General features: G+C 45.9%; 2 protein-coding genes and 1 long non-coding RNA gene across 8 annotated transcripts in view; 2 read left to right on the top strand and 1 right to left on the bottom strand.

Moving 5' to 3' along the window:
* Positions 1-61,188: 61,188 nt before the first annotated feature.
* ALDH1A2 (aldehyde dehydrogenase 1 family member A2) lies at positions 61,189-155,952 on the bottom strand. Of its 4 annotated transcripts, XM_061595174.1 has the most exons (15): positions 127,348-127,944; positions 122,917-122,990; positions 121,866-122,309; positions 119,619-119,723; positions 117,948-118,088; positions 111,903-112,032; positions 98,466-98,527; positions 90,500-90,628; positions 90,279-90,392; positions 73,416-73,518; positions 70,915-71,099; positions 67,650-67,814; positions 66,590-66,747; positions 66,423-66,497; positions 61,189-65,797 (listed from the first exon to the last, which is right to left on the bottom strand). In XM_061595174.1, exons 3-15 carry the CDS (start codon positions 121,878-121,880, stop codon positions 65,725-65,727), a joined length of 1,455 nt encoding a protein of 484 aa, XP_061451158.1. In that variant the 5' UTR covers positions 121,881-122,309; positions 122,917-122,990; positions 127,348-127,944; the 3' UTR covers positions 61,189-65,724. The 4 variants fall into 4 exon arrangements, with proteins under 4 accessions (XP_061451158.1, XP_061451157.1, XP_061451155.1 ...); XM_061595173.1 differs by lacking the exon at positions 122,917-122,990; XM_061595171.1 differs by lacking the exons at positions 121,866-122,309; positions 122,917-122,990; positions 127,348-127,944 and adding an exon at positions 155,569-155,952.
* A 33,655-nt stretch (positions 155,953-189,607) lies between these two features.
* Positions 189,608-220,376, top strand: AQP9 (aquaporin 9). The gene is made up of 6 exons (XM_061594840.1): positions 189,608-190,133; positions 202,640-202,766; positions 209,846-209,983; positions 213,149-213,267; positions 214,260-214,477; positions 218,209-220,376. Exons 1-6 carry the CDS (start codon positions 190,032-190,034, stop codon positions 218,411-218,413), a joined length of 909 nt encoding a protein of 302 aa, XP_061450824.1. The 5' UTR covers positions 189,608-190,031; the 3' UTR covers positions 218,414-220,376.
* Positions 220,377-236,855: 16,479 nt separating this feature from the next.
* The window catches only part of LOC133369711 (uncharacterized), a 17,086-nt gene continuing 5,469 nt past the window's right edge, over positions 236,856-248,472 (top strand). Inside the window, exons 1-4 of one of the 3 annotated variants that reach the window (XR_009758958.1) lie at positions 236,856-237,071; positions 238,068-238,225; positions 241,127-241,255; positions 244,116-244,237. This is a non-coding gene — a long non-coding RNA (uncharacterized LOC133369711). The other 2 variants (XR_009758960.1, XR_009758959.1) reach the window with 2 other exon arrangements.

Here is a 248,472-nt window from a genome sequence, read left to right as displayed (position 1 = left end):
GGCAGGCCGGGGGGGTGGCCTTTGGAGGGGGGGTGGCCTCCATCTTTGCCTCTCCTAGGCAGAATCTCACTGAAGCCATCCAAGGGGAGGGGGGGTAGGGACTTGTTAAATCCTAGGACTGAATCTCATTTACTTCAATTCATTTGGCTCAAATATCACACCTCTCCTTTCACTAAGTGTTTGGTCATTTCTAAATCTTACCATACAGAACCACACAGCCTCTCATTGTCCCATGTGTGTTTGTGTGTGTATATAGATATGCAGATTGTTGGTTTTTACTGTCTTGTTCTCCATTGCACAAAGCAGATTTTTAAGCCCATAACGGCTCCTGCTGCAGTCAATGACCTTCCAGGTGCTACAACGCTGAACTCAAATGGACCAATGGTCTGATTTGGGATAAGGCAGCCTCCTATGTAACACAGCTACCCTTTTGAAACACTCTGGTTTTTTAAAAAATACCTGCTTATTTTTTTAATTCCCAGCAACATTAACCAATATGAGAAATCTTACAAGAAGAAGGCCATAAAGCAATTAAGGGAAGCTTTTGAGTCGGCGCCATATGGATGCAAATCCAGCTGTTTTGCCTCAGAGCTTCATAAAGCCCCTTCCTGTTCCTTGTCACACTTGACAGTCTGGCTCGGATCCCTCCGTTCCTGCGTGCTGGGGGCTCGGGGCTCAAGATGGCAGCACTGAGCCCCCTTGGCAGGGCATGGGTCTTTTGCAGCAAGGGTGCTGCAGCACTGAGCCCTGATGCCAGCCCTAGGCAGCCTGCCAGGCAGCTGGAGACAGAGGGCTGGAGGTGGCCTCCAGAGCTTCCAGCCTATGGGCGTGTGACAATGAAGACCCTGTCCTCCTGACCATGAAGGAAAGAGGTTCGTGAAAGAAGAGGGGGTGAATAGCAGGTATTCCTGAGGCTGCCCTGCTCCCTGGTTCTCTAGAGAGTCCTTAACATCTTAATCTGGCAGAGATGGTGTGGGAAGTCTACTGTTAAAATACAGGGGTGTAGTCGTCCAGGGTCTCAGGGGGTCTTAGACCCTTTACTTTTTTGGGAGCAGGGTCCCTAACACTCCAGCATCCTATGAGCCAATCAGCATGAAAGAGGAGTGTGTTGGCCACTGAGAAGAGTCTTCTAACATACTTCCTTGTCTTTTCCTGCTGTATAAGGAGGTGAGCCAGCCACTGAGAAAACTCTTCTCAGTAGCTAACACATTCTCCTTTCATGCTGATTGACTCCTAGGGATGTCTGTTGTTATGGGACACGTTGCAAGTGGGAAGAACTGAGGAGTGTGGAGATGATAACGGAGAGTGAGCAAGGGGGCATGGCTGTGAGGGGACATGGCATGACTATCGTGAAGGGACCCTGCACTGCTGAATTTGTCACTACACTGCTGTTAAAATGGCCGACTGGTATGCAACATGCCACTCTTGGAGACAGAAAAATAGGTCATAAGTAAGGCTGCAGCTCACTGATGGGGCACTCAGGAAAGCCCAGGTTCATTCCCCAGTGGCATCTCCAGGTAGGTCTGGGACAGTCTCCTGGAGAGCCCCTGCCTGTCAGAGTAGGGATCAACAGTCTTGACATAAGGCAGCCTCTTGTGTTACTGACTGGTCTCTGACTGGAGCAAAGTGGCTGCACTTTAATTTCAGCTGGAATTGTAGTGGGTTGAATTGCCATGGCAACTGTAGAAAACCAAGTCCCCCTCCCCCTTCCTTCTGTTAAAAAGAGGATTTCTCCAAACAGGTTGGCACCCTTTGCTGCTGATCTTGGCTGAGGCAACAGCCCAGCCAGTCGCAGGGTGGGACAGGCGCACTTAAAACATCATGCGCTGCTGGCATGCAAGCAGTTTCCTGAGTCTGCCTCACATGCCTTTGGTGGCGCAGAGATGCACCGGGCCTGCCAAACGTTGCTTCCACAGCTGCTCCCTGAAGGAAGTTCCCTCAGCCCCTCTGGGCTCTGCAGCTGTGCAGCCCGCCCCATTTGAAGAGAAATGCCCCCCCCCGGCTTTTTCTTGTGGTTGCAGGAACCGAGATGCCCCCAAGAAGCTCATGCCAAGGTGCTTTTCCTGGGCTGCACTTTGACTCCCTCCTCGCTGAGCAGCTAAGTCTTCAGGGGCGCTGAGTGCCTGTGGGCTAAAGGGAGCAATGCTTTTAAAGCAGCGCTGCGTCCCCAAGAGCTTTCTGCCTGCATGTGACACATGAGCGAGGGCAAGAGAGCAGGTGGTGCGGGCGCAGAACTCTGGCAAGGCAACAGGCTGAGCATCCCAGGCAGCTGTGTGTGGTGTGTGTGGTGCGGGGAGCCAAGTAAGCTCTTTGCCAAAATACAATTGTGGAGAAGAAGGGGGGGGGAGGTTGCTTGCAGAACCCCTGCAATCTCCTCACCCCAGATTTTGTCTTTAAGAGCTTAAACCAGGAGCTTGGCTGACTGTGGAAGTTAACATCCGGAGATGTTCACACCTGCATGCGCAACCTGCTGTTGGCAGTGCCACTTGATGGGCACCAGTTGCCACTTCTTCAGTTTTATGATTCACCCACAAGACCAGCCTCAGACATTTGGGAGCTTGAGGTGGACAATGCCAGCGACACCCTGTGGCTGAGGACTGTTTTTGATCATCTACCCCCTGAGGGAACTTTGCCGGGGGTGCCTCCACCAAGCAGACTCACACCTTGGGGGTGTTGAAGCCAGTGCTAGTTCTACTCACAATAGGCCCATTGAAATTGAGGTAGCCAAGTTCAGTACATCCAATGTGTCTACTCTGAGCAAGACTTGCACTGGATTCAACCCATTGTGAGTGCAGTATTTTACATATTTCGCAAAACGTCAACATTTCCTGCGGCTGCTCATCATTTTGCCTCAGAAGGACCCTCCTCGTCCATGGAGCCTTTGACTCCATTGCCTTTTATTTCTCACCGCAGATTGAACATGAAAGCTAAGAAGCGGCTCTCATGGAATCTGGGCCCATCCGCTGGCCTGGCCCACTTCCTTCTTCCCTCTTTTGTCTCCCCAACACTGTTACCATTTCAGTTGTTGACCTCTCAAGCAGCCAGTTTTGGCCCCATTATGAGAGGTATTGTGTGAGACACAACTGACAAATCTGATGTGTGTGGAGGGGAAATTCCACTGGGAAGTTCTGCACAAACTCCTTGGAAGAGCCCCTGAGGGTTCTTGTGCAGTTCATTTTGATGAGATATGCACAGAAACAGGCCCTGAGGAGTCCCCCTCCCCCCTGACCCTTTACATTGATACCCTTCCATCATGGAACCGAAGGTGGCTTCTCCACGTGGTTCCCCCGCCAGGTCTTCCATCCTGGCACTGAACAGACCCAGTTTTCAGCAAGACTGTGGTCTCCTGGTCCTTCAGAACGCATCCTGGGACTGGGCAATGTTCTGCCTAAGACCCTCAGGCCGGGGTGGGGAATGAGATCTGGCTGGGGGGCCGGATCCTTCTCTCCCCACTCCTGCTGGGCCAAGTGTGGCAGGTGGGCGGTCAGTCACCTGATGTCATTTTTCTGCCCATGCGGGATATGGGGGAAGTAAGAGAGGTGGTTTGGGGGTCAGTTCCAGGCTGAAGGCAGTTAAATCCTAGAACCCGTTTACAGCTGTCATGGTGAAAATCTTTTTTGATAAAATGTCAGTGCATAATCAGTCCAATCAGAATGTAAGATTGTGCACACACACACTCCCCATTCAAACAAAGCCAATGGAGGGAGCATGGACATTTCCCCAAACTGATAATAATGACGTTGGACAGTTTGTAAAATCCAACAAGCCTGGTGGAAGTATTTGTGTATTCATCAGAGTTTTCTCATCCGTGTACGGATTAGTGCTAAAAGGGACATTGGCTGCTGCAAGAGCCTTTTTCCTCGGGTGGGGGTGGGGATTGGGCAGGATTATGGCAGTGACAGCTTCATTTCTTTTGATGTAAAGAGCCCCCAAACGCAAGGCATTCCATGCCTAACAAGCTGAGGAATCTCTTCTACCTTTCAGGGTGTCAGTAAAGATCTATATTCATGTTACAAGACAGCAAATGGTCCTAAAGGGGAAAGGCCAGCCGGCCAACAATTCGAAATGGTCTTTCCCTCTTCTCTAAAATAAACTCAAAAGAATGCCAAAGAGACATTTACAAAGCAGGGAAGTGTGCTAATTGTTTTAAATCCCCTGCTTTTTGTTAAGTAAAAAAAAGAGAAAGAACTAACATTTACGCAGCTGTGTTTATATATAATTGCCTGAAGATTTTAAGGTGCCATATGGAATTTATTTCCATCCTTCTTGTGGTTTTGGGACAACCAGTCCCCGTGGAAGGAAAGGCCTGTTTTGTGCAGGAGTTCGCAGTCGGAATGCTTTACAGGAAGGGCAGCAACACGTTTTCAAAACAACACAACCTCTCAAGCACTTCCGAGTATGGGGACTCACCAGATCCAGAAGGTCACAGCTATAGTTAGAATTAGTGATGTGAGCCCATTCTAGTGGCAGAGCCCACGCTGCATGCAGAAGCCGGGGAGACCCCCAGCAGGAAAAGGCAGGCTCTGCCTGGGAGCACAAAGAGCTGCTACCAGCTAGAGCGGTGCACGAGACTTAGCTGGATGGGCCAGTGCTCTGACAGGACAATTTATAGTGAGGAGGACCCACAGCATGTTGGTACAGCCCAAGTTTTGAGGGTGGCAATGTGCCCTATTTAACAAAGCACAGCCCTCTATTTAAAGGGCCCATCCATACCTAACCTCAAAACCCATGTTTTCCATATTCGGTTAGTGGCCTTGACATCCACACATGTTCTGTTTCTGCTCTGATTTATTTTTTAAAACCTAAATTTTCACATCCGTATGTGTGGCCGTGAATGTCTTTTGTCTCATTCACTTCTGCATTAGTCACCTCCCTAAGTCCACCCATTTACGGTGATTGGTCCAGAATGCTACTTTGCTTTTCCTGCAGAGAGCAAAAACGTATCTCTGACTTTTGAATTAATGCACATGTGCAGGTTTGTTGTGTTTTCAATGAAGTCTATTGGCCTTTGTTCGCATAATATTGCAAAATAGCCTTTAAGTGAAAACGTGATTAATTAAACCTTTGATTTTATGTTTGATTGCAAAAATATAGTTTTTTAAAAAGGCAATGTGATACAGCTACAGAACCCAGAAGCACGAAGTGCCCGGTTCAGTACCAGAACCGACTGTAAGGAAGAAGGAGGAGGAGGCGTGGATAGAGGGTGGGACTTGCCCTTGTGATCTGCCCATAATGCAAAAAAGCAGGGAAAGACGTCCTCACTACAGAGGCTAGAGCGGTTAATAATTGGGACAGGAAAAATAATCTGTTTATAGCTGGGGAGGGGAAGTGCAGATTTAACTGGGAGAAATGGCGGAGAACATCATATGGCCTCTGGCAAATTAATGGACACACAAGCGGGAGTAGATTGCAGATTAAAAGCAGGTATGGATGGGCCCGAAGGCTGTCCGGTCCACAACCAGGTTTAAAGATGAAGACCCCTAACAGGCAGGGCTGGCACCAGGCCCCATGGAACTCTTGGCACAGTGTTGACTATGGGTCCCACCCCACACACCCCTGGTCAGTCATGGTCGCAGAGAAACTGCAGCTGGTGAATCCTCCCCACCATGTACAGTTCAGAGCCTCTTCATTGTATGCCTAGAAGTCTTTCCTGGGGCACAAGCAAGTTCCATTATTTATCATTGTTTGATTATTTCTATTCCATGGATACTTGTTAAGGATGTTGAGGTTCCTGGCTTGATTGTCTTAAGCCACCATTTCCCAAGAAGGATACTTTCACTTTCTTCCTGAGCTGAAACTGGGAGCACAGACGGCACTGCAGCACTCGGAATGGATTCCTGCTAGCATGCGAGGGAAATAAATGCTGCTTTATCCCAAGTCAGGCCACTGGTCCAGCTAGCTCAGTGCTGTGTGCAGCGTCAAGCAGCAGCTGCCCAGAGTTTTGGACAGTCTCCCTCCTATCCCCACCTAAAGATGCTGCCAAAACACATGCTCTACCATTGAGCTGCAGCCCTTCAGGGAACCCCCCCCCCAATCTGTAAGTCACATTTCTTGGCAAGGCACCTGGCTGGAAAGAGCCTAACCCAGAGCAGGGACTTGTGCAAGGATGCAACAGGAACCCTCCTCTGAGACTGAGTGCTGCATCAGAAATGGCTGAATGTTCCAATTGCACCTGACACAGAGATGAAGAAGGATTTGCCACTGGTGGAAGAGGTGGCTTGGGAGGAGGCAAGATATGTGCACTGATTCATACAGATGCATAGTGGCTGGATTGGTCTGTGGCACTCACAGAAGCCTCTCGTTATTTCATGTGCTCCTTGCTAGCAGTTCTCTCATGGCCCAAAGGCTGGCTGAGGATTTCTGGCTTTAGCTCCAAATTAGAAAAGAGCATCCTCCTGGGAGTCTTGCTGTGACTTAACAATGGGGTGGCTGCCACCATTCCACGCAAGCACAATCCACGACAGAAGAGGCTATCTTCCGGAGAATACCAATGTTCTGTTTTTGAGAAAGTGCTAGTCCTCGTGGTTGCACAAGTCCTCATGCTTAAGTACATAGACCATGCCTGAGAAAAGTTCTGAAGCTAAAGGCGGGGTGGGTGGGTTGGTTGGCCGAATACGATTTCTGGAGATGAGAGACTTCACAGCTGCTTGTCCCTTCATGTCCCTTGTCCCTTCAAATGTGCAGAGCAAGTGATGTCATGATAAAGGCACATCATCCATACAGGTTGTAGAATGCAGCTTGGTTTGGCCTCCAATATTTGGCCAAAGCTTTTTGCTGTCATCATTAGACAGCAAGGGACACTATTCACACAGCTTGTCAACACCCAGCTGGGAGTTTGCTTTTCCTGTCATTTTGCTTATCCCCGCATGGAAAGAGGCCTGTGGCTGATCATGCTGCAGAGTGACTGGCAGCTGGTCCGTCCATCAGCAAGGCAACATGGAGGCTGCTCAAGGGGACAATTCCTTCCCACCTGAATGTAGCTTCATTGCTCGTCTAACGACTGAATGTGGGAATGAGAGCCAGTGAAGCTTGCTCCTCCAACTGGCTCCCAGGGCAATGTCCATGGCATTTGCTGGTACAATGTGGATGCTTGCTGAAGAACTTGCTAAGATTAGTGCTTTTCTGAACATTTTTTCTTCTTTTTCACCATTCTCCATCAATTAATGAGAAATTAAATTGATCAGAAAAGTATCAGAAGGGAGAAACTGTCAGGGACACATGGGTGGGAGCAACGTTTTTGTTGTGATTCCTTTTGAAGTGACAAAGGAGTGTTTGTGACGTGTCCTTTCTTCCATTCAACAAATCATCTTCCAGGGCCCTTCTGAAAACCCAACCTCTCCTTCGCTAGGCTCTCCTGTAAGCACCAAAAGCCAGGCAGGCTGCCTACCCCACATCTAACAACAGTTCATTTTTACTTTTTTAATAAAACTAAGTCTTTTTAATTTAAAAAAATAGTGTGGAAACCATGTTTAAAGAAAGATAAAAGGACTTATCTAAGAAACAAGTTCAGCAAGCACACCATCGCAAACGCTAGGTAGTTAGCCTTCCTGGCTTTCCAGGGGAAAGGGAACTCCTCTAGTATATGTTTGTTTTTAGTCTATCCTGGGGCCAGAACAGGCGGGCTTTAGACAATTGAGATCCACTCTTGATCATTGTGTCCTGCTTCACCATCTGGCCGAAAAATACTCCAGCCTTCATGGGAACGGTCTCTACGTGGCTTTCATAGACCTTAAATCGGCCTTTGACTCGATTCCCAGAGATAGGCTATGGGCAAAGCTCCAACAAACATCCATAGACAAGAGACTCCTCTTTCTTATTCTCCAACTCTACCAGCCCTCCACCCTCTGGGTTCGCTGTAGAACCGATGGCTCACTCACCAACTCAATCTTAGTTAACCGGGGGGGTGAGACAGGGCTGTACACTGGCCCCTACTTTGTTCAATCTCTACTTAAATGACCTGAGCACACACTGTCATGACGCTAACTTCCATCCTCCTAAAATTGCTGAACATGCCTGCCCTTTATTACTCTATGCCGACGACACGGCTCTATTGTCTCTTTCTAAAATAGGCCTTAGAAGGCTATTCCGCTCCTATATGGCCTACTGCGAGTCGAACCTCCTGTCCATTAACTATTCTAAAACAAAGATTATGGTCTTCTCCCCTCGGCACTCTACCCCGGTCTGGAGAATTAACGGCCAGAAAATTTCCCAGGTCAGGGAATATAAATACTTAGGGATAGTGTTTAACTCCTCACTTTCCTGGACCCCTCATATCCGTTCCTCCGTGGCCACGGCCAGGGCTACGGCCAAAGTGCTACTCCGCTACTTCTTTTCAAAAGGGGGTCAATTTATACCTGCTGCCATCAGAGTTTTCCTCGCTAAAATCGTGTCACAGCTCCTCTATGGAAGCCCGTTATGGGTTAGCCACTTCTGCTCCACAGTGGAAGCAGTCCTTTCTAACTTTCTCCGCTCTGTTTTCGGCGTCCCTCGCTGCGTCCCCAGTGCAGCCCTAAGGCTAGAGGCAGGGCTAACGTCTCTGGAATGCCAGTCCTGGTCCCGTACTCTATGCTTTTGGTCCAAGCTGGCCTCTCCCAATTTCAAGCCAGACTACCTCACCTATATCCAACAGGACTTTTTTACTAGCTCCTGGGCCAAAGCAGTACAATACAAATTCTCTTCCATTGGCCTCTCACTGGTGTCCCTAACTGTCTCAGACCCAACTGTAATCAAGGCCTCAATCAACAGAAGACTCAAGGATATTGATCTCCAAATGGACACAGCCAAGGCCTCCACCACCTGCTCCCCCATTCATTTTGGTCTGAGGTTTTCATTTCCTTCTCCCTCCCCGTACCTGGCCTTTTTAGACCTTCCATGCTACAGACTAGTCTTCTCAAGGGCTAGGTTTAACTGCCTAAAGTCAGCCCTTCTTGAAGGCCGCTTTAGAGGTATCCCATATGCCAACTGCTTTTGCCCCTGTTGCCCCAAGGAAATCGAATCTCTTCCGCATGTCCTTTTCATTTGCCCTCTATACCACACGCCTCAAGTCAAGTTTTTAAACCCCTTGATCGCTAAATTGCCTCATACAAGTTCCCCCATAACCAAATTACGGTTCCTTTTAAAGGGGACGGATAAGTATATATCCCAAGGGGCTGCTAAGTTTCTTTATATAGTTCAATCCCTACGTTGCCAACTTTTAAACCTTTCTATGTTTTAGTTCCTGTTTTTACTGTTTGTTGTTCGGGTCTTTGACCGCACAATAAAAATTTGATTTGATTTGTTTGTTTTTTCCAGATCAAAAAGTGAAGGGCACGTGGGGAGGGTGCGAAGGAGCACTGGAGAAATGTTTCAATGGAAAGGAAATCTTATACACCAGCCTCGCAACCCCAACATTCACTGAAATGATAAAGAACTTCTAAAGTATCCTGCAAATGAGCAAGAAAAATGGAAGCATCTTTCTCGGCACCAGTTTAGATAGCTTCTAAACAGGATTAGACAAATTGGGAGAGGGTGGAGGTGACTCCTGTCATGTTGGTCAGTGGAATCCTTCAAGTTCAGAGGCACTTTTCTGGGGCAAACAGCTGAGAAGGGATACCTAAGACCCTGGAGGACAGAAACAACATTCAAAGAGATCTTAATAGGCTGCAGCATTGGGCTGAAAACAACAGAATGGAAGTTAACAGGGATAAGTGCAAAGTTCTACACCTAGGGGGAAAAAAACCAAATACGCAGTTACAAGATGGGGAATACTTGGCTCAGCAATACTACATGCAAGAAGGATCTTGGGATTGTTGTTGATCACAGGCTGAATATGAGCCGACAGTGTGATGTGGCTGCAAAAACGGCAAATGCTGTTTTAGGCTGCATTAACAGAAGTATAGTTTCCAAATCACGTGAAGTATTAGTTCCCCTCTGTTCAGCACTGGTTCGGCCTCATCTTGAGTACTGCATCCAGTTCTGGTGTCCGCACTTCAGGAAGGATGCAGACAAACTGGAACAGGTTCAGGGGAGGGCAACAAGGATGATCAGTGGATTGGAAACAAAGCCCAATGATGAGAGACTGAAAGAACTGGGCATGTGATAACACTCTTCAAGTTCTGGAGGGCCATGATCTCTTCTTGATCATCCCAGAGTGCAGGACACGGAATAATGGGCTCAAGTTACAGGAAGTCAGATGTCATCTGAACATTAGGAAAAACTTCTTAACTGTCAGAGCAGTATGACAATAGAACCAATTACCTGGGGGGGGAGGTGTTTCCAATTCTGGAGGCATCCAAGAGGCAGCTGGAGAGGCACCTGTTGGGTATGCTTTACCTGCATTGAGCAGATGGCTGGACTCCATGGCCTTATAGGCCCCTTCCAACTCTACGATTCTATGAGACCTATTGCCCTCATGCTCTGCTAGTGGGCTTCCTGCAACAGGCATCTCCTTGGTGACTTTGGGAAACAGAATGCTGCACTAGATGGACGTTTTGGTCTCTTTTGATCTCTATATAATCCAGCCATTTAAGAACTTTTGCAACTGCTGAAATCAGAATCCTTCTTTCCATGTTTACTATGTTCAGTGGGGTTTACTCCCAGGTAAAGATCTGTCAGTTTCTCATTTTTCCAATCATAAGTTCAGTTCTGCAGCAATCTGCTATTTTTAAAAAACAGCCTCATGAAAATTCTTTAGCATTTTAGTGCAAATTTCTCCTACTAAACACATTTTTATATGCAATTTTGATGAATGTACACAATTTTTGCAAGCAATTTCTCCTAATGTAACACATTTTTGTATGTTGTTTTCATGAATATATGGATTTTATGTGCATTTCCCCCCAATATATGCATCTTTGTAAACCTTGTTTTGTTGGAGAACTGGATTGCAAAATTTGGATAAGTGCAAATTTCAAAGGATGGCTGTATTTCAATTCTCATATTATTTTGGAAAGTGTGAATTTGATAAATTGGCTTTAAATGTTAACTGAATTTAATTTCTCTCCCATCCCTGCTCCCAGGTAAGTGTCACGTGTGTATAAGATTGGTTACTTTTGGCTGAATTGTGTCAGTAGTCTGGATATTTAACTGGCTTTAAAACTGAAATCAATCAAGATTCCAACTGGCGTTACCTGGCGTGATTGATATCCATTTGATACAATGAAAAATGAGCCCAGTGGCATCAGGAAGGCCAATAAAGAGCTTTTATCAATATGCACCCACTGCTTCACCAGGTGATATTTGATTTGCTGCCCTGGGCGTCTAGTGGAAGAAAGGGCGGGATATATATATATTATAAAATAAAATGAAATATGGTTAGATGATCATCCCAAGCCGGGCGAGTTGGGATGCTTCAGCACTTATTTTTTAAAATGTATTTATTATGACAGTAGTATCCCCTTTCCTCCAAGGAGCTCAAGGTGGTGGACTTGTCCCCTCCCCTCTGCATTTGATCCTCACAACAACCCAGTAAGGTAGCTTAGGCTGAGGGACAGTGACCGGCCCAAGGTCACCCAGTGAACACTCTGACCACTATACCACACTGCATTTAACTGATTATGAACAATATATTCTTAGATGTTGCAACCTCTCTCAGATGTGCGAATCCAGTTTTCAGTAGATTCCCAAGCAACCTATACTGGTGCTGTCTAAGAAGAACTGGAGACGGACGGACGGACAGGTGAATCTATCCATCTATTTATCTATCTGTCTGGCTGTGAGGCTCTAGCCATTAGCTAACTTACTCTGATGTCACACAACATACTAAATCTTTAAAATATTCTTACATGTGAGTACCCAGACCAATTCTTTGGGAATAAGGTGAATTTAAAATTCCAATGGATCAGTTGATACAGGGATGACTGTTGTCAAAGGTCCATCATTCCCTGCTGCCACACCTGCCCGGCCGCCCTGCTGATAAATGAGGTGCTCCTGACACCAGGGCCATGGATAATGTGGCATGATACAGCCTTGTTCCCTTGCGAAGGGGCACCCCAGTTGCAGGCTGCATTGGAGGCCTCTTCACACCTCCGCTTTTCACCGTCACTCTCCTGACTGAGCCCATCCTTTAGAGGTGGGATGTATGGAAAGTAAGAAAAACACTCTTCAAAGTGTTCTGTCAGAATCAAAGCCGCCCACACCTGATGTTGCCTGCAGTTATTACAGATGTGTTAACAGATGCAAATTATTTTAGGAAAGATAGGAGCATGTGAGCAAACAGCAAGGAAATGCAAAGAGAGGGAGGAAGCAGGCTCTGCTCCTCCAAACCCAAAGCCCCTCCCCCCAGCAGAAAGGGGGAAATTCTGGATGAGGGTAAACAGAAGCTGGAGACAGATGTAATCACTGGGGGGCAGGGGAGAGATTTCTTCACCCATAGTATGAACCCAACTTTGCAACTGGTGCTAGAAATGTATACAGCAGCAAGTAAAGTGCTGGATCTGTGGCGCATTTCCCAAGCCAAGGATGGATATCAGGCCACCTAGTATATCCAAAAGTTGTTGTTGTTTTAAAGGAGGCAGGTATGTGTGTTACGTATTCATGCTTCAGCCAGCCAAGAAAAAAAAGGAAAGGAAATGCACAAACTGTTTTAAAAAACTGCTCTGTGGCCTGAGAGAAGAGGGGGATTGGCGATGTTACAAGCGCAAGCCAATAGGCAGGTACCCTCAACAGCTGGCTCTGCCGGAACCAAATTGAAAGCCTGCAAAACAGGTTGTGGTGCATCTTTCCAGGGTCTGTTCAAGACAGAAACAGCAATGAGAAGAGAGGCGCCTGCTACGGCTGAGGCCACGTGGTGGTTTTCATGCTGAGGCCACGTGGTGGTTTTCATGCTGAGCTGGGTGCTGTTGCTCAATGCTAAAGTGAGAGGTGGCTATTCTGGTTTCTGTCTGTTTCTCATTTATCGAATCTTAAGTTCCATTCGCCAAATTTCTATATTAGTTTGCAAATTACTTTTTAAAAGTCTTCATGAAAATTTGTCAGCATTTTAGTGTTCCGGGGGAAGGGCTTGCCATGCAGGCAGTAAGGCTTGTGTGGGAGAACTTTCCCCCTGAATGGTGCCCTCAGGTCAAACAGTGGGGAAAGGGGTGGGAGGTGCTTGGATTTTCTACCTCAGGCACCAAAACTGCATTCTGGGTAGGGGTGGAAGGATCGGTCAGCTTTGGTTCTCTCCATTTTCCAGTCTTAAATTCTCACATTTCTGCAGCAATTTTCAATTTTTTCAAAACAAAAATCCTCATGAAAATTCTCCAACATTTTTGTGCAAATTTCCCATAACAAAAACATTTTTGTAGAGAGTTTTGACTCATCTACACATTTCTGCAAGCCATTTCTCCGGATGCAATGCATTTTTGTAGGTTACTTTCACTAATATACTCATTTTTATGCATTTTTGTAAACATTGGTTGGAGAAGTACACGACAGAAGTTAGATAAATGTAAATTTCAAAGGATGTCTGTGGCTACTCCTTGTTTTGGAAAGTGCAAATTTGATAAATCCAGCTTGAAATGCAAACTGAATCGAAATTCTCACCCATCCCTAATCAAATGTCACAAGGCCAGAATCCCTTCAGCTCAATGCTGGCTAGACTTGCCCAACCTTTGGCTGATATATTGTAAGAGGGGTAAGGACAAATTATTTTGCTCATCAGCAATGTGTTGCTAGAGTCTGCCAAATTTAGAAGGGTGTACAGAGTTCTCTTTCCCTACCTACAATGGCTTCCTCATTCATTACAATGGAGGGAAGACAATCTCTGTCAGTTTTCTGGCTCTGTGGAGGCCAGCTGGGAGGCCAGCAAGGGTAGTGCACCCGCTATGGTACACAAAGTTCTCCAGAGTGGGGTGAAAATGGAAGAAATTGTAATGGTTACTGAAGCATCTAACTTGTACAGAACATAAGCAGAATGCCACAGACATAATAAAAAAGGAGGACATTCCCTGGAATTATTATGAAACTCAACAGGTTTAGTCCAAAGAAGAAGATTAATTAATTTTCAGAGAATATTAAGAGGGCGAAAGGCTACAATAGTTTTGCCTTTGACAATTCCTGCCTGTATCTGTTATAGCCACAAATACTTTAAGGTCTGTCAGTCACAGAGAAGATGGAGGAAATCTCTTTTCTGCTGCTCCAAAGGGCAGGACCCAAACTAGTAGGCTCAAATTACAAAAAAAGAAAGAAAAGAGCAGAAAGAGATAGACGAAACATTGAGGAAGAATTTCCTGATGGCCCAAGTTGTTTGACAGGAACAGACTTGCATCAGGAGGGGTCAACTCTCCTTTCTTAGAGGTGCTTAAGCAGAGGCTGGATGGCCACTGATCAGGGAGAGGATTGGGTCAGATGATCTTTGAAGCCCCTTCCAACTCTATCTGTTCACCTCTCAACCCATCCATCCATTATTACCTCTTTTTAATTCTGTAGCAACTCCGTGATAGAGGTTAGATGAGCAACAATGCCCCTAAGGGGGATCCTCCCTGTTCTTAATTCAGAAGGAAAAAGAAGCAATCTCCATCTTCAGGAGGTCCAGGAGATTCAGAACAAAGGAGGCTTCATGTGGAACCCCCAAAAGGGCAACTGAAACATCCACATGTGTAGAGAAATATGAAGCTCTCTGTTCTTTTGGCATATATAAGGCCTTACAGGATTTAGCCATGGAGTCACAGATCGAGCCAATGCTTCTTGGCCTCATTTTGCCACTGCAAAATAAGGAAAAGATTTGCACCGCAGGAGGGAGGGTCAAATCTGTCAATTTTGGTTTCTGTCTGGTTCTTATTTTTCCAAGTTCTTCTTAAGTTCATCTCTCCATATTTGCAAAAGTTTGTGATTTTTTTAAAATTAAAAAAGGCCTCATGACAATTCATCAGCATTTCCGTGCAAATTTCTCCTAATGTGCACATTTTGTATGCAATTTGGCCTAATATACATATTTTTGCAAAGCCATTTTCCATAATATAATTCATTCTTGTATGTTATTTTCATTAATGTATGCATTTTGGTGCGCTTGACTTGGCTAGAGAACTACAATGCAAAATTCAGAGAAGTGTTGAATTCTGAAGGATGGCTATGCTTCAGTTTGCACATTTCCCCCCCAGAAAGTGCTAATTAGGTAGGTTCACCTTTAAATGCAAACTGAATAAAATGTCTCTCTCACCCCTGCCTCATAGTTAGATAGACAGCCTAACCTACCTGGCTGCCTCATCTGAGGGCCCCGCCTTGTTGAAGCTATGCAGCTCTGGGTCTGGTCAGCGCCTAGATGAAAGACTTCCTGGAAACCAAATCTATGCCCTTTTAGTTCCATGTTGATTTGTCTTCAGACATCACATAGTTAAAATATGGGATCTGTGCCTTCAAATCCGTGGTGGCCACCATCATGGATAGCTTTAAAAGAGGATTAGATAAATTCATGAAGGAGGAGGAGGCTACTAGCCATGGTGGCTAAGTGCTCCCTCCAGCATCAGAGACAATGTGCTGGGAATCCCAGGGGAGAGAGTGTGGCTGTTGGACTCAGGTCCTGTTTGAAGATTTCCCATTGGGGCCTCTAGATGGCCCCTGGGAGAATAGGATGCTGGACTATATGGGCCCCCTTGGGCCTGATTCACTAGGGCTGTTCTTGTGTTCTTCCAAGAAAAGAAAGGAGGGATATAAATGTAAGAAAATAAAAATAAAGGTGAATGACATTTTAAAAATGCTGTTATCAACATTTGAGGGCAAGGTTGAGGGTGAGACATGAGGGCAAGTGTAAGCAAGTCTCTCCCCTCTCCAAGGACCATGACCTCCCCACATTTCTTCCCCTCGTCCACTGCAGAGCACTAACAGAGCTTAACAGTTTGTGCAGACAACTCTGCAGAGTTGGCCCTGCAACCCCTCCCTCGCCCCATCCTCCCTTCCCCAATTGTTCTTGTGTTGCTACTGGAGGAGGTTACAAACCCCAGAAGAATCCAGCCCAAGGGAGACCCAAACCACTCCTAGCTCTTTTGCCTGGGTAGGTACTAAGGTGCAGGAGATGGATAAGGTGATGGGGCTGCAGCACTGATAGCTTGTCTATGAAGAACAGTGTGCTTCAGTCACAATCCAGCTTTCTTTGGCCAGAAATCTAAAGAGCAGCCAGTTGGCAACCACATACTCTATCAAGCCCCTGCATTCCCCCCTCCCAAAAACCAATTTCAGGCGCCTGATCCCTTGATTGCACTCCAAAGGCAGAATAGGTGGGGGAAATGCCGGTATGTTAAGGGGGGGGCAAGGAGGAGGAAGAGGAGGAGGAGGAAGAAGAACCGCCACTGGCCAGCTGTTTGGTTACTCATCCTTCTTGTTATTTAACTCTGTCTCTACCCAAAGGAATATTTGCAGTTGTCCCGTCAACAGTCTCTAAACAAAGCCGCAGGTCGAGCTCACAAACGAGGAATCCAGCTGACTGCTGGGACCTTTCATTTCTCAATGAATATTTTCTAATCCTGACACCTGCAAGCCATTTCACCGGGAGTTACAATGGAACAAGAAGCATGAGGGTCCACAGGGCTGTGTTCTCGGTGTTTTGATTGTAAATGGTGGAAGAAGAAAAAACTTTGTTATCGGATGTTGTAGTTATTTGAAGTTTGGTGCCCTCTAACCCAAGAAGGGCGAGGAATCATTTATCACTTCACAGCAAAAGCTGCTGTGGGGGGGGCTGGGGGGTCGGGGGGCTGTAGAAGGGACTGCCAAAGCCTCAAATGCCAGCAATCTCCTCCTGGCGCTTTTCCTGTTTTCTAGAATAAACAAGCTCTGGATTAAGGATAGAGAAAGGGTCCCGGCGGCCTTTCTGGGCTCTGTGAGGGAAGGGCCTGGGTCAAACTCTGCCTTCCCAGTCCTGCTTCTTACTGAACACACATCAGAGCTGGTAATGCAAGCACACAATCAGCAGGGGAGCAAGTGGGCAAGGGGGTTGGCAGCAGGATGTCCTTTGGAGAGGGAGACATAGCCGCCCGCAGGATCAGGCTCTGCCTCAAAGGTATAGCACGCCGAGAAAGCAGAATTACTTCAAAAATAAATACATACATGTGCCCATATGGCACACACACATATATATGCACACACACTAGGGGCCCATCTGTACCTAACTGCAAAATCAGATCCACACATGTCCTGTTTGTGGTCAGATTATTGTGGAAACCGGATTATCAAGTGTCCATACGTGTGGACTTTTTCCCCCCACTTCAGCATTGGCTGCTCCAAGCCCACCCCTTTTCAGTTATTGGTCCATAGCGGTCGCTTGCTTTTCACACTTTTTTCCTGAAGAGCACAGAAACTTTTCTTAAAAATTCCCATGCATGCGCAGGTTTGTGGATGTGCTATTGGGTTGGAAGTAGACAAGGGGCTTGGCATAGGATGGAGCAATGCTCAGGGACTGACTATTGCAGAAAGGTCTGCGGCATTGCATCCGAGCGCACGGATGTTAATGCGATTGATTATTGGTTTAGGAAAGCATATCAGTTTTTTGGTGGTATTTTTAATGCAGATTTGTGAACACAAAAATCATGCAAGCTTGCTTATACCCAACATTTATTTCAGAGGGCCTTTTCTAAATGCCGCTTTAAAAAATTAAACACTGTTCTTCTACTTAGTTCATGCCATTTAGTCATTTATGACTATGCTATCAATGATACAATTTCATTAGCCACCTTATTTTATAGAAAGGAGGGATGTAACTAACCAGAAATAAACAAAACAAGTCCTTACGTGTAAATTATACTGAAAGACAGCTCTAGAATTTATGATAACTGAGAGGTTAGTCCCCACAAAATGTCAGTGACTATTCCTGGGTTGATGCCAGAAAGTGCCAACGACGGACTTCAATCATGTATTCAAAAATTATCCATTTCACTTCTGCACTACAGATATAGACACAAAGACTTAACAGTATAAACCTATTCATGTCTCTTCAGAAGTACACCCCATTGAGTTTAACGAAACTTACTCCCCAGGTATGGTCTGTATAGGACCTATCTCTACTTACTTTGGAGTAAGTCCCACTAAACAACAAACAACATAGAAAGATTCTGCTGCATGAGAGCAAAGAGGCCCCCCTAGTCTAGCATTTTGTCCTCAGTGGCCAACCAGATGACCCAAGGGGAAGCCCAAAAGCAGGCCCTGAGTGTAAGAGCAATCCCCAGCAACTGGTATTCAGAAGCATCCTGCCTCCAACAGTGGCGGGAGACCACAGCCACGGTGGCTTGTAGTCACCTTCTCCTCCATGCAATTGTCTAACCTCTATTTAAAGCCATCCAAGTTGTGGCCATCGCTGTTTCTTGTGGGAGTGAATTCCATGTTTAACAATGGGCGGCAGTGTGAAGAAGGACTTCCTTTTGTCTGTCTTGAATCTCCCACCCTTCAGCCCAACAGGTTCTCCTAATATAACGAAGGAGAGGGGGAAAGCTTCTCTCCACCCACTTGTTCTGCACCCTACATCATTCTATATACCTCCCTTTCAGAGACATGTTGACTGACAGTGATGGGATGAAGTAGGAAAGAAGAGGCAGAGAACAGTCCGCCACATTCATTCTGTGTAGCAACAACCCACAGTGAGAAAAAGGGACATCAAAATGTTAGGAAGAAAGTTCCAAAGTCTCCTTTCATGGCATTTCCCAAGACTATTTGCGATGGAAGATGATTTTTTGAAAAACACAATGTACCTCTTCTTTCCCAGGGCCAAGTCCACTACAGAAGTTAGAGTACCTATCATGTGGATGGCTCACAATGGCGTGAAGCAGCTATTGCACAGGAAGAGCATTCTTATCATGTGAACAATATTCCCATTGACAGGAGGCAAGTCTAGCCCAAGATGCTGTTGGCACTTAATGGCATTGCACATCACAAGGAGAAATTCAAACTGTATGACAGTTTGAAGTCCAGAACCTTGTCTGGGGGGTGGGGTGGGAGAGAGCTGGGAAGGCAGAACATCAAATGGACATAATTAGGGGACGAACATTCAGAAACCTACTGTTGTGTTGATGGTAATTCTTGAGTTCCTGGAGACAGAAAGTCAACTGAAGATGCATATTTGTGCATGGTTGCATGCAGACAGGAGCATAATCCCACTGCCTATTCACTCCAAAGCAAGTTCCACTGTGTTCAGTAGGGCTTACTCCCAAGCAATGCAGTGGGGACTCTCAGTCTTACAACTCAGTCTTAAATGTAACTCCCACTTAAACTCAGTGGGGCTCCCTCCCAGGTTAAGCATAAGTAGGAATGTGGCCAATCAAACTGATTCATCCATTAAAAATTCCTCACTCAATTAAAAATAAGGGCCCAAATCAAGCTGTAAATGGCAAGTGTGACCATATTCACCTTTCTCTGTCTTGCACAGAATGAAACACCTCTTCTGAAGGGGCTTCCAAGATATCTTTTCTGAGATTTAACTGGCTGGGCTTCTGTGTCCTTATTGGTAATGGGGGGGCACTCCTGGGGAGGCTGAGCGCTTTGATTTTGCAGCTCCAACATTCAGTTAGAACACCCAGTTGATCAGTTCTAAAACTTGTGATAGAGGAGAAAGGTGCCTTCAGCAGATTTAGAAGCATAGGAAACTACCTTCTACTGAGTCAGATCATCATAGCTCAGTACAGTATTCTCTTAGACTGGCAGCGGCTCTTCCGAGTTTCAGACAAGGGGACATTCCCAGCCCTAATTGTTAAATATTTTAAAGACAAAAACCAGAGGCAGCAGGCAGGGGCCATCTTAGAAGATGTCTATGTGATGTCCCTGTATTTTAATATCTGTAAATATGGTAAGTGCGGGTTTATTAAGTGATATATGGTAAGTGACTGAGTAAGAGGGGGGAGTACATGGGCTAGAATGCTGGAGAACGTTGGATGATGATTGGCTAAGTGTTTGAATGGCTGAAGGTATAAATGAGAGGATGACAGTTGAGTTGGGGGGGAGTTGTTGGCGATTGGTTGTGGAGTGTGGATTAGAGTTGGTTGTGGGTTGGATTATATTTGGCTGGTATTTAGGCAGAATATATATGACTGGAAACATAAAGAGTGACATTATATGAAACCATACACTTGTTGAACATTCCTAAAGTAATCTTGTTATTTCCTGGTGTTATCAAATAAATACTTTTATTGGTTTACCTAAAGCCTGACCCTTGGCTGGGGATACACAGACCAGAAGGGAGGGCAGGGTAATTACTAAGGCTGGAGGGAAACTGTATCAAATAAATGGTGGCAGCAGTGAAGGGAGATATTGTAACATCATCAAGTATCCAGAGCAACCCAGGATTGTATGCTTTATAGACAAAGATACAGGGGGGTTGTGGACAGCAAAGGCACCCAGACACAAAGTAACAAGCCATAGGGAGACTAAGGCAAAGTCTCTAGCAGTATTGTTTACAGGGAGTGACTGGTGGTGCTGCCTAGCAGTGGGATTTTGTGAGATCTGTGCTAGAGCATGTGAGAGAACAAATAAAAACCAAGATCCTGACAGGTGGTGGCCCTGGAGGAAGTATCACAGCTAGAGCCAGCTGTGGGATCCTCACAGCCTATTCTTTCTTCCTTTCTTCTGCTCCTCACACAGGAGGGGCAGCCTCTTCTAAGATGAGGCCCACCGGGTCTATGACACTTATGGGTGTTATCAAAAAGCAAAGATAATTCTCCTCCCCCCCTTCAGAGCTATTATTTTATTTACTTTATATTAGTGCAGAGGCAAGTTGTTAATTAAGCAGTTAATACTCTCACAATTATTTTTCTAAGATTTCTTTGACCAGGTGGCAGCTCTATTGCTTTTTAGCGGGATAAATTTCACCATGGAATTAGCTGCTCTATCAAAATCAGGAGCAAGGATTCACTCCTAGAACTTGACAGGGTGTGGCTCCTCTGGGTAGATTCTCATGGATTGTACAGATAATTTAATTTTATTAACTGGTTTCTCTTTGTTATTTATTAAGTGCCTAACTTTGCTTGTGCTAGACACTGTACACATTAAGAACAAAATCAAGTCCTTGCCAAACAGATCATCATCATTTATTACCCACTTTCACCCAAAAGTCCCAGGGTGGGTTACAACAATTTAAAAAAACAGCATTAAAAACACTTAAAAACAACCTAAAACCACAAAATAGGGTGAGTCCTAAAAAAGATACGTCTCGGGTCAATTCAGAATCCTTTTATTCATGTTGGCAGTAAGTTGCCCTGTGAGCTTTTGATGGGAAATAGAATATTTCTCATGCAATCCCATACATATCTACTCAGAACAGGACTTACTTCTGAGTAGACATGTATAGGATCACATTGTTATACTTCATTACATAGAGCTCACCAGTCTTATCGCGATCAAAAGGCTTCCACCCCTGGTGTGCTTCGGACATCAAAATAGGGACCCCTCAGACCGCTTTGACCATTGAGGACCCAGAAGCCTGCCTTGGATGGTGCCAAACCCAACACTCTGCTGGCATCAGGCAAACAGTCATGTTCATAACAAAGCCCTCGTCAGCACCTAATGAGGGATTGATATCTGGTGTCTCTTTTAACAACTTCTGCTGGTTTCTTTTGAACTCTGCTTCCACTTTTCAGGGCAGGCATGTACAGGAGGCTGTGAATTGCTCACCCCCCCCCTATCCATTCACAACATTTACACCTAGTTAAGACAGCAAATGGCCTTGACTGTAATCCTGAGACGTTTTTCTTCCCACACTGGCAGCTATCAGATGATTATGGAAGAAGGTGTGAGGAGGAGGCATCCATCTCCCTCGTGTGAAAATGAGTGACTTGTCTTCCCAGTCTCTTGAGAATCCCATTTTGACACAGAAACACAGACAAGCACAGATGCCCAGTAGGTGCCAAAACATGGGTGGAAAATATATGGCCTCCTTTGCTGGTGCCCCCTACCAAATTGGGAACAACAAACCAGTTTCACAGGCTGCAGGGAGTCAGTTTGGAGAGGGCAAATTTTCACCTCTTCAGATCTGGGACCCACGTTTAAACCAAACATGCATTTGGGAATCCATTTCATCATTTTTTAAATCATATATCTGTGCAATCCACCTCAGGCTGTGATCTGGTAGTGGATGCTCCTGACCCACCAGGTGAGGACCAATGTTCTTGGGCAGTGGTTCCCTAAGCTTTTTCTCCATGGACTGCTTCAAAACTGCTGAGGTTCTTGGAAGCTCTGTAACCATTTTTCTGCCTGTTGTAAAGTGCTGTAAAAATCAATATGAGTATTTAATGCAGATACTTCACAGATCACCTGGATGAATCTTATGCACCATGGGTGGTCCACTGCCCATGGTTTGGGAGCCGCTGTTCTAGGGGGCTATGCCTTTGGAAGCGGAAGGCTTTTCAGGCTAAATTGGGTTGTTGCCCGACAGGGGATCAGACCCTCATTTGTCCTCTTGCAAATCAAGGACGTTATTTTTGCCTCCTGAAGATGCTTTTTGCTAAAATTCTGTTCAGGGGAATAGCTTCTTCTGGGGTTGACTCCCATTGCCACAAAGTCTCTGGAACTGAAACCTCCAAGTGGAAGGATGGATGCATCTTGCCTCTAGCAAGCAACATCTTGGCTTTTAAATCAGTGGAGGACGTGGTACTACTGCGAGCCCAGCTAATAGAGTATTCTGTAGGCAGAGTAGAATACTTGCGTGTGTGAGGGGGGAAGGATGGTGTTCAAGCAGTGATTCTTGCTATGAACGAGAGAGGGGTGATACAAACAATGTCCCCATGTTTAGCTGTGGTATGGTATATAGCATAGTTTATGATATGCTGGAGGATCATGCATTGCCCTATTTGCTCCTTTATGTGGGTGCAATGTTGGAGATTATTCTTATGATAATATTACAAGCGGGACATGCAACAAAATGTTGTAGTGTATCTTTGCCTCCTAACATAAGTGCTCCTGCAGCCATGCCCTTCTCCAGGATATTGTAAAGCCAAGGGTAGGGAGCTTGTGGCCTTCCCACTGTTATTGGACTCCAATTTCAGTCAGTCCCAGCCAGGGTGACCTGTGACAATTGTAGCTCAACACAGCCATCATGGTGCAGTGGTTAGAGTGCTGGACCAGGACCTGGGAGACCAGGGTTCAAATCTTCACTTAGCCATGAAGCTCGCTGGGTGTTCTTGAGGCAGCTGCTGCCTCCCTGTCTAACCTACCTCACAGGGTTGTTGTGAGGATAAAATGGGGAAGGGAAGAGCCATGTATGCCATATTGAGCTCCTTGGAAGAAATGCAGGATATACATGTAATAATAAACATCTGGAGGGCCACCGGTTCCCCAGGCCTGCTCTCTCTCTCTCTCTCTCTCTCCCCCCTCTCTCTCTCTCACACACACACTCACTCAGTCACACGTTTTCTGGTCTTTCAGATTTCTATCTGACTCAGCATTTTGTCGCTCCCAGAGGCCGCTGAGGAGGTTGCACAGTTTTGGGGTTATTGCTGTTTTGGCCCCATTTGGTTTTTAAACCATGTCTTGTACTTCTGCATTCATGGCAAGGTGTGCGTGCGTGTCCATCCAAGCACCCCACATCCTCCCTGCTCCTCTTTTGGCTCCAATCCTCTAGCCACTCAGCCACCTGTGCCTGCGATTAGAGGGAAGGGATGCACTCAGCTCTTCACAGATCGAGAGGGAAACACAGCAATTGGCTCATGCCTTTCAGAGACTTGTTGCCCCATCACTAGGACTGTCCCCTTTCTGAAAGCAGCACAAGTGGCGCAGACTAACCATGGAAGAGGAGGGGGGCAGCTTTCCTGACCCAAGGGAGGAAGATCAACCCGCCGTCGCCCTCTCCAACCCTTGGCAGTCAGCAATGATTTCATAGGAACACAACAAAAGAGTTGCCACATTCCTCCGTGTCTCTCACACTTCACTATTCATGAAAGGTCAGGGTGCAGCTTCATTGCCAAGAATGCCTTTATCACTTTTGCTGCTAAAAAGGTTTTTTTTTTTAAAGCATCCTTTTTAAAAGGTCCACTTCTTTGGGCTTTAACACCCAGGTTTTGGCTCCAGAAAGTCACTGGCTGCTTTCCAGGCAGGAAGGAGCTTCTAGGACTATTTGCCTTTGCCAGAGGCTGCTGGGTCAGAGTCCAGCATTCAGCCTTCCACACTGGTTTATTTTATTTAACAAATGTACATTCCACACCTTTTAAAAGGAATTTTTTTCACGCAAGATGCCATGCAACGAATACATCAAGATTACAAAAAGACATCATTAAAAAACAAAGGATAACATTAAAAGGTCGACTACCAATAGCCATCCCTGTGACTAAGCTAGGTAGGGAAGCCGGCCAGCCATAACCTGGCAGGTCAGAGGAAGGGGCCTCCCCCCAAGTCAGTCTCTGTGGGCCCATCTAGCTCAGCACAGTTAACATGACTGCCAGTGGCTCAGTCCGGGGAGTGAGCCTGGGAGCGGCCTTTTGTGTGCAAAGCTCTGCTCCACGCTGATTTGCCTCCAGGCTCCCGCCAAGCCTGCTAAGGTTAGGTAACCTCAGTCCAAGCTCTGCAGCGACAGCAAACCCAAGGGGTCATTTGGGCCCTTAGAGGCAGCACTCAGCTTCTGGGGCACATATTGTGCAGGTCTGACCTCTCTCTCTCTCTCTTTTTCTCTCTCTTAAATGAAAATACTTTTCTCAAGTTCAAGTCTGCAACAGAGGAAAGGGGAAAGAGCTAATCTGGCGCAGCTGGAGATGCTGCCCCCTGACAGCCTTTTAAAAATATTATTGCTCTCGTTCACTCCCCTTGCATCTGCACAGCGTCTTCTTTGCTTCACCTATCTCCCCCCTCCTCCCCCTCACAGCCGACAGCTGCTGCTAACAGGAGAGGGTGACACGGAGCCTGCAACAGCCTGCGCCAATCCCCCCCCCAGATTGCCCCCGCCACCTCTTCCATCTCACTGTCATCCTGGGAGCAGCTCCCAGTGGAGTTCCACTGAACTGGGCAGGAGGGACTGGAAGCCACCCACCTCCTATGCACTCCTCCTTCCCCAATTTGCACCCATAATTGTGAACGTGCAAAAGGCGACGCTTCTCAGAAATCCCTTCCAATGTGCTGAAGTGCCAAGAAGGAAGGGCTGTTGTAGCTCAGTGGCAGAGCGCCCGCCTGGCATGCAGAAGGGCCAAGTTCAATTCCAACGGCATCTCCAGGTAGGGCTGGGGAGACGCCTGTCCGAAACCCTGGAGGGCCTTTGCTGCCAGCCAGTGTAGACAGTACTAAACTCAATGGGCCAATGGTCTGACTCTTTTTAAGGCAGCTTCCTGGGGGATCTTTGCATCTATTAAAATGGGCAGCCCCTTTCCCTCTGCAAAAGGGGCCCCACCAGAACGGGCGGAAGATGTAAGGCATTGTAAAAGGTGGCTGAGCTCAGGCAGGGTTCCATCTGCCCCATTGACATGCCTGTGGTGTTGTGCAGAAGAGGTGAGAGGGCTCCTCACTGGAAGGGATGAGGGAGGGAGGGATGGACTGCCTTCCAGTCCATCCCGACTTATGGCAATCCTCTGAAGGGGGTTTTCACGGTAAGCGGAAAGACATCACTGAAAAATAAAGAACATTAAAATGTCAACTACCAATAGCCACCCTTGTGACTAAGGTAGGCAGAGAAGCCAGCCTAAGATGCATCCTCATCTGTTCAGACTCATCGCTCAGAGCCTCATAATTTAAGAATTTGCATCAGGCATTCTTCAGACTCTAATACCTACTCCAAGTGGAGGGGTGGGAAGGACAGATCAAGAAGGCCAGAGTGGTACCCAGAAATAATCTGCTACAGGACACAACTAGAAGACAATATGACAGACTGTTGCGCTGTGTGTAGTTGTGTTGCTTAATTTCGTTTAAAAACAGCACCACAGCAGCAGAGAGTAACAGCAGATGTTGAAATGTGAGTGTGCCAGCGTGTGCGTGCGTTTGCCTAAGAAAGCAGGCTTTTACCCTGCATCAGCATCACTGAGACTGGAGACTTAGTAAAATAAGAAAAGCTACTTTATTTAGAGAAATACATAGTAGATAGAAAAGGCATACCTAGTTCTAACTAACTAGCTAAGTTGGAGGCGTAACGCCCAGGTGCGGGGGTTAGCCTCATGCTTGGAGAGAGCAGAGACAAAGGGATGTCTCCTCTCTCCTGGACAGCCGGAGGACAAAGGAGTGGAAAGGGCAGAAGAAGGAGGGGCAGGTAAGCTTCCCTAAAGGCGTCACAGTCTAGCGACAGAAGGAAGTCAGTCGGAGCATCACAGGTAAAAGGTAAACAATGCCTATCCATCTGGAAGACCCTAGCTCTATCTTCCTTCTGGAGCTTAAACAAAAGAACAAAACAGGAGTTGCTCTTGCCCCACTTCCAACACAGACCACCACTTGTCGCTTACAGCTCCCAGTTTAAAAAACAGAAAACGGACTGCCTTCAAGTCGATCCCGACTTATGGCGACCCCATGAATAGGGATTTCATGGTAAGCGGTATTCAGAGGGGGTTTACCATTGCTTCCCTCTGGGCTAGTCCTCCCCAGCTGGCCAGGGCCTGCTCAGCTTGCCATATATCTGCACAAGCCAGCCCCTTCCTTGTCCGCAACTGCCAGCTGGGAGGCAACTGGGCTCCATGGGACTCTGCAGCTTTTCCATTGCTGCACAGGTGGCAGGGCACGTCACCCCTGAGCCACTCACTGTGGGGTGATCTTTAGCTGGCCCTTGACATCCAGGAGACACGAGCGGGGATTTGAACTCACAGACTCTGGACTCCCAGCCAGGCTCTCCTCCCCACTGTGCTAGACCAGTTTAATATATCACCAGTCCAACAACAACAACAACAGTAGTTCAAATGATTTTATTTTTTATTTAACAGCTGGGGGAGAGGTGAAGAAGAATGGAATTTGCATGGACCCATCTCAAAGATGTGAAGATCATATGGAAGATGGCTCTCCAGCTAAAACATATATCCAAAATACCTCCTGTGGGGTTTTTTACATAGTAGCAACTGGTGGTATTTATACTTTCCCCTAATAATCATGAAGGTGGCCCTTGGTACAAACTAGGTGGTCCTAGAACTCTGAAATGGGGTTACATTATGGAAGGTAGAGGTCTCCAGTCATGGTGACTCGTCCAGGGGCTTATTGCCATACACTTGTGTAATGTTGTGTTATCGTGCAGTGATGGGCTGCAGTAAAAAGGGAAAGAGAAAGTAACAGGGAATCTGTGTTCCCCAAATGACATAATATAATCATTCTAGAAGACCTTTGAAAATGGAAATGGACTGCCTTCAAGTCGATCCAACATATGGCGACCCTATGAATAGGGTTTTCATGGTAAGCAGTATTCAGAGGGGGTTTCCCATTGCCTCCCTCTGAGGCTAGTCCTCCCCAGCTGGCCAGGGCCTGCTCAGCTTGCCCCAGCTGCACAAGTCAGCCCCTTCCTTGTCCGCAACTGTCGGCTGGGGGCCACTGGGCTCCATGGGACTATGCAGCTTGCCCAGGGCTGCACAGGTGGCAGGGCATGTAACCCCTGAGCCACTCACTGTGGGGTGATCTTTAGCTGGCCCTTGACGCCCAGGAGAAAAGAGCGGGGATTTGAACTCACAGACTCTGGACTCCCAGCCAGGCTCCCCAGGCTCCCCACTGTGCTAGACCAGCCAGGCCGTTGGAAAGGAGAGCACCTGCTTTGTTCACAGAAGGGGGCCATCCCAGTGTGTGTTCCTTGTGGGATGGGTGCTTCTCCTGCAAGCAAGACTTTTGCACCGCCCACTTGACATCATTGGCAGCAACATGCCCACCTGTATCCCCTCCATTTAATCCAGATTTTCCCTTTCTGAAGAAAATCTGATTTAGAAAACCCACAAACTTTCCCAACGATTCTTGTGATATTTCAGTGGCTTGTCTGCAAAGTAAGCCCCTGTCTTGGAAGCCCTCAAGGTCCCAGGTTCAGTCCCTGTAAGCATCTCAGGTCCATGTCAATAGGTTGCAGGTGATGGGAAAGACCCTCCACCCTGGAAAGCTGTTGCCGGCCAGAGCAGACAGCGCTGTTCTAGATGGACAAAAGCCTGGTCCAGGTATAAGGCAGCATCCTTGGTCCCTTCCTGCTCTAAATTTTCATCTCTCTCAATGACTTGAGACTTACCTACCACTTTTGGTGCCTCAAGCAGCTGCAGCACATAAACTGGTGCCCAGCAGATGCTTTGGACTACAACCGCCGTCAGCCTCAGCCAGTGTGCCTCTATGATGCTGGGACGGACAGCAGCTGTAGTCCAAAACATCTCGAGGGCACCAGGCTGGTGAAGACTGAGCTAGGATGTGTATACCTCCAGGTTTCCTTGGAAGATGCTGAGACGTGCCTCTCCAGTATCACTTCCCGGTGCCTCTAAAATTGCTAGCACGGCTCACACAGCCCGGTTTCTCCTTTTGGCTCTGCTTGCCTGCCTGGAGGCCAAACGAAGCACGTTCTGATAATCTGCCATGCCCACATTGACTTTGTTCAACATTATTGCTTTAAAAAGTCATTTGATCCCACTCTTGCTGCAGGCAGCCATGGCAGCAAGTCCCCACCTGATGTCGGGCCACAGGCAGGCCGACCGGCACACGGCTCTCATCACCTGCATTTATTGTGCCGGAGAAACATCTGGAAAGCATCCGGAGTGCAAGAGGGGCAGGGATGATCCCCCATCCTGGCCCGGAATCCAATTTCACAACCGTCTGACGAGAGTGGTGTGCAAGGAAGCAGGCCACGTCCCCTTCACCACCGAGGGCGGGCTGGGCGTTTGTAAAACATCATAGGCGGTGCTGTCAAGTGACTCCTCGTTCTGGGGCTGTCCTCAAAGGGGGCTCATGGAAAAAGGCCATCATGAAATCCACCTCTCTCTCATTCAGATTGGCTAAGGAGAAACAGAGAAAAATCCCCAAAAGCTTTGCCGTTAAAAATTTAAGCATGCTTGCTATTAGAGATCTCTACAGGCAGTTTTATCCCTGACAAATGCCCATTATACTAGAGGCCAAAACGCATTGGGATTTACTAAGAAATAAAGCTTCCACATTTTGGGATTCTCCCCCCCCCTTTCTTTGTGGTTCTTTGGATGCGGACCATTTTTTGTTTCCGATTCCTAAGAGGAAAGACAACCAGACAAAAATGACGACTGTCCTTTTCTAAGTAAGATTTTCAATATGGTTGGGAACCTGCTTAGCAGACTCTCTCTCCAGCCCCAACCTGGGTGGCAAATGGCAGGGGTTCCCTGTGACTCGTCACCAACTAGTTTGCCAGGCCCTGTCTTCATTTTCCTAGTGATAGGCTCAGGGCTGGATGCCCAATATATGTTGCTGCCTGAGGCAGAAGACAAGATTCCTCCCCCAGTTCCACGTCCCACCAGACAGGCAATGGAATCTGACTTCCACACTGGTAACGAGACAATATTCACCACATCTGAGGGCAGCAGGCTGGTTGAGGGGGAAGAGAGTGTGCCTTGTGGCACTCACAACTCCGTCCTTCACCATCCTCTGTGCCCCCAACATCTGCCACCAGATGTTGCCGCCTCACGTTGCCTTTTAGTAGGGCTGGCCCCGGATGTATTCTTCAAATCTCTTTCCTGTTTCTGTTTCTGCTTACATGCATTTCTTTGCCAGCATTCGTAGGCCTTTTTGTTGTTCTCACTGAAGCAAGGTAGTATTGCAAATCAATGCTGGGCAGCTTGGAGCTTCCCATAATGCTCCTGGTGTAGTGTTGTATGGGGCATTGTGGGAAATTAAGAAGCATGATGCTACATCATGATGCCTGGCCCAGGGTAGGTGTGTCAGCACAGTGCTAGCCCATCCAGGGGCTTAATGAGCCCCTTGCTTTGCCCATCTTCCTAGGTCTGCAGAAACAGCCTGCCAGTCCTGGCTGGGGAGTCAGCTGTTAGACAGGCCCACCCTATAGTGACGGTTCTGGTCTGTGAGGTAACAGCTTCCAATTACAGCATCTCCACAACTTTGTGTCTTATTTATTTTTTCTTTTGCATCTTCTTGGAAGTATAGTAGGCAGGCAGATGAGACTGGGCACTAGGGTTGCCAAGTCAGAAGCATCCCAAACCTAAGCATCAGCCACAGCTGCTTGGAGCATACCACTCAAACAAAAAAAGTTTTCTCTGATTGGAAATTAAGGCAGAAATCTTAGCTAAATGAGGGGGTTTCCAGGTCCAGCTGGAAACCATTCCTTCTCACCTGCTTAGCAAGTTGGATAAGGAATATTTAATCTAGCCTACTTGCTTCTGGCAAGAAGGGTTTAAGTGCCCTCAGGCCAGGCCAGTCACCAGAAGGCCATTGTAGGAAGAAAGGAGCCTAGTGTTGTGGAGATGTTAGATGGGAGCACTCAAGAGTAAAGATGGATGCCCCTGAAGGCTGCAGTTCTAAACACACTTACTAAGGGACTAAGCCCCAGAGAACTCAACAGGACTTACTTTTGAGTAGATATTGTTAGGACTGTGCTCTTGGGAAGACTTTTAGCAGATGTCGAAAAGAGTACAATGAGGGCACCTGCCTAATGTCAATATTATTATTATTATTATTATTATTATTATTATTATTATTATTATTATTATTATTATTATTATTAAATGCATTTATATACCGCCCCATAGCCGAAGCTCTCTGGGTGGTTTACAACAATTAAAAACATTAAAAACAAATATACAAATTTAAAAAACACATTTTTAAAAAGCAATTTAACAACACATGCGAAAATGCCTGGGAGAAGGGGAAAGTCTTGACCTGGCACCAAAAAGATAACAGTGTGGCGCCAGGCGCACCTCATCAAGACATCATTCCATAATTTGGGGGCCACCACTGAGAAGGCCCTCTCCCTTGTTGCCAGCCTCCCAGCTTCCCTCGGAGTAGGCACCCGGAGGAGGACCTTTGATGTTGAGCATAGTGTACAGGTGGGTTCATGTCGGGAGAGGCGTTCCATCAGGTATTGTGGTCCCAAGCTGTGTAAGGCTTTATAGGTTAAAACCAGCACTTTAAATCGAGCTCAGAAACATACAGGCAGCCAATGCAAGCGGGCCAGAATCGGTTTTATATGGTCCCCGTTACCAATCTGGCACAAGCTGCAGTTTCCGAACTGTCTTCAAAGGCAGCCCCACGTAGAGTGCATTGCAGTAATCTAACTTGGAGGTTACCAGAGCACGGACAACTGAAGCCAGGTTATCCCTGTCCAGATAGGGGCGTAGCTGGGCCACCAACCGGAGTTGGTAGAAGGCACTCTGTGCCACCGAGGCTACCTGAGCCTCAAGTGACAGAGATGGTTCTAGGAGAACCCCCAAGCTACGAACCTGCTCCTTCAGGGGGAGTGTAAACCCATCTAGGACAGGTTGAACATCCACCATCCGGTCAGAAGAACCACCCACTAACAACATCTCCGTCTTGTCTGGATTGAGCCTCAGTTTATTAGCCCTCATCCAGTCCATTGTCGCAGCCAGGCACCTGTTCAGCACATTGACAGCCTCACCTGAAGAAGATGAAAAGGAGAAATAGAACTGCATGTCATCAGCATACTGATGGCAACGCACTCCAAAGCTCCGGATGACCGCACCCAATGGTTTCATGTAGATGTTGAACAGCATGGGGGACAGAACAGACCCCTGCGGAACCACATACTGGAGAGTCCAGGGTGCTGAGCAATGTTCCCCAAGCACCACCTTCTGGAGCTGACCCACCAAGCAGGAGTGGAACCACCACCATGCAGTCCCTCCCACTCCCAACTCAGCCAGTCTTCCCAGAAGGATACCATGGTCAATGGTATTGAAAGTCACTGAGAGATCAAGGAGAATCAACAGAGTCACACTCCCCGTCTCTCTCCTGACAGAGGTCATCATACAGGGCGACCAAGGCTGTTTCCGTGCCAAAAGCAGGCCTGAAACCCAACTGAAATGGATCCAGATAATCGGTCTCATCCAAGAGTGTCTGGAGCTGGCCTGCCACCACTCGTTCAAGGACTTTGCCCAAGAATGGAACATTTGCTACTGGCCAATAGTTATTAAGATTTTCTGGGTCCAGGGAGGGCCTCTTCAGGAGTGGTCTCACTACTGCCTCTTTCAGGCAGCCAGGGACCACCCCCTCTCACAGAGAGGCATTAATCACTTCCCTGGCCCAGCTGGCTGTTCCATCCCTGCTAGCTTTTATTAGCCAAGAAGGGCAAGGATCCAACACAGAAGTGGCTGCACGAACCTGTCCAAGCACCTTGTCGATGTCCTCAAGCTGCACCAACTGAAACTCATCCAAGAAATCAGGACAAGGCTGTGCTCTGGATAAACTGCATGATTCACCTGCTATAACACTGGAGTGGGATGCTAAAGATTTTATCCTGGAAGTGCCTAGCAAATTCATTACAGTGGGCCTCAGATGGTTCCACCATGTCCTTGGGGCCAGCATGTAACAGCCCCCAGACAATTCTGAAGAGCTCTGCTGGGCGGCAGATTGACAATTTGATAGTGGGCAGCAAAAAAAATTTTTTTGCTGCCCTCACTGCCCCCAAATACAGCTTACCATAGGCACTTACCAGTGTATAATTGCATCCACTAGGAGTTCGCCACCATCTGCACTCAAGTCGTCTCCTATATTGTTTCATCGCTCTCAGCTCTGGGGTATACCATGGAGCTGTATGAGCTCTACACAAGAGAGCAATCATGTCAACCGCCCGGGTCATTTCTGTATTCCACAGTTCAACCAGGGTTTCGACAGGAGCGCCAGCCCTATCAGCCAGAAAACTCCCCAGAGCCCTTTGGAAACCATCCGGATCCATTAGTCTCTGGGGGCGGACCAACTTAATGGGTCCCCCACCCTTGCAGAAGTGAAAAGCCGCTGTAAGTCTAAACTTCAGTAAGCAGTGATCTGTCCATGACAGAGGGACTGATGTAAGGCCCCCCACATTCAGATCACCATCTCCATGTCCATTTGCAAAAACCAAGTCTAGAGTATGCCCTGCTACATATGTTGGGCCAATGGCATGTTGGGACTTTTAAAATTGTTCTTTTCAATTCACTAATGAATGTACAGCAAACAAGGGCAGATCCACACCATGCATTTAAAGCACATTCAACTTACATTTGAGGCACATGAATCCCATCACAGAATCATGGGAACTGCAGTTTGTTAAGGGTGGTGGCAATGATAACTGTGAGGGGGAAATTACACTTCCCAGGATTCTTTGGGGGAAATCATGCACTTTAAATGCAAGTTAGATGTGCTTTAAATGTATTGTGTTGATCTGCATTATTTATAAACTTTGCCTTCATATAAATCATTTTAATTACATTTTGAAATGGAAATAAATTACAAAGTTTACTGGGTGACCATGTGCTACTCACCATCTCTCAGCCTAATCTGCTCCTCAGGATGAAAACAACAGAGGGGAACCATGACCACCCCAAGGAAGAAGGGCACACTTAAAATGTAGAGGAAATAATAATTTACAACCATAGTGTGAAATCAGATACATATTAAGACATAGTATGCAGAAATATTTATATAAGCATGAATATCAAAGATGTTTATTATTTACACAACCTGTAAAGATATTTATAGTGCAATCCTATCCATGTTTACTCAGAAGCAAATCCCAATGTATTAAATGGGGCTTACTGAGACAGGGAAGCATGCACAGGATTGCAATTCAGTGATAAAGAACTTCACTCACCCAATCCAAAATTCGGAATCATGCCACTTTGAGCTGTTCTGCAATTGCTTTATAGTTGTTTTATGGTTATTGGATTTTAAATTCTTTCAACAAGCCTTTTGAGACCTTATCCCAGTCTGCTTCTGTGTTGGAATTGCTTTTTAATATGCTTTTAAACCTTTTATTTATTTATTTAAAACAATATGCTTTTAAACTTTTTTTTGTAAATGTCTTCAAAGCTTTTTTTGAAAAAGTTTTAAAAGTTGTTTTGTTTTAATATATTTTAATGTGTGTTTTTATGATGTTTTAAAGTGTTTTTAGTGCTTTTGTTTGCCGTCCTGGGCTCCTGCTGAGAGGAAGGGCGGGATATAAATCAAACAAACAAACAAACAAATAAATAAATGGCTTTGTTTCTTGTTGTGAGCTGCCTTGGTTTCCAACCCTACCTCACAGGGTTGTTGGAAAGACTCCATATACACGTGCACACTGGAGATGTAAAAATACATACACCCCTTATAATAGTTCATTGTCAAAACCAGTTGGCTATTGCAGAACATTTTTTTAAAAAGTATTAGTTTCCTGCCAAATAAAAGTAGTGACATCTCAGTAAGCCCTGCCTTATTGTTTAAAAAAAAAAAGGTTGGAGCGGGAGAGAAAGATTTACAACACAATCCTTTTCTATGCTCACTCAGAAGTCCCACTGATTTTCAGCACAATCTTAACCATGTCTACTCAGAAGTAAGTCCTACTGAATTCCGTGGGGTTAGCTCCCAGGTATGTGGAATTAGCATTGCAGCTTTGCTCCCAGAAGAGCTTCATATTGGGAAGGTTTTCAAAACAGGCTATGAATAAGACAAATAAACTGCCCTCTTCAATGGTCCAGTAAAATTTAAACTTCTTTGACTCCTTAATTAGAAAAGTATAACACTGCAGCATGTACCCTTTTAACAACTTCTGTTCAAAAATTATTTGAAAGATAAAATGTATAATATGTCATTTTTGCAAGTAATTAAAAAACCCTGCATGTCAACTTTTATGCCTACCAAGATCCTGCTGTGATCTTCTGTGGTAGTGCAATCCTATGCATGTTTACTCAGAAGCAAGTCCCAATCCTGTACAGAGAAAATACTCTTTATGCTGCTGAAAGCTATATATTTACTGAATTCCTGATGTGAGACAAGCAGGAAAATGAAACTGTGAGTTTAGCTATTGCCTGGGGTCAACAAATCTTGTGAATCACAACCCTGACTTCACTTATTGGCTAAAAACCTGAAAGGGCAAGGAATAAAGCAGCCAGTACTAACAGAAGTTGGGGGGGGTCGCGGCTGACATTTTGGTTTATATCTTTTGAACCAGGCCACCTAGAAACTTAATTTTAAAAAAATGAAAGCTAAGAGATTGTGGTGACCCACCCGGGGAGGACTCCCAAAAACTGGAGTCTCTGGGCAAAAACTGGAGACCTGGTAACCCTACTGGGCATGCCAAGAGGCATATGCTGGCAGGATCGACCTTTAGGCTCCTTCCCACAAAGGCAAGACAAGAGGGAAGTTGAGGGGGGGCAACCTTGGAGACGCCCTGGAGAATTTATGGGGTGAGGAGAAGTGGGCACAGAAGCAACATGAGAGCACGGAACTGAGCCCAGCAAAGTGTAGAGCCATACACATGGGATGTGTTTCCTGTCTCTTTATCAGGGCATTTCTGGAATGTGAGAGGCTGTCCCTTAGCCAAAACAAGTGAGGCAGCAAAAAACAGAATCATAGTGTGAATGCTTGCAGGCCCAGGAGCTCAGTTGTGAGGAGGTTCACACCATTTTATCAGCCAAGCATGGACAAGGCTATGCTGTTTCCTCTGGCAACTTGTTTTTCTGCTTTCCATGGAGAAGCCGGGGTCTTTTTTATATCTTTCCTTTCTCTCTCGTACTTCTATGGCTCTTTTACAGGAAGACTGACAATCAGAAGTTCTTTGTCACACACTGGGCTTATCCACATGGGAGCATAACTTCATGCTAAAGACACTGTTTTTACCTCCGTTTTCTGTTTGCACCATCCACAGTAAGGGCTCAATGCCAGCAGCAAACATGGTATTTTCTAGTCACACTTGAGGGGAAGCATCAATCATGCAGTTTCCTAAAAACCACACCCTCTAATTTAACATTTCCACTCCCTCTGGTTACCTGGCAACTGAGCATGATCAGTTTGTTCTACCAGTAAGTTTCATTAAAAACAACCCACAAGTGCAATTATTTGTGTTTTCGCTGGTACAATACAGATGAAATACAAATCTGTTTGAGCAGCGTTATGCTTTTGCACACCAGTCAGGGGGGGAAAGAAAATAAAGGCACTGTTTGCAGCAACATTAAAAAGGTTTGCAGAACAGGAGAGCAATGGAAGTTTCTTTTCAGCCCACAGGGAAAAAAATGAACGAAAGGAGGAGGACATGGGCATGGTGAGGGGAACGATTGACATACCCACCTAAACGCATCGGAGCAAAGTGTCTGCAAGCCCTAGAGATACAGAGTGAAGACGTTTTTTCCTTCCCTCTTCGGATTATCAGAGGATTGGGTTAGTACAGATTTACAGGGGGGAAACTGTGTAATATTAGATTCATTTTAAGATGTGCCTGGGAGAACATACTCCGGCCCTAGCAAGGGGATTTTCGGGGGGCCCAATTAACGTAGTGACGGGTAATGGGAGGTATGGTGTTGTGAGGAGAATGTGCCAGGTAAGGGGAACTCATCCCAGACAAGTTGTGTCTGTGCCTTGTTCCGGTTCTCCTCATATCCACAGGATTGTTGGTTGTACTGTCAGCCAGCCCTCGGATCTCCAGGTGCTGCTCTTAAATGCTAGATCGGTTGCTAATAAAACCCCCCTTATCCACGATCTGCTCATGGAGAAAGGTGCCGATCTTGCGTGTATTACCGAAACCTGGGTGGGCGAGCAGGGAGGAGTTACTCTCTCCCAGCTTTGCCCACCTGGGTATTCGGTGCAGCACTGTGGTAGATCTGAGTGCCGGGGAGGTGGGGTTGCTGTGGTCTATAGGAGTTCTTTCTCTCTCACCAAGCACCCTGTCCAGATGGCGACTGGTTTGGAATGTCTTCATCTTGTGCTGGGCCAAGGAGACAGACTGGGAATACTGTTGGTGTACCGCCCACCTTGCTGCCCAACAGCTTCCCTAGCTGAGCTGACAGAGATAGTCTCGGAGGTGTTGTTGGGGTCCCCCAGACTCGTGGTACTGGGGGATTTCAACATCCATGCCGAGGCTGTCTTGCTTGGGGAGGCTCAGGACTTCATGGCCTCCATGACAACCATGGGGCTGTCTCAAATTGTTACTGGCCCGACACATGTATCGGGACATACTCTTGATCTGATCTTCGCCACTGGTCATGGAGATGGTGATCTGAAGGTGGGGTATTTTTCATCTACTCCATTGTCATGGACAGATCATCGCTTGCTGAGTTTTAGACTCATGACAGCCCTTTCCCTCTGCAGAGGTGGGGGACCTATTAAGTTGGTCCGCTCCCGAAGGCTTATGGATCCTGTAGCTTTCCAGAGGGCTCTGGGAGTTTTTCCGGCTGATAGCACTGGTGCTCCTGTTGAGGCCATGGTTGATCTGTGGAATACGGAGATGTCCCGGGCCATCGACATGATCGCTCCCGCACGCCCCCTTCGGTGCCGAACTCATACAGCACCGTGGTATACCCCGGAGCTGAGAGTGATGAAGCAAGAGAGAAGGAGGCTAGAGTGCAGGTGGAGGCGAACTCCTGACGGATGTAATCATTCCTTGGTAAGTGTTTCCACTAAGTTGTACATAAAAGCGGTTAGGGCGGCAAAAAAGTCTTATTTTGCTACCACCATTAGATCATCCCTTTGCCGCCCAGCGGAGCTTTTTAGGGTGGTACGAGGGCTCCTACATTCTGGCTCTCATGATACTAAGGAAACATCGGCAGCCCGCTGCAACGAATTTGCGGAGCACTTCCAGGACAAGATTGCATGCATCCGTCGGGACTTAGACTCTGATGTTATGACAGATGAATCCATTGAAGTGTCCAGAGCGCGGCCTTGTCCTTTATTATTGGATGAATTTCAGTTGGTGCAGCTTGAGGAAGTGGACAAGGTGCTTGGAATGGTGCGGGCAACCACGTCTGCTCTGGACCCTTGCCCATCTTGGCTGGTGAAGACTAGCAGGGCTGTAACCGCCGGCTGGGCCAGGGAGGTAATAAATGCCTCCTTGAGAGAGGGAGTAGTCCCTGGTAGTCTCAAGGAGGCAATAATAAGACCTCTTTTAAAGAAACCTTCTTTGGACCCAGATGTTTTGAACAACTACAGACCAGTGGCGAATGTCCCTTTTTTGGGCAAGGTTCTGGAGCGGGTGGTTGCCAGCCAGCTCCAGGTGCTCTTGGATGAAACCGATTATCTGGATCCGTTTCAATCCGGTTTTAGGTCCGGTTTTGGCACTGAAACAGCCTTGGTTGCCCTGTATGATGACCTTTGTCGGGAGAGGGACAGGGGGAGTGTGACTCTGTTGATTCTCCTTGATCTCTCAGCGGCGTTTGATACCATCGACCATGGTATCCTTCTGGGGAGGCTCGCGGAGTTGGGAGTTGGGGGCACTGCTTGGCAGTGGCTCTGCTCCTACTTAGCGGATCGTCGCCAGAAGGTAGTGCTTGGGGAACATTGCTCGACACCCTGGACTCTCCATTGTGGAGTCCCTCAGGGGTCGGTTTTGTCCCCCATGCTTTTTAACATCTACATGCAGCCTCTGGGTGCGGTCATCAGGAGTTTTGGAGTGCGTTGTCATCAGTACGCTGATGACACGCAGCTCTGCTTCTCCTTTTCACCTTCTTCAGGTGAGACTGTTGATGTGCTGAACTGTTGCCTGACCGCGATAATGGACTGGATGACAGCTAATAAACTGAAACTCAATCCAGACAAGACTGAGACACTGTTGGTGAGCTCTTTCCCTGCTCAGATGGTGGATGCTTATCCTGTTCTAGATGGGGTTACACTCCCCTTGAAGGAACAGGTTCGTAGTTTGGGGGGTCCTTTTTGACCCTTCCTTGTCGCTCGAGGCTCAAGTGGCCTCAGTGGCACGGAATGCGTTTTACCACCTTCGCTTAGTAGCCCAACTACGCCCCTATCTGGACAGTGATGATCTCGCCTCGGTTGTTCACGCTCTGGTAACTTCTAGACTGGATTACTGTAATGCGCTCTACCTAGGGCTGCCGTTGAAGACCGTTCGGAAACTTCAGCTAGTGCAAAATGCGGCTGCCAGGCTGTTGACAAGGACCAATCGGTCCGCGCATATAACACCTGTCCTGGCTCGCTTGCACTGGCTACCTATTTGTTTCCGAGCTAGATTCAAGGTGCTGGTGTTGACCTATAAAGCCTTACACGGTGTAGGACCGCAATACCTTGTGGAACGCCTCTTCCACTATGAACCTACCCATTCACTTCATTCTGTATCTAAGGCCCTCCTCCGGGTATCAACTCACCAGGATGCCCGGAGGACTGTTACTAGATCTAGGGCCTTTTCTGTGGTGGCCCCCGAATTGTGGAACAGCTTACCGGAGGAAATACGCCTGGCGCCTACGGTTCTTTCTTTTAGGCGCCAGGTTAAGACCTGGCTGTACTCCCAGGCATTTTAATGTTTAATGCTTTATGTTTAATGTTTTTAGTTTAATGTGTTCCTCTGTTACTGATTTTATTCTATATTGTATTTTAATCCTGTTTGTACACCGCCCAGAGAGCTATTAGCTATGGGCAGTCTAGAAATGAAAATAAATAAATAAATAAATAAATAAATAATAGCTTCTGTTTGCCAGTAATGTCATGTGAACCATGCAAATTAAAAAGAGATGTGAGTAGCACCAGAGACACAGTAAAACCCTGTGCAGATGAGCCCACTGTGTATTGTAATTAATAATTCACTACTATGAGGCAGCCACTACCTTGACAGGTTTTGAAAACAAAAATGGATTATACAGATTCAAGGAGGCTATATCAATGGGTATTAACTGGGACATCCTTCTCCAACCTGGTGCCCTCCTGATGTTTTAGACTACAACTCCCATTAACCACAGCCAGCATAGCCAAATTATGCTGGGGCCATGGCTGGGGCTGATGGGCATTGCGGTCCAAAGCATCTTAAGGGTACCTGGTTGGCAAAGGCTGATATGCACAGAAGAACTGGTACAGACGGGAAGGTGTTGCCATGTTGAGAAAATGCTAGTGCCACCACAAGCAGCATGAATTAACATTATGTGCTGTTTAGAAAAATTGTATGTTTTCCATTCTTATCGTGTGTGATGACTGTGATGAAAACAAACTGGTTGCAATATTTGTGACATGACCTTTTGCATCTGGAAGTTGGAGTCACATCTCAGATGACCAATATTTTCACTTGCAGGGGCAGTGCTAGATCTGTAAGAGAATTGGGGTGTATGCCTCAGGAGCAAAGATGCATAACATGTACACCTGCTATGTATGTATTAACACAAATTTAAGCTGGCCCCTGCGGTGGTGCTCATCTTTCAGCAGAGAGGGGGCGAGGACTTGGCTTTCTTATTGTGCATTTTAGGTATATTTTGTTGTATGTGGCTTAATATATTTCTGATTTTGAATTGTTTTTATCCGTTTGTATTTTATCTTAAGTCGTTTGAGACTTTTTTTGTATAAAGCAACTAACCGATGATGATGATGATGTCAGTTTTCACAAACCACCCTGTGAGCAAAGTTCAGAAGATAGATTTCATTTTTTTGAAAAAGTGTGTGTGTGTGTGTGTGTGTGAGAGAGAGAGAGGGGGGGGGGGGCGGGAGATATGGGGCCCAGTGTAAACCCAACCAAGTCCTAGCAGAACCCACTCAGTGAGGTTCATGGGACTTGCATCCACCCTTCTGATGGCTTCCCAGCTCCAATAGGGTTCAGGCTGCAGGAGGTCTGAGTTGGCCGATGTGACCCAGTTGTGGCGGCAACTCTCCAGGATCACAAGCGGAAAAGGGCCTTTCTTATTCCCTGCCGACCACGTGACCCTTTCAACTGGAGGTTCCAGGGGTTGAACTGAGATCCTTTGGCATGCAAAGTAGGTGCACAGTGTGGTAGGGCAGCCCTGATCCTTTGGGCCAGGGGGCTTCTGAGCAAGGCTCATTGAACGTCCGCACGAGATACGAGCCTTCCGTGTCGTTGGCCCAGTTCGCCGGAAAGCTCTGCCAACAGAGGTTCACCAGGTGCCTCCAGCTTTCACTTTTAAGCGCCTGCTGAAAATCTTTCTGTTCCGCCAGGCTCATGCAGGCAATTAAGAAGAGGCTTTTTTCACAACAGTTGACCTTTGGTTTTATTGTATATTTAATCTTTTCATTCTATGGTGTTTTTTCTTCATGTGTTGTAAACTGCTTTGATGTTTTTTAACAAAACTGTGGTATATAAATATTTTTATAAATAAAAACAAATAAATTTTGCAAAGTGGAGCTTTGTGCTTCTGCTTCTGCCCTAAAGTTCAGCCCTGACAGTCCTAGTGACTCAAGTGGTGGCCTTCCCCAAATTCAAGGATGTAAGCCTGGGCATCCTCACTAATCTGCCGTCAGATAGAGCTATGGAATGGCCAGTGAATGTCCAAGAATGTCTTCAATGTTCATTCATTCATTCATTCTTTGTATGCCGCTTTCCCACACAAATGTGCCCAAAGTGGCTTACAACACAAAAGAAAAAAATGCCTATCAATATAACATTACGTTATATACAGGGCCGGCACTTTGAATTTTGCAATGTAGTCCTCTAGCAAGTAATGTCTACAAAAACACATATACTAGGGCAAAATGTGCATATAAATGCATTTATTTGTGTAAATAACATACCAAATGCATTATATGACAGGAAATTGCCTTGCAAACAGGTGTATGTTAGGCAAAATTGCATGCAAATGTGTACGTTAGGAGAAATTTGCGCTAAAATGCTGGTGAATTTTCATGAGGTCTATAATTTTCTGATGGGGAAATGTTGAGAACCAAACAGGATTGGAAAAATGAGCAATAGAAAAACTAAGATTGTCAGATTCTTTCATCCCTACCTGCAGAACACCTTAGCAGGATGAGGCCTAACCAGTGCCAAATAGAGGGGAACCAATATTTCACGAGATTTGGAAAGTATACTTCCGTTAATGCAGCCTAAGATAGCATTTGCCTTTTTTGCAGCCACATCACACTGTTGGCTCATATTCAGCTTGCGATCAATGACAATTCCAAGATCCTTCTCGCATGTCGTATTGCTGAGCCAAGTATCCCCCATCTTATAACTGTGTATTTGGTTTCTTTTTCCTAAGTGTAGAACTTTGCACTTATCCCTGTTAAATTTCATTCTGTTCTTTTAAGCGCAATGCTGCAGCTGATAAATATTCCTTTGAATTTTGTTTCTGTCTTCCAAGATATTAGCTATCCCTCCCAAGTTTGTGTCATCTGCAAATTTGATAAGCATACTCTGTACCTCTTCATCCAAGTTGTTAATGAAAATGTTTAAGAGCACTGGGCCCAGGACCAAGCCCTGTGGTACCCCACTTGTTACTTCCGCCCACTTTGAAAAGGAACCATTGATACGCACTCTTTGAGTATAATTCTGGAGCCAACTGTGGGTCCACCTGATAGTTGTTCCATCCAGCCCACATTTAGCTAGCTTGCTACTCAGAATATCATGGGGCACTGTCAAAAGCTTTGCTTAAGTCGAGATATATTATGTCCACAGCATTCTCACAGTGTACCAGGGAGGTCACCCAATCGAAAAATGAGATAAGATTAGTCTGCCAGGATTTGTTCTTGAAAAATCCATGTTGGTTTCTAGTAATCACTGCATTGTTTTTAAAGTGCTTACAGATTGACTGCTTTATAATCTGCTGCAGAATTTTACCAGGGATCGATGTCACGCTGACTGGTCTGTAGTTCCCCGGTTCCTCCTTTTTGCCCTTTTTGGAGATAGGGACAACATTAGCTCTCCTGCAGTCATCCAGCACTACACCCACCTCTACGCTTTTGCAAAGATAATAGACAGTGTTTCTGAGTGTTCTTCAGCCAGTTCCTTCAATATATATCAGGCCCTGGAAATTTGAACTCTGTTCTATTAGGTATTCCTTGACCATTTGTCTATCAATCTCAAGCTGCAGTCTTGCCCCTTCAACTTCATGTTTCTCAGGAGCATCATAGACCCTCTTTTGCGAGAAGACTGAGCCAAAGTAGGAATTGAGCACTTCTGCCTTTTCTTTGTCATCTGTTGTCATTTTGCCATCCTCGTTGAGTAGCTGTGCCACCATTTCTTTTCTCTGTCTTTTACTATGGATGTACATGAAGAAAGCTTTTTCATTGCTTTTAGCATCTCTCGCTAACCTCAGCTCATTCTCAGCTTTCGCCTTCCTGACGCCATCCCTGCAATTCTGTGCTACTTCTCTGTACTCTTCCTTTGTGGTCTGGCCTTCCTTCCACTTCCTGAATATGTCAGGGAAACTGAAGTCCCTCATTGCTACTACATCATGTCTCCTCGAAACATACTCGTCTTCTCCTTGATTGGGTGGTCAGTGGTAGACTCCAACTGCCATGTTCTTTTTATTCCCTGCCCCATTAATTTTAATCCAGATTAATCCAGATTAATTTTAATCTTGGTGGAGCTACCATGCTCATCCTTCTGTATTTCTGTGCAGGGATATATATTTTTAACATATAGCGCTACTCCACCTCCCTTTCTATTCCTTCTGTTCTTTTTGAGCAAGTTATATCCTTCAATCGCTTATTCTAGTCATGGGAGTCATCCTACAAAGTTTCAGTTATACCTATCAAGTCATATTTGCTCTCCTGTATTAAGAGTTCAAGTTCATCCCTTCTGTTTCCCATGCTCTGGGCATTAGTATACAGACCGTGAAGACCACGTGATTTATGGCCTGGCTTCCTTCCTACATTTTTATGAAGACTATTACTGGGCCCCATTATAGCTGTTCCTTCAGTTTCTCTTACTGTGTTCAAGCCTTCATTAGTCATTACCACCAAGTTTACGTCTCCCTCCCCTTAGGATTCAATTTAAAGGTCTCCTGATGAAGTTCTCCATGCTGTGACCATACATGTTATACCCAGTTCTTGTGAGGTGTAACCCATCACTAAGAGAAAGATCTGTCTGTTTCAGTTCTCTCAGTTTCTCATTCTTCTAATGTTAAATTCAGTTCTCTACATTTCTACAGCGATCTGTGATTTTTTTTAAAATCCTCATGAAAATTCTCTACCATTTAAGTGCAAATTTCTCAAATAAACACATTTTTGTAGGCAGTTTTGACAGGTACACATTTTTGCAAGCCATTTCTCATTATTTCATGCCTTTTTGTATGTTATTTTCACTCATGTTTTCATTTTTATGCACACTTTCCCCTAATAGATGCATTTTTGTAAATGTTGTTTAGTTGGCAAACTGCATCCCAACATTCTAATAAATGCGAATTTTGAAGGATGGCTGTGTTTCAGTTCACATATTGTCTTGGAAATTGCAGATTTGATGAATTATTCTTGAAATGCGAACTGAATTGAAATTCTCACCCATCCCTACTGGCCAGCAGTCCGTCTTCCAGGAAGCATCGCCTGTGGCCCCTGGAGCCAAATCTCTCGTGTTGGCACCACCTTCATAGCCACTCATTCACCCAGAGTATTTTCTTTCCCTTTCCACTTCTTTTCTAAGTACCAGAAGGATGGATGAAAAAAACGGAAGGATGGATGAAAAGTCCTTGAGTTTCCTTCCCAGAGCTCCAAAGTCTGACTTGATTTCTTCATAGCTCTGCTTGAGTATCATTTGTTCCCACATGGATGAGGATAAAGGGATATCTGTCAGTGGGCTTTATGAGTGATAGCAGCACTTCCATCACATCTCTAATACATCCTCCAGGGAGACAGCATACCTGCCGAGTCCATGGGTCTTCTCAGCATACTTGGGTTTCAATCCCACGCAGTAGGGAGTCTCCCACCACAACTACTCTTCTCTTCCTCTTGTCATGGGGCATGGTTTCATTGCCTCTGCTTGACTGAGCTTCAGCCTCTCGCTTGCTGTCCCGCTGGCTCTCCTGTAATTCCTCCCCTGCAGTTTGTCTTCCAGTCTCATCTTCAAGTGCCTGGAAGTGGTTCCAAAGTTCCACCAGTGAAGGGTGTCTTCTAGCTGTTCTGCTCCTAGCTGTTACCCTTTTCCACAGAGTTCCACCACTTTGTTGTTGCTCTCCACCTCAGTCTCTTCTTCTGCTTCAACATGCTGTTCTTCTCCCATCTCCTGTACTTCTCTTTGCTGCCGTTGTTCCAGTGTTCTAAGAACTCTTTGTCTTTTCTTAGACTCTTCAGTGCGGCCACCCACTGTTCCAGGCCCCTCACTGTTTCTTCCAACAGTGCCACCAGCTTGCACTTGTTGCATATGTGTGCCATACTGTTCTCAGGCAAGAAAACAAACATTGCACACACTTTACAGGTCACCACCACTGGAGCATCCTTCCCCTCCATAGGCTCTACTGGCTTTTGTTTCTTTCTTTCTACTTGTAAAGGAATGGCCTGTGTTTTGTCCTGTCCTCCTTCAGAGTAAATAGGAGTCCCACTGGTATGTGGTGCACCGTATTCCATTGTTTTTCATGATTCAGGCAGGCACACCAGTGTAAGGATTGGAATCCCAAGCAGACTTACTAGGATGTATATTCCTTGCAGGAAAATGAGTTGACATACTCTGACCTGATGTGTTAAGGCAGCCTTCCCTAACCTGGTGCCCTTCACCAAACATCTTCAGATGTTTTGGACTACAGCTCCTGGGGCCAAGTTGCTCTGTCATGCAGACCAACTTCCTGCCCAACTCTAGATGCTGATTCTAGACCAGACCAAGTTTACATTTGACATGTTGCTTTCTGTTCAGGGTGGCACCAGTGTGATGAAGCCAGTTTGTCCTACCTAAGGAAGTCCCGCCGTTGACATTGGCAGTGGCAGTGCCTGTTCTGAATGAATAGGAGTGTATACAGTGAAGAGTTCTAGCCTTCCAGTCACAGATTTTACAGCTCTAGTACCATAACTGCCAACTCTGAAGGTCCCATAGTAGGGTTGCCAGGTTCAGGGCCTGAGACTGATCCTGTATCTTTAGGAGAAGAGAAAGTCAGCCAAGTGCAGGTGTTCTTGCAACCCTGTAATGGGGAAAACCACAAGGTGGCATTCTCCCTCCCCCCTCCACAACTTTTAAAGATGCAGAAGACCTCTGGGAGGCCGGGCCTGGCAACCAAGAGGTCTTCTGTATCTTTAAAAGTTGTGGAAGGTTTACTTAGAAGTTATACTGATTTAAAATGGACTTACTCTCAATTAAAAACGCTGCTGCTTGGGACGGCAGCCTTCCACTTCCTCCATAGGCACAGAGTTTGATTTCTTTTTCCCAAGGCAAAGGCATTTCGCCATTAGGCCCCTAGAGGGCTCCACGGGATGCAGTCCTCCTGGCTGCGGTGCACAGATCTTTGGCTCTTGCCTTGAACGTTAGAGCCCTGTACTCAGCTGGGTCTTTTCAAAAATGGAAACCACAAGGGCTCTTCCAGGCAAGCTGCTGTTCATTTATTTGGCCCAAGTTCAATAGAGATTGAAATAAAACCACTTTGACATTTTTGATACATTTATAGAAGAGTTGTGACAGCTTGTCTTTTTCAGCTGCTTAGACATATTTGAAAAGTCTTCTCACTCTGCAAGAGATGAATTGATAGGAGCGTTTCCTGTGCCTCCATCCACATAAGTGTTAGGAAAGGGAAAATGTCTGTTTTGATCATTTCTCAGAGTTTGTGGAAGAGCAAGACCACTGTTTCCTCTGCCGAATCCTCTGAAGAAGACCTGAGTGGGCAAAACTCATTGGGCAAGTTGGTCTTTCAGCCTTCAGTTTTATACCTTTGGACTGCCTTCAAGTCGATCCCGACTTATGGCTACCCAATGAATAGGGATTTCATGGTAGGCGGTATTCAGAGGGGGTTTCCCATTGCCTCCCTCTGAGGCTAATAATAATAATAAAATTTTATTTATTAGTTGCCCATCTGTCCGAGTCAACGGACACTCTGGGCGACGTACAACAATACAATACAACAATTCAAATACAGTATAAAATAATATATAAATCAGCAAAACACAACATCCCATCAATTCAACTAAAACCATCTTCAGTTAAGATTCCATAAAAACTAATCCCCCTCAAAAATCCCATAGGCCTGCCTGAATAGCCAGGTCTTTAAGGCTCAGCGAAAACCCATCAGGGAGGGGGCATGTCGGAGGTCAAAAGGGAGCAAGTTCCAGAGGGTGGGGGCCACAATCGAAAATGCCCTCTCTCTGGTCCGCACCAGCCTAGCTGTTTTCACCAGTGGGACTGAGAGAAGGTCTTGTGAGAAGGCTAGTCCTCCCCAGCTGCCCAGGGCCTGCTCAGCTTGCCACAGCTGCACAAGCCAGCCGCTTCCTTGTCCGCAACTGCCAGCTAGGGGACAACTGGGCTCCTTGGGACTCTGCAGCTTGCCCACGGCTGCACAGGTGGCAGGGCACGTAACCCCTGAGCCACTCCCTGTGGGGGTGATCTTTAGCTGGCCCTTGACACTCAGGAGACATGAGTGGGGATTTGAACTCACACACTCTGGACTCCCAGCCAGGCTGTCCTCCCCACTGTGCTAGACCAGCTATACCTTTAGGTAACTTTAATATATGCTTCTTAGGCTGTGTACACATGACTTTTTATGCTAAAATCAGTGGAATTTTTTCTATGTAGCCCATACACAATATTGCATATTTTATGCTCCTGAAAAGCACTTCTTGAGAAACTGGTTTAATTTAAAAAATAAAAGCCCATCACAGATTGATTCTCCATGACCGTCTAATGTGTCCATCTGAAAACAGATGTGGATGGTCCCAGAAATGTGTGTGTGTGTGTGTGTGTGTGTGTCCACAGCTGCCCAGTGCTGTTGTGGGAGAGCGTATGCCAAGATTGCAATCACTTCTTCATTCACCTGAGGCATGTGAAGGGGGGAAAAGGCATGGATGACCTAATCCAGGAGAAGGTTTTCAAACACCTAACAAGTAACCACACCTGCCCTTGTGGATGCCAGGTTCTAGGCTCAATCTAGATTGAAAGCAGCGTGTTGAGGATGACAATTCCAGATTGAGAAAAACCACCTTTTTGTGCACTTTTTGGGCACTTTTTCCATTTGTCCAGGCTTCTCAACATCCTTCTTATGGCCCATTTGGGCCTGCAAAAGGGGGCATTCACGCTGCCGCTGCAGAAAGCGCCGTAGGTATGGAGGTCCTGCCAGTGACCAAGGCTGTAGATGCTGGGGTTGATGGGAGTTGTAGCCCAAAACAGCAGGAAGGCACCACCTTGGGGAAAGCTGGTGTAGGATGGGGACCTGGAAAGAATGACATCCTCTTGAAAACTCCGGGCTGAGGGGATAAAAAGGGAAATCTACATGAGGATGCTCACATAGAGCCGGGAGGAAGATTTGGATGAACCAAGCAATAAGAGATGTGTATTGCATCAGGGCCAGAGAAGGAGAGCGACTCGCCAAGGAAGTGGTCGTCATCACCGGAAGTGGATGCAGGAAAGGATACAGGCAGGGAGGAGGAGGAGGGTACAGCAGCCTTCCCCAGCCTGGTGCCCTCCAGATGTTGCTGGACTCCCATCAGCCCCAGGCCAGCTGGTCAAGGATAGTGGAAGTCGTAGCCCGACAACTTCTGGAGGGCAGCCCAGGTGAGAGTGCCGGAAGACTTGAGTTCAAAGCCCACTCAAGCCATGAAGCTGACAAGTCACCTTGGGCTGGTTGTTATCCCTGAGCCTAACCTACCTGCAAGGGTTGTTGTGAGGATAAAGCATCACTGCAAACTATCATTCTGGCTCGACTACAGGATGGCAGCTCCATGCAGGAATAGAAGGAGGTTATACACACTTACTTGGAGAGTAAGCCCCACTGATTGTAATGGGATTTGCTGCTGAGTAAACATACCCAGGATTGCTCTGTTGGGGTCAGCATTTTTTTAAGTGCTTTGTGCAAATCTTTCATGTTGTGTTGTGTGTTAGCATTGCATCCATACACACTTGTGAACCAGACAACAGGGTTGTTTTCCCACCCTCTATCAATCCTCCAGCTGTGGCTTTGCTCAGATTAATCTGCCTCCTGTAAAGGGCTTCAACACCAGCCTCCCATGTGGGGCTCTAAGAGGCTGCAGCGTCATGAAATTGTGGCCATGTTATTTGTGTCTAAATTTTTGGCAGTGATGTAAGGGGAAAAGGAAGCGAGTGAGTGAGCACCCTCCCACCCATTTGACCAAAGGTGACATTAATCTTGGCCTGCTCCCAGCTGGCTCTGAGGCCCCCCAGCCGCACGTGGCTTTTCTTTCTTGCCTTCGCTTCTTCCCTCGTAAGATTTTTCCTGTTGAAAGTTGATTTACTGAGAGAAATTAAATGGCAGTATTTACTGCAGAATATATGACTGGAAAAAAGGAAGCATATTTCCTAGACAGGCTTTCTAATTGTTCTTTGTCTTGGGAAGAAACACATTAAGATGCTGATATGGCTCTTCCTTCTATCGCACAATTTAATTTCCTTTGTAAAAATCTACATCCTGCCAAGGGGCGAAGGGAATTCTGCTTCTACACGCCTGATCCTCAATGTTTATTGCTGACCCTGAGCTCCGGGATTGGGATTTGCACCACCAGCGGAGTGCTTAATTAGTTGTCTGCGAACTTTAGTCTTAATGAGTTGCCAGTGAGGGCTTCTCAAATCTTGTACTGTAACATTAAGGGGGATTAAAGCTGGTGAGTCTGCAGGTGACCACAATCAACATTCGGAGTTGCAGAGCCAATGGCGAGTGCAAGGCAGGCGATCCCATTCTAGCAGATCCCGCCACCCCTCCCCCTGCCCAACCTTCTGCATTACTGTAGAGTGGGAGACGGAGACGTTCTCCTGCACATTGAAGTGGGGCCTGCACAGGACGCCTTCCCCCTGGGTTGCACCCCATGTGAGGGATGGGCAGATACATTTACACTTTGTTTCCGGTCGCAATTCAAAGTGCTGGTTTTGACCTATAAAGCTCTATACAGCCTAGGTCCAGGCTATTTGTCAGACCGTATCTCCCCATATGAGCCTGCCCGGGTGTTGAGATCCTCAGGAGAGGCCCTTCTCTCAGTCCCAACACCTTCGCAAGTGCGATTGGTGGGGACACGAGATAGGGCCTTCTCAGTGGCTGCCCCCAGGTTCTGGAACTCTCTTCCTAGGGAAGCACGAATGGCCCCTTCCTTGCTATCCTTCCGTCAGCAGGCAAAGACTTTTTTATCCCGACAGGCTTTTGGACTAGAAGATGTTTAAGATAGGACCTCATAAGGTCTGTTGTATTGTTCTATGGTCCTATTCTTAATGTCTTAAATTGTCTTAGTATCTTAAGTGTATGTTTCATGGTTTTAATGTCGCGAATAGTTTAATTCTATTTTAATTGTATATTTTTGTATGTTTTTTTACCTATGTGTAGTTTTTATTTGTAAGCCGCCCTGAGTTCCAGTTTTGGAAAAAGGGCAGGGTAAAAATAAAGATTCATTCATTCATTCATTCACTTTCTGTCTCAGGCGACAAAGTGTTGCTGGACAGCCCTGCCCATCTGGGCTGTGCCCATTCTATAGAGCGGCAGGATGCAACCCTAGAAGCAACTGAGGCGGTTTGCTCTGTTGGGGGCTGTTTCCATTCCGTGTGGATGTTATTCCTGCTGGACCCAGCTTGAGTCCCTGCAATACTCTTTTAACTTCTTGCTCTCCCATGCAAGGTAATCAAGAAGATTGATGACACTGTCTTCCTTGAGCAATATTTTATGTAAAAAGAGGCATTTCCCTGTAGCAAGCATCTATTCATCTTCTTGCTATAACTGGCCGTCTTCATGGCCATCACTTAATCCACGAGGAGTATCCCCTGGGATGAATTTGCGTCCATTGAACTGGACAAGATTTCAATAAAGCTCATGTAGCCTTTATGCATGCAAAATAGCATAAAATAAAACCCAAGCAGCCACATCCATAGATCTTACTCTTAAGGGCATCTGAAGCCCCAAGCTGGACCAGGCCACTGGCTCACCAGCCCAGTTCCCCCCCCACTTCCCACAGTGGCCAATCAGATGCATTTGGGAAGCCCACCAGCAAGGCATCAAAGCAATAGTCTTCTGCTGATGTTGCTTACCAGTAACTGGCTTTCAGAGATACACTACCTCTGAACATGGAGGTTCCATCTGACCATTGTGGCTAATTGATAGACCCACCCACTGTGGATTTACCTGATCCTAAAGGATCAGGGCAGGGAGGAAATGGGACATGGTGCATAATATTGCATCAATTCAGTACTGAAAGGAAGACAATTTGGATTGCACTCTGAATGAGGGCAGCATGCTGTAATCAGGGTGGCTACTTTGTGACCCTTCTGATGTTTCTGGACTACAAGTCCATTCATCCCTCCCTGACCCACGGCTTCCCTGCTGAGGCTGATGGGAGTTGGTACCTGCAGGGAACTTGGCCCCCTCCCCCCTTTCAATGGTTTAATCTCTGGTTAATCAACTTAAACTCAGATTGTTTAACGGGGCAGGGAGTGCATTCTAATTGGTGGCAAAGCAAGTCAAGGATGCACTCCCGCTTGAATTCCACCCCCCACCCTCACTGCATTTCGGCACGAGGAAGGACTTCTGGAACGATGGGATTTGCTATGACAAGTGATAATGATGCTGGCCAGCAAGGTTGAGGGCTGTAAAAAGGGATTAGACAAATCCGTGGAGGTGCTGCTAGCCTTGATGGCCGTGTGCTACCTCCAGAGTTGCCTGGGAGGCCAAGCAGGGCTGCAGGGTTCTCTTTGGGATGAGGGTGCTGTGGGCCTAGTTGTGCCCCTTGAGTCTGAGCCAGCAGCCAAGCTCTGCTCCTCTGCTACCTGCTCTGGGTGGGGAGTTTCTCTCCCCCAATTTCCCCTGCCCCCAGTCACCCCCCCGTCCGCTGTGCTCCCATTGTTCACTGTGTGCGGAGGGCACATGACAGACTGTGTGTGGTGCCTTTACGTTTTTAAAGCTATCATTTTCTGGCATGCTGCTGTTCATAGCCAGAGAGCCTTCGGGCTTAGGGCGGTATATAAATTAAACTAAATAAATAAATATAAATAAATAGGGAAAGAAAATAATTTTGTTCATTTTAAAAAGTCATTTATACCCCCCCTTTCCATCATGCCAGGGCAGATTGCATAAGAGCATCAGGATTCGGCCCACAGTCCACCCAACCCAGCAGCCCATTTCAAAATGTGGCTAGTCAGGTGCCCGGCAGGAAAGCAAGTACCACTCTGACTTCTGCAGTTGCTCCCCAGCAACTGATATTCAGAGGTAGGCTGCTGCTGAACATGGCAGCTCCACTTAGCCATAGTCGAGATGCTCTCTCCTCCTATCAAAGCACAACAGCTTTTGCTTATTCGTTGGTAAGTTGCCTTGCATTTTCAGCATCTCAGCAAAGGTGCTACCTTGATGCTTCCATAATGTAATCTGCTAAAATGTTTCATCAGCCTTAATTATCATGAGCGTCTTATATTCACAAGCTTTTCAAACCAGGAGACTCCAGGGTTGTTTGCAATGGCCATGTGCTTCTGGGTGCCCAACTTCTTGCACAGCTTTCCCTCATTCTTGGCCATGCTGGCTGCAGCTGATGGGGGTTGACTTTCAACAGCACCCGCCTTGCACTTTGCTGGCAATGCCTGTTCTAGAGAGTTGCAAGCAATGACTGCTGTCTCTATGCCCACACCCTCCCCACAACCTCAGTTGAAAATCCAGTGTTGTTTTGCATTCAGGAGTGGGGTGTGCACACCCTTCCTTTTGATGGGAGCTGCATAAATAATGTTGCCTGTTCTCCAAGACAATCCTTGGTGAGAACTCTCCCATCGTCTGAGGCTGCCAGAGGGGCCGACGGCAGGGAGGGAGGGATCCAGCCAAGCCCTTGCACAACATGCTGGCAAGTGAGATCACACACAAGCCATTAGCACATCAAATGCAGCGGGGCTGGTAGAAGAGCCTGGGAAAGGTTCAGGGCTCCAGCCAGCCAGCCAGCCAGCAAGCAAGCGGCATGGCTCCCTCTTCCTGGGCCAGGATCATTTTACAGTTTTTCCTTGGCAACTGGACAGATTTAAAGTCCTGCAAGTTTGCAATTATGCCTTTGAAGTGGCTAATGTTTGGATAACGTTTCCTTTGGCCATTTATCTATGCTATGGAGCAGGAACTGTAAACCATATTTAAGCACAAGAGCCTCTAAACGGCATCCAGGTACTTAGAGAAACTCTCTCCAGGCGTGTGCTTTGCTTGGATCAAATCCTGTACACGGTGTGCTACTGTAGGAAATGGTGCTTGACGGCTTTTGTTTACGTTTGGTGGTCAGGGCTAGCTGGAGTGGACTCACCTGGCTCTCTGGACGCTGGCATGGCGACTTGCCAAGAATCCAGGAGGCAGAGAGAGGCAGCCCCTCCAGGTGGCAGCAGTGGCCATTGGTGGCGACTGGTGAGATGTAGGAGTGCCCTGCCCTGCCCCTGCTGCTGTCCTCAGGGGGGCTGGGGGACGATGCCCCGTCCCCAGTGGGGAAGTCTGGGCAACGAGGGGGTGCCATTGTGTCCTTTGCCCCCAAAGCAAAAAGGGGGCAGATGCCTTGGCCTTGAGTGGACCCCCTTCTGCTACTCCCACATTCTGCCCTCCCGCCTTGGGCAGGGCGGTGCTCACATCCCCACCCCTCTCGGATGTCCACACAGGCGATCTTTTCTTCTGGGGTGGCAGCAGAGAAGTCCTGGCACAAAATGCATAGCTGAGTGTCAGATGGGGCATGAGCAGTGGGGCAGGGAGGTCATTTTAGATTCTGGACTTCATGGCCTGACAAGCCCTGACCCCCCCCCCCAATCTTTAGAAGGCAACGTGAAATTCTTGGCTGACTTCACGACATGGCAAGCCAGCCTTGCTCCTGCTGTGCGGGGGGATCTTCCTCCTCTGCTGAGTGGGGCTGGCCTCAGCTTCCGCCCCAAACCCTCTAGCCCAGGGGAGGGGGAGATCTGTGCCTCTTCACAGAACATAAAAACAGCCAATCTAGTCCAGTGTCCTGTTCACACAGCAGCCAACCAGGGGCCCATCATGGGAAGCCCACAAGCAGGACCAGAGTGCAAGAGCACCCTCCGCTGCGGCTTCCGGCAACTTGGATTGGCAAGCATACTGCTTCTGACAGTAGAGGCAGTGCATAGCCGTCATGGCTAGTAGCCCCTGATAGTTCTCTCCGTGTATTTGTCTAACCCTCTTTTAAAGCCCTCCAAGTTGGTGGCCATTGCTGCCTCGTGTGTGGCAAATTCCATCATTCAACTGCTGTGTGAAGAAGGACTTTCTGTTGTCTGGCCTGAACCTTCCAACATTCAGCTTCGTTGGATGTCGACAAGTTCTAGAGAGGGAGACGAACTTTTCTCGATCCACTTTTTCTCCATGCCATGCATAATTTTATAGAGTTCTGTCATGTCACCTCTGACTTGCCTTTGCTCTAAACTAACAAGCCCCAAATGCTGCAGCCTCTCCTCATATGGGAGTCGCTCCATCCCCTAGATCATTCTGGTTGCCCTCCTCTGAGCCCGATCCAGCTCTGCAGTATCCTTTTTGAGGTGAGGCGACCAGAACTGTACACAGAATTCCAAATGTGGCCGCACCGTAGATTTATATAACGACATTATGATATTGGCAGTTTTATTTTCAGTCTCTTTCCTAATGATCCCTAGCATGGAGGGGATCTTGCCAAGCCGCCCCGAACCCTGGAGCCAGTGTTGCCTCAGGAGGCAAGTCCTCCCCGTGGTGGCGGGTCTCTCGCTCTCTCTCTCTCTGCCCCCACGTTGGGGCCCTCCTGCCTTTTGTCCAGAGGACCCAGACCCAGCCTCCCTTGGCAAGACAGGGATGTGCCTCTCTGTCCTGGGGGGGCTGGGCTGCTCTCACTGCTGCTGCTGGTGCTCCTTTGAAAGAGGCTGGCTGGGGACCAGCAATGACTAAATGTGGGTGGGAGGAGGCTTAAAAACCCACAGCTTGCCTCTAGACTCTTCTCGCATGGGTTTTTGGCCCTCCCAGCTGTGTGCCTGGGTGGGGCAGCAACAAATGGCCCTAGCCTTTGTTTTCAAAGTGCCAATTTGGGAAGACTAATTGCCCTTTGAGCTTTGCAACCTGCCTTTTTCAAATCGGGGGCTGGGCTCCTGGATCTTAGAAAAGCAATCCCCATGACTGCTGGACTACCTACAGCATCCAAGACCCTTTCACTTTGCTTCTGTCAATGAGATCAGTGAGATCCTTCAACGACATCTCTCTCGTCACACGGCTTGGTGGCCTTCCAGGTCTCCAAGGGGTGCAAACAAGCAGGACATTCAGGGGGAAAACGTCAACTGGGATCAAGCACTGGGTGTCATGAGAAGAGCCTGGCTGCTGGATCAAGCTGACGGGGGGCCCTCTACTCCAGCTTTCTGTTCTCAGAGGGGCCAACCAAATGCCCCCAAGGGACGCCCTGCCTGGCAAGCCCTCGGGCAGTTGCACTCTCCTTCCCTCTTGCAATCCCGAGAGACGGCATAGCTAGCCATCACAACTGGTCGCCAGTGACAGCGTCCTCCTCCTCCTCCTCCATGAGTGTGTCAAGAAATGCAATACAGGCATCCAACAAGCTCAGGAGATGCAATTTCACAAGCAGATACAGCTTCATGCCGTAGTCCTCATTTTCAATGGGAAAAAAGCAGAAGACTTTCCTGGGCGTAAGCACCATTGGACATGATGGGACTTATTTCTGAGTGAACATTCATAGGGTTCTGCTGTAGGTTTATGCACCAGCACATGCTTGCACTCAGCCCTTATGATCCAGACCTCTCCTCTTCTTCTACCTCTGTAGTCTCCCTCCTCATTCTAGTCTAAATTTAGATGCTCATTGGGGGCGCAGCTATAATTTTTTCTCATCTTCACTTATTATTTTCTATGTTCTGCTGGTGAAAGAGAGAGACACTTAATTCCACGGTGCCCTTAAAGGTTATGTTTTGGGCAGGGCCGACCCTCCTTCAGGTAGAGTGAGGCGACAAACATTAAAACAAACTGAGCTTGAATCCTGGCAAGATGGAGGCACTGTGGGTGAGGGGTTCCTGTGTCCGAGCAATTGGTCAATTGCCTGCCCTGGACAGGGTTGTGCTCCACCTGAAGGAGCGGGTACGCAGCCTGGGAGTGTTTCTGGATCAATCTCTCTCGCTGGAGATGCTGTGGTCCCAGGTAGCCTCAGTGGCTGGAAGTACCTGGTGAGACAACTACGGCCATTCCTGGACCAGGAGAGCTTGGCCACAGTAGTTCCGGCCCTGGTGGCTTCAAGACTGGATTGCTGCAGTGCGCTCTGTGTGTGGGGGGGCTTCTCTTGCGCTTGGCCCGGAAACAGCACTTAGTGCAGAATGCTGCAGCCAGATTGCTGATGGGAGTGAGACCCTGTCAGCATGTCACACTTCTGCTCAGAGATCTGCACTAGTTGCCCATTTCTTACCAGGCCATGTTCCCATGTTCAAGGTGTTGTTATTGGTATATCAAGCCCCTAACAGCTTGGGGTTGGTTTACTTGATGGATTGCTTTACCCCATGTGTGCCCACTCAAGCACTTCAATCTGTGGAACAGGCAGTGTTGGAGGTGCCACATAATACTCACACTTGTAAGAAACTGGTAGACTACGGAAATGTGGTGGACTCAAAATATTTTAACGTCAGCGAATCTTTTGACAAAGTGCCCACGATATTCTGATTAGCAAGCTAGTTAATCTGGGCTGGATGGAACAACTATCAGGTGGATCCACAGTTGGCTCCAGAAACAAACACAGCCCCTCCTAGAAATTCCTGACTTGAGTGGTGGTGATAACTTTCTCCTACAGAAAGTGAAGGAAGGAACTAGAGGATCGGCTATCTTTGACTTGATTCTAACCAACAGAGATGACTTGGTAGATGAAGTGGCAATTACTGGAACTCTGGGGGAAAGTGACCACATTATACTTGAGTCCTTGATTTCAAAGGAGCAAAAATGGAGAGTAGCCATTCACGTACCCTGGACTTCAGGAAAGCCACTTTCAATGAACTCAGAACAATGGTAAGTAAGGTCCTATGGCAATCGACCATAATGAGAAAAGTAGTCCAAGATGGGTGGGAGTTTCTAAAAAGGAAATACTAATGGCAAACAATTCCGTCAAGGAGAAGAAAAGGGAAGACAGCAGAAGAAGCCAATGTGGCTTCACAGAAAGGTTAGAGATGATCTGAAAACAAAAAAGGACACATACAGAAAGTGGAAGGGAGGCCAGGCCACAAAGGAAGAGTACAGAGAAGTAGCACAGAATTGCAGGGATGGCGTCAGGAAGGCGAAAGCTGAGAATGAGCTGAGGTTAGCGAGAGATGCTAAAAGCAATGAAAAAGTTTTCTTCAGGTACATCCGTAGTAAAAGACAGAGAAAAGAAATGGTGATACAGCTACTCAACGAGGATGGCAAATTGATAACAGATGACAAAGAAAAGGCAGAAGTGCTCAATTCCTACTTTGGATCTTCTCCCCAAAGAGGGCCTATGATGCTCCTGAGAAACATGAAGTTGAAGGGGCAGGATTGCAACTTGAGATTGATAGACACACGGTCAAGGAATACCTAATAGAACAGAGTTCAAATTTCCAGGGCCCAATATAGGGTATTGAACTGGCTGAAGAACGCTCAGAAACACTGTCTATTGTAGAGGTGGATGTAGTGCTGGATGACTGCAGGAGAGCTAATGTTGTCCCTATCTCCAAAAAGGGCAAAAAGGAGGAACCGGGGAACTACAGACCAGTCAGCGTGACATCAATCCCTGGGAAAATTCTGCAGCAGATTATAAAGCAGTCAATCTGTAAGCACTTCAAAAACAATGCAGTGATTACTGGAAACCAACATGGATTTATCGAGAACAAATCCTGGCAGACTAATCTTATCTCATTTTTTAATTGGGTGACCTCCTTGGTACACTGCGGGAATGCTGTGGACATAATATATCTCGACTTAAGCAAAGCCTTTGACAGTGCCCCATGATATTCTGATTAGCAAGCTAGCTAAATGTGGGCTGGATGGAATACCTATCAGGTGAATCCACAGTTGGCTCCAGAATTGTACTCAAAGAGTGCTTATGAATGGTTCCTTCGCAAACTGGGGAGAGGTAATGAGTGAGGTACCACAGGGCTCAGTCCTGGGCCCAGCGTTCTTCAACATTTTCATTAATGACTTGGAAGAGGAGGTGCAGGGAATGCTTATCAAATTTGCAGATGATACAAAATTGGGAGGGGAAGCTAATACCCTGGAAGACAGACACAAAATTCAAAGGGATCATGATAGGCTGCAGCATTGGGCTGCAAACAACAGAATGAAATTCAACAGGGATAAGTGCAAAGTTCTACACCTAGGAAAAAGAAACCAAATGCACAGTTATGAGATGGGGGATACTTGGCTCAGCAATACGACATGCGAGAAGGATCTCGGGTTTGTTGTTGATCGCAAGCTGAATATGAGCCAACAGTGTGATGTGGCTGCAAAAAAGGCAAATGCTATTTTAGGCTGCATTAACGGAAGTATACTTTCCAAATCTCGTGAAATATTGGTTCCCCTCTATTTGGCACTGGTTAGGCCTCATCCTGAGTAGCTCTTCTACTCAGTAGCTCTTCTTATGTTCTTATGTTCTTAGTGCATCCAGTTCTGGACACCACACTTTCAGAAGGATAGTTTCCAATTCACATAAAGTATTAATTCCCTTCTGTTCAGCACTGGTTAGGCCTCACCTGGACAGCACACTTTAAGAAAGATGCAGATAAACTAGAACAGGTTCAGAGGAGGGCAACGAAGATGATCAGGGGACTGGCAGCAAAGCCCTATGAGGAGAGACTGAAAGAACTGGGCATGTTTAGCTTTGAGAAGACTGAGGGAGATATGATAGCACTCTTCAAATTCTTGAAAGGTTGTCACACAGAGGAGGACGAGGATCTCTTCTCGATTGTCCCAGAGTGCAGGACATGGAATAATAGGCTCAAGTTACAGGAAGCCAGATTTCAACTGAACATCAGGAGAAACTTCCAAAGTGTTACAGCAGCATGACAATGGAACCAATGACCTACGGAGCTCTCCTACACTGGAGGCATTCAAGAGGCAGCTGGACAGCCACCTGTTGGAGATGCTTTAAGTTGGATTCCTGCATTGAGCAGAGGGTTGGAGTTGATGGCCTCATAGGCCCCTTCTAACTCTATTTTATGATTCTATGAAACTTATTTTAGTGTGGCAGCACCTACACTTTGGAACTCCCTAACTATTGACATCAGGCAGGTGCCTGCTCTGTACTTTTTCAGCACCTGCTTAAAACGTTCCCGTTTAGATATGTAGGTGTTGGTGGGTCTTAATCTCTTTTTAGTTTACTACTGTTTTAGTCATTTTTCAAAAATGTTTTAATTACTTGTTTGTAACTTTTTAATGATAATTTTAATGTTTCTTAGGGGTTTGTTTCCTAAAATTAAGCTCAATGTTTAATTTGGGAGCAAAGTACGATTCTTGCCCGTGTTTTAGGACCAACTCGTTTTCATAGAATCATAGAATAGTAGAGTTGGAAGGGGCCTATAAGGCCATCAAGCCCAACCCCCTGCTCAATGCAGGCATCCAAATCAAAGCATTCCCGACAGATGGCTGTCCAGCTGCTTCTTAAATGCCTCCAGTGTTGGAGAGCTCCGTAGGTCATTGGTTCCATTGTCATACTGTTCTAACAGTTTGGAAGTTTATCCTGATGTTCAGAACACATGCTTTGCATGCAAAACATCCCAGTTTCAGGCCCAGGTATCTGCTGGTAGGGTTGCGGGGAAGCAATGCTGCCCCAAAGCCTGGAGAGCCACTGCCAGCCACCTCAGCACTGTCACTGATGTCCAGGAGGGATTTGATGGCACCCCGGAAATTTAGGCTATGTAGATGCACCATGCATGTAAAGCACATGGCTTCCCCCGCAAGAATTTTGGGAGCTGTAGTTTACCTCTCACAGAACCACAGTTCCCAGCACCCTTAACAAACTACAGTTCCCAGGATTCTTGGGGGTGGGGGGAAGGCATGTGCTTTACATGGTATATGCAGCCTTAGGCTTGTGCAATACAAGTGGATTAAAGTGCTCCAGTGCCACAAATCCATTAAAGCAACTGACAGTGGACTTTTGCAGTTAGGAAAGTGACAGGGAAGTGAAGTAAAAGGTGTGGGATAATGACTGATTGATGTGAAGATGTATACCTTTCATGCAAACTAATCAGGATGGATGCTCAATAAGGAGCAGACCCCATCCCTGAACCTCTGCAGTAGCTTTTTCTTCTTCTTCAAACCTCTGCAGTAGCTTTGAGTATGATGAATGCTCAACAGGCAGGTCATCCGGAGGAGCCTCTAGCTGAACGCAAGGCAGCTTCCAGTGCTTCTAATGTGGGGGGTGGGGGAGGAAGAGAAGTGGTTCTGTGGCAGGGAGAGGGTGGGAGGCAGCGGAGGTTCTAGTGTATTTAAAGAAACCAGGGCACAAGATTGGGGGGGGGGCAGAAGAGAGTTGCAGGGATTGTGTCAGACACCAATTTCCTGAAAATCTCCACAGCAATGGAGAGTGGGGAGAACTGCATTTCCCCAGGGAGGAATGAATGGTAGAAATATGCCCTATCCATACAACAGAAGCACACCCTCAAGGGGAGTCAGGGGGCACCAGATAAATCATATCTGTGCAGCTGTGGCCTTAGAAGCAGATCAGCTGGAAATGGGCTTGAGAGCCAAGGGCAGCACCGGGCATCTAGGGCCAACGTACTTGGACGTAGCTGCCAGCTGATTTTAAGGACCCCTTCTAGCACACGTGCTTAGGATCTGCAGCTTAAAAGAGCCAGGTGGTGTCTCTTCTGCAAGTGATCTGGGTGTTAACTTCATCATATCTGTGACTCATCTGGAGAGGAAATAAAAATCATCACTTCTTAAAACTTTATCCAAGACTCCCTCTGAGAAGCAAGAGTTTGCCTGGGCACCCTGTGGAGGCCGATGATTTCAGACTTTCACTGATAGCTAAATTTCATGGCCACAGGATGGGTGAGGATGAACTTTGCCTCTGACCTGGATCTACAATTCAGACTTTTCTTTTTAAGAAGAAAGGAATGCAGCTGCAATAATATTCAAGAAATAAAAATCTGCCTCTTTTCTCTCTGTATTCATTTTGCAAAGGAAAATACGGCTACCGAGGAGGCCTTGCCTCAGTCTGTGCAGAAGAGAGATGTGCAGAGCGGAGACCCACCATCAGGAAACAACAACAGGGTTCACCTTGGAAGCCCTTCAGTGGAAAACGCCATAGAAAATACTTTAATCACCTGTTTTGCCTCTGATCTTTATAAGTATATACAGGGTTAAAAATGGTAGTAAGTAACTTCCAAGATTGATGAGAGATGGTCTGTCGCAACAACATCTTGATGTACTGGGCAACCCAAAAGAGGAATTTGACTTACTTGTGTATCTTGAGGGTGGTGGGAAAAAATGGCAGCTTCAATTATTACCTGAATTTATTTGAAATAACACATAAACAATAGACAAGTCACATATAATACAGAGGACTACATAGTATAAATGCTTATTGCTAGCATGGATTTCTTCAAAACGTTTGTAACAGAAAAAGAAGTAAAAATTCTCCTTTCACAATGAATATTGGAGATAAGAAAATTAATCTCTTAAAGCATTTTTTAAAAACAAAACAAACCTCTGACATAACGCTACAGGAGGTGTATGCAGTATGCCATTCTCACTGCACAGCTCAGGCATAGCTTGCAAATGGATTTCTGCTTTCAGAAAAAAACAGCTTGTATTATGCATCTAGCAAAAAAATATATATATTTATACATATATGGAGACAAACAGGGGTGACATAAATATAAAACTTGGGGTCAGGAAGCAGAGGGTGGGGGACCTGTGAGAGGACAGATGGCGAGAGATACTGAGGTCAACAGAGAGTGTGAGAAGGCCAGTGGGAGGTTCTCCTGTGCAAGCCCCATTGAAATGACTGAGTTGTGCAAGAGCACAATTGCACAACTCACACTCATTTCAGTGGGCTTGCAAAGGGGAACTTCCTGGCAGGTTGAGCTCCAGGCTATTAGAGGGAAGAGGAGCCTTTTTCATTTAATGCCTCAGGTTCCAAACTGCTTTGGGCCAGCCAAAGGCTGAGCATGCTTGAAAGGGATCCTTGTCCCGAAGGAACACCCTGCTGCGCTGGTCTCCCTTTTCCCCAAGATCTCACATCTTCTTTTAATGTTGCAACACTCAGATTCCTTATTGACTACCTCGCTCAACCCCTTCAGCCTAGAGGTGGACTGACATTTTAAGAGGCCAGAATTTCTGTCTGAGTTCAGAGTTTCTGACACAAAGTGATTCGTTTTGGGAGCTCCATATTTAAACAAGCATAGACAGCTGAGTACACACAGCTGTCTTTCAAAAATCAAAACAAAACCCTCCACCAACCTCTCAGAAATGCAACTTGTGCATTTGGGTTTCAGCTGCCTCTGGACACAGCCCGTTGGGACATTCTGTGCTTTGGCGCAACTCCTGGAGAATCATGTCCAAAAACTGCTGACATTTCTGTTTTGCAATTGACCACTACATTTCATATGTCTAGTCTAGACATGATTTTGTCAGATGTGGGATGTTCTGATAGGGATATCTAAGCAAGATCTACTTTTGATTAATTAAAGAGCATGAACCCTCTATCTTTCATCCAGGACAAAGAACTTTTGAAACAGCACTGACTAAGTAAAAACATACATTTCCTTCTCAGGGTGTAAATCAGGAACCACCGACAAGGTGTCTGTGGGCTCAGTGGGGTCTCTAAGCTTCCCACTCTCTGGTGAGGGTGGTTACCTTTTTCTCTGAAAAGTACAGAAAGCTGAAGGAGGAAGATGGAAGAGTGACACTCTTCCCCCATTTCCTCTTTCAGCTCTGTGTGCTTTTCAAGGCTCACGTTAATTCTACCAGGTCTGTGACCAGGAGGGCTGGCCCCCACAGCACTCCCTTGAAAATCCAAATGTGCTTGTGGGCCTAAAACGTTTGGCAACTCCTGGTTTAAATTACAGCCGCTTGATTATGTTGGAATGAGACAACTCTTGCAGCTAGTTACCTGAACCAGTTGGGGGGGGGTGCTAGACAGAAACAGCAATGTTTGTGTTCCTCTCGCTGGCTATCTTGTCACCTTGTTTGCTTGTTGGAGCATCTTCCTGCTTGTTCTCAGACCACACGTCTCCTCTCTTTTGTTCTCTCCCTCAGTGGTGTGAGGATGTCTCTGTCTCTGCTCTCACTCAGAGATGGATATGTATGTTAGTAATGACTAAACCTAGTTTTTTCTTTCTCACCTTTACCACAGACTGATTTGTTGCAACTGCTGTGTAAGCTGCAGACTTCCCATAGATTCAATCAGCTGATGAACAGCATCAACAGTGTGGTGTAGTGGTTAGAGTGCTGGACTTGGAACAGAGAAAAACTGATTCCGTGGCCCCTGTAGGGAAGTTTTGGCCAGCCCAGAAATGCTGTGAAGCAAGTCCTTGGAGCAGTGAAGTTGCATCTGTCTACCTCAGCCTTGCCCTCAAGCCCTGGAACTGCTTTCCTACCACACACATTTCCAGGGCTTTCTGGCTGGCTGGCCTCCCTCCCTCTCCAGCTGCGAAGAGCAACAGGCTCTCTCCCAGAGCTCGCTTTGAGGCAGCTCCTCAAGCAAACGGGTAAGACTGCCAGGTGCACTGGGGAGAAGTTGGAGAGAGCCCGTGCTGGCATTGCACCTGGCGGGCCATGGAGGCCCTTGGCTTGGCGGACACCTCCTCTGAGACCCCTGAGTGGACTGTGCCACTGCAGACGATAGGCTGGGGCACCCGTTTGGGATGCTCCTTCATGGGCACACAGCACCCTGCAAGTAAATGATGCACATTAGGGAGAACAACTCTAGCCCACTTTGTTCCCTGTGGTGCTCGTTTTCTCTCTGCAGGGACATTTTTCATATAAGGGAGCAATTCAGATCTGTGGACTCCCTCCTGCTGGACCAGAGGTGGTACAGTCCACCTCTCAGCTCAGAAGCCCGCCTTCCTATGCCCACCGCATTCTGCTGCGTACTCCGGGGGTGTGTGTAGTGGCTGGCGCTCTTCAGGGGAAAGCTCTCTCCAAGCCTCTGGTGCTGTTGACACCGGGGAGGAGAGGGTTAGACAGCCCTCGGTGTCAGATGTGGGTGAGTCAGTAGGTAGGACCAACATGGCTGCCTGTCTCTGGGTTCAGCCAGTGCGCCGGAGCTGGCACTTGAACTTAGTGGGCCAACAATTAGAAGGGTGGGTGAGAATCCATGCTCATGGATCCTGCATCCCTGGGGGAACTGAAGCCACACCATCCCCATGGACTGTAGGAACTGCTGAGACTGATGCCCATCTGGAAGCACCCCCTTCTGCCGGAGCCACGTGCAAGGGGAGCGACACTCCAAGGCGGCCACTGACAGGCCTGTTAGGAAAGCAGGGTGACCCAGAGGCAGCCCCTCCGCCTCCTTCGTTCCCAAGAGGTGGGCTGGAAAGTGAACTTGGCATCGGTGTGGTTAAAAGTAGCCACAGCAAACCAAGGGATTGCCTCCTTGCTCCGCTTTTTCTTTTTATCACTGCCAAGTTGATCTTCTAACTCTATCCACAAAAGATGCTTTGCACTTTCTTGGGTCAGACCGTTCTTCGGCTGAGCTGCGCCCTTGTTTTTTGCAAGGCCCAAGTCAAGGACGAAAGCCACAGAGCTGCTGCTGGGCCTTCCAGGTCGCTTGCCCCTACGCGGCTCTTTTTAAATGAAATCGGGGCAGACAGACATGTAAAAAAGGCAGAGAAGCAGCAGAGGAGGGCTCCTTGTGCCAGGCGCCAAATCTGCAACAGTCATTTCAGACATGATGCAAGCCCTTTTCTCACATGGTCTCTGGGTTAAGGCACCAGATGGTGTGATAGCATTGTGCTGTGTGCCTCCCGGCCGCTCCCACGGATGGACAGTGACAAAGGGGGGCAGAGCTATGCACAGCATGAGGACGTCACACGTCACATGGTGAGGAAGAGGGGCACAGGCCAGAGGAGGAAAGGCCGGCAGCCACCCTTTGCCTTTCAAGCCATTTAGGGCTGCTGCCCTCAACGGGAGCAGCTATGAGGCTGCAGGTAATTTGTCCATCTGAATACTGCCAACCCCGCAGTGAACAAACCCTGCACAGGAATTGGGATACAGGCGGTTCATTTCCAGTTGTACAGCTCCTGCCACAGGATTCTGGGCACACCTTTCGCCTGCATGCTCTCCGTCATCAGCTGCAATGCCGATCGCACAGATCCAGACTGCAGCTGAAGAGGCTGAGCTCTGGGAATCTGCCCCTACAAAACTCCCCTTGGAAGCAGCTTGCAGAGGTTGGTCCTTCCCTGTCACCCGACTCCTGCCTTCTCTTCTAGGAGAGGATGCATAAGCACAGCTGTTCTTCGAGGGGGATGGGGTGTGGGTGCTGTGCACTGCCGGCGGGTTAGATCATGCATCAAAATTCGGAAAGGGGAAATGCTTTCCTTACAAAGGAAACCTGCAGCCACAGAGAGAATTCAAGACTGTACCGTAGTTGTAGCTGCGGAAGAAGCACTATGTTTTTGCAAGTTTCCCTGAAATGAGGTGATCTAGAAACTTCAGCATGATGCCTTCAAGAACCCCCCATTACAATACCCACTTACAAGGCCCATGTCCAGTTCTTTAGGCTGATATTTCTGCTATGTGGCATCTGGTATGTGGCTGCTTGCACCCAGCATGCAAGAGTAGAACAAATCAAAGCCATCATTGTTGGGAAGGGCAGTTAAAAACAGGTTTTCTTTTCAGGAAAAGGACTATGCAAGAATATAAGGTGTATACTAGGAACATTTCTGAACCGTTTTTTTGACTGTACTATGTTAAAGGAGTTGTTTGTGGCCAGCAATGGGGCAGGTGGTGGCGGGGGGGGGCATCAAGGTGATGTTTGCAATGCTTTTTTTTTTTAATTATCTGCCTCATTTTTAAAAAATTCCTGAGTGCTGGTCTCCATAAAGGAATGCAGAGGGTCACTTGATGTGCTGCAATGTTCAGCACATTCTTTGTTTTCTTACGAATTCTTCTGAGGAACCTTTATAGTCACAGTCTTCACTTCAGAATATTCCCGCAGTCCACACTCTCCCCTAGAAAAATGAAACATGGAAGATTTGCAGCTAAACATCTTTCTCTTTATACATATACCTCACACAGAAGTTTATCAGAGTTAGGAGGAACAGTGACAGACAGACCTGACCTGCATGAGCCCTGCTGATAATGAATGGGACGGGCCCAAGAAGAGCATCATGGTAGCGCTTTTGCATCCATTTCACAGGGCAGTGTTCCTCTGCCACATGTTCCATGTGAATTGGGGGCAGATGCATTTTGCTTTTTCCATCTCAGGCATCAGGCCCCAATTGATCTTGGCAAAAACTATTGTTTTAGCCAAAATTGGGGAGTTATTTCCCCAGAAAGGAAATGCGGGCACAGTTTGTTCCCCTCATCCAAACCCCCCCACAAATGTCTAGCATCAGGCACTGTAAAAAGTCACTTTTCCTGTGCATCCAGATAATGGCCATAAGCCAGGGGTGGGCAACCTGCAGGGGCCCTCCAGATGTTGCTGGACTCTAGCTGCCACCACCTCTGACCCTTGGCTGAGGCTGATGGGAGTTGGAGTCCAATCTCATCTGGGGGGCCACCAGTTCCTAGTCCAGTGGAAGTGCCCCTTTGATAGGAACCACCACAGAAACTCTCAGCAGAAGTGTTGCTTACATTTCTCTCCCGTTGCCGGACATTTTGAATCCTCCGAAAGGACTCTGGGCATTCAAGGCATTGTAACAATTTATCCTGTCCAAGGAAGAAAGGGAAAGTATCAATTACAAAGTCTCCATGTTACCTCCACCCTAAAAACACCATCTGGGCTCAACCCCAGTCCTTACCAGACTGTCCCTGCTTGCATTGCTGAGGAAACAGTCAAGGCCTTGTTGATGTCATTGGTGAAAACAGCAGCGACCAGCCCAAAGTCTGAATTGTTGGCTCGTTCAATAACTTCATCCATGGTTTTAAATCGCAAGATTTCTTGAACGGGCCCAAAGATCTGCAACGGAAATGAAATGGAACGGAGATCTAGCAAAGCAGTCCGGCCTGAGCTGTCCTTTTTTGCTTCTTGCTGTTTCCACCGTCTCACTCCTCAATAGCATCCAGGGCTCTTGTGGCACCAAGTGGCTCCCCCACCCCAGGGTCTCTTTGCAGGGTATGCATCTTAGTTTTCCCTCAAGGGGGAGCAGTTTTCACCAAGGAACAGGCAATGGGGGAAAGGGTTGACTCATCTCCCCTAGTAGATGGTCTTGATCCAAACCAGACCCTCCTCCTTTGCTTGCAGCTACTGTTTGCTGCGTTGTGGCATGAAAGTTTTTGTCTGAAACAGGGGTAGACTCTTTTTTATGCTAAACTATTGCTAGATCTTTATGCACATTTCTGCTCATTTAATTGCTTGTGATTAATTGATTAAATTAACCTTGCAAAACAAGACAACTAAGTTTAATGCAATCAGGTGGCAACTTGGGAGCCCTCAGCACAGTGCTACCAATGCCCCCCAACACACCCACAAATATGGCCACCCTTTTCACAACCCTACTTACTACCCTCCTCACCAGATTGCATTTTAGCAGTGAGTGGATGGCAGTGCCGCTTTGGAACAAGATTCAAGCCTGGATCTATGGGCATTGCAATTAAAATGGTGGGCAGCTACTGTGGATGGAAACCGAGCTTGGATCCTGTTTTGAACTCGGTGCCACACCACCACCCACCCACTGCTAAATCAGCTTCCCAGTGGCCCAGCAAGGAGGGTTGGGCCAATGGGAGCTCTTCTGAGCTCCTGGGACCCTCGACCATCCCAGCACCAGACCTGACAGAGGGGCACGCTGGATAGGGCTCTTTGGCAGCCTCTGACAAGGTCCTTGTTCCAGAGGGGGAAAAGAGGCAGAGAGGAACAAATACCTCTTCCTTGGCAATGCGCATATCATCTGTTACGTTGGAAAAGACTGTGGGCTCAATGAAGAATCCCTTCCTGCCAAGTCCTTTCCCTCCACATTCCAGCCTTGCGCCTTCAGCAATGCCACTCTGAATCAGCTCCAGGATCTTCTTGTATTGTTTCTTATCAATCTTGAAAGAGAGGAGGAGGAGAGAGGAAGAAAGAAAACATGAGCACAAGCAGGGCCCGGCTGCCAGATCAGACCAAGGGGGCCCATCTAGTCCAGCATCCTATCCTCACAGTGGCCATCCAGATGTCCATTATGGGAAGCCCACAACTGGGACGGGAGTGCAGCTTATGGTTCCCAGCCACTGATATTAAGAGGCATGCTTCCTCCTACGCTGGAAGCGGGACACAGCCATCATGGGATGGAAGGATCTGTTAATCTGGGTTCGTTTTGCATTTTCCAGTCTTAAATTCAGTTCTCCACAATTCTGAAAAAAATCGTCTTGATTTTAGTGCAAATTTCTCCTACTAACGCATTTTTGTATGCAGTTTTGATTAACATACACGTTTTTGCAAGGAATTTCTCCTAATCTAATTTATTTTCTATTTTATATGTCCCACCTTTTACATCCCACTTTCCTCCATGGAGATCAAGGTGGTTTACATGGATCTCCTCCCTCTCCATTTTGATCCTCACAATAACGCAGAGAGACGGTGACCGGCCCAAGAGCATCCAACAAACTTCATGGCTGAGTAGAGATTCAAACCCTGGTCTCCCAGGTCCTAGTGCAAAACTTTATACCACATTGGCATTTTCACCAATATATACATTTTATTCACACACCCCAAAATGAGGATTTTATTCACATTCCCCCCAATATGTGCATTTTTGTAAACATTGGTAGAACTGCACTGCAAAATTAAGGTCAGTGTAGGTTTGAAGGCTGGCTGTGTTTCGGTTCCCATATTGGAAAGGGCAAATCTGATCATTTCAGCTTTAAATGCGAACCAAATCAAGCTTCTCCCTCTCCCTACCAGTAGCCAATGATATTCTCCTCTATGCATTTGTCTAATCCCTTTTTAAAGCCATCCAAGTTGGTGGCCATCAAGACATCTTGTGGGGGCAAATTCCAGTTTAGCTACGAGCCAGGTCAAGGAGGCATTCCTTTCATCTGGCCTGAATCTCCCAACATTCAGCTGTGTCACATTCAATGTTCACAGGATCACTGGTTGTGGGCCACAAGTTGACCTGTAGAGCACCAACGGGGTCCTCCTCAGTTGCTTCATCTTTTTGCAGTGACTGCCTGCTCCCCCCAGGCGTCCTTCTTCTCAAACACTTGACAATCTAGACCAGCCCTTCCCAACCAGTGTGCCTCCAGATGTTGTTGGACCACAACTCCCATCAGCCTCAGCCAGCATTGCCAATGGCCAGGAAAGATGGGAATTGTGGTCCAACAACATCTGGAGGCACACTGGTTGGGAAAGGCTGCTCTAGACTGAAGATTACATTCCTTGCGTGGCTGCAGTTGGTCCCTAGTGCAGTTTTCACGTGATTTCACACACTTTATCTCCCTCTCTCTCCGTTGCTTCTTCTCTTTTTCTTTTGTTTCTTTCGCTTTTCAGTTTTGGTCCATGACAGCAAACTTGCAGGTAGGATTCTTTATCCTTTAAATATTTTGTACAGAGCCAGATGACTTGAGGTGCTCAGTTTTATTTAACTCCGTTAGAACATGTGCAGATTGCTTTCCCATATGCTCAAAGTGGTTTAGGAAAGATAAAAATCCAATATATGAAACACCAACATTGAAAAGTTAACAATAACACAACTTAACCAAGAAGAAAAACTGGCACTGGTGAAAAGTTCCAGCTCATTGCCTGTTTATAATGTACACTAACCAGAAAGGTCCTAACTAGTGATGCCACCAGAACTCATAATTGGTCAGTGAACAGAAGTCAAACTGGATGGGTTCGAAAACGATTGGATGCATACCAATCCCTGCAAGGTCTCTAGCGAACTGCAATATTCTCACAATTCAAACCGAGATTGATTCTAAGTGAACTGGTAGTTTGTGTGCATTCAGCACGACTAACCTGAGGGCTTCCGAAGTGGCAGCATTGTTGCCACTTGCCAAGATGTTGCAGGGTTGGGGGCAGGGAGGTGGGTCCGTGCTTCTCTTGTGGTTTTTGAAAAGTAATTGAAGCTGCCAACAAGTGGCTAGGGAGTGCTTGAGGCTCCCTCCCACTGTGTTTGTTGAAATCAATGTAAAGTAAGTCCCACTGTGAGCAGCAAGTCTTCTTGATAACATGCTGTCGCTCTCTGGGTGGGGGGCGGGGGATTTTACATCCTTAATGTAATTTGCACACCTTTTACATATTTTATGTTGAATTCCCTTTCAAACTCTAAGGGGGAACTAAACATAAAATACGTAAAATATACATAAAATACATTACCTACATAAAATTGTTTTGTTTTCATGTATTTTAAGATCTGTTTTTATGATGTTTTAAAGTGTTTTTAGTGCTTTGTTTGCCGCCCTGGGCTCCTGCTGGGAGGAAGGGTGGGATATAAATCAAACAATAAATAAATAAATAAAATTCCCCTGGAAAATGACAGCACAGCCTCACGAAGACTTGTTGCTCCCAGTGGGACTTGCAACATTGATGACAAATACCCATAAGATGGCAGAAGCCCTGTGGGGCAGCTAGCCACTCTTGGTCTGAAATTGCTTTTCAAAAAGAAGAGGAAAACAGAATATAGTTTTGGTTCTCTGAAAAGCGGTGGATGCTCGGCTACGATTATATTGCGAGTTTTGGTAAATAGTGAGAAAGTTAGGAGTTCAAGCAAGGCAAGTTCACCCATCTCTAGTCCTTAGCCTGCCATAATGTAATGTTTTGCATATTAATTCCTCAGCCTCAGGGCCACTCCTGAAAAAGCTTGCCCTGCCAGCAAAAGTGCCTGGCATTTTGAGATCTAATGAGACTGGGGTAAACCAATCCTCACAAAGTGTGTGCAAAGTTCTAAGACTTTTGGGGGGAGCCTTACCTATACAAGATGTCAGACGGCTTTATGCCCTCTCTTTCTTTTCCTTTTTTTACTGAAAAAAGAGCCTTGCCACTTCTTGCAGCAGTCTAGTGTTGACAAGCCTTTTTATTTTATTTTTTTAGTAAAGAAAGAAGAAAAGACTGTAGGTAAGGTCAGACTCTGCAAAAGATCTTGCAAGAGCTTGGCATGCGCTGGAGAGACGTATTTAGAATCAGAGCACTACATGCGTTCCCTTTAATTACCTGTGGTCCTTGTTCTGTGGTTGGGTCAAAAGGGCTCCCCACCACCCTCCTTTTGGCACGTTCAACACTCCTTTGCACAAACTCCTCGTAGACGGGCTCCTCCACGTAGACCCGGGAGCCAGCTGTGCAGCACTGGCCTTGGTTGAAAAAGACTCCTTGATGCGCCTGCTCCACCGCATAATCCACTGGAAAACCAAGAAAGCCACATGCTGAGGGATGTTTCCCCACATCTGTGGCTCTCGTGCCCACGTCACACACATTATTCCAAGCTGCAAATAATGCTGTACAACTTCAAAGCAAAAAACCAAAAAACACCATTGTTGGGGGTGGTGAGAAGACATTTCTCAGAGATCAAAACCTCCACACACGTTATTTGTGTATGTTGCTGTTTATTGGAGATGATTCATTCTGTTTTACGGAGGGATTCCTGTATGAACAGGGCAGACATCAAAAAGATTTCAAGGGCCCGAAGAGGATCAAAAGAAAAGCAGAAGGCACTCTGCAGGAGATGCTCCATTTTAGGTACGACAACAATGGATTAATTAATATTTTTGCCTGCACAATTCAGTCTGTGTAAGACCATAAAACCACGGGCCCACAACACAGAACTCAGCCTCTTACAGAAATGCAAACCCAGTAGCTGAGAATTAGCAGTCTTTGTCTAAATACAAGAATATAAGAACAGGCTGTTGGATCAGGCCCATCTAGTCAAGCATCCTGTTCTCATAGTGGGCCTAACAGATGACCCTGGGAAACCCGAAAGCAGGATCTGAGTAAAGCAGCACACTACCCACCTACAATTCCTAGCAAGTGCCGTTCAGAGGCAGTGGAGGTAGACCACAGCCATCACGTGGCTAGTAGCCACTGATATCCTTATCCTGCATGTATTCATCTAAGTCCTCTTTTAACGTAATCCAAGCTGGTGGCCATGATTGCCTCCTGCGAGCAAATCCCATAGTTTAACTATGTGTTGTATGAAAAAGTACTTTCTTTTGTCTGTCCTGAATCTTCCAGCATTCACCTTCACTGGATGTCCAGGAGTTCTAGTGTTATGAGAGAGAGAGAAAAACTTTTCTCTATTTTCTCCATGCCATACATGATTTTATACACTTCTATCACATTCCTATGGAAATAAACCAAGGCCTGCAGATGATTTACAATTAGGAGAGGATGAATCTGTCAGTTTCAGTTTCCAAGCAATAAGTTCAGTTCACCACAATTCCACATCAGCAATTTACCTATTTTTTATTTTTAATAATAATAATAATAATAATAATTTAATTTCTGTGTCGCCTATCTGGCCAATGGCCACTCTAGGCGACGTACATCTTTGTTTCAATAAAATACATCATAATAAAACAATACAACGATAAAACTATAAAACTATAAACAATGACAGTTCAGAGTACTAGGCAATTTATCATAGTGATTAACCCTCCCTGGAAGTCCCAAAGGCCTGTCTGAAAAGCCAGGTCTTCAAGGCCTGGCGGAATACATTCAGGGAAGGGGCATGCCGAAGATCATACGGGAGGGAGTTCCAGAGAGTGGGGGCCGCCACTGAGAATGCCCTCTCTCTCGTCCCCACCAACCTAGCTGTTTTAGTTGGTGGGACTGAGAGAAGGCCCTGTGTGGCTGATCTTGTGGGGCGGCATAATTGGTGGCGTTGGAGGCGCTCCATCAGATAAACTGGGCCGAGACCGTATAGGGATTTAAAGGTTAATACCAATACCTTGAATTGGGCCCGGAAAACAACTGGGAGCCAGTGCAGATCAAACAGCACTGGAGTAATATGCTCCCGGCGGCGACAGTTTGTAAGTAGTCGAGCCGCCGCATTTTGTATAAGTTGTAATTTCCGGACCATTTTCAAGGGTAGCCCCATGTAGAGCGCATTACAGTAATCCAAACGAGAGGTGACCAGGGCATGTACCACCAATGGGAGCTGGTGAACAGGAAGGTATGGTTGCAGTCTACGTATGAGGTGTAATTGATACCAAGCTGCCCGACTCACTGCCGAGATCTGAGCCTCCATGGACAGCTTGGAATCAAGAACAACCCCAAGGCTGCGGACCTGGTCCTTTAGGGGCAATCTCACCCCGTCGAACATCAAGTCAATATCTCCCAACCTTCCTCTGTCTCCCACGAGTAGCACCTCGGTCTTATCGGGATTCAGATTTTTAAAAAAACCGCAGAAAATTTGTCAGCATTTTATCCACATTTCTCCCAATATACACATTTTACATCTAATTTTGCCAGACAGACACGTTTTTGCAAAAGAATCACCAAATATATTTTTGTACTTTTTTTTTTTTACTAATGTAAGCATTTTTGTGTACACTTTCTCTAATGGACACATTTTTGTGTACATGATTTGCTTAGAGTGCATCACAAAATTCAGAAATGTGTGGATTTCGAAAGAGGGTGGATTGTTTCAGCAAGTGTGGATGAGGGAAGTTAGAATTAAAACACGAACCTAACAATGTGTCCCCCCAACCCTTACTTACAATCGGCGTCTGCAAAGATAATATTGGGGCTCTTCCCCCCCAGTTCCAGAGTCACCCTCTTCAAGTTACTTCTCCCAGCAGCTTCCTGGATCAGCTTGCCAACCTGAAAAGATGAAGGCAAAAGTGTTCAGATCATGCCAACACAGTCACACAGCTCACAGCAACAGTTGGCTCCATGCACTAGTGAGGTGCAGGTGAAGATATCATTTATTTATTTATTTATTTGTTTCATTTATAGACCGCCCATAGCGAATAGCTCTCTGGGCGGTGTACAAAAGGTTAAAATACAAAATATGACAATAAAATCAAGCTACACACAATAACGTTATAAACATTTAAACATTTAACAGTTAAAATGCCTGAATGAGGGGATATCTTATTAAATGTAACTCTGAATTAAAAAAAAAGAAACAACAGAAAATGCAATTAATTTTGGAAGAAATAAAACAAAAAGAGGAAGAATTGAAAAAGAATCCAACTAAAGTTTCTATTGTAAATCAAATCAAAATGTTACAGAAGCAAGTATCAATGCTGACAGTTAGAGAAATTGAAAGAAAACTAAATTTTGCTAAACAAAGGACTTTTGAATTTGCAAATAAACCTGGGAAATGGTTAGCATATAAATTAAGAAAAGAACGCCAAAAAAATATCATTTTAAAGATACAAGAAGGAGATGAGACGTTGACAGATAATGTAAAAATTAAAAAGATTTTTCATCAATATTATTCAACATTGTACAAATGTCAGGAAATTCCATCTGAAAAAATAGAAGAGTATATATCTAAACAGAATTTGCCTAAAATTACAGACTTTCAGAGACAAGCTATTAATGGTCCTATTACGTCAAGAGAGATATCTGAAGCTATAAACAAAATTAAATTAGGAAAGGCACCAGGACCAGATGGGTTATCTGCAATGTATTATAAATGTTTGGAGGAAGAACTCTTACTACCTTTACAGTCTACAATGAATCTTATTCTGCAAGAGGGAAAGATACCGGATAGTTGGAAAAATGCTAATATAACATTAATACCTAAAGAGGAGCAAGATTTAACTAAAACAAAAAATTATCGACCAGTATCTCTATTGAATAATGACTATAAAATTTTTACAATGATCTTGGCAGAAAGATTGAAAATAATATTGCAACAATTTATTCAGGAAGATCAATCAGGGTTTTTACCTAAAAGACAATTACGTGACAACGTCAGGAATGTCTTGAATGTCTTGGAATATTTAGAACAACGAAATGATAAACAAGCAGCTTTGATTTTTTTAGATGCTGAAAAAGCATTTGATAATTTGAATTGGAAATTTATGTTTCAGGTCTTGGAGCAAATGGATTTTGGAGACAATTTTATAAAATGGATTAGATCGATTTATACATCTCAGAAGGCTCAGATAATTGTTAACGGAGATTTAACGGATTCATGTGAAATACAAAAGGGTACAAGACAAGGATGTCCTTTATCTCCCCTTTTATTTATTCTGGTCTTAGAAGTGCTGCTTAGAGATATAAGGCAAGATAAAAGAATTTCGGGATTAAAGATAAAAAAAGAAGAATATAAATTGAGAGCATTTGCTGATGATTTGATAATTGTATTAGAAAATCCTTTGGAAGGAATTAATGTATTGATGGACAAATTAAAAGAATTTGGACCGTTAGCAGGATTTAAGATCAACAATCAAAAAACAAAGATGTTGGTGAAAAATTTAACTTTAAGGGAACAGAAAGAGTTAATGGACAAGACAGATTTTACAATAGAGAAAAAGTTGAAATATTTAGGTATCATTATGACAAATAAAAATTCAAAGTTGTTTCATAATAATTATGAAAAATTATGGACAGAGATTAAGAAAGACTTGCTAAGATGGGATAAACTACAACTGTCATTAATGGGTAGAATATCTGTGATAAAAATGAATGTATTACCGAGAATGATGTTTTTGTTTCAAACAATACCTGCAATATCCTCTGATTTACCTTTTAAACAATGGCAAAAAGATATCTCTAAATTTGTATGGCAAGGAAAAAAACCAAGAGTTAAATTTAAACTACTACAAGATGCCAAAGAAAGAGGAGGACTGGGATTACCAAATCTGAGACTTTATTTTGCTGCCTGCTGTCTAGTCTGGATAAAGGAATGGATTTTATTGAGGAATAAAAGACTATTGGATTTGGAGGGCCATAATTTGAAGTGGGGATGGCATGGATATCTATGGTATGACAAAGTAAAAGTAAATGTAGACTTTAACAATCATTTTATAAGACGTCCTCTGTTGAAAATATGGAATAGATATAAACCAAGGTTTTATTCGAAAATACCATTATGTGTCTCAAGTCAAGAAGCGTTTTATAGAAGAGAAATGGCTGGAAAAGAGAAATGGTTAACTTATCAAGAACTATTAGAAAATGTACATGGAGAATATACAATGAAAGAGAGAGAACAACTGACAACGGAAGGATATAGTTTTCAATGGTTTGCCTATTTACAATTGTTAGAAAGATATAAAATGGACAAGAAAATGTATGGGTTTGAAATAAGTAAATCTGATTTTGAAATAGGATTGTGTACAAATGATGAAAATATAATTGCGAAAATGTATAAACTCTTATTGAAAATGGATATGGAGGAAGAACAAGTAAAAGAGTGTATGGTAAAGTGGGCAAAAAATTTTGGTCATAACATACAAATGGATCAATGGGAAAATATGTGGAAAAAAGGTTTGAAATTTACACTATGCTATAATCTTAAAGAAAATTTTTATAAAATGATGTATCGTTGGTACATGACTCCAGAAAAGTTGTCAAAAATGTATAGTAATGTTTCTAATGTTTGTTGGAAATGTAAACAACAAGAAGGATCATTTTATCATATGTGGTGGTTATGTAAAAAGGCAAAATCATTTTGGGCACAGATAGGTAGGAAGATGCAAAAAATTCTAAAGATAAATATTCAGTCAAAACCAGAATTTTTTTTATTGGGTTTTATGGATAAACAAATAGAAAAGAAATATGGAAGAATAATATTATACATGATTACGGCAGCAAGATTATTATATGCACAAAAGTGGGAAATGGAATCAATACCAACAATGGAAGAATGGTTATTGAAATTAATGGACTTAGTAGAAATGGATAAATTGACATGTCTACTTAGAGAAAAATCGACAGATACATTTCTTAAGGAATGGAAGCCTCTCTTAGACTTTTTGTTGAAAGATCAAAATAAAATGATGATACTGGGATTTGACGATTAATTAAGATAGCCTATGGAGAAAAGGGACTCTGTATGTATACATTAAGGGACAGGTTTGATGTATATTATATACTTATAGCTGATCTGCGACAAATCGGAAGTCAACTATTTTATTTTCATTTTTTGTTGATGTATTGTTATGTTTTTTTGACTTTGTTTTGTTTGTTTTTGGAAAAATTTGAATAAAAATTATTAAAAAAACACACAAAAACCAGTTAAAATGCCTGGGAGCATAGCCAGGTCATAACCTGGCGCCGGAAAGACAGCAGCGTAGGCACCAGGCGTACATCTTTGGGGAGGCTGTTCCACAGTTCGGGGGCCACTACAACTGCTCTGACATACAAAAAAGACCACCCAAAGCAGGGGGCAGACAAGAGTGGATGCAGACATGTCAACAGGGGTGCTAAACAGGGTCTGAAGCCATCTAGGTCTATTTCCTCAAGGGCATGTCCATACAAACCACGCAATACAGGTGATGAACCTTTTGACTTTGCCATCTGGGTGGAAGCACCACTGTCGGCAGGCAAAGTCAGTGCTCTCCTGCTGGCACTTAAAGGCAGGACTGAGACATTTTGGCACTGGAGACAGAAAATTTAAATGGCACTCAGCTGCCAGACACACATAAATTAGCAAGCTGCAAAAAGCCTCCACGAAACCAAGCAGAGCTTGCAAGAGCCCTGTGCCCTTAAGGAGCTCCTGTTCATTGCCACAGCAAAACAGCACTGGACAGTTTGCCCAACCTGCTGTGGTCCACTCAAGCATCTTTAATGGGACACAAACCATTGCCTGAGGTGACCCCCCCCCACATCTGGCTTCCCTGTAGGCTCACCTGTGCATTTAATGTTACAGAAGATGCTGTAGTATAGAAGAGAATTAATGGAATGAATGGGCCTCTTCCAGCCCATATTTAGCTAGCTTGCTAATCAGAATATCATGGGGCACTTTGTCAAAAGCTCTGCTTAAGTCGAGATATATCATGTCCACAGCGTTCCCACAGTCTACCAGAGAGGTTACCCGATCAAAAAATGAGTTAAGATTAGTCTGGCAGGATTTGTTCTTGATAAATCCATGTTGGCTTCTGGTAATCACTGCATTGTTTTCAAGGTGCTTACAGACTAACAATTTAATAATCTGCTCCAGAATGTTCCCAGGGATTGATGTCAGGCTGACTGCTCTGTAGTTCGCAGATTCCCCCTTTCTGAAGACTGGGACTACATTAGTTCTCCTCCAGACATCTGGCACTTCGTCCATCTTCCACAATTTTGCAAAGATAATAGGGAGTGGTTCCGAGAGTTCTTCAGCCAGTTCCTTCAATACTCAAGGATGCAGTTCATCGGGCCCTGGAGATTTGTACTCGTTCAAAGTGATTAGGTGTTCCCTGACCGTTTGTCTATCAATCTCAAGCTGCAATCCTGCCCCTTCAACTTTGTATTTCCCAGGAGGGTCATAGACCCTCTTTTGGGAGAAGACTGAGCCAAAGTAGGAATTGAGCACTTCTGTCTTTTCTTTGTCATCTGTTATCATTTTGCCATCCTCATTGAGTAGCTGTGCCACCATTTCTTTTCTCTGTCTTTTACTATGGACATACCTGAAGAAAGCTTTTTTGTTGCTTTTGGCATCTCTCTCTAACCTCAGCTCATTCTCAGCTTTCGCCTTCCTGACAGCATCCCGGCAATTCCGTGATACCTGCCTGTACTCTTCCTTTGTGGCCTGGCCTTCTTTCCACTTCCTGTATGTGTCCTTTTTTGTTTTCAGATAAAAGAACGAAATATAAACCCAACCTACACAAATAGATAGCAATCCAGAATTTGGTTTGGGTATCCAGATACAAAAATATTGATACCAAAGTTAATAAAATAAATAAATAAAAATGTCCAACTTTAATCTCAAACAAATAGTAGACTATCTAATTATTTGTATGCCATATTTGGCTTGTCACAATATTGTTGGCTGTATTAGTTGACATTATGATATAGTAGCTTTTAGACATTTGATTTTATTTGTTGGTATTTTCCCTGTATTGTTTTCTATATATATATACTATTTGTTCAAGATTAAAGATGGGCATTTTTATTTATTTTATTGCAATCTTTTTTGTTTTCAGGTAATCTCTTAAGCTTTCTGTGGAGCCACGGTGGCTTCTCCTGCTGTCTTCCCCCTTTTTTCTTTGGTGGAATTGTTTCCCATTGTGCCTTTAGAATTTCCTCTTTTAGAAACTCCCACCCATCTTGGAGTCCTTTTCACATTAAGACTGCTTGCCATGCAACCTTATTTACCATTGTTCTAAGTTTATTAAAACTGGCTTTCCTGAAGTCCAGGGCACATCTATGGCTGCACTCAGCTTTTGCTTCCTTTAAGATCAAGAACTCAAGTACAACATGGTTACTTTCCCCCAGAGTACCTGTAACTGCCACTTCATCCACTAAGGCTGCAATCCAAAGCATGTCTATTCAGAAGTAAGCTCCATTGGGTTCAGTGGGATTTACTCTCAGGTACATGTGTTTTGGATTGCCGCCTAAGTCATCTCTATTGGTTAGAATCAAGTCAAGGATAGCTGATCCTCTAGTTGCTTCTTCCACTTTCTGTAGGAGAAAAGTTATCTCCAACACATGTCAGGAATTTATTGGAGGGGCCGTGTTTGGCAGAATTTGTCTCCCAACAGATACTGGGGTAATTGAAGTCCCCCATTAGTACTACATCATGCCTCCTCAAATGATGATGTAGATAGGATGCCATCATCAGGATTCACAGTCTCTTCTTCTGCAGTTACAGAATCCTCACTCTCCACAACTTGGCTTTTTGAAGTAGAAAGTAATAAAGGTTTGCTTGCAATTGACATTCATTGGGGCCTGCACAGAAAACCCTACTGACTCATACAAGTTCCCACTCTTTTTCTCTGGGGGCTCTTTTGCTGCTGGGTTAAGACAAAGCCTGTTTTTCCTAAATGAAGAAATTCATACTCTCTAAGCAGGCCACTCCTTTTGCATAGGAATTTGTAACTTTTTGAACTTTGTCACTTTCTAGAAGGCAGGAAGAGATTTTCCCACCCCCTTCTTATATCTCCCTGTGTCACCCCCTCTTCCTTCCACATATACCTTGAGTGTTAGAAAAAGACAGAAGTTTTAGCTCATTCAGACAGTTGTCATCATCATCACCACCACTACCATCATGCTGCAAGGTAAGGACCTTCCTTTGCTGAGTTTCCCATCATGCAGGTTGTGTACGCCCTCCTCCATCACTCGCTTGCTCTTCATCATACTCTCCATATTTCTCAGACCTTCCCTCACATGCAGAACCCCCAATAGCAGATGTCCCTAGGAGCCAATCAGCATGAAAAGGGAGTGTATCAACCACTGAGAAGATTCTGCTCAATGGCTGACTCACCTTTCACTCTGATTGGCTCCAATCAAAAGGAAAGGGCAAGGAAGCATGTTAGAAGACTCTTCTCAGTGGCTAACACACTCCCCTTTCTTGCTGATGGGCTCATAGGATGCTGGAGACATAGGGACCCTGCTGGGATCCTGCTCCCCAAAACATAAGGGCTCTACCACACACACACCCAGACCCTGAACAACTACACCCCTGGTTGATACTGATGCAAGCAGGGCAGGGCTGACTACCCTGGCAATCCAAAGAGACGCTCAGGGATGTTCTGTTTCGGGGGGGCAGGCAGAGTAGCAGCCTGCACAAGGAAAGGCAAGACCCAAAGTTCCTCTGTGACATGACAAGGGGACCTGGAGTGTGCATATCTTGGGCAGCAAAACTTCTTGGTTTGGACATATATGCAAACACCCTAGTACATTTGCCACCGTTACTATTGTCTGAAAATTCAACAGAAGAGATTTAGGTTTCTTGCCCTGATGCTGAAGTCTCTGTCTCCCCTGATCCCACCCTGTTATACCTCTTGTAGAGAAAACTAAACACTGGAAAACCAGGAGAGACCCCAATAAGCCGGCAGGTTGTTGGCCAAAGCTGTTCCTGGCGGCGGGGGCTGGGGAAGACTGCTCCCCGCCTTGAATTCCTCCTCCTACACCTGGTATTCATCCCTCCAGATAGAAGAAGCTGTTGAGAGGAGCAGAGGAGCATGCAGGCAACCTCCAGCTTCCTAGGCACAAGGAACGCACTCGCTTCCTTTGTCTGGGGTGGTGAGCAAAATCCCCCACCACTCCATTTGGCCTTGCCAAAGGTGAGCAGATGACGCAAGCCATTCAGGTCCATATCCCAAGGCGCAGTGGCCAGAGGGCACAGATCTACAGGCAGAGAAAATGGGCAGACCATTTCCCTGAATTTCTCTTCAGTGGTTTCTTGGAGTGGTGGCTCACCAACAGAAGGAGCATGTCTTCTTTCTCTCCCCCCCCCCATTTTTTCCTGTTTACAGCAAGTGTGTTGGCAGCCTGGCATTATCCACAATGTCCCAGACGCAGTTTCATTCTGGGACAATCGGGGTATGTGTGTGAATGCAGGCTACAAAAAATGGTGGAGAGTATTTAGAGACTATTTGTTTTCTCAAAAATGTCTTCTGAGAAATTTCTGCTCCACTCAAGTAGGGCTTGGGAACTGGAGGAACAGTGCCGGCTGAGTGATTACTTCACCTCTGTGATGTCAGCATGCCAGGCTGTGGTTTAAAGACACAAGAAGAAGAGCAAGGCCAGAAAAGGGGGTGCCTCCTCTTGTGTGTCCAAGAGAAATGGTCATGTGTACAAAACGTACGGTCTTTACCATCACCATCACTTGGCAATAGGAAACGTGGTAAAAACAATGGTATAAGATGGCACAAATCCAAAGCAGAGGTGAACTAGCCACAAAGTGCAGGAGGAGAACAGAGTGCCAGCCTCTGGGAAGTTCCCTATTGAAGTGAGCAGAGTTACCAGAACAGCCACGCAACACTGCGCTGTAGAGGAAAGGATAGACCTTCAGATCTACACTTTCCACAAGCTTTGGCTCACTGATCTGGGCCCAAGACATTGTGATATTTGGGGGCAGCAAATCCAAATGTCACCATCACCGTGGTGGCAAAAATCAAGTAATAAATCAAAGAGCAGGCAATCTGTTGCCTTCAATGGTACTCCTAAATCTGCAACCTCATCCTGTTTTTATTTATTATTTATTAAATCTCTCAGTTGCTTTCACAGCCTTTCCCTGCCACTAAGTGGTCAAAGCAAAATTTACATCCATTGGTTTCAGATCACAGCTAAAACCTCAAGGAAAGAAAAGCCAACTACCAAGAGCGGAGTAGAGCAATCTAAAACTGCAGCAAACTCAACAACAGATATCAGCAAAAGCCTGAGCAAAGAGGGGGATCTCCCCTGGGGGCAGGAGGGGGGAACTGTATGAAGAGGAAGCCAACTTCATCTCCCAAGGGAGGGAGTTCCCCAGAGTGGCTGTCACAGGCAACAGGGAAAGAAAGACCTGACCCCACCTGAACAGCCATGGTGGTGGTAGTACATGACGGGGCCAGCCCTGTAAAGGAAACCACATGAATCAAAGCCTCTCCTAGCACCTCAGTGAATGTCGAGGTACAGGCTGCTTCTGTCCTCTCTTGAATGACGATTCACTCATGATTGTTTCAGGATGCATTATTTTTACCCGGCCTGTCCAGGGGTAAGAGAAGCTATGCAGAGAGACAAAGTGGCGGCAGCTGCTGCTGCAATCATTGATCCCGGCAAGCAGTTCTTTCCAGTTTTCACTTTGGAAAGGGTTGGAAGGGAGGTGGGATGATGGCCTGTCTCCGCTGCTGTGCACTTTCTTCCCCCTCCCCACTCAATCTCTTGGCTCTTCCAAGGCACTCCCCATGGAGAGATGGCCCAGCCCAGCGAGGGAATGCCAGAGGAAAGGTTTCTCCCCCGGAGATAATGGAGCAGAGCTGCTTTGTCATCAGGGATGTTATTGGCACAAACATCCGCCACTCCTCATCCCCAGTCTGAATAGGCTGTGAGGCTCTAGCTGGCTGGGAGTATTCCTGGTGAAGTGGTGATGAGGGCCCAGAACAGGCTGGTACCCAAGGGCCCAGGCATGACTGGAGCTAGCCCTGCCTGAGGGGGTGCTATTTCAGATATTTGAGGTGGTCTTTCAGATATTTGGGCCCTAAGTCAGCCAGGGCTTTAAACACTGATGCAAATACCTTGAATTGGGCCCATAAATGAACTGACAGCCAGTAAAAAATGACATTGCATTTGTCCCCAAATACGAATGAAACACAGATCTGTGCTCATCTCCTCTAGCCATGTGAAGGCCACAAATCCCCCTGCCACAGCCTGTTGAAGCATCAGTTTGCTATTTCCCAATTCCCTGACTCTTCTGCCTGATTCTGGCTGCCCAACTCTTTCCTACGTTATCAGGAGAGGTCGGCTTTCATTCACTAAAATGGGCCAAAGTGCCCATGGTGCTTTATCAAACAGATCACTTTTTGCCTAAGGGGGACAAGCAGTTGGGAGGTTTGCAGTGGAATCACTACCAGAGGAAATTTTTTGCTTCCAAAAAAAAAAAAAAGCTCAGGGAAGGGTCAGATACAAGTTTCTGAATTTTGCCAAAAAGATCCTGCCATATGCTCTGTTTGGTATAGTTTGGCCCTTGCGTGAGCAGCACAATGGCAGGCCCGCCTGCTTCCATGCAGCTTCGCCTCCACTCCAGAGTGTGGATCTTGCATGGAACAAATGTGCCACATGCCCATCGGATGGGCCACCCTTGGTCAGAAAAGCAGCCTAACCTTTCATCCTTCTCAGTTCAGTTCTAAGGCATTTGCTTAAGAATTGAAGCAATTTTGGTTAAAGAACAACAACTTGAAACACATGTATTGAAATAAGTCATGGATACATTTGGGTCCCCCCCCCCATGTATGTTATCTTGTATAAACATGTGTCATTAAAATGTGATTTTTTTAAAGCTCTGCTTGAGTCACTTCTGGGGGAAGAATGTCTTTCTTTTTTCTTTGTCTTCTTAATTACTAAATAATAATCCAATTAATTTATAAGCACATTGAGAGGGTCAAAAAGATCTGATGTTCTCTGTGATTATTCATGTTCTATTCATCTTCATTTGACCCAATTTGTTTCCAATTAATTTGCTTTCTGGTGCGTGAGCTTTAAAATATGTTTTAGAGTTGCTTTTGTGAGCTCTTTTGTGGCTGAGAGGAAGGTTAAATATCAAAACAAACTCAGCGCGTAGTTAAACTATGGAATTTGCTCCCACAAGACGCAGTAATGGCCACCAGCTTGGATGGCTTTAAAAGAAGATTAGACAAATTCATGGAGGACAGGGCTATCAATGGCTACTAGCCGTGATGGCTGTGCTCTGCCACCCTAGTCAGAGGCAGCATGCTTGTGAAAACCAGTTGCCGGAAGCCTCAGGAGGGGAGAGTGTTCTTGCACTCGGGTCCTGCTTGCGGGCTTCCCCCAGGCACCTGGTTGGCCACTGTGAGAACAGGATGCTGGGCTAGATGGGCCACTGGCCTGATCCAGCAGGCTCTTCTTATGTTCTTATGAATACAATAGAAACAAACTAGGCACTTGCAGGTATTATAACGTTTTCAGACTGCTCTGTCAAAGCCTAATCCCATGCAAAACACACAGTGCGGTTCTGCATGCAGTTCAGAAAGGGCCTGCTTGCTGCCCAAGGGTGCGCCCATGCGCCCACCCACCCAGAGAAAAGTAAGCAGGAGACACTCTGTGGCTCAGGTGAGCCAACCCAGCAGCGCACAGAAGTTGAACCCACAGCCACTGCCCTGCAGGTTCCCCTCAACCCAGTCCACAGAATAGTTGCATTTCAGGGATCAGCTTTCCACGGAAACTAAGCTCAGGGGCCTCCCCCAAGCTACCTGGGTTTCTGGATAGGGCTGAGAGCTTGAGAGAAGCTTTGCCAGCTGGGTCTCATCCACTTCATTTGCCACTTTCCCCCTACATACTGTTGACCCAAAACATTCCAGCACCTGTGGTGAGAAGGCCACATGGCACCAGGACACCCTCTAGAAATCCCAGCTGGACTTGTGCAGGGGAGTTTGTGCCCTGTGGCTCAGCTCAGCCCGTCTCCTCCTTGCGCAGGGGTGGTGCCCTCCAGATGTTGCTCCCGCTACCCAACCACTGGCCATCCTGATGAGAGGTGTAGCCCAGCAACATCAGAGGGCCCCAGCAAGGGAAAGCTGCTTTAGCTTATGAGGGTTTTAATTTTGAAATGGAGTATTAGCATGTACATTCAGCACACCGCCACCTTTATGCCACTGAATGAATCGGTGGCCAATCTCCAGATGTGGCTGGACTACAGCTCCCATCATCCCTGGCTGCTGGGGCTAGTGGCAGGTGGAGTCCAAAAACACCTGGAGGCACCGCATTGGCTACCCCTGTCTTAAAGGAAACTCCCACGCTCTCTCTGCTGGCCCCTGCCACGGCTGCTCTCAACAGGGTGCAGCTAATTTGCCCTCCCTCTCCACAAGGGTCCTAGCATGGGGTGCCACCAAAGTTTTTGGGATCTGAGGGTTCTTCTGACAGAGTAATTCAGTAAGTGAGCACAAGGCTTCCCACCCAGGGTTGCTCCTGACTGTCCCTGCTGGCTTTTAGTGCAAAACACTCTTGGAGCAGAGGGGAGAGCTGACCCTAGCCCTGTTCTTCACCCCGGAGGTGCCCACTCTGCCTGGGTCCTACAACATCATGACATCCATCTCACTTAGGGACACCTGCTCAAGGCAGGGCCAGTGGTGGGAATAGAACTGTTAGCTGCAAACATTTGCTTGGCAGGAATCAGTCTTGGACTCTCCTGTAGTTTGCTTTGATGGTCTTGCCCAGTATCTTGTTGACTAATGATGAGTTCATGCTTTGTTAAACTCACGAGATAAAGAAAACAGGCTTGCAAGCAAATCAGCAAACCATTTCCTTGAGCTTTTGACTGAAGTTGCTCAGCAATCTGGCTAAACATCTTTGAGCATTCACAGAGCTGGCGCCAGGCATGACTGAGCCCTTGGGCATCGGCCTGCCCCAGGCCTGCCCACACATTCTACCTACCTCTAGTGTTGCATAGTTTCATGTGAATCAGCCCCTTAGGGAAGCCCCTGCTGCCATCTTGGCTGATGGTAGGCATGCACGCACAGCATGCATGGCATTCATAGCAACAGGAGAGGTAGGTGGGGCATGCGTGCAGGCGTATTGAAGCCCACATACTGTCTGTATTGGGGGGGGCCTGGGAGCTCCTTCTCCACAATCCATGGCAAGTTCAGGAGCCAATGCTGCCATGCATCATGGAACAGGAGAGCTACCCTCCCACCCCAAAGAGGGGTCCTTCAGGGTCCCTTGGCCAGGATCTGACCTGGCCACCCTCTGGCGCCAGCCCTGAGAATCCATCAAAATTCTTTCTTTCTTTCTTTCTTTCTTTCTTTCTTTCTTTCTTTCTTTCTTTCTTTCTTTCTTTCTAAATTGGGAATTTATGTTGTTTGTGTTGGGTATGTTTCTGTTGCATCAACGAAATCTTTCCTACGACTTATATGGACAACATTTTATTGGATCACACTTTAGTTGTTTTGTGATCTACAGTTTCTGCCTGGGGGACACTGAGGGAGGCGTATATCTCCCAGTTATGTGGAGACCACAATGCGGTTGTCTCAGACCAGAAGTAACCGCAATCTATGGCCGAAGGCTTGCAAAGCTACTTAGAATGCAACCAGATATCTGCAGCTCACTTCACACCCAGGCTAAAACTGCTTGTGAGCTTCCCAAAACATCCCCCCCAAGCACCTGCCTCATCTTTTCCATTTGGCCCTAGGCCCTTTTCAGTCCCTCAGAGTTGCCTCGGTGGGTGGGATTGTGGTTAGTCTAACCCAGCGTTCTGCTCCCAACAGTGACCAACCAGGAGCACGAGCAAGGCATGGAAAGTAGGCCCATCCATTGATCTTGCTCCGGTCTCAGGAAAGGTATAATCCAAAGTGCACTGCCTCTGCACATGGAGGTTCTGTTTAGCTACCATGACTTACAGCAGCTTTCCCCAATCTGGTGCCCTCCAGATGTTTTAGACTGCAACTCCCATGAGCCCCAGCCACTGTTAGATCCGTCCTCCTCCATGAACGTGTCCAGTTTGTTTCTGCAGCCATCTAAGCAAGCAGCAGGGCAGACAAGGAGAGGGAGGAAAGGGCTAGAGTTGAAAGCCACATGATGCAGGCACAAGTGAATCTGTGTTAGGTTGTTTTATTTTTTTGTCAGAGGACTTTGGGGCATTTTGCTACTGGGATCTGGGGTGGGGCCTCACAAAGACACCTTTAAAGTTATTTCCACAGCTGAGTTTCCATTTGGTTTGCCATTGGCATTCCATTGCCTGTTTTCTGCTTTCTCTTTGTCCTCAATAACTTGACATTCATTTAACAAAGGGAAGAGAGGCAGGAGGGCAACTTAAGCCACACCGGTTATGAAAACATCCCAACGCCTGCAGGCCTATCACTCACTGTAACTTCCCAAGGCCAACTTCCAGGCTGCAAACACCTTTCTTTCTAGGTCCCCCTTTCCTTTCTTTGCAGATAACCATTTTCTGCAGCCCATTGTTGGAGTAGGATGGAAAATATCTATGGAAAAATTCCGAGCAGGCTCTCAGTCCGCCTCCTAAAATCATTCTCGCAGACCCTCACTCATCTGTCTGACCCTACATCTTTAATTCTCTGCCTGAGTTCTGGATCTTTTTTTCCTATGTAAGTACAAACCTGTGCATGCACATCAATTTTAAAAAACCGGAGATATGTTTTTACACTCTTCTGGGGGTATGTCAGAACAGAAAAATGCATGAAAAGCAAAGGACCTTTAAGGACCAATCACCTCAAAGGGGCAGACTTAAAGGCATGACAAAATGCAAAGGCGAAATAGATCCCCCCCCAAATCGCCCACATGTATGGATGTCTGAAAATTCAGGTTTTAAAAAATAAATCCGAGCACAAACAGGAGTTGTATGGATCTTGAGACCACCAACTGGATTCTGAAGTTAGGTATGGATAGGCCCTTTCTTTGCACCATTTCTTCTGCTTCTGATGGCTCCACAACTGAGCTGAGCCCTCGCAAAAACAAGCATGCGCACAGATCTCACGTTTGATTTTCCTTCTCCCAAATGCAGCTTTTGGACCTTGGCCTCTGGGTTCACAAAGAGCTGGCATTTTTGCAGAGCTGTCCCTAATGAGCCATGGCATGAAACACAAGGGATGGGGATTGTGCAGGCAAGTGATCCGTGACAGGAGAGTTCGTGTAAGAAGGTGCAGGCTGCCTGCAGGCTAGAAAAAAACCGTCACGCTGCTGCATCCCCCCTACCTGGGAGAGTGAGCCATCAACGGGAAAGGAAGCAGGGTGCTGGACTGGGATCACATCAAAGGCTCAACAAAGATCCTACATATAGTTCTTCCCCCCCCCAACAAACAGCCATTATTTAGGAGCTGGTGGATGACCAAACAAAAGCTAGCCATCACCATATCGACATCTTGGAATGTATTTGTCATGAAGATGAAAGACGTCAGTGCGACTTGAGTCTGCAAGTTTTCTGCACATTTCTCCCTGCAAGATCCAATCATCTCTTGGGCCCCTGCTCCAAATCCCTCAACCTTGGGAGGTGAGGCTGGTCTCCATTAAAGGCATGGCTTTTCTCGCTGTGGCACCTCCTCTAGGGAATGCTTTGCTGAGCAAAGTCTGTCAGGCTTCATCCTAATTCTGCTTCAGGCAAGTGGTGAAGACCTGGCTTTTAAAAGAGGTGTTTAGTTAATTGTGTAATTTTTGCTATTTTTGGGTCACTGGAATTTGTTAAACTGGGTGAATATTGTTATCCTAGTAATTTTAATGTATACTGATTTTTTTTAAAAAAAATCAGTAACACAATGTTTGTGTTATTCCATTCTCATTGCTGTTGAGTCTCTTTGATGGGATAGGATAGGAAACTTAATAATAAATAAATACAAATTAATATTTAATTTTTAACAATTATATATACAAATATAATATCAGAACAATAGTAGACAGTTTAAATGGCATGGAATAAGATGGAGAAAGGACTACTGACTCCACTACTAGACTTGGTCACCATCCTACTTTGAAAACTTGTTGTTAAAAGGTGGCACATAAATATTGTAAACAAAGAAATCGCTGTTGCATCCCTGAAAACAGCTGGCGGGGCCAAACTGTAACCCCCACTGCAAGCCCCGCTGGTCCACGCTAGGGTCTTCAGCGCAGGCTGCTATTTGGCTCTAATGGCCATTTGGGGGCAAAGAAGCCTTCCTCTTGCCAAACCAGCAAAAATTTCAGGGGCTTGTAAAATTTAACGGTCATTTGAGGTGAGCGTTACCTGGAAGGAACTTTTGGGCCCAAATCTGGCAAACCTCACTGGACTTTCGATTGCCTACTAACAAGACTTCTTCTAATTTTGCTAAAATATCCCCTGCCAATCCTGGCACCTGGAGGTGGTAGAATAGAAAATCCAATGACAGCAGGAAATCCAGTCATGAGGTTGTATAAGGGATGTTCAATTGATACAGGCGGAAAAAAACAAACCATTTTCACCCTTATTAAAGCTAGGCAAGCTTTGTTAGTTCTGAGAAGCCCAACGCTCTGTGGAACAGCTGATCTTACAAGACTGTTTGGAAAGTGTTGCTGTATTGACTTACTGTTACAACAATTCCACAGTGCAGGAAAAAAGAACAATATGGAACAGTTTACACTCACATTGCATTAAAATGTTCCAGCTGTTCCCACTTTAGGTTCTTAGAGAATTGCTTTTTTTCATCTCTGTAACGCTTTTCACTTCCTATTAGTAAGGCTCTTAAAGGCAGGTATCGAGTTAGGACAAAATCCACAGCATTCTGAGTTTAAATGACTATTAGAAAGGAAAGCCCTCTGGAATGATGCTAAAAATTTATTTTGGCTACCAGAGACAATTCTGAAACTAAACCCATCTGTGTTTTTCCTCCTGCATTCAGGATAGCATCCTGCATGAGAGTCTGTTTAAGTGAAAAACAGGCAACATAAAGCTACAAAGTCTTTCGGTGCAACTTGCTTGTCCTTACCAGACTCTCTAGAACTCTCCAGTGTTGCTATGAACAGGTTTCAGCCAGAGGTGGCTTTTGCATGAGGCAAGACCCAGGGGCACACTAATTCTTATCCCTTTTTATGTTTATTTTATTTTAAAACACACCACTCTTCCAAGGTGGCTTAGCAGTAATAACCCAACTCCTCCCTAGACAAGCTCATGGCTGACTGTCACACCTATCCATCTCATCGTACCAAATGACAGTTTCATAATAGCCCAATTTATTGAGGATCAAAACACATGCCGCCTCTGTGAAGGGCCCCCAAACTAAATGGCTCTTCTTCAGGTCTGTTTTGGAAGAGGGGAGGGTGCCAGCCCTCCAGCTGTCCACAGGTAATGAGTCTTCCTCCTGCAAAGCCCCACTGAAAGGAACAGGTGATTGGCAGTGCTGCCACACATCTCCTAAGAAGTTCAACAAGGCTTACGCAAGAGGCCTTCCTGTCTTGAATGTGTGAGGGAAAGCTGCCATTTGCATTTTCCACCTCAGGCACCAAAATGTCTTGGGCCAACCCTTCCCTCCTGAGAAACTGGTCTCTAGTCCAGGTGAAATCAAATATCCTCTAGAATGCACACTTACCTCAGTGGATCCAGTGAAGGCAATCTTATCTATCCCCACATGGGAAGCAATCGCTGCACCGGTGGTTGGGCCAAATCCTGGCAAAATATTGACCACGCCTGGTGGAAACCCAGCCTGTTGCAACAAAGAGAAAGAAGAGGGGAGGGCTGGTTGTTTTGGGGAATGGGTCCCACCCAAGCCAAGCTGGGCAGCTCCTGGGAAGCACCCGGGCCCCCCCTCACCTCCTTGATGAGGGCTCCCATGTGGAGAGCGGTGAGTGGAGTTTGCTCTGCCGGTTTGATCACAACGGTGTTGCCGCAACAAAGAGCAGGTGCAATCTTCCACGCAAACATCAGCAGGGGGAAATTCCACTGTAGGAAAGAATGCTTCAATCATCACTAAAAAGACGCCACAAGATCCAAGAATTCTTAGCTGGTTACTTAAACATTTTAGTGGAGGGCACCAGGTTGGCAACAGCTGTTTTATCCAATTAGTCAATTGATGACATTTATTTAGTCCATTTCTAATCCACGTTCTCTCTCAAAGCAGTTTACAAGAAGGAAAATCCAAACACATAACAGTGTGTTTGACAATAACATAGGGATGTAGTAGAATTTCACCCAGTTTGGGTTTGGTACCCAATTTTCCATTATGTTGCTTATTCTCCATCATTGCAGATGGGATTTTTCTGCAGATATTTTCTAAAATGGATTTGTTTTTTAAAAAAAACCCTCTAAAATATCGATATTACGAATGATAACTTTATCAATATTTCATTTATTGGTATTTCCTTTCAAAGTATCAATATTAACAAATAATTTTTGTGAGAGAAAAAAATTGAGCGGTAAAAGCAGTGACTAGTGGACAAAATCTTAACGAGAGGGCCAGCCTTCGCTGTCTTTTACTCAAAGTTTTAACAAGAATTCCAGCCAGGCATATCTCTGGTTTAACCAGAATACCAAAACAATACATCTTAAAAAAGAAAGGGGGGGGGAAGTACCTAAAACATAGGATGGCCAACGGATGTCTTAGGGATGACGTTTGCTATATGATTCCGGCCAGTTTTTCAATTCGTCAAAAGGTCTGTCAGTTCCTATTCACTATAAATTGTGTTCCACCAGTTATCACAATTGCTGGTTCTCCCTTTCCCCCCTGGAAGTTGTTGGAATAGTTGGAACTTGCATGTTCACTTTAAGGGATATTTGGGGAAATATCCCATGTACCTGTTCACCATGATGTAACTTCCTAATGGGTGGGTTTAGTTACCTGGTTTCCTCCTCCTTTGTCCTGGGGATTCTTGCATAATTTCCATTACTGAGCTTTTTACCTCTGGGAGAAAGACTAAAATGGACTAAGACTTCTACTTTTTCTTTCATCTAAGCTAGAGCCTATGTTTCCTGAACATATGAAAGGTCGTGAGTAAATATTCTTTATCTTTTACCTAAGAAGATTGTGTCTGTTGTTATTTGTCCTAGGGAAAGCTGTGGACTGGTTTTATCTCACTCTGCTGCTTGCATTTTTATATCTCTGCTAAGAAATAGGACCACGAAACTTAGTTCCTATTTCATTTTATATTTTTAAAATACCAAACAGAAATTGCATAATTTTCTCCATTATTCCTTATGCTACTGTATTCTTACATAATGTATACAGCAGGAAACAGATTACAAAAATAATTAGGTAAATAATTATGTAATGCTTACAGCAGATTTTTTTAAAAAATTATCGTGTCACTAACAGCCGCCAACACATGCAAAGAGTGGGAGCCTGTTCGACGATGAGATGAACTTGAGGATTATCCCAGAATTCGATACCAAATCCAATTTTGTGAATATTCTCCACCATCCTTACTGATGTCCCTGCATATTTTATGGCTACCATAATAACTGTGGGGTCCACATCCCACAGTTAATCAAAACCATTAGCCTTTAGTAGCCTTTAATGTGGCGGCACCTACCCCGTGGAATTCCCTCCCCTTAAATATTAGGCAGGCACCATTTCTGTTATCTTTTGGTGCCTTTTGAAGACTTTCCTCTTTCAACAAGCCTTTTAAGCTGAGACCTATCCCAGTTTGCATCTGTGTTGGAATTGCTTTTTAATAGGTTTTTTAAAACTTTTTTAAAAAACAATTTCTAAACCCCTTTTAAAAGATGTCTTTAAAGCTTTTAAAAATGTTTTTAAAGTTGTTTTGTTTTAATGTATTTTAAGGTCTGTTTTTATGATGTTTTAAAGTGCTTTTGTTTGCTGCCCTGGGCTTCTGCTGGGAGGAAGGGTAGGATATAAATCAAATAATAAATAAATAAATAAAAATGGGGGGGAAAACCCAAACGTCTTAAGAATGTGAGAGAGGCTCTGCGGGTTCAGACCAGAAGCTCATCCAGCCAAGGACTTTGTTTCCGACAGTGGCCAGTTATGCCAGGCATGAAGGCCACGGCCAGCCACACACACACACACACATACCCTGCCTGCCCTGTTACTCTCCCTGCCACTTGGTGTCCAGAGAGATGCTGCCTCTGATCATGGGAGCTCCCTTCTGCAGTCACCACGGCTAATGGCCACTGACCTACTTCTCACCCCTCATGGCCTTGTCTCAGTAGAGAGTGGCACATCACCACCAGCATCACATCTTATGACAGTGAATTCCATCAGTTAATTATGCACTAAAATACATTATATACAGTTCTGATATTCATCAGAAACACTCCTGGGGATATTTTGGCTAACTATTTAAATGATAAAGCACTTTAAAAGCCCTTGTAGGGGGTGCAAATGGAACCCCTATTGTTGAACAGACCCATACAAACACAGATTAGAAGGCTTAGCGGTGCTGATTTTAATCAGAGCTGGCACCGGGCTTCAGATCTCCAGTTTGACCTTGGCAGTTTCCGAGATGTCTTGCAATGCTTGTTTTAAAATGCTTGCTAAGTTGTGGATTTTTAGTAGGTGAGGAAATGCCTTTTAATTACTGCTTGAATGCTTTTGCAGGGACTCTGGTTTTAACAGTGAATAGCCACTGAAAATCAAGAGTTGCAGTTACAAAAGGGAAACTGGTATACGGTTGCATGGTTATTAGAGGAAGATTAGCACAAGTGCTTAGCCAAAGATCAGGCTCAGTGGATGGACCTCTTCCACGGAGCCCTTGGCTTGAGCAGTACATTCTCGCAGGCCAACCTTCTGAAAATAACTCAGTCAGGCTTTTACTGAGGAGAGCCCTCAGGCTCTGAACCTGGTGCACATAGCACAGCTGGAGAACCCGGGCCCCTCCAGATGCTCAGATCAGACAGCATGGCCTATGGCAACTGAAGTCTGGAGGGAGTATAACATGCGGCCATGTAAGCATACAGGACAGAACAGGATACTCACCTGGACATGCAAACAGAGACAGTGCTGGCTCCAGGATTTGGAAGGTCTTCCTTGGGCAAGGTGCCCCTCCATACTGCTATCAGTGCTGCCCATTCACTTGCCATCCCCACCTGGCCCTGATCCTCCCCACAGCCCAGATTAAGAGGCCAAGGGTAGAGCCTGAGTGGTTTTTTTAAAAAAGGAATCTGCTTCAAAGAGATTTCACAGCTGATCAGCAGATCAACCCATTGCCCCTACCGGTGTGGCCAATGGAAACACTTTGTTGTAGGCAACTAGTGTGCTCAGAGCCCAAGATGGGCTGTGACTGTTGCTCCTGATGAATACACAACAGCCACAAGGAGGAGGAAGAGGAGGAGGAGCAGCTGCATCAACTCCCACCAGGCCATTTGGGAGTCAGCCTGGGACTCTGCCTAACCCTAACTCCCAATATCAGAACACCTAAATCAGGGATAAGGAACGCTTTTCAGCCCAAGGTGGTGGGTAGGGCCAAGTAAAAAGTGGGTGGACCAAGGACTCTGACCTTTGCTCCTACACACACACACCCCCCACCCTCCAGCCAGGAAAGGAAGACGCCTGATCGTCCTTCCAGCCCAGCAAAAGAACTCAGGGAAGGCATGAGGGTGGGGAAGGGGTGTGGCCTGGGAATGTGCTGAGGGCCAGATAAATTGATTGTGTCCACCACTTAGAGAGTTGTCTAATTAAGGGAGCGATAAATCTTTCTAAATAAACCCATCCATCCATTTGGCCCCTGGGCCTCCGGTCCCCCACCCGTCTTAAGTGTTCAAAGCATGTCACCTATATTATCTCCATAAATCTTACAGCGGCCAATGGAGGGCTCCCAACTCAGCGGCAGAGCAGCACTGCCGTTGCAGGCAGACGGTCATGGGCTCAGTCCCTGCCTTCCCCAGCTAGAGAATCTTGGACAGCAGAGCAGAGAAAGATGGAATCTGGAGATCTGCAGCCCCACAGCCAGTGGCCCCATTTAAGACAATTTCATGCCATCATTATCCTCATAGCTGGAGACAGAGTATTATTTTGAAGAGAGCTTAAAGTATCCGCAGAGCAGTTTCACTTTCCAGAGTCCACACACTGATTCCTTTTGTAGTATAAACAATGCAGCACCTGCATTTTCCCCTCTGGGGAAAATAACACTATCCCTCTCCAGCCCATATCATGGAGGCTGCAGCTGAGAGGTGGGGGAGGGGGAGCTTGCCTCATGCTATTTCATGGAGGGGAGAGTCAACCCCAAACCTCTGCAGCTCACCTTTCCAGGCTCTGCTGCTTAGTTACTAATGACACTGACATCTGTCCTTTCCTCCAAGTTGCTCAAAGCAGCAGGCATGCCTCTCCTGGACTCTATGATATCTTCATCATAACCCTGTGAGGTAGGTTAGGATGATTCATGGTCATCTGCAGCAGGAGTAGCTGCTTGCCTAACCTGCTAGATGCAATGCTCTCTCTGCTAGGCTATGTGGTCGCTGTGTTTACAATAAAGTACATCAGGCTGTGGCACAGGAAGGAAGATCAGGGCCAACCCATTGGCACAACTGAGAGAAAGCAACTTTGGGCGCCTCCTCTCCTGGCACTTTTCCATCCCAGCTGGTCATTAGAATAACTTGTAACTAAGCACAACTCCCACCATCCCTGGCCACTGGCCATGCTTGTTGCAGGGGCTAACCAGAGTGCTGGTGGTTGTCGCTATATCCTGCCCTTCCTCCCAGTGGGAGCCCAGGGCGGCAAACAAAAACACAAAAAACAGTCTAAAACATCATAAAAACATCTTTAAAAAGCATATTTTAAAAGAAAAAGCTTTAAAGGCATCTTAAAAAGCAATTCCAACACAGACACAGACTTTGGTTGTAGTTCAGCAACATCTGGAGGGCCAAAGGTTCCTCACGCTTGACACGCCACCTCCATCAGCAGAGACTGCTAAGAGACTCTGTTCCACAAGCAACAGGGTTTCTCAGTGATGGCGCCTCGGCCTGGGTCGAACCCTATCTCTCAATTGGCATGGGGCTGTAGAGGGTGCAGAAGGGAGGCTTCCCCTGGCAAGGAAGGCTTCTGCAACATATCACTCAAACAGGGAGGCCTGCTGGGCACCTTCTCTTTACATCTAGGCGCCAGGCCTTTGGTAGGCTATCTTAGCCTTTTCTGTTTGGGTTTTAATTTTGTATATTGTATGTTTTTAAATTCATTTTATACTGTATGTTCTTAAACTGTGTCGTAAGCCCATCTAGAGACCACTGGGTATGACGTGACTAACAAATTAAACATCATCATCATCACCACCACAATGACAGGAAAGGGGCAGTTGCAATTGGCACGGAGGAATTTGTCAATTTTGGTCTCTCTTTTTCCTGTCTTAAGTTTGGGTCGCCATTTCCACATCAATTCGCAATTAAAAAATAAATAAAAAGTCTAGTCCATCAGCATTTCAGTACACATTTTTGTACGTTATTTCCCCAAATATACTGCATTTTTGTATGTTTTTTTTCACTTACATGTTTTTTATGCACCCTTTCCCCTAATATTTGTGGTTTGTACACGTTTTGAACTACATCACAAAATTCAGAGAAGTGCTATTTTCGAAGGACAGCTGTGTTTGCGTATCGTTTTGGGGAGTACATATTTGGTAGGTTTGTATTAAAATGCAAAATAATGCCAAGTGGTGTTTTAGATGCTATAGGAAGGCTGGGGCAGGGAGACAAGGAGGTAGCTGTGCTCCCTGATGTGCCTCCCTCCCAACCCCCGGTGGTCAGTGGCTGCAGCCAAGCAGTTGAATCCGGAGGTTGCGGAGGGGGACGTTTGAGTGCAAGGGAAGGGGAGGCTTAGGAAAGGGGAGGAGGGGCAAAGCAAGCCCTGGTGCCAACAAGGGAAGGGTGTTAATGCTGCCATAGCCGCACACCTCCCTGTTGGCACTGGTCCAACTCGGCATGGCTTGTCTAGCACAAAAACAAGGGGGGGTCAAGGCAATGTCAAGTTCAGGGAGGCTTGGATTTCTCCTTTCTTCCTATAATTGATATCTTTACAACCAAGCTCTCCCTCACCCCACACATGATGCTATGGTTTGTGGTCACCCTGAACACTGACACACACACAAAACACGTTCTGCTTTAGCACATCATGAATCATCACCATCATCGTCATCGTCATCATCATCATCATCATCATCATCATTATTATTATCATCATTATCTTTATTTTTACCCTGCCCTTTTTCCAAAACTGGAACTCAGGGTGGCTTACAAGTAAAAACGAATACATATAAGCAGCATGAATGAATGAAGCATTCTAATTTAGTTTAACTTAAATTTATACAAATTGTTGTAATTGATTTTTAATTGTTTTTATGTCCTGTGGTATTGTATTATGATTTTACTGTACTTTGTTCACCGCCCAGAGAGCTATTGCTAGTCGGGCGGTTTATAAGCTGAATTAATAAATAATAAATAAAATAAAATATAATAAAAACATACAAAAACCTGCAATTAAAATTAAATTAAACTGTATACGACATTAAAACCTTTAAACATACACTTAAAATAGTTAAAACAGTTTACAGATAGTGCAATTAAGGCAGTAAAACAATATTCACCCCGGGCTCTGCCCAAAGTGAGAAGCAACTGAACCCTTTTCCAGAAGGTGAACTGTTACACTTGGGAAATAGTGACCCGAAGGACTGACAGGGAAACTTGTCAGAGTCAGGCTGTGGATTGTGCCCACCACACCGAGCCACAGGGGGAATGGCAAGAAGAATGCCAAGTGATGGTCTCTGCCCCAGTGGCATCTTTGCAATCAAGGGTAGAAAACAGCACAACATTCACACTGGACAATTTGCAACACGAGGGCACATCCGATTCTAAGCACCCCCCTCCTCTCAGTCGCGGCCTTTGCACTTCCTCTTCCCAACATCTTCTCCTGCCCTGAGTTGGAAGCTTTGACTTTGGCCTTCCCCAGGAGATGGGCAAGTTGTCCCTGCATTGGGAGCTTGTGCATCAGTGGGGGGGAGGGGAGTGAATGACGGGCAGGTGCAAAACTGCGTGTCACTGGGGAGAAGTGGTCTTTTCTGTTATACATGGGAAGTAACTCTGTATTAGTCACAGATATATTCAACATCCTCTTTGCATCTGCCTTTCCAGACCCGCTTGCCACTGGTCTGACAACAAATTTGCTGGATTAGGAGGTGGTGATGGGGGTCATGGCTGGAACACACCTTCACCCTGGGGCAGAGGAAGAACCTGGCCCAGCCACATCCAGGGGCCCCCTCTGGAGAGGGCACTCCTCAACAAGCCTCCAAAGTGCTCCCTTTTGCCCAACGGATGGACCAGTCAGCTGGACTGCCTATTTCTGGAGTTTTGTGCCCTGTTAAGACAAAGAGGGGAAAGAGGCAGCCCCTACAGACCACCTCCCTGGATCCCAGAGTGTTTCTGTTATATGGCAGTTTAGACACAGAGATATAAAAAGACCCGACTAATTAAAAAAAGGGGGCTCCATTTCCTCCTTGTTGTGCAAACATCTCTGTTGTCCAACAGCCGGCAGATGATAATCCTGTGTTTTGCTTTGCTTGCTCCTGTCCAGGGCGTTCTGTGACTTGAGGCCTCGCCTGCTAATAACACTCGCCTCCTAAAACTCTATTAGGATGTGCAAATTAGCCTTTCTAGGACGGCTGTTAAAGATATGTCAACAATGTCTGCTCAGTTCCCCCCACATGCTCCCCTTACCCCCCCCCATTGCCCAGTATCCCATAATGAAAAACACACATCGCAGAAACCTGGGGCTTATGGTCCTTTTCAAGGCAGCCGATTCCAATGAAAATAAATATGAGGTGTGAGCAAAGATACTCACAGGGATGATCTGTCCACACACACCGATGGGCTCATGTCTTGTAAAGGTGAAATAATCTCCATCTGAAAGAGAGAAGCCTGGTTACTCTCAAAAGCACTTTGGCCTGGCAATCAAAAAAAAAATCCCACTGGGGAGGAGGTTGATTGGTAGGATTTTTTAAATTATTATTAAAGATACCAAAATACTACTGGAGAATATCCAGCTGGGAACCCCGAAAGCCAGATCATGCAAACTCATTTGCTGTGTATTAAACAAATGGTTTGCAAAAATGTCTTCCTTTAGGATTCTTACTGTTCTGCCCTACTTCACCTTTCCTACTAAAAAGTCCACGGGTATCGGCTACAGAGCTCCAGAATGTGGCAGAAGGCTCTGGGCACCCAGTGAATTCACAAAGCATGCCGGGTGACCCTCCTGAGGGTAGAAACCCACTCCCTGTTCTGCCGGTTCCAGTGCGTCTCCACCTCTCTCTTTTGAAAAGGGGGGCACGATGCTAGCCAAACCCCACTATTTTCACCGTAAAACCTGGTGGGATCAGCTTGAGTGTGGTTTTTTAAAAATTCTGCTTCAAAGAGATTTTGCAACTGATCAGCAGTGCTACGCCAGTTGGCTGCTGTACATGGAAGGGGACCACCATATTGCCCTTTGTCTCTGGAAACTAGGGATGGAAGGATCTGACCATTTCTAATTTTTCCAATCTCAAATTCAGTTCTCCATATTTCTGCAGCAATTTGTGGATTTAAAAAAAATCCTCACGAAAATTCTTCTATGAAACACATTTTTATATGCAATTTTGATTAAAGTACACATTTTTGCAAGCAATTTCTCATCATACAATGCATTTTTGTATGTTATTTTCACTAATAATATATTAATTTTTATGCACATTTCCCTTTAATATATGCATTTTTGTAATGTCCAATCAAAGTTTTGTTTGACTGGAGAACTGCCCTGGAGAAGTGCCAGTTTCGAAGGATGGCTGTGTTTCGCCTCTCATATTGCGTCAGAATGTGCAAATTGGACAGATTCACTTTTAAATGTGAATGGAAAGGCACCTGCCCCATCCCCCCTGGCAGCAACATGCCCTGGGGGAGCCCTACTGGGTCAGAACAAGGATCTGTCGAGTCAAATGCTTCTAGCCAGCCAGCCAGGACTGATTCTTACCACCTGTCCCTCTCTGGAGGGATACATAAGCCGGCTGGCTGAGGTGGCCTGGGAGACCCAGTGCCTGCAGGAGGAAGAGACCATCGCCCAAGGGAAGGAGAGGCTGCTGCTGCTGAGGGACCACCACCTCCACTGCCCTTCCCTGTGGGACTTCTGCCTGGCAGGACCAGGCCCCAGGTACCCAGCCAGCCAGGACTGATTCTTACCACCTGTCCCTCTCTGGAGGGATACATAAGCCAGCTGGCTGAGGTGGCCTGGGAGACCCAGGGCCTGCAGGAGGAAGAGACCATCGCCCAAGGGAAGGAGAGGCTGCTGCTGCTGCTGCTGCTGCTGCTGCTGAGGGACCACCACCTCCACTGCCCTTCCCTGTGGGACTTCTGCCTGGCAGGACCAGGCCCCAGGTACCCAGCCAGCCAGGACTGATTCTTACCACCTGTCCCTCTCTGGAGGGATACATAAGCCGGCTGGCTGAGGTGGCCTGGGAGACCCAGTGCCTGCAGGAGGAAGAGACCAGAAGGGAAGGGAAGGAGAGGTTGCTGCTCTTGCTGCTTTCTTTCTGGGTGCTTATATGAATGCATGTTATGAGAGTGTGTATTTTATGTATTTGAGTTTTTTGTATTTTTCTTTTTGTATTTATAGTTTATAATGTGCCTGGGGAAGAGATCTTTCCATCTAGTGGGGAGACATGAGGGGGCCCCAATTGCCGTAGTGATGGGCAGAGGGAGGTATGGTGTTATGAGAAGGATGTGCCAGGTAAGGGGAACGCGGCCCAGACATGTTGTGGCTGTGCCTTGTTCCGGTCCTTCTCATACCCGCAGGGTTGTTGGTTGTCCTCTCAGCCAACTCTCAGATCTCCAGCTGCTGCTTTTTAATGCCAGATCGGTTCATAATAAAAAAACCCTCGTCCATGATTTGATTATGGACGAGGCAGCCGATCTGGCATGCATAACCGAGACCTGGGTGGGCGAACAGGGAGGAGTTAGTCTCTCCCAGATCTGCCCACCGGGGTATTTGGTTCAGCATCATGGTAGATCCGAGGGTCGGGGAGGTGGGGTTGCTGTGGTCTATAAGAGTTCCATCTCACTCACCAAGCACCATGTCCATACAACTACTGGTCTGGAATGTTTGCACCTTGTGTTGGGCCAGAGGGACAGACTAGGAATCCTTTTGGTGTACCGCCCACCTTGCTGCCCAGTGGCTTCCTTAACTGAGTTGACGGAAGTGGTCTCAGAGGTATTGTTGAGATCCCCTAGACTATTAGTACTGGGGGATGTCAACATTCATGCCGAGGCTACTTTGTCTGGGGTGGCTCAGGACTTCATGGACTCCATGACAACCATGGGGCTGTCCCAATATGTTAGTGGCCCAACACATATATCGGGGCATACACTCGACCTTATTTTTGTTACTGGACATGGGGATAGTGATCTGGATGTGGGGAGTTTTACATCTCTCCCTTTGTCATGGACAGATCACTGCTTGCTGAAGTTTAGACTTTCAGCGACCTTTTCCCTCCGCAAGGGTGGGGGACCTATTAAATTGGTCTGCCCCCGGAGACTAATGAATCCTGAAGGTTTTCAAAGGGCTCTGGGGGATTTTCCGGCTGATAGGACCGGCGCTCCTGTTGAAGCCCTGGTTAATCTGTGGAATGCGGAGATGGCCCGGGCTGTCGACACGATTGCTCCTGCGCGCCCTCTCCTTTGCAGAGCTCATTCAGCTCCTTGGTATACTCCAGAGTTGAGGGCGATGAAGCAAAATAGGAGGTGGCTTGAGCGGAGATGGAGACGAACTCCTGATGAATGCAACTATACGCTGGTTTGTGCTTTCACCAAGCGGTATATAGGAGCGGTGAGGGCGGCGAAAAAACAATATTTCGCCACCACTATTAAGGCATCTCTCTCCCGCCCAGCGGAGCTTTTTAGAGTTGTCCGAGGGCTACTCCATCTAGGCCTTCAGGACACTGTAGATACTTCGGTGGCCCGCTGCAATGAGTTTGCTGAGCACTTCCAGCATAAGATCTTACGCATTCGTCGGGACCTAGACTCTCATTTTATAGCAGTTAACCCTAGTGAGGTGTCTGGTGCACAGTCTTATCATGTTTTGTTGGATGAGTTTCAGTCGGTTCAGTTCGAGGACGTGGACAAGGTGCTTGGACAGGTACGTGCAACCACTTCGGTACTAGATCCTTGCCCCTCTTGGCTAATAAAAACTGGCAAGGAGGGAACAGTTGGCTGGGCCAGGGAAGTGATAAATGCCTCCTTGCGAGAGGGAGTGGTCCCTGGCTGTCTGAAGGAGGCAGCAGTGAGACCACTCCTGAAAAAGCCTTCCCTGGACCCAGAGGATTTCAGCAGCTACAGACCAGTGGCAAATGTTCCATATCTCGGCAAGATCTTGGAACGAGTGGTTGCTGACCAGCTCCAGGCGCTATTGGATGAAACCGATTATCTAGATCCATTTCAATCAGGTTTCAGGCCCGGTTTCGGCACTGAGACGGCCTTGGTCGCCCTGTTTGATGATCTATGTCGGGAGAGAGACAGAGGGAGTGTAACTCTGTTGATTCTCCTTGATCTCTCAGCGGCTTTTGATACCATCGACCATGGTATCCTTCTGGAGAGGCTTGCGGAGTTGGGAGTTGGAGGCACTGCGTGGCAGTGGTTCCGCTCCTACTTGGCAGGCCGTCTCCAGAAGATAGTGCTTGGGGAACATTGCTCGACACCGTGGGTACTCCAATGTGGGGTCCCGCAGGGTTCGGTTTTGTCTCCCATGCTTTTTAACATCTATATGAAGCCATTGGGTGCGGTCATCAGGAGTTTTGGAGTGCGTTGTCACCAGTACGCTGATGACACGCAGCTCTACTTCTCCTTTTCATCTTCCTCAGGTGAGGCGGTCAATGTGCTGAAACGTTGCCTGGACGCGACAATGGACTGGATGAGAACTAACAAACTGAGACTCAATCCTGATAAGACTGAGATGCTGTTGGTGGATGGTTTTTCCAATCAGATGGTGGATACATATCCTGTCCTGGATGGGGTTACACTCCCCCTAAGGAACAGGTTCGTAGTCTGGGAGTTGTTCTAGACTCTTCCCTGTCACTTGAGGCTCATGTAGCCTCTGTGGCACGGAATGCGTTCTACCAACTTCGATTGGTAGCCCAGCTACGTCCCTACCTGAGTAAGGAGGATCTTACATCAGTAGTACATGCTCTGGTAACCTCACGTTTGGATTACTGTAATGCGCTCTATGTAGGGCTACCTCTGAAGACGGTTCGGAAGCTACAGCTGGTGCAAAATGCGGCGGCCAGACTGCTAACAAGAACGAAGCGGTCTGACCATATAACACCTGTTTTGGCCCGCTTGCACTGGCTTCCAATACGCTTCCGGGCCAAATTCAAAGTGTTGGTATTAACCTATAAAGCCTTATACGGCGCGGGACCTCAATATCTGTCGGAACGCCTCTCCCGCTATGAACCGGCTCGTACACTACGGTCTGCTACGAAGGCCCTCCTCCGGGTCCCGACTCATAGGGAGGCCCGGAGGGCAGTGACAAGATCAAGGGCCTTCTCAGTGGTGGCCCCCGAACTATGGAATAGTCTCCCTGAGGAGGTTCGCCTGGCGCCGACACTATCATCCTTTCGGCGCCAGGTTAAAACCTTTCTCTACTCCGAGGCATTTTAATTTTTTGTTAATGATTGTAATGTTTGTAATTTGATTTTAGCCTTTGCTGTTTTTAGATTGTGAAATTTGATTTTAGACTGATGTTTTGTATTATATTGTATTTTATTGTATCTATGTTCACCGCCCAGAGAGCTATTGCTAGTCGGGCGGTATATAAGTTTTAAAAATAAATATAAATATAGGAAGCTCACAAGCAGGGCTTAAAGGCAAGAGTCTGTCAGAGGTAGACTTCCTCTGAATATGGAGGCTCCAGACAGCTCTCGTGACTAATAACCACTGATAGCTTTCCCCTCCTCCACAAAGTTTATTTAAATCCCCTTTAAATCCTACATGGGACCAAACTAGACAAGATCAACAAGTGGATCAACAATTGGCTCTCCCATCTCTTTACACTTTGGTAAATACCAGTTACGGGGGTGAGTGGGTTGGGGGGGTGTTCACTGACAAAAAATGGCAGGGGTGTTGTTATTTCTGCCCAGCATTGTTGTCATTCTGATCCACATCATCAGTCTCCCTGCACCCTCCCCCCATGGCTTCCAACTAGTGAAGAGAAGGGGTACCCATCATGAATCTCTCTCCAGTTTGGGGCTATTTCCCATTGCTGAGTGAAAGCTTTGCTGGCTGTCCACAGATGATTCATTCACTTTGCATCAGCCCACCCTCCACTGACAGCAGAAGCACACACACACACACACACTTAGAACAGTATGAAAGCTTAACAGGGTGTTTAATCTCCCACTGAATCCGGGTGCACTTAGCAAACAGCTGCCAAATTCAGCAGCCTTTGCATGCTGGAAGGATAGCAGAAGTGTTCAGGTGCGTGCCCTTGAGTCAAAGTGCATCTCCTCCTTACTCAAAGGCTTCATCTTTGGGGGGCTAAAATGTGATGACCTCCAATGTGCAACATACATGCACACTAATAGCCTCTTTAAAAGTCCCTCCCCTCCAATCCCCCCAAGGGCAAAAAAGGGACCGGGATTTTCCAGGGACCCCCAAAAGAGCAGCTGGGATAGCAGCAGTATGTGTCGTCATCAGGGCCGTACCCCCCCTTTTGTTCTTATTGCGGGGTCCTGAGGACCTAAAGAAGGGGTCAGCACCAGGGGCCATTCAGTCGAGATTCCTGCTCCCACCCCAGCCAGGCAGTGCCCCACAGGGAAGTCCCTCGCAGGGCAGGCAGGCAACTGCTCTCCCTGTTGGCTGTCTCCTGGAAACGGACATTGAGAGGGAGGTGCCTCTGAAGAGTTCCCTCTGTTGATTGGCCACTTCCTCGCCCTTTCAAGCCATCTGAGCGAGCAGCTGGCCGTGCCCATATCTTGTGGACAGGGAAGTCTTCCTCTCCCAGAGGAATCTGCTATGTTTCCACATGAGCCACTGATCTAGGAATGCTTCATGGCCAGAAGCAACAAATGCATACAGAGAAAGAACATGCCACCTTCTCCTCAGGGGCAAGTTGCTCATCCCCATTGAGAAAAATCAGCGATCCCATCAGACCAGAGCAGCACCTCCTCCGTGCCCCCAGCAAAACCTAGCTGGAAGAACGGTGAAACTCATGGAGAGTTGCAGTGGGCAGCCTCCTGCCTGTTTGGACAGACCTTCTTGGGCACACAGGAGCCTTCCGATATTTAGTTCCTTGATGTCCTCCCTCCCAATGAGTTTTGGGGATCCCAGGTGCTCCCCAATAGGCTTTGGATGGGTCACTCCATTCAATCCAGGCAGCACCGCTGCAAGACTATGCCTAGCGAGGGACAGACGCTTCGAAATTTAGTGGCAGCTGGTTGCATTTTGGGGAGGCATCTGTGCAAACATCTGGCCATGATAAATGGATGAATCCAGAAAGCATCCTGGTTTCTAAACATCGTTTTCAACTTGGCTTTGATTAGAAACAAGCCCCTTCCCTGGCTGGATGAATTTCTCCCCCCCCCCCAGTTCTCTTTGCTCCAAACAAAGAGGGTGGGGGGGGGAAATCAGTGTAAGTCCCAGACTGACCAGCTGGGATTTGCTTTTGCTCGTAGTGATGTTTTCAAGGCCCTCAGAGGAGACTCATAAAGACAGGCCACTGATCGGTGAAGGGGATCCAGATAAGAAGAAGCAGTTAGATGAAAGAGGAGAAGGGGAGAAGGAGAAACGAGTGGCTAATGAGGACAAGGCCCGACAGAGGAGACAAAAAGAAAACATTCTAGTGAGAGGACGGGGCCTGTCTTTTTGTGTGCAATACAAATCCCCAGTCCTGCCATGAGGAAATCCTAATTCAAGATCATCTCGAACACGTCTGCTCAGATCACACATCATTATCAGACTTGGAACAGGGGGCACTTGGAAGCTTATTCTGCTGCAATAATCTCATTTGGGAACTGGGCAACCTGAGTCTATTCCTGGAACAGCACAAAAGCCTTCTAAATCACAAGAAATAATGATTTGGGGATTGTTTTCACTTCCTTTCCTGTTTCTGAGACAACAGGAAAGATGGCTGGCAGGTCAGTTGGACACTATTTTTTTTTTGTTTGCAATGTTGAGAACTGAAAACATTTCCCTCTCCCATTTCACCTCTAAAAAGAATGGAAGCTTTGATTTTTAAGAAGTCAACAAAAGGAAAGAAAAACATTTCTGAAAAGATGCAGGCACTCCTTTTGAAATTTGACTTTTAAAGAAGATGAGAGGTATAATGCAGCCAGAAACCCTCTTGGGCAATGCCCAGTGAGACTGAGTCAGACCCTTGCCCAATCTCAGCCCAAGTGCTGCCTCCCCAATCCTCCCCAATCCTGGTGTGTCCCCCAAATGCTTTGGGCCCCAACTCCCATCAGCCCCAGCCGGCAAGGCCGTGTGACCCTGGGGCTGATGGGAGGTGGAGTCCAGCAACATTGAGTGGGCACCAGCTTGGGGCAGATTAAAAAGCCAGTGCCTTTCCTTTGCATCGCCGGGTACTTGACCCTTTTTTAAACTGGAGATGCCAAAGATGGAACCTGTGAGCTTTTGCACGCAGAGCAGGGTCGGAACGATGGTTCATCTCCAAACATTCTGTAATAAATACATTTATTTGTATTTATTGGGGGGGGGCTGCTTCCAGACAGCTGGTTTGTTCCTAGCATCACCTAATCATTGCTCTTCCATTGTAAGCTTCTACCAGGAATATTCTTTTATCCTCTCTGGGTGTGTTTTCCCCACAATGTTCCATCCACCTGAGTGGACATGATGTCGCAGCTGTGCGCCATGGGGCCATTTGCCATTCAGCACATGTTCACCAGAACACTTGTGGTGGGTACCATTTTATAATCCCATTACTTTTTAATTGAACTTTTCATTAGGGCTAAAATGTTTTTCTGGCTATAATTTTTCTAATGAAAGAGAGATAATGTTGGTATGATGGTGTTATAGTGCTAAGCACCCCTTAGAACTATAGAACTATAGTATTTTGGCAACAGGATTAATGATGGTGATGGAAAGGTTTTTAAAAAACTCATCCCCGCCCCCCCCCCGACCAAATTAACATTATTGCATTATGGTGTAATGCTATACCTATCCTCAATTTTTTTTGGAAAAATTACAGTTGCAAAAGCATTTTTAAAAATTGATTTTAAAAAGTCCTCAAATTGTGCCCCTCCCACAAAGGTTATAATTAATATAAAAGCAGCCCTGGACTCCCACTGGGAGGAAAAGCGGGATATAAATCTAATAATTAATAAATAAATAAATAAATAAACAAACAAACAAACAATGTGTGTTACTTTCCCCTGTACAACTCTGGCCATGTCAAAACCCCGCCTTGGAAAAAGATGGCAGAGTGTCGCTCAAGGCATCTGTGCGTCTGAGAAAAGTGGGACTTTCTGTGGTTTGAGGGCCGTTTCAGATGACCTGTTCATTGAACATTCATCCTGATTTGTTTTCACGAAATCGGTGGGGAGGTTCTGTGACACTGGCATGTATTCTGATTTGTTTGGAAGAAGGTTATACAACACTGCATCAAGCAATTGTTTTCTCTCACATTCTCCAGTGCATTTCCCACATTGCTTTTTTTACCACACAAAGTTCGGGGGGGAGGAGGGGGGAATAGGCTTGTTGCACAAAAGAGCCTAATCTACTTGAATTATGCAACCTAAATTTGCCAGCATATGACTGAATCCTGAGGGGGGGAAACACATGAGGGTGAGGGCAGCATGTGGATGCCCTGTAAAGAGTGGCCGAAGAAAGCCCAGCATTCTCACAACGCCACTCTAAATACGCAGTGTGGACGCACCAGACTGGGCACTGAACCAAAAGAAGCAATCCATATTACAGGGCAGTGTTATTTGCTTGGTCGGTGGCTTTTCTCACCATGAACAGCTGGTCTAGCACAGTGGGAGGAGAGCCTGGCTGGGAATCCAGAGTCTGTGAGTTCAAATCCCCGCTCGTGTCTCCTGGATGTCAAGGGCCAGCTAAAGATCATCCCACAGTGAGTGGCTCAGGGGTTATGTGCCCTGCCACCTGTGCAGCCGTGGGCAAGCTGCAGAGTCCCAAGGAGCCCAGTTGCCCCCCAGCTGGCAGTTGTGGACAAGGCAGGGGCTGGCTTGTGCAGCTGTGGCAAGCTGAGCAGGCCCAAGCCAGCTAGGGAGGACTAGCCTCAGAGGAAGGCAATGGTAAACCCCCTCTTACCATGAGGATCTTATTCATAGGGCCGCCATAAGTCGGGATCGACTTGAAGGCTGTCCATTTTTTCCATTTTTTCTCACCATGCAATGGCCTCTACTAGTTAGTGTAGGCTGCCCGCTATTGGGTTGTGGTTTTGTTGTTGCTGTAGTTGTTGGTTTTAGGCAGCCTGTTAACAAGCCCACCATTCCATTGTGGTTTCGGAAGGTTTGGCTCAGGGGCAAGTCAGGGCCACACACTGGTTCTTATCATTGCTGCCCTCTTCACGCCTGGGGAGCAGAGGCCCAAACGAAGTCAGGAGAGCACAAATTAATTTGATCAGATACAAACAGCGAGAGGCTTCTTTTGCACACAGATTTCCAAAACCACAGCCAGACTCTGAGAGAGCAGCCATTTTTCAGCACCCTCCAGCATTCAGCACTTGCAATTACGGTGGAATTTTACAGACCTGTTTATTAGATTTCCCTTTTGGTATGCAGAGGCTAGAGATTAAAGCCGGAGAGTCACATCCCTAAGTTGCCTGCCTGCCCAACACCTGCTGTAAAACTAGCATTTGTGATACCAGAAAAACGAAGTTTGACAGAAACAACCCACTTTGCCTAAACATTGATCTTTCCGGAGCTAGGGGCCGCCTGTGCTCAGAAACTGAGCAGGCAAGATTGAAAGTTTTACTGTTTCCATATAAACCTTCGAAAAGCCACAGCAATGAAAACGATCCTATTTTAACATGGTGTAGAAAAGAATCAATAACATTTGTGGTTCTTGTTTGGATTCTCTTTGGCATTTTTAGAGAGGGCTTTCACATGTACTCAATGAAAGAAGGTTGCAGCCAGGATGGATTAACCATGACCCTAAGTAAGCCACAGAAAACGGTTCTAGCTGAAAGAATCAGAACTGAAACAGGGTGTCCCTAGGCAAGGAGTGTCCATTTTGCTCCCTTAAAATTCCCTTTGATAGAAAGCATCAGAACAGACAAAGCAGCCTACTCTCAAGTAAGGCCATTGGTTCCTCTAGCTCAGGATTGTCTACCAGGCAGCTTTCCAAGGGTTCAGACCGCCCTACCTGGAGATGCTGAGGACTGGACCCAAGATCTTCTGCAGGCGTGTGCTCTCCCTCCCACTGGCCTTCCCTAAAGCAAAGCCCGAGCCAGGGATCAGCTCAAGAATCTTTCTTGACATGTGAAAAAAAAGAACAAGGAAGATATGCTTTCTGAGCACACCTAGAGTGCCCCACTCACAACTAGCCTACCAAGGGAGATTTGGGAGACTGGCCTTTCAGGGAGCCATTTCTTTCCCTCGCAGGATCTTTCTGTTTAGACAAATGCCCACAACTGCTCCCCCGCTGCAGACAGGAAACAGTGGCTGAAGCCCTGCTCCTGTGCCTTTAGCAGCAGCCAGCCTGACACAAAGGGAAACAGAGCAGATGAACCTTTTCCCAGCATGGAGATTACGGGCTCATTCACACGGGAGCTGAACTTTGCAATAAAGACGCAGCTTTTGCCATCACAATAGATTTGCAAGGTTCACACGTCCTACCTTCCAATCCGCTGTTTTCCATTCACACTAATTGGCGTTCCTCTGGAAAGGTTTGGTATAGCTGTTTACTTGTGGCTCCACCCCCAAATTTACATGTTTACTCCCTCCGGAGTATCCATATTGCTAATGAAGGGGAGGTTTTTTTTGTCAGTTTCATTGTTTCTTGTCAATTGCATGCTGAAACTGGGAGAGCCAGGAGGTGCAATTGACACTAAAAACTTTTTTCTCAGTTTCATTTCCTCCTGATATATTTATAGTAACCCCTCCATTTTTTATTACGTACATACAAAATGCAATTTCTATAGGGGGAGACATGTGTTTGTGCACATCCCTTCTGTCACATTGACGGTAGAAATGGAGTGTATCGTTAAATAACATGGAAATCGAGCACATTGCTGGTTTCAAGAAGCGAGGGAAGGAACTTAAGGGGGGGAAGAGGGGGGAAGGAAGGCTAGAGCAACCGGAAGTGGCTGGTTAAGCCGCCGGAAGCAAAATGGAATTCATGGAGACTTTAGTGGGCAGAAAAAGGGGAGTAGTTGAAAGTGATGATCCACCCGCCCAGCAAAAAACATTGGAGCAAAGCACCTACATGCAGGAACGCAGCGAAGCGGAGATGGTTCTTCCTTCACTTTTCGCATTTTCAGCGGATTGGTTTAATATGAATTTAAAGGGGAAAGGAGCATCGTACCTTTGCCTTGCCTGCATCTTGCTGCACAGTAACCTCCCGAGATGAAGCAAATTGCCGCATGGATTGGGGCCATCATGTGGCATGTTTCCCATCCTCTGCCAGCCAGCAGGCAGCCAATGACATGTTTTCTGGGTGGGGAAAACTCACAATGGAATCTGTGGGGCAGCAAATACTTCCAAAAAGGGCACATATTGAATACCACCAAGGAGGCAACGCCTCGGGGAGAGCTGTGAATCCAAACAGGAGAAGCTGTGCTCATGTCGAAGCTGACCTGATGCCCTGGTTAGGTGGCCAATTTCTCAGGCACTTTGCACATGCTCAGTGAGAATTCCATCTTATTTCATGCATCTCAAAGCTACGGCTCTTCATTCAAATGGGAGAGGGATGTTAGTAATTGCCTGACAACACACAACACAGGTTGGGTCGGGAATGTCCAGCTATGACCACGGCAACCATCTGGACATTGATCTCTTCTGTGCCTGGTTTCTCCTTTACGGGAGTCATTCATGGGGGGCTTATCTTCTGTAGTCACCTACAGTGACTTTATTTGTACTTCTATTCGAGACTAAGCCGCCGGCCTTCTAAATTCATTCGCTCTTGCTCTCCCCCCCCCCAGCCCCCTCTAAATCAACTAAATTAGCTGCTGGAGTAACTAAGAAAGGCCCCGTGTCATGTTTCATGCTGGCCTTTGTTGTCCTTACTTTTGTGTGCAATATTAGACTATTACTCAGTGCGGCTGAGGGGAGGACATTTGGTGAGACAACAGAAACCTCCGAAAGCTGTAAGTCCCCCCAAAAGAACCAGCGCTTCTGTGAAACAAACTCCCCTTGATCCATGGCAGCAAAGCAGCCAGGCACTGAATCGGCCACATTCCATCAACAGCATGGAAACTCTGGAATCGAGTCCACTGGAGAGACTGAAGCGAAAGGCGGCTGGCTGGTCTTCTGGCTGCTGCTTGAGCCGGCAATAAACGAGACTCCCATTCCCTCCCTTTACTTGGGCGCTTTGGGCAACTATGTTCTGCGAGAGATGTCAAGTGAAGCAACTGCTCCGTCAGACCTTTTCAGTCCCTTTCACAGCCACTGACCCGGGGGAGGGGGTCTAGAACACAGCTGAGAGGCCCGAGGGACACCAGACATTCACAGATCCACACACACACAATAGGGGAGATTCTTTTGCACGTTTTTGGATGCCATCCAATTGCAATCAATTGCAGGCAGCAACTGATGCTCAGGTCTCTGGCTGTGTGGCAAAGTTTCTGCAACACAACTGAGTAGAGCTGCTCTTTGGCTTTTGTCCTCCTAAAAAGAGATGTGGCATCCAAGATCATGGAATGGGGGGGCGGGGAAGCAGACTGCCTTCTCGCAACAAGCAGGACATGTGGTCATTTCCTGCTCTTGCACCCTGCAACTGGCATTCTGAGGCATGCTGATATAACAGCAACTGGCATTCCGAGGCACACTGTTTCCAAACATGGAAGCCATCAAGTCCGAGGTCTGTTTACCCCTGCATCCTGCTTCCTGCAGTGCCAGCCCAGATGCCTCATGAAAGCCCACAAGAAGGGCTTGCAGTGGGAGGCAGCAACATCTCTCTCAGAGCAACAGATGTCACACACTGTCTGTGAACATGAGGCTCCCTAAATCTGCCATCATAGTTCATAGCTATAGAGATGCCCTCGGGCTCTTTGTGAGACAAATAAAACACCAGGAGAGTCATGCCTCAGTAGGCAGGGGCTCCTGCTTCAAAGGGACTGACTTACCCACAGGAATGGTCGCCCCATGAATTTTGTCTGCCCAGCCGGCATAATACCGCAATGTCTTGATGACGCCCTGAAGGTCAACGTAGAAGGCCTGTAGGAAGGGCTTCCCACTGTTCAGCGACTCCATGGTCTGGAGGACAAAGCAGACAGAAGGAAGCAACAATCACAACCATTTCCTGTTTAAAGGCAGGGCAGCACAAAATGGCTGTTAACAATAAAAAAATGCTGCCTTTTTTGGATCTCGGCACATGAGCCAAGTGGCTGGATTCTGACCCATCAAGGCCCAAACAAGTTGCCAGAGATCACAAAGGACAGATCAAAGAAGAGTGCATTCTTGAGCCATGCCTGATGATGGTAACAGGGAGGGTGCAGAGCCACTCTCCACAGCAGCAGAACGTCCTCTGGAGACTCACCAAAGTGCCTCTGAAAGCTGAGGCTGGTCCAGCTGCATGCAAAGGCTGATGCAGCAACATTTTTAGAAGTGTCAATGAACAGCATGTGATCTGAAGGGCACCCCCCCAAATCCCTTGTGACGTCTCAACTGGGACCCCAGCACCCTCTGAGGCACTGGCAATCAGACTGGGGGGGGGACACAGCTACACAGAAGACAGAAACGTCTGCATATCTTCTGGAATAAATGGGTGCCTCAATGGCGCTTGCCAAGGTTCAGTGCTATAGCTGGAAGTGGAGCCCAGAAAGAAACTCCTTCCCCACAGGAGTAATCGCAAGGCGGCTCATGTGGGAGAACTTCCCAGAAGACTGTGTGTGCCCCATACACCCACATTTCTCCCCCATCCAAGTGGAGACAGGAGCCAACATCTGCTCCTTGAGAGATGTGCCTCCCCTTCCCTACAAGGCATGGCCACCTTTGCCACTGTGCTCAGGTCAGCCACGCACACCTGAGGTTCCTTAATCAGGGCCAAGATGAAAATCCCAATCCTCCTGTCTGTAGGCCCTGCTATATTAATGAGAACGCTGACCGGAAGCTGGCCAGAACCCTCTCTGAAGAAGCAGCATCCAGAAAGAGGAGCCAGCAGTGGCAAGCTTTGAGCTCCTCTTAACAGCCTCTGTGGTCCCGCCCCCAAATAGAGACCAAAATGCTGTCCTGACTCATTATTGTGTGCACCCCCCAAAGAGCAGCAGTAAAGAGCATAATACTGTATTTTCATTTGTATTTGTAATATTGTATTTCCATTTTCATTTTCACATTGTATTTTCATAGAAAGTTGTCATTGTTGCTTTTTAATAATGTTATTACCTTGTTATTTAATTTTTATAAATTGTACTGTTTTTATTCATATGTATTTCTATATTTGTGTCGATTTTTTGTAAGCCACTTTGAGGGCCTTCTGGCCAAAAGGCGGGATAGAAATAAATAATAATAACAACAACAATACCCTGTCTATTACGATCACTGTGACTGCAATCCTAAACTCCATTGAGCTCAGTGGTGCCTGCTTCTGACTTTTGATTCAATTTAAAAAACACATTGAGTTTTAATCAAAGATCTTCAGCCAGATGAAATAAAAGCTTAGCTTTTAATTAGAAAGGCAAACAATCTTGCAAAGAAGTGTTGCATTTAAATTGCTTGCATGAAGTAGGAATCACATTAAAGAAAAGGAAAGAAGTATTCAGCCTCGGCTTGATTATTTTCCTTATCCTCTGATTTCCCTCTAACTTGTTCCAAAAAAACTGAAAGCCTCCTTATCACTTCATTGATTTGCCCAAGCAAGGAGGGGTCCGTCAATTGCCCTGGCACTCTGGCAGATGATGTCATCGTTCCTGCTCTTTTAACAAGTCCAGAGCTGCTCTCCCGTGTTCCCCCTCTGCTACACCACTGCACATGAGAGATCTGGAAAAAGCCTCTAAGGAATCTTGCCATGGCTGCCAAGACTCCTGCTGAGGCAAGAGATATCTACAGTGTACAGCCTGTTTATATTTACTGCCATCAAATTATCCTGCTCTTTGCTAGCAAGGCTCTGAGCCCTAGCGAAACAAGCCACGGGCCCTTCATTAAGGGGATACTCCCATTAAAAAAAAAAAACCTTGAAGATCCTCTTATGCAGCCCCATAAAATTTCCACCAAGATCACTTAAATCACTCTTAAGAGCGATTATCTACCCACCATAGCTCCAAGCAGGGGAAATGCTTCCGTGAAAGCAGATCTAACGCACAAATGTATGTGAGCCATAAATCCCATTGATATACAGAAGGGCAAGAGCCATATTTTTCCCTGCCTCCTCATCCTGCAAGTGAGGCCAATGGCATTGCAGGTGGTGGACTCCGTTCAATAAAGAATTTGGCTCAGGAACCGCAAATCCAGCGACAGGCAGAGAGCTGACTTGATTTGCTGAGCCTTTCCCTTCTCCCTGTGGCGATTTTACAGCATACGCTGGTGGTAAGATGATTTAAGTGTTGACAAAGCTGGAATTAAGATGTTTGCCGGCTTAGTTCAAAGCACTTGACATGTGGAAAATAACATTAAGTATGCCACCGTGTCAGGGCCAACCACATGTGCTCTTCCGCATCGTGCCTGAACTCTGCAGTTCAGCATTCCGTTTGGCATACAGGAGGGGAGAAATGAAGTGCCTTTAAACAGGTTCACCCATTATTATTTTAGCAAGGGTGGTCAGCAACCTCTAGCCTTCGATCTACGTGCAACCCACTGAGCACCCAATCCACCCAAGACATCTCTCATGAACTCCCCAGTGAAGTGAGGGGGAAATGAGCGCATGAATGTGCACGCACTGACCATTCGTCTTTATGCTGGAGCCTGAACATATACAGTTCCAGCTGGGTCATTAGTCCCAGCTTCTGTAGTTTCCAGTTTGTCTCTGGCACACCTTTCTCCCCACAGAGCTAGAGTGGGAGAAGCTATACATCTGCAAGAAGGTCTGCATATCAATGCCCTGTGTCTGCAGTGCTACCCTTGGAGACTGTACAGAAGCTTTTGCTAATGCAGAATACAGTCGCCTGCATCTGCAAAGGAGATGGTGTGCTGAAAGGACTTCGTGTCAGAACTCCTGCCCCTCTAGCGGCCATCTGAGTGCACGCCATTGGAGCTGCTTTGACATATATAGCCTAAACTTAAGAGCTGACCCCAGCCGTGAGGGAGGGCTTTTCTCCCAACTGGAGATCAACATCTGGGTGGCAGAGAGAGAGAGAGTCAAAATAGCTGATCCGCAAGCTTGGATCTACCTTGACCTCCCTCCGCCCAAACTAGGGATGGATGGATCTGACCATTTCCGTCCTCTCCGTGTCTCATTTTTCCAATCGTAAATTCAGTGCTCCACATTTCTGTAGCAATCTGTGATTCTTTTTTCAATTCTCCTGAAAATCCTCCAGCATTCTAGTGCAAATTTCTCCTAATAAACACCTTTTTGTAGGCAGTCTTGACTAATGTACACATTTTTGCAAGCTATTTCTCATCATATAATGCATTTGATCTATTTTCACTCATACATTCATTCTCATGCACACTTTCCCCTAACATATACTTTTTTGCAAACGTTCGGTTGGTGAACTACATTGCAAAAATTCAAAAAAGTGCAAATTTCAAAGGATGGCTGTGTTTCAGTTCTCATATTGTTTCAGAAAGTGTGAATTTGATAAATCCGGCTTGAAATGTGAACTGAACCAAAATTCTCGCCCATCCCTAGCCCAGACACAGAGCAAGGTCCCTCTGTGAAGGGAGAAGTTAAGCAAGCAAGGGGTCCATTTAAGCCAGTCTTGGCCAGCCTGTTGCCTTTCAGATGTTTTGAACTTCATCTCCCATCAGCCCCAGCCAGCACAACTGGGGCTGAAGGGAACACAGTCCTGCAGGCTAGGGCTGATCGGAACTGCAGTCCAAAACATCTGAAGGGTACCAGGCTGGTCCAACACTTGCATTTTGTCTACATGGGTATGATTTTAATGCTTCAGTTTTTCAATCTCTTGTTCCCTGCAACCTGCACTTGGGATCAATGCAGAGTAGACAAACAATCTCTTTGACATCCATGTGTCTTTTCAGGAAGTTCATAGCATCTCCTGCGTGTTGCCGAGGATCCGGGGGCATGTGCCACTCAGTTCCTGAACTTGCAGCTCCCCCTGGGTGCTAAAGCCTCAGAGCCAGTCACCACACCAGGGATGTCCATGTCTGTCACCACAGGAACATGGGGAGCTGCCTTACATCAAAGGCAAACCAGAGGTAAGCAACATGGTGCCCTCCAAATGTTGCTGAAGTCCAGCTCACATCAGTCCCAGCAGGCATGGTCATCGGTCAGAGATGATGGGAGCTGTCGTCTCACAACAGCTGGAGGGCACCGGATTGGCTACTTCTGGTCTATACTGACTGGTGGGTGCTTTCCCAGGTTTCAGACAGGAGTCTTTCCCCAGCCCTACCTGAAGCTGAACCTGAGACCTTCCGCACACAAAGCAGATGCTTGAATACGGAGCTATGGTGGCCCTTCCTGGCTGGCTGTCAGCTTCTTCTCTGGTTTCACTACTCAAGTGGCGTGAGGCAAGTGGTTGCCAAGGAGAAGGCCTTTTTAGGAGTGGGCACCTCAGCTGCAGAGAGTCTCCCCAGAGACACTCGCCTGGCACTTTCTTGATGCTCTTTTCAGTGCTAGGTGGAGACCTTTTCATTCACTCAAAAACTGTTTTTAATCTGGGCTGTAAATTATGTTATGCTGCCTCTATGCAAGGAAGGGTTTCCCCCCGTCTTTTATTGTTGGTTTTTAATTATTATCGCACATTGTGTGTTTAATATTTTGTCGTTAGCCACCCAGGAAATGTTTTCAAATGGGTGGCTATACAAATGTAATCCGTAATAATGATGATGGTAAATCTACTCCTTCACAAGCTCCATCAACAGCCCCTAATTGCCTTTTCTTATCTTCCCTTTTAGGATTCCACTTGCAAAAGCACAAAATGGAAATGGACATGGACTGCCTTCAAGTCGATTCCGACTTATGGCGACCCTATGAACAGGGCTTTCATGGTAAGCGGTATTCAGAGGTGGTTTACCATTGCCTCCCTCTGAGGCTGAGAGGCAGTGACTGAAGGTCACCAGTGAGCTTCATGGCTGTGTGAGGATTCCAACCCTGGTCTCCCAGGCCGTAGTCCAACACCTTAACCACTACAGCGCACTGGCTCTCACACACAACTCACCCAAATAAATACAGCAGGTGAGTGATCTTGTCGATTGTATCATGTGGTTTTTTTGTATGTACTTTTTGTTTAAAAGATATTTGTTTCATTTTGTTACTTAAAATGTGGACTTTTATTATTGCTCATAGCAGTACTAGCATTGTTTGGTTTTGAAAGTGGGATTTGTAGTCTATTTCTTATCTTGATTCTTGCATTAATTCCTTTTCATTGGGATTTGTAAACCGCTTGGAGATTTCTGTTGAACTACAAAGCAGTATATAAATTAAGCAAATGAAATGAATGAATGAAATATTCCAAAGCTAGACAGGAAGCAAACCAGCCTTTCAGGGGTATGCATGGCAATTAACTTCCCAGGGCAGCAGTTTGCTTCACCCACAGCCAAGATACATACTGAAGAACGACCCCTTTAATGGTGGCCAGGAGACCTCTAGGACCTCTAGGCACTATCACCCCATCAAGAACTGAGAGGACACCCCAGGCCACAACTGCTTTTTCCCATATGGAAGTTTATGCAGATGAAATCAACTAATGCAGCCTTTGCCAATCTGGCACCCTCCAGATATTTGAGCTGTAATCTCCATCAGCTCCAGCCAGCATGGCAATATGATCCTGGGGCTGATGGGAGCTTCAGTCCAAAACACCGGCAGGGCTCCAGGCTGAGCATGGCTGAACGAATACATCAACTAAAATCATACTAATTTTTTAAAAATTTGTTGACAGCCCTAACAGAAAGGGTTTTTTAGCACACACATACACAAATATCAAACAAGGCTACTCACATACCATATCTGGGTGATCAAACAGCATTTTTGAAGGGTCTCCTTCAGCTAGCAATCCCTATCTATGAAAAAAGACCACCCCCACCCACAGCCCTGCCAGTTCCACTGCAAAACTTACAGCAAGGAGAGCTCTGTCTCTTTCGACCAGATCTGCCAGTTTGTCCAAGAGGCGTCCTCTTTCTGAGGCATCCAGTCTTCTCCACACAGAGCCCAGCGAGAAGGCAAGGCGAGCGGCTCTCACGGCTTTGTCTGTATCAGGCTGTCAAGTGGGGCAGGGGGGGGAAACCTCAGTGAGGAAAATGTATAAGCACTGGCAGGGGACATCACGTCACCATCAGGAACAACCCTTGTTGGGGAAAAACGAAGTCAGTGAGGGAGGAGGGAGGGATGGAGGAATGATTACATGTGGGATCACCTTTGGAAAATCCGGGGGAGTGAAAGAGAGAGAGGTTTAGGATCCTCTTCCACCACCTACTTAGTTAATTAGTTTAGCTTATCAAATGTCTTAAAGGCTTTTTTTTTGGTCAAAAAGACTCAAGTCATCTTACAGCATATTAAAATATACAAAATGTAAAACAAGACACCAGCCGGAAGTTGTAGTCCAAAACATCTGAAGAGCACCAGGCTGGAGAAAGCTGACTTGGGAGATCGCTGACTGACCGCTCAAGGAGGATGCTACTCAGTGCCCTGAGGCCACATAGCCAGAGGGGGCTCTTTCCCAGAGGGGGGCAAATGCTTTCTGCAGCAGAGTTGGGCAGACTCAGAATGGGAGAGAAGCCCCTCCAAATCTCAGAGCGCTGCCCCCCCCACTCCTCTCCATATCAAGGAGCCATTCTTGTGCAGGAGACCTTCCCAGTGGGTTGCGTCCAGGGCTCCATCCCAGGAGCCAGAGAGGCCAGGCATTTGTGGGGGCAAAGTTCAGAGGCAGCAGAAGAGCAATTCTCTGTTGGCAGGTACCGGGGACAGCGGCCCTGATTGCCCCCAATGTGGGGAGGGGTGTTGTCTGGAGTGTGTGCCACCGGGCCCTGTCCAGCCCTAGAGCCTCCTCAGCTAATCTCCACTAGGGATTGGAAGATTTCTCCATCTCTCATTTTTCCAATCTTAAATTCAGTTCTCCACATTTCTGTAGCAATTTGCAATTAAAAAAAAAGTTAGCATTTTAGTATGGTTTTCTCCTAATAAAAACACCTTTGTATGCTGTTCTGACTAATGTACACATTTTTGCAAGCAATTCCTCCTTATAATGATTTTTTGTGTTTATTTTCACAAATATATGGAGTTTTATGCACATTTCCCACTAATATATGTATTTTTCTAAACCTTGGTTGGAGAACTGCATTGCAAAACTGGGAAAAGTGTGAATGTTGAAGGATGGCTGGGTGTGATAAATCCTGCTTTAAATGTGACCTGAGTCTGATTTCTCCTCCTCTCCTATCTAGGGCCGACTCCGCCAACTGAAAAGTCGTAGGATAAATGGTTCTGCTTCATCACACAGGAAGCTGCGTTATAGTGAGCCAGGCCCTTGATCCCTCGAGGCCGAGATTGCCTTCCATGACTGGCTGTGGTTCACCTGGGCAGAGAAGGGGCCTGAGCCTTCTAACCAGAGATGCCAGGGACTGAGTTCGGCACCTCTGGGACACAAGTGTCTACTGGGCTGCTGCCAAGCTAGTTCACCTCCTCCCTCCCCCTGCCCCAATGTAGGGGATGAAAATGAAGCTGGTTATTTGCCTGCGTCCCAGAGGCAGAACAGGCCAGATGCCAAGGGGGATGAATTCCAAGGACACATTACCTTCTCGGCCTCTTGTACCTCGCAGATCTGCTCTCCTGTTGCAGGATTGGACACAGGGAACAGTTTCCCACTCTCTGAGTTTTGCCACTCGTTGTTGATAAAAATCTGAATGAGGGGGGAAAAGGATATTTTAAAAAGAGAGAGAGAGAGAGAGAGAGACAAAGGGCTCACCTACACGGTGGTTTACTGTGTGTTTGGTGCTACTCACATCTCCTTTAATTCACATTATTCACATGAAGTTGCTGGGAAACAGAAGCTATTACACAGCTTCCCCCGTCAACTAACCCAATCTGCTGATAGTATGAAAAGTTTAGAACAATACGGCTCCACTCTGCTCCACAGATCTTTGAAGAGGGTTTGCTTCGATGAGTTTTAGTAAGGTAATCGTCACTTTCAGCTCTTCCCCTTTCTCCGCCCCCTAACTCCCCCGTGAGTTCCATTTTGTTTCCAGTGGTTTATCCAGCAACTTCCAACTGCTCTGTCCTCCCCCTTTCACCGTTTGCTGCAGCCCTCCCTTCTTTCCTCCCTTCCTCCCCAAGTAAACTTCCTTCACTCTTTTTAACTAGCAATGGGAATTGCCATGGGATTTTATCATTCTTTCTCATATTCTCAATCTTTGTGGAGAGAATTTTGAAGTAACATCTCTCCACGCCTGGTTTCCAATTCCCCCCCCTAAAAAATCTAAAGCAGATTTTTAAAAAAAAAATCATCTCAAAAACATCAATATCAATATTTTCTCAATATCAACACCGATATTGATATTTTATTTAAAATATCAATATTACATTGATTTGTTTTTCCAGTGGGGAAAAATTAACTCAGAAAAAGCAAGGGGCAGCGGAGAAAGGGGGTAGATGACCCCACTTCTTTTCATCCACCAAACTTCAGGAAGCGGGGGGGGGCAGGAGGGAGTGAAAATACTCCGCAGGTCAAAAATATTTGCACATGCCCAGTAACTGAGCAACCAGAGGGAATACAAATATAAAATTAGAGGGTGGAGCCAGAAGGAAACAGTGACACTAATTGTTCCCAGAGGAACACCTACTTGTGTGATTGGAAAACAACAGATTTGAAGCTACCATTGAGCACAAAGTGTGGACCTTGCAAATCTATTATGATGGTAAAAACAGTGCATTTGCTACAAAGAAATGCTCCCATGCGGATAAGCCCATAGATGATATCTTAAAGCTGTGTGTGCCTCCTCATTTGCTTTGATCACTTTTGCTCAGCCTTTGCCAATCGGGCACCTTTCAGATATTTTGAACAACAACACATTTGGCTGGGGCTGATGGAGCCAAAATGTCTGGAAAGCATCAGCCCTGGGCTCCTGCTGGGAGGAAGGGCGGGATATAATCAAATAATAAACAAACAAATAAATAAAATCAGGTTAGCAAAGGATGTCCTTGCTGACTGACAGGTGATCTCAAGGGCAGGGCCTTCTTGATGGTGGCACCCAACCCAGAAGGCCCTCCCGAGGGAGATCTGCTCAGTTACCTTGCCACTTCCTTTCCACAGCCAAGCTCAAACACTGGTATTCAGAAAGCAGCTTCCACCAAACAACAGAGCTGTTTTTCACTTGCAGCTGCTAAGATGGTGATACTGTCCTCACAAACTTTGTTGTTAAGTGTCTTAGCAAAAGGCACTTCTTATCTTTGGAAAATGGCTCTTTGTAATCAATTGTATTTAACAATGTGAAAATGCAGTAAGATTTATAAAATGTTTAGCACTTTTATCCATTGCTTCAGGCACACTAGTACGGCAGAGTAGGTTTAGAAATAAATAAGGATGGAATCCAAAGCATAATTACTAGGAAGTAAATCACCATCACATTTAACTTAACGGGGCATTACTTCTAAATAAATGTGCTTTGAATTCTGCTACAAATGATAAGAGTGCCAACTTCTCCATCAGTTTTTTTTTTAAGTATAATATATTCCCTGGAGCTTCAGAATGAGTGGAATACAAAATTTCTATCTATCTTTTTGATTTGGGATAAGGAGAGAGAGAGATTTGCCACACTCTCCATGGACATGCTTTGCAGTGAGCCACCCCCAAGTGGCAGCCCATCAGCTCCTGAAAATCAACATGAAAGCCTCAATCCATCTGTCACTCCACATCAACAGTCCTTCTGCAACAGAAAGGGGATTTAAAGCCTTCAGTGCTGCACAACTATCCAGAATGAAGGCAAATCCGCACGGAGCTCAGGCATCTCAAAGCATAAACCTTTTTGTCATGGGAATCACCCACATAATGTGAAATCATCTCCAACTTTGCTCTTCTTCCAGGAAAGAGGAAGTTGATTGAGGTGGAAACGCCCTGTGTGGGATTAAGGGTAGCCTTGATCCAAGGTGCAGGGCAGGCTCAAAACGTTTCAGTGCCCAAGGCGGAAAATCCAGATGGGCATATCTCCCTGCCCCCCATTACAAATGCACTAATTAATCCAAGTCACAATCTAGCGGGATGCTTTCTGGTGCAGGCCTGGCCAAGGTGCCATTCATCGCAGTGATCTTGTGTAAGGGAACATGCTGCTGGATTATGCCCTGCATGGGTCAGATCTGTCTGCCTCTCAGTTTGCTGCACCATCAAACGAAATTCCTCAACGTTGTTCGAGTAGAAAAAAAATGCTTTCCCAGGATTGCCAGGAGAATGATACCACCATCTGAGTGTCCAGTTCAAATCAAACTTCCCAGGCTATAACAAAACAAGACAGCAAAGGCTCAACCTTTCAGGATGGGAGCAAACGAGACATTAAAAACAACAACAACCAACAACAACAATTGGCAGCCTTCCCCAACCTGGTGTCCTCCAGATGTGGCTGGACTACAACTCCCATCATTCCCAGCCAGCACAGCCGTACCATACTGAGGCTGAACACAGCCATGCTAGCTGGGACTAGTGAGAGTTGTAATCCACCAGCATCTGGAGGGCGCCAGGTTGAGGAGGGCTGGAGAAGGGACTCTTTCCACACATTCAAGCCCCATGGAAAGGGACAGGAGCCACACTGTCCTCTGTCTGGTTATGAAGCCCATCCGCCACCTTGGGGTTAGGCCCTGAGCCCAAAGCTACAAGTCTTGCACTGGCAAGCTGAGCGCGAAACAGCAGACAATGCTAAGCATAGGCCGACCCCCGAGGGTATAATTTTTCTTGCAGAACTAGTCAGTGCCCCCTCCCCCTCCCCCCAATCTGGATTGGGATTCTGGCCTTGGGACCCCTGCCACTGTCATCTCAATCCAGAATCGCCCTCACACATGTACTTTGCGGGGGGGGGGGGCTCCTGTTTGCTCCAGTGCGAGCTTACCCCATCCATGTAAATTGCAGGTGCAAGGAGGGGGCTTCAGGTTCCAAACCAGGTTGCTCCTTCCCACACTATTCCTGCAAGAAAAATGGTGCACTCCAGGGTAAACCGCATGATGAATGTGAACTGTACTTTGACCTGAAGGGATGTTCAGCCACCATTCCTTCATCCAGCTCTGGCCAAGGGAAGAAGTGCAGCCATGGAGTGACCACACTGCCCATGGAGTCCTCCCTGCGCCAACAGAAGCATCCAGGTCTAAGCAACAAAGAGATGTGGGCCTTTCCTTTGTTCAAGCCTCAGCAGCACACAGAGCCAGTCGAAGGCATGTTGTGGCCTGAGATGAAGACCAAGATGGAACACTCTCTCTCTCCCTCTCTCTCTCCGTGGGCAAGACCCACTTGGACTGCCTACTGAATCGTAATTCAAAACTGGTGATTGGGCAACATCCCCCGCTGAATGTGGGGGCAGCAGGCTAGCTTAGGAGATTCAGGAAGAATGATGGAAGGCTGCTGCCATTCCTGGCCACCTGCTGCCCGACACAGATGCCTCACTCTGCCTAACTGACCCTGACCGCATAGGAGCTGAGTCTAACACCTGATCCTTTTGTTTACAAACCCTGTGGCAATGAGTTCCACTGATGCCATTTTGGAGGATGCTGTTGAAATGCCACCCATCACTGCCTGGGTCTGTACTGGCCTGGCTACAGAGCCACTTTACAGTTGGCAATACTGCAGAACAGCCCTGCAGTAGCAGCAAGCATCAGCCTGGCACAGGGTGCAGGGAAAAGGAGGCTAGAGGAATTGCTCCTGTGGATGGTTAACATTCATTTCTTCCTGTTCCCCTTTCTATAAACAAAGGATGGTTGAGGCAAGCTCATTACTGTAAACTGAGCGCCTTTAAATTGGCAGTAAAACTGGAGTATTTACTCTCCTGCCCATATAAAGTACCTCATCCAAACTCTTGGAAGGGTTTCAGATCTTGAAATCCAGCAGCTGGCGGCTTCACAAGCACAACCTTATGTTTAAATAACTCACTTTTTGAAAGTTTTAGGCATTCGGTGTCAGGTAGTACCATTGCACAGACATACCTCCCCACCATTTACATTTAGACAGTAAATCTGAGTTTGCCAGGGCTTCTTAAATACCTTGTCCAGTTCTAGTGATTGTTGATTAAATGTCTACAGCCTGTACATTTGATCTGACTTTCATTATGGCCAGTTCGTAAAAACGCCACGGGCCCCGGACAAGCGATGACACATTGCACGAACAAGGAGTCCCTGCAAAGCCTCAAATTGGGTTTTCGTTCCACACTTTTATTTTCTTCTTATTTATAGTGACCATTGTAGTGAGCAACGTTAAATCAAGGGGAATATTTGACAGCAAATGTTGCTATCAGCAGATTATATATAACTCATCCCAAGGACCAGATGAAAAAGGGATAACCCCAGGAAAAGAAGGGCTGGCTTCCATGTAAATCATGCTACAAATTGGACAACACCCAGAGAGGGTATTGTTCAACCTCAATTGTGAAGGCGATTCAACATTTACTATTCCCCTGGAATCAATGTTAATTAAGGCTGACTGCAGCCATAAATCAGCCACTGGGTTTTACAACTTAATTCTGCTTTAAGCATATATATATATATATAATCTGATTAACCATACCAGTTTCCTGAGAGCTGCTGAGGTCATTTGTTTTGGATTGAACCCCAGAGTTGCACTTCAAGGTTTGAAAAAAGGGGGAGGGAATTCCGTGTAGTGTCATGTCTTTGCGATGTGGCGCTGTGAGCAAAGGAATTTAGCTTGGGGGGGGGGCACAGTCAATGAAACGATGCCAGACTGGAATAGGGGTGGGATACAGAGAAACCCTTGATATATTTTAGAAGGAACACTGAGAGCACATAAACATTTGTTGCTGTTGCCTCACAGCTACGAATGCAACTGCAGCCTAGAGCTGAGCTCACACAGTATCTCTCTCCGGGCATCTGGATTACAGGGTCTCATCTGGGCCTTGAAGAGGGAGCCAGGACTGGCATCCCCCCCCCAACACTGTTTTGACGGCTGTTTCATAGTCATTACATTAAAATGCTGAAATGCTGGAAGCTATTCAAGCCTTTAGGGAAAGTGAGGATAAATATCTAGATAAGTCACACGAATTGTCAAGCTGCTAGACTAGCACCATGAAATATGTCTCAGGACCCCTTGCAAAATTCCCTAGGATGCTGGAGTAGAGCTCCTCACGGTCCCCGAGAGGCAGCCCAGCCACACCCTCTGGGGCACAAGGGGGCACCCCCCCTCATGTCCTCTCATGGGCTTCCACTGGGGAGTCTGTTTGCCACTGTGGGAAACAGGCCATGGGACTAGGTATGCCTTTGGCCCGCGTCTGCAGGGCTCTCCTTCTGGGTCCCATCTTGCCCTCGGTGGAGAGGTGCTCTTGATCACTTTGCCCAGTGAGGGGACACTTGGCTGGCAGCACCCCTGGCTTGTAGGCTGCTGACAACTTTTCTCTCAGGGAGCAAAAGGTGGCCAGAAAGAGCCATTGGTGCCGCCACTCATCCCAACAGAGTCTCTCCTGAATGGGTTTTAGTTGCACTTCAAAAGTCTGCAAAGACTTTCTGGGCCCAGTCCAGTGGCCACGGGGGGAGGGGGAACCAAAGAAATTCGTAGCTCACAACGCTTTCTCCCTGCCGTGGCTCTGTTTCTTACCAAAATGACTGCCATCTCCTGCAGGCAGTCTGAGTCCTCCCCCGTGGTGCACCAGATGGGCAAGGTCCATCTTGGAACTGGGCAAGGGGCTTCCAACCTGTCCTGTGCACCTGCGGACCATGCTCTGCCTTGCCTGCTCCACCTTCTGGTGTGCGCTTCCCCTCGCCACTCCAGGTCACAGTCACCCTGGGCTTTAGACAACCCCACTGGCTCCCCAAACCACAAGCACAAGGGAAAGGGCCCCACTACCTCAGTCTGGTGAAGGCAGCCTGTGCCCTGGAGCAGGCATGGAGCCCCACACCACAGAGTCATCTACCCTGCAAGGGGATGAAGCCCCCCTCTCAGCTCCAACCTGTAGGCAGTGCTGCCACAACCCCACTTGTAAGCTCTATCTAGTGGACTGCAGAGGCAACCACAGCTTTCAGGCTCTTAGCCTGGGAACCGGGAAATGTCCAGCCGACTCCCTCCAGTCGCTGCTGGAAGGAAGACGCAGCTCATCCTTTCTCGATTCTCTGTTTGCCCAAACCTTGGAGTGCTGCTGGTGAAAGATGATAAGCTGTAGGGTGATCTAAAACAACTGGCCAGCCTCCAATATATATATAAAAAAAGAGGAGTCTACATTAAGAATGAGTAAGGAAATGGGACACAGATAAGCAGAGCGCAAGACAAAAGAAAACACAAACTTAGCATCTAGCTGGCCTAACACTGGAGCGAGCCACAAGGTTCACCTGACCTGCCTGGATATGCCTGGTTCTGATGAAAACAAGGTTGCGGGGGGGGGTGGCTGGGGAAGCCCCACCAATGGGGAGAGGAGCTGGGACAGCCCAGGGCAGGCCACAGACACAGGAACCCTTTGGAGACCGGTACTTGCGCCCAGAGAGGAAACGAGGGTGTGCCTCGGAAAAATCTCCTCTTGGGTTCCTATCACACAGGTGATTTAACTGGAGAGAAAACATGCCCATGTATGGAGGGCAGGGAGGGACCTTTTTGAGCAATCTTTCTTTGAGGAGTCTTTCAGCAATGGCACCTTGGGTCTAAGGGCAGTTGTGGAGAAACAGGCAGGGTTTGTTCAGGCCATTGTTGTGACTCCTGGTAGCCACTCAGATCAGTAAACAAGCCTATAATGGAAGATTTTATAGGGATGAGGAACCTTGTATCACCTGACCACTGCTGGTCTATTGCTGTTAAGAAGTGTCCTTACTGGTCAGTCTGGCCTGTTGTGGCTTCCTCTTTTGTTCACAGTGAACCAGACAGAATCTTCACCTGGCGTCCCTAAGGGCTCATTCCAGACTTGGCACTCCCAAAACAGTCTGTGACCCAACAGCTTGCTTTGGTTGCAGCCATGCAAGTATGACCTGAAGGCAGGTGAGACCACCACCTTTAAGCAGGTCTGGTCTGGTCCATGCCTCGATGGGTGACTGACCACTTCTAGGATGCATATGCATGCCCCCGGGTTCTATGACAGAAGAAAGGCAGGGTATAAATGTAAAAAAATATAAATCAATGTAAATAAACAAATGAATAAACAGCATTGTCTAAGCAAGAGCACGTGCAGAAATCCCTCTCTGCACCCAGCTCTGTCCATCTCCCACTCTGCAACCCTTGCTGATGACACCCAAATCTCCCCTTGCCTCGTACTATGAACCCAAATTGATTAATCTGGAGTAACAGTCTTGTGAACACTTGCTGAGTGGCGCTGAATACAAAATTGAAAATGACCGTGTCTCACCCATTTCTTAGCGAGAAGTAAAGTGAAGTTCATCCAGGTTTAAGGAGGGAGGAAATCCACCACGCCCAGGAAGAACTGCCTCCACACTGTGCTTTCTTTCCTTTACAGCTAAAAAAATCAAGTAACACCCTCACCCCCCAAAAAAATTCTGGGGGGCACTTAATCTAACATTCCCTGTACCATTCTAATCAGAAACTAACTGGTGTCAGGGTTTAAGTACAAATTTCTTCTAACGTCCACCCTGTGGCCAAGTCCAGTTAGGACAAAAGAATCTTTAACAAAAATACACAGCAACCAAGAGCCAAGACATCCACTGAGTCTCTTCTTTCTACCACCTCCTTTTAAACTCTACTATTAAAACCAACCAAATCACAATCGTCACTGGCAAATGAATCAACACGGATGGCAAGCAACATAACGTTTCCTTTCCTTTCTTGCAATATGTCCTGAAACAACGTGTGAGTGAAAATGTTTCGTTCTTTCAATATTGATTTGTGATGATGTCATCAGGCACCTTCGGTGACCTCCCTGGAGCCGCAGTGAGCGCTTCAGCCAGTGGACAGAAACGAAGTTGGAGCCCTCGGGTCCTCCACGGTGGAATTATTTTCCCATGGATTTAATAAACCACGTTCTTGTAGTTTTGCAATTCCAGAATGTTTTCTCTCCCTACAGGAAGAGGATTTTAACATCCACATAATAACAGTTTCCCATAGGAGAAAAGAATGTTTTTGGATGAATCGGAATTTCCTAGCTCCGCTGATTTAGTAGCTGGTTATAATTTCAATCCCATCAAAGTGATCCTTTTTTCATATGAGGCTCATTCCTCTGAGAGCTTTCAAGGCCAAAGTTATGAAGTGGGGGGGGGGCATTGATCGCCAAAGAGGCTTAGGGGAAGAAATCGCAGCTGTTTGGCCCCAAGCAGCCATCTCGTGGCTGGAGGAACTAAGTACATAATGGCACTTTTTCGGGACAATTTTGGAGGCACGCAAAAAACCCAGCAGCCCCCACTTCCCTTGGTAAATATTTCATAACACTGCAGATACTGGGCAACACCTGTGCCTCTGGAAATTTCATATCCTTCATTTCCTCTCTGTCTGGAAACTTTTCAGCGCTCCAGTGCTGAGCATGGAAAAGGGAAGGCTTCTCCGATCCAAGGTGTGGTGCTGCGTGGTGGTGGTGAAGATGATGCACCTTGATTCCTCAGGGCTCACAGGCTTCCCGCCACATGGCTGTCCTGATGTGACACAAACCCAAATCTTCCCCACATGGAATGACGCATGTTGTCAACAGCTGGCTGTGGAATCTTTCCAAATGAAAACTTTGGCGTCCCAGAAGTTTGAAAGAGTTTGGCTTCAGGGAGTCGCCAGCGGACATTTGTCCTTCTGCAAAGGGGCCAGCACAGATTTTGGCTGAGGTGAACGAGTATCGCCCTGCCTCTGCCGCCCACCTCCACACTCCGTCCCCACTCTCAGACCTAGCGTGGGGGCCAACCATAGCCCACTGGCAGAGCACACATTTCACACAGAAAGTTTCAGGCTCGTCCAGAGAAGTTGGAGAGGGGGCCTGAAAGGTTTGTTCTCTGCTGCTGCCCAGAGGGCAGGCCTAGATCTAAAGGAGGGGAGACCTTGGGTGAGCATCAGGAGAGAGAAAGGTCTTGAGGAGGGTAACTGCGGTTTGACCATGGAACCAGTTGTCTGTCGGGAGGAGAGTCTCCCTCACTGGGAGGCCTCCAGGCAGAAGCTGGGTAGCCACCCACTGCGGAGGCACTCATTCTGGAGTTCCTGCAGCAGGCACACCCCTCCTCAAAAAGGCCTCCATGGGCCAATTTGTGGCATCTTTGATTAAAAGGCTCTCAGGAAGCTGCTTATGGGAAAAGCCTCCATGCCAGAGACCCTGGGAAGTCGCTGCCAGTTAGAGCATGCAATATTGGGCCAGGTAGGCTTTACACGTACCTGGTGCCCCCTACACACACCTGGCCCTCACTGGTCTTGAAGCCCAAGAATTCCTGTTCCATCTGACACTTCCTGCTCTCTCGCTCTCTCTCTGTCACACACACGCATGTTTATCTTAAAATTCCATTTGTACACTATCCTTCTTTTTTTTTTTTTCAATAGTTTTTATTCAGATTTTCATAAAACATACAAGACGAAATCATGAAACATTCAAAGACAAAAAACAAAATCAAAAATAGTTAAACAAAAAAAAAAAAAAACAAAAAAAAAAACAAAAAAAAAATTTTATTTGTACACTATCCTTCTTCATCTTCACAACAAACCTGTGAGGGTAGGCTGGGCAAAGGGCAGGGGGTGGGGAGAGAGTCACTAGTCCAAGGTCTCCCAGTCAGCTTCATAGCCAAGGAGGAATCTGGAGATTCCAGGTCTCCTAGCCGCTTGGCTGAACTGGCTCAGAGCAGCCTCTTGCTCTTTGAGATCCAGCACCATCTCCTGGAGCCGCTCCAATATCTCAGCTTGCACCTGAAACCTTCTGCGTGCAAAGCAGGTGCCTTGCCCCGAGCCTAAAAGCAAACAACCACAGCTGTACATTTTTGCTAACAAACACATGAATCTGCCTTATATGGGGTCCATCTAGTCCAAGACCGTCTGCTCTGGCTGGCAGCAGCTCTGATCTCCTGCCACCTCTTCCTTTGGAGATACTACGGCCTTGACCCAGGAACGAATGCATGTGAGCTTGGGCTCTGCAGCTGCGTGGAAGTGCCCTGACTCGACTCCAGCAGTGACCTGCCCACCAAATCAGTGTGATCAGCTAAAGAGTCCGACCACTGCCACGCTCCAGGTGCTGAGCCTGATACCAGAGATCAGGGGACAACTGAACCTGAGGCTGGCAGAGGAGCCCACTGAGCCCACGTCCGACTCCCACCGCACCAAGGTCCATAGAACTGAAGTCAGAATCCTCAGAGGCTCCTTCCTTGGGCCTGACCTGAGGAACGATGCCTCCTGCCCTATGTCAGCAGCCCAATGGACACAGAATGCTGGACTAGCATTAGTGGGGGTTTGAGTCTGGTTCAGAAGAAGGGGTTTTGTTTTGTTTTAAAAAGCAGTTGCTGAATTCTCACTGCACTTATGGAAAGTGCCTCACTTGAGAGCTGGGATCTTTATTCATGACATACTCTTGCAGAGTTCTCATTTGTTTCAATGGGGCTTGCATGAGAATTTCCTGGTGGATTGTGCCCCTTTGCAGTAGCACGGAGATGGATTGTGTAACTCTGTTATTTTAGGCAAAGACCTTCCTGTTAATCATCAGCTTTGGAAAATGCTGCCCTTTACTAGAGAACACTTTTTTGTTAAACATGATCTCTCTCAATATTTATTCCTGAAAAAGCAAAAAAAGAAAAAGAGGGGGGGGGACTCCTTTTGTTTAACTTGGAAGCCCTCTTCTAAGCACATATGAGAAACGGCTGGAATGTCAGTTTCATCCGCAGCGGCCCCTTTTGGCCTGATCGCTCTCCCTGGCATGATAAATCACTGGCCAAATCCTTTACCTTTGCCTGTTTGATCTCAGCTCAGCAAGACCCGGTTTTGATGTGAAGAACTCCAGATCTGTTAGGTCAGAGACAAATAGCAGAGCCCATGACCTGCAAAGTGCTGCTGTTCGATTAGGCCCAAGTGAACCGTCAGGAGTCCTTGGGACAGTTCATTCTGGCAAACGTCCCGCTAGCCTCCTTAACGTTCCCCAATCCTTCTGTTAGAACATTTCAAAGCCAACTCTACGGAGAGCCCCTACGTGATGCATCTCTTTGTGTCTGGTGGCTTTAAAACAAAGTTTTACAAACTCCATGGGAAGATCTCAGGAAGGATTAGTTGGTCTAAATGACTTTTAGCATTTCAGCGCCTACAGCAGAATACTTATCAACACTGAGCGTGGTGCTATAATGGAGTATTTTTAAAGTTAAGTTTGCACATGTGGTTTCAATTAGCCCCCCTCCCAAGATGTGCTCTCTCTCTCTCTCTCTCTCTCTCTCTCTCTCTCTTTTCATTGGCAAAAGCATCTTCCTGATGTTCACAAATTCATCTGTTACAGACTATAATTAGAGATGGACAAAAGCAGCAAAGACCTGGAGGGGCTCAGATTGAGGATCATTCATTGTTAGACCTTCCCTTCTAAATTAGCACAAGCATTCAACAGCTTAAATTAAATGGGAGAACATTAACAAGGAGTTCAGAAAAAGGACAGTTTTGGATCCATCAAGATTAGGTTACATCATATTAAATAACATTTACGTGCTGCCTTTTGCCACCTATTGACATCTTTGGTGAAAGGCATTAAGCAAACTCTTGGTGATGGCAGTAGAAGCTGGAAAAACCATCCCACCCCCCACCCCCACCCATTTTCCAGATCTTTCCAACTGCCTTGCCTGCCAAGGAAACAGAATGGGGGTGTTGGACCCTTTGTCCTAGATTGTCAAGTGATCTGCAGACCAATGAAGAATCATCCAAACGTTCTATTCCCCAGGAAAGTGAAGACATAACAGTCCTACTGGATCAGACCAAAGGTCCAGAACACCCAGCTTCCCATGGCAACCAACCAGGTGCCTCCAGGAAATTCAGTAACACAGCAGGAAGGAAACGCCCAGCAATTGGTACTCTGTGGTAGACTCCCTCTAAATACAGAGGTTTCATTCTTAGCTATCATCATGACTAACAGTCATTGGAAAAAACTCTCCTCCTTTGTGAATTTCTCTAATCTTAAAAGCCAAAGGCCATCCCTACACCTTGTGGCTGCGAGTTCCATAAGGCAGTTAACAGTTGTGTGAAGAAGCACTTCCTTCAGTTGGGCTTTTCTCTTTAGGGTCCATTGCCTGCCAGGTCACTGAGGTCCCTTGCAATAGTTTCCCAGTGAGGAGGTCCCTCTTGACGGACACAACCCTCCAGAAGTCCAGCTGTGCAACTGTGGTAGTGAGTGTTTTCCTTTGAAAGTACAGTAGGGCCCCGCTTTACAGCAATTCGCTAATACAGCGGTCTCAGTTAGACACAATTAGACTAAAGCCCCACTCATATGGCGCTTGTTCCACTTTTACGACGGTTTTCGGGCATCGCACGCCATTCTATTCAATGAGTTCCGCTTTACAGTGGGGATCCGGAACGTAACCCTCCGTACAGGAATTGAGGGTTGCTAAAGCAGAAGGCCCAGAGGCTCAACGATCTCCTCCCCCCTCCCGTGTTTGATACCCTGACAAACCTTGCTCCACTCTTCAGAATCCAACGGGATGGAAAGAGCTTGTCTATTTCCCCCCCTTCCATTTATATCCCACCTTTCTTCCATCATGGAATTTAAGGTGGTGCACTTGTGAGGTTCTCAGGTGGTCACCCATTCAGGCATTGACCAGACGCAGACCTCTTTAGCAAGGGGGTGGCCTCATGTGCCTTCAGACCACACCCTGGGTTAAAGGTCGCTTTCTGTGCTGAGCCAATAAAAACATTTACAGAATTCCAAAACAAGGTCAAACTGTCTATTCTATTGTGAGATTTGATTCTTTTTGGTAAATAGCTATGACTTATTTATTCCCCTATAAAGGCCAGTGTGAAAAACAAATTCCTATTTACCACTAAATTCGAAGGGAACAACAATGCTCAGGGTGTAGATTAAAAACACGTTTCATTTTTTGTCAAGCATATAATATTAAAAGGTGAACTCGCCCATCAGAAATTTCTGTCTTTAACCCAACACCACAAAAACAGGAAGGGTTTTCAAATTCCATCAATGAAATTACGGCTGGCCTGAAATTTCCTCCCCAGATTTCCAAAAATATTCTCCTCCCAAGAAAATGGGGTCTTCCTTGCATTTCGCTTTCTTTGGCTGAAATCATCAAGGCAGAGCTGGAAAAGTACAAGGAGCAGAAAAGGTCAAGCAAAATGTTCAAGGGGACAAACCGCCCTACAAGGAAGGTTACAATATTTAGGGCTTTTTAGTTTAGGGGGGAAACCAATGCATCAGGACATGATTGAGGTGTATAAAAAAATGTGATGTAGAGAAAGTGGACAGAGGAACGTTTCCCTCCCTCTCTTTTAATAGTAGATCTCAGAGGAGTCATCCAAATGAGCTAAATGTTGGAAGATCCAAGATAGACAAAAGACAGTACTCCTTCACATAGTGCATTGTTAGACTATGGAATTCACTGCCACACACTGTAGTGACAGCCATCAACTTGGAAGGCTTTAAAAAAGGTTTAGACAAAGTAATGGAAAGGCTGTCAATGGCCACTAGTAACAATGACTGCGTGCAACTTCCTGTATTGGAGGAGGTCTGCCTTGGAATAGCAGTTGCTAGGTAGCACAAGCAGGAACAACGCAACTACACTCAAGTCCCACTTGTGAGCTTCCCACTGTGGGAAATGTGACGCTGCACTAGACAGCCTTTGGGTCTGATCTAGCAGCCAGGCTCTTCTGAGTTTCCTAGATTTCTGTTGCAGCTTGAAAGCCAAAGTCAATCAATATAATTTATTTCAGTCATAGACCAGATACACATAAATACAAACAAGTAAAATATGTTGGCAACATACATCCAATCAGTTTTTACAAGGATTTGATCAATGCTTTCCTACAAGAAATAGAAGCCGCAATATATTTGGCGACTTTATACGCAACCTGGGGGGAGTAATCACCCAATAGGTAATCGACATAAAAGGATTCTGGTCTGCCAGGGAAGGAAACTAAAATAGGGGAAATTAGCTGTTGCCTTAAATCATGATAAAAAGGGCATCTCAATAAAACATGGACATTAGTTTCCGTTTCTTAATTGCCACAGGGGCAATTTCTTTCTCCGTATGGGACTTTGTTAAACTTGCCCTCCAAAACAGCAGAGGGGAGAGTATTCATTCTCACCAAAGTGAAGGCCCTTTGGTATTTTGGAAGAGTCAGATCGGCTAAATAGGGCATGGGAAGGAAACATCTAGGGTTATACCTATGTTTTCTTATCAGCAGCAAATGGTGTTGAAAATCTACGTCTTTAATGCGTTGGCAAATAGCCACATGGGCTGTGTCATAGCCCATTTTTAGAATTGACGGTACGGAAAAGCCCAACATAGTTATTTTATCTAAAATCAGCTTTTCCCACATTGATTTAAAATCATCAACTAAAATAAAAGGGGCAAGACCTTTTGGCTCAAAAATCAGTTTCAACCATGCATTTATTCTGAGAACCCAAATGCGCGATTCAATTGATTGTAAACCTGTTTCCAACCTCAGAATAAAACTCGGTATACAGGTGGAGACAGCCAGAACAGCTCTCATAAAAGTGTTTTGGATAGATTCTAGGGCCGAATGTTTCGAAAGCCAAAGTAAAAGACACTTGCCAAATGGCTAGAAGCCAGATATTAGCTAGGGTGTAGTACCACACATAGAATTTCCCCAGATTATCTAAGGGCTTATCCACATAGGAGCATAACTTTGTGCTAAAGATGCTGTTTTTACCTCCGTTTTCTATTTGCAGCATCCACATTAAGGGATCAATGCCAGCTGCAAACACGGTGTTTTCTATTCACACTGAGGGGAAGCATCAATCACGCAGTTTCCTAAAGACCATGTCTTCTAATTTAACATTTCCACTCCCTCTGTTTACCTGGCAATCGGGCATGGTCAGTTTGTTCTACTAGTAAGTTTCATTTTTAAAAAAACAACCCGGAAGTGTGATTGTTTCTATTTTTACTGGTGCAATACAGCTGAAATACAAATCTTTGTTTGAGCAGTGTTATGCTTTTGTTCACAAGTTAGGGGAAAAAGAAAAATAAGGCACCATTTGCAGCAACATAAAAAAGGCTTGCAGAACAGGGGAGATCAGTTTGTCAGTCCACAGCAAATGAAATGAATGAAGGGAGGAAGAGATAGTGGGGATGGAGAGGGGAAAGATGGGCACATCCACCTAAACGCATTGGAGCAAAGCATGTGCAAGCACTAGAGATACAGAGTGAAGACATTTTTTCCTTCCCTTTTCGTATTATCAGAGGATTGGGTTAGTACGGATTTACAGGGGGCAACTGCGTGATAGCTTCTGTTTGCCAATAACATCATGTGAACCATGCAAATAAAAAGGGGATGTGAGTAGCACTAAACACACAGTAAACCACTGTATAGATGAACCCAAAGAGTGGGAGCCTGTTTGACGAGGAAACAAACTTGTGGATTATCCCCGAATTCAATACCAAATCTGATTTTGCGAATATTCTACACCATCTTTAGTAGGGTCTGCACTGATTGACAGTGGTTCTCCAGGGTCTGGCATTCTCATCCTATTGAGATCCTGAGACCTTCCTCAAGCAAAGCAGGTCTTCTCCCAGATCTGTATGTTACTGCTCAGAAATGCTTGAAATGGCCTTGCCTGTTGTGCTTCATCAGGCCTCTCCCTCGCCTCGCTTACAGCAGCCATTCCATCAGGTTACAGGAAAGGGAGAGAGATGGGGCTGTGGGACCTCTCCCATCCGCTCGCCTGGAAGACCAAGATGTGTTGGCTCCTCCTCTCCTTGAAAATGTCTAATTCCAGCTGGTCCTTATGTAAGTCAGAAACAGCGCTTGGGTTAGCCTCCCCCCTTCTCCCTCCCAATCCCTTCTCCTTTTGTGTCGTGTCTTTTATGTTGTGTAAGACTCTTGGCTATGGAGCAGGATTTTTTTTAAAAAAAATACTTTGCTAAATAAATAAATGAAAAAATGTAATAAATCAGACATTGATCCATCCATCAACCTATTGCCCATTTGCTACCCAAGTTTTTAACTCTGAGATGACCAGCATTGAATTTGGGACTTTGCGCATTCAACAGAGCAGGAGTCAGTTTGGGTTTCTTTATGATGACACAATCATGTGAGTAGGCCTTTTGAAGCAAAATAAATTCATATAAAGAAGGACAATGTTTGTCATGTACTGGACAAATTCCACAATATTTTTTCAACCATTTCTGTCCTTAATTAGAAAACATTTCATTTTAAGTGCCCCTTTTTGTATTCAAATCTTTATTGTTATGGTCAATGACCAGCATAACATAGAGACATAAAACTCTCATAAAAAGAGATAATCCTAGTATAAGGATTCTAAGGATTTAGAAGAATAAAATGCAATAAAATGGGGTAAGAAATACAAGATAAATTTGTTAAAACATGATATTATAAGATTATTAAAACATAAGATTATAAAGTTCCAAGAAGGGGGGGGGGAAGAAGGTCACAAAGTGGCCAGGGCCAGTTCCTGGCAAATTTTTCTTGCTGCAGTGCAAAATCTGGCAGCACTAAGACAAATAAATGTATTTCAGTCAGAAAGGAGTAAAGAAACATAGAATGCCTCTGATCGTCCTGAGGCTTTCAGTAGGAGAGGTTCAATTAAAGTTCTACGTAAATCATGATAGAATGAACAGAACAGGAGAACATGGGTCACCGTTTCCACCCCTCCAGAGTCACAAGGGCACTTACGATCATGATAAGGGATTTTTCTATATCTTCCCTCCATAAATGCTGAAGGGAGGACATTAAAAAGTGCCATTGTGAAAGCTCTGTGATGTTTTTGAACTGAGAGTACAAAAAGGTAGTTTGCAGGTTTATTAGGCTGGAGTGCTCTGTCAATTAAGGTGTAGTTGGAGGTTAAGCCCAGACCATATTGGCATTTTAACATCAGCAATGCGTTGTCTGAGAATCATTCTAGCCATATCATATCCTAGGGAGATGAGATAACCAAAGGAGAGTCCATATAACTGGAGTTTTTGAGACAAGGTTTGCTTCCATATTGACCGAAACTCATCCTGGAAAGTTAGAGGAGCTAAACCAATTGGAATAAAGATGAGTTTCAGCCAAAAGTTAAAGGTGGCGAACCAAGCCCTAGTTTCAGCCTTCTGGATGCCAGCCTCTAGTTGTAAAGCAACATTTGGAACACAGTGAGGTACTTTATTTATTTATTTGTTTGTTTGTTTATTTATTTATATCCCGCCCTTCCGCCCAGCAGGAGTCCAGGGCGGCAAACAAAAGCACTAAAAACACATCAAAACACCATAAAAATAGACATTAAAATACACCAAAACAAAACAACTTTAAAAACATTTTTTTAAAAGCTTTAAAAAAGCTTTGAAGACAGCCCTCCAAATGTTAGATTGTACTACTTCCAGAGGTTTAAAACTGGAATGAGGTCTGATTTGGCACCATATAGGAGCTGGGTTAATGATTTGGTTTCAAATAACTTTATTACCACTGGTACATTAAATCCTCCTCTACTACATATAAAATTTAGTATAGCAGAAGCACTCCTTTGGGCTGTCCAGGCAGCGTACTCTGTTGGCACCTTCCGACTGCTATTTGCCTGAAAGACCACACCCAGGTATTTAAAGATCTTTGTTCAGTTCTATGTCCGCTTATTGACCATCTATGCATCCTCTGTCTTTTAGCAAAAACAATGACCTTTGTTTTCTGGTACTTTATTTGTGAGAGAAATGCATATAATGTGTTGTTTTTTCAGAATATGTTAAGGATAAATAAAATGTGTGATTTTTATTGTTAAGAATAAATGGTTAATAGGTTAATAGACTGTTTGCAGTAGATAATTCTATAGAAGCTGGAGTTAACGTAGATAGAGAAAGGGGGCTTTTTCTTAGAATAGGACATCTGTCTGAAGTTCAAACAAAGCAGCCAGAACAGACAGTTTGTGGTCAAGTTCTACTTTAAAATAGACAGGGGATTTACACTTGACTAATTCAGCTGATGTTTTTAGCCCTTCATTGCTTTGCTTGATGTAAAGGGAGTTTTTATGTTTAGTTAATGAGGAGGGGAGGGGAGTAAAGTACCATATATGGGAAATAATAAATAAGGGTATAAGGTAGCCTAAAACTGAGGAGTGGGAGATGTAAACAGGGGAGGAGTTTCATGTGACAGGGACAGGCGGATCTGATAGGCTGTGAACCCTGGAAGTACCTGACCAATGGGGAAAACAGGGGAGGGCATGAAGCGTCGGGCTAGGGGATAAAAGATTTGTACCAATGTCATTTGGGTGTGTCTGCCTTCTGGTAGGACACCCGTGCTTGCAAGGATGAAATAAAGCTTTATAACTGCTTCACAATTGTCTCTGTCGTGGGTCTTCCACAGGGGACCATTTTGGGGTCTCATAGGGGGTTTTTCCCTTAAGGAAAACTACGTTTAAAACCACGTTTCTTGCAGTTGTAACTGTTCATCATGGCAGTATTGAGCGAGAGCTCGCAGGGCTTTCCTCAGTCCTATAGGTGACTGGGACAAAATTGCTGCGTTGTCAGCATATAATTGCACCGATAGTTGCCTGTGGGCTAGCTTTGGAGGATGTATATTAATGAGGTCGAGCACAATGACCAAAGAGTTTATATAAAAGTTGTACAACGGCACAATCTGATGTATGTTTGCTCAAAAATAGTTCAGTGGGGATTACTCCCAGGAAATCCGTAGACTTTTAAAAGTCCTGTCAAATATTTGGTTCAGCTCTCGGTAGAGACTATAGAAGTGCGGTGCTGCAGGCAGCGTGTTGTTTCTTTGTTTTTACTTATTAAAATTTATATGCTTGATTGTAAAAAAACCTTCCAAGAGGTTTACAAAAGACATTACAGTTATCAATAAAACAGTTGAAGGAAGTAATTAAATTTTTAACAAACAAATTAAAAACAGTAACAAAGGAGGAAAAATTAAAACGCATCAACATCTATGCATCTGAGTAGACTTCCCTAAACAAAAAAGTTTTAAGCAGGTGCCAGAAATGTTCAAGGCCTTGTGAGCTGGTTCCTACAGGCCCTCCATGGTTATGGCACAGCTGTTACAAGGGCATTTCCTAGGGAGGCTGCATCAGCAGCTGTTTCTGAAGCGCAGCAGGAAGAAGCCCCCTCAGGCCAGGTAAGCAGTTCGGGCCAGTCCTGGCCATGCAACTGACCCACACAATCTCCCCAACAGCCCCTTTCTCCAGAGTCTTTTAACCCGTTCTGTTCCCTAGAAGTGATGGCTTAGCAGGGGCAAGGTGGGGGACGGATGTAGGCAAAGGGGATGCTACCCTGAGAGTCAAGGTGAGGTGGACTATTCAGGATGCCATTAAAAGGTAGGAGAGGAGGAGACGCATCCCACCCCCGGGACCTCTGAAGGCTGGATGGTCAGAGAAGGGCCCAGAGGGTTGGGTGGGAGGTGGGTCCTCAGACACCTGGGTCCGAAGCTGTTTCCGTCACATTTTAAGTCGGCCAATAGTTTCACAGGGTGTGTTATATTGTTATATTATATATGTTATATTGTACACTTTCATTCCCCCACCCCATGCAAAAGCAACGCAACACAGGTGGGCCATTAAATGAGGATGCACATTTCACTTTTCTGGCATGTTCTCACAACCACAGAATAAGAAATGATGCCTAACTAAAAGTCCAGCTAGACCAGCCTTCACCTGCCTGATGCCCTCCAGATGATTTGGGCCACATCAGCCCCTGCCTTCCCCCCATTAGTCATGCCCATCGCACAAGAGCCAGTAAAGAGGGCCTGCTGTGAGTGCCTACTATATCTGAGGCCTGACTGACGAATACCTCTCTGTCATTGCCCCTAGGCGACGGAATGCCCTCTCTTGTCAGGTCTGATCAGCCCCCTCTCTTTCCATTTTTAGACAGCTGCTGAAGATCCATCTTTGTATGCAAGCATTTGGTTAAATTTCTACCCTTTATGTCATTATAGTGATGTTTTTAAGGATTTTATGGATTTGTTTATGGGAGTTTTTTTTATATGTTTTTGTATTTTTAAATCTGTGTAATGCGCCTCAGGACCAGTATTCCAGGTGAGAGACAGATAACAAAAATAAATTTATTGTTCTCGTTATGATATAGCTGTGCTCCCCTCGCTGGATCATCACCTTGTAGTGGTGAGTGGGCTTGTGTGTTCCAATGAACCCTATGAGCGATGCCGTCGGGAGTCATGTGCCGATGACTGCTGGACAGATCACCAATTAATTCGATCCACTATGGCCATTAATATTGTTCCTCAACTTAGGCTCCAAGGAAGAAAACCAAGGTGTAAAATGAACATCCATGCCCTTCAAGATCCTATTAAGTGAGCCTGCTTTCAAACAACTCTCAAGAAACATCTACCTACAGAACTCCCTGAAAACATCGAGGATTAAACTGAAGACTTCCATTATTGCAGCATGTGAACAAACTATTGAATACCAAACTAAGAAACAGCAGGACTGGTTTGATGGGAATGATAGTGAGATTGAACATATCATTGACAAGGAAAGGAAAGGCTTCCAGATATGGCAAAAAGACATTAACTGTGCTGCTAAGAAAAAAATATATATGCCAGACTGAGGTCCAAAGAAGAACTAAAGAACTTAAGAACGCCTGGTGGATAAAGAAAGCTCAAGAAATCCAGCATTCTGCAGATGCTCATGATGCACGGGGCTTTTTTAATGCCACAAAGGCCATCTACGGACCAACAAATTATGGTACAAATCCCTTACGTTCAATAGATGGTACCAAATGTCTAAAGGACAGAGTCTATTGCACTGCGTTGGAAAGAGCATTACCATGACCTTTTTAATCGTAACTCTTATGTGTCTGGTGAGGTCTTCTCACAAATCCCACAACAAATTAGAGACGAGCTTGAAGTATCCCCTAATTTGAATGAAGTCAGTAAAGCCATCAATCAAATGAAGAATAACAAAGCTAGTGGACCTGATGGGATTCCTGCTGAAGTCTTTAAAGAAGGTGAGCCTGAACTTACACAACAACTTCATAAGCTCATCGAAAAAATCTGGATGAGGGAGGAGATCCCAGAAGACTTTATGGATGCCATAATTATCACTCTTTTCAAAAAGGGTGATAGAACAGATTGTGGGAACTACCGAGGCATCTCTCTTCTAACTACTACAGGTAAAATCCTTGCAAGGATCCTCGCAAATCGCCTCCTATCTATCTCAGAAGACATCCTCCCTGAATCCCAAAATGGTTTCCGCCCTTCCAGGGGAACAGTGGACATGATGTTCACTGCACAACAGCTTCAAGAAAAATGCAGGGAGCAAAAATGACTTCTGTATATGGCATTTATTGATCTGACGAAGGCCTTTAATACTGTAAATCGAACTGCTCTCTGGACCATCCTTCTGAAAATTGGATGCCCTGATAAATTTGTGACTATTTTGCGACTCCTCCATGACAACATGACGGCAACAATTTTGGACAACAATGGCTCTCAAAGTGATCCATTTAAAGTGGGATCAGGTGTCAAACAGGGATGTGTCATTGCTCCAACCTTATTTGTTATTTTCATTGCCATGATTCTACACCTTGTTGAGGGGAAACTTCCCACTGGTGTGGAAATCACATATCGAACAGATGGAAAGCTTTTTAATCTTAGTAGGCTGAAAGCAAAAACTAAGGTAATTACAACCTCTGTCATAGAACATCAATATGCCGATGATAATGTAGTCTCCGCACATTCAGAGGAAGTTCTTCAAACTATCTGAAATGTCTTCACAGAAGCATATGAAAAGCTTGGCCTCTTGCTTAACATAAAAAAAACCAAAGTGCTTCATCAGCAAGTGCAAACCAATCCCTCCGTAGTACCATCAATCCAGCTTAATGGTGCAACGCTGGAGAATGTCGATCACTTTTCTTATCTTGGCAGCCATCTCTCTGTAAAAGCTGTCATTAATGCTGAAATTCAGCATCGTCTGAGCTCTGCAAGTGCCACATTCTCCCAAATGAAGCGTAGAGTGTTCGAGGATCGGGATATTCACAGGGAGACCAAAATGCTTATTTACAAAGCCATTGTACTACCGACCTTACTGTACGCCTGTGAAACATGGACCATCTATAAACGTCACTCCCAGCTTCTTGAAAGATTCCAGCAATGCTGCCTCTGGAAAATTCTGCAAATTACTTGGGAAGTTAGGCGGACTAATGTTAGTGTATGGGAAGAAGCAAAGACCACCAGTGTTGAAACAATGATCCTCCAACATCAACTTCACTGGACCGGCCATGTTGTTCGAATGCCTGATCACCGTCTTCCAAAGCAGCTACTTTACTCCCAACTTAAGGATGGAAAACGAAATATTGGTGGACAGCAAAAGAGGTTTAAAGATGCTCTCAAAGCTAATCTAAAAAAATGTAACATGAGCATCGAGAACTGGGAAGCCTTGGCCCATGAGAGTCCCAGCTGGAGATTGGCCTTTATTTATTTATTTAATTTTATTTATTTATTTATTTATTACATTTATACCGCACCTTTCTTTTCATGCTAGAAACCCAAGGCGGCTTACATCAAAGGTGCTGTGGACTTTGAAGAAGCATGAGTACAGCATGAAAGGGACAAACGAGCTAAGCGGAAGGCACGTCAAGTAAATCCTCATCGTGACCATCTTCCATCTAGAAACCTATGTCCTCACTGTGGGAGGCTGTGTGGATCCAGAATTGGCCTCCACAGTCACTTACGGACCCATCGTTGAAGACCTTATCTTGGAAGACAATCTTACTCAGCCACGAGTGATCACCAATGATGATGAATGATAGCTGTGCTGGATGGGGCTGATGGGAATTGTAGTCCAAAAATCTGGAGGGCACCAGGCAGGCAAATGTTGGTCTAGTGCAATCTTTTGCTTGGCCAAAGAAGGCACTCAGATTCCTCTGGAAACTCACAATGTCTGGGATGGATGCAGTGCCCCTCCCCCACATTTCTTCACCGTCAGCCTCTTTGCTCATCGCCCCACATCCCATCAATGAATTGCCTGGTCTGGAAAGGTCTCCTTCCTATTGTCCATCCCAGACCTTCTGCCAATCGGCTTCATTGGATGGCCCTTGGGGCCTAGTATCTTGGGAGAAAGCCAGGCCCAGCACCAGCATCAGCACGTGGCACCCGCAGACCGAGGAGCCACCCCCCCACACTGCTGCTGCCAACCTGCCGGGGGCACAATCAGAACCCACAAGTCCGGGTGCCTGGGCTTGCCAGCACAAGCTTTCTCCTCACCAGTCCTGCCCCCAGGATGTACACCAGGGCAGGGCAGGTCTGGCCAAGGGGAAATCATGGTGAAAGGCAGCCAGGAGGCCTGGCACGTGGGCTCAGTGCTCTGCCAGGATTGCCCTGTGTGATGTGGGCAGAAAGGGGCCGGCTGCACGGCCCCCGGCAGGCTGTCTGCACCTTTCTGAGCTCAAGGACGTCTTTTCCGAGATGGGCCACCAGAACTGGGCCCAGTGTTCCAAGAGCAGCAGCACCAGAGAGTTAGGCGAGAGGCATGGGGAGGAGATGTGCCGTTTTATTCTGGATCCCTTTCCCAACTGCTCCCAGTGGGACCGTCTCTTCCATGACTAGAATTTCAACCTTCAGTACAAAGCGAAAAGAAAAGAAATAAGAGCAAGTGCCTACAAACCAACAGAGGAACCTGGAAAACATAAAAATGGATCTGGATAGTTTCACACCAGAGAGAATCTCCCGAAATGCAGAGGATGGCTTCAGTGGCATCCCATTACTTCTGGCTATCAGCTACGTAGGGAGGGCAGGAAAGGTTGAGGAAGGAATTGCACCATTTCTCTCCAGCAGAAAGGCCTGCATCAGGAACTCTCTGCAAAGCAAATGGCTTTCAGATCATAGCATATGAAATGAACCCCTCCCTGGACGGCTCTAGGCTTCCAGATCTGTAGAGGCAGCATTTGGGATTTGGAGGCACAGGAGGGGGGGCACCACAAGGAAGACTGACTGTGAACTGGGGAAGGAAATTCCTCTCTCTGAAGGAATACTTGATTTAGAGCAGCAGTCCCCAACCTTGTGCCCTCCAGATGTTCTGTATTACTCCTCCCATCAGCATCAGGCAACAGAGCTGAGCTGGGAGTTGTCATCCAACACATCTGCAGAGCATGACCAGGCCGGAGAAAGCTGATTGAGAGAATATCTGAGGGTGTGATTAGTCAGCGCACGAGAGGTGCCAGGTCTCCCCCTTTTAAAAACATGCCAGCAACAGCTGCAGAGACATATGCCCATCCCTAGAACTGGAGAAAGACCAGGGTGTGGGGGGTTAAATCCTTGAGACAAAACTTGCAGGTGCCCAAGAGGGAGAGAAGGAGGAAACGGAGAGGGGCTCAAACCCACCCCGCTGTGTACAAGAGGGGGTTTCCAGCCGGTTCTACTATCATTTTTACTTACTTAAACAATCTATAAACCGCCCACCATTTGAAAATATTGTGGCAGTGAGTGTACAAAAACGAAACAAACTACCAAGTTAAACCAAAAAGGATCCACCTGTAAAATCAGCAGGAACAAAATCCCACAAGGAGATCCTGGGAAAGTCCGGGTGGGATAAAAAAAGGGCCCTCCCATGCATTCATCCCCAGGAGTAGCCACTTCCCAAAGGTGGGTGTCTTCTCACCCTTGCATAAGATGTGGCAACCCCTGCAAATCCGTTCTGCTACATAGCCACAAAGGTGTCAAGGGGGAGATACACCTCTCCAGGCCCTGCAGGCAGAAAAGAGGGTGCAAAGGCGCAAGCAAGGCCTCCCTCGCAGGGCCCTTTGAAGGCACCAAGGGGCTCCTCCGGGCAGAATGTCCTTTTGAGGCCCTTCCTGCAGCCTCCGTCTCACAGCACCTTGTGTAAGCCTCATTTTTTCTCTCAGCTGGGAAAAAAAAGTAAGCATGCATAGAATACTTTCAAAAAACCAGCAATATCTGATATCAGAATGTGAAGGTTTTACAAATAAAGTTAAGGGGCTAGAAAGGTGGAAGGCTGATTTTGGGGATCACATCTTCTGCCTTGGCTCGTAGGGAGGGCCAGGGCAAGGCACTGCCTTTGTGCGGGAAGCCTTGGACCTCCCAGGTGGTCAAAGGGGGCAACGGCCTGGCCCAGAGGATGGAGCTGTTGGGTGCGTGGGGTCCACCAGGGGCACAGAGAGGAAGGGCGCTGGGACAAAGCCAGCTGGAAAGGGAACTTGGGGGCAACCCATGCCTGCCCTTGCAGCCATCTTTTGAGCCCTACTCCCTGGGGAGGCCCTGCCACCAAATACTGCATGCAAATGTAGAAAGCTCTTTGCAAGGTCTGGGCGCATGGAAATCATTAATATCCCGAGGAAACTATAAATGTAAGCACATGCCTGATATTTATTGCTCATGAGAAAAATAAGCTTCGTATTAACCCCCCCAGCACTGCTCTATGTTAATTTGCTAGATATAAGTGCAATTAAAAAAGAAAAGCCAACCTGTGTAATTTTTGTCAAAGAGAGATGACTGAACCAGTTGAAGTTAACTACCAAGTCATGTTAAAATGTCAACCTCGTCGCAGTGGAGTTGCGCATAATACAATGCGCTTGACTTATTGCACCCTGGGGTGCTGTGCGACGATGCAAGAGGGTGGATTTAATTTAAAAAGGAAGTAAATTTGAAACTCCCTGCATGAAGTTCGGAAATTGGAGTCCATAGAATCAGCAGGAAAGCAGAAGGAAAGGCAGGCGTCTCTCCACCCTCCCACCTCCAGGGCCCTCTTAGGGGGCATTTCTTCAGCCAAATATAGGACACAAACGGTGGGGTTATGTAGGGAGATGCAAGGCTCTCAGATGAGCCCTTTCAACAAAAGCAGAAATCCTCTCCCCCTTGCTCACACACACACACACACAATGGTGATTAGCCAGCACAAACAGAACTTAAAGGATACAAGGCAGAAAAATTGGGCCTTTTTTAAAAAAAGAAAACCTTCAAGCATACTTCATACTGATTTCAAAAACAATCTTGAATGGCCAAAGACATTCAGCTGCAAAGCAACCGTCAAGAGAAGTGTTGCATTTGAAAGACAGCTCAGTTCTTCTGATACAAACTGCAGCATAATTTGTGCAGGAACTCCCCAGGAAGGGGTGCAGTCATCCAGGGTCTCAGGGGGTCTTAGACCTCTTACTTTTTTGGAAGCAGGGTCCCTACGTCTCCAGCATCCTATGAGCCAATCAGCATGAAAGGGGACTGTGTCGGCTATTGAGAAGAGTCCTCTGACATGCTTCCCTGTCCCTTCCTGCCGACTGAAGCTAATCAGGGTGAGAGGAGGTGAGTCAGCCACTGAGAAGACTCTTCTCAGTAGCTAAAATCCCCCCTTTCACGCTGATTAGCTCCTAGGGACTTCTGTTTGTTGTGGGAGAAGGCATTAACAAGGATCTCATTCTCAATCCAGCAGCACAAAGGGGAGAGGGGTGTGGCTGTGAGTATCATGAAGGGACTCTGCACTTCTGAATTTGCCACTACACTACCCTGTCCCCAGGACTCGGCTCCAGCCACAGTTTCCAACCCCCAAGGGTGATTCCAGGATGTCCCTGGTTTCTATATGGGATTCAAGCCCATTCTGGCAAGTGGAGATTGCGCAACTGAAGCAGCTTTGGAGCTCTTGAACAACAGCTCTGCTTCCAAAAAATTAAAAATAAAAACCAGACTTCTGTGGCAAAGAAAGAGATAAGGAATCACACCAGGCAACAATGGCTGGGCCAGGCAACAATGGCTTGATGCAACACTGAATAACCTTCTTGCAAACAAATCAGAATGAATAGTCAATAAATAGCCAATGTCGTCTAACCTCCCAACAAACAAATCAGTTTATTGAATGCTCACCAGACAGGTTGTCTGGAAGCAAACCAAGTATCAACCCTTGCAATATACAAAGGAAGAACAGATTAAATGACCTTCAGCAACTGCAGAATCCATTTTCACTCCCAACTCACTGCCTAAAGAGGATCCCTGGAGTCTGGACGTCAGAGATTGGTGGTTGGGAGGAGACTTATGTCAGCTCTTATATTCCTGTGGATTGTTTCAGATCATTTGGTCCCTTCCTAACTCTGGAAAAAAACCCAATAAAGGTGGCATTGGATTGTTCCCAGTGCTCAGGGCTATTTTGAATCACTTTCCCCCACAGAGCTGGGAAGGGACCCAAGTTGAGGAACTTTCAGGAAGACTGTAGGTTGTTCTTCTCACTCCATCCCCCATGCTCCTGTGCATCTCCTGGTTATTTCCATGGGGCTTACAAAGAAGAACTTCTTGGGGCTCATCTACATAGCGGTCCCCTTTTAATTTGCGTAGTTCACAGACGTTACTGGCAAACAGAAGCTATCATGCAGTTTCCATCCTGTAAGTCTGTATTAACCCAATCCACTGATAATACGAAAGGTTTAGAACAATACGGCTCCACTCCGCTCCCCACGTCTTTGAAGACGGTTTGCTTTGATGGTTTTTAGTGGGCGGGTGAATCACCACTTTCAGCTCTTCCCCTTTCTCCGCCCCCTAACTCCCCCACGAATTCCATTTTGTTTCCGGTGGTTTATCCAGCAACTTCCAACTGCTCTGTCCTCCCCCCTTCACTGTTTGCTGCAGCCCTCCCTTCTTTCCTCCCTTCCTCCCCAAGTAAACTTCCTTCACTCCTTTTGTTTCCTAAAAAATCTGAAGTGGATGTGTTTTAAAAAGTCGCCTCAAAAATATCAATATCAATATTGATATTTTCAGAAAATATTGATATTGTTTTTTAAAAAAAAAAATCAATATTATGTTGATTTGTTTTTCCAGCGGGGAAAAATTAACTCAGAAAAAGCATGGGGCAGTGGAGAAAGAGGGGCAGATAACCCCACTTCTTTTCAACCGCCAAACTTCAGGAAGCTGGGGGGGGGCAGGAGGGAGTGGAAATACTGCACAGGTCAAAAATATTTGCACATGCCCAGTAACTGTGCAACTGGAGGGAGTAAAAATGTAAAATTAGAGGGCAGGGCCACAAGGAAACAGCAACACTAATGCTTCCCAGAGGAACACCTACTTGTGTGAATAGAAAACAACAGATTTGAGCACGAAGTGTGGACCCTGCAAATCTATTACGACAGTAAAAACAGTGCATTTGCTACGAAGAAATGCTCCTGTGTGGATAAGCCCTTGGTGAGTTGTGCCTCACTATAGTTAGCGTGGGTTGCATTTGGGCTGTCCGCTTCATACATACTGGTCCTGCTCTTTTCAACTTCTCCAGTAGTAAGCTTTGTGCAAACTCTGAAGCAGTTTCTCACAACAGGCCTTCAGGTGCATAAAATGCAAGCATCACATTGTCAGCATTAACTGTGACATTATTATGGGGGGCGGGGGGGGGAGAGACTCACTTTGTAAGATGCAGATGGCAAAAGCCTCAGGGTCTCCAGATGTGACAGTTGCAATAAGGCGCAAGTTGTCCTTCCTGCTCACTATGGAATGCACCTAAAATTCACCATGTAGAACTGGTCTTTTAAAAAATTGATCTGATATTTTTAAAACTGCATTAATTGTTGGAAGTTTTTAAATATAGGCTCAGCAAGGAATGGCCTAGGAGAACTAGCTGCTATAGCACAACCTCCCCAACCTGATGTCCTCAAGATGTTTTAGGGTTGATGGGAGTTGTAGTCCATAACAACTTGAGGGCACCAGGTTGAGGAAGACTGGGCTCTTGCATTTCTGAGCCTTAGTGGTTGTCACCCTGATTAGTGATCTGGATGGGAGACCACTGGGGGGGGCTGAAGAGAGAGAAATCCCTCTCTCCTCCACATCTAGCATCCTTCGGGGGGCCTCTATTGTGCCCCGTTGTGGAGCACAGCCCTACTCATGTTTACTCAAAAGCAAACTCCACTATGCAAAATGGGCCTTACACCCAGGTAAGTGTGCAGCGGGTTGCAGTTTTGTCTTTTTTCTCCACCAAAAAGCCTGTACGGAAGGTTTTGCTGACCCTTTCCTGCATGTTTTCCAGCTCCACAATCCCTTTAACTTTAAAACCTTGCTAAAGTCTGGCCAGAAGATAGGCAGACCTCATGTCCTGGGTCCATGAGCTGTTGCTGCAGGTGGATACCAGGCCCTTATGCACAAGGGGGGTGGGAGACAGACAGACAATGGGGCTTGCAGCACAGAAGACCTTTCCAGGGCATTCGGCCCCCGTAGCACAGATCTCATCTTCACTCACTCAGCCACCACTAGCCCGCTCCCCAAACTGCATCCTCAGGTAGGACTGCCTCAGGCCAGCATCCACCATTACAGAAACAGAGGCAGAAGCCACGGCTGGAACCGGGCCCTTGTCTTGACATTGCCGCTTGGCACGTTTCAGCCTCTGAAGCAGAGGAGCAGGGACCCCCCCTCCTCTGCACCCTCCCCTCAAACTTTCTGCCTACATTGCAAACCACCCCAGCCCCTTTGGCCACCGGCCGGTGCTTACAATTCCGCCAGCTTCCCCGAAAGTGTTTATGTGGAGTTTATACAGCTGGAAGAAAGACAGAAAGGGGGACACTTTCGGCTTTCCCTCCCCACCAGCTAAGCCTGGCGTGTCTCGCTTCCTGTGCAGAGGCAGATAGATGTATCAACAGCCCTGTCTTCCATTCATAACACCACTTTGTCTTCCCACCGTGGTGTTTATCTGAGGATATCGTCATCACAAAGATCCAACCGGATGCAAAAAGCCGGAGGATGCAACTCTGAATGGAGCCAAGAAGAGCTGACAACTCGGACGGCTTCGCCATTGCAGGGACTGATCCAGTCAGCATGACCATAGGAGGCATATTTGTTTACTTCTGCAGAATACATGAGCTAAGCCTCCAGACAGATAAACCCTTTCAAAAAGGCCACCTCAACTGGGGCCCGCAAAACTGCTCCTGTCCAAGCTGAATTTGTCTACTGCCAAAAATGAAAAAGAAAATTTAAAAATCCTATTCATTTTCATTTTTGCTTCCTCCAAAAAATGTTGTTGACTTTTTACAAGGTTTGGAAGGATTGTAAGAACATCGAAAGACTTGCGCCTCACTGCTGGATCAAACTGGAGGTCCTTCTGGTCTGGCTCAGCATCCTACTTCCCACAGCCCCTCCCCGCCAGCAGGGCACAAGGGCAAAAACTTTCTTCCAAAGCTGATCCCCCAACATGAAGGTTGCACAGAGCCATCCAGGCTAGCCGCCGCTGATCCTCCATGAATGTCAGCCAGCATATTCTTCAGGGTGATTAAAATGGGGGCAATTTCCACTCAAGGGTGGAGTTCAAGGTAAGCAAAGAAAATCTCCTGAGACAGGCAGGGATTTTCCTTCCCTCCTCCATCACCCTCAAGGCCCAATCCCCACTGGTGGTGAACAAGCAGGTCTGAAGTGGCTGACCATGGCCCAACAGCCAGAGATCAACAAAGCAGAAACAGACTGACATTACGATGCCAGCAGGGACAAGCCAGCTTGCCCAGTTAAACCAAAAAGATACGACCCAGGAGCACTTTGCACCTCTCAGTTCACACACAACCACAAGGAATCCCAGAGTCGTGTCCCCTCAGCCACACTGCAAAGAATCTTGAGATGCAGTATATCACTGCTCCCCCAAGCAACTGTTTGGGTGGCTTCTTGTGAGGTCAGGCCAGTGGTGACAAAAGTCCTCCAGATGGTCCTACAAGCTGACCTCTTTTTGCTGGTATCATGAGCTTCCAGGCATTACTTAGAAGGAACTGATTCTTCCTGATTTCCTTACAAATAAGTACACACATATCCTAGTACCCTAACCTAAAGCACACTTACATGGAAATGAGATTGACTGAAATCCTTCGAATTTACTTTAAAGTAACTGTGTCCCATTGCAAGCAAGATGAAGCACCATGGTGAAAACATGTAAAAATACTGACAAGAAGCAAAATCTGGTGCAGAGCACTCCTGGCCATAGCTGCCATCAGGGCACGCAGGCAAATCCCCCAAATTCCTTAGCTGCTCCTTAAGGGGAAGTATCCCTCTCTCACACACACCCCTCCCCAGCTCCAGAGCTGGTAACAGATCCTCTCCAGTGCCAATAAGACCACTCGCTGTCAACATCTCTGTGTCCCTTGAATTGAGCTGCTGTTAATCTGCCCTTGTTCAGCTAAGATTCACTGTTAGTTATGGTTGTTCCCCCAAAAGGATGATGGTTCAAACATTCAAGAGGAAAAATGCCTAGCTGAGACACACAAGGAGCATTTGTAATGTGCAATGGTGCTCTCTAGCCTTCAACATCAGCCAGCGTCCTCCCAGCCAACCGGTCCTCCTCCTGATGTTTGAAATATTTATGAGTCACCCAGTGAGCACCGCTGTCTTTCAATGCACAATTTAACATGCTGGATTTATTTAATGCAGACCTCTCAGCAATGTAAACATCTTGTAGATCTAGCAAAATATTTCCTGAACCTTTCCCTTCCCTCTCCAATCTTGCAATCCATACGGTGACTTTGGCTGTTATGGAGTAACAAACAGACAAAGGCAGTCACTTCCACGTTCAGTTCCTGAGAATCTAATGCTGAACTTGTGCATCTCCTCTGAGATGCACAAGCTTTCCCTGCATTTAGGGCAGACAAAAGAAAAAGTGCCTCTTGCCACAAAAAGTGGTAATGGTTGCTAGGACAGGTAGCTACTGGATGTAGCTATCTGTAGATATTGCTGGACTCCAACTCCCAGCAGCCCCAGCAAGCATGACCAATGGCCGGGGTGATGATGGGAGTTGTAGTTCAGCAACGTTGGGAGTGCCACAGATTCCCAACCCCTTATCTATTGGCAGCTGTTAGCTTACTAGCTAAATGGAAACGCCACTCCCATGCAGCTTCCACTTGGAGGAAGTATATCTCACCCTGCCTACTTGTGAGCTTCTTAGAATAAGCTGATTGGCTGCTGAATGCTGCCCTAGGTGAGCTGTCCTCCTGATCCAACAGGACTCTTCTGATGCCCTTAACAGGAATTTGTGCAATTGACTGTAGCATGAGACTCAAGTGTGCCCTCACATATTATGTCCGGTGCAGACTGAAGTGTCTGCTATGCTTTCGACTTGCAATGTTTCGAAAATTGCCATCACCTCTAAAGCTCCCTTAACGCTCCCATCTGCATTCTGCAATGTGATTACCACCTTCAACTTTTACTTTCTGTTTCAGCCCAGGCTCTTTTAAAAACAAATAGTTATGTCCGGAATTAGATGTTGAACTGGTTTGGCTTTCAGGCTGACTCTGAGAATGCTTGCAGTAGTTGACAGTGTTTAAGAGCTTCCACATTCTCTAGAAAAGACAATAATGCTGGGAAAAACAGAAGGGAGTAGAAAAAGAGGAAGGCCAAACAAGAGATGGATTGATTCCATAAAGGAAGCCACAGACATGAACTTACAAGATCTGAACAAGGCGGTTCACAACAGATGCTATTGGAGGTTGCTGATTCATAGGGTCGCCATAAGTCGTAGTCGACTTGGAGGCACATGACAACAACGACAACAACAAGAGCTTCCACAGAGCAACAGCGGTGATAGTTCAGTGGTCTCAGTCCAATGCATTTAGGAAAAAAGTCAACCGGTGGAGGTTCTCCTGTGCAAGCCCCACTGAAATGATGGGTTGCTTGAGGATGATAGTGCAGTGTACAACTCACACTCATTTCAACACGGCTTGTGCAGGAGAACCTTCTGGTGGATTGTGCTGCAGGTACCAGATCTCTCCAGCCCCTAAATGTTGCTCAAAACCTCACAGGTGAAGCACCCCTCTTGGTCTGCCCCGGCATCCAGTCACAGACACAGCTGCAGTGGCATTACTGCTGATCCTCAGGATTGCAAGAGCCGGGCGGCATCCACAAGTGGGAACAGTTGGACCACATTCCATGCACAGAAGGAAACCCTGCTGGGCGCTCAAAATCACGCCAGAAAACAGGGAGGCTCAGACAGATAATGGATGTTGCTAAAACTTTTGAGATCCTCATGGTCGCAAGTGATTTCCCTTTCCACCTCCTGGTCCTTATTTGTTCCCTTTTGTTTATAGAAGTTGTCACTTAAGAGAGACATAAAAGTGACCCCACCAACTGAAAGAATCCAGTTCCAGTCCGTTATTTTCTATCTCATTGTTTTTCTTTGCAATAAGTGGGAAAGTGGATCCTGGATAAAAGTCTGGCCAGAGCCAGGACACTCAATTAAAGGCTTCAATTAGCAATAAATCACTTGTCATGCCTGCCGAGAGAGAGAACGAGAGGAGGGGGGGCAAAGGGACTGAGAGAAACAGAGATAGAGAGGGATGAAACTAAGACTGTATCAGATCCCCCTTTTCCCCGCCTCCCTCCCTCTCCCTCCCTCACACACACACACCATATTTAAATGTTCTCTTGTAAAAGCAACCTTCTATTTCCATTTCTAGATGCACTGGAATATTTATAGAGGTGTGGGAGAGAAAAATACGTTTTCCTATTGATATAGCACCATCATTATACATGGATTTTTGCAGTGAAACATGGGGAGAGGAGTCAGAATTCCCTGCCCTGAGGCGTTTACAGACTTCATGGCTTTATTTGGATTATTTCAGCACAATTACTCACTTAATATTTCAGATCAACATTAATTTATGCAACAGGCTGGGCTCCCTGACCCATCCTTGTGACTCCTTAATCCCAGTCAGTCCTGTGCCACCTATCTTCCCCCCGCCATTACCTTTGTCCCACTATTCTACTTGGGGTGCAAGTTTTCTGAGCAAGAATTTGCTTGGATCACTCTTGCATTTGGTACACCTCTTAACACAGAGATTGTTACCCTCAACCATTCCAGGTCTAATTATAAATCTTGAAAGTTGAAATAGATCCCAAGCATGTAATTAGATGGAGATTTCCCACGTATTCCAACATATTCATATTTCCAGTCAACCACTTTTCTTTCTCTTTCTCAACAACTGCATCGTAGCAGGATCGAGCCAAAGTTAAGTCTCACTGATTTCAATGGGAGAAAACTAAGCGGATACTGAACATTTAGACTCAAATCAGATGGAGGTAAAAATGCTTAACGACAGGTTATTACAGCACAATCCAAATCATGTTTACTCAGAAGTACATCCCACTGGGCTCAATGGGGCTTACTCCATACTAGTAAGAGTGTTTAGGATTGCAGCCTCTGTCCGTAGTATCAAGATTCTTTTCATTCCTTTGATGTCGATGGGAAGAGTCAGGCACATTCTTCATTATTTCACTGGAATCAATGACACCTAAAGCTGCTTAATTTGACTGGATTGTACCTTCAGTAATCCTGCTACTATGGACAAATAATCCAGCTATTTTGAGGAACATTAAAATTATAATAACATGTAAGCAAACTCCTCACAAATTACTCAAGGCTCACTTTTTACTTTTAAATCTGAAAATGGATCATTTATTATATTTATTTATTCAAATATTTAAATATTTATATTTATTATGATCAACAAGCACATGATGTGGCTATTATATTTTGGATATGAAAGTACTGTTTTTTCATGTTTTTTTTAAAAAAATTAAAAAATGGAGGAGCAACAACAAATTAATGATGATCTTTGTGGGAACAGAATTAATTTTTAACCAGGAAACTGATCATATATGTTTGGCTCAATGAGGTTTCTTGTTAACCAGATCTGTGTGAACTTCAGTTTTATACTGGCTTTAAAGAGAACTCCTGTCCCTTTACAAGCTTGCCATCTTTATTATCCCTTTCAAAGGCACTCCACAATTCAAGTATGAAGAATATATGCACTCAGGGCATGTCTCCTGCACACGGGATCTTGCCCAGTGTGCTTTAACAATATTAACATATATTCACAGCCAGAAGATGTACTACAGGGAAAAATCCCAATCTTTCAAGATACAATTGCATTTTGGGACATCTGTCCTAATACACATACCCTATAAAAACTTGCAGATTTGTATCTACTGTAAGTATAGAAAAGATATGTGCACTTCAGTCCACAAGCTAAGCCACCAGCCCTAGGCACTTGGCAAGGCTATAAAAAAAAATTATTTTCTGGACAAACTGCCTTCAAGATTGTATTTGCCTAGGAAGAAAATCAGGAAAAGAATCCCTCTTCCAAAGCTGCAACAACTTGGCTTCATTACATCTGCTACAGGAATTGTTAAGGAAAAGTCCCAGGAGTGATACAGACTCATTTTTAAAACAAAAACAAAACATTATCATCATCATCATCTTTCAATAGCATAAAACAAGATTTGGACAATAACGTCGTTGGACACTCATCAGGAACTATGAAGGGAAAAACCCTTTTCCTGGAAAGAAAAAAAACTGACCCAAAGAGTTAAAATGATGACAGGCAAACGGAAAGGACAAAATCACTCCTAGAAAATGTTGTTTCTTATTCTGGGTACAGTATTTCCACATACAGCCATCCGTTTGCTTGCACCCGAAATCTAAAAACACACACTCTTTAAAAAAAAAGAGAGAGATGTCTGAGAGCCATGGATTTGTATCAGCTGAGAAAAGAAGGTTGTGAGCCCTGAAGTCTCTTGTCAGGCCAGAGAGGTCAGGAGCCCCCTGACTTACCTTGGTGTACTTGATCTCCAGGTTGAGGGTGGGAGATGGGAGCAGATGCAGGGAAGCCATCAGAGCCGCGGGGTCAGCCTTCAGCCCACCTGGCATCCCAATCTTGCTCGAGGTCATGGTCTCGGGCGCCTTCTCCGTTCCGGGTGTGCTCCTGTCCCCAGTTCTCTGACTTTGGATATTTCCCCCCTCTCCCCACGATCAGTGCTGGAGATTTGGCTGCCGGCCTCTGTATATAAGCAGGTGTCAAGGCAGCTCCTTCTTATTGGACAGCCGGGCCGGGCCAAGGAGGCAGGGCTGCCTAGGAGGGTGATAGCATTAAGATCCTCCGTTTGCTTAAGTCAGCCAGCCCCAACCCTGGAGAGGACTCAAGAGCCAACAGGTCCTCCTGGCTAGCAGTCAAGTCCATCCAACCCCTCATCCAATCAACTGGGCACCAGGAACTGATACACTCTTTACTCAACAAGGGAAGAGGTTTTGCATTACAGCTTCTTCCCCTTTTGGCTGATAAGGAATGGTGGAGGGGAGAGGGGGGTACATGACAGGGCTGGGGGGGGGGAGAAAACCAATTACAGAGGGTTTCCCTGTGACAATGAAAGGAGAATTAGCACCTTGGTCTTAGCTGTAGTCCAGCGGAAATCGGAAGAGTGGGGTTTCTAAGCAGAGGCTCAAGGAGGGAAGGGACTCACTCGAGCAGCCCAGGAGGAATTTGGGAATCTAATTAGAAACTCGCTGCCAAGGGAGGGAGGAAAGGAGCAATAAAAATGTCAGACCCAGAAAATTTCTCTGTATCCCTCTTGGGTGCACACAGTGACGGAGTCGCAGCCCAGGTGTTTATTTTACTGTATTGTATTTTATTCCTTGCTGTGAACCGCCCAGAGAGCCATAGGCTAAGGGCGGTATAGAAATGGAATGAAATAAAATAAAAAATAAATAAAATAAAACAGAAAACTCTGGCCTAGGTCTAGAATCTTAGGAAGCCAGAGGTTCTAAAGCCACCTCAGCCATGGATTGGGGGGGGTGGAGAGAAGCAGCCTCAAGTTTCCTTATCTGTAAACTGGGAGGCAAAGTGAGCCATACTGATTGAAAGGGCGCAGCCAAGTAAGTCTGTGCCTGCAAAATTTGACCAGCAACTAAAAGTGCTGTTTGAATGCAGAAGGAGAAGAGCTGAACGGGGGAGGGCAATGGGGTGGGAGAGTTCTCTCTCCTGCGAGTTACACATCAGGGCAGGGTGTTGAAGAGGCACCCAGCCCCATAGCTGGGTTTGCTGACATCCCTCCTAACTGGCTCACATCACCCCAACTTCCAGGTGCTGTTGGAAGGGGCCTGCCTCTCCCCCCCCACTTTAGTTAATCTTCCACACTGACTAAGGGATGGAGCTGGTTGAAAGCACCTGCTTTGGAAGCCCATTTCGTGATTCCAGCAGACCACTCAAAGGGCAACCCCCCAAGCTCTCTAGTGGGGGGCCGCCAGACAAATATGTATGTGTGTATGTACATTGCAAATGTATTTGAATGTCGAAAGATAGGAACATTTCAGAGGGGAAAAAGGACACCCTCGGTATTCTGTCTGAGTTCTGGAGGAGGAATGCTTAGCCCGGTGCTACTGAGCCTGAGATCTTGGCTTGATAGACAGAGGGATGTTCTGCCGGAGTCTCATTTGTAGAACTCAGAGCCCCCCTCCCCCCCTCAAGTTATGTGATGCTTTTCAAACAAGGGCCACCAAGAAAGCCTGGCAGTTTGGGGAAAGGGGGGGAGGGGGCACCCAGCCATCAGAGATGCCGCCCCTTATCCCAGGGCCAACGTTTCCTTGGGACTATAAGCCATGTGAGTGCCCAAGTGAGGCATGTACCTCACCTCAGAGCTACCCCTGTAATTCCTGGGAAACTTTGACAAATGTGCATGCTCATGGTCTCCACCCAAAAGAAAGGCAATTAGTCCAATTAGCTACAAGGATGAGAAACAGTAAACTCTGTTCACTCTTGTGGCTTTGAAGAAAGCCTGGAAGGCACTGGCAGCAGAATGTGAGGTGTGTGGAGGCTGCAGCCCCGTGGATGCTTCCTTGGGGCAAGTCCCATTGGTTTCAGGGGAACTTACTTCTGGGCAAAGATTTGGCTCACAAGGAAAACCACCTAGTATTAAACGCTCTGGAGAAGCACCCAGGACGCCTCTTGAGGGAAACAGCAAATACCTAGGCAGCGCGATGTAGCCAGAGCCAAGCACTTTTAAGGCCAACTAAAATCAATGGGGCAGATTTAAGGGCATGCTTAACTCTCCAGCTGAAATCAGCAAGACTTCAAACAGGGATCTTTGACACCGGTTCGGAGATGGGGCGCCGGTGGCCCTCCAGGTGTTGCTGGACTCCAACGCCCGCCATCCCCTGACCGTTGGCCGGGCTGGTGAGCCTGATGGGGACTGGAGTCCAGCAACATGGAGGGTGGGGAGAGGGGCACAAAGACTCCTCAGGGCCGCTCAGGGGGCTTCACCACCAAGTAAGTGCCCCGAAGAAAAGGCTGCGCTTTGCCTGGACAGTCTCCTCCCGGGGAACCCACGAGCGCATCAGGAAGAGAGGGTGGTGCGCCACCGAAGAGCATGTGCACGCTCCACGGGGGGGGGCGCAGGTGGACCAGCTCTGCCTCCCCACCTGGCACCGTTGTCCGTCACCTTAACCCCCAAACTCAGCAGTGCCTCAACTCCCACGCGGACATTCCACGTGCGCTCGCAAGCCCCGATCTCGTGGGTGGCCTCTTAATGTACACCCTGCTCCACCGCACCCCATCCCGGCCATGAACGGGTGCAGCAGACGCGCCGCGCTGGGCGCGGGGTTTGCCCTTTCGGGAGGAAGAGTTCTTCCGAGAAAGGCCCCGGCCCGGCCCGGTTCTCAGCATGACAGGCACCCACTGCCTCTCCGCGACTTCCCTCCCCCAGGCTGGGACTCGACGATGGCGCGGCGCAGCACGGCCCGCTGCGGATTCCTCCGAGCCGAGCCGCTTCCCCGGACGCCGGCCAGAGCCCAGCGGCCGATTCAACAAACCGCAGCATCTCCCGTGTGTTTGCTGCCACCTGCTGGGCCAGGCAGGCCACTGCCGCAGTGAGCACCGCCTCATCTGCCTCTGGGACTTGAGTTAAAGGTAAATGTAAATGCACTGCCTTCAAGTCGATTCCGACTTATGGCGACCCTACGAAGAGGGTTTTCATGAGGCTGAGAGGCAATGACTGGCCCAAGATCACCCACTGAGCTTCATGGCTATGTGGGGATTCGAACCCTGGTCTCCCAGGTCACAGTCCAACACCTTAACCACTACACCACACTGGCCCCGAGTTAAAGGTAAGGCCTCCTTATTAGGGACCCTGTGGTGTAGTGGTTAGAGTGCTGGGTTCGAATCCCCACACAGCCATGAAGCTCACTGGGTGACCTTGGGCCAGTCACTGCCTCTCAGCCTCAGAGGAAGGCAATGGTAAACCCCTCTGAATTGAAGGCAGTCCATTTCCATTTTCCTGGGAGGAAGAGCAGGATATAAACTGAATTAACAAATAAATAATACATTTCAACACATATACACACGTACACACCATACATTTGAAGCACAGACCTTCCCCTAAAGAACAATGGCAACTGCAGCCACAGAGCTACAATTCCCAGCACCCTTAACAAACGACACTTCCCAGGGTTCTTTATGTTAAGGAGGTTGCAAATACAGTCCCTCAAACTTTTATTTGCTTGTTTGTTTATATCCTGCCCATTCTCCCAGATGGAGCCCAGGGTGGCAAACAAAAACACTCAAAACACTCTAAAACATATTCAGAGAAAATATCCTTTGTTGTTGTTATGTGCCTTCAAGCCAATTATGACTTGTGGCAACCCTGTGAATCAGAGACCTCCAACAGCATCTGTCATGAACCACCCTGTTCAGATCTTGTAAGTTCAGGTCTGTGGCTTCCTTTAGGGAATCAATCCATCTCTTGTTTGGCCTTCCTCTTTTTCTACTCCCTTCTGTTTTTCCCAGCATTATTGTCTTTTCTAGTGAATCATGTCTTCTCATGATGTGTCCAAAGTATGATAACCTCAGTTTCATCATTTTAGCTTCTAGTGACAGTTCTGGTTTAATTTGTTCTGACACCCAATTATTTGTCTTTTTCGCAGTCCATGGTATGCGCAAAGCTCTCCTCCAGCACCACATTTCAAATGAGTGGATTTTTCTCTTACCACTTTTTTCACTGTCCAACTTTCACATCCATACATAGAGATCAGGAGCCGCAGACTGGAATAAGGCCTCTTCTTTCATAGCCATTCCCACCTCTTTACCTTGGCCAGTTAAGTCCCATTGACCATGGTGGGACTTGCTCCATTGTAAGCATTAACATTACCTAGACAGTGTGTGGGGTGGGAATGCGGCAGAGGCGGATCCCCTCATGGGTGGAGTGGGGAGAAGAAATCCCCCCTCTTCCTCCTCTGCAAACAGAGGCATGGGCGTGGTCAACTTATTTCCTCACCAGGTAATATGAGGCAGCCGCTGCACAAGATACATCATCGCAGCTCTGAGGGGTCAGACTGAGGTGAGCCCTTTTAACTGAGCACCCCGTTTCTCACAGGGGCTGTCCGGATGCCCCAGCGGGGACCCCACAAGAAGGCAACAACAGCTTGGATTCACCTGAGGCGAGGTTGCTGAGTGTGTGCCCACACAGACGCACCCCAGACAAGGTGCGCAGGGCCCTGGCCAAGCGAGCCAGGGCCTGGCTGAAACTAAACAGGCCTCGGCCTGGCCAGGAAATCCTAACAGCTCATGTTTTGTTCCTTTAGGTTCCTCTGCAAAGGTTTTGCAAGAGGTAGCCCATGTCCTATGCATATTTACTCAGAAGTAAATCCTACTGAGTTCAGTGGGGCCTGCTCCCAAATATAGATGCATATTTACAGTCGCAACGGTAGACTACAGCACCAAAGCAAAGGTATTATTTGTTAAATTCAATTAAGCAAAATATTGTACTTCCCAACATGTTTGGGGGTACCAAAACCACAGGGTGGGCTGGTAGTCAGAATTATTTCAGCCCTAGCCAGCGACAGCAGGCAGTCCCCTCTCCACCACTCTGGAAAGCAGCTTCCTTGGGTCGGGGTTGCCAGGTGAGACATGCCACACAGCACACACCCAACTCTGTTCTCCAACCGCCCCTCGCCCCCTCTGTCCAGCCCCCCTCCCCCCATGTGCCCCTCACCTGGCTCAAATAGCCGGCCCTGCAGGAGAGCAAGGGAACTCCTGAGTTTTGAATGCCTGCCAACTTGCAACATCCAAATGAAGAAAATGTTAAGGTCCCATGGTCTGAGCTGAAAGTCCCACCCCCTGTACCTAACCACTTTAGGAAAGAAAATTGAAAAAGGGAGACATATCTAGTGGACACTTCCAGACAGGTGCTATTTTCGGGTGGGATTCAATCATATACGAGCAATTTCAGGTTGCACAATGAAAGTGGATGTGGTGTTCTTGTGCAACAAACCTCTTCCCTACCCCCAAATTGCACCTTTTGCAATATGTAAAATGATGGGAAGATGCATTAGAAGGTGTGAGACAACAATTGCTTGACGCAAATTGCACAACATCATAGAAGCTCTCTAAAAGCAAATCAGAATGAATGCTCAGTAAACTGCTGATATAGTCTAAACTCCCCACAAACATTCTACAGACAAATCAGAACAATTGCTCAATAAGCAGGTCATCCAGAAGCAGGCAGTATTTTGCATTAATTCAACACAATGCAAAAATGATGCTATCTCCCCATCCCACCCCATGCTTCAAATTATGTCTACAGTTGACCTGCGGGCTTAAGCGATGACATAGACACCCCCTGCTCAGCTTGGTGGCAAAAAGGACAAAGGTTTTCCATGGTCACCTTGCAAGATTTTAGACCCAGACTAATAGCTCACGTTTTGTTCCTTTAGGTTCCTCTGCAAAGGTTTTGCAAGAGGTAGCCCATGTCCTATGCATATTTACTCAGAAGTAAATCCTACTGAGTTCAGTGGGGCCTGCTCCCAAATATAGATGCATATTTACAGTCGCAACGGTAGACTACAGCACCAAAGCAAAGGTATTAATTGTTGCAGAAAGTAAAGTCAATTAAGCAAAATATTGTACTTCCCAACATGTTTTGGGGTGTTTGTAAGTGACCTTTCACTGAAGGAAACATTACTTCCAAGAATTACTTTTCTCTTGATCCAAAGGAAGTTGCGGCTCCAGCATCATAAGAAAGGCCAGCCGACAGCAACACATTAAATCTGCTCAATTAAACTTCACAAGCTTCCATGCTGTTAGGAGGGAAGCTGATGATGCCTCCCTACACTTGAGGCAACACACACACACACACCCCACACACAGCAGCAGCTAAGGATGAAGCTGCACCGAACCCTGCAGAGATCCATCACAGCTGTGGGAAGGGGAGATGAGCCCAAATCTGCCAGTTTCACCTTTTGCAAAGTAGGTGTGAGAATTGCTCTGGGGCAGGAACAATCATGACAAATCAAATCACTGTCAGACCTCCTGATTCACTGCAAGGGAGTAAAACAAAAGCAAAGAGAGGGAATCGTGTGTGTGTGTGTGTGTGTATGTGTGTGTCGCAAGATTGCACCCTGCTCTAGTGCTGCTTCAGTTGCTTGCGCAGATGAGCTGACATTGGCCTGAGGACAATCTCTTTAGGGCTTAGGCATGGAAATGTGTACCAAAGTGAATGAGACATTTGTCCCTTGGGTGATACATTCAGTCAAGGTTTGATTGCTGCAGTTCACCACACATGGGGCTGCCCTGGAAAGTTTTTCAAAACGTTGAGTTGGTTTAAAAGATGGCAGCAAGATTGTGAATGGGAGCCTGCCATGGCGATCACTGCTTGCCAGTAGGGAAACAGCAGCATTGGCTGCTTCCAGTGGGCTGGGAAGGAGAGTCGAAAGGACATCTTTCCTGAAATGAATCTGCCTGCAGTTAAGAGGCTGAGGCCATTCTTCATACTCCCCCTTCCAAGGTAAGGCAGGTGTCTACCTGAGGAAGGATCGTTTCCCTGGTGGAAGCCTGTTTCTGGGGAGGGGGGAGGTATAATCTGGATATAATCTAGGCTTCTACTCAATCAGGCTTTTATTGACTGGGTTTTAATGGTTTCGTCCCACTTTTATCCTGTATGGTTGCGTGAACTGGCTTGACTTTTTTATTTTAGTATGCATTCTTTGGGTTGAATCTATACTCGTGGGGGGTTTAAGCCTCCTTAAAGGGTGGGCTGACTCCCTTCCTCCCCTGCAGAAAAGGAACGTATCATGCTAAATCCAACTGTTTGCTTTTCCTGCAGCGGAGGAGGAGAGTCCTGGATGAGATGTCGCTCAGCAATCCTGTCAGGTAGGTTTCACTGCACTGTGCTCCTCCTTAGTCTGCGACCTGCTGCAATACCCGTCTGCCGAAGGAGGCCTCTGCAGATGCACGAGCATCCAGCCTCTGGTGCCTGACAAAGGTGGAGTCCGGCAGATGAGCAAGTGGCTGCCCTGCAGATACCCCCTGGGGGGCCCTGGTCCCAAAGGCAGGAGAGGCTGAGACACTTCTGGTGGAGTGCACTGTAATCCCCTTAGGACTGCCAGATTTCTCGCCTCGTAGCACCTGGCTATGCATGCCTTGATCCACCAGAGTCACTGGGCCTGATCACACGCCAGAAAAATGTGGATCTGGTGCTTTTTGCACATCCTTTTAACTTGGACCGTTTACATGACGTTTTTGCCAATGTGAATGCATTCAGCTGCTATTGCCTTTAAATCCGGATTAAATCGATGCGATAAAAATCCGAAATTGGCTTAAAAATCCGCACCCTTTTCGGTGCCAACGTACCGTGTAGTTGCTTTTCTTTGCTGTTTTTGTCTGCGCAGTTTGTTCACCATTTTAGATCCTCCCTTACTCTGCCCCTTGCACTGTCTCTGGGCGACCTTTTGTTTCCTGCTGCTGACAAGCAAACTTCTGGTCGCTCTTGCCTTCCTTTCTCTCGCTTTCTCCCGCTTGCCCCCAATACATTTCCTTCCCCGCTCCTTTAAACAAAATCACATTCATCCAAATTATTCACCCTAGAATATCTAATTCTGTGAAAGCTCTCTGCATGTGATGTGAGTGGGTTTTCCCTGCACCCCTTCATTCTCTCTCTTCTGCAGTGACACCAACAACTCCCCGAGGGTAGCAGGGAGGAGCTGGAGCTTGGGAAATTCCTTCCTGGCTGCCAGAGAGGGAGACTCCCCTTTAGCCTTGGCTGGCTCTCTCGCTTGAGCTGCGGCGGGGGGGGGGGTCCGCAAGCTGCTACACGCTGCTTGCTGGAGCTCCACCCAGGCTTGGAGCGCGCACAGCCACGGTGAGAGGAGTCTGGCAAAGGCACCACTGGGCTAATTTATAAGCGCTCAAAAGTGCAGGGGAAAGGGGAGCTGCCTTGGCATCTCATCCCAGCATCTGCTCCGCTCATCCCACTCACGGAGAGCAATAATATTAAATGGTCGATGCTTCCTTTAGTATGTTTCCCAGAACGCATGCTGAGGCTTGTCCCAGGGTGCCAAAGGCACACCAATCTCACGCAGGGACAGCCTAACAGCCATGGGTAGGAGCAGGGGGGATGGGAGAAAGCCTGCACCGCAGGGAAGGGGGGCAGCTGTAGGTGATTCCCTTTCTTTCAAGCGCCTATTCCTCCCTTCGTTTAGGGAAACACCGCCCCTTCCCCACCTCCGCTGTTAACATTCTAATGTGTGGGTGCAGCAACAAGGAAATGCTGACAGCAATAAACACGCACGCGTGTGAATGCTAAAAAGAAAAATAGCCAATGTATTCGTAGCGAGGGTGAAAGCATGCGAGCTGTCAAAAGCAATTGCAATGGAAAAAGCAGCCTTTTCAATGCAGATCTTGGCTCATATGTGAACCAGCCCTCTGAGGAGACCTTTTGTCCCCAAGCACCAGGCTGGAAGGAGAGCATCTGAATATTGAAATTCCCTGGTGCATTTGATGTATATTCGAAGGACCTGAATACTTCCAGGCTATGCAACTCCTTCTTCTTCTGGGATTGAGTCTTGGGACAGAAGGAAGGCAGGACAACTTCCGGAACGCTCTGGAACATGGAGTTAATTTAATTTATTTTATTTTATTTTATTTATTTTTATTTATTTATTTATTTATTTATTTTATTTATATACCGCCCTAAGCCAAAAAGGCTCTCTGGGCGGTGTACATAGAATCTTGGGCATGAAGGGCAGGACCAAGTGCAAGGAGACGGAATCCTCCTGACAGCAGGAATAACTTCTTGCACACTGAAAAAGCAGCCATCTCCGCTACTCTTCTGGCTGAGGTGATGGTTACCAGCAACAGGGATGGGATCCATTGGCCAGTGCTGGTTTGAAAATGGAAAATGTACTACCTTCAAGTCAATTCTGACTTATGGCGACCCTACAAATAGGGTTTTCATGGTAAGGGTATTCAGAGATGGTTTGCCATTGCCTCCCTCTGAGGCTGAGAGGCAGTGACTGGCCCAAGGTCACCCAGTGAGCTTCATGGCTAGGTGGGGATTCAAACCCTGGTCTCCCAGGTCTTACTCCAACACTCTAAACATTACACCACACTGAACAGTATTGATTCCAATTCATTCTTTACCCGCTAGCCACTGCTTTTGCCAATCTGTTTTTCCTCTTGCAAAAAATATTGATATTAATATTGACATTTTAAAGGAAATATTGATAAATGAAAGGAAATATATATGAAATCATTCTTAATATTTTAGAGGCGGATATGTTTTTTAAAAAAATCATTTTTTTTAAATAGCTGCGGAAAAGTGCTATATAAAAATCTGATCCACAACAACAATAAATAAGCAAATAAATGGAAAATTTGGTACCAAATCTGAATTGGGTGGAATTTTAGCCATTCTTAAACAAGAACAAGTATCACTGAACACTAAAGTCAGGATCATTCAGACAATGGTATTCCCGATCTCTATGTATGGATGTGAAAGTTGGACAGTGAAAAAAGCTGATAAGAGAAAAATCAACTAATTTGAAATGTGGTGCTGGAGAAGAGCTTTGCGGATACCATGGACTGCGAAAAAGACAAATAATTGGGTGTTAGAACAAATTAAACCAGAACTATCACTAGGAGCTAAAATGATGAAAGTGAGGTTATCATACTTTGGACACATAATGAGAAGACACGATTCACTAGAAAAGACAATAATGCTGGGAAAAACAGAAGGGAGTAGAAAAAGAGGAAGGCCAAGCAAGAGATGGATTGATTCCATAAAGGAAGCCACAGACCCGAACTCACAAGATCCGAACAGGGTGGTTCATGACAGATGCTCTTGGAGGTCACTAATTCATAGGGTCGCCATAAGTCATAATCGACTTGAAGGCACATAACAACAACAACAAAGCAAGAACAGGTTTTTCCAGCTCAGTATCTTCCTAGTGAAGGACCTGAATGGTTCAAAAGGTGGTTGGTCAGGGCCCCCAGGACCTTGTGAAGGTTCCAGGTTGGACATCTGTGCACTGGGTGGAGGGGACCGAGTAAAGCCCCTCCTCTGAGGAAGTGCCAGATGATAGGGTGGGATCCCAGCTTGGCCCCCAAGGGCTATAAGCTGTTTCCTCAGCATATTTGGTCTACGTCCCTGATCCAGGTTATCTTGCCCGACAGCAGCTCCACCCCTTTTCTCCTTGCCCATCGGACAAAGGCCTTCCACGTGAATCTGTATACATGCAGCGTGGACATTCTGCGTGAAGCTAGGATGACTGATGTTTCCTTGTCACTGAAGCCCAGTTCTCTTAAGTGTCATATCTCCATGGCCAGGCATATAGTTGTAGCCAGTCTGACTCTGGATGACAGATGTCTCTCTGACACAGCAGGTCAGGATTCGAGGGGAGCGTCCAGGGTTCCGTGATCAACATGTTGACTATATCAGCGAACCAGGCCCTTCAGGCCCAAAGACTGAAACCCAAGTGCGCTGAGAAGACCCATGGACTCGGCAGGTATGCTGTCTCCCTGGAGGACGGATGAGAGATGTGACGGAAGGGTTGCCATCACTCATAAAGCCCACTGACAGGTATCCCTTTCTGCCCCTCCATGTGGGAATGAATGATACTGCCAAGCGGAGCTACGAAGAAATCAAGTCAGACTTTGAAGCTCTGGGAAGGAAACTCAAGGACTTTGGGGCCCAGATAGTTTTCTCATCCATCCTTCCAGTACTTAGAAGAGGAGTAGAAAGGGAAAGAAAAATAATCCAGAAAAATACTCCGAGTGAATGACTGGCTTGCAAAGGTGGTGCCGATGTGAGAGATTTGGATTCACGGGCCACGGGCTATGCTTCCTGGAAGATGGACTGCTGGCAAGTGATGGGTTGTACCTCACAAGGACTGGGAAGAGTGTGTTTGGCCACATCATGGATAACTTCTTCAGGAGGGGTTCAAACTGAATCCTAAGGGGGAAGTAGATGTAAATTTGGAAGCAATGATTGACGAAAGGGTTATGCACAGAAACTGAGGGTATTACTCTAATGGGGCCCAGTAATAGTCTTCATAAAAATGTAGGAAGGGAGCTAAACCGTAAATCACATGGTCTTTGATGTCTGTGTACTAATGCCCATAGTATGGGAAACAAACAGGACAAACATGAACTCTTAATACAGGAGAGTAAATTCAATTTGATAGGTATAACTGAAACTAGGATGGATGACTCCCATGGCCAGAATACAGCAATTGAAGGATATAAATTGTTCAAAAAGAACAGAAGGAATAGAAAGGGAGGCAGAGTTGTGTGATATGTTAAAAATATATATCCCTGCACAGAAATACAGGAGGATGAGCTAGTAGCTTCACCAAGAGTATCTGGATTAAAATTAATGGGGCAAGGAATAAAAGGAACATGGTGGTTGGAGCGTACTACCAACCACCCGATCAAGGGGAAGACAAAGGTGAAACTTTTGCAAAGCAAATTGCCAATATTTTGAGGAGGCATGATGGAGTAGTAATGGGGGACTTCAATTACTGGGATATCTGTTGGGAGACAAATTCTGCCAAACACTGTCCCTCCAAGAAATTCCTGACTTGTGATGCTGATAACCTTCTCCTACATACAGTGGAGGAAGGAACTAGAGGATCAGCTGTCCTTGACTTGATTCTAACCAACAGAGATGTCTTAAGTGAATGCAGTGGAATTTATGGGAACTCTGGGGAAAAGTGACCAGGTTATACTCGAGTTCTTCACTTTAAAGGAAGCAAAAGCTGAGAGGAGCCATACGTGCACCCTGGACTTCAGGAAAGCCAATTTTAGCAATATCAGAACAATGGTAAGTATGGTTCCATTGCAAGCGGCCCTAATGAGAAAAGGAGTCCAAGATGGGTGGGAGTTTCTAAAAAAGGAAATTCTAAAGGCACAATGGCAAACAATTCCAACAAGGAAAAAAGGGGGAAAACAGCAGAATACACCAATGTGGCTTCACAAAAAACTTAGAGATGACCCAAAAAATAAAAAAGGACACATACAGGAAGTGAAAGGAAGGCCAGGCCACAAAGAATACAAACAGCACGGAATTGCAGGGATGGTGTCAGGAAGACTAACACTGAGAATGAGCTGAGGTTAGTGAGAGATGCCAAACACTACAAAAAAGCTTTCTTCAGGTACATCCATAGTGAAAGACAGAGAAAGGAAATGGTGCTACAGCTACACAGTGAGGATGGCAAAATGATAACAGATGACAAAGAAAAGGCAGAAGTGCTCAATTCCTACTTTGGCTCAGCCTTCTCCCAAAAAAGGATCTATGACCCTCCTGGCAAACGTGAAGTACAAGCTGAAGGGGCAGGATTGCAGTTTGAGATTGATAGCAAATGGTCAAGGAATACCTAATCACTTTGAATGAGTTCAAATCTCCAGGGCAAGGTGAACTGTATCAAGAGTATTCAAGGAACTGGCTGAAGAACTCTTGGAACCACGGTCTATTATCTTTGCGAAATTGTGGAGGATGGGTGTAGTGCTGGATGACTGGAGGAGAGCTAATATTGTCCCTATCTTCAAAAAGGGCAAAAAGGAGGAACTGGGGAACTACAGACCAGTCAGCCTGACATCAATCCTTGGGAAAATTCTGGAGCAGACTATAAAGCAATCAATCCTGTAAGCACCGTGAAAACAATGCAGTGATTACTAGAAGCCAACATGGATTTGTCAAGAACAGATCCTAGCAGACTAATATTATCTAATTTTTTGATAGGGTAACCTCCCTAGTAGATTGTGGGAATGCTCTGCACATAATGTATCATGACTTCAGTAAAGTTTTTGACAAAGTGCCCCATGATATTCTGATTAGCAAGCTACATAAATGTGGACTGGATGGAACAACTATCAGGTGGATCCACAGTTGGCTACAGAATCTTACTCAAAGAGTGCTTATCAGTGGTTCCTTCTCAAAGTGGGAGGAGGTAACAAGTGAGGTACCGCAGGGCTCAGTCCCAGGCCCAGTGCTCTTCAACATCTTTATTAATGACTTGGAGGAGGAGGTACAGAGCATGCTTATCAAATTTGTGCATGATACAAAATTGGGGAGGGATAGTTAATACCCTGAAAGACAGAAACAAAATTCAAACTGATCTTGACAGGCTGGAGCATTGGGCTGAAAACAACAGAATGAGATTGTAACAGGGATATGTTCACCTAGGAAAAAGAAACCACAGTAATACCTCCATTGATGAAGAACATGCGATCCTGGACATTTATCCTTTAACAGAAACTTTGGTACCAGAGGTAGGAATAACATGGAAACAATAAGGATAGGTTCTCACACCACAAAAAAGAAGAGCAGTTCAACACATTTCAGCAGACTTTTGACTCAAAACTAACAATACGAGAATGCATCCAGGGATGCCTGCCTTGCCTTTTTTCTTTTATCATGTAGCATCTTGCCATAGCAATCTCATGCTTTGAGCATAGTTTTCCTCTCTGCACACTTGAGCAGGCAGGCAAGGGGCAGCTGCAGCCACCATCCTGTGCTTGGTCTCTCTCTCTTTCTCTGCCATCCTCCCCTACACTTGAGCAGACGCATCTGCAGCTTACTGCGGCGGGCCCTGCACCACATGGCAAGGAGCGCCATTCTAGCCACGCATGAGAGAGCTGCCTGCAGCAGCTACAATCCCGTACACAAGGAGCCACACTGTGACTATGTCAGAGTGTGCACCCCCACACGACCCCGCACCCCAAAAAGACTTTATAATAATAATAAATAATAAAATTTTATTTGTGAGTCGCCTATCTGGCCGAATTAACGGCCACTCTAGGCGACGTACAGTGACAGAATAGAATACAATATATAGATCAAAACAATAATCAATAATTAATCTAAAACCAATTTTCCAATCAATAACATCATAAAAACTACTCCACCCCAGAAATCTTGTAGGCCTGCCTGAATAGCCAGGTCTTCCAGGCCCGGCGGAAGCCCATCAGGGAGGGGGCATGTCGAAGGTCAAAAGGAAGGGAATTCCAGAGGGTGGGGGCCACAATCGAAAATGCCCTCTCTCTGGTCCGTACCAGCCTAGCTGTTTTGATTGGAGGGACCGAGAGGAGGTCTTGTGTGGCTGATCTTGTTAGGCGGTATAATTGGTGATGCTGGAGGCGCTCCTTCAGATAAACTGGGCGGAAACCGTGTAGGGCTTTAAAGGTCAACACCAACACCTTGAATTGGGCCCGGTAAACAACTGGTAGCCAGCGTAGGTCTTCTAACACTGGGGTGATATGATCCCGGCGACGGCTATTCTTAATCAGACGCATTCTGTATCAGCTGCAACTTTGTTAAAAGGAGCTTCTTTTCTGGAGGATTTGTAAACAGAGGTATTACTACAAATGCACAGTTATAAGATGGGGGATACTTGACTCAGCAATACTACATACGAGAAGGATTTTGGAAGTGTTGCTGATCACAAGCTGAATATGAGCCAACAGTACGATGTGACTTCAAAAATGGCAAATGCTATTTTAGGCTGCATTAACAGAAGTATAAGTTCCCAACCATGTGAAATACTAGCTTCTATCTATTTGGAACCAGTTTGGCCTCACCTTGAGTACTGCATCCAGTTCTGGACACCACACTTTAAGAAGGATGCAGACAAACTGGAAGAGGTTCAGAGGAGGGCAACGAGAATGATCAGAGGATTAGAAACAAAGCCCTATGAGGAGAGACTAAAAGAACTGGGCATGCTTGAGAAGAGAAGGAGATATGATAGCACTCACATATGAGGGGAGATATGACAGCACTCTTCAAGTACTTAGGAGGGCCAGGATCTCTTCCCAGTCATCCCAGAGTGCAGAACATGGAATAATGGGCTCAAGTTACAGGAAGCCAGATTTTGGCTGAACATCAGGAAAAACTGCCTAACTGTCAGAGTGGTATGACAATGGAACCATTTACCTAGGGAGGTGGTGGGCCCTCCAACACTGGAGACCTTCAAGAGACAGCTGGACAGCCACTTGCTGGAGTTGCTTTAAGTTGGATTTGTGCATTGAGCAGAGGATTGGACTTGTTGGCCTTATGGGCCCCTTCCAACTCTACGATTCTCTGATTCTATGAAAGAGGCATCTCTTTTGTACCCTTTGGAGCAGTGTGATGGGGGAGGGATGCGTAGAGAAGGCCCTGTGGCCACTCCACAGGATAATGGAAATCTGGGGTAGAAATTTTAAAAATTAAATTACACACAAATTATGAACTGTGCATATAGAGAGGGTAGAAAGAAACTGTTCTCGATACTAGAATGTGGGTGCAAAATAAAGCAGTTCTTCACACATAATGCATATTTAACTTAGGAACTCTCTGCCACAAGATGCAGAGATGGCCAGTGGTTTATATGGCTTTAAAGGGATGATCAGACAAACAGAGACAGGTAAGGTTGATCAGAGTAATAACTAAATAGAACCTCCAAATTCAGAGGCAGTGTGCTTTGCAAAGCAGGAGGTGGTGAGAAAAAACGAGACATGGTATCATCACCTTCAGAGCTTCCAACAACATCTGGCTGGCTACTGTTGGGAACAAACTGTCAGACTACTAGAGCTTTAGTCTGGTCCAGAAAGGCAATCCTTATTACGTCCCTATGATTTTATGCACTTTTCTATCTCAAATGCTTTACCTTGGCTGTCCCTCATTAATTACTTGGCACTTTCATTAGTCATCACATTGGCAGCAAATGCTCTTCAACAGATACTTGTGTTTTAATTTTAGTGCAAAAATAAATCACGCATTATAGCATTACCCTTACTGCCCCCCCCCAAAGACTCACCACCTGGGCTAATTGAATCAGTTCTTTAAATGCCTCCGAGCCTGATGATGATTCGAGAGGAGGTCACCATTTGAAAGCCCCTGCGAATTTATCTCCTTTGGGCTGGCTGCAAAACAAGCCCGGAGCCTTGTGCGGGGAGACAAGTGCTCGACCAAATGGCTCCTCCGTTAGAATGTTGCCCCCTCTCCTAGACCTTTCATTGCCCTGAAGGGAGAGTGGAAAGCACATGACACTGGGCAGCGTCCCATGAACATGCCAAGCTGCCATTGACCCCTGAGCCCAACCCTTTGACCCATTCGGTTTGTCCTCCACTGGCTGCTTTGCCAGGCAGCAGCTCCCCAAGGTGTCTGGGAAGGGACCATCGCCCAGTCCTTTAGCACACCAAAGACCCCAGGTTCAAGCCCTGGCACCTGTCATTTAAAGGGCCTGGATACAGGAGAGGGAAAAGCTTTCTGCCCAAGACCCTGTTGAGCTGCTGCCAGTTGAGGTGGGCCTGATGCAGCCCCATGTTTGAGGAAGGGCTGCAGCAGCTCAGAGGCAGAGGGTGTGCTTTGCCTTCCCATGGCCCAAGGTCAGCCCACAGACTCCAGGTGGAAAGCCTCTGCCAGTCAGAGTAGGCAATGCTGAGCTAGATAGCTCAATGGTCCGACTCAGTATAAGGTGGCCTGATAAGCAGTTTCCTGATGTTCCTCAGAAGGCAAAAGCTCTCCCAGTCCAACTCTGTGAGATCCTTTTAATTGGAGAGGCTTCCAGGGATTGTACTGGGACCTCCTGCACGCAGTGCATGTGCTCTGTCGCCACTGAACCATGGCCCCTTCTCACGATGGCTCTCCAGCATAGGTCTTTCCCACCAGCTGTTGAAAGCCTTCCACCAAGGAGCTGTAGGTGGAATTGAACCTAGAATGTTCTGCCAGCCAAGCAGGTGTGCTCTCCCAGTGAACTATGTCTCATCGCCTAAAAGCATGATGAGCATGGGAACTGATGCCATCCTTGCAGAGCACATGAGCCTTCTAAACCCCAAGAGTAATTTAGTATCAGGGATGTTCTATCGTCCCCCTGATCAAAATGCTGACGGACATCTTGAGATGAAAAATGAAATTGAGGAAGCATTCAAACTAGGAAATGTTGTGGCAACAGGTGACTTCAACTACCCTGACACAGACTGGCTACATATGTGTTCCAGTCATGACAAAGAAGCAACATTTCTAGATACCCTAAATGACTGTGCCCTAGAACAGTTGGTCACGGAACCAACCAGAGGGATGGTGACCCTGGACTTAATCTTAAGTGGCACCCAGGACCTGGCGTGAGATATAAGTGTTGTCAAACCGATTGGGAAGAGTGACCACAGTGCTATTAATTTAAACATACACGTAAACGGCCAGTTGCCAATAAAATCCAACACAGTCACATCTGACTTCAAAAGAGGGAACTTCCCAAAAATGAGGGGATTGGTAAAAAGGAGGTTGAATGGCGAAGTCAAGAGGGTCAAATCATTCCAGACATGCTAAAAAAGAGTCTGAGGAGCACATTGCTAAGAACATAAAAACCAACAACAACAAAACTCTTTAAAAGCAGGAGAATGCCTACTCTAGGGAGGCAGCTGGACCCTTGGATGACAAGGAAGTCAAAGGAGTGCTTAAGCAGGACGAGGAGATTCTTTTCATCTTTCTTCACAATGGAGGATATAGGGCAGATCCCTGTGCCTGAACTAACTTTTGCAGGAAGAGGGACTGAGGAACTGAGGCAACTAGTGATGATGAGGGATGAAGTCCTAGATTTAAGTAGACAAAATAAAAACTGACAAATTGCTGGGTCTGAATGGCACCTATCCAAGAGCTCTCTAAGAACTCAGCTGTGAGATTGCTGATCTTCTAACAAAAATATATGACTTGTTCCTCAGATCCATCTCCATACCCGAGGACTGGAAAGTGGCCAACATAATATCAATCTTTAAAAAGGGATCCAGGGGGGATCCAGGAAATCACAGGCCAGTTTATTTAATGTCTGTCCCAGGAAAACTGGTAGAAAGCATTGTTAAATATAAAATAACCCAACATATAGAAGAACAAGCCTTACTGAAGCAGAACCAGCATGGCTTCTGCAGGTGTAAGTCCTGTCTCACTAACCTATCAGAGTTCTTTGAGAGTGTTAACAAGCATATAGATAGAGTCGATCCAGTTGACATAGTATCCTTGGACTTTCAAAAAACTTTTGATAAGGCACCTCACCAAAGACTCCCAAGTAAGCTTAACATTCATGAAATAAACAAGATGTCCTCCTGTGGATCAGGAACTGACTTGGAAACAGAAATAAGAGAGTAGGAATAAATGGACAGTTCTCCCAATGGCGGGATGTAGAAAGTGGAGTCCCCCAAGGATCGGTATTTGGACCTGTGCCCAGTGGCGTCACTAGGGTTGGTGTCACCTGGTGCGGTAACTCATGGTGTCACCCCCATGGACCTCCTCCCGTACCAGACCATACAGAATCCTTAGTAATGTTTTTTGTACTAATGTTACTTGCAAATCGTAATTCCCATATATCACTGAATATAATGGCAATAGTAGTGACATAAACAACTAGCAAAATTAAAATTACACCTTTAAATTACAGTATCATACGCACAGCCCAAATGCTTGCTCTTATTACTAATGGGAGTTAATTATCTTGCATATGCCCATAGTAAATTTTCAGATACTTTCAGACCCTCGGCAATTTTCAAGTGGTATACGTAGAAGAAAGGTTTGGGAACCCCTGGAATAAGACACCTGCTTATGTCCCTATGCTGCTCTCTCCCCTCATTTAGGGGCCTGGGATGCTTGCGTGTGGACACACCTCCTTACAATTATGGAAAGTGATTCTTAATAATAAGTCTCCAGACACAAAGTTACATAGGTATTTATCAGTTGTTTAGTAGAAAATTCAGAAGTGCAGAGTCCCTTCATGATAGTTACAGCCACATACACCCTTTTTTGCTCCTGGATTAAGAATGAGATCTTTGTTAATGCATTATCTCACAACAACAAACATCTCTAGGAGCCAATCAGCATGAAAGTGGAGAGCGTTAGCAACTGAGAAGAGTCTTCTCAGTGGCTGACTCACCTCCTTTCACTCTGATTGGCTCCAATCTGCAGAAAAGGCAAGGAAGCATATTAGAAGACTCTTCTCAGTGACTAACACACTCCCTTTTCATGCTGACTGTAGGATGCTTGGAGACATAGGGACCCTGCTCCCAAAAAAGCAGAGGGACTAAGATCCCCTGGGCGACTACCCTCCTGGTGCTTATGGACATGACCGTAATATATTTTGTGACGTGCAAGTTCGACATTATTTATTAAGTGTGTTTAGGATTACACTGATGGCATTCCCAAATATGTACTTTCACACAGACTTTGGTTTTCCATAACACAATGTTTGTCCAAGCCTCCACACTTGGGGGGGGCACTACTTGCACACCCCTTCCATAAGCACATCAAAGTTGGATACACACCTGAACCAAAACCCAGACAAAAGGGCACTCAAAACAAAAAGGTAATTACAGTGGCTGAGTAGATCTTGTACAGTGGTTATACTGACTGGGTAGCCACTGTCCTTCACATTTTACAAAATACTTTTTCCTATACAAAGATTAAATTTCTGTGTATGAAAAAGTAATATATGAAGTGCTCTCAATAGTGAGAAAAGCAAACAAGTGAATGGTGATCCAAATGTTTTTCATTCTCACGTTATGAAGCTAGCTGCCAGATGATGTATCACCTTCCCTACGCATGCAGCGTAGACTGAAAAAACAGCACCCAAGCCACCATTCAATACGTGCACGTGTTCTTTCCAACATGAATCTACAGGTCTCAAAAAGTAATGTGTGACAAAGTCGTAAAACACCTTATAACATGCCTCAAACATGGTCTCTTGTTCTTCCAGCATGCCTTCACACCATCACTTCGCCAAAACATAAGAATAGGGAAATTGCTTTTAGGGAAGTTCACAATTATGATTTCCTATTTATTTAATCTAAAAATATTTAAAATACATAAAAACAGCCAGGGGAAGATATTGGAGAAATATAAAATAAATACAAATAAAAAAAGGGGGGGGGGAGGTGAAGAGACCTTAAATGTGCTACTCACCATCTCTCAGCCTATCCTCCCCTCAGGATGAAAACAACGGAGAACCATGACCACCCCCAGGAAGAAGGGCACACTTAAAATGTAGAGGAAAAAAGCATCTACAACCATAGTGTGAAATCAAATACTTATTGAGACACAGTATGAAGAAATATTTATATAAACATGACTCTCAATTATGTTTATGAATTACACAATCTGTAAATATATTTATAGTGCAATCCGATGTTTGTTTACTCAGAAGCAAGTCCCAATGTATTCAATGGGGCGTACTCAAACTCGGAAGTGTGCAGAGAACTACAGCCTCAAGTGATAAGGAACTTGTTCTTTTAAGTTGAGACCTTATCCCAGTCTGAGTCTGTGTTGGAATTGCTTTTTAATATGTTTTTAAGCCTTTTCTTTTTTTAAAAGCTTTTAAAAAATATTTTCAGAGATGTTTTAATATATTTTAAAGTCTGTTTTATGATGTTTTAAAATGCTTTTAGTGCTTTTGTTTGCCGCCCTGGGCTCCTACTGGGAGGAAGGGTGGGATATAAATCAAATAATAAATAAATAAACTTCATTCACCCAACCCAAAATTCAGAATCATGCTTCTTTAGGCTGTTTTCCAACTGTTTATTCTTGCTTTATGGGTATTGGATTTTAAATGGCTTTATTTCTTGTTGTGAGCTGCCTTGGTTTCCAACCCTACCTCACAGGGTTGTTGGAAAGACTACACACACACACACTGCAGATGTATAAATACATACAGCCCATATAATAGTTTATTGTCAAACCAATTGGTCATTGCAGAAAAATCAGTATTAGTTTTTAAAAAATCAGTATTCGTTTCCTACAGAATAAAAACTCTAATACCTAAGTATGCCCTGCCTACTTGCTTTAAAATAGAACTGGAGCGGAAACAGAAAGAGTTAGAACACAAACACAATTCTTTTTTACATTCACTTCAAAGTCCCATTGATTTTCAGCACATTCATAACCATGTCTACTCAAAAGTCCTATTGAATTCAATGGGATTTACTCTGGGCATATGGGATTATCAATGCTTTTACCCCCACAAAAGCAAGTATTGGGAAGGTTTTGAAAACACTGCCCAGGATCTGACTCCTACACACAAGAGGGGAAAAAACTGAAATGTATATACTTACCCAATTTATGAGATTTTCAGATAAACGGGGGGGGGGAAACCACCATTTTCTGGCCTTGCAATGAGGTTTACTAGACACTGCCACAGGTCAAACAAACACTTCACTGACTGGCTGCAATCCTGAACGGGCGGGGTTAAAGCTACAAAGTGCTATACCATAGTTTAAAAAAAGATTTAAAGGGGGCGGCTGACATTTTTATGTATATCTCGAGAACTGGACCACCTAGAAACTTAATTTTTTTTAATTAAAGCTGAGAGTCACCCCCCTCTGATGGTGTCACCCGGTGTGCTCCGCACCCCCCGCACCCCCCTAGTGACGCCCCTGCCTGTGCTTCTTAGCTTGTTCATAAATGGTCTAGAGTTAGGGGGGAGCAGAGAGGTGGCCAGGTTTGCTGGTAATACTAAATTGTTCAGGTTGCTTAAAACAAAAGGGGATTATGAAGAGCTCCAAGAGGACCTCTCCAAACTGAGTGAATGGGCAGTAAACGGATAAATGCAATTTAGTGTAAACAAGTGTAGAGTTATGCATATTGGAACAAAAAACCCTTAATTTCACATGTACACTCATGGGGTCTGAAATGGCAAAGACTGACCAGGAACAAGACCTTGGGGTCGTAGTGGCTAGCTCGATGAAGATGTTGACCCAGTGTGTGGCAGCTGCGAAAAAGGCAAATTCCATGCTAGGGATCATTAGGAAAGGTATTGAAAATAAAACTGCTGATATCATAATGCCATTATACAAATCTATGGTGCAACTTCATTTGGAATAGTGTGTACAGTTCTGGTTGCCTCTCCTCAAAAAGGATATTGTAGAGCTGGAAAATGTCCCCTACGAGGAAAGGTAGCAGCATTTGGGGCTTTAGAGGAAAGGTGAGTAAAAGGTGACATGATAGACGTGTATAAAATTACGCATGGCATGGAGAGTGGATTGAGAAAAGTTTTTCTCCCTCTGTTACAAAGCTAGAACTTGTAGACATCCAAGGAAGGGGAACGTTGGAGGATTCAGAGGGAAGGACTTCTTCACATGCCGCACAGTTAAACTATGGAATTTGCTCCCACAAGAGGCAGAGATGCCACCAACTTGGATGGCTTTCAATGAGGATAGGAGAAATTCATGCAGGGAAAGGCTGTTGATGGCTACTACTAGCCATGATGGCTATGCTCTGCCCCCATAGATCAAGTCAGTCGCTCCCGTTCAGCCCAGGGAATGTGTTGGAGTCTTCCGCTGCCAATGGCAAGAGGGAAGGTCTGAGCAAAGCTGGCCTTAGCCTGGGGCAATGTGAGGGGCTACCCCAAGCACCACTTGAAGAGGAGGTAACATGGGCGAGAAAAAGAACTGAGCCATGGGGCGCAATCCAGTGGGGAATCCTCTGCACCAGCCCCACTGAACAGGCCATGCAAGAGAACACCAGTGAAGCCCTCCTTTATCTCCCCATTCATTTCCATGGGCTTATACAGGGAAGTCTCCAGCCTTGGGGATTCTGCAGCGTATTAATTGGTTGGAAGAGGGAAAGTGACCCTTGAAGGTGCGGCTAAGAACACAAGAGCCTTGCCGCTGGATCAGACCACAGGCAAAGGGGAGGGGCAAATCTGCCAAGGTCTTTTTCCCCTTCAGTTTCTCCTTTTTCCAGTCTTAAGTTCAGTTTTGCACATTTCCACATCAGCTTGTGATTTTTAAGCCCTCATGAACATTTATTGCATTTTTGTGCAAATTTCTTCTAATATACACTTTTGCATACAATTATGCCAAAGATACTCATTTTTGCAGAGGAATTTCCCCTAAAACAATGCATTTTTGTACATTATTTTCACTAATGTATGCATTTTTATACACATTTTCCCCCAGTACATGCATTGTTGCACGTGGTACTTGGCTGGAGACCTGCAATGTCGAGAACTGTGAATCTCAAAGGATGGTTGTGTTTCAGTGCTCGGATTGGTTTGCTAAGTGTAAATTAGGTGGGTTTGCCTTTAAATTTGAACTGAATTGGATTTCTCCCCCATTCCTACAAAGGGCCATCAAGTGGCCAACCAGACGCCCCAATGGGAGGCACACACACACAAGAAGGAAGGAAGGGGGGGAAAGTCTTAGGGTGGTTCTGCTATGGGGATCATGACGGCACAACAATCTTGATAACTTTATCGTTAGCTTGTTTTTTTCAAACATTTGAGACACCGTGATGGGAAAATATTCTGGCCCAGAGCAGGAAAAACAGAACAATTAAAATACAGTACATAAAGTCAAACAAGAATCCAGAGTAGTGTCCCACAGTAGGAAGAATTCTGCTCATAGCCTGTACACTGTTTCCAAAAGTAAGGCTCTCTTTTTCTAACCAGCCTCTCCAAAAATAGCTGTGGACAGGCTCAGACAGACCTCATGAGGCAGGGAGTTCCAGAGGCCTGATGCAATAACAGTGAAGGGACTGGCTCTCATCCCCATCAGCCTCAGATCCCAAACGGATGGGACACAGAGCCTTCCCTGCAGATCTCCCCCAAGAGGGAGACGTTAAGATTTTAGCACATGTGAAATGATATGGTTGCACCCCATTGATGCTTCTGAAAACCTCAGTGCTCCCCTAGTGACCAAATGCCACCTCCCCCATTTCAGCTATTATTCAGTGTGCTTTCCCCTTCTCACCCACTCCTCTTTAAAATTCACTGTCTGAAAAACGCATCAAGCCCTAAAATGGACTGACCTTTCTACTAATGTACATCGCCTAATGAACACATGCCATTAACAACATTCATATTGGAATATTGCACTTTTCCAGTTCCCATTCATCATCACTAAATGTTCCGTCTCGTTCATCTGCTTAAATTTTTTATTTTTACCCTTTAAACCAAAGAAATAAGTCTTGTGTCTAATTAAGCAAACTTACATATTCAATTAATAGAGTCATTATGGCTTAATGAATATGGTGCCTAGGTTAAGGGGATGGAGATTTTCTGCTTGCAGTGCAACAGCTCTGATGGAATTAATCTTGGAGCAATCCTTCTCCTCTCTCCCCTCCCCGCTCCACCCCACACATCCAGAAAGGATGGAAGAGTTGAGGTCAGCAAACACCGGGGCCCCAAACCCTTGTTCATTGCTGCAGACAACAGGGATATCCAGGCAGCCGCTCTCTGGGTCCTTCACAAGGATTAGGCAACAGGCAAGCAGTTGGGAGGGGCAGGAGGAGCTGCCTGTCTGTCCCAGACTCCCCGTGGCCCAGGAGAGCGTAGCACGTGGCCAGCCTCAGGCAGAGGCAAAGTTCCAGAGGAGTGGCAGCTGAGGACAGGGCTCAGGAGCCGGGATGGGGAGACAGTTGACTCAGTTCACATTTAAAACCGAATTTGTCAAATCTGCATTTTCTGAAACAATATGAGAACCAAAACACAGCCATCCTTCCAAATTAACATTTCCCCCAGTTTTGCAATACAGTTATCCAGCCAAGTAAGTGTGCAAAAATGCATATTTTACACAGGGGAAATGTGCATGAAATGAATATATTACTGAAAATAACATACATAAATGCATCCCATTAGGAGGTATTTTTACAAAAATTTGTACACTAGTGAAAACTGCATACAAAAGTGTGTTTATTAGGAGAAATTCACACTAAAATGCTGAAGAATTTTCAGAATTTTTTTTTTTTAAATCACAAGTCGCTGCAGGAATGCAGAGAACCAAATTTAAGATTGGAAACAGGAGACGGGGAGAGACCCAGAATGGACAGGTCCTCCCATCCCTACTCAGGAGTGTAGGCAGTCACTGTCCTCACTCTGCTGAAACGCCAGAACAAGCTCCAAGGCTCACACGTTATTGTCTGGTTTATTCAGCATGTGCTAAAGGAAGTGTTGTAAGTCGCTTCAAGTCTCACTTTTTTGGGAAAAAAAGTAATAAGCGTAAGCAATTAATAATGATAATAATAGTCCAAAACATCTGGAGGGCACCAAATTAGGAAAGGTTGTTTTCCCTTTATCTCCTGTTTTTATTACAACAACCAAAGTGGCTTGCAATAAAATCTAAGACACATCAAACAAAAACAGATTAAAACAATACATGCATCATAACAAGCAAAAACATAACAGTTAGAAAAACAACAGAGTAGTGCAGAAGATCTAAACAGTCCAACAAAGAGCAATGTTAACATTACAAACAGCTGGCAACACATGAAAAGCCAGTGGGAATTTAAAAGTATTTACCAACCGATTTAAGCAGGAAAAGCAGGAGCCCACCAGAGGGAGTTCCCAGTCTTAGTGTCACTACCACCAAGAAGGCCCTGTCATTTGTGCCCACCACATATGGACCAAATAGAGAGCAAGGCCTCCAAAGCTCACCTGGGTCACATAGGACAGGTAACCAATGAGATGCCCTTCGGTCCAGGTGTTGTGGAGCTCCAACTCCCACCGGCTGCAGGCAGCACAGCCAATGGTCATGGGTAATGGAAGCTGTAGTCTAGCAACATCCAAAAAGCACCAGGGTTAGCTACCCCTAAGGAGCAGGCTTTTCTAGACGGCCTGATAGGCCAGGGCCAGCATAGGCCCCGGGAGTGGTGGCAGCTGATCGGAGGGAATGTCTGGACAGGCTGGTACTGCAATCTAGATGGTGCCATCAAGCTCAGTCTTGCAGGCTTCCAGTGGAAACAGAGCACTGGGGGTATAGAAGGTCAAGCACCAAAGCCTCACTCTGGCACCTTACATAGGACATCCCCTAGTAGGCTGAAATGCCATGACTGTGTTAAATATGAGTCAGCACATAGTGCAGTTACCATCACTTGTTTTCAAAAATCAGACCATAGAGGCAGTGGCAGAAGTGAACCCTGGAGCACCTTGGGACCTAGCCTGGAACGACCGGCAGCTAGGAGTGGAGGATGATGGAAAACTGAGTATTGTAAGCAAGCTCTATGGCAGACATCTACAGGAGAGGCTTTTACATTGGATGGAACAGGAAAACGTACTGGGAGACAAACAGGCTGGGTTTAGGGCAGGGTGCTCTACAATTGAACAGGCTCTCACACTCCAACACCTGGGCAGAATCTTGTGGTCACATTTGTAGACCACGGCAAAAGTCAGCATTGCTTGAGCCTGGCACGATCTCGGATTTGCTGGTTTTTCAGACTCCAATTCAGGATGCTGATGATAAAACAGAGCAGTAAAATCCAGGCTGGTTGGCTACTCTGGCTATTAGAGAACATGGCTTGAGTAGCCCCCCCAGTGTGGCCAAGTGAAGATCCCTGTGCCCTTTAACACACTGCACAGTGGCCACAAATCACCTTTCCTTTGTTTACCTTAGCAGCCATATGAAGAAAAGCTGCAGTAAAAGGAAATGGATGTTGCACAAAAGACCGATTAAGGTCTTAAAGGATTACGGCTCTCCCGCTCCACCCTGTGTACCTTCCTCATTTGTGCCGCTGCGACATCAGCTTGGTGGAGGCCGTAAAATGTTTCCACAGAAGGGAAATTATTCTTCCCTTGAATATCCCTTTGGATATTTGCTGCATCCACCCCCACTTCTTTACATTTTGCTCCTTGTAAATGCCTCACCCCGAGACATTCCCTAGTCCACAGATGGAGCATTTGTGGAGACCATGAAGCCCAATGCACACACCCTCCCCACTTTATAAAGTTTGCCTAGAGTCCAAGCTATTATTATTAGGGACAGGCAAATCTGTCAAATTAATTTTTCCAGTCTTAGATCCAGTTCTTTATATTTCCACAGCAATTTGTAAAGTTTAGTTATAATCATTCTCATGAAAACTCCTCGGCATTTTAGTGCAAATTTCTCCTTATACATTTTTGTATGCAGTCTTGACTAATATGCACATTTTTGCCAGCCATTATTATTATTTATTAAATTTATACCCCGCCTTATGGCCAAAAGGCCCTCAAGGTGGCTTACAAAAAAACCATGAATATAACAATACATCAATAGAACATAATACATCAATAAAATAATACAGTTCTCAAAATTAAATAAAATAACATTATTAAAAGCAAATTATTGAGCAAGTGTTACTTTAAATACTTGTATATACATGTCCACAAGCCAAGAACAAAAATAATGCTGGCAACTGTGTTCTTTGTTATCCTCAAATTACTCATCATTTTCACAGTCAACTGGGTTCTTCCTTTTCAGATGTTCAAATTCTTCGGTCCCCCAGGAATAAGAACATAAGAACATAAGAAGAGCCTGCTGGATCAGGCCAGTGGCCCATCTAGTCCAGCATCCTGTTCTCACAGTGGCCAACCAGGTGCCTGGGGGAAGCCCGCGAGCAGGACCCGAGTGCAAGAACACTCTCCCCTCCTGAGGCTTCCGGCAACTGGTTTTCAGAAGCATGCTGCCTCTGACTAGGGTGGCACAGCACAGCCATCACGGCTAGTAGCCATTGATAGCCCTGTCCTCCATGAATTTGTCTAATCTTCTTTTAAAGCCGTCCAAGCTGGTGGCCATTACTGCATCTTGTGGGAGCAAATTCCATAGTTTAACTATGCGCTGAGTAAAGAAGTACTTCCTTTTGTCTGTCCTGAATCTTCCAACATTCAGCTTCTTTGAATGTCCACGAGTTCTAGTATTATGAGAGAGGGAGAAGAACTTTTCTCTATCCACTTTCTCAATGCCATGCATAATTTTATACACTTCTATCATGTCTTTTCTGACCCGCCTTTTCTCTAAACTAAAAAGCCCCAAACGCTGCAACCTTTCCTCATAAGGGAGTCACTCCATCCCCTTGATCATTCTGGTTGCCCTTTTCCAACTCTATAATATCCTTTTTGAGATGAGGCGACCAGAACTGTACACAGTATTCCAAATGCGGCTGCACCATAGATTTATACAACGGCATTATGATCAGAGCTTGGAAAAGTTACTTTTTTGAACTACAACTCCCATCAGCCCCAGCCAGCATGACCACTGGATTGGGCTGATGGGAGTTGTAGTTCAAAAAAGTAACTTTTCCAAGCTCTGATTATGATATCGGCTGTTTTATTTTCAATACCTTTGCTAATTATCCCTAGCATGGAATTTGCCTTTTTCACAGCTGCCACACACTGGGTCGACATTTTCATCGTGCTGTCCACTACAACCCCGAGGTCTCTCTCCTGGTCGGTCACCGCCAGTTCAGACCCCATGAGCGTATATGTGAAATTAAGATTTTTTGCTCCAATATGCATAATTTTACACTTGTTTATATTGAATTGCATTTGCCATTTTTCTGCCCATTCACTCAGTTTGGAGAGGTCTTTTTGGAGCTCTTCGCAATCCCTTTTTGTTTTAACAACCCTGAACAATTTAGTATCATCAGCAAACTTGGCCACTTCACTGCTCACTCCTAATTCTAGGTCATTAATGAACAAGTTGAAAAGTACAGGTCCCAATACCGATCCTTGAGGGACTCCACTTTCTACAGCCCTCCATTGGGAGAACTGTCCGTTTATTCCTACTCTCTGCTTTCTGCTTCTTAACCGATTCCTTATCCACAAGAGGACCTCTCCTCTTATTCCATGACTGCTAAGCTTCCTCAGAAGTCTTTGGTGAGGTACCTTGTCAAACGCTTTTTGAAAGTCTAAGTACACTATGTCCACTGGATCACCTCTATCTATATGCTTGTTGACACTCTAAAAGACTTCTAGTAGGTTACTGAGACAGGACTTTCCCTTGCAGAAGCCATGCTGGCTCTGCTTCATCAAGGCTTGTTCTTCTATGTGCTTAGTTAATCTAGCTTTAATAATACTTTCTACCAGAATAAATGAGATAGGTTCTGATGAAGGGAGGGCCCCCCCCGGAAGACAATGAGGACTGACAATTCTTGGTGAGTGTAGCATGCTGAATGATTAGCCAATAATGCAGTCCTTCTGAGGGCTAAACAGTCCTCATGTTGATGAAGCCTTTAGCCGTTCACTGCGACCCACAAGCAGGTCTCCAACAGACTGATGACAGGAACCATGATCACATATGTTCTGGCCAAACAGGAAGTCTGTCAGCAGCATGAGTTTTAAAAGGATAGCAAGTAGAAGCCACACCTTCACGTGCATCTTTTAGATATAAATGAAAAACTGGCAGTCATCTGTGATGTCTGTCTCAGCTTTGTTTAAGCTTTAATGGTACCTGGTCTTAGAATTGTAACTGATTGTAGAAACAGATACAGCAAAATGAAGGCAGTAAAGTCAAGTCATCTCACAGCTTAAAAAAAAAGGAGTGTTTCCCCTCAGGCACCTGGGTGTAGATGAAAATGAGAACTAGTCTAAAACCTGCCAAAGAGGTGATTTGTTAAGCTATCCTGCCTGAATGTTTTTGGCAAAAGGAGATATAAGTATTGGAGATAGCATTAGATTCATTTGTATCCATTTTCCCTGATATAATATTTTTTTTTTGTAGGTTGTTTTCACTAGTATATGCATCTCTATACACATTCCTTGGTTGGACAGCTGCTCTGCAACATTCAGAGCAGTGTGAATTTTGAAGGTTGCCAGAGTTTTGGTCCCCATCTTGTTTTGGAAAGTGCAAATTAGGTAAATTCACCTTTAAATGCGCACTGAATTGAATCTCTTCCCCATCCCTGTAAATGCACACCCCCCGTTGTAAGAGACCTGCCTCTAAAGGCTTTTAAAGATTATTCTGAAAAAAATTGACCCCCCCCACCGGCTTGGTGGTATAGCACGACACATATGGTAACCCAGGGGAGAGACAGAGTCCCAGGGCATCAGGGCAGGCCCCACTCTTGAGCAGAGGAAGGCAGGCTGCTTGAGATGCTGGGGGGTGGGCAGCAGTGGCAGTGACATGTTGGAGGGCAGATCTCTCTGAACCCCACAGCCTGGCCCCACAGCCTGACCTGCACCCCAATCTAGCCTCCTGCCCTCCGGTGTAAGGTAGGGAGCAGCCCCTTCCCCTGTGTGGGAGGAAAACCCAACTCTCACTCTCAGTCTAGCTGCCTTCAGAAGGTGGGAGAGGGCAGGTCAGCTCCTTGCCATTTGCCATTCAGAGGCAGGCACCTTCGTGAAGAACAGCGGGGGCCCAGTCTGGCTGGTGCCCAAAGAGGAGGGAGGTGGCCTGGGCAGCCCACCCACCTCTCCTTTGCCTTGAGGGAAGACCGGTGGGATATCAAAATGGAAACGCTCGGCTGGTGAAATGAACAAATGTAGAATGTTCATTCTCACACGATGGGTCCCATGGGCTTTGGTCTGAAGGCACATGAGGCCAGCAGGGTCAGGTGTGGCCAGTGCCTGGATGGGAGACCACCTGGGAACCATATGTAAGCCGCCTTGGGTTTCTATCATGGGAAGAAAGGCGGGGTAGAAAAGTAATAAATAAATAAATAAATGAGTGGTCCGAGTGGGGGATGTGCCCTCCCAGCCCCTAACAGACCTGGGAGAAAGGGCCTGGAATGTCACACAGTGCAGTTCACTGAGGTGAGCATCCGGCCTGCTGCTGCTGCTGCTACCCGAAGAAGAGAGGTGCCACTTTGCTGCCTGACTAGACTTGCCAAGCGCACCTGGCTTCCCCTGAGGCTCCCCTGAGGACTCGAGAGGTGCTTGTGGTTTCTCACAGCGGGTGTGTCATTGCTGGCTGAACAACTGCTCTGAGAAAATGTTTAGGCCTGCATTTCACTCCCACTTGCATAGTCCCTCAAATAACTCATTGATGAGGTCTGGATTGCTCTGAGCTTGGGGTCACGGCAGAGAGCGCAATGACACTGTCAGCGTGCCAAGGTAGTGGCGATGGTAAATGTCCTGCTAGGGAATAAGTAAGGCAGTGTGTGTGCGCATGGGTGCCCCCTCTGGCATTAAGCCGAGTGAGGCAGCGATCTCGGGGCAGCAACAGCAGGCTTTTGACTGCCCCTTTTGGCCGCTTCCCAGGCATTTGCCTCTGTTGGAGGACAGAAATGGTTTCGGTCATGCGCAGCCTGAGCGGTGGCCCTTAAGCTAGCCTGCTGCCTCATGGACAGGAGGAGGCACGACTACCCATCGCCTGCGTTGAAGTAAGATCCATCTTGCCTTGGGTGGCCTCTGGCCGAGCTGAGGCTCAAGATGGTGCCTTACCTCCTGCGCCACTGGTGGGCTTTGAGGGTCCCCAGTCCAGAGTGCAGTACCAGCCTGCCTGAACATTCTGTCAGCTGGCCCTGAGAGGCCAGTCCTGGTACACCAGGCCCCCTGGATGCCCCAGCCTCAGCGGTGGTTCCTCAGGCGGAGGAAGGTTGTCTGAGAGACCTGCTGCCTACGTGCCCTCTGCTAGTGCAGAATGCGGCAGCTAGACTATTGACGAGGACCTCCTGTTCTGGCTCACCTGCACTGGCTACGTATTTGCTTCTGGGCGAGATTCAAGGTGCTGGTTATGACCTATAAAGCCTTACATGGTGTGGGACCGCAATACCTGGTGGAACCCCTCTCCCGCTATGAACCTACCCGCTCACTTCGTTCAGCATCTAAGGTCCTCCTCCGGGTACCAACCCATCGTGAAGCCCGGAGGGTGGTTACTAGATGTAGGGCCTTTTCTGTGGTGGCCCCCGAGTTGTGGAATAGCCTCCCTGAAGAGGTACGCCTGGCGCCTACATTATTATCTTTCCGGCGCCAGGTAAAGACCTTCTTATGCTCCCAGGCATTTTAATCATTTTAATCTTTTTATCTTTTTAATCTTGTAATACTAATCCTTTTATCATCTTATATTTTGTTTAATTGTATTTTGTTTTCATTGTGTCTTATATGTTTTGTGATTTTATTATTATGATGTATGTATTTTATCCTATTCTGTTTACCGCCCTGAGAGCTACTTGCTATGAGCGGTATATAAATGCAACAAAATAAATAAAAATAAATAAAATAAATGTGGGGAAGGACCCCTGCACAGCAGCAGAACACCTGCTTTGCATGCAAGAGGTTCCAGGTGGGGCTGCGGACATCCCTGGTCTGGAGCCCTAGACAGCTGCTGCCAGCCAGTGTGCTGCGCTTAATGGGCTGTCTCAGGAGAAGGCAACTTCCTGGTGCTGCCCTCTTTCTCCCCCGGGGGAGAATCGTGGGCGATCACGCGTCTGCCTTGCACGCTGGAGGTGCCAGAGTCAATCCCTGGCAGCGTCTCCAGGTAGAGCTGAGAATGGCTCCCGCCTGAAACCCGCACAGCCACTGTCAGTCAGTGTCGACCAATGGTTTGACTCAGTGTAAGCTGCATGTTCCCAGGTTATTCTGCTGATCTAGAGTCCTGGAGCACACGCAGGCGTCTGGCCCACTTGCAGCAGTAGCAACCAGCCTTCTCCTGGTCCTGGCACCTGACGGCCTGACGGCTGGCCCTTGCGAAGGACTGGCGGATTAGGGGGAAAGGCACTGGAAATAAAATGACCAGTGTGATAACACTCTTGCCCATCATGCAGCCACCTCTGGAGTGGTCCGTCCATCTCAGAAAGGATGTTGCAGAGCTGGAAAGAGCAACCACAGTGAACAAGGGGCTGGGTTGTCTTCCCTGTGTGAGTAAAGGCGTAAGTATTTGGAGATTTTTTAGCCGGGGGAGTTGATGAGGCAGGATATGAGAGAGGTTTACAAAACTATGCATGTTGTGAGGATTTTTTTCCTTCAAACTCATAGCACTAAAAATTGTGATCATGCATTGATATTGATTGGCAGTTAATGCACTGGTTCAGGACAGACAGATGGCTCTTTTTTCACGCCCTAAACAGTTTTGAGACCACACCCTTTGAGGTCTTCTCTTATGTGACTCTGCCCATCCTTTAAGATTGGCCGTTGCACCCCTCTTGCATGTGCCTTTGTCTTCAATGGCAAGCTTGGTGCCAACACGTTGGAGGGGTTTCTCTGTGGTGGCCCCATCTCTAGAACTCCCAGCTCTGAGAGGTTAGAGCAGCCTTTCCCAACCAGTGTGCCGCCAGATGTTGTTGGACCACAACTCCCATCAGCCTCAGCCGGCATTGCCAATGGTCAAGAAAGATGGGGATTGTGGTCCAACAACATCTGGAGGCACAGTGGTTGGGAAAGGCTGTGCTAGAGGTTCTCATCTCTATCTTTGTTCCCCTGGCAATTAAAAACTTTCCGTTTCTAAATGAACTTTTGATTCTCTTGGTGCTTTTTATAGTATTGAATCCTGGTGCTGTGCTTTGCGGCTGTTTTTAGTTTTGTTAGTTTGTGTTGTAATAATGGGACCATTGTTGCTTTTATGTTTGCTGTTTACTTGTAAGCTCCTTTGAGCAACTCCTTTGTGGAGATCTGAATGATCTAGCAGGGCTCTGTTGATTTTTTAACACCCAGAAGTTATGATTCTCCAGTGAGATGCCAGAGCAGCTTAGCAGGGCCAGTGTGGTCGACATGCCTTGCCTGCTGTGCTCTGAGTTCACCTGGGTGTGTGAAGAGAGAATGCATTCCTAAATGGGAGACCGCAATCTCACTCACCTGTTCAGGAGGAACACACCTCTTGGCAAGCATCCCTGGGAAAACCTGCCCTGAGGGCTGTTTGAAACTAGCCAGTGACTGCTGTGCTTTTGACCTGAGAACATATATAAGAGATCATTTTCCTGCCTTTTTGTCTTCCCCCCTCTCTTCTTGTTTAGTAGCACAGCTTAGTTTGGAGGGGGGGTCTAATGATTAATCCAGAACAAGAAATTGGGAGGAAAAGCATTGGCTAGCTTCTGGATGTGAGCTGATGAGCATTATTAGCTAGGCTATCTGTTATTATATATAGTGCCAGCAGAAGTGAGAAGGGCACATGATGGAAACTCACAATGCACGACCAGAGAATGTAAAGTGGGCTCTGCAAAGCTCTACAGTAGTCAGATGATTTTAAGGGCTGTGTCTGGGCTCTTCAGGTCTCGTATTTCAACGTATTAGGAGGAGTGTCAACGTTTGAAAAAAGATAGAAAGGAATAAGCAAGAGACAATTGCAGAGCCAATTTGAAGGCTGCCCTTTAACGGAACGAACCAAGCAAGAAGGAGCCAAAATGACTGAGAAAATGAAGAGGAGTTTGAAAGATAAATTGATCCTGAAGAACAGCTTGGTGAAGGAGGCTCTCTCCGAATTCCTGGGAACATTCATTATGATAGTAAGTGTGAGCACCTTCCATCTTTCCTTCCTTCTCCGCAGGGTTGGTGGAAAGTAGTGCAGCTGGTGAACTCTGCCCCCATGTCTTCGGCTGTAGCTGATCAGCGAGGCATGCTGAGGGCAGGGGGTGCTGCCCACCCAGGATATGCGCTGCCCCCCCCAAGATCGCTACCCCAAGTTATTAGCCCCTTCTGCTCTCTGGCTAAACGGATGCTGTGCAGGCTGTGCACAGGGGCATAGGCTACTCCCACATGATGCACCAGCTGCTTTTATATATGCACAGCACTTTATAATTGACTGCTTATGTAGTGTGCCTGGCGCTGTATAAAAGTACAAGAGGAGAGCTCCCTGCCCTGAGGGCCTTACAATCAAAAATTAAACTCGGGAAAGGCAGCAGAGGAGGGGAAGAGAAGGGAAGTGGGGGCCACCATACATTACGAACAGCTTATCTCACACTGGTAAGATGCCTGTACCCAGCCCTCCCTGACCTAGCGGCCATCAGCCTGGCCAGCATGCCAACAAAGACATCTGGAAGGCATCAGGTTGGGGAAAGCTGACTTAATCCCTAACACACTGGGTACTGGAGTTTCCGTTAGCAAGCACAATTAACCATTTCTATGGCAATATGCTGGATAATCCAAATGCTATTTGTCCTTGCAACATAGGGCCTGTGTTTACGGAGGGTGTTGGCCAGTGCAACTGTGACTGCTGCAGCTCGCACTCATTCCAATTTCCACCAGGAAGTTCTCTCAACCAAGCCCCATTGAAATAAATGGGAGTGCATAGTGCATTGACAGAAATGATGCATTCTAATGATCTGGTAAATGGTGTTACCTAATCATGGTCACATTCATACCAAAAGCAGGCAGTGCGTGTTGTTTTACTCTTTTTCTAATGACTCCCCTCCCCATCTTTTGTTCACACAAATTTCTGTATTTCATTTTCTTTAGTGAATGAACAGTTAGAGTAAAAATAGATCTCAGATAAGAGAGAGCTTTGCTGTGAGATTAAATCACAGGGCACCTGGTGATTTTAATGGGACAACTGTTACCAAATCATTGAAAGTGCATCACTTGGGGGATGGTGGTGATGGGTGCCCACTTTTTAAAAGTCGCTATTTGATTCTCCTTTTGCGGGAACCACCAAAAGAAGCTCCACTTTGCAGTCAACACACAGAACTCTTAAGTCCTCGGTACCCGTATCAAACTATGGTTCCCAGGGTTCTTTTGGGGAGGCCATGGCTGTTTGAAGTGGTATAATGCTGCTTCAATGTATAATGCAGATGGGCTCAATTCCCCAGCCAACTCTAAGAAGTACAGAAAAGGCCTGTGTGGGCCTGGGATCTCCTGGATCCATGCCAATCATCCTCCCGCCAACTGGAACCTGATTTCAAACTGGGACAGGGAACTAATCTCCATCCCTATTGCAAAAGCAAAATGCACTCTTGAATTATTTTACTTCTTTTCAAAGTCCAGATGGCTGTTACCCTCTTGGGTCCAGATTGTCCTGGCTATCTAAGGAGCAATCATTTTTCTATACATCTTTTCAGCTGTTTTCCAGAACAAATGACCTGCAATGACACACAACATCAAACAGACACCAGAAGACAACAAACTACACAGCCAAAGGTCAAAGGTTAGGAAAGCAGGGGAGGGGGCTTTGTTAGCACAGCATGAGGACATTTATTTGCCTGAGCAGGGGGAGGTGATATCACACAATGTCCAAGAGTGACACACAACAGGGAAGCTGGGAGAAGAGAGCGAGGAGGGTGGCGGTGGCTAGTTGGTGCAGGAAGGGACTGAACCTTGGAAAGCAGAGGACAATGTGGGCAGGAGAATATAGCCTGACGTGGCCTGGCTGCCAGCAGCAGAATGCAGTTGGGGGGGGGATTGGCGGCCAGCCACTGTGATCCTATGATGAGGGGATCCTACCCCTGTAGGACTATGGCCAGCAATATAGGCAGCTGTCACTTGAGGGTTCTCCCTCCCCGCTGAGTCTTGGGGCTGCAGGGTGCAGATTGTGTCCCTGCCACCAACATGCAACCCCTCTGGTAGCACTAATCCCTTGCACTATTTTTTACAAGCGCCTCACTAAAGCAAAGGGTACAATCTGTGGGACAGAGCAAATTGCAGGAGCTGCAAAAGCCCTGAAGGAGGAAACAGCATTCCTCCTCCCTTTGCCAGAAGAAAACCTGAAAGATTGCCTTCTCTTGTCTGAGTGTGCCTGAGAAGTAAGATCTTCAGAGGCTCCTTCTCCAGCTTCTTCTCCAGGGAACATCTCCACCTTTGGAGGTGAGGCAGGTGATGACTGACTGGAGGATCCCTCTTGGTGATGGTGGTTTATTTATTTATTGTACTTATATACCACCCCATAGCCGAAGCTCTCTGGGCGGTTTACAGTAACTAAAAACATTAACACAAATATACAAATTTAAAAACACATCTTTTAAAAAACAATTTAAAACACAATTTTAAAATTTTAAACAATTTAAAACACATGCTAAAATGCCTGGGAGAAGAGGAAAGTCTTGACCTGGCACCGAAAAGATAACAGTGTTGGCGCCAGGCGCACCTCGTCACAAGTATCATTCCATAATTTGGGGGCCACCACTGAGAAGGCCCTCTCCCTTGTTGCCATCCTCCGCACTTTCCTCGGAGTAGGCACCCGGAGGAGGGCCTTTGATCTTGAACGTAGTGTACGGGTGGGTTCGTGTCGGGAGAGGTGTTCCATCAGGTATTGCGGTCCCAAGCCGTGTAAGGCTTTATAGGTTAAAACCAGCACCTTGAATCGAGCTCAGAAACATACAGTTGCATGCTGGTGATGCTATGGCCTCTGAAGGGGGCCTCAACTGGCTCCCTTGTGACTAAATTGAGACTTTCTTTAGTGGTGCTTTTTACTGAATGGTGGCCTGAGTTTGCAGGCAGGATGGCTTTAATCACCAGCGCCCTTTTCAAGATGACTCTGTGTTGGCACGTTTTAGCTGTACGTACCTGCAGCTTTTACAATGTAGTTGTTAGAAGTATTTCAGTTTGAATGTGTTTGATTCATAAGATTATTGTTACCCACTTTGCAAATTTTATTTTACACTGAAAAGCAAGCTACAAATATCTGACATAAATACATCAAATAAAAATATGGTGGGGGTAAGGGGCAGGGGAGAGAAAATGTTTGCCAAGGCAGAAAATTAGGATGCAGTAGCAGAAGCCGCAACTGCTGTGCTGGGCCAAGGACAGGCGTCTGCCCTGGAGCTGGCTGGCTGGCTGGCTGGCCCCAGAGGCAGCCCCAAGCAAGCACCACCCTTTGCTCTCCCTTGCAGAAGCCATTCCATTCCAGGGCCAGGGAAGATCCCTTCTGCCAAAGTGCCTGCCTTTGTTTTGTCTCAGTTACCCTTGGCATGCCAATTGCAGGCAGCTTCACTATGGCCTAGTTCCAGTTCCCGGGTTCAGTCAGGATCATGCCAGGAATTGTGGAGACCCAAAAGTTGCTGCTTGCATTGCAGGCATGTTTCCCAACTAAGTGCTGCTAAAAGGGACTTGCTGCTTCCTGGCACTTGGAGAGCCTGTGAGATAATACTCAAGAGGATGCTCCAACGGCACGTTTTGCATGGAGGCACCATCAGACTGCAGGAACCATACTAGCAATTCTCTAGAAGCCAGAAAGTGCAGAGAGAGAGGGAGGGAGAGAGAGAGAGAGGTGCCAACCTGAAACAGAGGCCTGCCTGGAGAAAGAGCAGCCCTGGATGCTGAAATGATCAAGGACCACCCTTCGCATGATTTATTTCACCACCCACCCACCTCCATCTGATACCTGGGAAAGAAAGACTTGTAGGTTAGCACTTCTTTAGTGGCTACTAACAAAGGGTTTAGGTCTAAAGTTGTTGGAACTTCCCCCACTAAACTACATAATAACAGCTGGCTTGTTACACAGGTGTTGTAGAGCAGTGGTTCCCAACCTTTATGGGCACGGGACCCCCTTTATAAGCTGAACAAAAATTGTGACCCCCTCCCCCCAGGGAGGCAGGCTGGCTCCCAGGAAGGAAGGGGGAAAGCAGCCTTTCTTTGCAGGCTTGCTTCTTTTTGCTTCACAAAAAGCCCTCTCCTCTCATTCTAAGTAAGGGTGTTGCCAGTAGCGGCAACACAAGGAGATGGGAATCAGTGATAGTAATCCCCTCTTCTTCCTGGTAGCCCCACCCTCAGCCTCCTTTGGCATCTGCCATGTATTTTATAGGCAGATGCCTGCCCTTAGTGCGCCTGAAAGAAGCTCTGGCGCTTCAGCAAAAGGCCTCTCCTCTCATTTTAAAAAAATTAATAAATAATACATTTCTTTACTGTTCACAGCCCCCTCTGGATTACTTCGCGGCCCCCCTGGGGGTCCCAGCCCCCAGGTTGGGAACCACTGGTGTAGAGTACAATGACTAAAAGACAGATGGTCGTTTTAATTCAGAAAGCAGAAAGTGGTATAAGGCAACCTGGTGCCCTCCAGATGTTTTCATTGCTACAACTCCCATCAGCACAGTGGTACGATGCATCTGGTCTAAAACATCTGGAGGGCCCGAGGCTGATGAAGGCTGGGAAAGAGCTAGGGTTACCATCATTTTGTCATTTAAAAAAGAGTACATTTGGCCTCGAAAAGTGAAAAGTAAGAGTATGCTGTTGCACCATCTCAAAAAGAGTACATGTACTCTTAAAAGAGTACGGCTGGTAACCCTAGATGGAGCCATTGTCAGTCTTGGCATGTGCACTCGCTTCCCCCATTTCACCCTCTCATCTCAGGAATATTCTGCCCTTCCCAGAGTGCTGAGAAGCTCCTGGGGCAGCAGCACTAGCTGGGACTGGTTTCCTTTGGAAGCAAGTTGGAGCACTGCAAAAGGCTTGGGGCACTTGTGACATATTTGCTTTAATTACCAGTATGCCAGCAAAGCATAAGTGGAGGCAAGCAGCAGGCACTCCTAGAAAGCAGCAAATCTGCTAACCCAAATCAGATTCCCAGAGAGAGGCCTGAAGGGCACTTTTAGCCAGCCCACAGCTCGCTCGCTCTGTCTGTCTTCCAAAAACCACCCAAACTGCTGTTTCTTCACACTCGTGCACCTTAAACCAGCCACCATCCCCTTGCCGGGAGAGGAATGGTGTTGCTCACTCCAGGCCCCAGGGTCTCCTAGAGATTCCCAGCTCCCAGGCCATTAGTTCCCAATAGCTGATCGTTCTGGGCTATTAGCCAGCAATGTGCTCGGGCAGTTGGCCAGTAGCTGTTGAGCAAAGACCTTCTAAACAGGGCTGCTGCCAAAGATGGCATGTGCGTGCATGAAGCCCTCCTCCTTATCTGTACCTTGTGGGATCACTTTCCCTGTGTCCCCAATGTCATCACACTGGGTGGTTACCCACCACTGCCACCGCCCATCTGCAGCAGCCAATGATGTGGAGCAAGGTCAGAAAAATGTGCCTCATCGTGGACAGTTGCTCTCTTCTGCCACCCAGGATTGGGCCAACTCTGAATACATGACAGCCAGTGGGATGGAGTGACTTGAGCATTGGACCTGGACTTGGGAGACCCAGGTTCAAGACCCTATTTGGGCCGGAAAGCTTACCAATGACCTTGGTCCAGCCTAGAGATGTGAAGACCCGGGGAAATTTGGGGGGGGGGACAGAAAAATTCAGAAACAACAACAGTTTCCCCCCAGTGTTCCTGTGGCTTCAGATCTCTAGTCCAGTCTCTGTCCTAATTCACGGATAACAAACTGTGTCTTGTTTCTCCAATATTTGGTTTGGTTCCCAGCTGCTTTTGCCTCATGCCTTTGTAGCTGAGTGAACATCTGGGTTGGGCTAGTCAAAGAAACTATGGCTAAGGAAGGGTGCTGGATCCATACATAACACCAAGCTACAGTTAAAAACAAACTAAGGTTCGCAAGCCAACAACAAACCATGGCTTCAGATCATAGTGCGCTGGCAGTAAACAAATAACAGTTAAGCTGCTGGGCAGGATTCGGATGATAAAACAAGCCAGGGATTAAGAAACCATAGGAATAAAGCATGGGTTAGCCTTATATGTAAACCAGGCCTCTTGGTCTCTCAGCCTAACCCATCCCACCTGTGTGATGTGATGATAAAAGGCATGCAGCCTCATCCACCTATACCACCCAGTGCTTTTTAGAAGAATGGGAAGGGGGGATATTCACCTGGGACATACAGCAATACAAAGGCAATCCATTCAACGAAGCTTCCTTGCTGCCCCCATTGTGGGACGTGTGTCCAGCAGACTGGCCAATGCGTGTTGGTCATTTTCCCGCTTCTCCTCAGCAGTGGCCATGCAAAGCCCTCCTCTCGCTTGCCTGGCCGTAAAAAAAAGGCGAGGGGAGCATTTTGGCACAAACGTCAGGCCTCATCAGGATGAGAAAATACAGCCAGTTATTTCCCTCTTTACTATTTTAACACTTCTATCCCTGCTTCATTTTCTTATGTGCAAAACAATCATAAATATTTTTAAGTCTTCATTTTTACAGAAATGCAATAACAATGTATCAGGTATACAAGATTCATTTTACATAAGCTATTAGAGCCAGATGAGTTTTAAAACCTTTAAAATGTATACATTTTCACTGTCACCTTATGAACCATACATTATTGTGACTGAGCAATAATCCCACATTGTGCCATTCCAAAGGAAGCAGTGTTGAAAAGACAATCTTGGCAGTGCTTATACCCACAGTTTTCTAGGATTTAAATAGCCATCTTTAATTCCAAGATGCTTTTTCAAAAAATTCCACTCTGGGCCTGAAACCAAATGAAGGAAAATCCATTTGCACCTGAAAGGATATTGATTGTGTTCCTTTGAGACCTGTAGAATAATGGATTTGGCCCATTTTATTACTGCAAGTTTGATTACCGTGTAATATGCAGGAAGGAGACAATAAATATATAACTAATGATCAAGGAAGAGCCACTTAGTTTCCAGTCAATTCAGTACTTCACCAGTGAGTTATGTATCACTTGCCCCAAGAGAAATGGGTCAAATCTTATCACCTATCAGTCACCATAAATGGCCCTATGGCCAGCTCCAGGCATTTTGCTCTCTGGCTCCCTTACAATGTTGCAGCAGATATTTCTCAGATTGCACTCTTGCTAGGCAGGAGATGGCTGGGAATGTTAATAAAAGGATTAAAGGTGTAAAGGGGGCTCAGCAGTTGCCTATGGTGTGTGCACACCATTCCCACTATCATCTGGGCACATAGTGATTTAGTCATTCATTCATTCATTCATTCTGGCTTTCTTGTACTGCCCAGTCAACTGTGTCCTCTAAGTCCAGGATTTCCAAACTGTGATCCGTGAACCACTAGTGGTCTACGAGCTCCATTCAGGTGGTCCACTGTATTTCTGTTAAAAACACTTACACTTTGACTTCTATGGAAGTCAAATTGTAATGCAATCTATAAGGAATAAAACAAGCAATTAAAATACAATTAAAAATTCATCCAGCCTCTAGCACAGCACATCATAATTGCTACAACAGGCAAAAAAAATAATCATTAAGTGATCCGCCAAGAGCCTCAGCAATTTTCAAGTGGGCTGTGGGGGCAAAGGTTTGGGAGCCACTGTTTTGGGTGGTTCACAATTTAACATATACAAAGATACAAACACAGCAGTGATCAGCCTCACCATCTGCTGCAGGTGCTCTACCTCTTGATTTCCTGAATCAAACAGGGAGTTGGACAGGGTGGACCTCCAGATGTTGCTGGGCCACAACTCCCTTCGTGCATGACCATTGGCCAAGCTGATAGGCATATCTTGACCACTGGCCATGCCGGAAGAGGCTGATGAGAGCTGGAGTCCAACAACACCTGAAGGGCCACAGGTTCCCCACTGGGATTATGTGGTAGGTGGCTGTGTGTCCAATTTTACAGAGGACAATCCTCTATTTGAAGGGCTGTCTGGTCCAGTTCTAGTTTAAGGATAAAGAACTATACGGAGAGGAAACAGAGGACTGGTTATCCATCAACGCATGGTGAGCACCTGGGTCACAGACTGCGCAAGCACACCCCTGCTCGCAGCCTTGGTTCTCACTGTGGTATTGTATAGAGCTGTGTTGTATCTCTATTTAATTTATATTGTTATTGCAAAATTTGCATCTATACATATAAGCATATGCAAAATTATTGAAATTGGTGGCCTCTTTTGTAGCAATGTACCCTACTAGATGGCCTACACGGCCCCTCCAACCCTAAAATTCTATGGTTAAAAAGAGTTCTTCAACACCATGCCACACCTGTTAGACCAGAGCAGATGAGGGAAAATAAGGAATGGACATCACTGCGTCTTTCCCAGCCATAGAGACTTTCACCAGGACTCTCGAAGCCATATCAAGCGTAATTATTAATCGAGCCCCAAATGCTAGCCTTAAGAGAGGATGGCAAGGTGTTTTTATTTATTTAATTAATTATTGTTGATTTAAAACCTTTATATCACATGTTTCTGCCTCACTTTCTAGTCAGCTTTGGCAACTTCAAACCACCTGTGACATATGCTGACCCCAGCTATCTTACGGGGTAGGGTAGCTCTCTCTCTCCTATATTCCCATTTTACAAAATGAGAACTGAGGCTAACAGAATTGCCATTCTGGCCAAGGCCACTCAGGGAGGCCATGTTGTTTCGAAAGCTGAGGGCTCGGACCTCTCAGAAAAATCTTATTTATACTGGAAAGTCCTATTTATGTGTCTTGGAAAGAGGCATACATCCTGAAAACAGCAGAAAGAAAAAGGCGCCAATCTTTAATCTGCCCTGTGAGCGAGATGCTGATCAAATGCAGCCACTTCCCAGGGGAGAGCTGTTCATTCCAAGGAGGGCAAATTGTTGTCCTTCCTGTGATGTTAGAGTTGGATTAGTAAACATGGTTGCTGCTGCAGCCAATGGAGGAGAGGCTACTTGGTCTAGAGTCAAGAAGTGCAGAAGACAAAGAAGGAAACAGCCTTCAGCAGTGCCTGCAAGAGGGAAAAGGGTATAATGCAAGCACAAGAACGCCCTTTTTAATTAGTGAGACGCTGGAGAAGACAATCCAAGCAACTTGAGAAGAGATTATCATGATATCCAATTGCCAGTCATGTTGTGTCATCACAAGGAAATGGAGCACAAAGGAATTCTGTTGAACTAGTTGTACATAGCTGCCAGCACTTGACAGAATCAAAAAAGGAGGGGCTCCCTAATTCAGATCCAGCTAGCCTTGTGCCTGAGGTGGAAAATTCACGTGGCAGCCCAGCACCACCACCACCCAACAATCTCTCTGCCACAAACATCCGTGAAATGAAAGGGAATTCCCTGGCAATGTCACAAAGGATCCTGGAGTGTAATTTAAAGTTGGCAGCATCACAAAAGTTGCTGGGGGCTCTCCGGCTAAATGCTATTTCAGCAGGCACCCCTGAAAACAGGGCTGCCCAAACTTGATTGAAATGCTTGGAATTGGAGTGGATTTGTGTCCAGGGCAGCTAAGGATGGATGAATCTGTCAATGTTGGTTCATCTCATTTTTCCACACTTAAATTCAGTTTATCACATTTTCGTATCAGTTTGCTTTTAAAAAAAATCCCAATGATTTTTTTTTGCATTTTAGCATGCATTTCTCCTAATATGCACATTTCTGTGTGCCATATTTTCCTAATATAATGCATGTTATGTTTCATTCACTATTATATGCACTCTTTCCCCTAATATACACATTTTGTACGCTTTTCTTTGGTTGGAGAACTGCATTGCAAATTTCAGAGAAGTGTAAACTTTGAAGGATGTCTGCATTTCAGTTTGTGTAATGTTTTGGAAAGTGTAAGGGCTCATCTACATGGTGGTTTACTGTGTGTTTGGTGCTACTCACATCTCCTTTAAATCTGCATGGTTCACATAATATTACCGGCAAACAGAAGCTATCACACAGTTTTCCCTCTGTAAATCTGTATTAACCCAATCCTCCGATAATACGAAAAGGGAAGAAAAAAAAGTCTTCATTCCCTTTCTCTAGTGGTTACAGATGCTTTGCTCTGATGCTTTTAGGAGAGTGTGTCAATTGTTCCCCGCTCCATGCCCACTATCTCTTCCTCCCTTCTTTCATTTTGTTTCCTGTGGGCTGACAAGCAACTTCTGGCTGTTCTCCTCCATTCTGCTGGCCTTTTTAATGTTGCTGGAAATGGTGCCTTTATTTTCTTTTTCTGTTGTGCGCAAAAGTATAACATTGCTCAAACAAAGATTTGTATTTCAGCTGTATCCTTCCAGGAAAAAAAGAAATATTTCCATCTCTAGGGTTTTTTAAAGGAACCTACTACAGCTGGTAGAACAAACTGAGTATGCTCAGTCACCTTAGCAACCAGAGTATGTGGAAATATATAATTAGAGGGTGGGACCACAAAGAAAAAGTGAGACTAATCCTCCCCAGAGGAATGCCTGCTTATGTGAATGGGAAAAAGTGATTGGCAGCTAACATTGAGCAGGAACTGCGGATAATGCAAATGAAAAGTGACGGTAAAAGAAGTATATTTCCTATGAAGAAATGCTCCCATGTAGTTAGGTAGGTAAAATAGGTTTTGGGAAGTGTAAATTAAAATGTGAACCAAACCAAATGTCTTCCCCATGGCTATTGGGGAAGACATTCCTGTGGACTCAACATTTGCCACAAAGAGAAGCTGCCACTTTGTTAAAGGAGAAAGACCTGGGGACTTGGTCACACCACGTTAGGAGGGAAGCACCGTCAGCGGGGGCAGGGATAATAAAAAGGAACGATCACAGGAAGGAAATGTCAAACCCACCCTTGTTTTGACACTATTTGAGGAAGTGAAATACAGCCCAGTTTTATTCTCATTTTATGTAGCTACTCTGAAGCGGGCAGAAGTTTAGCATGAGAAGCGATGGACATTTTTGTAGTGGAGTCCATTAATAATACCCTGAATGTGTACTGCCCGTGAGTGAGGAGACAACAAAGAGGAACGGGTTCTACAGACATCTAATAAAAAAAACTAAAATGAAAAATGAAATGGACCGCCTTCAAGTCAATTCTGACTTATGGTGACCCTCTGAATAGGGTTTTCATGGTAAGCGGTATTCAGAGGGGGTTTACCATTGCCTCCCTCTGAGGCTGAGAGGCAGTGACTGGCCCAAGGTCACCCAGTGAGCTTCATGGCTGTGTGGGGATTCAAACCCTGGTCTCCCAGGTTGTAGTCCAACATTTAAACCCGTTTAGGGTCAGGTGGGGAAGATAAGTTATCAGATAAACCAAATGGCTGTAATTTTAAATTATATTTTTTTCTTGGTGAACCCTGGCTTCAGGATTTCCTGGCCGCTCTAGCTCTTCTTTCATTTCCCAAGGAAGCTATTAAAAAAGGAGGCAGGTTTCCACTTCATTTGCCTCGTGCAGTTTTTCCTGATAACAAATTAAAGAATTTGAGATGGATTAAGCCTTTTCTGTTTTAACAAATCAAATAATGGACTCCAGTGGGATCTCCAACACTGGAGGCCTTCAAGAGGCAGCTGGACAGCTCAGTGCAGGAATCCACATGAACACATACGCAACAGGTTGGCTGTATTGAGCAGGGGGTTGGACCTGAGGGCCTTATAGGCCCCTTCCAACTCTACAACTCTATGATTCTATGACTAAAGCTAAAATATAAAGCCTCAATATAGGTGCCTTTGAGATGTCAGAACAAAAAATGTCCTAAAAACCAAGGAACTTATCCTGAAACCTCACCAATTCAAATCTGTCAGTTAATCAACTAATAATGCTTTAGTTGATTCAACCAATTACAGTTTGCAGCCATAATAGCAACTAACCATGTCCAAAAACTCCGGTGCCCAAAAAAGTGCCCAAAAAACCATGTCACAAAGACACACAAAAGTGGGCAAAGTTGTTCAAAGCACGGGGAGAATCCCTTTCCTTTGTCAAAAGAACTGGCTTCAGTTTTTGTTTTTAATGGACCTAAGGATACAATACCTGTGCAGTGTGTACAGCATGCCTTTGATGGGGAAACAGCTTTTTAAAAAAGAGATGTCTAGCTGCAGGAAGAGTAAGAGTTAGTTACCTAAACCACCTTGTGGGGTGAGCGGGAGGTGCCCCTGTGCTATTCTGACCATAGTATCTATACACTAAGACATGGGGTGGGTCAGGGTATCTCCCTCTCAGGAGAGGAAATTTTATTTGAACTGTACCATTGCTCTTCCACTCTATGTTGTCGAACTGTGTTTTATTGTAATAAGATCTGTTTTTTTAATATGTATTTTGTATCTTCTTTTTACATCTGTTTAATTGTGGTAGCCTATGGCTCTGGACAATGAAGAGTTCCTCCATTCAAAAAAGATCTATATAACAACACATCATAGGCATAGAGGAAGTTGGCAGATGACCCATGCCAGCAGAACTGTGGATGACATGTCCATTTTTTAATCATCTGGACAAGAGGATGAAGTTCTGGCTGCCTAGACTTCCAGAAACTGTGCTGCAGCCTGGAATCACCTCATTCTCCTCTCTCTGTCTCCCAAAACTGCAGGCCCTGGGATGCGGGAGCATTGCGCAATCTGTCCTTAGCAGAGGAGAAATGGGAGGAGCACCAGTGATATCCCTTGGCTTTGCCATGGCCGTCACCATTGCCATCTATGTCTCTGGAGGCGTTTCAGGTAAGCTGGCATTTTCACCATTGCTAGAGAAGTTGGAAATGAACTGGTAGAACAGAGTGGCTAAGAAACTGGGCTAAAAATCAGGAAGCCCCTAGTTTGAATCTTGTCTCTCTGATATGAGACAACTTGGTGGCCTTCAGCAAAGCCTCCCCCCTCCCGCCTCACACCCACCCCATTTGTAATAAAGAGGAGGAAATAATAATTCTGACCACAGAGCTATTGTGAGGTATATTTCAGAGTCTCTGTAGATAATAACATATAAAGCACTCTGAACACTTGGAAATGTTATACAAATATTATATCTATTATGATGATTATAGCTCAGTTTCATAGTGTCCATAACAGTTAAAGTATTTAGTGAGGCTGCAGTGTTTAATCAAAATGTTAATTATTTTTAATACAAGTACATACAACAATACAAAATGGCGGGCGCCATTTTAGAAGTCACGTTCTTGGCCCCTCTTAGGGGCTACCTTTTCTGAGATGGGGTCTACTGCAACAGATGCCTTTATTGTGTAAAGATGGATGCTTTACGCTTATACAATTAATCGACTAACATTGCAATCTGATACAGAGGTGAGTTCTCACTGTGTTCAGTAAGTGTATTTAAGATCATATCCTAAGATTTTTTTTACTGGATGACAGCCCTAATATTTAGAAATGCTATTTCAAATATTATTGGAGCCATTTCAGAGCTGCTGCAAAGGCTTCCATCCTCCCACTCCCCTTCAACGTCGTTAACACTGAGCCATTCCTCAATCTCCTTTGAACATCATACTTTACCATGGCTTGTTGGCGTGACATGACTGAGCCTGATATGGATCAGGGAGAGATTCAATTCACTTCACATTTAAAGGCAAATTTGCACTTTCCAAAACAATATGTAAATTGAAACCATCCTTCAAAATTCCCACTTCTGCAAATTTTGCAATGCGGTTCTCCAGCCAAGTAAAGTGTACAAAAATGCATATATGAGGGTTAAGTGTGCATATATTAGTGAAAATAAAATACAAAAATGCTAGGGGGAATTCTTTGCAAAAATGCATAATTAGGGAAAATTGTATACAGCAATATGTATATCAGGAGAAATTCACACTAAAAGGCTGATGAATTTTCATGAGGTCTTTCTCTTTAAAATGCAAACTATTGTGGAAATTTGGGGAACTGAACATAAGGCTATAAAAATGAGGCATTGAGAGAAACAGATTCACTCACCCCTAGAGCCTGGGCAAACGCATCTTTTGGCCATGAGGAGGAGAGTGGAAGCATTTGCTCCCATTTTTAAACTGATTATGGCTTGTTGTTATAGCCAAACTGAGATAAACTGTGGTTGCTTTATTAAATCTATGGTTAAACTCGATTGGAATAAGCCAAAATCAAACCATGGTTTCTGATTCTGGGTTGTCTCAATGGTAAGCCATTGTTTGCACTAAACGCAGATCTAGTTTGAATGCAAATGATAAACTACAGTTGTTATTGTTGTTTTGTTGTTGTTATATTCCACCCTTTCCCCCAATAGGAACCCAGGGCAGCAAACAAAAACACAAAAAACATAATAAAAACAGACTTTAAAATATATTAAAACAAAACATCATAAAAACATCTTTTGTTAAAAAAAAGCTTTAAAAACATCTTGAACAGCAATTCCAACATAGATGCACACTGGGATAAAGTCTCTATTTAAAAGGCTTTTTGAAAGGCCTTCATTAGGCAGAGATGGCGCCTGTCTAATGTTTAAGGGGAGGGAATTCCAAAGGGTTGGTGCTACTGCAATAAAGGCCTGCTTCCTATGTTGTACAGAATGGACTTCCTGATAAGATGCTATCTGCAGGAGGCCCTCATCTGCAGAGTGTAGTGATCGACTGGGTATAGGGTTGCCAGGTGTCTGGTTTTCACCTGGAGACTCCAGATTTTGGGGGTCCTCTCTGGGTCTCCAGATAACTCACCTTAATCTCTGGACTTTCAACTTTAATTTAAAAACAAACTCAAAAAAAATCAGCAACCAGTGCAGATTTCAGAGCAGAGGTGTTATGTGCTGATAGGGTCTCACTCATGTCAGCAACTATGCCGCAGCATTCTGCATTAATTGGGTCAGGTTGTGCTGCATTGAGATTTCTGTGCCCTTGGGTGATGGCTGCCAGGATTTTTTTAGGTTTGGTTTTTGGTTATGAATCCTGACTGGCTGTGGGATGCTGAGTTTTCTGCCTTACTCATATGAATGTTGTTGTGGTTGGTATGGTATTACATTTAGGAAATCATCACTGTCTTTTGTTTTTCTTTTTCTATTTGCATTTCATTTACCTCTGACCTTATTTCCTTACATCCATAGAAGCAACAACAGTGGTTCCATGTGCTCTACCGAACCCCCTTAACCCACTGATGATGCACCTTGTTGGTTGCATGACTGTTTGTTTCTTGCCCTATAGTAGTAAAAGAGAATTCACATACTGGGAAGTGTGGCTGCAATCGTTGAGGGAAAGATGGACCTCAGCTGTTGCTTCCAATGTGGAAGGAGCCTTTGCAAGTGAACTCGGTGAAAATAAATCCAGAGAGCAAAACCTTTATTACTTGCGAATAAGCACAATAAGCTAGCCTGACTATGACTGCAGCCCTCGTGATTGTTTGGGTTGGCAATAGGAGGATGCTGGTTGGGGGAGGGTACCCTTGGATCACAAATGGCTTTTCAGGGAAATCTGGGACACCCCTCAGAAAGTGCAACGCAGCCATTTGGGGTGGCAAATATCTTGAGCCAGTCCTGGCATTCAGAGCAGTGTCTATCTTGCACCCTGCAAGAGGAAACGAGGGGGAGGCTCAGCTCATTGTCTTCTCATGCGTGGGTCTGAGGACCCCTTCCTAAGGCTGTGCAATATTGGACCGAGGAAATGGCTTCACTCCGGGTCAGACCAGCAGCCCTCCTGCCCCAGTTTTGCCTAGGCTGACTAGTAAGGCGACTCGCCAAGATCCCTCCTCTCAAGCTGGAGTCTCTCAGTCCTAGGCGGACTGAATCGGGGAACCTCCGCATGCAAATCATGCATCCTGCCACTGAACTGCAGCTCTTCCCCCTTTGCATTTGGCAAATGGTTCGACTGATTAAGGCAGGGGTACAGATGGAGGGGAAATTCAGTTTGGTTTGCTTTTAAAGCTGAATTTACCCAGTTTGCACTTTCTGGAACAACAGAAAAACTGAAACGCAGCCACACTTCACACTTCGCCCTTATCCAAATTTTGCAATGCAGTTCTCCCACCAGTGCGTACAACAATTCATGTATTAGGAGGAAGGGTGCATAAAAACGAACATGCTAGTGAAAATAACATACAAAATACATTATATTAGGAGACATTGCTTGAAAAATGTAACCAAAACAAAAATGTGTTGATTAGGAGAAATTCACACGAAAACGTTGAAGAATTTTCATGAGGATGGAAAAAAAGCAAATTGCTGCGGGACTGAATTTAAGACTGGAAGAATGAGAAGCTGACAGAACAAACCTGTCCGAGCTTTCCATCTCCAGCCAGGAGTGAGAACCTCAAACCTGGGAGCCCTGCAGGCCTCTGTCGGCCCTGGCGCTCTCTCCAGACCACACCCTTCCTCCCCAGGCCAGGCCCTCACTGGCCTTGCTCTGTGCCCCCTGGAATGTGCCCGTGGACATTAATGTCCAGTGCCTCTTGCTTGCCAGGGTGGAGGACGGAGAACTGTGGGGCGGGGGAAGAACCTCTGACTTTTGCATGGCTGGAATGTAGCCTGCTGCATAAAGGAGAGAATTGAATCCATTGCTCTACGCTTTGTTGCCTCTAGCACATGGCCTTTGTAAGTGTGTTCATGACGGAATGTGGCCCTCGGGCTAAAAACAGGTTCCCCATCACTTTCCCTCAGACTTCACATACCAACCAATAACTTCACATTGGTGCTGGTCTGTTAACTGCAGTGGATGGATCCATAGCCAGATACACAATCACTCTTTTGAAGTAAAGATGAGGTCTTATCATATGCTTAAAAAAATGGGGGGAGGGATGAAATCTTTACTCCAAGCCTGACCACCTGTCATCCCTATTTGCAATTGCTGAAAGAGGAGAAAATTGTTCACTCAGATTAAAAGAAAGCCAAAAGATAAGAAGATTCGAAAAGCCACCTCTTGGGTGCGTGGAATGATCAGGGTGAGGAACATGAAACGAGAAATCCAAAGTTCAAAACTAATTCCTCGCTGCTCATTGTAGGTTACACCATTTTGGAGACAATATAATGGTGGCCTTTATCCAACTTTCGTTATCTGAGCTTGCTGCTTGTCATCATGATACATCAGAGGTGCTGTTGGGCACCTGAGATAACTCCCTGACCCCCAGGGCAAGCAAACAGAAGAATCGCACAGAGGGGGCCCTTTCTTCACAGTTCTCCTTTGGCAGGCAAAGGTCACTGTTATCAGAAACATTTTATTAAAGTCAGGAGCCATCCATTCACCTTCCCTCAAAATAGTCCTCAAATGAAATTGTGCAGTGGACAGGATTTCTGCTGGCTCTGTACAAAGCAAAAAGAGCTCTTCACCATCAAAAACCAGCATATCAAGGAGCAGAGCTCAGTCCAGTTGTTTCCGTAACATACTGCTTTTCTTTGTGTAGAGTGTAATCAAACAGTCAACCACCCACAGCAGCACCTGAAATGGTACAATCCCCAGGATGGTACTTTTTAAACATCTGATCCTACCAATCACTCACATCAGGAAGCCTGAGGAGATATGTAGGAAGCTGCCTTGAACCACATCAGACCATGAGTCCATCCAGCCCGATCCTGTTGCCTCTCTTCTGACTAGTAGTGATGGCTTTCCAGGGCCTCAGGCAGAGAGAAGGCTCTTCCTTGTCACCTGCTACCTGGCCACCCATTTAATCAGAGATGCTGCCAGGGACTGAACTGGGAACCCTCTACATGCAAAGCGGGTGAGGCACATGAATAGGTTCTTCTCTCAGGGGAGGCAGAAGTGTGCACAAATTCTGCCTGGTGAGGAGTTGTGTATAGCAGGAAAAAACTTGTGTTTTGCTACCCAAATATAAAGAGGCTCATTTAGAAAGGGGAGTGTCCAGTGGATGTATTTCATATCTGTGTCATATGAAATAAATCCATTGGACACCCTCCCTTTTTAAATTAGCCTATTTCCTTTCCTCAAAAAAGTTGTAGGAAGCACAGAGGGTTTCTTGGCTACCAAACCCTCAGTTTGCTGTCCAGTGAATTGCTCTCATCTGCAACACCAACGCAAATGAGTCTTGAGAACTGAACCCCGGCTTCTGTTTTGGTGATTTGGCATTTGTTTATTTGAAACCCTTCTAGCCTGCTCTTCCATAAATCCAATCCCTGAGTGGGATACTATATAATAAATATAACACATAAAATATAATAAAACCACATTATATTTAAAACTAATTGAACCTTAAAACAACAGTAGCAGCACCAAGCAAACAGCGAGTCCAACAGGAGCCACAAGGGCCTGACTCCAGTAATAATCACAATGCAACCAAAGGCTTGGGCAAATAAATATGCTTTTAATTGGTGCTGAAAACCCCGACAGGGTCAATCCAGAAGGGCCTTCTGCAATCAGATATGGGGAATGCACTCTCTGATACACTGCTGCAAAGCGAATGATCAGCAAATGTGGCAGTTAAGAGGGCATCCACTCCACACACAATAATACAGCTTAGGACCCAGATCCCATGCACACCTGCCCAGGCATGATGGCAGCTGTGTATTATTATTATTATTATTATTATTAAATTTTATTTATACCCCGCCTTTCAGCCAAAGGCCCTCAAGGCAGCTTACAAAGAAAAATATACACAGGTATAAAAATACAATATAAACACAATAAAAATACAATAAAAGCAATGCAATTTACAAAAATTAAATTAAATAATAAATAACATTATAATAACAAATAACATTAAATAACAAATAACATTATCATTATCGGCACCGCCAAGAAAAAGGAGGTGGCGTTAGCTGGGGTGGAGGCTTCCGAGAGGCAGAAGGGCGTCAGGCATTTGTTACAGCGAAGCTGTTTGCTGTTTCAACGTTGTCTTCCTGTCCGTGTCCTCAGGCTCGGTCAGCTGCTGTTCCCCGGGCTTCTGCTGCTGCTGCTGCTGCTGCTGGTTTATGTCGGGGGGCAGCTGCGGGAGCTTGGGCTTGGGGACCTAGGTCTTGCCCGGAGCAGGAGGAGGAGAAGGAGGCGGTGGCGGCTGTTGTTGAGCAGGAGGCCCCACGCCGGGAGGCCCTCACCAGGCTGTTGTTTGGCAGGAGGCCCCCCGCCAGGAGGTCCCGCGCAAGAGGCCCCGCACCAGGCTGTCATTAGGCAGGAGGCCCTGGGCTCAAGAATGGCCGCCTCTGTTATTGCGAGTGCAGCTCTGCTGCAGCAGGCAGGATGCTGTGCCCCACAGGGCTGGCACTTGGGGCTGCCGCTACAGTCTTAAGAGGCGTGTTGGTGAGGAGCTCTGGCTTAGGGGCAGAGCCCTGCCCTGCGTGCTGAGGGCCCAGGGTCAGCACCCAGCAGCTGTGACGGGGTGCCTGGAGAAACCTTGGAGAGCCGCTGCTGGTCAGAGTAGGCAGCACTGGGCTGCATGGGCCAACAGGCAGCTGCCCATGCCCTTGTCCTAAACGGCTCGTGGTGCCTGAAGGCTCCTGCTTAGTTACTTGTTTGATAAGATAATGGCTCCTCTTCGGTCAGTTGCTTTCAGGAGGGAAGGACTTTCGATGGTTTATCTGTCAGAACCAGGACCTTAGACTTGCCTCAGTAGGAAGCCGTCAACCAGTCCACATAATTCAGGACTGATGCAAGTTGCCCTTGGCCACTTGTTTAACAGCCTGGCTGCTGCACTCTGCACTAAATGATTCAGATCTATACCATATCATAGAAGGTTTTTGAAAGAAACATTTGAAATGAAGTTGGTACTACTTTAGATTGTGCTATAACACCAAACCCTCAAATTGTTTTATTATTTCTTTTTGTGGAAATCTGCGATTCACAAGGAATATATATGTGTGTGTGTGTAGTCCATGTAATAGTTGTCCCTACCGTCCTCCTCCTCCTTTCTTCTTTCAGGTGGTCACATAAACCCAGCTGTCTCATTTGCCATGTGCCTGACAGGGAAGATGAGATGGGTCAAATTTCCCATTTACGTCATAGCACAATTTCTCGGGGCGTTTGTCGGAGCAGTTGCCGTCTTTGCGATCAACTATGGTGAGTAGAAGGGACCAGTTTTCTCCCCAGGAAACTTCTCAACAAAGCCCAAAGTCATGTTTAGATTAAAATATCCTGATGAAAACGCAGAATTCGAAATTAGCTGTTGCAGCATTCATTTGTCCTGTGTGGACTAGCAATGCACTATTGAGGCTTTAATTAGAAGACACCTCCTTGCCCCTTTCCTTTAAAGCAGCTTCTGCCTCTGCAATTAATTGTCTTCTGTTCTCTGCCATGACCAACATTCATGGATTGGCTTTTTATTAGTCAGCCCTGTTCTCTGCCACAGGTGGTGGAAGGCTTTAATTTTGGTTTTCCTCTTTGCAATTATTTAATTTTAATTTTATTTTTTTATTACCAGCATTTGTAATAAATAAAAAATGTTAAAAATTCTTAGCAATTGCTCTGGCTGCGAAGAGGAAATGGGTAATTGAATCTCCCCTCTCCTGCAAGCAGAGGACAGGGACTTGTTAATTAAGTGGTTAATTCAAGAATGCTGCCCACGCGAGAGATTTTAATATACCCATCTTACTGCAAGAAAGCAATGCCACAATGGCACAAAGGGGCCCCAGTGTGAAAGCAACCTGGGCCTTTTTCATCTTGCCCAAGCAATAGATTTTGTCTTTCCCTCCCTTAACATCCAGCCTGATGATCTCAAAAGTCTGCCCAGTTTTTTGTGATTTTGACAGTACTGCAATCCTACCCAAACCTGCGCAGCAGTAAGTCCCGCTGCCTTCAAAGGGGCTTACATCCCTCCCTAGGAAGGTGTATAGGAGAGTAGCCTTACGTAGCCCTAATAAAGGTACACTCTTGTATACTTGAGAGGAGGGGAGGAATTTCCAACATTTTGTTTGTGGAATATTATGTGGGAGAAATGGATCAGTTTAGACTGGAGAGATGGACTAGGCAGGAGCAAATGAGACCAGCACACTTGGGCACGTCCGAGTGATCAATGTTATCATTATTCAGATAAAACTTGATCCAGAGATTTTTGCCTTGTGACATTTTGATGCAACGGGGCAAAATATTGCAAAGATTGTTGAAAAGGCATGGGGCCCCCTCCAGAAGTCCTTTTTAATGTGCATTCAGGATGATGTATGCTCTTAAGGGTAGTTTCAGGGTGGCTACATATGCTCCCACATTCGTCATCATCATCATCAATTTGTAGCTGCCTTTCCATAGCAGCAATGCTCAAGGCGGCTCACAACATCAAAAAAGCAACATAATTTTAGCAGTTACAAAAATAAATCAACATACGTAGCCCCACATCCTTCACAATAATGTCTAACAACAAAAATACAAAGCTAGGGCCGGCGCCAAAGGGCAGCCAGGTTGGGCCCTGGCTGAGGGTCTCTGCGGCCCAGAGGGGCCCCTGAAGGTCCCCTTGTATGGGTGGGAGAGTAGCGCTCCCCTGCCGCAGAGTCCCCTGCTGTGGATTGCAGGAAGCGAGCTTCCAGGCCATCCGCCTGTTCGCTCGCTCCACATACCTCTCTCCTGCAGACACAGGGCTGCCATCAACCAAGATGATGGCACAGGCTTCTTTAAGGGGCTGATGCCCCTACCGCCATCTTGGTTGATGGCAGGCATATGTGTGCACATAGCGTACCATGCATGTGTGCCATCAACCAAGGTGGCGGTGGGGGCATCAGCCCCTTAGAGAAGCCTCTGCTGCCATCTTGGTTGATGGCAGCCCTGTGCCTGCAGTGCACACAGCAGTAGGAGACAGGAGAGAGGTAGGTGGAACAGGCAGGAGCCGCGTGTCCGGGCAGGCTGGTGCCCAAGGGCCTAGTAATGCCTGGCACCAGCCCTGTACAAAGCCATAGCTCCAATAACAGCAAAAATGAATCTCCAAAATTAAATCTTGACCCCAAAAACAACTTTTAAAAAACATCCAACCCCAACAGTCTATAGACATCCTGAGCAGCAGGTTCACATATTCAACGGTTGCTGCTTTTATAGCTGCCAGGCCAGGTGGAGATCAGCCAGCAATGCAAGGGGCCCAGGAGCAGGACTCACACCGGTAGATGGTCTCATTCTGTCTGCTCACACATTCCAATTGATTTACGCTCTCAGAGCCTTTGGGACAGTCACATGGCATAAGCAGCAACCTATGCATGGTCCATAGCTTCCGACAAAAACCTGAAACCTTTTATACCAGAAATGTTCCAGGGTGCTTTCTTCACTACCGCCTTCAATGCGCTATGGCAGCATGGCACCAGGGCAATGTGCCGAATTGAAGCTGCTGCTTCGTGATTTAGCCTGTCCCACCTACATCCTGTTGATGCTGTTTTTGTGGAACCCAGGAAAGGACGACAACCTGAACATGAAAACTGTAAAAGGGACAGTATGGCGCTGGAATGATGCCCTCATAGCACAAATGATTTCAATAACAAGGCGGAGGAGAGAGAAAATTGCTGCGCGCTTGCTCCCTTGTGCTGCTTCACTCTGGCCTTGCTTGTGCCAGGAGAGTCGAGGGGAATCTTTGCCGCTGGCTGAGCCTGTCAGAGTTTGGTTTTGCTCAGGGATGGGTGCTTGCATGAAAGCAGAGGAAGCCCAAACAGAGGAGGATACATGTGCCTGCAGTGGGGGGGGGGCTGTGTGTGTGGAGAGAGAAACGAGGCTGGTGTGTCTATATTGGGGGAGTACAGAGGCCACTGAGTAGTGGGGGTGAGGTAGGTCTTTTCCCCCTTCCCTCCTCCCTTCCTGCAGGGCACAGGGAGGCCAGGAGGGAGAAAAGACCGGATTTCTTCCTGCAGGTGAAGGAGAGAGTAGAGCAGCCCCATGCCACTGCCGCCACTGCCAATGACAGTAACAGTGGCAGCTGCAAGGGCTAAGGGAAGGAGCAGGGTCGCATGGCCTCATGGCACAACTGATTTCCACTGTTGAAAAAATGGGGATGGCAGAGACAGAAACAATGGGAAGAGTAACGTGAGGCCAGTGCAGAGTCAATAATGTGGAAATACTGAAGACTATTTATGTGGTGAGAGAAGGAGCAGGCGGTCCCGTAGAAATCCATTACAAATCCACACTGAAAATGTCCAGTGCTCATTGCTGGGTACACCCGGAATAAGACACCCATCTAGAGATGCCCTTATGTGAGGTGCTGTGAGCAACTGAAACGCACTGTTTAATGCTAAATATTTATCAATCATAATTTTTTCTTAGATTTACTTATGTTCTACACTGGTGGAGAGTTCACTGTCACAGGAGTAAATAAAACTGCACATATTTTTGCAACTTACCCAGAAGAGTATCTGTCCCTGACAAATGGATTTGCAGATCAGGTAAATGCACCCAGGCAGACCTGTCTCCTCTTTGGCCTAGCTGGCATTCCACAGTCAGGCTTACAGGAGCTGGAGTGGCTGAACTGGGTATTTCACGTGTGTGTTTTGTATTTAACTGTCATAAGGCACCCTGCCCTGAGCCAGTGGGAAAGGGAGGGGTAGAAACAGGACTTTATTAAGGGCATGTTTATGGAAAATAAGATATCGGGGCTGGAAAAACTTTCCCATTTCCAGCTGTGCTAAATTCTAGGGCAGTTTGATTTTTCCAGCCCCTTAAAATGGATCTGGAAACTTTTCAGCACAAAGTGGTCTAACAGAATGAATATCCAGGGCCTGTCCACAAAAGAGCTTCCTTCTGGGGGAACTGGTGTAAATTGGCCAGCAGGGAGATGGAATCCTGACACCCTTCCCTTCTGTGTCTTGGGCCATGGAGTTTCTGGCTTTGTATGCTGGAGATGTGCACAGGCTGGGCACAGGAGTTGCATGGCGTGAAGGGGCTCATGGAGGCCTGCTGACCTCATTCGGCCTTTTGCCGCACCATTTACACGGGGCTCCAGCCATTAATGCTGTGCTGAAAATTTCTCCCATGTTCTTTTCAACCATTTCCCATCAACTGATGAGAAAATAAGTTTTTTTCAAAAATAATGGGGCATGGTTTTTTTGTTGCACTTTCCTTACTATTGAAGTGGCTGAAGGTTTTTGCCAATGACCTTCTTTCATTCTGCAAATCATCTCTCTGGTGGTCTGCAGCCTTCCCAGGTGCCTGCCTGCACATTTTGAGGGCCCTCTGATGTGCCCTCGGCTGGCCTTTCCTGTAACCACAGGCACCTGGGGAGGCTGCCTGCAGAGCCCCTGACAACTGTTCACTGTTGCTGCTTTTTAAAGTAAAGTCTTTTTAGTTTTATGGAAGAGGCTGAGTCCTCACTCAATGGCAAATTTTGACCAGCTGGGATTTCCTCCTTGGGTGAATCCATTTGCTTTTTGCCGGCCAGGTGATGTCAACAGCCATCCTCGTTCTGGGTGTGTTTGCTATCTTTGACACGGACAATCTTGCTGTACCGAAGGGGCTAGAGCCTATTGCCATTGGTCTTCTCATCATCTTACTGACATCTTCCATGGCCAGGAACAGCGGTTGTGCCATGAACCCCGCCAGAGATCTATCTCCACGGTTCTTCACCTACATTGCTGGATGGGGGCCAGAAGTATTTACGTAAGTCCATTTGCCTTGGCAGACGGAGAACTGGATTTATGGAACCATTTCCCCTTCTGTGGTAGTGGTTAACATACGTATGCTTTCACATGCATTAACTAGCTGTAAAGGATTACAGAGAGAGAGGCTAGCTTCAAGCCACTTAGCAAGAGTCGTGTTCATGGCAGAGGTGAGCTTTGAACTGGGAAGTCCTGATTCATAGTTCAGTCTCTTAGGCACTACTCTGAGCTCCTCATTGTGCCTGCAAAAGCAGAGGTGGGCAGAACCACCAGTCTGCTCCAGAATCCAAATGCATATATATGAACATAGGAGGCTGCCTTATAGTGGCCCAGTCTGCACGCCACATTAAACTGTAACGAAAGGGCAATGTGCCAGTGCACATTGGAGCCCCACCCCCCTTCCTTATGTACCGTAGACAAAGCAAGCCAGAGTCTGGCTTGTCTTGCCTTCCAAATCTGGCCTTGTGGTTTGTTTCTCTCGAAACAAACCATGAGCAGTAACCAAGGTTTGTTCTTGGCTTACCCCTTGTAGATCAGATTGTGGCTTGTTTTATCTGCTGTACGGCAGTAGCGGAAATACGGGAGGAGCTTCCCCAGGAACTTTGGAGCAGTGTGCGCAAGCACTAACACATTGCTCATTCACATTAACACAGCTGTATTCTGCCCTGCTAGTTTGTGTCCCTGCCCTGCTCTCTTTACCTGAAGAGGCTGGGACTTGAACCCGGGCCCTTCAGCAGGTAGACCGTGTGCTCTAAACACTAAGCCTCAGCTCTTTCACCTAGCTCTACCTTGGGACTTGAGGTAATCCACCAGCTCATATGTTGATACAGTCAGTCCTGCTGCACGTTGCAGTGCAAATCAAACCAAGAAACAGCATTTTGCCCCATTGGGGCAAAAGGTCTCTGTGCTGGTCCAGCACCATGACATCACTTTTCCACACGAGCCCTTTCTGAATGTCCATCTTAAAATGCTGGAGGATCACTCCTAAGAAAAGATGGCGCCCCAATTTCTGCTTGTATTAAATATCTGACGGCTGATTTGTCACGTAGTATGAAGGAGCAGAGTGGTAAGCGGCGGTAACGCAGCCGAAGCTCTGCTCACGGCCGGAGTTCGATTCCAACGGAAGGAGGAAGTCGAATCTCCGGTAAAAGGGGTCAAGGTCCACTCAGCCTTCCATCCATCCGTGGTCGGTAAAATGAGTACCCGTCATATGCTGGGGGGTAAAGAAAGATTGGGGATGGAACTGGCAATCCCACCCCATATATACGGTCTGCCTAGTAAACGTCACAAGACGTCACCCTAGGAGTCGGAAACGACTCGCACTACAAGTGCGGGGACACCTTCACCTTTACCTTTTTATGAAGGAGCAGGCATAAAGTGCTCAGTCTCCCCACATTTCCCCCCTTTGTCCTCCCCACAAATCCGAGGCCATCTTGGAAGGCACAGTCTGCATCTGTATTAGAATTGCTTTTAATATGTTTTTTAATATTTTAACCCTTTTTTAAAGATGTTTTTTAAAGTTTTTTTTAAAATGTTTTTAATGTTGTTTTGTTTTAATGTATTTTAAGGTCTTTTTATGATGTTTGAAAGTGTTTTTAGTGTTTCTGCTTGCCACCCTGGGCTCCTGCTGGAAGGAAGGGTGGGGTATAATAATAATAATAATAATAATAATAATAATAATAATAATAATAATAATATGCAGCCTGCTTGCTGAAGCCAAGCTGGTCTGGTCTGCCTGGCACGTCACCCACAGCTGCAGAGACAGGACAGATGGGACAGGATGTAAATGTAAATATATATAGTATAGTTCAGTTCAGTGGTTCCCAACCTGGGGGCCAGGACCCCCAGGGGGGCCGCGAAGTAATCCAGAGGGGGCCATGAACAGTAAAGAAATGAATTATTTATTAATTTTTTTAAAAAAAGTCTTCACTCCCTCGACACTGTCTGCTTTCCCCTGCCGCTGCAGATGACACTTCCCCCTTGCTCCAAACGAGAGGAGAGGCCTTTTGCTGAAGCGCCAGAGCGTCTTTCAGGCGCACTAAGGGCAGGCATCTGCCTATAAAATACATCGCAGATGCCAAAGGAGGCTGAGGGTGGGGCTACCAGGAAGAAGAGGGGATTACTATCACTGATTCCCATCTCCTTGTGTTGCCGCTACTGGCAACGCCCTTGCTTAGAATGAGAGGAGAGGGCTTTTTGTGAAGCAAAAAGAAGCAAGCCTGCAAAGAAAGGCTGCTTTCCCCCTTCTTTCTTGGCAGCCAGCCTGCCTCCCTGGGGGGAGGGGGTCACAATTTTTTCCCAGCTTATAAAGGGGGTCCCGTGCCCATAAAGGTTGGGAACCACTGGTTTAGTTGATTAACTCGTATCCCACCTTTCTGTATAAAGTACGCTAGATGCAGCTTACAAATGAGAGAATCAGATAAACATAATGAGAACAGCATCAACTCAAAGTGAACAAATAGCAACGGACTAAGGCTGCAGTATCATGCATGCTTTGGTCTGAGCGGGCCTTCTGCACAAGGATGCCCTGGGGATTGCTCTGTAAAATCCCCCTTTTGTGGGGGCAGGGATACTAACACGCTCGTGGAGAGCTGCTTGTCTAAAACCAGGCAGCAACCGGGCTAGGCGTGCCATGGCTCTATTCCACATGGCCAGTCACCACAGAGAACACACTGAGAAGGTGGATGGAGAAGCTCAGCCTGGGGACGATGGCTTTACCCTCCTCTGGAAAAGTTTCCAAAAACCTTTCAGAAAGCGATTTGGCTGTCTCCTTTGCGTTGCAAGAGTGACATCTAGTGGACACACACGACTAACTCTTTCTAGTAGCAGCAGATAAAACCGAAACTTACTTATGGAGATCCCGATAAGAATATGAGCTGGCTTCCAACTGTATTTGTGGGGGTTGGCTTTTTTTCAGCGTGACTAACATAATTGCACTTTTAATGAGATTTCTATCCAGTTTCAAAGTGAAAATCCTATTTATTTATTTATTTGTTACATTTGTATACCGCCCCATAGCCGAAGCTCTTGGGTGGTTTACAATTAAAACATTAAAAACAAATATACAAATTTAAAAACACATTTTTTAAAATCAATTTAAGGAGATTTTGTCTGTGGACAGTATAGGGACACCATCGTCCTTAAAATGTAGCAATGTTTCAGGTAGGAGGTGCTATGTAAGAGGGGATTCCACACCTTGTTCTAATCAGTGATGGTTGCATCTAGAAGAGGGGACAGGATGTCCTTCACAAAACAAATGCTGCCTGTTGCTGAACCAGCCACTGCGTTGCTGTGCCCCTAGTGTGACTGAGGGGGCACCCAATGCTCGGTTCAACTGGTGCTGCTCCTTTGCCTTCAACAGCCTGACAAGGAGAAACGGTGTGGGGGTGGGTGGTGGGTGGTGAGCTTTTCCAGCTTTTAATTGAAAGCACGGTAGCCATCCAAAGCTTTAGGAATTCCTAGCCACACTGGACAGGCAGTTGCTGCAATTGCATTTGATAATAGAAGGAGGGGGAGGGTTCATTACAAATCAGGTCTACAAAAACCACAGGAAGAGAAACACAGAAAACACTTGAATGTAACACTTTGGCAATGGCATCATGTGGGTTCTATGTAAAAAAAGGCAAATGGAAAAAAAAGTAATTCCAGAGAAGATTTAGTGTGGAAGCCAATGATGTACTCTTATTGCTAACCAATGATCTTGCTCTCTCTCTCTCTCTCTTTCACTCGCAGGGCTGGCTACCAGTGGTGGTGGGTCCCTATTGCTGGCCCGATGGTTGGCGCTGCTGTTGGGGCTGCTGTCTACATGCTCTTCATTGAACTTCACCATGCCCCTGTGCAGCCACGCCAGAGCAAGGCCACCCACGATAAATATGAACTCACGAATATGGAGGAAGAGATGCAGCTCCAGAGAGGCTGCCCTCCCCCTACCCTTTAAAAAGGGATGATGAACATGCCCCCGGAGCAGCCCTTGCATGGGCCACCTGAGCCCTTGTGAGGCGTGCTGTGGCAGGCAGCAGAACCTTGTTTCCTCCCTCCATGCATTGCAAAGGTAGCTGGAATGGAACCTGGAAATGGCTGCATGGCCTGGGGAAGGAAGTTTGCCCATCCTCCTTTTACACCTTAGGTCGTCCCCCCCCCGATGAGTCTAAAAGGGAGAGTAGTCCTCTGACTGGGTAATGTCACTGGAGTTGCCAGGTCAGATGCATCCCAACCCCTGAGATTTCAGGGGCGGGGCCTAGTGATGTCATGGGGCAGGGCCTAGTTATGTCATTAAGCATGATACATTAAGCATCAGCTACAGTTGCTTGGAGCATACAATTCATACAAAAACATTTCTCTGATTGGAAATTAAGATAGAAATCTTAGCTAAAAGATGGAGCCTGGGTAGGGAACCTTTAATCTAGCCCACTTGCTTCTGGCAAGAAAGGTTTAAGTGTCCTCAGTCCAGGACAGTCACCAGAAGGCCATTGTAGGAAGAAGGGAGCCTAGTGTTGTGGAGATATTAGATGGGAGCACTCAGGAGTAAAGATGGATGCCCCTGAAGGCTGCAATTCTAAACACACTAACACTTACTAATCCCCATAGAACTCAATAGGACTTAATTCTGAGTAGATATGGTTTGGATTGTGATGTCGGTAAAGCTTGACTAGGGATCCTCTGCAAAGATATCCATATCCAAGCAGGGTTGGCAACCTCCTGCCAGGAATGCCCTGCCTGCCTTTTAACGTGGCTGCTCCAAACTTCTTTCCAGACTTGACCCTTCAGCACCTGCTAAAATCATTTTTTGTTTAGGCAAGCCTACCCAGGCATATAGAACCTATTGTGTTTTAATCTGTTTTTAACTCATTGTTAGTTTTATTAATTTGAATGTTTTTAAATACCTTGTCTTTTAACTGTTTTTGCCAATAATTTTATTGTTTTAATTCCTTCTGTAAACCTCTTTAGGGATGGAAAGATCTGTCAATTTCAGTTCTCTCAGTTTCTCACTTTTCTGATGTTAAATTCAGTCCTTTATATTTCTGCAGCAATCTGCATTTTTTTAAAATCCTCATGAAAATTCTCCACCATTTTAGTCCGAATTTCTCCAAATAAACACATTTTTGTAGGCAGTTTTGACAGAGGTACACATTTCTCATCATCCCTTCTGCATGTTAATTTCACTCATACATTTCTCTAATATATGCATTTTTAAAATATTGTTTAGTTGGCCAACTGCATCCCAAAATTCTAATACAACGAATTTCGAAGGATGGTTGTGTTTCGGTTCTCATATTGTTTCGGAAAGTGTGAATTTGATAAATTCTGCTTGAAATGCAAACTGAACTGAGATTCTCACCCATCCCTAAACCGCTTTGAGATTTTTTACAATAAAGCCGTTTATAAATATTGCAAATAAAATACATAAATAGATTTCTGAGTCACTGTGGCCCTTGAGTCTCTTCCCACTTTTAGGCACAAAGGAATCTGCCTTATACTGACTCAGGCCATTTGGTACCACCTAGCTACTGATGACATGGACTAGCAGTGGCTCTCCAGGATTCCAGGCAATAGTTTTTTCCAGAAATTGAATTTTGGACCTTTGCATGCAAAGCACATGTCCTACCAATGAGCTACAACCCTTCCCCTGTTTAAAAATTAAAATAGTTCTTTTCAATTCACTAATGAATGCAGATCCACACCATTCTTTTAAAGCACATTCAACATACATTTGAAGCACATAAATCCCACCGCAGAATCATGGGAACTGTAGTTTCTTAAGAGTGGTGGGAACTATAACTGTGAGGGGGAAACTACACTTCCCAGGATTCTTTAAGGGAAGTCATGCACTTTAAATGCAGCTTCGATGTTCTTTAATTGTATTGTGAGGATCTACTTAATAAACTTTGCCTAAATGTAAATCGTTTTAATTATTTTTTTTTAATGGAAATGAGCTATAAAGTTTACTGGGTGACCATGGGCTACTCACCATCTCTCAGCCTAATCTGCCCCTCAGGATGAAAACAGCAGTGGGGAACCATGACCACCCCAAGGAAGAAGGGCACACTAAAATGTAGAGGAAATAATAAATTACAACCATAGTGTGAAATCAGATACCTATCAAGACATAGTATGAAGAAATATTTATATGAACATGAATATCAAAGATGTTTATTTACACAACCTGTAAATATATTTATAGTGCAATCCTGTTTGTTTACACATTGTTTACCAATGTATTCAACGGGGCTTACTCAAACAGGGAAGTGTGCACAAAATTGCAACCTCAAGTGATAAGGAACTTCACTCACCCAACCCAAATTTCAGAATCATGCCACTTTAAGTTGTTTTGCAACAGTTTATACTTGTTTTATGGTAATTGGATTTTAAAGGGATTTATTTCTTATTGTGAGCTGCCTTGGTTTTCCAGTCCACAACCTTACATCACAGGGTTGTTGGAAAGACTCCACATACACACACACACACTAGAGATGTAAAAATACATGTGTGTGTCATGTGCCTTAAAGTCAATTATGACTTATGGTGACCCTATGAATCAGTGACCCCCAATAGCATCTGTTGTATAATAGTTTATCGTCAAAACCAGTTGGTCATTTCAGAATACTGTTTTTAAAAAATAAAATTCGTATTAGTTTCATACATAATAAAAGCAGTGATACCTAAGTGAGCCCTGCCTAACTGCTTTAAAAATAGGATTAGAGGGGAAGAGAAAGATTTATAACACAGATACAATCCTTTGATATGGTCACTAAAAAGTCCCATTAATTTACAGCACAATCCTAACTATGTCTACTCAGAAGTAAGTCCTATTGAATTCAATGGGGTTTACTCCCAGTATGTGAGATTAGCACTGCAGTTTTGCTCCCAGAAAAGTGAGTACTGGATTAAAGCTTCATACTGGGAAGGTTTTCAAAACATTGCCCTCTTCAACAGCCCAGGAAAATTTAAACTTGTTTGACTCATGCACACAAGAGAGAAAAAGACTGAAAGCCATATACTTACTCAATTTATGAGTTTTTCGTATAAGCAGGAAAAGACAACTGTTTTCTGGCCTTGCAATGGAATCTATAGCTACTGCCTGGACGTCAACAAATCCCTTGTCAATCGCAACCCTGACTTCACTTATTGGCTACAAACCTGAAAGGGTTAGAGCAGCCAGCTATGAGCTCATTTAACAGAAGCTGTGGGGGGGGGCTGCCATTTTGGTGTATATCTTGTGAACCAGACCACCTAGAAACTTAATTTTTAAAAAAATGAAAGCTGAGAGTTCAGAGATGAAGGTGCCTTACCTGGAGACCCGGAGAGGACCCCCAAAAACCAGAGTCTCCGGGCAAAAACCTGATACCTGGCAAACTTACTCAGGTGGCCTCAGCAGCTAGGAGTGTCTTTTTCCAGCTCTGGCTGATTAGCCAGCTCTGGCTCTTTGTGGACAGAGGGGACTTGGCCACAGTACTCTATGCTCTGGTAATTTCCAGATTAGATTGCTGCAATGAGTTATATATGGGGTTGCCCTTGAAGGGGACTTGGGAACTTCAACTGGTCCAAATGCAGCGGCCACGTTACTGACTGAACTCATATAACCCCTGTTCTAAAACAGCTGCATTGATTGCAGTTTGTTTCTGAGCCCAGTTCAAGGTACTCATGTTATTGCTTAAATCCCAAATATCTCCTTCCCTACAGACCCTCTCAGTGTTAAGATTGGCAGAGAGGGTCTTCTTGGTGGTTCAGCCATCCCCAATAGTCTGGGGGTGGATGGCCCAGGAGAGAGCTTTCTCTGTGGCAGTCCCGAAGTTGGGTGATTACCTCCGTACAGAGGTAATCTGGTACCTTCACTATATGGATTTTGTCGAATGCTGAAGACACACCTCTTTACCCTGGACTTCAGCTCCTGAGATGTATGTTTTCAGAACCCACCCTGTTCTTGTGATTGAAAGGTGTTTTAATTCATTTTAATATTATATTTTAGATTTTGTCATCCTCCCTGGGACCTATTGATGAAGGGTGAGCTATCATCATCATCATCATCAATAATGATGATGATGATAATAATAAATGCAACCCATGCAATTTAAATCATGTAGCCTAATTAAGCACTGATGGGTGAGGTTCATGTCAACAACCTGCAGACCTGTGGTTCTACTAGCAGAGACTTATTACCCACATTATTTTTTGAAAAAGGCATTTGTTGGAAAGACTATATTTTACAGGGTTGGGTTTTTTTTTAAGTGTACACTTGAGTGAAAAAACCTTAAATGAAGCTGGCCTTTCTGTGCTTTTAAGCATTAACAGGATTACTATCAAATGGCAATGAACTCAGATGGCTTTATTGGGAGAACAGACCAATTAATGGAATATACGCATAACAATGCTGATCTTGCCATGATGACTTATTGGGACCCCATGGTCAGGGACAGTCTACCTCTAAATAACTGAATGCTGGGGGCAAATAATACTTGTAAGTTTCCCCAAAGGCTTCTGGATGGCTGCTGGACTTGGATGACATTTTCCCTAATATAATGCTTTTTTGTATGTTATTTTATATTGTTATTTTCACTAATGTATGCATTTTTATACACACTTTCCCATATCAGAAAAGTCCCCAACTTTTGTGATATTCTCCAACCATAAAATGGTAAAAAAATACATATGCTATGGGACAGTTGCATTGTCACAGGAGGACCGTGATGATTGGGTTTCTAACGGATTTGAGATAGCAAAATGAAAGCCATTGCAGCATATTGCCAAATGGAAAACAATATAATTAAACAAAAGAAGCCCGATATCCAAGTGATACACAAGTGTGGGCATCAGGTTCAAGGTACTTCTGTACATACAGAAGGAAATGATATAGCTGACTCCTTGGCACAACAAGGAAGTTATACTGTAAATACTATAAAAATAAAACCAAGCCTGGATAGTGAGCTTGATCAGTGTCTAAATGAAACCAGGCCCAACCCACCTGGGTATCCTGTAAAATACAAATATGAACTTAGAGATGCGAAGTGCTATATCCATAGGGATGATGGTGAAAAAGAAATACCACCAGTGTCTGAAAGACTGAAATTGGTTGCATTAGCCCATTCATACATTGGACATATACATGGGGGAAGAACAGCTACTCTGATACACTTACAAAAGAAATATTGGTGGCCTAATATGATTCAAACAGTGAAAAAGGTACTCCAGGCATGTGACCCATGTCTCGAGGTAAATCCCAGAACACGTGCCCCGGTTCCCACTGGGACTTCTGGCATCCCAGATCAACCATTTGAAAAAATCCTTATGGATTATATTGGACCCGTCTCCCCTTCCCATGGATAATTGCATATTCTGGTATGTGTAGATCACTGTGCCGGTTTCACTTGGCTATTCCCCACAAGGGCTCAAACCAGTGATGCCACTATTAAGGCCCTCACTGCATTATTGGCAACTGCAATACCAAAAATACTGCACTCTGATCAAGGGGCAGCATTTACGTCCCAAGCTTTGGCCCTATGGGCTAAGGACAAAGGGATAAGATTGGAATTCAGTGCTCCTTTTCACCCCCAAAGTTGTGGGAAAGTGGACAGGAATAACACTAGTGTAAAACGGACTTTAACAAAGTTGTTACACGGAAGGCCTAAAAAGTGGTTTAGCCTGGTTTCCCTGATGCAGTTTGGTTTAAACAACATACCAGATTCTGTTACAGGAAAAATGCCATACTTTTTACTATTTGGTCTTGAGGCCAATACTCCATTACTGACAGATTCTACTGATGATTTAACTAGAGAAGAACAGCTATCCCTATTCATGGAAGCTCTGTCACAGCCATCCTCTACATCTCAGCCTTCTGCTCGCTCTTGGATACCAAAAGTTGGCCTTCTCATCCAGGAAAGGGTAGTAAGAGCTAATCCCACCTTACGACCCAAGTGGAAGAAACCAACACAGGTAATACAAGTATTAGATCAACGGACCGTGGTTATATTGGACAACAAAGGCCAAGAAAGAAAAGTATCAGTTGATAATTTTCACAGCCTATCAAAATGGCAAAGAACATCCAAGAATGGATCATATGGCACAACCAACAGAAATTAAAAGATCTAAGCCAAATATATCCTGAAATGCCTTTGACAGTGCCAATAGATCCTGAGGATCTTAAAATAATTCCTTGGCCAACCAGATTTAGAGACTGGTTATATTTAGCATGTGCTGCAAGCACTAGAATATTGCTATGGGTAATTTTTATAATGATGATTTTTGTGATAATTCTGGGACTAACCTTAACCACTGTTTTCCGTCTCCAATGGAAGAATGCTATTCAATATCCAGGTCCATTAATAACCTGGGATCAAACTTCTTTACACCCTGATGGACTCCTTCATTCCCTGTAGTATAGGTCTGGAAGAGAACAACGCTCCAAGAGAGCTATACATCATGAAGTCCAGCCTATTGAGGTCCGGGTTACAGGATTAGATCAGGGGATACACTGGGAACCATATCCGAAGCCTAAAGTGGCCAAGGAGAGGGTTTAGGAGTCTCTCAGATCATGGTCCTGGATTCTGGACAAATTGCAACAGTAATGGGGATTACTACCAAGGAAGGACTACAGCTCCTAACAGATTATGTGAATGAAGAGATGAAGCAGTTGCCTTTAGATAAACCTACCACTCAGGAAGAATACTGAGAGAAGAAGTGTTATCAGGAATTTGCACGTTGTTATTGGATTGATTATAAGGAGAAAAGAGAATGGCCAACTAATGAGATAATATCAGATCAATGTCCTCTTGAAGGAACATTTGATAAAGAAATAACCTACCCCATATGGGCAAATATGGACTATTTTATTGAAACTCCATATACCCTTGAAAAACCATGGGATCCAGCAGATACAGAATATGCAAGACTGGAAGGATACAGATTGCCTGGAGGAAAACAAAAATCAGAAAAGGCAATATTCTGTTCAGACAAATTATATGGAGAATGGTGGGCTCCATATAGAACCTCCTCACAACAAAGATATAAGCAATTTCAGGGAAAAAATCAAGAGGCAACACAAGATATCCAAACTGGACAACTCAAGAAAAAAGCATTACCAAAGGGATGGCATGATGAAGGAAAAACAAGTATCTTTACTGACTTAGGACCTGAAGATAATTGTAAACAACCTGAGTTAGTTTATTTTACTAATGGAACATATTTTATGCATTCCCTATATGAAGGGGATTGTGACCTATGGAGAGAGAATATTACTAGTATAACAGGTTGTGAAGGAAATATTAAAAAAGAAGAAAAACCTTCACATCCATACGCTTGTAATTTTTGGAAAGAAAATCAAAATAGAACAGGCAAAGATTATAGCCAAACCATGAACTATAGTTATTTATTGTATCCTAAATATTCTGGAGAAAGAATGAGAGAGCATCAAAAGTTCGGATATTTAAGATTTAAAGAGATGTTTCCAGGGCCTAAATGTATTGAAGAAAAACGGGTCAGGAACAAGAATTATATAATTTATAGTATATATGTGCAGTGTGTTAATTTAAGTAAAAATTATCCTATACATCAGGTGATAAAAGGGTTAAAAATGAAATGATAAATAGGAGTATTGATTATCGACCATGTAATATTAGTAACTGTATAGAGCAATATGTAGGTGAACTTCCCAATGCCAGAGCTATAGGGAAATATGAAGGAAATTTACCAAACATTGAAATCCCTGAGGAAGCTCCGGAACAAGAAGGATGTGAACAACGATGGAAAAGGCGAGATCTTAACAATATTGGAAAACTTCAAACAACAGGACTTATGTTAGCATCATCCATCTCCATGGTGGCAAAAATCTCAGACCTTAATGATCAAGAATTAGCAAAAGGGATTCATCTATTAAAGGACCATCTAGTGACATTTTGGAAGCAAGTATACATGATATAAATGCTCTACAGGAAGAACTTGTATTCTCAGGCATACATAGCCACCTGCAGAATCTAAGACTGCTTACCACACAAAACAGGATTGATTGGAGCTTAATGAATTCAACTTGGATACAAAATGAATTACAATTAAGTGAACAAATGATGCAAATCATTAGAACAGCACTTGTTACAGTTTACAATGTAGAACACCGATATAATTCAGGTCTAAAATCTATTTGGGAGCGATCCTTATATTATGACATTATCATACCCAAGAAGGTATACCTGACCAATTGGGAAGTTATGGATTTTGGGCACTTAGCCTTGACAGGTGAGATATTGTCATGAGTTTGGTTAAAAACACCCATATACTATAATAAATCAAGAATGTGACCAACTAAATTATCTTGAAATAATAGATTGCCATGAAATGGATTATCAAATTTGTGAAAAGTCATACAGCATGAACCCTGTGGGAATGGAACAGGAAGTAATTGTCCAGTCATGGCTAGAGTGGTCTCCAGACCATATTTACAAATAACATCCTTAGAAAATGGGAGTTATATTGTTATGACAGATCTAGCTGATTGTAACATACCCATGCGTCAACCCTCTATCATAACAGTAAATCAGACCATCAGATGTTATGGAAAACTTTTTAACAAGCCACTACCTAGGCAACAAATTGTGGTTTTGAGCTTTCAAAATACCAAGAATTCAGCTCAGGCTTCCTCACCTGACTGGTATATTGGCTAATCTCAAAGGGTATGAAATACAAATCACCTCATCTTGGGACAGTATAAAAGATCTGATAGAAAGGACACAGGCAGAGCTACTCCGGCTTGACCTCCACGAAGGAGACTTGCCCCAGTGGCTTAATCAACTTGGACAGCTCTCCCAATTCCAATGGGATTCCAGGAATGCTATCAGTACTTGATCCAAAGTGGTATGCTGAGTTCCCCTCGTTGGCTGAAGACTTCAGCTTCCTCAGCGACAACAACTCTGCTCCATCCACTCCTTGGGAAGGTGATGTTCAATGTGAAGAATGGCTACAGCAGCGTCTGGATATGTTCTGGCAATAAGTATTATGAAGGAGGATGTGCTGGCAATTGTTATTGGGGAAAGTGGGAAGGAAATGTGATTGAAAATCCTGGGTTGCCTGTGACTAAATGGTTCCAAGTAAGATATTATGCACCTTTAATGAATGATTTACAGATGCTCTGTAAACTAAACCTCAGAGATTTTGAAGGAACTGTTGATTATTTCCATGATGATGAAAAAGCGAGAGCCCTTAAAGATGCCTTTAATAATACCAGACTAAAAAAATATAATTTCAGACTCTCAGGAATTGAATCCAGTAATGCCTGCGAGGGATCACTGTGCTAATGTGTGGATGCACCCCTGTGGACCTTGCCATGGTGATTCAGATGTAAGCTTTAGAGGAATAATTCTCAGCAATGCAGAAGCTGAAACATTTAAGAAACAGGGACGCCCCTTATGTTCTTGTGGAGATCCTGCATGCATGAAAACAAAAACTAAATATGAAACTGAAATAATTGCTACAGAATCGAAAGATGACAGTGAGAATGATGAGATTCAAGAAACTGAACCGCAACCCAGTACAAGTTTCAGCCAGGAGAGGTTGTCAGGGAGAGTGGTAAAAATATGTCTGAAACTTGTCCTGCTTTAATAAATAAGCCACTAAAAAGATCAGAGATGCAGGCATGGGTTAATCAGACCCCCCCCCCCAGGAACTATTGTGATTCTCCCCAATACAAATCCCAGATTTGGCATATCTCGAAGATATGTAGCAGGAGCATATCTGACCTCAGGCATGATCTTTAATCGAGCCAGACTATCTTCTCCTCCCCCCGCCCGAAGGGTTGGTGTGTTAAGAACTATAAAGAACAGCTTCAGTAACTCCGGACATAACAGGAAATAATGCCGTCCGGCTTGAGGAAGCAACTCTTTGGTAAAGGCAGGAAACAGCTGGTGTTTAGTATGAGGCTAGCTTCGTGCAAAAACCACAAGATGAACTTTGTATGGCAGCAATCACTTGACCGCACTCTAAGAAGTAGAACTTTTTTAAATTTAGTGGTTTGATGGCTACTAGCTGGAAAAACCAATGTCTTATTATTATTTTATATAGGAAAGCTGTTAGACCTATGTAGTAACAAGTTATTATGTTCAGGTGGATTTTAGACAGGAGAAAAGGGTATATAAGGAGCTTTGCCCCTCGTGGCTAATAAAAGCTAGCAGGAATGGAACAGCCGGCTCGGCCAAGGAGGTGATCTTTACGAGAGGGAGTGGTCCCACTCTGCCTACAGCAGGCGGTGGTGAGACCGCTCCTAAAAAAACCCTCCTTGGACCCCGACAATCTTGACAACTATAGACCGGTAGCAAATGTTCCTTTTCTGGGCAAGGTCCTAGAGCGTGTGGTCGCTCGCCAGCTCCAGGCTCTTTTGGATGAAACTGATTATCTGGATCCATTTCAATTGGGCTTTCGGCCGGGGTTTGGTACAGAAACGGCCTTGGTCGCCCTGTATGATGACCTCTGTCGGGAGGACAGAGGGAGTGTAACTCTGTTGGTTCTCCTTGATCTCTCAGCGGCTTTTGATACCATCGACCATGGTATCCTTCTGGGGCGACTTGCGGATTTAGGAGTTGGAGGCACTGCTTGGCAGTGGCTGTGCTCCTACCCCGAGAACCGTCTCCAGAAGGTGGTGCTTTACTCGAGGCCCTGGGTACTCCAATATGGGGTCCCACAGGGTTCAGTTCTATCCCCCATGCTCTTTAATATCTATATGAAGCCGCTGGGTGAGGTCATTAGGAGATTTGGAGTGCGTTTTCAGCAATATGCTGATGATACGCAACTCTATTTCTCCTTTTCATCTTCTTCAGGTGAGGCTGTTGATGCACTAAACCGCTGCCTGGTCGCGATAATGGTCTGGATGAGAGCTAATAAACTGAGACTCAATCCTGACAAGACTGAGATGCTGTTGGTGGGGGGGCCCTCTGCCCAGATGGTTGATGTCTGACCTACCCTAGATGGGGTTACACTCCCCCTAAAGGGGCAGGTCCGTAGTTTGGGGGTCTTATTAGATCCGCTCCTGTCTCTGGAGGCTCAGGTAGCCTCGGTGGCACGGAATGCGTTCTACCAGCTTCGGCTGGTAGCCCAACTACGACCCTATCTGGACAGGGAGAACCTTGCCTCAGTTATCCATGCTCTGGTAACCTCTAGATTGGATTACTGTAATGCACTCTACGTAGGGTTACCTTTGAAGACGGTTCGGAAACTTCAGCTGGTGCAGAATGCTGCGGCCAGAGTTCTCACTCGGACTAAAAGATCTGATCATATAACACCTGTCCTGGCCCAACTGCACTGGCTACCAATACGTTTCCAGGCCAGATTCAAAGTGTTGGTTCTTACCTATAAAGCCCTTAACGGCACCGGACCGCAATACCTGATGGAACGCATCTCCCACTATGAACCTACCCGTTCGCTGCGCTCGACGTCGAAGGCCCTTCTCCGGGTTCCAACTCACAAGGAGGCCCGGAGAGCAATAACGAGATCTAGGGCTTTCTCGGTGGTGGCCCCCGAATTATGGAATGCCCTCCCTGACGAGATACGCCTGGCGCCTTCTTTGATATCTTTTCGGCGCCAGGTAAAGACCTACCTCTTTGCCCAGGCATTTTAATGTTAGTTTTTAATTTTAATGTTATAGTTAATTAATTGTAACTTCTATTAATTTTGTCTTAATCTGTTTTTAATGTGTTTTTATACTTATATGTTGTAATCCACATTCACTGGTTTTAAATGTGGTTTTATCCTGTTGTACACCGCCCTGAGAGCCTGTTGCTAAAGGGCGGTTTAAAAGTGCAATAAATAAATAAATAAATAAATAAATAAATAAATTTTTTAGATTGTAAGGGGGCTCGATCTCTAACTTGGCTGTGAGTTTGAGACCCAGGCTTGGTAAAGTATACTTTTATATTGTAGGCCCTGACCAATGCTCTTTTAATCATTCTTAGGGAAAGTATTTTCTGTATTAGGGATAGATAAATAAAATGGAGTTGTATTATTCATGGTTGTTCTTGCTGGCTCTTCTTCAAAATAAGTTGTCTGTCCTATAATACTAAGAAGGTATTGGAGGCTCTTTTACTCACAAAGGGAACCCTTGTTCTTAGGAACAGTAACGCAATTTGGGGTACAAGTGCCTGAAGAAGAGGTTACCATGACAGCATATATTAGTGAAAATAACATACAAACATGCATTATATTAGGGGAAATTATTTAAAAATATGTATATAAGACAATGTTGGATACAAAAATGTATATAATAGGAGAAATGCACCCTAAAATCCTGATGTATTTTTGTGGGACTTTAAACAAAAATTGTTTTAAAGGATGTGGAAATGTGACAAATGAATTTAGGACTGGAAAAATGAGAAACCAAAATCAACAAATTCATCCATCTCTAACTCGGGGGCCAAGTTTGGGACACAAAAGACAAAGATTTTCTCCAGGGATTTCCAAGTGCTCAGATTTTATTTATACACCAGTTATACAATCTTAATGGGATCTTCCTAAACTAGAATACCGATCCAGACTTCCCCTGCTTGTTTTCTAGGATTATGTCAGCATCGGCTAATTTCACTGTGATTTGTTTACATGCATACTGCTAGTAAAGGATTGCTATTCCTACTACACCTGTTCATTAGTATCCACTAAATGCACTTTTCTGATTTTGTACATTCCCACCAATTTTGCAAATCCTTTTGAGGGGAAAGGATATTTTAAAGTTTAATCACCTTATTTCACCCAGCTGAATTTTACATCTGTAACAGTTTAATTAAACAATTTAGTAGTTTAGAAAAGGGGTGGACAAGTGGTTGTGCACAAATTTGATGCAACTTAAGAAGTTAAACACAAAAGTCAAAGCAACAACCCAGCTGCTAATGCAAGGGTGGCAATCCTAAGGCCCGCCAGATTTTGCTGGACTCCAACTCCCATTCAGCCCCAGCCAGCCTGGCCAGTGGTCAAGGCTGATGGGAGTCACAGTCCAACAACATCTAGAGGGCTACAGTTTAGCCAGCTTCATACTAAAGACATAGGGCAGGGTGCAGTGTACACAGAAGGCTTTCAAAGCATGTTGTGCAGGACCCCAAGGACTAATGTGCTAGGGCTGAAAAGCTAGAATTGGAATATGAATATGGAATCTTCTCTAATTTCTATATACATTGGTGATGACCACAAATAAATTACTTTGGACTCAGTTATGAGTAAAAATGTGCAGGGTGGTGCTGTGGGAAATCAAGGCAAACATTACAAATTATAATAAAAGGATCCCAAAGATGGCAACATAAACCCGGACTGGGGGCAGCCTTACCATAATGAAAGGTGGGGCAAGTTCATCAGGCCGTGCTGTCAGTTGCTATCAAGCAAAGTGATGCAAGAGACAGACTGGTGTGATCCACACAAAGCACCATCCACTAAACATCATACAATGAAAGCAAGTTATTTTCCTGAAAGAATCCTGGGAACTGTCATTTGCTCCTCACAGACCTGCTCTCCCTAGCATGCTTTACAGCTACAGTTCCAGGATTCATTGGGGAAAATAATGGTCTTTCAGTATTTATTTATTTATTTATTTAAGCTTATATACCGCCCGACTAGCAACAGCTCTCTGGCGGTGAACATTAAAAATACAATAAAAATAACACAAAACTGTACACAAAACTGTACAGTCTAAAATCAAAATATAATAATTTAGAATTAACAGGAATTAAAATGCCTCAGAGAAGAGAAAGGTTTTAACCTGGCGCCGAAAAGATGATAGTGTCGGCGCCAGGCGCACCTCCTCGGGGAGACCATTCCATAGTTCGGGGGCCACCACTGAGAAGGCCCTAGATCTTGTCACCACTCTCCGGGCTTCCCTATGAGTCGGAACCCGGAGGAGGGCCTTCGTAGTAGACCGTAGTGTACGGGCCGGTTCATATCGGGAGAGGCGTTCCGACAGATATCGTGGTCCCGCGCCGTATAAGGCTTTATAGGTAAGTACCAACACTTTGAATCTGGCCCGGAAGCATATTGGAAGCCAGTGCAAACGGGCTAGCACAGGTGTTATATGCTCAGACCGCTGGTGTGTATGAGCATTCCTCAGAGGACTGTGCCCCGTGTTAATCCGCACATTCAGAGGAAGATCTTCAAACTATCCTAAATGTCTTTGCAGGAGCATATGAAAAGCTTGGCCTCTCACTCAACATCAAAAAACCAAAGTGCTTCATCAGCAAGTGCAAACCAGTCCCTCTGTAGCACCATCAATCCAGCTTAATGGTGCGACGCTGGAGAATGTCGATCACTTTTCTTATCTTGGCAGCCATCTCTCTGTAAAAGCTGACATCCACACTGAAATTCAGCATCGTCTGAGCTCTGCGAGTGCCGCATTTTCCCGAATGAAGCGTAAAGTGTTTGAGGTTTGGGATATCCGCAGGGAGACCAAAATGCTTATTTACAAAGCCATTGTACTACCGACCTTACTGTACGCCTGTGAAACATGGACCATCTATAAACGCCACTCCCAACTTCTTGAAAGACTTTGAAGAAGCACGAGTACAGGGTGAACGGGACAAACGAGCTAAGCGGAAGGCATGTCAAGCAACTCCCCATCGCGACTGTCTTTCATCTGGAAACCTATGTCCTCACTGTAGGAGGCTGTGTGGATCCAGAATTGGCCTCCATAGTCACTTACGGACCCGCTGTTAAAGACCTTATCTTGGAAGACAATCTTACTCGGCCACGAGTGATTGCCAATGAATGAATGAATGAATGAATGAATGGTGTGGGGGGAAGGATACTATCACCAACCATCTTGGCCAGCAGACTTATTTTCAGACAAAACTCAGACGAGATGGCTTTACAACATAAAGCTTTCCCAGACTGGAGTACACTGACAGCACATTGCAGAACTTTCTCTACAAATCTGATATTACTGAAAAATACAGAGGTGCTTTGTTGTCACCCACTCGCACTCGTCTCGCTCCTTCAGGCCTTTCAGTGGAAAACATGCATAACGTAAGAGATTCCAAAACGCTTTGCAGTAGCCAGCCAAATTTTCTCCATCATGGAGTGGGCTGAATTGCCATTGGAGGTGCTAGATATTAGTCTTCAGTGGCAGAACCACAAGCTCTCTCTCTCATTTCTGACTTCCAAGAGTGGAAAGAGAATATAGAACCTTCTCTAATTCTGATATACATTGGCGAGGACCACAAATAAAGGGAATTTTTATGTAGTGGCAGCTCAAAGGTTTCTTTGGGTCAAAACAAATCTAGTGTGTGTTTCTTTGGCAGAATGTGCAACATGTTTTTGCAACATGTTTTTATTAAAAATGTTAACCATCAAACCAGACAATCAACAATCAACCACAGATCAGTGTGCAGAGCAAGATATACAGAGCAATAAAGTGCAGCATTCCTTCAGAAAGATGAGTAACATTATTGAACTGTCTAAATTGGTTCACATGTACATAACCCCTCCACAAAGAGGCACGGGTTGAGATTTTATTCATAAAGCTAAGGAACAGAAATCAGTTCTTGTCAAATTGATCCTGCTTTGTTTCACCTTTAACAACTCTGTGATGCGGTGCGTGATGCTCAGACAAGGCTATATCCCATGTGCTATTCAACCCAACCCCAGCCCTCCCTGGGCTCCTCTGCTGATTTCCAGCACTTAGAGATCTCAGTCTGGGCTACCATCAACAACAAAGATATTAGTTCCTTATGCAAAGAGGATGGATTGGAGTCCGTTTTTATTGATAAGAGTGCAAGACCTGGATCTGGCATCAATTTTTGACAAGTATTGGTGTATATCTCTTTGATTACCCATTCTCCCAAAGTTGCTACTTTAGAGCACCTCCACCACATATGTAGAGAGCTCCCTTTGCAGCTGCACCCCCTCCAACATGTAGAGGAGATAGATTTATTAATCCAGGACAGTCTCTCAGGAGTCCAAAATTATAAGGTTATAAGGTTTGCTTCCTGGATTCTGTCAGAGGTAGTTTTAAGGGAGTGTTTGGACCAGAGCTTTCACAGGTAGTGTCATCTATCTGGATTCCTGGGACTCCCTCGCTCAAAGAGGCTCTGCATATCTCCCATTTTGTATGTCTTGGAAGCAGCCCCTTTTAATTGCTGATTGGGGAAGATGCGTAACGCCTCAAATATTGTTAGTGAGTGCAACCCACCTCCCCTTTCAGCTAGCCTGTTAGCAAACAAGTGCATTTGAAAGACCTGGATCCAGTTAAATTGGACACTGTTCAGCTTATCACTTAGTGCACTTTCTCTCCTGTTAACCTTCAAGGAGGACAGGGCAAAGCACAGACCATTCCAGTAGAAGTAGAAAGGTAGAAACAAAAAGATAACAGAGACTATGGATGGGAAGGACACTCCAGTGGTGGTGACCTGTAAGGTGTGTGCAATGTTTGTGTTCTTGCCTGAGAACAACATGGTGTACATGTGCAACCAGTGCAAGCTGTTGGAGCTGTTGGAAGAAAAAGTGAGAGGCTTGGAGTGGCAAGTGGCCACACTCAGGGGTATAAGAGAAGATGAAGACTTCTTAGACAGAACACAGGAACAACAACATCAAAGAGAAGTACAAGAGGTGTTGAGGAGAAGAAAAACAAAGTGGAAGAAACTCTGGAAAAGCTAGAAGACACTCTGCACCAGTGGAACTATGGAACCGCTTTCAGGCACTTGAGGATGAGACTGGAGGACAGCCTGCAGAGGAAGAATTACTGGAGACCCAGTGGGACAGTGAGCGAGAGGCTGAAGCTCAGTCAAGCTGAGGCAGTGAAACGACACCCTACAACAACAAGAAGAGAGGAAGAATAGCAGTGGGAGACTTCCTACTGCAGGGGATTGAAACTCAGGTATGCAAAAGGACAGATAAGAGATGTGACGGAAGGCTTGTCATCACTCATAAAACCCACTGACACATATCCCTTTCTTCTCATCCATGATACTGTCAAGTGGAGCTACAAAGAAATTATGCCAGACTTTGAAGCTCTAGGAAGAAAACTCAAGGGATTTGGGGCCCAGATAGTTTTGTCGTCCATCCTTCTGGTACTTAGGAGTGGAAAGGGAAAGAAAAATACTCCGGGTGAATGACTGGCTACGAAGGTGGTGCAAGAGATTTGGATTCTGGGACCATGGGCTACACTAATCATACAGTTGCAAAAAAAAACACAAAAAACCCTGAATGAACTGTAAATGCAAAATTCCCCTAAGAAGCTGAATCTTTGATTACAATATTGTAGAGCTGCTGTTGATGAGATGTCTGGATTATCTCTGGTTTCATTACTTCCTCAAAACTAATTTAGAAACGATTAATTTCTCATGGTTGGCAACTATATTGTATTGCTATTTCTATTAACAACATCCACAGTTTATTATCTTGTTCTCAGGTCCCACTGATATCGTCTATGGTTTTTCAGCCACTGTTGAACACCCCCAGGCTTCTGCCAGGAAGAATTGTCCTCCCCCACACCCCCACCCTGCCTTCCACAGCATCCAAGGATTGTGGCACCTACTTCCTTCACTGGGCCCATCCAGATGCAAGCCCCTCAGAATTCAACAGGATTTACTCTCAAGTGAGTATACACAGCAGGATTACAGCCTTACAGCACAATCCATATCTACACAAAAGTAAGTCCCATGGAGTTCATGGATGGTCTTTCATCTAGTCCCCCATAGGGGTGGGGAGCAGAGAAAGTTGCTTTGCTTTGGATTTTAACCTAAGTCTGCATAATTTGCACTTCCCAAATTCGAAGACCAAAATGCCACTATCCTTCGGCCTTTGCCCTTTTGCAATGCCGTTCTCCAACCAAATGGTGTGTGCAAGATGCATCTGATAGGGGAAAGTATGTGTAAAAGTGCATAGACTGGTGAATAGGGATGGGTGAGAAAATCTATTCAGTTCACATTTCAAGCCAAATCTATCAAATTTGCACTTTCCAAAATGATATGAGAACGGAAACACGGCCCTCCTTTGAAATTTGCGTTTATTTGAATTTCGCATTGCACTTCGCCAAGCAAACCACGTTTACAAAACTGTGTCTGTTGGGGAAAGTGTCCATAAAAATTAACATGTGAAAATAACATACAAAACTGTGTTATATGATAAGAAATTGCTTGCCAAAATGTGTGTATTAGTCAAAACTGTCTACAAAAATGTGTTTTATTAGGAGAAATCTGCACTAAAATGCTGGAGAATTCTCATGAGGATTTCTAAAAAACCACAAATTACTGCACAAATGTGGAGAACTGCCATTTCAGACTGGGGGAGAACTGGGAGAACTGAAACTGACAGATCTTTCCATCCCTACTGGTGAAAGCAGCATACAGAATTGCACCCTATTAAGTAAAATTGGATTCAAAACTGTGTATTTAGGAGAGATGCACCGTTTGCGAGGGCCTGCAAAGGGAATCGGGCCAGCTGGTGCGCAAGTGTTGTGTGTGCGCGCGCGCCTGAGCCAAGGGATGCCGCCCGAGGCGTCTGTTGATGGCAACCAGGGACCGGGCCCAGGCGACGGCACCACGGCTGCCTCGGCAGAGCCCGGCAGAGCGGCGGCATCCTCTCTCCCCGCCGGGGGGCTTGCCTGCAGGAGCTCCTCTGCGCTCGGGCGTCCGCGCAACTGTGGGGCGACCCAGGTAGGCGCTGGGCCAGCCGGCGGCTTTACCTCCGAGCGGGGTGGCGGGCCGCAGCGAGAAGAGGCGGCAACCCCGGGCGAAGGTGAGGCGGGGAGAGCGCCCGGCGCGTCCCCCGCTGCCGCCCCAGCCCTCGGAGGAGGTGTCCGGGGCGCGCGACAGCCCGGGGGGCCGAGCCCGGGGCGACCGTCCACGCGGCGGGCGCGGCTGCAAGAGGCGCTCCGGGCCCCTCCGAGCCGCCTCCCCGCACCCCCCTCCCCGCGCCAGGGACCCTCGCTCAGCTGCCCTCCCGGTGGCGCGCCTTAGGAAACGGCGCCCAGGCCCCGCGTCGCTGCCTTCAAGCGCGCCGCCCTGCGGGGGGTGTAGAGCTCCCTGGCGCAGCGCAGGGAAACCTGCCGGCGCCCGCCGCCTTCTCTGGCGTAGCTTGGGCCACTGGGCTGCCGCCCCTCACGAGGCTTCTTTGGCGGGCCAGGCGGCGGCGGCGGCGGGCCGGTGCGCTCCCTGCTTCTGCTTCTTGTGCGTTGACCGCCGAGGAGGAGGAGAGGTGCCGGCGATGCGTCCGGCCTCCTTGGGCGCCAAAATCCCTTGACTGCGCTCGAGGCTCTTCAGCACCACCGCTGGGGAGGAGTCGCCGTGTAGTGCCCCACCTCAGGCTGGAAAGGAGCTTTGGCCAGCTCCAGTGAGCACATAATTACAAGTTAAATGTTTTTTAAATTGCAAGCCAAAGAACAAAACTACGCTGCTCTCTGTCGCTTGCTCGCCTTCTAAGGTTCCACCCTTGGTGCGCTCCAGATGCCGGCGGGCGACAGCTCTGTGGACTCGTCAGCCCAGCCGCGTGCTGCGGCCGATGGGAGCTTCATCCCAAAACATCTGGGGGCTTCCCAGGTTGGGCTAGCAGGACCTCCTCTCGCTCACCTCCTTGGTGGTCCGCTGGGCAGCTTCCATGCCGGGCATTTACACACTGGGAGTGGCTCTGCTTTGTCTGCTCTCTTTTGACAGGGCAAACCGATGAAACCGATTATCTAGATCCATTTCAATCGGGGTTCAGGCCTGGCCATGGCACTGAAACTGCCCTGGTTGATGACATCTGTCGGGAGAGAGACGGGGAGTGCAACCCTGCTTGGTCTCCTTCTCTCAGTGGCTTTCAGCACTATCAGGTGAATTTGGTTGTGTACACCACTTAGAGAGTTTTCTGATTAAGCAGTGTATAAATCTTTCTAGATAAAAGTAGAATAAATAAAAATTGCATGCTTAGGAGAATTGCCCCTCCCCCATACATATGGCCATGTCACGCCCACTGCCATAGATGGAACAAAGCTGGGAACGTCAACTGGTCCAAAATGCAGCGACCAGATAGGGTTCCATTTAGAACTCATATAACCCATATTTTAGCACAGCAGCATTGGTTGCCAGTTCATTTCCGGGCCCAATTCAAGGTGTCCACACTAGTCTTTAAAGCCCTTGAGATCAGAGAGAGAGGGCTTTTTGGGTAGTTCTGCCGCCTTCAGAAGTTTGGGGGGATGGTGGTGGCCTGGGAGAGGGCCTTCTCTGTGGCAGCCCCTAAGTTGTGGAACTCCTTGCTCACAGAGGTGTGCCTGGCACCTTCATTATACAGTTTTCAGCGAATGTGGAAGATACACTTCTTCATCCTGGCTTGTAACACCTGAGATGTATATTTTTGGTGATGTGGTTTTAGGTTGTTTTTAACTGTTTTTAATGATTTAAAACTGTTGTTATCTGCTCTGGGACTTTTAAATAATTTAATACATTTTAATAATTAGAATAATAAGCACTCATAATAATCTGAGCTGTGTATGGCTGTACAGTTAAATTTAGCATTGAAAATAAGGAGAAAAGCACATCAGTGATCTCAAGTCTGATTCTCAAGCGGTTGTCCAGGACACTGAGACCAAGTTAATCTTGTGTCCTTCTAAGTCCAGGACCTTCTCCTCTGGCTGGCAGCTGCTTGTGAAGGACTCAGGAAGAGAGCAGCCAGTCATGCCACTGGCTACCTGAGATTCTCCTCTACTAAGTGGTGGCCTTCAAACAGCAGAGGTGCCCACCCTGTTAAGCCACTCCCAACACAACTTCCCTCAGCTCCGCCTACCCAAGCTCCTCCTTCCTTCTCCATTCTTTCTCTGCCTCCAGAAGTCCTCCGATCAGCCATGATAGGTAAATGGAGCCTCCATGTTCAGGCAGTCTACCTCTGGTTATTGGGAACAAACTACAGGGAAATGTTCTTGCTCTCATGCCTTGCTTGTGGGCTTCCCAGAGGCATTTGGCTGGCTCGTGTGACAAACAGGATATTGGGCTCAGTGGAAACAAATGACTTAGCCAATGAAGCAAACAGAGTGCAAGGCAATGGCGGGATCTGAACCTCAACCCCCTGTGAGGCCCTCCTGGAGAAGGGACACCTTAAAGGCTTCAGAGGCCATGATCTCCAAGGGGGGAATATGCTCAAATCAAGCCAAACCAAGCAAGCCAAGTGCTGCTACTCACAATGTGTTGAGTTTTCACCGCAGATACAGGATCAGGCCCCCAACTCTCCCTGCCCTCCCTGCGGTACCATCACCGCTCCCTAGCTGGTGCACCCCAGTAGCCCCTTTGGTGTTTGGGGTGTGTCAGGTCCAGGGCTCTGCTGCTGGCCTCTTCGCAAGATAGGACACCTGAGGACACCTCCTCCCAAATCTGAGGCTGGATTCATACAACAGGTGATCCCGTTTCCTGTCTTTCCTTGCTTGATAATTTCTGCATTTGCTTTGATCTTTCGCATGACATAAAAGCCACTTCTGGAAATGTAGAGGAATGTAGGGGACATTTACTGCTCATTTCCGTGTGAATTGCTTCCAGAAAAAAACTGCCTGCAAATGAACCCAGAAAATCATGGGCATAAAGGGACGAAATGTGGGGAGGCTTACAGTTCTTTCCCGCTGTATTCAGGGAGGCTCACGGGAGAACCAAAGTGCGCATGTGTGGAAAGGGGGGGTAGCGACGTGTCCAGCGAAGGTCATCGTTGGGTCACATCACGCCCACTGGTGCGAATGAAATTGAGCGTGACGTGGTGGTATGTTGGACAACAAGCCACCACTCCATTCCTGCAGCGTGGAAAGAGCATCAGCAATCGGGACAGAAGCACTGCCCTTATGATCAGTCGGACTAATGCAATAAATGGCATGTCTGGATGCAGCCTGTCCCATAGGGTGGGACACCATGGGGGTCTTCTCTCAGGGTTCCTTGTAGTGGGGCTGGTGGGGGGTAAGGGTTGCCTCTGCTCCTCTTTCTCCCTCTCCGAGGAGCGACTTCTCCTTCACTTAGGCACACCTCTTGCTCTGGGCTATTTAAGCTCCATCAGGCCCAGGTACTGGCTGCTCCCTGTCTTGGCTCCTGGTGGATTGGGGCCTCTTCCTGCCAAAGCTGTTCTACTCGAGGTGATCCCCAGCGGATCCTCACAACCCAAAACCTCCCCTTTGCCTCTTTGATGCTGCAACACAATGCCTGCTTTACAGAAAGGCAAAGTGAGAATAGGTCAACTAGCCCAAGGTCACACAAACGAGTGCAGGCAGAGGCCAAGTCTGAATCCCACTCATCAACCGTCCCCACCCCTCCCCCAATCAAATCCCTTTCCATTAATGTACCTGTTCTGAAAGTTCAGAGCCAGAGGGGGTACCTGTCTGAAATGTCGAGTGTGGCCTACAGATTTCCTTAGCCCCAATGAATTTGGCAAAACAGTCACACGGCAGAATGAATTATACCAGATCAGAGAAATTATGCTGATTTGCATAATATACGCAGATTTCGGAAAGTAGCTTTCATTGGTGCAGAATTTGGGCCACTCCACCCTGTTGCAGAATTTCAGGCATGGTGGAGCTCTCAAACTGCCCTTGTAGTGAATTCTCTCTTGCTCTCGTGCCTCTAGAATTGCATTCTCACTAAACTGTCCTGTGCTAGGGATGCTTTCAGAACAGCATCATTTTTGGAACAAGTTTCTACAGTACTGGGAAGGGGCTGAGTCCACCTACCTATCCACTGACCTCTTTCGTGCTGACCTGTTTTGCTAGGTGCACTAGGAGAGCACACTGCTCAGGCACAATGTCTCTACAACTTGGCAACTGCTCACGGCCAGCTGAAAAACTATGACGTGGCAGAATTTTACTACCAGCAGGCACTGGAAGCTTTTGTGGCAGCAGGTAAGAGACAATATGAAATCCATGGGTGCATCCAGTCCAGTGCCCACCAGTTGCCTTGGACTCCAGCTACCATCAACCCCAGCCAGCATGACCAATAGTCAGGGGTGATGGGAGTTGTGGTCCAAACATGTGGAGGGCACCAGGTTGGGGGAGGCTGGTCTGCTTGGATTGGCCAGGGCTCGCCAGGGACTCAAGCAGAGAAGGGGCTCCCTGGGAGACCCCAACCTGCCTCTTCTCCTGGCCCACCCCTGCCAACGCTCTGCCCATTTTGGTGCCTAGTGCCCATTGCAGTATCCATCCTCCACTGTCCCTTCTGCCTGCTGGGGTACCCACACGGATGTAGAGAAAGCCAGTGGCCGCCATGCATGCGCAGACATGGTGGAGTGAATCAAGGAGTGACAAACACCAATCAAGGCAAGACGTTCTCTGGGCGCCATGCTGGAACTGCAGCTGGCCTCCCCACGGAACAGCAGGAAGAAATAAATCCATTTAAAATCCAATAACCATAAAACAAATATAAAACAGTTGCAAAACAGCTTAAAGTGGCATGCTTCTGAATTTTGTGTTGGGTGAGTGAAGTTCCTTATCATTTGAGGTTGCAGTCCTGTGCAGGCTTCTCTGTTTGAATACATTGGGATTTGCTTCTGAGTAAACATGCATAGGATTGCTCTATAAATATCTGTATAGGTTGTGTAAATAATAATTAGCATCTTTCATATATATGCGTATATAAATATTTCTTCATACTATGTCTTAATATGTATCTAATTTCACACTATGTTTGAATATTATTTCCTCTACATTTTAAGTGTGCCCTTCTTCCTTGGGGTGGTCATGGTTCCCCTCTGTTGTTTTCACTCTGAGGGGCAGATTAGACGGAGAGATGGTGAGTAGCCCATGGTCACCCAGTAAACTTTATAGCTCATTTTCATTTAAAAAAATTAATTAAAACAATTTACATTTAGGCAAAGTTTATGAAGTAATGCAAATCCACATAATACATTTAAAGCACATTCAACTCTCATTTAAAGTGCATGACTTCCCCCAAAGAATCCTGGGAAGTGTAGTTTTCCCCCTCACAATTATGGTTCCCACCACCCTTAACAAACTATAGTTCCCATGATTCTGTGGTGGGATTCATGTCTTTAAAATGTATGTTGAATGTCCTTAAAATGCATGATGTGGATCTGCCCTAACAACATCTACTCAGAAGTAAGTCCTGTTGAGTTCTGTGGGATTTAGTCCCTTAGCAAGTATGCTTAGAATTGTAGCCTTCAGGGGCATCCAGCTTTACTCTTGAGTGCTCCCATCTAACATCTCCACATCCCTAGGCTCCTTTCTTCCTACAATGGCCTTCTGGTGACTGGCCTGGCCTGAGGGCACTTAAACCTTCTTGCCAGAAGCAAGTAGGCTCAATTAAATGTTCCCTACCCAGGCTCCCTAATGATCCGTCACTTCAGCTGGACCTGGAAACACCCTCATTTAGCTAAGATTTCTATCTTAATATGCAATTGGAGAATTTTGTTTGTTTAAGTGGTATGCTCCAAGCAACTGTGGCTGATGCTTAGCATATTATGCTTAATGACATCACTAGGGGCCACCCCATGACATCACTAGGGCCCACCTCTGAAATCTCAAGGTTTGGGATGCTTCTGATCTGGCAACCCTAGTGTAGTCCCCCACCTAAATTTAAACCAAAGCTGTCCCTGGCCACATCCACACCAGGCCCTTATTTCACTTTAGACAGTCATGGCTTCCCCCAAGGAATCCTGGGAAGTGTAGTTTGTGAATGGTGCTGAGAGTTGTCAGGAGATGCCCTATTCCCCTCATACAGCTACAATACCCAGAAATCTCTGGGAAGAGGAGCTGACTGTTAAACCACTCTGGCCACTGGAGCTGTATCAGGGGTAGAGGAGTCTCCTAACAACTCTCAGCACCCTTCACAAACTACACTACCCAGGATTCTTTGGGGGAAGCCATGACTGTCTAAAGTGAAATAAAGGTCTGGTGTGGCCCCTGATTAGCCAAGCCAAACTGCTATGAGTCTGGCTTTTAGAACACTGAGAGTTGGTTCTTACTGAGCATGCCTGCTCCATCATAGACTCCAATATTAATTTTCTTAAATCAATTAAAAATCAGCCATCCATTTTTTAACTTTTAAACTGTAGAAGATGAAGGTCAGAGTATGGGGCAAGGTCAGTAACAGGATTACAGGTACTCTGTGAACATGGCTGATTTTAATTAATTTCAACAAATTATGAGACCACTGACAGAAAGAAATACACAGGCATCTGGATCCCCTCCCCCTCTTGTTTAATACTTTAAACTCTGGATTCTCTCCGAGTGTTTTGTGTATCGCCATGAAAACTTAGAGGCTTGTTAAGGAAAAGTTTCTGAGTTCCGGACTATAAGTTTGTAAAGTTTTGTTTTGAAATGAGCTTATGGGGAGCATCAGAATGGCATGGGGGCTTACTATCAATGTAACATGGCAGAATTTGAAAAATCCATGCTGGCTATAGCATACAGCGACTCCTGTCATGGCTGTATAATTAAGAATGTTGCTTTTATTCTTCTTTCTCCAGAATGGACAGTGCCTGCTGTTTGATAAGGAAAAAATACATTTTTCTCCTTACTTGTAACTGGTCAGCTTGGCACCTTTTCGCTCGGCATGCTTTTCGCTTTTCAAGGTAGCACAGCTCCTTTGCAAGCCAAAGAGCTGAGCTGCGTGTTGCGAAGGGAAGAGATTGCAAACTGCCCTGGAGGCCAGCCAAGAAGCGAAGCGCCTTCCCCCTCCACCCCCCTGGCTCCATCTGGGGCTGTTGGGTCCTTGAGCTTTGGGTCTCTGTGCTCCTTCCTCCAGGTGACTCATATGGCGAGGCGCTGGTCTGCGAACAGCTGGGCACATCACATCTCTGCCAGGACCGCTTTGATCAGGCCACCCATTACTACAAACAAGCCCTGGGTCTGTTTGAAAAGTCAAAGGTACATCTCTGTTTGCCCGCCTTGTTTGCTTTGTAGTGCACACAGAGGAGGAGGAGGAAGGCCTTTGGTACAGCATCAGGAAACTGTCTTGACTCTCTCTCCCCTTCACTCTTGTATGTGCAGAGCCTTCACCCCCACCCCTGTTTATTTCAAGGGGCTTCTACAGCTCTCGCAACCACAGAAGAAGACTGCACTATGTGGTAGCTGCTTTAGAAAAGCGTCCTTTCCAGGGTTTCCAATGCTTTGTCCAACTGGAGTTCAGAGCTTAAAAAGTGGGGAGGGTCAGCCTTCACACATACCCGTACTGGGGGGACATAAGAACATAACATGAGCCCTGCAGCAAAGGGCCAGCTAGTGCAGAATCCTGTTCTCTTAGTGGCCAACCAGATGCCCGTTATGCAAGGCCGGCATCAGACTGCAGGGGCCGTAGTGCACAGTGCACTGATGCAGCGCCACAGGAAGTTGCGTGGCCAACCTGCACCAGCAGTGGAGGGGTGGTTGGGAGGGTGGCTGTTACTCCACGATCCATGTCAGCATCAAGTACTAGCACAAATTGCGGAGTGGGAGCTGCACTGCCCAGCACCAGCACCAGGGCCCCCACTCAGCACCAGGGGCCCTCAGCCAGTGCCCAACCTGGCTGCCCGCTGGCGCCAGGCCAATGGCAGATTATGGAAAGCCCGTAAGCAGGACCTGAGGGCAGCAGCAGCAGCAGCAGGAGCTCTCCCCACTTGTGAATTCCGGCAACTGGTATCCAGAGGGCCATTGCCTATTCTCACGCGTGCATGTAGAATCAGTGGAGCAGTGGCAAGCGGAAGAGCTTAGCAGGACAACCCCACAGCTGCGCCCCCCAAGGAGGGGCCAGTAGTGCAGGTAGCTGTGTTGATTATATATATGCATGCATAGATATAACACATGCACATATGCACATAAACACACGCACACAATAAATAGCAGCTACCCAAAGCATAATACCCCATTGTATTATTTGCCTAGTTGACTAGGATTGTGTTACTGCAATCATATGAATGGTTAACAGGGAGTAAGCTGCGTTGAACTCAGTGGTGCTTATTTCTGGCTCTATTGATTCAAGTTGTAAAATACATTGAGGTTTCAAATGAAAGATCTCTAGCCAGCTGAAATGCAACGATTAGCTTTTAATTAGAAGTGCAAAGTGTTGTCATTTGAACTGCTATTGTGTGAGGTAAGAACTCCATCCAAGGAATGGATAGAAGGATCGAGCCTTGGCTTGATGATTTTCCTCATCCTCTGACTTCCCTCTAATCTGTCACAAACAAACTTGAAAGCCTCCTTATCGCTTCATCCATTTGCCCAGCGAATCAGTTGCCTTGGCACTTTGCAGATGACGTCATTTCTCTGCTCTGGAAAAAGCCCCAGAGTTGCGCTCCCACATTCTGTAGCGCTACAGCATTGTGTAAAATATGGTACAGTACAGTGAGATCATTCTAGAGAGTCCCTCCCCCACCCCTGACAAAGCAGCATTTTCCCCCTGAAGTACCTGCAGTGGCTCAGAGGGCCTCCAGGGAGTAATTGCTCGTCAGTCAAAGGGCGGATCAGGGAATAGGGATCCAACTTGTGCTGGATGGGGTTACACTCCCCCTGAAATCACAGGTTCGCAGTTTGGGAGTTCTCCTGGACTCGGCCTTGAACCTGGAGGGACAGGTCTCTGCTGTGGCCGGGAGTGCCTTTGCTCAACTAAGATTGGTACGCCAACTGCGCCCGTTCCTTGACCTGTCAGACTTGACTACGGTGACACATGCCTTAGTTACATCCCGATTGGACTACTGTAATGTGCTCTACGTAGGGCTGCCCTTGAAGACTGCTCGGAAACTTAAACTGGTACAAAGAGCCGCAGCCAGGATGTTAACTGGAGCTGGGCTCAGAGAACATACAACCCCGCTGTTGTACCAGCTCCATTGGCTTCCAATCTGTTTCCGAGCACAATTCAAAGTGCTGGTTTTAACCTATAAAGCCCTATACGGCTTAGGTCCAGGCTATCTGTTAGATCGTGTCTCCCTGTATGACCCTGTCCGAGCTTTGAGATCATCTGGTGAGGCCCTACTCACTATTCCATCTTTCTCACAAGTTTGCTTTGTAAAAACACAGAATAGGGCCTTTTCAGTGGCTGCCCCTAGACTGTGGAATTCCCTCCCTAGCGAGGTTCGACTGGCTGCCTCACTTTCATCCTTTCGTGCCCAGGTGAAGACTATTTTATTTAGACGGGCTTTTAACTGATATTGTCATATTTTTTAACTTATTGTTGATTTAATTCATTTTAACTGTTTTAAATTGTATATTACTTGTTTAACTGATTATGGTTTTTATCTGTAAGCCGCCCTGAGTTCTTTGGAAATAGGGCGGGGTATAAATATTTTAAATAAATAAAATAAAAAATAATAATAATTCTGCCGCATGTGGAGAATTGCAGTGCTCAGGTCAGAGACCGGCTTGCAGGACAGTCGTTTGCATTGCTTCTCTTGCATGCCCTTATCATGTGGAGGTTCATGGAGGACGCAGACTCACTTCAGAAAGGGGGGGCAAGCTGGGCATGGATGGAGACTGAAGACTATCTCAGAGAAATCAGCAAAAGTCAGATTCACATGGCAAGGCAGTGAGATGACCTTCAGCATATACAACAAACAAACTCTCCGTCAAAAGTTTTGGAATCTTTTCGAGACTTTTCTTTTTTCCCCTGGAAATGGTTCTCCAAGCAAGCCTTTCCTTTTCCCCAGTTTGCTCACCCCATATGCAGTTCTTCCCCCCCCAGAATTTTCAGTGTGTTACATAACTGCCTTCACTCCAGATGAGTGTATTTTGCAACAGCTACCTGGAGAAAATCATTTTTGTCTGCGAATTAATTACCCCACAAAGTGATGTGATGCGAAAGGCAGATTGTCTCTTGAGCGGAAGGCGCTCCTATGGATTTGACAGAGAGGGACGAGAACATCACAGAGGTGCTTCTCTCAAGTTCTGCTATAGAGACTCTAGGAGACAGGCATTTCTAGAAAAGACCAATCTCCACGCAGAAGGCGGTGGGCATCGTGCCTGCCCTTTCAGAGAAAAGGGGAGGGGCTCCCCCTTCTGCAAAGAGGAGGCCTTAAAAAATGGTTGAAAGGACAGCTTTGCAGAAAGGCTGGTGGCAGTGGGACAACTTGATTTGGCATGTCCCCGTTCTTCAGCTGAAGCTGTGATCTGGAGATCAGAGCCCGGAAGTGCAAACAGACAAAAGGGGGAATAAAATGTTCAAACTGCTATTGCTGCAACTGGGAGCCCCCTGGCCATTCAGGAGGGACTTCCCCCACCCTCGTTTTGATGTTAATCAAATCATTCCCTTCATTTGCCTTCTGGTGTCCCAAAAATATCGGCAGCAAGATGAGCCCACTTCCAAGACCGGTTTCGCCTCTGAAGTTGAAAGAAGAGCAAATATGAGGCCTGGTCCCTGGGGAGAGCATCAGTGGGTTTGTGGTTCTCAGTCCCTTAAGTGTAAGCCCTGGTTTTTTAACCAGATCAGAGGTGCAGAAGCAGCTTGAATAGAGTCTGGCACCCCAAAAGTTGCACCCCAGATCATACGTCTGTGTCATCCAGAAATTGCATTCTCTAAGGAACTGCAGATAAAAAACCGAGGGCCAGCTTTGCCCTCCTCCTGGAGAGGAAGAATCAACACTGAACTCTCATTTAATTTCTTTTTATATATTGATCTATAGCATTTTATAGGAAAGTGTTAAGAGGGATCAGTTCCCTCCCAATTGCCATTATAGCAAACAAAGCAGAGATTTATATGCAAGTAGTTAAAAACAGTTTAAATACCCAGGAGGACAACAAACTTTACAATGATAGAAGAATCATTAAATGAAAAAAAAAAAGCCAGTGAACAAAACTGGTTTAATGAGGAGAGACCAAAGTAGCAAATGCAATTGGGCCATTTGTCACAGGCCAGATTCTTTGACAGGGAGGCCCTTTCCCACATCGGATGGGATCTATCGCTGCCATCTCCGGCAGGCAAGTAAGGAGGCGGCAACTGTTGCATTGTTCAGGATGGTGCACCAGAGTCTACCAGGGGAGGAGAAGAAAGCCAGCCTTAGAAATGCTTTCACCAGAACTTCCTTACAGAAACAGATCAAGGCCCATAATAATCTAGCATCCCAGTTCCCATAGTGGCCAGACAGATGCTGCTGGGAGCCTTAGGAGCAGAACACAGGGAAGAGGCTCAGCCCAGC

The sequence above is a fragment of the Rhineura floridana genome, chromosome 14 (genome assembly GCF_030035675.1).
Source record: "Rhineura floridana isolate rRhiFlo1 chromosome 14, rRhiFlo1.hap2, whole genome shotgun sequence".
NCBI lineage: Eukaryota > Metazoa > Chordata > Lepidosauria > Squamata > Rhineuridae > Rhineura > Rhineura floridana.
This window is presented reverse-complemented; position numbering and strand designations above follow the sequence as displayed.

What these genes read in the sequence shown, in the direction of transcription:
- ALDH1A2 (XM_061595171.1), bottom strand. Translation starts at nt 155,685, where the DNA reads ATGACCTCGAGCAAGATTGGGATGCCAGGTGGGCTGAAGGCTGACCCC. An exon ending in TGGGGCGACCATTCCTGTGG is followed by an intron (nt 98,528 to 111,902) that starts GTAAGTCAGTCC and finishes TCTCTCTTTCAG; the next exon opens with ATGGAGATTATTTCACCTTT. An exon ending in ATGCAAGCAGGGACAGTCTG is followed by an intron (nt 66,498 to 66,589) that starts GTAAGGACTGGG and finishes TTCCTTGGACAG; the next exon opens with GATAAATTGTTACAATGCCT.
- AQP9 (XM_061594840.1), top strand. Translation starts at nt 190,032, where the DNA reads ATGACTGAGAAAATGAAGAGGAGTTTGAAAGATAAATTGATCCTGAAG. An exon ending in CGTCTTTGCGATCAACTATG is followed by an intron (nt 209,984 to 213,148) that starts GTGAGTAGAAGG and finishes ATTTTTTCTTAG; the next exon opens with ATTTACTTATGTTCTACACT. An exon ending in TGGGGGCCAGAAGTATTTAC is followed by an intron (nt 214,478 to 218,208) that starts GTAAGTCCATTT and finishes TTTCACTCGCAG; the next exon opens with GGCTGGCTACCAGTGGTGGT.